General features: G+C 43.3%; 1 protein-coding gene across 1 annotated transcript; it reads right to left on the bottom strand.

Annotated features, from left to right (window-relative positions):
- Positions 1–1,441: 1,441 nt before the first annotated feature.
- On the bottom strand, positions 1,442–145,475 carry GPC1 (glypican 1). The gene is made up of 10 exons (XM_031968753.1): positions 145,405–145,475; positions 144,129–145,039; positions 57,875–58,033; positions 11,181–11,572; positions 9,924–10,089; positions 9,151–9,281; positions 8,409–8,528; positions 7,484–7,617; positions 6,203–6,378; positions 1,442–5,922 (listed from the first exon to the last, which is right to left on the bottom strand). Exons 1-10 carry the CDS (start codon positions 145,473–145,475, stop codon positions 5,705–5,707), a joined length of 2,478 nt encoding a protein of 825 aa, XP_031824613.1. The 3' UTR covers positions 1,442–5,704.
- Between the last annotated feature and the right edge of the window lie 98,318 nt (positions 145,476–243,793).

Raw genomic sequence — 243,793 nt, 5'->3', positions numbered from 1 at the left:
GAGGAGGGAGCTAGAAGAAGGATCAGAAGACTCCTATTTTCCTTAGCATTGCACTCTCAGACGTCATTGCCATTCAACCACCAGATTTGTTAATTGTATTCAGTCCCGCATCCAAAAAGGATCTCTCCATTTTCATGACAGTGAATGGGAGATATTTCTCCTCGCTGCACCACCCTCTCAACATAATTACACCGAAGCATCTGTGTTGACATAGAAACCCTACTTAGTAAGTCTTAGCGTGCTTTTCTGTGGCGTTATTCCAAGCGTAGCCTCCACAGGAATAAATGCCGGGGCTATTGCCGACTCGCTCGGGCTTTATTCTCCGAGATGAGGAGGCTGAATCCAAATAGGTTGGGGACGTGCCCAGGGGCACAGGACCTGGTGTGCGTGGGAGTGACCTGGTGCAATGGAAAGAACATCACCAACTGAGAGGGGACCCAGGTTCAAATCCTACTTGATACTTAATCCCATATAATACCCTCAGTTCCATATAATCTGGAACAGGTGTTGATTGTGTATTTTGGCTTTTTGTAAGTGGGATGGTGTATTTGAAAACTAGGATTACCTGTATAATCTTGGGCTAATCATTGGACTTCCCTTGATCTGTTTCCCTTACTGTGAAAAAGAAAGATTGAAATTAGGATTTACCTGTTTAATCTTGGGCTAATCATTGGATTTTCCTTGATCTGTTTCCCTTATTGTAAAAAAGAGAGGTTGAAACTAAGACTACCTGTATAATCTTGGGCTAATCATTGGACTTCCTTTGATCTGTTTCCTTTGTTATTAAAAAAAAAAAAAAAGGTTGAATTAACCAGCTCATAATGGTCCTTCCAGCTTTAGGTGTATGTTCCTAAGGAAGGAAGGAAGGGTTGGGTGATTTGGAAAACCAGCCTCAATGGCTGGATGGGATCTTCCGGCCTTGATGCTTGAAGTGGATGGGGCTAAAAGCTTATGAAGAGTATTTGTGATCATTTGATGACTTATTCTTTTTACAATGTGGATTCTAAATGAATAGGGATCCACTAATGAATGCTGTCTTTGAAAGCCCTCCCCTTCCTCCCCCGGACTGTCACTGCCTTTCCCCCTTTCCCAGCCTGCTTAAGAAGGGCTCCTTTGGTGACCGATCATGGATCTATCCAAAGGTTAAGGTCACGTCACCACTTTCTAAATGTCTAGGAGGACATGGTTAAGATTCTGAGATACCCAATGTGCCCCGTCCACCTCGGACCCCTTCCTCCCGTCTGCCTTGATCGCACTGTCTCCCCCAATTAAGAAATGAGCCGCTAGATAGCGGGGATTCATTCATTCAGAGCAGGGAGTGAGGACCCAGAAATCCCGAGGGATATTCCAGGTTTTAACTCGAAAGCAAGGACCAGGGGGTCACGGCCCTAGTGTCGTCACACGATTGGGCAAACACAAAAGGAGGCTTTGGACACTCTGGTAAGAGTTTGTGGCGCCGACGTCCGTTTAAGTCTCCAGCCTTTTTATTTATACAAGGATTCAAAGAACATATTCCACCTTCCAATAAACAGTGCAAGATAGTTACAGGTACCTTGGAAACAGAAAGAAATTTATAACTATCTGGCCAGCTCTGCCAGGGAGTGAAGGAAATGTTCATTTTGCACAGAGAGAGAGAGAGATGCGTTCTTTTTTTTCAAAGCAAAGGAATAATTTGAAGGCTTTTAAAACATTTTTATTGAATTGTCCTTATCCCTTCGTAAGCCCACCAGAAAACAAAAAGGTTTATGTGACTTGGAAGTGGAAAGCAACTGTGCTCTCAAAGCCTTTTCTGACCCCCTCGCCCGCTCCATCCCAAACCTGACTTGTAGAAATTGGGACGTTAAGCAGTGGGCAAAATGAACTCTCCATTTGGGGGATGGGAGGTTTAAATTAAATTTATTTTTACTTTATTTTATATTACAATGAACCACTCTCCCAAATGGTCTTTTACCACTAAGGTGGTACCGGTTAGTACTTTAACATAAGGGCAGAAGTTTAATGTTTATTGTCCAACCCCCAAAGCTCGTGGCCACCCCCAACTCAACCCACTTGGTGGAAATACATAAAGTGTCCCAAAAGTCTAAGTTCAGTTTTAAGCTTTAATAATTACTTAAGTTGGGATGATTATTAAAGCTTGAAACTGATAAGCCTCTTGGAACACAATTTTTTGAATGTTGTTTTCCAAATTAGGCTGTGAATTGTGGGAGGATGGATACTGTCTATTTACTGCTCCTGTGTCGTCCCCATACGGGGGGACTGTCCTGGGCTAGGCTGCTTGCAGGGGAAAAGGAGGAGAGGGAAGCCCATAACTACCTGTTGTTATTCCCTGGCATATAGTAAGCGCCTAATGAATGCTGCTAAGTTGAGTGATTTTAATGGCTGAGCACAAGAGCTGTAACTTTCTTGCTGACTGGAGTCAGAAGACCCGTGTTGCGATCCCCCGTTTTGATGTTTACTCTTTCTGAACCTCAGTTTCCTCATCTGTAAAAAGGGAGCGGATGAAATGGCTTCCGGACCCCTTCCTCCCTCTCTGACCTGTGCTAATGAAGGCCACAATCACAGCTTACACTTTGCTGGGGGTCTCCGTGCGGGTTCTAGCTTAACTGGGCCGGAATATGATTTCTTACTCGGGAAGGGACTGATCCAAAGGCATCAAGCCGGGCCTGGCTTTTGCATGAATGAGATTTTCTTGGGTCCATGAGCCATGGCGTCTCACGGGTTCCAAACAGAAGGAGGGTGGAGGGGGGAGTGCATGTCCCAGTCGTGATGGGAAGCCAGCATTTAAGACTGGGGGACACTGGCCTGGGAAGTTAGAAAGGTATTGGTTGGTCTGAACGGCCTCCCCAGGAGTTGGGTTGATGCTGTTTTCATTTTCTAGCCAGACTGTGACATGAAGTGGAATTATGGGAACGGCGATGAATGGCAAGCGGCAATTTTGGGATTTTAACTCGTTCCCTGCAAGATGCTCTGGAGGCCGTGGGAGCTGGCTGGCCTAAAGGTTTGGGGGCTTAAAGTGTCCTTTCAGGGCAGTCCCAGCATGGGACCCATGGGCCAGGGATGGCCAACCTGAGCCCTTTAGCAAACATTTTTTTTTAGCAAAAACTCTGGCCTCTGTCATTTGCCATCTATGTGATCTTAATCAGTTTCTCTCTCCAAGCCTCAGTTTACTCAACTGTCAAATGATAGAAAGGGTCTAGATTGAGGCTCTAAATCTGTTTTCTAACCCACTGAGTTTCTAGTGTTTTATCCAGTTAGCACGTTCAGGCCAAGGGATAATGGGCATTAAATTAAGATTGATCATGTGGCCCTCCAGGAGAATGCTTGAAGGTTCCTGTCCTCCATGTCCCTTCCAGGGACAAATTTAATCTGTTTCTAGCCCTTTCTCCTCTTATCAAGAACAGCGGGTCCTATTTAAAGACCCCTGACTAGGCCAGTCAGTTTCTTTTCCCAGAGCAGTAAGAAAAGAAATGCTATTTAAGGTAGGTGGAAGGGGCCACATCTGGACCCCAGTTCCCCCTAAGGGCTCTCCCTGCAAGATCCCCCCTTTTTTAAAATAATGAAAAGGCCAGGATAACACTGCTTAAGATGGTGGCGGGGAGTAACCTGGGGAAGAATGGCTGCCGGGGTCTGAATGGGGAGACGGAATCGCCAGAGGGCCTGGGCTTGGGGGAGGATGGCATAGCACCAATGAGAATGCAGCATCAGGGAGCCACTGGGCAGCTCTGGCCTTGTGCTTGCAGGACTCCACGAGGCAGCCCCCATCCCACCCCCCGAGGCCTCTCCTCCCCAGCAACGGATGCTCTAGCTCAGTAACACTGTGACAGCTCCTAGGCTCGAGGTCTAAAGGGGCCAGATTCTGTGAGGCTGAATTTCAGGGGAGACTGCAGAGAACACCCGCTTTTTTTGGAGGCGGTAGGGAATGAATGGCTGCTCCTGGGGTCTCATGGGAAACTGCTCTCTCTCTGCCTGGACTTCTCAGTGAGGGACCGGCCCGGGCTTGGAGGGGAGACTGCCCCAGGTCGCGGCGTCTAGAAGAACGCCATAGTTAGCACAGTGCTGGGCCCACAAGAGGCGCTTAAGAAATGCTGACTTCTCGACGACTGGCTGAGGACGCCCAGGCGGGACTCGAACCCCCCTTTCTCTCGTTCCCAGATAAGCTCTTTCTCTCTCCATTTTGCCTTCCTCAAAAGAAAGGTTTCTTGAAAAATCATTCCAAGAAAGTGTTCTTAATGGTGGAAATGGGATGTGGAGTATTGAAAAGTTTATGCAAACCTATAAAAACCCTTACATGTAAAAGCTTAGCCTTTTGGCTCAACCTTTCTGCCCCGACCTCCCCATCAAAAGAAAAAAAGAGATAAAAAAAGCTTACAATGTCAGACCAATGAGTAACAGAGCATAACATCCCATCGTGATTTTCCTGGCTAGGAACTGGGGGGGTCCGGTCACACTTTGGGGCTGGGACTTGCTGGCCCGTGGATCCCGACACCCCATGAAGGGCGAGGTTCTGCCGGGGGAAGCGGACATCTTTCTCTCTGTGGATACTTAAAAATGAAAAAAGGAAACCTCGGGATCTAAGTTCCCTCCTGACAATCAAGGCAAAGGCTACAGGGAATGGGAAGCGATGGGCCAAAGGAAAACCGAAATGCTAACGTGGAGAGGGTGCTTTGGTGTGATCTAGGGGAGCGGCTGTCTTCTCAGGGGGTCAAGCAGCCGACCCGCTGTGGGACCCGAGGAAAGGCTTCTGCCCTGCGTGAGCCTCAGCGATCCTAGCTGAGAGATGGGGCAGCTCGTGGGAAACCAGGCGCAGGAACTGCCCATTCCTGGGTCAGGCAATGAGATAACCCCCGAATCCAGCCATGGTGTCGTCCTCTAGTGCCCTTTGAACTAGCTCCCTCCAACATTGGACACTGGGGACCAGTATCTCCAAGAAGCCTGAATTGTAAACAGAGCCTTTGATGGTCAGATTCACTGAGAAAAGGGTGCTGGGGCCAGGCTAGAAAACGCAGAGTGGGGGGTTCCAATTGCTCGGCAGCAGCGCGCTGGGTTTCAACGTCCAACGCCATGGAAGCGGAGTCACGGGTTCGAGTGTCGGTGGAGATGGGGGTGAAGTTTGGAATCTCATGCAGAATAGAAACTCCCCCTCCTGGGCACCTCCCGGGCCGAGGACCGCCGGCTGCTCGGAGAACTAATTTTTAACTAAGGAGAAAGACTTATTTCCTTGAGATCTTCATTGGAGGATTTTGCATCAAGGGCAGGGCTCGGGATAAGCTCGTGAATCGGCTCCCACATGGGGAACGGCTGCTTGCAGGGATGCTGGGGGAAGGAAGGCACGGGCACTCAGCTTTCTCGAGGGGCAGGAACCATTCAGACTCGGCCCCCCGCCACCCTCTGCTGCCGGACCCTCGGGGGTCTCCCGCTGCAGATCCTTTGGGGGAGGCGCCATCAACTGGAGAGCCTCATGCAGCCCCCGGAAAAGAAGGAAATGAAAAAAACAGAAAAACCAAAACAAACAAACAGCCAGGTCTGGGCCTGGGGCCCAAGAGTCAGAGTGGATGAAGGCTTCGGGGGCCACGGTCACTCTCGGTCACCGCCCTTCCCCTTGAGCTCGCGTGCATTCTCGCCATCTGCCGAGATGAATCAAACAGCGTCCGTCCGGTTTGGCAAAGGCCGGCCTCGGCCATAGTCCCTCTGGCCGGCAGGGCGGTTATCGCCCCAGGGACCATGTTGCGGCAAGGGCTAGGGGGAGGAGGAGGAGCAGGGAGGAAGGCTGGGGGCAGCCGGGGGCACTACTCCCGTCATGCTCTGACAGGTTGGGGATGGCGTGGGTCTCGGGCTGCCGCGTGCTCTGACTTTTACTCAGTCTTTTCCCACAGACCTCGTCCAAACAGCCGTCGCCGCTCCCCGAGCCGCTGATGTCATCGCCTGTAAGGAGGAGCAGGGGGTGAGGAAGGGAACCCTGGGGGACGTCTGGACCCCATGAACCCTTGGGCTTAGATCTATGAGCTCACGCTCTGCCCCCTCCCCAAATCTGTGACTCCCCCAGAGCAGACCCCAGGCTGAGTCCCTGTCCCCGACGCTGGTCTCTGACAGTGACTGCGAGGGGGATCCCCGTGGCGGCCCCACGCTGAGGCTAGTTCGCTCTTTTGGGGTGAGGGATGAAGGAGGCTCCCGTTTGCGCCCCATTACCCCCCCCCCCACTCACTGGTGTCCTGGAAGTCGATGTCATTGCCGTTGTAAGCGTTGCGCAAGCGGTTGGTCATGATCTTGAGCTGCATGATCTGCTGGCGGATGGTCATGTCGGGCTTGGTGATGTCCACCTCCACCTCAGGGTTGTTGATCTGACTGGCCAAGCCGTCGCCCATCACCTCGGGGAGGTACCTGCGGGGGAAGGGCACACACCCAAATCTTGACGCCCGCTTTGGTTCCCTCTGTCCCGTCCCACCCTGTGATCGTCTCGTAGCTAGTGGGCACCGAGGCGAACGTCTCTCTCTGTGCCCGGGGCCCCGCTTTTTGGAATGGACACAGGGGCTGCTGCCAAAACCTGCCGCCTTCAGAGGGAACGGACTAAGGGCACATCTTTCACGTTAGTGAAACCAGAGACATCCTATGCAAGAAAAGGGGGGGCTCTCATGACTCTTAATGGCTGAGAAGGGGCTCAGAAGCCCAGAGCTTCAGTTAAGTGACTTGCCCGGGAGGTTAGGAGTAAGGGCCTCCTCTCCATCTAACCCTCAGATGCAGAACTCGAGCCCGGAGATGCAGAGGGGATGGGAGCACGGACTCCTAAATTTAGAGCCAGGAGGAGGCTTAGGGATCGCTCTGCCCAGCTGGGTCATTGTATCCGTGAGGAAAGTCCCCATTTCCATGGCAGTTCCCAGACCCCAAACTGAGCAGCTGAAGGCCGTGGGCTGGGGGTCAGACACACAGTCTGTGACCAAAGGCCTTTGGATGAAATCGTCACAGCTGCTCCCTCTGTGATGGCTGAAATTGGAAACTAAATCTGGGGGAGCAGCTGAATGTATGTATGTGATAATGTGCCCTAAGAAATGAAGTGGGAAAAACTGGGACAATGCCGTATACGGTGACATCGTAGAGAAAAACAGCGTGGAAGGACTTTAGAACCCTGATCACTGCAGCGATAAACCGGGGGCCGGAGAGCGAAGGTGTCCCTCCCTTCCTGAGGGACAGAGAAGGAAGGAAGGAACACGGGAAGAGACCAACATTTTCCGATGTGGCTAACGTGAGGGTTTGTTTTACTCTGGACTCTGTTAAGTGTTGAATGATTTGTTTTCTCTTTTTTGTCTGTTCAATGAAAGGGAGGAAAGATGAGTAGAAAACACTCACAAACTTAGGGTTTGGATGGGACACATGGGACATGGAAGGCAGAGTAGGAAGATACAAGAACGTATGGGGGGAGAAGGGCCAGGAAGGCCAGGAAAGCTGCTGTCTGTCTAGCCAAGGATTTGGGGGAAGGTCTGCCACTCACCGCCCTTTGGTCATCCCATTCCAGCAACGCTCGTCAAGGGTCGAGCTCATGGCCACCTTCTCGGTGCACAGAACTCTGGGGAGACTGACCCAGAAGTCTCGGACATCCCGGAGCTGGGCTTTGGCTTCTGAGACCTAAGGAGGGGAATGGGAGAGCCAGGATGAGGTTCAAGGGATGGTTGGAATGGGGGTGGGTGGGATCAAGTGTAGGAGAAGCCTGGGAGAAACAATAAGTTTCCCAGCCTTGGAACTGATCTTGTTTGAGATCTAGGAACATTAGCCCACAATGGGCACTTTAATAAGTGCTTAATTTCTAAGTAGAAAAGAAGCATTTATTAAGCACCTACTATGTTGCTTTAAGAATATTAATGCATTTGAACCTCGCAACTCCTCTGAGAGATAGGGACTATTATTATCACCCTTCTACAGATGAGGAAACCGAGGAAGGCAGCAGGTAAGTGACTCGGGCAGAGTAAACCAAGGGTCCCACTTAGCTATGGCAAAGAAGGCTGAGTGTTAGAGTGGATAAAGGGCTGGAATCGGGAAGTCCTGGGTTCAAATCACTTTAGACACTTACTAGCTAAGGGACTGGACAAGTCCTGAGGTATCAGTTTCCTCATCTGTAAAATAAGACTCTCAGGCTCTGTAACGCCTCAGAGTCCCCTCAGTCCCAGGATTCAGTTCTCCTTTGGAATATTTCCAAATCTATGATCGAGGATCAACCTCAGTTTTCTCATCTGTATAAGGGGGGGTGATAATGAAACCTCCTTTGTGAAGCTCAAGTAAGATAATCCGTGTAAAAGTGCCCTTTGCAAAGGCTCCCTCTGATGGCTCCTCCGTTGTTATTGTTGGAGGTGAGCTCTGAGGGACCCTGGGAGCCCGGCCCCCCACCCCATCCAAGGCCCGGTCCCCTGGGCCGCACTCACCAGCTTCTCCAGCCCGATCCCCGAGGGCCTCTCCTCTGCCACAGACTTCCCTCGCCGTCTCTTTTCCTCTCCGCCTGAGCCCTTGCCGCTCACTCGGGGGTTTCCACAGCCTTGAAAAACCTAAAGAAAGCCACCCCGAGGGTGAGCCGAGGCCCCCGCATCTTGGTTCAGAAAATCTCTCCCCGGCTCCCTCCCTGCTTCCTTTCGGGTGGAATCGCTCAGCCCTCTCCTGGGCTCTTGGGGGGGGGGGAGACTATTTTGGATCTGGCCTGGAAGCATAAGTGGGATGAGGAACTGGAGGCTGAGGTCACAGGGGTGGCCATTCTGGTATCACAGCCAACACCCGTACTGGCGTGGGCCCAGACTGGAGATTTTATGGGGTGACAGGAACTCCCAGTGTGGAAACGTTCTCTCGTAGAACTTTTTAGCAGTTCCTCTGGTATCAGCCCCCTGATAATCAGTGTTGGATGCCCGGCGAACTCCCTCTGCCATTCTGCCCTTTGAGGGGGCTAAAAGGGTTGCCTGGGGGGCTGCGGGAGTCTGAGATGTTGCAAGGTCATAGAACCCCCCCTCCCCGGCCTCTTGGAGCCCATTTTAGAGAAAAGAAATTGTGGTTTTTCTGCCCTGAGTGGAGATGTGACTGTTAGGCTCCAACCCTCATTGCCCATCCATGGGGTGTTTGCCTGGGGGCCCGAACCCTGACCCAGGGCTGTCCCCTTCCCCCCATGGGCCGTTATCCCACCTTGGCTGTGAGCGTGTCCTTGTTGTCCTGGAGGGCAGCGATGGCCTCCGAGATGCGAACGTGGATCGTCCCAATGGTGCTCTCCACGCTTGTCTGGCCATCAAACTTGTCGGCCACGAGCAGCATGGATTCTGTGGGGAACACAGCCAGGGGCGTGAGTGGGGGGCTCGCGCTCTGTGGGATACGTGCGCTTTCTCGGGGGGAGGAAACGAGGCAGGGGTCTGACCTCCGGGGATCTCAGGTGAGAAAAAAGTCTCTTGGCCAACCTTGGCAATCCCAACTATCACAAGGATTTAAAATCATCGTTCTGAGTCCCAAGATGGCTAAAGGTGGGGGGAACATCCCCGAGACGCTCGTTCTTGCAGCTCGGCTTCCAGAGGGGGCTACTGGGCTGCGGGTGTTTCCCCCAAGACATCCCCTTCCCCTGTAGTCTAGTTCAGCCCCAAAGAGCAAGCTAGAGAAGGGGAAACCAGGTCCTAGAGGAGGATGCTGGGGGATTTCAAAGGATGCCAAGACAGTAAAGGCAGCCTTGATGTCTCCTACAGTAATATTGGCCCACTAATGTGTATGCGCCCCCTATCCCCTCAATCCAGACCTAACTGGCCTTTTCCTGGGGGGCAGGAGGAGCATCTCTGAAGACTCGGGTCAGTTCTCTAAGGAACCCGAATGGACGATAGGGTTCCCAGAGTCTGTGGGAGGAGACTAGAAGGGCCCCTGGGGTGGGGGGAGATGGAGCTGGACTGGAATAGGGACAGCCCCGGAGAAGCTCTCACCCAGCAGGTTCTTCCACTCGGTGTCCAGGTCGGCCTGGTTAGCCAGGCAGCCCTTCATCACGTTTCGGCAATAGCCGGAGCACGGCTGGGGGCTCTGGACGCCCAGGCAATGGGAGCAGTAGAGCAGCTTCATGATGGCCCGGGAGCACTCCTGCCCCAGGGGTACCTGCAAGCACAAGGGCAGAGTCAGTGGTCCCCGACCCCACGATGCAGGAGAGTGATCTGTGGGACGGGGGGAAGTCTGAAGCGTCAGTGCCCCGGGATTCTAGCTTTGGGAGGGACGGCAGAAGCCACCATGTCTGGCTCATCCACAGATGGGGAAACAGGCGGAGGTGAGGAGGCTCATCTGCACAGGATGCAGGACAGGGCCTAGTCCAGCTCAGGATCCAGGCCGGGGAGAGCTGGACCTGGGAGGAGCGGCAAAGTGGGGGGATTCAGAGGAAGGCCCAGGGGCTGCTACTTAACTGGTCCAGACAAGCTCCCAGACCCGTCAGGGGTAGGCCAGGTGCCCGAGACTAGTAACGGGGCAGGTACGGAGCCTGAGAACAATGAGATCCCCTTGGGAAGGGGACGTTCAGGGGCGGTGCTCTAGCTCACAGCCTTCCCCCACCCCCCAGTCGGGAAGCAGGATTAACACAGGGGAAATCCTGCATCTTCCCATAGTTCTGGTCCCCTGGCGGCCCCCATTGGCCGGCTTTGTGGAGAAGCCCTGCAATCTGGGGCCACCCTGGGGGCTTCCACACTGGGGAAAAGGGAGGCTTTGTGAGCACCTGGGTGAGGGACAGCATGGTTAGAGAAAGTGAAACGGCCTGTGCTTGAGGAGCTTCTGCCTCCAGGGACGATGCAAAGGTAACAGTCACTGGGAGGTCGCAGAGGCTTCCAGGCTGGGAGCTATGAGTTACCCTGGGGGAGCAGCCCCCACCGCGACACCGTGATGGCTTCCCAGCCCTCCCCGCCTCCGCTGCCAGAGCGGGCAGATGTGTGTTTTATTATTCCTCTCTGGTCCCTCCCTGAAACTTTCTGGTCCTGGGGGTTGCCCGGGTCACTGCGGCCTACAAAGGTGACCCTCAAATCCAGGACTTTGCTATTTGGATTCAGTCACTTCTAAGGGCCCTATGAGCAGGCGTTTTCAGGGGGCTGCTTGGGAGGCTCAGGGTCTGGACTCTGGGCCCCCCCACAAGAGCTCCCAGGCGCCTCTGCAGAGTTAATGGCGTGTTCTGGACGTTGGGCCAGGCTGGGCGCTGCATCGGCACTCACCTGGGACACCTTCCTGACCACGTCGATAGCCACCCCCAGGCCCTGCACGAAGGACCTCACAGCCACGAAGGCCCTGGTGGCCCGGAGCTTGAGTTCCCTGGGCGCCTCGCCGAAGGGCCGATAGGCTTCCGCCTGCTTGCCCATGCAGTCCAGGTACTCGTCGGGAAGCACGTACTGGGGGTGCAGCTGCTTGAAGAGCCGCTCCAGCAGGCGGGTCCAGAACTCGGCCAGAGCCTCCTCCAGGTTGATGTTGGCCCCCCGGTAGTAGCGGCGGAGCTCGGAGTAGAGATCTCTGAAGAGCCGCGCGTTCTGGGTGTACAGGTCCCCGTGGACGCCAGGGAACGTGTCCTGGAGAGCCCGCTCCGACTTGTTCAGCAGGTCCTGGAAATGGCCTTTGGGGAGAGAGAGGGAGGAGGGTCACGGGGAGGAACCCAGCCAAATCCTGCACCCCCCCCAACCACCTCTATTTCATGGAATGCATCCAGATACCCTCCATCCCATCCCACTCGGGAACCAGGGCCAACTGACCTAATCCTTCATTTTACAGAAAAAGAAACTGAGGCTAAAGGAAGTATTACAAGCAGGATTCGGATCTGGGCCCTCACAGCCAGCCCTTGTTCCCCAAGTACTAAAGCATGGGCTGGGGGAAAGGAACAGAACAAAAGGATGACTCTTTGGGCAACTCCCCACGTTGTAGCTGAGTTATCCACCCGGCCAGGTGGCCCCCAGGTAGGGCAATGAGCCCGTCACAGAGATGCAATGCCATCCGGGAGGCAGCTCCTCCAGGCCCTGGCTCCCCACCCTGAGGAAGAGCCGGCATGGACCAAGAAGCAAAGTGCTGTCCTGCCCACTCTTCCCAGAGGGGAGAACAAGGGCCCCCCCAAGCCCCAAGAACGCCGGCCCTGCTGGGGCCCCTTGGTGGGTGGAAGCCTCCGTGTGCCCCAGCCCTGTTTGCTCTGACACTGCCTTTAAATAGCCTGAGAGAGGCGTTGATGAATCAGTGTCACCCACCGTGGCCAGGGAAAGAGTGTGACCCTCCCGGGGGCCCTCTGCCCCCTCCTCTGAGGGTCTCTGCTTTCCTTCCAGACCTTGTGCCCCTAATCATGTCACCAACGCTCCCGGTACCGACTTTGCGTATGTCCGTACGTGTATGTGTTGTGTCCCCCAGGAAGATGAGCTCCCCAAAGTCAAGTGTTTTTTATGTCTCCAGTGCCCAGCAACATGCCTGCGCACAGTAGGTGCTGCTCAGTTTGTGGGCTGACTGACAAACACCTGGACGTTGACTGTCCTCGGGCTCTCATAGACTTGCTTGTCTTCCCTGGCCTAAAGGGGAGTCCCACCACGTCACAATCTGGGGCCTAGACTCCCAACAGAACCGTGACCCCCAGAAAGGCCCTGGCTCTGAGAAGTGGGTGGGAGGGCACTGACCGCCCCCAGGGGGTTGGAAGGCAGAGGATCGAGGAGGTGCCACGTTCTATGATCAAAGGGTGCTTGTGTTGGCAGTCAATAAACATAAAGCACCTACTATGTGCCACACTGTATTAAGCTCTGGGGATATAAAGAGACACCAAAGACAGTCCTCGTCTTCGAGGACAATCAGAGTGGGGAGACAACATGCAAATAAACACAAGGCATCAGGATGGGACCTGCTGGGGGGTCACTGGGGCTATCCCAGAGCTAAAGCTGGAAAGGACGAAGCAAAGCCAATCTCTTCCATTTCTCCCTCCCTCCTTCACTCCCTCCTCCCTTCTTCTCTCCTTCCCTCCATATATAAGGCTTTTTTTTTTTTAAGTCCAGCCCTGGGGCAGGAAAGAAAGCGCGCATCCTGGCGAGGTTGAGCATGGGCTGGCTGCTGGGTCGGAGAAGTTTCCAACAACCAAAGGGGCAGATGGGTGCCCGGAGAGGAAGCTGACCAATCCCCGAGCAGCTCGAGTTTGGTCTGCTTGGCTTCCTTTCCTGCCTCAGGGCCTGTTTCCTCAGAGATGCTGACTGGGCCAAAGAAAGCAAAAACACTAATTTAGGGAAATGGAAACGGGTGAAGCGATGGCTCGTTCTTTAACAGAGCAGTCCTCCCCTCCCTGGGAGACTCCACGGGGTCTCGGAGCCTCTGGCCAAGTGCACAGAGCACTCTCGTGCAGGGGAAGACCGGGCCGTGCTTGACTCGGCCAAGTTTTGTGCAACTGCTTTTACTCCTTCCCTACCCCGCCCCATCCCATAAGGGAAACCTTACTGTTCTGGGGAGATTAAATAATTAAAAAAGATGCACAGGACATCACGATGGCCTGAAGTTCCTTCTGCCTTCTTTCCCTTCCGAAAGTTTCCTCCCTTCCTAGTAATGTGGGAAGGGGTGGAAAGATCCCTGAATCGGAGTCCCTGGAAACCCCGATCCTTTGCCATTGGGTATCAACCTCAATTCTCTGGGTTTTGGTCAAATGGGAGACCTGAGATTTCTCTGAATTCAGACACCCCATGTCAAAGGCACAGAATCTGGCACTGAGAGGCTCAGGCCAGTGATAATAACATGCCCCGTGAATGTTTGCAAAGTCCCATTAAGTGACAGGATAGGCTCCGTCACTCCTTCTACAATCCAGCAAAAAACCATGATCAAGTATGTCCCCACTCTCCCCCCCCCCCCCCCCCCCCCCCCCACCTTTGGCCATACCATTCCCTTCACCTGGACCCTTCCTCCTTCCCTTTTTGCATCCTGCTCATTCTAAGCGGCCTTCTCCATGGAGCCGGGGATGACCTTCCTCCCGTAACCTGCTCAGACCTGGATGGCGCGGCTTGGCCGGCCATCTTTCCGAAGCCTCACAGAACATTGGACCAGGAGAAGCCAGAGAGCTGGGGGTTGTCACACAGACTGTCGGAAGTCCCCGGTCTCCGTAGCCCCCTTCCCCTCATGGATGCGGGTGCATCCCCTCTTCCTTGAGAGCAGGATGAGCCTAACCCCGAGTAGCTCCTTTACCCCGGGGACGGGTCGTTCCCAAGATGGCGGGGTGGTCTCTGCCCAACAGCCCACCCCGAGATGGCCGAGTTCTTTGCTGTGTTTGCACAACCCCCAGGCTGACGGGCCTCCCTTATTTCCCGGAGGAGAAGCTGTTTGCCAGGGCAGGCTGCCCAAGAATAGGAGTTGTTATTTCTTCTGTCAGCAGGAAATTGGAAATGCTCGCCTCTGCCTGCCTGCTCCTGGACAAGGGTACCCTCTCTGCTCCTTGGGATGCTCCCCAAAGCCCTTCTCCTTGCCTGGCCATGAGCGGGCAGCATTTCCCATGTGGGAACCATCTCTGCCCCTTTGGTGGGAGGTCAGCTTGTCCCCCAGGCTCGGGGGGCACGGCTGGACTCTGTGCTCAATGCTCCAATCCGGAGGAGGAGGCACATTGGCGGGTCCTCAGCCTCACCTGGACTTGACTGAAATGAGACTCTCCTAAAAGGGGGGCAGAGGTACCCCAGCTTTCCCCATTTGTTATGTGGCTGCTTATCCCCCTCCATCCACACAGCAGAACAGTCTGGACCTCAATCGGGAAAATCAGGGGCTTCGACCTCCTTCCTGGGCGTGGACCCATTGGGCAGCCTGGGAAAACCGGGACCCAAGGGGGAAAAACACATAAGGTGACGAGGGAAACATTCACAGGGGCCTGTGTGATGCTGGATCGCTTCCTTCTTGCACTCAGAAAAGTGGGCAGAGAGACAGACAATCGAGGTATCCTTGTTTCCCGTCCGGAGCAAACCTGCAGCCGCTCTCACAGCCAGTAATGCACATGGGGAGCATCTACTTATAGATCATCCCCATGTGTGTTCAGAGAAAAGGAGGAAGAAGAGAAAGATGAAAGAGCAGGGAAGAGGGGCCAGAGAATGAGCCATTAACCGGCAGTGAGCTGCTCTCCAGCAGCGGGCGGGCGGCCTGAGTCACACCCGGCTTGGAACCAGCAGGCCCTGTGGGCGAGGGGGAGACGGGGAGAAAAGGTTCTCATGGCCCCGTCGGGAAGAAGTGCTCCGAGCACCCCCGGGGTGGGGCAGGTGGTCATGGGTCATCCACAGAGGGGGCTGGGAGGTGGCCCCGGCCAAGGGCCACATGTGACAGAGAACAGAAGGCTGTGGGCGAGGTTAGGGCTCAGTTTGTCCTTAAGTAAAGCTGGGGGTCAGTAGTGACTGGTGCCGGTGACCGCATCAGTGAGGTGAGTGAAGGGGCTTCCGCCGGGGGTCTTATTTCAGGGGCGGTCCTTGGCTGGGGGTCAGTCTATGTCCGGGGATGGCCAGCGTGGGGAGGTCAGTCCGTGGTAGGGTCACGAGGGTTCGGGCCATGGCTGGGAAAAGGTGAGTCAGTCTATGGCTGGTGCTAGGGACCAGCGGACCACGGGGCCGGCTGCCATCGCCAGTTAGGGGTCAGTTTAGGACCTTCTGGTCAGGGATCGTTCCAGGGCTCCGGAGCTGAGCAAATCCAACCGGTCTGGGGAAAACTCAGCTCCCTTATCTTGGTTTTAGCCCCCAAAGTGCCGGGGTCCAGCAAAAGCTGGAGGGGGAGAGGGACGGCTGCGCACCTGTTCCGACCTCTCAGTGAGTCCTGGCGCCGACGAAATCCCGGCTCCCCGGGCTCCCCCGACCCCGACTTGGGTTTCAGTCACACGGTTTCTCAGACATGACTCGGGGCTGGTGGGGGGGGGGGAGCAGCTGGCGAGGGCTCAGGGGACTGGGCCAAGCCTCATATTTATCACAGCACACGCCCCCTCCCTGCCAGTGGAGCCTGGGCCAAGATCAGCCTGGGTGAGGCCGGCCTTGGTCCCTCCCTTTGGGAGTGACCGGCGGTGTCCCCTCCCCTTGTCCTTGACCAGCCGGTGGAGGCCGGGACCTTCTCTCTCCAACTGATTAATCACCAAGCATTTAATGAGCTCATTGTGGGAGCATTGGGACATGAAAACCAGGAGTCAGTCCCTGCCCTCGAGGAGCTTCTGCCCTATCAGGAAACCATAGTATCCACCTATAACATGTGGAAAAATACACGGGAGATGCAAGGCAGGGTAGGGGGGAGAGCAGGGGGGGAGGGGCAGATGAGGAGGGGGAGTATCCCGGGAACGGTGGGAAAATGACCCACTTTCTGGAACATTCACAGGTCCACAAGATCCAAGTGATGGGAAGCTTGCTCTGCTCTCAGAGACGGGTTCCACCCAAACCTCTAGGATGGGACAGAGAGCCTCGAGACGCACTCAGTCCTCCCTGTCTTTAACTCTCTCGGACGGTCCTCCCAGCTGTCACCCAGCATCCTCCACACCTCTGCTGTGGGGCCTGGAGAAAGCTCCCCACCACCTCCCCTCCTCCCTCCCGAGTCCTCCTCAGTCTGGCTTCCAGCCTCATCACTCAGCTGGAGCTGCTCTCTCCAAAATGACCAATTATCTCCTAATTGCTGGAGCTAATGGCACTTTCCTCAGGCAGCCTCTTCCTTGACCTCTCTGTGGCACTACCGTCCCTCGCCATCTCCTCCTGGAAAAGCGCTCCCTTCCCTTTCCTTCCCTTTAGGGTTTCCCAGCCCTTTTCTCTCCTCATTCTCCGATCTGTCCAGGCAGGCCTTGGGCCTTCTCTGCGGGCTGTTTGTCCAGGTCATGCTCACCAACCACGGAGCCCCCAAGCTTCTGCTGTGGGCTCTCTGACAGGCCAAGTGCTTTCTCTCCCTATTCTCTTACCTGCTCAATAATCCCCTCTGCAGAGCCATTCCCAGATCTACAACCTCATTCCTGCTCTCTCTCAATCTCTAAGCATTTTTGTCCTGTCTGTCCTATCCTCCCTCCCTTCCTCCCTTGCTCCCTCTCCTTCCTTTCCTCCTTTTCCATTTCCCTCCCTTCCTCTTTCCTCTTACTCCTCCTCCTAAATTAGGACATTTGCCCTCCGACACCTTTCTCATTTTCTATGCTCTTTCCAGTATCACTGGCGGAGGCCCAGACCCCACATCTGCCAGTTCTCCCCAGACCATGGCTGTGCTTCATCCGAATCAGGCGGCTCGCCTCCGTCAAGGGCAGCAAGGTGCTCTCTTACCATCTCCCTCACTGAATCTGGGTATTTATTAGTCATTCCTGTCATCCTTTTCCAAAGTCATTCTTGGTAAGGAAAACAGAACCAACTTAAGAACTGAGGCGCACTCCCTCTCATCTGTTGTCATTGTCTCCCATCCACCACAGTGGTGATCCTTTCCTTTTGTTATCTTTCTCTTTCCCCCATACAATGACTACCCTTCCTGCCTTCAGCTTCCTCATCTCCTTCAGCTCATTCTGAGCTTTAACATTTCTTCAGCCCAATGTCACTCATTAACACTGTTACCTGTTTTGCTTCTATCTTTGCACATGACTTAATGATAAGTTGATAAGTTTCCTGAGCATTCCCACTGGTTTCTTCAGATTCACTGGAATTCTCTTTCCTTCCTTCTTTCCCTTCTTTCCCTTCTTCCCTTCTTCCCTTCTTCCCTTCCTCCCTTCCTCCCTTCCTCCCTTCCTCCCTTCCTCCCTTCCTCCCTTCCTCCCTTCCTCCCTTCCTCCCTTCCTCCCTCCCTCCCTTCCTCCCTTCCTCCCTTCCTCCCTTCCTCCCTTCCTCCCTTCCTCCCTTCCTCCCTTCCTCCCTTCCTCCCTTCCTTCCTTCCTTCCTTCCTTCCTTCCTTCCTTCCTTCCTTCCTTCCTGATTTAATTCTGCAAAATTTCCTTTCTTTCCTAGGTTAATTTCCCCTGTACATTCTAGACCTTTGGACCCTAACTTCTTTCCTCTGTACCCTTGAAATGTTTTCTCCCAATCCAGGGTGCCTTTCTGCTCAGCCTTCCTATCCTCTCCACACTCTAGGATGGATTGCCTCCCCCCTCCTTCCCACCCCTGCAACTAGGTCCTCCATGATGGTAAAAATCAGATTCAGAAAAGAATTTCCCCTCCAAGATTCCTCCCTCTTTTGAAGGATGAAATTATCATTAAGTCAAGTCACTGCTCGGAAGACGAGGAGAACCCCCAGTCTCCCCTGGTAATTAATCCTTTGGGGTCTTTCACGGGCCTATCCTAAGTACAGCCCTCAGTGGGCTTGGCCAGAATGAATTGAGGGTTTGTAGTAACAGCAGCAGCTGTTTTCCCATCCCCATTCCTGTGGTCTCTGCCATCCCAGGGAAGGCCAGGGGAGCAGCAGCTGTGTCAAGCTGCTCCTCCCAGAAGTCTCTTCTCTTTTGTGAAAATGTTTCACAGAATTACAGAATCTGGTCAGAGGTCCCAGACTCGTCAGAGGTCCCACAGTCTGAATGGACTTGACCAGACACTCTCTCAAACAACCCCGACAAGTCATCCAGGCCCTGCTTAAAGACCCTTAGTGATGGCGAGCTCACTACCTGTTCCACTTTTGGATGCTGCTAATTGTCCTTCATCTGCCTCTCTGACCCTCTCTTTGAGGTCCAAACCTTCCTTCCTCTGAGCATCAGGTGGGCCCCGTAGGTCAGAGCGGGAAACTCGAAGTCAGGAACGTTCCAGTTCAAATCTCGTCCCCAACAACAATTAGGCATGAGGTTCTCCTCGGTCACAATCTCTCCATGGAGGGTTAATCTCTCACAGGGCCTACCTCAAGGACTGTTGTGAGGACTGAACAACCAATCAATCAAGGACCATTTACTGTCCTATACTGCTGCCGATTCACTTCTGGCTTGTCAGCCTTCTCTCCCCAACCAGACTGTGAGGCCCCGAAGGTCAGAGGGTTGAAAGCTGTGTTTTCCCCCTTATCTTACACAGGGCAGAGCACAGAGTTAGGCCTCCAGTGGGGGCTCGCTTTGATGGAGAATGGGGAGCATCCTTCTTTCTCTCTTCCCCCTACGGGTCACCCTCTCTAGGGCTGGTATCCACGGGGATTCCCTCATTTCAGAGGTCAGGACTGATGGGTACAGATTGCCTACAACTATAGACATGCAATTCCCTCAGCCGGGGAAGGAGGAGGAAGGCCGAGTTCTTCCTGGGCCGGCAGAGCGGTGACTTCCTGCAGCCCTTGGCCATGTTTGCCGCCATCACAGTCCGGCAGAATCCCTTGCACACTGTGGGCCTAAAGGCGACAAGGACAATGGTAACAACCGCCAGAGCGTCTATGATGGGCAGCCTGACTCAGGCCTTCTTATCCACGCCCGAGAGGCAGTGGGACCTAGTGGGTGGGGAGCTGGTCTCAAAGACAAGGAGGGCCTCCCCCCTCCCCCCCGACACAAACTCAGCCCTGGGTGGTCACTTCACCCCTCCGGAGGCAAAGGGCCATAATGGTTAGAACACTGGACCGGGAATCAGGAAGTCGGATTCAAATCCCACCTCTGACATTTATTAGCCATCTGACCCTCAGCAAGTTACTTAGTCCCTCAGGATCTCGGTTTCCTGATCTGTTAAGTGAGGAGGAGGAGGAGGAGAAAACGGGGCAGCTTCTGAGGTCCCTCCCGGCTCTAGATTCATGAGCATCACGCCGATGCTCGGCGTCCCAGGCAGCTGAGACAATAAGCTGCAGAAGGAGCATCTCCTGCATGGGAGAAAGGGGTTTTCTCACCTGAGAATTTCGAACCCCATTGAAAAAATGGATCTGGATCAAGAGACAGCAACCCCCTCCCCTCCCTTTATGGTATAGCCATTCAACTCTCTCTTTCTATTGTGTGTGTTACACACACACACGTACACATAATACATACACACATATACATACATACATATATACATACTATATACACACATATGTATTATATATACATAATACACACACATACCTATGTCCCTTTTTATGAATGAAGGGGAAGGAATAAGCATTTATTTAGCACCTACCATGAGTCAGGCACAGTGCGAAGTGCTCGGGTACAAACAGACAGAATGAGGAGCTCCCTATTCTCAAGAAGCTCCTACTGTACTTTGGATGTAAAAGGAAGTTCAGCTACAGGAAGTTCGGAAGGGCCCGGAGGGCCCAGGGATGGATGGTCAAGCTCAGGGAGCTTCAGTTACAGGTTGAGCAATGACACCCAGGGTTCCATGGTTAGGGAGGGGCAGGATCAGGATCTGGATCCTGCTCCCCGCCCAGCCTTGAAGAGGGGGAGGCAGGATAATTGCAGACACATGGAGCGGCGAGGCTGGCATGGAAGCCATCATCCCGTGCATCGGTGTGACGCTTTAATGAAAGATCTCTGTTTTCGGGGCTGAGGATGTTGCCCCTGAAACATGCCGAGACCAAATGTTCCGGGGCGGGGGAGCTCGGGGCCGGGCGACAGCCTGGTGGGATCAGATGTCAGCTCCACTCGCCGGAGACACGTCCCGGAGCCTCCCTCGCTGGGAGCGTCCTGTGGGGACAGAGACATCGCCCCTTCCCTGCACAGGCAGCGGCTCGGGGCGGGGCCGGCAGTTGACAGCAGAGCTGGATTACAGGGTGGATTCTTGTGGCCTTCCCACCACAGCCAGATCACTGGGGAATTAGTCCCAGGTTCGAACAGTCCCGGTTTTGTTTCTCTCCTGGATGATGTATGGGCCGAAGGAAAATAACCGGGTGATATCATATAGTTTGGGCAAAACGTCTTAGCAATGACTGCAATATTTATCCAGAGAGTGCCCAGAGGATGGGGGCCTGCCCTGCCAGAACTTCTCCTGCCGCCCCGGGCCTGGCTGCAGGCTGGCTGCGGTTTTTCCCACTGCCCAAAGCCTTCCATCCTGGTTGCCAACCATCCTCCCAGCCCGACCAAGACCACTCTGGTGTCTCCAATGGGAACTTCAGCCACTGAGCCCGTCCTGGCTCTCCTGGGGCCGTGCTGGACTCCTCGTCTGTGGCTTCGCCACCAGGGCCAGCCCCGGACCTCTGGCCTCTGGCGGCCGCCGCCTAACCTTCCCTCTGGAACTGGCCTCCAACCCGGGGCTTCACTGATCGCTGAGTGACCCGTTTTCCCCACGGGCGAGGAGTTCATCCTTCTGCTCTTCTGCTACAACAAATACTGCGGATTTCTGCCGTTCAGGGGATTCTGGGAATTTTCTGAGCCTCTGTCGACATCGGCACGTCCTGACCTTGGGCACAGGGAGAATCCAATGCAGTCACCGCTGCCCAGGTGATCCTACTGTTAATAATAACATAGCTCTTGTAACTTTACAAAACACTTTCTATGGAATATCTCCCTGGATCTTGGCAAGACCCCATGACTTCTACATAACCAAGAGAGGGCTAATTAGCATCAACAGAAGGAACTGTTATCTGGGGACCCTCCCACACTGAGGGTGCACATGTACTTTTATGTCCATTCCAAGGAAGCCCTAAACACAATTTTGCTCCTGGTTCAGCTTATTCTCTAGGTTGCCCCCTCCATCTGCAGGGCACATCCTACTCTTCCTCCTCTTAACCCTCTCATCTTCCAGCTTCCCTTTCCTATTATAATGGTAGCTTCTTGAAAGTAATGACTTCCTTTCTTTCTTCCTTCCTTCCTTCTTTCCTTCCTTCCTTCCTTCCCTCCTTCCTTCCCTCTCTCCTTCCCTCCTTCCTCCCTCCTCCCTCCTTTCCTCCCCTCCTTCCTTCCTTCCTTCCTTCCTCTCTCCCTTCCTTCCTTCCTTCATTCCTTCCCTCTTTCCCTTCCCTCCTTCTCTCCCTCTCTCCCTTCCTTCCTTCCTTCCTTCCTTCCTTCCTTCCTTCCTTCCTTCCTTCCTTCCTTCCTTCCTTCCTTCCTTCCTCTCCCTTCCTTCCTTCCTTCCTTCCTTCCTTCCTCTCTCCTTCCTTCCTTCCTTCCTTCCTTCCTTCCTTCCTCTCTCCTTCCTTCCTTCCTTCCTTCCTTCCTTCCTTCCTTCCCTCTCTCCCTTCCTTCCTTCCTTCCTTCCTTACCTCTCTCCTTCCCTCCTCTCTCCTTCCTTCCTTCCTTCCTTCCTTCCTTCCTTCCTTCCTTCCTTCCTTCCTTCCTTCCTTCCCTCCCTCCCTTCCCTCTATAAGAAGGTTCATAAGAAATGTCCACAGTGTTATGAAAGCCTAACAGAGAATGAGATCATTTCTGATAATGATTAGAAAATTAGATTTATGGATGGAAGAGGTGGGGGGGGGGGTTGAAAGAAGCATTTTAAAAACACCTACTATGAGGCAAATACTTCCCCAACATACCTCCCTTGATCCTCTTAACAACTCTAGGATACTTTTATCCTTATTTATAGTTGAAAAAACTGAGGCAGATAGCACTTAAAGAATGGCTCAGGGTCCCACAGTGTCAGAGGCAGGATTTGAACCCATCTTTCCGACTCCGGATCCAATGCTTTACCCACTGCACCACCCGATCAGGCTTCACAGAGCAGGTGGAATTACAGCCTGAAAGGGCAGTTCAGGGTTTGCTGCAGAGCAGGGAAAACGCCATGCACGTTTCTGAAGAAGCCAGCAGTCAAAACTAGCCAGCAGCATGGAGCCTGGTTAGGGCAGGAGCCACAGGATGGGTCTGGGACGTGGTTTGGGGCTAGATCATGGAGTACCTTGATTCGGGTGAAAAAGTTTGGATTCCACTGGATTCTCACACGAAAACAGAGAAGGAGGGAACACCGTTTCCCCTAAGCTGTAGGGAGAGATGGATGCTGGGAATTCAGAGAAGGAGGGGGCCTGCTGTGTCCTGGGGAGTTTCTTGGTAGCTGGATTTGTGCTGAAAGCCCCATCCTGTTGGGGAACAGTTTGTACAATATCCTGCCTGGGAACAGGGCCAACCTCGCATCTTTCCAAGTCCCTCTGAGTTCCTAGTGTGTGAGTACCCGTAGGTATTGACACGTACACTTGCAGGTCTGTCCTTTGAGAAAGCCTGAGGCCCGGGGGTCAATCCCATCGGAGAAGAAGGCTTCGGACCACCCCAGACCCAGCCGCAGGCCACACAAATTCTGGGCTCGAAAACCTTCCGGAGAGAGGAAATGAAGATGGCTGGTCCTGGTTAACAAGGCAGCCCTTTTCCTAATGGGTTTCCTTTTCTAGCTCATAACTTCGCCTTGGTCAGATTCCCTTCTAAATTGGTTCTAAAATCACAATTGTCACATTGTGGTATCTTTTCAATAGGACGTAAAACTGAGCTCGGGGAGCGGATCATCGCGGCGGCTGACGCAGCTCTTTATGAGGACGGCTGACTAACTGGGTGACCCGATGGTCAAACTAATCCCGTATTAAGTCTGCCCTTGTCACGGCTGGCCTGATGGGCGACTCGCAAATGGCCAAACAGACTCATCACTTCCCATCGGGCCCGTAAAGGGCTCAGTCAAATAGGCACCTCCTGGGCCTCAGGTTTCCTGGCTGAAAGGCACCTATTATGTGCCAGCCAGGTACGGGATGGGGGTACAAGTGGATGAATGAATGAAAAAGCTTTTATGAAGCACATGCTATATGCCCGGCCCTGTGTTGAATGCTAGGCTCGCAAATAAAAAAGGCTGACAAGGCTTGCTCTCAGGCAGCTAACATCGTGACCCAAGACAAAGTCTACAGAGGGGAAGAGTGGATGGGTGGGGTATTTTCACTGAAAAACTGACAAGAAAAGAAGATGGAGCCATTGGGAATTTGTCAGCACATCCTTGCCAGCAGAAAGGGGATTCTGCAGCTGGCAGGATATTTAGTGTAAGTGGATGGAGGTGTGCCCTGAAAGGTCGGGAAGCTCTGGATTCTAACACAGGCTGGTTTGTGGTCCCGGACAAGTCACTTAAGCTCTTCCTCGTTCAGACAATTCTCTAAGGTTTCAAGGTCCACCAGCGGAGGGAGAGTATTTGTTTGAGTTTCCTAATCAAAGGATTCATAAACGGAAGGCCTAGCCCTCTCCAGGACTGAAAAGCGAGGGTGCGGATGGGCAGAAAGTGGGGATTACGGAACTACCCAAAAGGTAGCCAGGGAACAAACCAAAACATGGCCACGGCCTGTTCACATAGAGGCCGTCCCATGGAACATAATGGGGACAGTGGGGCCCCGGGGCAGGATTTAGGAGAATGACAAGGTTAAGTCCTCTATGGTCTAAAAGATACCTGGGAATGGCTGGATTACAGGACAATATGTTATATCCCACACCCGGGGAATCTCTTGGGTCAAGAAGTAGATCCTAGCTCTTTTACCTGTAGCATCCAAGTCATAGAACATATATAATGTAGTATATTATGTTATAAAATGATATATGAGTTCTAATACATTGATATCAAAAAATTCAATGGTAATAAAATACTGTATTAGGTATATTGTATAATGTATGATATTATATATGATATAATATTAAATATATATATATATTTAATATTATATATATATATATAAGATTTCATACACATTTAGTTCATTAAGGTTTGCAACTCAATGGGGGAGATTGGGAAATACAGATTACAGGCCTAGAGCTGGAAGTGACCTCAGAGATTTTTTAGTATAGCCCCCATCACTTAAGGGGCCAAGGGAGGGGATTTTTCCTAATCACACTGATAAGAACTGTTCAGGGGCGGGGGTGGGGGGGAGGGAGAGATTGGAACCTGGGTTCAGTATTCTTCCCATTGTACCTGAAGGAATAGGCCATGTTCCTGGACTTTAGGCCTTGAAGCCTAGTATTTGGAGAGGGGCCTGACTTGGCCATTGAAAAAATGTGGGGAAGGGGTGTATGTGTGTGTGTGTATGAGTGTGAGTGTGTAAGGCAGACAGAGACAAGAGACAGCTGGCTAGGTGTGGACGCTGGCCACAAACCCTTATTTAAACAAGCAAGAGAGCTCAGGGGGAAAGGGAGAAATGGAGGCTGATGTCATGCTGGAAGAAGAAAGGGTCTTGGCAGGCGGAGGTGGGAGGTGAAGCCCCCCAGCCTAGGCTGTCAGGCTGACAAGTTATCCGTTCTGACCAGACCCGTCTGGCTGTACAGGTGTAGACACACCTGTGAGGCTCCCCGGGCACGGGCGGGGAAACCACAGCTCACCTGCTGAATAGCCCTCAGTCTGGCCTGCCAAGAAAACCTAGAGTCAGATCAAAGTAAGCGAAAGGAATCGCCTCCAAACTGACTGGGATTCTCTGATCCTGTCTCCAGAGGCCTGGGGGTCGGGCAGGAGAAGTCATTCCAACTTAGTGGGGAGAAGGATCAAAGAATCACAGCTCTCCAGCTGGAGGGGGTGCTTCTTGGTCCAAGCTCCCTGGGCTTCACCAAGTGGCCAGAGGGTCCACAACGCAAACAAGTTTTAGAGTTCTGGTCCAGTGGCCCAACTAGCCCTGAAGACGTCCGCTAAGGGGAAGCTGGCCCCCTCCCAAGGTCATCCATTCACTTTTGATAACTCATTGTGGAGGGAACTTTTTCCCCTTCTTTCTGTTGGATTAAAGTCTCCCTCTTTGAACTGTTGACTCCTCCCCTCTTCATTGTACCCTCTAGGACCAGACACAAAGGCTGAGCGATGATACCCTTTTATCTCAAACAAACAAGACTGCCATGTCTTAATGCACCATTTGGAGGGAAAGAGCCGCGCTATTAAAGTGAGTTTTTGGAGAGCAGAGACACAAACCAGAGGGAAGAGGAAGGGTGACTGCCAGCGCGGGCGTGACGTTGCCCAATTCAGTCTCTTGGCGAAAGTGGCGCAAAGAACCAGCAGGTCCATAAAGCAAAGGCCTCTGGCTAGGAAAGAATGAATCATTCGGAGGAATATTTCCACAGCACCCACCCAGGTGAGGGCACCGGGGCTATGACCCACCGAGTGGAAAACAGTTCTTTAATGGCTGAAAGAACAGCCTATTTCAGGAACAAGCGGTGCTTTCAGAGGCGGCACAGAGAGGTGGCCACAAGCTGCCAGCTGGTCACTGCTCAGTAACAATCCAAACCGGCGCCGCCACACGCGCTCTGGGGCTGGGCTGGCAGGGCTGGGTGCTGCTGCCCCAGGGAACCAAGGGTCCAGCCCTGAGGGACAAGGGGCTCCGGGCACCCGGTCATCATCTGCTGATGCATTAAAGGGCTTAGGCTGTGCCCCCCCAAGATGCAGACCTTCACTATCATGGCAGAGAAGACGTCTAGGTGATAAAGTGAATTTCTGCCTTTGTCCAAAGACAGTTGTCAATCTTCTCGTTTCACAGCGGAAAGAATATTGACTTTGGTGTCAGAGATTGTTGTTCAGTCATTTTTGTCACATCTGACTCTGGATCCCACTTGGGGTTTTCTTGGCAGATCCTGGAGGAGTTGGCCATTTCCTTCTCCAGCTCTTTTTACAGATGAAGAAACTGAGGCGGACGGGGGAAGTGACTGGTCACACATCTAGGAAGTGTCTAAGGCTGGAATTGAACTCAGGAAGTTGAGAATTCCTGGCTTGGAACTCCATCCATGATGGCGCCAGGGAGGACATGAGTTTAACACAGTAGGTAAGAAGACTAGACTTGCTCCTGCCCCAGACTAGCTGAGGAACTCTGGCAATTCACAAAAACCTTGTGATGCTGGTTTTCTTTTCTGGAAAATAAGAACTGTTTTGACAGCTTTCGAGGTCTTTCTAATGTTCCATGATCCTATGAGAACATGGTACCTTCATGGGCTTGCTGCCCCTTCTGTAAAACGAGAGTGTTAGAATCAAAGACCTCTGAGGCTGCTTTCTGCCTCAAAGCCTATGGGTCTATATGTGTGACTCGGGCAAATCACCTCACCCATCTCGGACTCAGTTTCCCCAACTGTAAAATGAGGGGATTGTGCTAAAAAGAACCCTCAAGGTCTCTTCTAATTCTGGAGCTCAGATCTTATGAAATTCTTAATATTTGGAGGGCTCAAAAGGGGCCCAAGCCAACATGGGAGATGGCGAGGTTGGGGGGTTAGGAGGGTAGCAAGAATCAGGCAAAGGGAGGCAAACTGCAGATGAAGTGAATTTTTAAGGAAACGACTCTTTTTCTGGGCTGATGGTCCAAGGATCTCCAAGGGATTGGCCACTAAGGACGTGTTTATGCTAATACTTGCAAAGAGCTCTTGTGTGGGAGATTATAGATGGAACGCATCCCTGGAAATCCACTGCCATGTCCCAACACAGAAACTCAAGGAAGACTCCCCCAAAGTGGCAGCTCCTACTGCATGGCAGTCTCCACACTCCACAACCTTATCTTGGCTCAGCCCAAGCGAAGCAGAACTAAAAAAGTTTGTTGGGAAAAAGTTCTGAGTAAGAGTTACTTTCAGGTAACCCAGCAGTCTTTGTCTCAGGGACAGAAATGCAGCAAAGGAAGCCAGGGCTTCAGGAATTAATTGCCTGGTGGATGGGGGTGAAGTGATGGATTTCCTTTCGTCCTTTTCCACTCACCCTCTAAAGAACCATTTCTCAAGTCCTTATCTCACCCTGGTGAGCAGCAGCCAGATTGCTGGGGAAGGCCGTCAACTTGAGAGACAAACAAAGCTATTTTTGTAGAATTGAGAGAAAGGGCTTGGCTGCTGCTGCTCATGTGAACACTGGGGCCGCTGAGCAGACCCCATTAAGGGGGACTGAGACCTCTGAGGTCATTGTGCTTGCAGAGACAGTGGTGGAGACTTCCCAGAGCGGCTCCAATTCTTGGCTTTCCCTGAGACTTGCATCCCCTACAGACATTGCTACCTCCTTGACCTTTCCCTCCCATGGGCTGCATCTTTGTGGTGTCTCCTTGCTGTCCTCCCCCCCCCCCCCCCCCCCGCTCACACACACATGGAACATTCCTTGTTCCCTGGCTGCCACCTCCAGACCCCCTTTACCACCCTCATTCACCTACTTTACTTTTTGAAGTGCCTTTCGAAGCCCACCTCATGGCAGATGTTGTCTCTTGTCAAGGAGCTCAGCTCACCGGCTTCCTGTCCTCTGCCACTCGTGCCGTGACCCTAGTGTTCTCCACCATTCATGCTCCCTTAAAGTGGACCCTTCACTCCATGTAGCCAACCAGTTGCCAAATTTTGATGTTTCTGTCTGCAGTATTTCCTACATCCAGCCCCTCTCCTCTATCCCCACACTCACCCCTTTATTTCAGGCCCTCATTACCTCTCCACCAATAATTAGAAACAACAATAACAGCTAGCATTGACAAATGCAGCCTGCGTTATTTCACTGACAACCCCGAGCTATCATCACTTCCACTTTACAGATGAAAAATTGAAGCTGAGAAAAGTTACTTCATCACCAAGACTTGCTCAAGGTCACGTAGTTATTCAGTGCCAACAGCAGGATTTCAATCCTGACTCCGAGAACCATACGACACTCAATTGGTGCAGTGGCCCCCACTTGGTCCTCCTGCTTTAGGCCTTTCTCCATTTTTAGTCCCTCCTCCATACAATGACCAAGGTGATTTCCCTTCATCCTGTACCTAATTATCTCCCTCCTACTCAATCAATTCTAGCAACTCCAGGAAGAAATGCAAATGTTTCCATTTGGCTTTTTAAGCCCTTCCTAGCCTTGTCCTAACTGATCTTTCCAGACTTGCTGGACATCATTCCCCCTTCTGCACTATGGGATCCGGCCAAACTGGCTTCTTCCATGGTTTTCCATGACTCTCCATTCCCTTCTCCGTGCATTTGCACTGGTTGCCCTCCCTATGCCATGGGGCCTTCATTTTATAGACAAGAAAACAGGTCCAGAGAGGTGAAGGGAGAATTTGAATTTAGGACCTCTGACCTCGCCATGCTGGCAAACCACTCCTACTAAAGTTTCATAGCAATTTAATATTTGTGTCGGTTCTTCCCTCCGTGTGTTGACCATTGGGATCGCCGCCTCCTGGTGCCCCTTCTGTGGGATGTGAGAAGGAACTCTGAGAATTTGGGATTACTTTTGTGCCAAGATGATAGATACACCAGAGAAAGATGCCAGGGGAAGAGCTGCACCCAAACCCTGGAGGAAATACTCTGACTCACTTGACTGAAATAATGAAATGTAAATGAGTTGTCTTTAGGGCATGGCCACGGGGCCTCACCAAAAGTTTGGCAAAGATCTTTAAACAGAGTCAGCCCCGGGGGATTATGGGTCTGGAGTTAGAGGAAATCGGAGGGGTCACCTAGTCCAGAGCAGGGCTAACTCACCGAAGGAAATAGGGGGCACTAAATCGCACCAAAGGATGCCTGTGGCCCACAGGCGGGCTGGGAAAAGCACATAATTAACACCATCTGGTATTTTTTGTTTATTTTTAAGAATATATTTCCCAGTTACATTCTATCTGGTTTAAGAGGATCTACTGTGAGTTTGATCCCTCTGATCTAATCCAACTCTTGATTTGTCACAGATAGTAAGAGGTATTTGAACTTACATCACAGTACTCTGAAACCTCCAGGGTCACATAGTTCCCCCTCATTGTACAGAACAGGAAGCCAAGGCCCAGGAACAGAATGAACTGATTTGCTCTTCCATCTCTGGGCCACTGCTCCTTCTCTTGTAATGGAGAAAAAAATGATTCCATCTTCTGCACTGCATGGAGACCAAAAGCCCAAGAACTAGATGGCTTCCTTCTTTTCCTGAAGGATTTCCTTCATGGGGATGCTCTGGCCCCACTTTGTTCCATCAACCAATACTCTCAGTCTTTGGGAATCAGCTCAGACTCCACTCTTGAGGGGTTCTTTCCTGATTCTATTTACTGCACTCTTCCCTCTGCCTCCCAAATCCCTCCAGCACCCAAGCTCATAGTCTACATCCTGGTATTTGTACTGATTTATCTAGCTCTGTGTCTAACAATGATGAGCACGATGGCCTTGCCCGTTCTCACCCTCCACATGCAACTGGGAGATTGCCAATGGAGAATTCTTCTCGTGCACACAGAAAAAAAATTACTCCCAAGTGTCTTATTTTTATTTTTTAAAGGGGGTAGGCGAGATAGGAAGGAGAAAAAATGGAAATTTTTTTTGTTAGAAAAAATAAAATTGAAAAATTGTCTCCCAAGGGACTCCTAGATACATAGAGGGAGGTTTAAGCCTGGGACTGGCCACAAGGGAAGCAATTCAGGGAAGTTCTGTGCTCAGCCAGGCAGTGTATCACAGTGCAAAGACCACTAAGATTTGGACTCAGAGGCCGTGGATTCGAGTCCCAGATAGATCAGTAAAAGATTCAGAGCATCCACAGGTAGTGATTTGCCGGGCCGGGCAGTGGGAAGCCACAGGTACTGACCACGGCCACAGAGTGACGGCAGATGGGCCTGAAGGCTTGTCCTGGCTAGGAAGAAAGCAGACTCTTATTGGACCCTATTAATGATGTCTCCCCCTCTAAAAGCCAAGGCTTCTCTTACACAGCCGCCTCCCGGTAGGGGCCGGGGCAGCGATGCTGGTTTCCTTAAACATCTCCAAACAACTCCGACCTTATTTGAGGACAGAGCAGCTGCTGGATCGGATAGGAGGCCATCTATCCAGGGAGCACAAAGCTTCTGTACCTTCAATCCCATCCATGCTTAATGTAAAATGGATTGGATTTATTTTTGTCCATTTCCAGACGGTCTTAAGCCAGACTGTAATATGTAAGCAACCTTCAGGACCTAGAAAAGATTAAGAGATTCTTTCGGAAAAGCAGAAGGCGCAGGAGACGGTGGGACAAAGCTCGCTTCGCGGCTGCGTCTCAGAATCCTGATCCTCTCTGAATGATGCTGCGAGACGCCTGGCCCAGCAGAGGCTGGGAAACACTCCAGCAAATCTGTCTCTGGTCTGTTGGGAGACGTGCTGGCTATCGGTGTCCATAAAGCCCATTAGAGCATCGGTTCTGCTGGGCAGTTAAGCCCCCAAAACGAGAACTTGGTCAACAAGATGGGGGGGGCCTTAGGACACCAATACAGGGATTCTGGGTAAAACCAGGGTTACGTTTGGGGGAGTCCTACAGGGCTGGGGCTAAAGGCTTCTGGAGCCCGAGATCTCTCTGGCCAGCTGGGGTCAATGTCAGCAGCCACTCTGACAGCCCGCTGCCCAGGGGGCTTCTGCTGCTGTTCTACCGGCTGGCCCCTCTATAGCTGGGCTCTAACCAAGCTCCCTCACTCTTAACCACAGGCACCTTTTCCATGGCCCCCGGTGCCCTGGGAACTTGGGGTTCAGTCAGCTTGTCTCCTCATCAGGCAGCACTTTGCAAATTAGTCCTTAAAGGCTCTAGTCTTGCCAGCCTGGAACACCGACTGCAGCCTAACTTTCATTTTAGGAGCATCTCCCGGCCTTTGATTACAACCATGATTTTTCCTTCTTAGCATCATCACAGGCTAAATGGCACCTGGAAGGGATGCTTTACGAGTTTCCACTTGCCACGGGTGGCAGCTGAGTGCTCTGCTTTGGGAGGGGAGGGTTTGATGAAAACCCCCATAAAATGGTTACATCCTATGCTTTTTTTGCTCATGAATATATTTTATGTAGAAGCGAGAAGAGAGGCACTCACAATAAAAACAATCTCGCTGTTATATGGCCCCGTACATCTGAGCTGTTGGAGGCACTTTACCGAGTTAGGGGAAAGAACCACTTGCCGTCTGAGCAAATGTTTGCTGATCACACCTTGGGAACCCAGTGGGGAGACGCAAGGAGAGGGCCCATTCCCAGGTAGTGGCCCCAAAGCCCGGCTGGGTGGAGACGGAATCAGTACTCATTAATATTGCACACGGTGTGGAACCCCGGCCATAACTCTCCACTCGATGCCATAGGATTTTCCTAGGGAGGGAAGTCCCCCAGGGCCATGTTGATATTGGAGTTGGGTCAGAAGGGGTGTGGGAATGGGGGAGGGGACATCGCTGAAAGGCCTGCAAGTGTAGACGCTACTGGCTCCTGCAAACTGTCTCCATCCCAGCCTATTCAGTGGGCCCCGGCTAGCCCAGAAGGAGGTTGGGGGTGACCAGCTGCCCCGACAACACATATTAAATGTGTTTATATGAAAAATAACACACATAACATTACATACACATATATCTGCATAGAAAATACATACATACATATAAAATACATACAGATAACTGTATATAAAATACAAACATACATATAAAATACATATACATACATATATATATATAATATATATCTATATATATACACATATATCTGCATAGAAAATACATACATACATATAAAATACATACAGATAACTGTATATAAAATACAAACATACATATAAAATACATATACATACATATATATATATATATATAATATATATATATAAAACTAAGATATGTACAGAAAAATGGGGAAGCTGGAACCCAGAAAAGTTCTCTGTCCCAAACAAGGTGACAGAAGTAGTTAAATACTGACGGTGAGAGATGAACCAAGATCCTCCGAGACGAGCGCATTTTCCAGTCGCGTGTGTGTGTTCGTGCACGAGTGGTATTCACTTATTTGCTTACACATTGTGTTCTGTTTAATAAATGCTGCTGAATCATGGTAAACTGAGTGCCTTAATTTGTTAACTGTGTACACAGACTCACCAGTGACGCATTCTGGTTCATTAAACACTGCGCTCCCCCGACCAGTGGCCACATTCAGCATCCACGCGGCAATCCTGGGCGCAGGGACACACGCTCTGCTTTTCCTCACCAGAACCGATCATTTACATTTTTTCAAAGAATTATTGGAGACACGGTCAGACCACCCAAGAGGTTCAGTGGCACCCGCAGGAACAAGTCCCTTCCTCTTTTTTTTCCCCCAGAAAAGGGGAAGAAAGCTTTTGGCTAATTGGTTTTATTTAACTGCCTGAGTTTGGTGCTTTATCACACACACCTGTCACATCAAATATTTCCAAATGGTTCTGGGAACTCTGAAGGTGACCATTTGGGATTCCCAATGACCAGGGCCTTTGGTTACAAAGCTGCAGATTCGTGGTGCTTTGGACTCAGTTCTCTCTCTGTCTGTCTCTCTCTGTGTGTCTTTGTTTTTCTTTGTCTCTCCCTCCCCCCTCTCTGTGTCTGTCTGTCTGTCTGTCTGTCTCTCTCTCTGTTGTTTCCTTTTCCCCTCTCTCTCTCTTTCCTTCTTTCTCTCTCTCTTTCCTTCTCTCTCTCTTTCTTTCCCTCTCTCTCTCTCCCTCTCTCCCTCCTTCTCTCTCTCTGTCTCTGTCTCTCTCCCTCCTTCTCTCTCTCTGTCTCTTTCTCTGTCTCTCTCCCTCCTTCTCTCTCTCTCTCTCTCTCACACATACACACACACACACACACACACACACACACACAGTTTTAAAATTCAACGCAAAATTATTTTCATTTGCCATACAGAGAGAAAGGGGGGCAGGGAAGTCAGATGGGATAAAATAGCACAAAGCCTGGACAAAATCCCTGCTGAGTTTTCCCTTTTTTATCTCAGGCCACACACAACACACCTTGTGAAGTTTCACCTTTTGTCGACTGCCAAAAAAAGATGAAATGTGGGGAGGGGGGACGAGGAGGCAACAGACTCACTACCAGATTGCAAAGTAAACGTGTGCTGATGCAAACACAGATTGTTAAATTTAGCAAAATAAAATATCGCCCACAAACAAAGCAGACAGAGGGAAAACACGAACCACGACAAGATGGTAAATAAGAGCTCTCCGGCTCTCATATTCTTCTTCAGGTTTTTCAAAACCCTTTGGGGCCTGACGTTGGCCAAATTACCCAGGGGTGGGTGGGAGGCCAGGGACTGGCAGAAAGTCACAAAGCTTCATCTCACTAAAAATATGGAATCAACACTCCCACAATAGGTGCTTGGCTGGTTATAAATTCACCTAATTATATTATTGGGCATATATATATGGGCAGGTAAGGACTTTTGCATCTAACTCAAACTGCCCAGAGTTGGCTCAGGGAGAAAGAGGAAGAAAGTTAGGTGACAGGAGGACCCAAGTGTCCGGGGCACTCGCTCACTTTCTTTGGGGGGAAACTGAGTCTCAGGGGAAGCAGCCATTCCAGCCCCAGTGCTTCTTGTCCCACCAGATCATCCAAGGGCATCCCGCCGCAGGGTGCTGTACAGCAAGACACCCTGGGAGGACTTCTCAAGCATTTAAGGGCTATCCACATAGTACTAGGTGAGGATCACAAACGGCCCTTTCCCTCAAGAAGCTTACAGTTAGAGGATCCCTGATTCTGAGCTGGAAGGGACCTTAGCAAGCATCCAGACCAGGGATTCTTCACCTTTTCTTTAGCTCAGACCCCTCTGCCAGGGCCAGGAAACCCATTAACTCAGAATTATATTTTTTAAGTGCAAAAAAATTATAAGAGAAACTAATTATACCAAAAATCAGTTCTCTGATCTCTTTGTTTCTGTTACTCTATGTATATATGTATGTATATATAAAAGCTCACAGGCTCCAGGTTAAGAAGCCCTAGTCTAGTCCAACCCTCTCAATTTTCCAAGAACAGAAAACCGAGGGCAGGGGACTTGTCCAAAGTCACACAGGTACCAGGTAACAAAGGTTCAAAACCCATCTCTTGGGCTCCAAAGGCAGTGCTTTCTCCACTAGGCTGTGCTATTATTCCATTATTATTACATCTCTCTGGACAGACACGCTTCTTGACAAGTGGAAATGATCCAAGTCTGCCCGTGTCTTAGGGCAAAAAGATCAGATGGGAGAGAATGTTCTTTAGAAAGTAAAAACTATTATACAACATGAGATGATATCTTTTGAAAGTAATTTTAAAAAGCTTGTCAAATGCTTTGCAGACCTTAAAGTGCTATATAAATATCAGCTGTTATAATTATTAAAGAGATCCTACGACGAAATACTTCAGGAAAGTGGAAATAAACCTTTCCAAAGTAAATAGCTCCCCCCATCCCTATCAAATTACTTCTGGAAATTTTGAATTTTCATACATTGTGACTGCATAAAGCGGGGCGTGTTGATACCATGATAGAGCAATAGGATTTTTAAGTAGAGGAACATTTCCCAGCTTCCCACTGGTAAAATCCCTCCATGAAAGCTCACTAAATGGTCCCAAGGAATAACAAACCACCAAGAAGAGTTCAGAGAGAAAAGAGACCACGAAGAATAGGAGGAAGAATAAAAGCCAAATGAAGTTGTATCCTTCCCAAGTCCTGAAGTAATTTCCCCAAGTAAAGAATCTTTAATACGTGGCTTCCATATCCATTTTGTGCTTACTGTAGTATATGGTGTAAGATGCTGCTTTAAACCTTATTCCTTCCAGTTGGCCTGATTATTCTTTTCAAGTGAGATATGCTTTTCTGAATGACTTCTATTTTTGAGTTGATCCAAACTGGGATATTTTCTTAATTGTACAATCGAGAGAAACTGGATTTCTTGCTTGGGATCTCTGGATCCTAAAATCTTGGAGCTAGAAGGAATCTCCAATCAGTTCAGGAATCCCCTCTAGAGCAATCCTGATAGACAGTCATGTAACCTCTGCTTAAATGCTACCTGCAGATGGAGAGCTCACTACTTAACAAGATAACCTGTACTACTGGGAAGGAAGAAGGGGAAAATATTTATTAAGCACCTACTATGTTTCAGGCGGTATGATAAATGTTTTACAGATATTATTTTGATTGTTTCATAATTCTACAACAACTCACATTTTTACAGCACTGGCAGCTCACAAAATGCTTTTCTTTTTCTTTTTTTTCCTTTTTTTGCTGAGGTAATTGGGGTTAAGTGACTTGCCCAGGGTCACACAGCTAGGAGGTGTTATAAAATGCTTTTCTTACTACCATCACTCAATCAGGCACTTTGATTTACTTCATTTTCCAGATGAAGAAGGAGAAGACCAGAGAAATTAAGATGGCTCATCATTACACAGCTAGGAAATATACAATATCTGTAGTGGGATTTTAATTCAGGCTAATTGTTGGAAAGTTCATTCTTGTACTGAATAGAGTCTGACTTCCTGTAGCTTCTGCTCATTCCTTCAGATTCGATGAAGTGAACCCAATTATCATGCTCTCTTTCTTCTTCTTCGTCTTCCAAATCATCCCTTTCCTCCAATTAAACATCCTTCACTCATCAACTGAGATGGTTCTCAGACCCTCTTCCCATTCTAATCCCCGTCTTTAGATGTGCTTCATTTGATTGCTGTCCCACTTAAAAGCCGTGACTGAACATCACCCCCCAGAAGTGGTACAGTTGGCACTGAGCGGAGTGGGGCCATTATCTCCCTTGTTCTGGGCACGTTTCTCCTATTTTTTCAGCCAAAGAATCTCCGAGCTATTTTGGCCATCAATTCATTCATTATGAGAACATGGTCAGCTACAACCTTTTAAAAATGAATGGCTTTTATGAAGCTGGGGGTTTCCTTTGTCCTGCCCTTGTACCCTGGCAACTTTGTGCTGATCCCCATTATAATTCGATGTGCCATGAGATCTGGCATTGAATTCAAGACTAGGGGAATGACTCGGAATTGGATTCTATCATGAAACTATATGAGTCATTCTTAGCTCTGAGTAAGCTGTAAATTTGATACATACATCTTCTAAAAGAGACTCTCCGCACTGGAAGGGATCTCCCAAGCCACCTCACCTGACCCTCTGCTGAGCAAGAATCAGTTCTGTAGTAGCTCTCAATGATGGTCGTCCAGTGTCAATTTAATGACCTCTTCGGATGGGATGCTCCAATCACTGCATCTTCACTCAAACTCAGTCATCAGTTTACACAGAACAGGACCAAGGACAGAGCCCTGGGACACGCTGCCACTAGAGACCTCCCCACCAGGTTTACATCAACTCACTAAAAATATGGTAATCCACACTCCCACAACAGGTGCTTGGCCAGTTATAAATTCACCTGATTATATTATTTTCCTATTAGTATTTCTCTTGCTAGCCCATAATAATTTCATCCAATCACAGAGGGATGAAGCTCGACCCATTTTACAGAAATTACTCCTAGAGATTAAATGACTAAGGATTTCACAACAAATAAGTATCTGAGGCAGAATCTGAACCAGATCTTATTAACTGTTAAGTTCAATATATGCCACTTAATGGCCTCTAAGAGAGACTTTGTATGTGCCTTGCTGAAATACAGTAAGTTTTATCTTCCAGTCTCAAAATACAGAAATCTCAGGGAACAAGGTTTTTGGGGGGTGCCTGAATGATATCATTAAATTTTTCTCTTTTCTTCTTTTTCCTCCTTTTTAAAAAAGCCAATCCTAGCACAGCAGATAAACAAGGAATCAGGAAGACTGGGTTCAACTTTCCCTCTGATACCTATTGATTGTGTGATCCTGACCGAGTCACTTAATCTTTAATTGCTCCAGGAAACTAAGACTACATATTGTGGAGAAAATGCTGAGCTGCACGGGGTGGGGGAGGATATTTTTTCTTCCTCATCAAAAAATTCCCTATATTACTGAAATGACCACTCTGGTCCTGTCCCTATTATTAGCTTATAAACATCAACAAACTTGCAATTACTATATATAAATAAGAGCAAAAAATTGAACAAAATTGCAAAAATATAACATAGTTTTAAAAAATTATATTAAACTCATGGTAGAAACAAAACTGCTCTTTTCTGAACTCTTACTCTCTTCGTGTATAAAAAAGTTTCATTGTCATTTTTTTGCTTAGGGGGCTTATATACATACTTATGATTTACTGGGCTTGTTATACGACACCCTTAGGGCAAAAGTAAGGAAATTTGCCCCAAAGTAAATGGTTCTAAAAGACTTTGTTTTTTGAGTTCTTTTGTCTTTACTGTTTAAGTGTCAGGGTATTGTTGTCATTTCTAACTTCCTATCTATTCAGTGACAATCTACTGGCCTCTTATGTACTATCTCTATTCCACTGTGGTCTAAGAATTCAGAAAACCCAGCTTGTGATAACTATTTGTAAAGTAAAAGTTAAAAGGTTCCTTGTAAAGGCCTGAGGAATTTTCTTAAGAGTAAAATGCAAGAGTTTAAATGCCAATTATTTTGATCTCTGTCACTTACTACCTGGGTGACCCTGAACAATTCATACAATCCTTTTAGGGCACCATTTCTAATCTGTAAAACGAGTAGAGTTTGGACCCAATTGGATCACGCCTGAGATCCCTGCCAGCTCTAGAGTGATGTTCCTTAAGGGCATATGGGAACAGCATCTTTGAGAAGATCTTTCTCTACTGAACAGAGGCTGGAGCCCACTTACGTCCAGGAGAAAAGGCAGGTTTAGGTCAGCCCCAGGGACAGGAGGGGACAGGACACCGGGGCTTGCATGACAGCTCTCTGAGGGGAGAGACTTCTTTAATTTTTGTACTTCTATCCCTGGCCTGGGAGATATGTGCCTGGCATATAAGTGTTTTGCAAATGCTCTTTTCTCTCTTCCTCTCCTCATTCTTTTCCTTTTCCTTTCTTCCTTCCCTCTCTTTTTCTCTCTCCCTCCCTTCATTCTTCTTTCCTCCTTGCCTCCCTTCTTTCCTTCCATTCCTCCCTCCTTTCCTTCTTCTTTCCTTCCTCCCTCCCTCCTCTCTCCCTTTCTCCTTTCTCCTTTCCTCTATCTTCCCTCCTTCTCTTTGTTTTTCTTTTCTCTCTTTTTCCTTCCTTTCTCCTTCTTCCTTCCTCTCTCTCCTTCCTCCTTTCCTTTCATCTCTCCCTCCCTCTCTTCTTTCCTTTCATCCCTCCCTCCCTCTCTTCTTTCCTTTCCTCCCTTCCTCCCTCTCTTCTTTCCTTTCATCCCTCCCTCCCTCTCTCTCCTTCCTTCCTTCCTTCCTTCCTTGCGCAAAAAGCAAGCACTGAATAGATACCCAGTGACTGATTGCATTCATCCAGCACTCCGTTGGCCTTCCAAAGCCTCCTTTATCATTTCACAGGGCTCCCTGCAGTAGGTAGATGAAACTAGCCCTCGGTTATCTTTTAATCTCACCATATAATCAAACCAGCTCCTTTTTCAAACATACATCTTGGATAATATCCTTGGGATTTCAGATTTAGCTCTAGCAGGAATCTCAGAAGCCTGTATTATAACTCTTCCTTGTACGGAGAATATCACAGCTAAAATAATAACAACCAACAATTCTAGAGAGCTTTGAGGTTTACAAAAAACTTTATATTTTTGCCTCGCTTGGTCTTCATAACATCCGGGTGGGGGGGTGATAGTCTCATCTCCCTTTTAAATATAAAGAAGCTAAAGCCACGAGGGATTACTGACCCACCCAGAGATCCCCAGGGATTAAGGGTATCTCAGGGCCTCCCGACTCACACCCACCATGTCCATTGCCCCACCGGCCGCCCCAGGAACGAGCTATGGTCCCCTACAGCCCAACATTTGCTCTCAGAGTCACCCCAAACGGTGACTTTTCAGACTGTGATGGGAATGACCCCTTTGTATCTGGGGGCTCTTCCCTTGTCAAAGGCTGTCCGTGAGCTGCCTCTCAGGCCTATATAACTGTACCTTTTCAGCAATAAAGCCAAAGCTGGCCCATCCCAGGCCTTGTGATCCTGGAGTTGCCATCCCATTCTCGGCAGGGAGGAGGTAGAGCTGACAGCCACTCTGGAAAGTAGGGGAGATGTCCAGGAAAGAGCCCCTGAGGATGAGAACTGCTTGATTTCTTTCTCTGTGTCTTGTGTTCTTTCTATATGCAAGGTCTAGCACAGTCCCTGATATACAGTAGGTGTTTAATAGAAGCTATACTGGAATACAGCAGACACTTAATAGATGCTGCAGGGTCTAGCACAAGTATATGCTTAATAGATGCTTGCTGATTAAGCACACTCCCCCTTTTGTCCCCCCAGAAAAACCCCCAAACAAAACATTTTGGGAAACTGGTAAAGTCTTAGAAAACAACTCAAAAGTAGGTTTTCTCCTCCGAGCCAGGGTCCCTCTGGCTACCAGTGGTCCCGGCCCTCGTCGTCTCCGAGCCCATGTCCTTTCCCAGGTGAGCCTCTAGCTCCATGAACCTCAGTTTCCTCCTTTGTAAAAAAGAAGGCGTGACCCTTGTACGTAAGCTCCTCCACAGGACTTTAGGATCTTCTGGAAGTCTCCCATGATTAACCCAAGGCTGCTCCCTCTCAGGGGCGTAATGAACAACCGGAGCGCTCATTATTCTGAGTTACTGCTGGGAGAGCCCCCTCCATGTTGGACCCTGGGGCAAGCAGCATAAATCAGTGCCGGGATAAGCAGCGTGAAGCATGTCTCCACATTCATAATTCATGATGTGAAAATAATACAAGAAATAATTAAGACACATCCGGTTGAGTGGGAGGAGGGATTAGTAACTCTAGTGGCTTCCACACATCTAAAGGAGAGCATGTGTTAAACATTTGTGCCCTCTAAAGCTCTGTGCCCCCGCAGAAATCCCAATCACCACACCCTAGTTACAGCTTTGTCTCCATCCCCGCCAAGATGGCGAGGGCTCTTAGCGGGCACGAGTGTGTTTGTGATGTGTCGGCCCCTGGGGTCTTGGAGGGTGTGTCTACATCCCAAGTGCCTGTAAACTCTCTGACGCTGAGAGGGGATTCTGACATTGAGTGGAGACTGGAGCACTTCTCACGTGCTCTCGACCCTAAGCCTCGAGGATTCTGGGAGGGCTTTCAGCCGAGGCTGGTGTTAAGGACCGAGGATCCCTTGTTTGTCTTTGTAGTCCTGGAAGAGCCCTCGTGGTGGCCAGAGCCCGGGAGCTCCTCCACCCGGCGTCTTCCTGGGCGACCGCGCCACAAGCTCTCTCTAAAACCCGTCTCAGGAAAAGCCGCTTTGTGGAGCCTCTGCTGGGTCTGGGGTAGGCATGAAAGGCTCATTCTGACAATTGTTCACTAAGATGACAGAGAAGAGTGCTGGAGACTCTGTCAGTGACCCAGGAGCTCAGACCGTGTTCACACCCCAACACAAGGGGCCTGGAGGCCAGCAAATGGCTCGTTTATTAGCCAAGGACCAATCTGGGGCTGAAACGCTACCTGGGGCACTTCCCAGCTGGGGTACTCCGGCAGCCGTTAACTCTGGCCCATCATGCCCCGATATAGGTCAGTGCGTATGGGTCGGGCCGGAGCCGCTCGGACCCCAGTGCAGTCTTAGAATCAGTGGAGCTGAGCGTGAGCTTTACGGCAGTGGCGTCAGCTGGACGACCCCTGGGATACTCAATCAGGGCCTTCGAGCCTCCTGGCCGGGCTTTCCTTCCATGGAGAGTGACATTCGCACTAAGCCTTCGGCCTCCCACAAGTCTTTGGGCAGCTTCAGGCTATGACGGCTCAGAACCGCATTAAGACTTTGGGGACATCCTGAAGGTACCAGTCTCCTGTTCCCGGCCATCTTCCCCACCAGCTTCCTGGATCAAAGAGCAGGTCCTGGTCGCCTTCACCCTGTCAGCTCTGGAACCCCTTTATCCTGATTGATAAATGCTTCAATTGGTGTGTTATATATCTCAGTGGGTCCCAGCAGGCTCAATTTTCCTCCTCAGCCTTCTTCTTGCTGGCCACCTTGGCCTTAGATGGGTGTTCCCCTGTCCTCCCTCTCCCAGGTCCAGAACTCCTACAGTAACAACAATAGCATGTATCTAGCACAGTGACTTGTAGATGTAAAGTGTATCATCCCCATTTTACTGATGAAGAAACAGATTTTTTTGCTTACACCAGGCCTTTAGGATTCTAAAGACAATTCCTCCTTTCATCTCTGAGCTGACCATCTTCCTCTCCTTCCAATAGCTTTCCCACAAACTTCTGGCTCTCACCTGGGGGTGCTCCAGTTTGCCAAAATCTCCCTTAAAACAAGGCTTGCAGAATGGGGGATGCAATGGGGTGTGCTCAAGTCAGGGAGCAGAGGGAATCGGGGCCTCCTCTCCCTTAGACCCTATGCTTCTCTCTATTAGTCTGAGCCTCAGTATGCATTCTGGCAGCTAGAACACCACTTGCTCACACTGAATTTATGCTCCAGTTTTTACACGAAGTAATTACACGAATTAATGGCGATCCAAGTCTCCTGCACTTACATACTGATTTTCTGAATCTTTTAAATTGTTCCTAGCTACGTGCGTCTCACTAGCTCTGGTTACAAATGCCGGTGTCTTTCAATCTCTTAATGGTAGATTTAAAAAAAATCAATTCAAGCCCTTCCCTAGAATCACAGAATCAAAGCATTTCAGAGCAGGAAGGAAGCCTGGAGTTTCTCCCTGATGAGTTGTTATCCAAGCTTTGCTTAAAAGCCTTCATTAGGGAGGAGCCCACTCACCACCTCCAGAAACAGGTGATTCCACTTTGGGACAGCTCTAATTGGGGGGATTTCTTTTCCTCCTTCAATCAAGTCTAAAGTTGCCTTTTTGTAGCTTGCAACCAGCCCTGCCCTCTGGGACCAAACAGAAGGAGACTAATCCTCCTTCCCAATGACAGCCTTTTCTCTACTTCACAGGATGCTAGATTTAGCCCGGGAAGGCACCCGGAGGCCCCCCGAGTCCATCCCCCTCATTTCCCAGCCGAGGCCCGCTTTGTAAGAATCCGAAGCGGGATCTGAACTCCAGTCCTGGAGAGGTTTTTTATTTGCTATTTATTTCTGTCTGCTGCCTCTCCATGATCATCTCTCATTCTCCTTGCTCCAAGTTCCTGGGATAGAAGGCAAAAAGCACGGAATTTTGAATTCAGACACTTCCGGTTTGGGCTGATGCTTATTTCTTGTGTAATCCGAGCCTCAGTTTCCCGATTTGTGAACAAATGATCTCCAGGTTTTCTTTCCACTCTAGAGCACAAGCAGGTTGGGGGCTCCTGACCACACCCTCCCCAGATGATCACCCAGCTTGCCATTTTGCAGACGCTGGGACAATCTCAATGGGAACGCATGGCCCAGCTGAAGCCTGGGATTGGAATCCCTTGGGCCTTCTGGGAGAAAAGAATAACCAGAGACTGCCAGCAGCATCTGTGCCCCGCCTGCTTTTGTTTTATCTGGGCTGGCTCAGGGTGGGGCACACAGCCAGGAGGCCCTGGGAGCTCCACACATGGTGCCCACCTGGGCAAGTCCTCCACTCAGTTCCGTCCACAGACCTCAATCTAGCATTTAGAGCAACACACGTCCAGAACCAGATGGCACTCCCGAGAACATTGCGTCCAGACTGCTCACGTTTCAAAGGGGGAAACTGAGGCCCAGGGAGGGGATCACTGATCCCCTCCATCATAGATCTGTGACAGAAGAGACTCAAGATTTGCTCTATTCCCCTCATTTTAAGGAAAGCACAGGTAATAGACAACAGGAAGGATTTGATCGCAGGTTATCAGATTCCACAGCCAGAGCTCTTCCTCGGGTACCATACTTATGGCCCCATCTGCAATTCTAGGATTGCCTCCCACTCTTCAGCATCATTCCTCAGAACATGCCCTGAGCAAAGCCTTGCCCAAATGGTACTTCTCCAAGAGCTTTCCCTGATCTCCTTAGTTACAGCGTTTACCGTGTTTGCTCTTGGGCTGCATGTTCCTCATTTCCCTTTCCTTACAAGTTAGTAAGGTGTTTTTTAATGGTGAGGAGCATCTGTCTCTCCCTTTTGTTTCTAACATAGGGCTTTTTGTATAATAAATGCTTAAGAAATGTTTGTTGAATGAACCATGGAATGAATGAATGAATGAATTAATGAAAGGAGAAGCCATCCCCAATGGAAAAGCCAGTATTTTACAGACCCAGATCTGGAAAGACCTTCAGAGATCATTGAATCCAATTTCTCCATTACATTGATGAGGAACCCAAGTAAGTGAAACGGCTGGCCCAGTCACATGATTTGAACTTAAGTTTTTTATTTGGTGCTTCTTGGGAAGTTCATTGGGAACTTGATGAACAACTGGGTAAGGATTCAGCTCCATCAACCAGTTGATCAACAAGCATTTATTAAATATCTATTTGGATTTTGTGCTGCCCGAAGACAGTGATGGGAATTCAATCTGTGATTTTGTTGGTATAGAGACTCCAGGATGAGGACATTCCCTTTACTGATGCAGATCATCGCCTTTTTGGTAACATGTTGCCTTAGGGAGTTTCCCAGAGCACAGAAAAGATGCCTAGGGTCCCATAATCAATATGTCTCAGAGTAAGGACTTGAACCCTGGTCTTTGGCTGGTTCTACTTCACTATACCACATTGTCTCTTAGGTGCTGGATAGCAAAATAAAATGGAAACAGTCCCTGCTCTCAAGGAGTTTATACTCGATTGAGGGTGACAACATATATACATATAAATATGTAGAGGAAGCACCAGTAACTGGAGGATCAGAAGGGTTATACATATATCCACCCACCCACCCATCCATCCTTAGATTGAGAGAGGAACAGCGACTAGTAAATTAGCTGGTGTCTAAGGCCATCTTTGAATTTCCCTGTCACGATCCCAAATCCAGCACTCTATCCCTTATGTCACTTAAGTAATTCTTAATTATTTTATTTTGTATCCCTAGCATCTCAAAAATAGCCTGGTATCCAGTAGGCACTTAATAAATGTCTGTTCATTAATGGAGTAACAATATCTAAAGTGCCTTTATCTTTGACTATTTACAGTTCCATAAAAAGAAACAATAATTCTGTGCTATGAGGTCACTTATTTCTGGGTCTGAGAAGAAATTTCCCCTCCTAACTTTCTCTTCCCCAACAATAACTAATCTTTAAATCATCTAACCCTATCATAGGCAGTCACACAGCCACTACGATCACTATGTCACACAGCCAGATATCAGTTGCTAGTTTCCCATTTCTCAGATGGAAAAACCAAGGACCCTTATGATCAAATGATCTGCCCATTGACAGATTCAAAGCAGGATCTTAAATTCCTCCCTGTCGAGTGAACTTCTGCTCCCTCCGTCACCTCTATAACAACCCAAGTCTCCGAGCGGCTCTTTTTTCTTAATGAGAGTCTCCTCAAGGAGCCTGCTGGTCCTCTCCTTGCTCCCTGGCAGCAGTTGTTCCCAAAGCAGCCAGGCTCTGTTCCCCAGGCTGTTTCCAATTTGGTCTGGCCTGTTTCAGAACAGAGCTTCTGCGTGATGGGCGTTCTGCAGATGCCTGGAGCAGCTTCCCAAGTACAGGGACAGGGCTGTTTCTGGATAATATATCAGAAGGCTGCCAGGAGCAGGGGCTGCAGACAGTGTTTTAGGTGTAGAGGGCCCTGCTTTATAAGTTGGAGTTGGGGTCACAGGACACTACATTTAGAGCTGGGAGAAAGATCAGTGGCCATCTAGAATGACCTTTCCATTTTACAGATGTATAAACTGAGGACCAGAAGTGAAGCAATTTGACTAAACCCATACTCAGAACAAGTGTGAAGCTGGGACTCAAGCCTACCTTGTTCATGCTCATTCCCCATTCTGCATCTTTACTCATTATATTCTCCTCTCATATCAAATCCTATTGGGTTCTCCAAAGCCTAGTGGTTTTTCCAAGCCCAACAAAAGACTCATGTCCTTCATGAAATTTCCATCCCATGATTGTAGTTTCACATAGATTTTTCCCTTTTCTAAATTACTACAGAATAATATCAGGGAAGAAACCTTTAAGGTCAGGATCCAAGGGTCAGTCCTAAGATCAATCCCTTCTCCATAACTCTTGCCAAATGGTCTTGCGGACTCTGCTTGAAAACCTCCAGGGATGGAACTGAACCCTTCCTGAAGCTGTCTATTCTAATCCCTGGATAGTCCTTCTTGGGAAGTGTTACCTTACATGGAATTGAAATCTACCTCTCTGCATTTATACCCATTTCTCTTGGTTCTGTCCTCTGGAGCCAACTAGAAAACGTCAATGGTGGTGGAGAAAAGTGGGCCTGATTTTTCTTTTTCTTGCCATGAGTAATTCTACTTTAGGATAAACTTTTATTTTGGTATAAATGGGCACTCACATCCAATCCTTACATTTTGCTGAATTTTACCCTAGATTTTGGACAAGGCTAACCAACCACACATGACTGTTTTCTAAATAGAAATACCTGTTGGGAATGGCTTGGAGGAAGACTCTATGCTCTATGAGCATGGAAGAAGGAGAGAATTCACTGAAGGAGAAATTATTTACCCTATAGAGCATCAGCTCTGCTCTGGGGAGCAGAGTTTTATTTTATTTATTTATTTATCTGGGGAGTTTTATTTTATGGGATAAGTGAAAAAAGACTTTCTTTTCATTTTTTCATTTCTTTGTCATTTTGTATTGGACTGGCTTTGGCTCCTCTGCTTGCGACCCCAAGCGAGGACTGACTTTGGAATCATGGGACTTCTGTTTTAAATCCTGCTTCTGAGGTTTCCTGTCTGTGTGACACTGGGCAAATTATTGAACCTCCTTTGGCTATCGATTTTCTTTCATTCAAAATGAAGGCGTTAGATTAGAGGACTCGAGAACCCTTTAAGCTTAAGATTTATGACTCTAACTATTGATGGGCTGTATGATAGAGTGGATAATATGCCGGACTTAAAAAAAAATAGGTTCAAATCTCTCCTCAGATATTTATAAGTTGTGTGACTTTGAAAAAAAACATTTAACTTCTCTATGCCTTTGTTTCTTTGTCTGCAAAATGATGGTGGTGGTCTCTACTGTTCCCTCCGGTTCTAAATCTACTCAAAGATCTATTGGACAGATCAGCCCTTCCCCCTCTTTATATCCTCCCAGATACCTCCCTACCAGTGCCCCCTTCCAGAAGGAGGGGGAGATGAAGGGAAGTGGGCAGTCCCTTAGTATGCTCCTTTCCTTTCCCTCCAGAGATACCAGCCTATCTCTGACAGACACCGAGCTGATTTTCCATCCTAGAGGTTTTGAGTGTGTTTGCAGACTTGGGAGAATTACATTTAATTCCCTCCGCTGCAGAAAATCTGTATCCATTTTGTCAGATGATGGTATTTCACCCCCAAACTTGAAAGATGTGTTTTTAAATGGTTGTTAGAGCCATCTACAGCATAACAAGCTCTCGAGATTGAAAACGACATTAACGCAGCGGCCAATGTTAGAATGAATTAAAAAGGCTCCCTGTTATTTAGGAAACGGTGGCTGGCTTCCATTATGGCTAAGCCGGGATTCTGTCGGGATGTTCTTTTGTTCAAAAACACACCAGTTTCCAAGCGAGAGCACTCCGGCCAGATTAAACTTTCCCGATGACTTTTTTTTTTTTTTTGGGTCTTCTGGTTTTGTTTTTTAGGAAGAGGAGGGGGAAAAATAAACATCATTCAGATTTAGCTGGCCTTGTTCATAACCAGAGCTGCCCCACATAATTAAAGATAATTGTCAGGTTCCTAATACCTTTATAATTACCCCTGCAACTCCTCAGCTTCTAATGTAAATGACTTAAATAATTCAGGATGAAAGGCAGAATATACACTTAGCAATGGGAATGGCCCCTCCCTCCCATCCCCAGTAGAGAAGCCAAAGTCCTCGGCAGGATTGGCAGAAAAATAGGATTGGGCTGTGCATTTACCAAGGGCTAATGGTTGGAAGGTCAACACCTATTTCCCAAGTCATTCTAAGGCTCCCCCCTCCCTGAGGCATTTAATTCCATTTCCTGGTATTCTGACCCACTGTCAGGCCATAAAACATATTTATGGCCTATTGAAATACTTGCAATGAAACAGGCATTTGATGGGGATCTCTGGCTTCCTACTTGAGCCTTCCCATGGACCAGCCTTGTTTAGACCAGAAGAGAATTAATTGTCTGTCTGCTTCAAACAAAATCAGGGTCCGTGATGAATCGGGGCAAATCCTGACCTTGACCTTTTTTAATGGCAGGCCTGGCTTCCTGCCTCCCCAGTCCTCCAATTTGGCAGCACTTGGACCTACGGCTCCAGAGCAGGAGCTCTTAACTTTTTGTGTGTCTAGGATTGCTTTGGCAGAGTCGTTCCCTTGGATTATGGACTCGGAGACTAGGCTGAAAGGAAGGTCATCCATCTGGTAGAGGGAAGGGTGCTGCTACTCCTAGGGCCCTTGGGCCAACCTGCCCATAGTTGGCAGTTGGTGGTGCAAACTTTAAGCACTGCTAAATGCTCCACATTATGGCAGTTGTTATTATCAGCTGTTTGGCAAGTCACTGCCCTCTCGGATCTCCAGTTTCCTCTTTGCTTTATGAAAGGATTGTTTTTGAACCCCCTAGTCCTTGAGAGGGGCTGCCTGCTGCCAGAAAACCCTGATGGTCATTATTTTTTTGCTTTAATTTTTGCCAATTGCCCATGGGTAGAATCAACCAAGCATGCGATCAACAAGCGTACATTAAGTTCTTACTATGTGCCAGATGCTGCGCTAGGTTGTCACATAAAAAGGCAAAGTGGAATAGTCTTTACCCATAAGGGGACTTATGTTCCATAAGGTGCCACAACACACACACACACACACACACACACACACACACACACACACATCCCCTTAGATACAGGGCCTCCCCAAAGTCTTAGTGCCCTTGTATTAATGATTAAAGTTCACAACCTCCTTGGGTTTTTGAGGGACACAGCAAAAGTACCTCCTGTGCCTGACTGCTGAGCCCCTCCCTCCCCCACTCCCCAGATGGATTCCTCTTGACAATAAATACTTGCCTGTCTTGTCACCTGTAGCCAAAATTCCTTAATGCTCTAACCACCTGCCCAGACTTCCTCCTCTTACCCACAGCTGGGACCCTCCCGGATTGTCTGCCCCTCCCAAGTCAAGCCTCTCTGTCTAGTCCCAAGTCTCGGCCATTTTCTGGCCCCATCTATCTTGCTACCTCCCCGGAAACAGGACAGACCACTATAAATTCATGCAACTCCCGGGTCAAAAGGACAGAGCTTCCTTTCCTTTTCTCCAAGAAGTCTCCCAGTTGGTGGGGCTAGGAGAGGCCCCTCTTCTAGGATAACCCTGGGAAGGGCAGCCTTTTGATCCACCATCAACAACCAAAAATAGGGATTAGTTGTCAGCCAGCCCAGAGGCCTGGGGGAATGAGTCTAAGTAAGAAATATGTGGCTGGGAGTAGGGAGGAGGAAAAGCTGGTAAAGAGAAAGGATGTAATTTCTCCTCTTTCTCCTCCTCTTCTTCCTCCTCTAATACCCCTGGGTATTAAGAGATGAGTCAAGTTCTGGGTTAAATGATTGAAGAGAAATGAGACTCTAATTGAGGCAGGGTTTCCAAGGCCTTCAAAGTCCTCCTTAGCTCCATGGGCCTGCCGATTGAGTCTCCCCCCCCATCCCCCATGGGATCCCAGATGAAGGTCTAGAAGGAGAGGGTTTCTAGTTCATTATCTCTCTCTTTTTACAGAGGACTAAAGTGAAGCCAAAAGGAAAACAGAGTCAGGTAAAATTTGAACCCACCTCTGACTCCAGAGCCAAGGCTTTCCCTTCTGTACCATATGGGGCCTTATTTCCACCAAACTCTACCAAGATTTCTCTGTAAGCTCCCTGCAGGCAGGGTTTGACTTTGTATCTCCAGTGTCTAGCACAGCACCTGGTACACAGTAGGAGCTTAATTTATGCTTGCTGGCTGATGGATTACTTATCTGTGGGTATGCAGAGTCACCCATTAGAATGTAAGCTTCTTAAGGGAAGGAACTTGTTCATTTTTGTATGTGTATCTCCAGCCTCTAAAACAGTGGCTGGATATAAGTAAACGCTGGGTAGATTATATGAGGGAAACGACAAGGTGTAGCTACTGTGGGTCTCCGTAGATATCCCTATTGTGTGCCTCCATGGATATCCCTACTGTGTGCCTCCATGGATATCCCTACTGTGTGCCTCCGTGGATATCCCTACTGTGGGACTCTGTGGATAGTCCTACTGTGTCCATATATAACTTATTCTCTATAACCACCTTGTGAGATAAGTACTTTAAGGATCAGAAAATCAAAGATCTAGAACTGGGAGGAACCTCAGAGACCATCTAGGCCAAGGCTCTTATTTTCAGGTGATGAAGCTGGGTCCCAGAGAGCTTAAACAACCTGATGAAAGTCACACAGGCACCAATGGCAAAGCCAAGATTTGAACTCTAGATTCTTTGGATTCCACATTCAGGGCTTTTCCACCAAGGATGAGGCTCCATCAAATGTTGAAGATTTGTTCGTCTTTCTCGGACTTTTCCCCTACACAATGTCACAGGCTTTGTGGATGACAAAGGACAGGATGACTTGCTGTGAACTATGGCAGCTGTGGCTTAGCAGCATAAAGCCTTGAAGACCTCAAGGACTCAAGACAGGGAGAAGAGAATAGGAGGGCTGACATGTGAATTCTACTGAGACGATACCTTTAAAGGGGCTCTGCCACTCCCATCATCCTTCACTCTCTCAGCCTAAAGTCTAAAGCCAATGGCTTCTGCAAAGACACTGGGGACCTTCCGTTCTCTCCTAGACCCAGCCATTGTCACATGATCCCACTCACAATCCGGCCTCATCACTGCCAGATGCTTTTAGCAAGGACAAGAGGCAGAATAAACACTGGCCCAGAGCCATCAAACGGCCAAGAGAGGACTTGTTTAAAGTGGATTTTGCCAGACAGTTTATCCAAGGAGAAAGAGGAGAAGCATGCAATGCAGTCGGGGAGGGGAGAAGCAGTGAGGGGGAAGAAGAGGGAGAGGGGGAGAGAGGGTAAAGGAAAGGGAAATGGAGAGAAAGAGAGGGAGAAGGGGAAAAAGAGAGAGGGAGGAAGAAAAAGAGAGGGGAGGGAGAGACGGAGAGAGATACAGGTAGTGGTTTTTTTGTGGTATCAAAGCAAAGGTTTACTCGAAATTGGCATGTTTGGCAAAAACTAGGATCTAAGTCTCTAAGATGGAAAGGGGAGAGAACCTGATCATTGATATTAGGAATAGCAATCACTAACATTTAGATAATTCTTTCAGGTTTGCTGAGCACTTTACATGGTTATCTCAATTAATCCTTACAAGGACCCTGGGTAAAGTGGATGTTATTATTATCCTCATTTTACAGAGGGGGAAACTAAAGTTGGGAGGCTAAGTGATTTAACTAGGGTCATACAGCCAGTAAACATGGAGGCAAGATATGAATGCAGGTCTTCCTGACTGCAAGTCCAACACTCTCACAATATCTGAGCAGGGCTTAACTCAATTCAAAAGAAACGCATTGAAGGAAGTCTGGGAAACTGAGGAAATGGAGAATGTATGGGAGGTGGGCCTAAGAGCATCTCTTCTAATCTCTCTCTGACCACCTTCATCGTCCAGGGTTCAAGCCTCCCTAGCTTCAGATCATCCTTCTGTCACAGAGGAGAGAACACTTGCACTCAAGTTTCATCATCAAAGAAAAAGAGATAGTAATGCTGACCTCCTACCCAGGGACCAACACAGACCGGCTAATTAGCTAGCCACAAGCTGAAAAGGGCCTGACCAATTAGCACCACAGGGGCCCTAATGATGAGAGGGTCCCAAGTGGATAAACAACTTTCTATTCTGACTACGGGGAGCATTGTCAATCAGGTCTCCACACTTGTGTTAGGTGTTATGAAAGAGACAGGGATGACAAGGTCCCTGTGGAGTTTACAGTGTAGTTAAGTGAGAACTTAGACATATATACAAGAAATGTTACTAAAGACAAAAGATGTCACAACCCCAGTTATGACTGAGTAACAGATTTCTGTGTTCTAGCATATGGTCTATTCTTGTTAAGGTACCATGTAGTATTTAAAAATATGTATACTCTCTAATATTCCCATTTAGAAGGTGCTATAATTTTTTTTTATAAATAAAAGGCTAAAGGAGATTACAAGAAGGCAAAATCATCATACGTGTAGTCAGGAAGACTACATGAAACAGGAAGACTTTGAACAGGGTCAAATAGAATTAAACAAAGAAAGGACACTCTAGGTGATAGAACGTTCAAAAAGGACAAGAAATATTCAAAGATAGCATGGGGAAGTGTAGTGGGAAATAAGGCTGGAAAGAAAAAGTTGGGGCTCAATTGTGGAAGGTTTTGAAATACTAGGATATAGTGTTTGACTTTTTCTTTGAGGTTAGAAGTTCTTTTTTAATGTATCATATTTGTATTTATTTTGCTAAACATTTTCCAATTACATTTTTTTCTTTGAATCTCTAGAGTTTGATTAGCATAGTAGCAAGAGAGCCTCAGTGTGAGAAATTTTGTCTTAAAAATCTTATTTAATATTTTATTTTTTCCCAATTACATGTAAAAACAATTTTGACTTTTGTTTTCCAAAATTTTGAGTTCCAAATTCTCTCATTTCCTCCTATTTCCTTCTGTTTATTTTATTTTCTCTCTCCTTTTACCCTGTCCATTCTCAAAAGTATTTTGCTTCTGACTTTTCCTCCCTGAAACTGTTTTCCTTTCTATTAGTCCCCTATCTTCTCTTATCCCTTTCCCTTCCTACTTTTCTGTATGGTAATATAGATTTCTACACCCAATTGAATGTATATATTACTTCCTATAAGAGCCAATTCTGATGAGAGTTCATGAGCTTCATGTACTCCTTTTTCTGCTTCCCCCAGTTTTCACTCCATAGTAAAATCTCTTTCAGGTCTTTTATGTAGGTCATAAGCCTTTCTATCCCTTTCTAGTTCTCTCTCTTCTTCCAGTGCATTCTTCTTTTGAATCATATTCCAACTTTCTATGTATATTCCTTCTAACTGTCCTAAAAATGAGAACATTTTTAGGAGTTACAAGCATCATTTTCCCCATGTAGGAATATAAACAGAATAACTCATTGAATCTCTTATGATTTCTATTTCCTTTTTGACTTTTAAAATTTCTTTTGCAGCTCATATTTGAAAGTCAAATTTTCTATTCAGCTCTGGTATTTTCAGCAAGAACACTTTGAAGTTCTCTATTTCATTGGCTATCCATTTTCCTCTTGAAGAGAATTATACTTAGTTATACTGGACAGGTATTTCTGATTTGTAATCTTAGGTCTTTTTCCCTCCAAAATATCATATTCCAAGCCTGCAATTCTTTAATTTAGAAGCTGCTAAATCCTGTGTTATCCTGATTGTGACTTTTTTAATATTTGAATTTTTTTTTATTGCCTCCAGTATGTTCTCCTTGAACTGGGAAATCTGGAATTTGGTTATAATAATTCCTGGGAGTTTTCATTGGGGATCTCTTTAAAAAGATGATCAATGGGTTCTTTAAATTTTTATTTTGCTCTCTGGTTCTAGAATATCAGGGCAGTTTTCCTTAATAATTTATTAAAAGCTAATACTTAGGTTCTTTTTTTTGATCATGACTTTCAGGTAGTTCAATAATTCTTAAATTATCTCTCCTGGATCTATTTTCCAGGTCAGTTTTTTCCAGTGAAATATTTCATATTTTCTTTTATCTTTTCATTCTCTTGATTTTGTTTTATTGCTTCTTGATTTTGCACAAAGTCATTAGCTTCTACTTGCCCAATTCTAACTTTAAAGGGATTATTTCTGCCAATGATCTTTTGTACCTCCTTTTCCATTTGTCCAATTCTACTTTTTAAGGAGTTATTCAGTAAATTTTTGTATATCTTTTTCCATTTGGCCAATTCTGCTTTTTAAAGCATTCTTTTCTTAAAACTGGATTTTTTGTGCCTCTTTTACTATTTGACCTATTCTGTTTTTATGGCGATTAGTTTCTTCAGTATTTTTTGTCTCCTTTACCAAGCTGTTAACTCTTTTTTTCCCCTGACTTTCTTGTATCACTTTCATTTCTCTTCTGAATTTTTCCTCTATTTCTCTTATTTGATTTTAAAAATCCTTTTAAGTTCTTCCATAGCTTGAGACCAATTCATATTTTTCTTTAAGTCTTTGGACACAAAATTTTGACTTTGTTTTCTTCTTCTGAGTGTGTGTTTTGATCTTCCTTGTCACCATAGTAAATTTCTATGGTCAGAATTTTTTTCTGTTGTTTGCTCATATCCAGCTAATTTTTTTGACTTTTAACTTTATGCTTAAGTGTGTCTCTACTAACCAAGTGAGGGGGGCATTGTCTCAAGCTTCAAGTTTTTTGTGTGCCTGTTTTCAAAGGCAATTCTTGGAAGTGGTAGGTTTTTGGTTCTTACAAAGTGATATGACCTAGACAGAGGTGTATTTACTATACTGTAAAAGGGTTTATGAGTGACCATAAACACTCTTTTCAATCCTGGTCCCTGCTCCCCTGTGGCCACAAACTCTACTGTGCAGCTGGTATTCCTCCTCTTACTGGAACTAAGACTTAGGACTGTGAACCTGGGTATCAGGATCCAAGTAAAGACAATAAAGTAGAGTTCCATCTCTCGTATTAACAAAGGGTCTTCTACAAATCTCCTTCAGACCCATTTTCTGATCCTTTCACTCTCTGTGGGCTGAGAAGTCTAGAAACTGCTAAGTGATTCAGTCACCTGGAAGCTTGCTCCTAGTTTACTGGGGTCTGGTCTATTCTGGACTGAGCTCCTCTCTCACCCTAGTGCAACAGACCATTCCTGCCAATCTTCTTAATTGCCTTGGGCTAGAAAATTGTTTCACTCCATCTTTTTGTGAGTTCTTCTGCTCTAGATTTGTTAGTCATTATTTAGTTATTTGGAGATATTTGTGGAAGACCTCAGGTAGGTCCCTGCCTTTATTCTACATCTTGGCTCTGCCTTGGTTAGAGTTCTTAAAATAAGGACCATAAATTTTTTCTTTTTAAATTTTGACATCTGTATTTCAACATCATAAGACTCTTTGGAAGCCTTTGTATTTTATGTATTTAAAAACACTGAGAATAGATCTGTAGACTTCACCAGATTGCCAAAGAGATTGTGACAAAAACAAAAACTTAAGAAGCCCAGAGCTAAGCAATGAGAAGCACTTGAGGGATGGCAGAGTGGTGACCCAATAGTACTGTTTGGGGAAAATGAATAATTAACCCAGAGTTGGAATCCATGCTTCTAGTGTTACTGCTGCTTCTAAAATCATCAGAGCATATTATCAGAAAGCACTCTGATGGTCACCTAGCCATGAGATCATGGATTGCAGATTCACAGGTGGAAGGGCCTGTGAGGTCTCCTAGTTCAACCCTCTCATTTTGTCAGTGAGGAAACTGAGGCTCAGAAATTTTAAATGACTTTCCTTAGATCACTGGAAGATTCTTGTGTTCAAAACCAGTCTCAGACACTTACAAGCTGTGAGCACTTGGGTAAGTAACATAACTATCTGTCTCAGTTTTCTCAGCTCTAAAATGGGGATACTGATAGTACTTATTTCCCACAGTTGTCATGAGGATTAAGTGAGATAATATTTTGCAAAGCACTTTGCAAATCTTAAAGCAATATGGATATGTTGCAGTTAGTATAATTATTGTATTATATACAGAGCTTCCCAAAACAGAGGACAAAAAGATGGCAAAATAGTGAAATACTAAATAACTAAATAAGGTTATATGAAAGAACAGAAAAGATCTATAGAGATTTAGAAAAGGTAGAGATCAATATGGATTTAGGTAGTGGGCATCCTGGGAGAGATGGGACTGAATGGCTATATGAAAGGTTCAAGATGGTTAGAAGGACATTGTAAAAGATTTGGAACTGGACAGCTCTTACAGCTCACTTATTACAGCTCCCATCCTTTATAGAGAAGAAAGCTGAAGCCCACAGAGCTTAAATCCAAATTATAAACTCATAAATCTAGAGCTGGGAGAGACCTTAGAAACCCCCCCCCCCCTCATTTTTACAGATTAGGAAACTGAGGTCCAGAGCAACAGATAGGCTTTCTCTGACACTAAATCCTGAGCCTTTTCCTGCCATTTCCACTATCACCAGACTGCCTCCACCATTGAGTTTTCATAGAAATGAAGATCCACTACTCAAATATTCCAAGGAGAAAGTGCTCTCATTTATATTATTATTATTATTAATATGTAAATATTATATAATATTTGTATATTATCATATCCTGACAGGATAATTCTAGCCAAAGCAGGCAAGTAGAGCTGCTGGAAAGAGAACTTGCTTGGAGAACAGAAGTCCTGTCTTATCTCCACTGCTCATTGTGGGACTCCCTCCCTCCCCCCCCCCAAGGTAAGTCTACGAGTCCCTCTGTGGTTTCTCCATTTGTGAGATGGAAGGAAAACCTTATTTTCTCAATTCTGGTCTTCTTGAACCGAGGCTGCTTATTGGAGCATCATTATTGGAAAGTTGGACATCTAGTCCAAGTGACCGCTAAGATGGTCTCTTTTGTTGCTTTACCATGGGCGCGCCCTCCAGCCACTCCTAGCTCCCACCTCCAGGAGGAGAGAGGTGGCCTTGAGTTGAAAAATGTATTAAGCACAGGAGCAGTTCCAGATGAGCACCAGCTCCACACCAGCCCCGAACGCCCCAAGGCCCCCACCTGTCGCCGTTTGTTCCCACCCAGAGACCAACATTGCCTCTGACAGCTCCCTGGCCTGTTTCTCCAGGCCTCAAGCTCTGGGAACAGATCAAAGGCTGGATTCTGTCTTCAGCTCCATCCCTGTGGGCAGCTGGGCTGGGCTGCCTGCTTTGTGCAAAGGGCTCCACCCAGGTGTGTCTGCAGAAAGGCAATTCATCTCTCAGAGAGAGAGCACATGAAATGAGGCCGTGGAGAAGGAACCGGCCCAGGGCTCAGCCCAAGATCGGATGGTTTGCTTCTGGCTTTGAATAGTTCTATCCTGGCCCCACATAGTCATCTTCCACATGACCCAAGAGAGTAGATTACTCTGTTTCTTTGCCTTTACACAAGACCGATCAAATTTGGAACCCCACTGTGGCAGGCACACAGTAAGCACCTAATTAATGCTTATTGACTGAAGACACTGTGCTGTCAAGCTGATGACAACAGACCCCAGAACACTGCAGAACCTCTTGGCCTAGAGATCCATTCCTATTCACAGATTATAGGACTGCGAATTTCCAGCTGGAAGGAACCTCAAAGGCCATCTAATCCAGTTTTACAGCAGAGGAAACTGAGGTCCAGACAGCTTTGGTTCATAGGCTCAGAGATCTAAAGCTTTAAAGGACTCAGAAACCATCATGTCCGATCTCTATTATATAGAGGCTAAGGACCCACGTTAGGGTCCATCTAGTCCAATCTAATCCAACACAAGCACCCAAACTGACCTGGGATTTGAATTTGGGACCTGCAGCTCTGAGACCTGTGACCTTTCCATTGAAGTGTGCAGTCAAACCCCACATGGAAAGCTCCTCAGAAAAGTCCCAACATGGTGGCCCTCAACCTGTGAGATGCAGATCCCGGGGGGAGGGTCTGAATGGGGGCAGAAGAAGGGACGAGCCATTTGCAGGGGGCCCCGAAGCTCCAGACATCCAATTTCTGAAAGCTGCCAAACAGCCCCAGCTATCTCATTATGTGACTCAGTATAATAAATAAGTAAATGTCCAAGGATGAATAAAGAATGCCTCACGCACACATGGATTCCTCTTTATCAAACATATGTAGATGCTGCTCCCATTAATAAAACATAAATTCAGTTAAAAGCCTTGATGAATTTATAGTAGTTCTGGATCACCCTCTGCTTTTTTGATCAACGCATCCTAATAGAACAACTATCGCCACGCTGAGATCTGTGAAATGTTTTGACATTAAAATGGGCCCACATTATCATCTCCATGCGATCGCTATTGGGGGGGATGGCCCAGATGGGGGTGGGGTGCAATTCTAGGATCTTGCGTTGGAAGGGACTCTGCCCATCTGGTCTAATCCCCCCATTGTACAGATGAGGAAACAGATTCAGATTTGTCAGGGAAATGGCAGAGAGGGCTTTGCATCCGGGCCTAATTCTCTTTCCCCAGAATCACACTCTAATTCTTTACAACAGTCAGGGACACGGCCCTTGCCATGATCTGTCACTAAGCAAAGAGGACAATGCCCCCTTGTCATTCCCTGTTCTAGAGCTCCCCCATTAGATCTTCCATCACTGGGTGGAAGATTCCATTAGATTACTTTCTATTATTAGATATTTATTTTTTGAGTGACTCATTTCACAATGGGAAACCATCCAGACATTCTTATCCCAACCAATCATTTAGTCAATGTCTTAAGTATGCCCTCCTCGGGAGGGTCCTGGACACTAAGGGCTCCGTGGGGACCACAGACGTAGCCCGAGCCTGGAGAAGAGTGGAGCGAGCTCCCCAAAGGGGAGAAGGTCACTTACTGTCAAAGTTCCGGAGCTGAGTGCTGAGCATCACCTGCACGGAGCGGCTGGTCTCCCGGAGGGCACCCTCCAACTCGCTGCGGCTCCTGTTGGCAAAGTTCTCCTCCATCTCACTGGTGCAGCACGTGTAGCCCTGTGGGCAGATCCTCAGGTGCTCGCCTGGAAGAAGGGAAAACGGAGGTGAGCACGGTGGCCGAGCGGCTGGACGACCTGGAAGGGAGCGGCCAGACGACCCGGAGGGGCAACGGCTGAAGCAGTCTGTGGACAATGCTCCAACTGCTCAAGGATTAGCACAGGGGCAACTGGGAATGGGGTGATCACACCCCAAAGGGGAGATGGAGTGGGAGAGGACTGCGGGGAGGGGCATAGAACCAGACAGGGACACCCCGGAAGGGAGGAGCCGAGGAGCACTGACTTTGACGCCCTTGAAGACCCTCAGAGGAGAGTCAAGGGCAGTATGCTTGAACCATTCAGTGAATTGAGATTGGTTAAAGAGACCTTGAACTGCCAAACAGAGAAGAAAGTAGGGGGCATGTCTTTAATTTGGCCTAAAATAATAATAACCTTTGAGACCCCATCCTAAATTTCCTCCTATGTCCATTCCTATTGAGAGAATTGAGAATCATGTGTGATGGTATTAGGAGATACGGTTAAAGACCTTGAACTGCCAAATAGAGGGGAAAGAAGGGGGCATGTCTTTAATTTGGTCTAAAACACTAACAAGCTTTGAGACTCCATCCTAAATTTCCTCCTATGTTCATTCGTGTTGAGTGAATCCCTCGCCCACTCTGAGTCTTGTGATTGTCTCATGTTGGGAGGAAGGAGAGAGATCACAAGAGCAAACAGAAAAGGGAGACATTGGAGTACACAGAATTCAAAACACAGAGAAGTGGCAAGTGAGACTGGCGTTTTGTGTTCCAAACTTTTCCAGAGAATAAAGGCCTCCTATCCTATATGTTGGGTCCTGTTTCTCTGATCTGGAATATCCAAACCTGTAACCAATGTGGAGGGGAAGGGCCATTTGACAGGTTACTATGACTTGACAGAAATAGAATAAAATTCTGGATGTTGGGATCTTTGAGATCCTCTGGCCTAAGATTTTTATTCTGTATATGGGGAAACTGAGGCCAGGGGATGTTAAACCCAGTGAAGAAGTAAGTTTGGAAACACAGACTTAGATTTGCATACAAGCACCGATGCTAGCTACGTGACCTTTGGCAAATCAGCACTTCAGTGGGACTCAGTTTCCACAAATATAAAATTTGGGGGTTGGATTAGCTGAACTTCAAGCTTCCTATCAGCTCTAAACTCCATGATCCTTAGATCTCAAAGCATTAGCATCAGGAGGAAGAGCTACTTCATACCAATCTTTCCACCAGTTTACATTGTTAGACTTAGAGGTGACATTTCTCAGACTTTTCCTTGAAAATTATATTTTCTGGGCTTGTGGTACTTTATGGCACTTAGGTGGAAATTAGGGTTCCTATATGTGGGCACCTTGGACCAGGACAGGGTGCTCTTGTTGAGGAGGAATTGAAGCCTTTGGTTCTGGTTCTTCAACGTGAACCTCACCTGACTGGGCCAGGCAGACCATGGCCGTACTGGAAGGCCTGGGATGCTCCAGGGGAAAAGGCAACAGAAACTCCCAAGCACCTGTCAAAGTGACGGCTGCCATGGGCCTTTCCCAGGAGTGGGGAATGTGAGCTCCAGAGAGCTCCTGAGCCCCTGGGGGACTGACCAGCCTATTCAGCGATGAGCCCACCGTACTCCTTGATGCCTCCTCTCAGGGTGACATGAACCCTGGGTCTAAAACTCGCCAGCCCTGGTGGGCCCAGAATCAATGACATCACCAGGGAAGGTTGGAGCCATTGAGCTTCCTCTAGGGACTGGGCCTTGTGGAGAGAAAAGGCTCTGTCCGGGCCCTCTCCTTTCACGTTTGCTCTCCCAGTGATTTCATTGTCTCCCTTGGGTTCAATTATCACCTCTCTGCAGATGATTCTCACATCCGAGCAACTGGAGCTGGAAAGGATCTTAGAGGCCATTGATTCCAAGCCTCATCTTACAGATTTTCCAGTTCCAATCTCTCCCCAGGATGTGAGAATGGCATCTCCAATGAACTGCTGGTCATTGATTTTCATCCACAAGTCTGACTGAAGACATCGCCAATGGAACGCGCTGTCTTTCCTGTCAAAGTCACTTGCCTCTTCTCCAAAATTGTCTATTTTGTTTATGGTGTCATCGTTCTCCTAGTCACCCGAGTTCAAAACCCCAGAATCACTTTCTCTTTTTTGCCTGTTTTCCCTCTGATTGTCCCGTCCTGTTGACGTTACCCTTCCTGGCCCCTCTACTACCACCACTCGTCAGGTTCTCCTTGTCCCTCCCTTAACCGTGGCATTTGTCTTCCCAACTGGTCTCCTTGCCTCCAGTCTCTCTCAGCAAACTTGCTCCCCCTCTGCCCCTGATTTCTTGTGTTCTTCCGCTAAGGCAAAGGGGATTACCTGGGAGTCTGGGAACTTGTTCTGAAGAATATTTTGGAAAAGTAGTTCATTTTCCTTTCTAATCTTACAGTTTTAATTTTATGCATTTAAAGGCATTTTTCTGAGATGGGAGCCTAGATTTCACCAAAGAGCCAAAGAAGTGCACGACATGAAGAGAGTGATTGGACACGGTCATCTATGTGCCGTCTCCCCCATTTGAACATAAGCTCTGTGAAGGCAGAGACTCGTCTTCACTTTAGTGTCCTGGCTGTTAATGCACTGTGGGCATTAGTGACTGCTCGTGGATTGTCTCACAAGCTACTTTGGCTGCTGAGAGATGGATAGATTGGAGATTAGAGACAGTGGGGACAAGGGGACTCTGTGATATGATATTATTTCTCTGCTCAAAACCCATTCACATTGCCTACAACCTCCACCTTGACACAATCTCCACCTTGTCTACAACCTCCATCTTGACTGTAACTTCTATCTTGTAACCTCCACCTTGACCGTAACCTCCACCTTGACCATAACCTCCATATCTACTACAATCTCTACACTGACTACGATCTCCATGTTGATTATAACTGTCATAATTCCATAGCAAAGAATACGAAATCAGCCTGGTATTCAGAGCCAGAAGAGCCTTCACAGATCAGCTGGTCTAACTCTTTCATTTGACAGTTGAGGAAACTGAGGCCCATGGAAGTAAAGCGACTTGCCCAGTCACACAGGTAGTAGTAAGTGGCAGAGTCGGGATTTGAACCCCTAGCCTCTGACTTGCCAGCTCTCACAGAGGGCAACAGAAAGGACCTGGCTGCTTCTAAATCTAGTTCTTGCTATACTTTAGCATGCAGTCTCTTTAGATGTCTTCCTTGTACACTTAATAGTGCCGATGTGAAATATTAACATGATTTCATCATTTAATGCAAAAAAAGATTTTAGAGGGAAAAAAAGACCAGGCATTATTCCTTCTCCACGAAAACTGAGGGGTGCCTAAGCTCAGGCCCAAGAGGCTTCGAAACCCCTTACCAAAGCCAGAATTGGGGACCCCTGTCCCTGTCCCTAGTCCTCCGCGCCCACCCATGCTGCTGGGCAACAGCTGCTCAGGTGCTGCTGGACCTGCCATTGCATCCTATTTATACCCTGGCAAAGGCGCTACCTAACTGGGTGACGGGCCAATTCCAGGGGGCTGCTTCTTGTTTCCAATTCATCGTCCCATGGGTCCCAACTGTGTGAGAGTCACTGCCCTGTCCCCAGCAGCCCCCAGTTGTCGTGCAGGATCAAGAGCAAGGTAATGGTCAACCAGGAGCCAAGCTCCGAGTGGGCTCAGCACTGAGACTTAGCCACTGTCTCCACCATTAACTCTCATCCCAGGAAACAGCAGAGGAGGGAAGGCCCTTCCAATGGTGCCCTAAAGGGCATTTCAGGTCCGAGTCTGGCAGGAGCAGCTCTCAGTGGAGGAGTGGCAGGTATTTTCATGGTGAAAACATGATAAAAATGAAAGAGAAGCCAGTTGGCAGCTGGGGAGTCTCTTCTGGTCCTATTAATTCCACTTGCCTCCACTGAGCTGCCTTAATGGAGGGGAACCCCCAAAGACACATTCATCCTGAAAGATGCTTCACAGGGACAACTTGGAGACCACAGTAATGGACGAGGTTAGGGAGGAGAGAGGAAGAAGGGAGGTAATGAAGGAGGGGAGAGGGAGGGAAAAGGGCAAAGGGCCCTGTGCTCATGCACTTGGTCATCTCCCTGGACTCCCAAATCCCTTCATCTGGGAAATGGGGACAATAATATATGCACCGGATTTATCGTGAAAACCAGATGGGATCTCATCCAACTCAGATTCATTCATTCATTGAAACAATCACTGGGCACTGGGACATCCAAAGTTGGCAGGGGAGGGGACATACAGAGATGAATAAGTGGGACCCATCCCACTTATTGGTGAACGCTCGCATGGGTATCAGTTTTAGGCAAGATTTTCCTTCACAATAACATAAGCATTAAGGACCCCCCACTTTACAGGTGAGGAAAGTGAAGATCCCCTTCTCTTCCCGACTTCCCCCACTCTCTGTGTCCCATCCCATAGACATCAGGGACTGCAGGGTCAGAACCAGGGAGGTGGGAGAGTGAAAGATGGAGCTAGAGATTAAAAAGGAACCACCATAAACACAAAGGAGAGGTCTGAGGGAGTACAGGGAAACCCGCTATTTGCACAAACAGAAGACAATAGAAATGAATCAATATTCATTTAAGCAAATAACAGAGCTGGAGGACCTGGGGAAAAGGGAAGGCTATTTGCCCAACTAGACAAAAAACCAAAAAAAGAAAAGAACTAAGGTATGAAAGTCTTCCCAAGTACAAAACTGGGGATAAATGCTCTACTTAGATTAAGAAAATCATTCCCATAAGCACAGGATGGAAGGAGCAGGACACATAAAGACTAGCTCAACAGCAGTCTTTGAGGAAAAACAAAACATAACGAAAAATCCTAGTGGACCACAAGAAGATGGTGTTGACAGTGAGATTTGGTGGTTTCCAAATCCAAGAGTCCACAGCACAGAAAGGGGTCATCCCATGGTACCTTGCACTGGCCACACCATGTCTGGAATGTTTTATGCAGTTCTACATGACATATTTTGAGAGCAGCATTTCCAAACCAGAATAAAACTTCCCATGGAACTCTGGGTAAAACATTTACCCTGTCTGACCCCCAATTTCATCAGTTCAGTGACAGTTTGTAAGATTACTGGATTCATTTAGTGTCAGCTTAGAGATAGGAAGATACTTCCCTAAGGTCTTATAGGCAGTAAGGATGACAGGCTTCACTCTAGAGTCATGTCTGTGCCTCAGTTTCCCCACCTGCCAAATGAGAGGCTGAGTTAGCTGGCCCCTGAAGCCCCTTCCATCTCTACATCTGTGATTCTATGATCAAAAATGCACCAAGGCAAGAAGATTAGGAGAACCCTGGCTTGTGTGGTCAATCTCCCAACAAGCTTGGCAAGTTCAGACCCTTAATTCCTCACCCTGGGGCCACAGAGCTCCAGTGGGCTACTCATTAGCTCCGGAGGGAGACTGAATTCAGTCTTTACAGCTCACTGGGATTCCAACCCTAAAGCAGGAAAATATCTTCCCAAACAGATGGTCTGTAAAAGCAAAGCAAACATCCCTGTGGGCTAATGAGTGAAAAATACCCTGTTGGAAGCTGCACCATTTTAATCCTTCCTTTCTTTCTTCCTCCCTCCTTTCCTTTCTTTCCTTCCTTCCTTCCTTTCTTCCTCCCTCCTTTCCTTTCCTTCCTTCCTTCTTCCCTCCTTTTCTTCCTTCCTTCCTTCCTTCCTTCCTTCCTTCCTTCCTTCCTTCCTTCCTTCCTCCTTTCCTTTTCCTTCCTTCCTCCCTCTCTCCCTCCCTCCCTTCTTCCCTTCCTGTGTCTGTCTCTTTCATTCACTCTCCCTTTTCCTTTCCCTCTCCCTCTCTCTCTCCCTTCTGTCTTCCTCCCTCCCTTCTTTTTCTCTTCTCTCTCTTTAGAACTGGACTTTTGATTTAATTAATACAGGAAACTCTCACTGAAGAAATGCCCTCTATAATGCAGATGGGCACTTGGTATAGCTTTGAATGGGCTCACTCTGGGGACATATTGGTCCCTTCTAGTCTCAAAGAGTTGCCCTAGAAGTTAGCTGGTTACATGATAGATAAAATACTGAGTCCAGAGTCAGGACAACCTGAATTCAAATCTTACCCCAGATACTTCCTAGCTATGTGACCCTGGCTAGGTCACTTAATTTGTTTGCTTTAGTTTTCTCCTCCATAAAATGGGCATAATAATAGCATTACCTCCTGGGATTGTGAGGATCTAATGAGATAAAAGTTATAAAAAGCTTAGCAGAGTGCCTGGCTCATGGAAAGCACATATAAATGCGTGTTGAATGCAGGCATTTCCTGCAGGCAGAACAGGCAGCTGCCTACAATATGACAAGATTTCAGGGGCCTTGGGATGGCTCTACTGATATTGGAGAAACTAAAGTTTAAAATTTTAAGCTTAACCTTTCATACCAATTCCCTAAGAGGCAGGTTGTCTGACCTTGGGTTCTTTTAGATGAAGAGGAAATTAGATGATAAAGTAGATAGTCAGGAGGGCCTGAGTTCAAATCCAGCCTCAGATATTTACTAGCATTGTGGACCCCTCCCCTCCTAAGCCACTTAAAATCTGTCTTCCTTAGTTTCCTCATCTGTAAAATGGAGATAATAACAATAGCAGTTCCCAGGGTTGTCATGAAGATCCAATGAGCTAATATTTGTAAAGTCTTATACAAACCTTAAAGCTCTAGCCACATGCTAACAATTGTTATTATTGTGGATACTGTTATTGTTGACCTAGAGCCAGGAACAGCCAAGATGGCTGAGAACACTGAGGAACAAGGGCTCAGTTCCAACCCAAGTGGCCATCCTGATTTGGCTCACTCCTGACTGGTGTATTCCTGGGTTCTCTAAGAGCAGGAGTGGGAGAGGTGTCCCCACTCCTGCCCAAGGCTGGACAGCTCTAAATGGCTTTTAGGTTTACTCAGGCCTATAAAAGGAGCCTAAAGCACAGCCCCACAGTTCAAGTTAGCCTGAGTAGCAGAGCTGTCCAGGTCCTGACTGGCTCTCACATGCACTGTCATCCCTCAAAGCAGGACAAAAGGAAAAGGGGAATCTTCTCCTCACTGGAGCCTTTCTTTTTTCTAATCAATAAATTAGAACTGGGCACATTTCCCATGAGAGCGAGCCCCGTTCTCTCTTCCTTAAATCCCCAATGGACCGATACACCCCCAGAATGAGCCCAGATAAAGTTCTGCCAGCCACTGCCATCGGCCATCTGGATTGATGAAGGATCCGAGGCAAATTTTTATAGAAAGGAGTGGGAGGGAGTCCAAAAGTGCTGAGAAAAGGAAGAGGGGCAGGAAAGTTAATCAATCAACAAGCATTTATTAGGTGCTTGATAATTTGCTGGGCGGCCTCTCTCTTAGCCTTAGCTCCTTCTTTCCTCAAAACCTTTTATTGAGAGGTGGGAGGTCATGGGTACAGAACGCTCCACACACTGCCAGACCTGGACAGATCTGATGGTTTACTTGGCTGTTTTTCTCTATTAAACAAAAGGGTCTCCAAGTAGGCAGCCTGAGGAGGAGGATATTCCAAAAGGACTGCAATGCAAAAAATAAAAAATAAGTAAAATAGACAAATACAGGAATTAAACTAGCTAACCTCAAAGGCTCCTTGCGGTCCTGATGTTCTAGGACTACTTCCTGGATTCACTCAATTTGACCAAGTAATATTACTGTGAGTTAGAGATTCTTAGGATTCTGGAATAGTAGATTTAAAGATGAAAAAGACTTTGGAGATCAGTTAGTCAACCCCCTTATTTTACAGAAGAAGAAACTGAGGCTCAGTGAAGTAAACTGACTTGTCCAGGGTCATACAGTAGAGACATGGACATAGGTCCTCCTGATTCTGAGCCCCTTGCTGTGATTTGGGGCCATTCATGTCCACAGTGTGACTCTACATCCCCCAAACCAGAAAGAAACAAAGTCCCTGCCCCCACCGCTATGATCAGCCTAGGTACAAACCCGTCCGATTCCCAGATGTGCATCTGACTCCAGGACTAATGAGAGTTGTTCCGGATTTCGGAGCGGAGCCGGGATGTGTGGGTGTGTTCTACAGAACAACAATACTATTTTGGTCCCTAATAACAGGCTAATTCTGCTCCCGAGTGGTGGGGCTTCTGAACATTAAAGAATAGACCAGTAATTATTTTCCATATGGATTCTGCCTCTCTTTGCATGACACAAGCTACCCACAACATCCATTTCTGACCCCAACAAGAAGGGTCCTGAATAAATTAGCCATTCTTTACTCAGGCACCTCCTGGGCCTTCTAAGTGAATGGTCTTGAGTTTGGGTTCCCTCTCTCTTTAGCTTTCTGTCCCTGAACTGAGTGGGTACATAGTAGGGGCTTAATAAATGCTTATTGATCAATTGGAAGCTTTCCCTTTTCCAATACCCTCAAGGTATTTAATTCAATACGCATTCATTAAGTACCCACTATGTATGAAAAACACGAGGGATAGTACTCCAAAGTACACATTTTTTGGTTTAAAGCTGTAATTTCATCAATATATGGGACTTTCAATATGGAAAATACCTCCACGGATACAGACAGGTAACAGACCTGCGATTTAGTTTTAAAGACTAATTGATTATTGGTTCTTATTCACACAGCTCGTACATATCAAAGAGAAATGGGCAGGCTGAGCCAATATAATAAAAAATGGCGTTACCTAAACTAATTTACTTATTTAGCACCATTCCACTCAAATGACTAATAGATTACTTCATGAAGCTAGAAGAAGTTTGCTTCACTGAGCCTCAGTTTCCTCATCTGTAAAATAAGGGGGTGGACTAACTGACCTCCAAGGTCCCTTTCATCTTTAAATCTACTATTCCAGAATCCTAAGAATCTCTAACTCACAGTAATAACAAAATTTCCGTGGAAGAACAAAAAGTCAAAAATCTGTAGGGAACCGTGTCAGAGAGGACTCCCCCCGTGGGGCCAGGTGGTTTTCTCTTCCGTGTGTGTGGGCACAGCTAGGTGGCACCCTAAGGCATAGAGTGCCAGGTGTGGAGAGCCTCGTCTTCCTGAATTCAGATCCGGCACTTATAAATGCACTGAGTGACTGAACAGGTCACTTATTCCCGTCTGCCTCAGTTTCCTCACGTGTAAAATGAGCTAGAGGAGGAAATGGCCGGCCACTCCAGGATCTGCCAGGAAAGCCCCAAATGGGGTCACGAGAAGTTGGACGTGGCTGGAAAACGAGTGAGCCCACATACAATAGACAGAACGCATCTAATCTTGTCCCAACCTGTGATTTCATTGATGTGGTTCGCTTCCTTATGGGAAAATTTCCCAGCGAAAGCTCTACAAGTGATGGGCATTTTTTTTTGTCTCCTAGCATCTCACACAATGCTTTACACATAGTAGTCACTCAATAAATGTTTGCTGAACGGTTCGAAGGAAATGTTTGTTGACAGGGATTAAGCCGCCATCAAGCTAACATCCACTGGGGTCTCTCTGCTCTCCCTGCCCAAATAAATCTCCTTGCCCGACTCCCTACATCACTCTGAAGAGGCTTGTTGTCCAGCTGCTTCCATTAGTACTCCAAGGAGCCTTTGAATGACCTTTGAGTGCCTAAGGACACAGTGATCCTTTGGGTGGGGAAAACACGAGGCAGCAGAAGGAGCCCTGCGCGTTCGGGGGTCCTGCAGCTTAGCGGCTGACCCTCCGTGTGACCTACAGGAAGTAATCTCACTTTTCGGACCTCAGTTTCCTTGACTCTGACAGAAGGGACATGGCCTCTCAGGTCCCTTCCAACTCTAGAAGCTCGATGACCTATGGCCTCTCTATGGCCATAAAAAAGGGGACTGGGCCATAAGATGTGTGAGGTGCCTAGATGGATGAATCTCTGTATGTAATTACCCATAACTACAATTGTGATGTTCTCAGGTTCTGGGAGACTCTCAGCTATTTGTGTTTTCCTGGTACTGGGATTCTGGAGATATCACGTCCCCAACTGGATCATGTGGAGAAATGTCTTTGAGGAAGAAAGGAGTGATGATAGGGGCCATAATTATTTCCAACGGATCTTTTTTTCCCAGGGAGAGAAATCCTATCTTTTTTTTTTTTCCTGGGGCAATTGGGATTAAGTGACTTGCCCAGGGTCATACAGCTAGGAAGTATTAAGTGTCTGAGATCAAATTTGAACTTAGGTCCTCCTGACTTCAGGGCTGGTGGATAAATTCTATCTTTAAAGGGAGGTGTTTGTGTTAAAAGACATGCAACAAAAAAAAGTGTGTGAGTGTGTGTGTGTGTGTGTAGACAGGGGTAGCTAGGTGGTAGTCTGACATCTACCAGCTGTGTGACCCTGAACATGTCACTTCCCCCTGTTGCCTCAATTTCCCCATCTGTCAAATGAGCTGGAGAAGTAAATGGCCAAGCGCTTCAGTATCTTGCTCAAGAAAATTACAAATGGATCACGAAGAGTGAGACACAACTCAGCACAACAACACATTAAGAAACAGGGGGATGGTGGATCAGGACAGGCTTGGTTTCCCAAAGGAAGCAGCATTTGAACTGAGCCCCGATGAGAAGTAGGGGTTCCTTTATCACAGTAAAAAGCTTGGTCCCATTCCAGAGGTTCTTATCGGGAAACACAGTTTGTGTAGCAAAGATGAGCCGTGAGCCCAGGGTGATCATAACGCGTCTGCCTGACTCAAGAGCCCGGGAGTGCGGAGAACCTTTTTAGCAACCGGAATAAAAATAACGCCTCCCCAAGGAGGGCCTGCATTAATTATAAACCTAAGCAGGTTTTTTTTTTCCACACCTGCCATGCTGCATTTCATCATGAGGGTGACTCATGGGCACCTTTCCTTGAAAGTGTCACCCACTCAAGGGCCTTGTGCGCTGCCGGCCCCCTCCCCCCCACCTCTGGGACCACCTTTGGTAGCTGTCCAAGCCCACAGGACGACAGACCTGGCATTGGAAAGGAGCCCTCTAGTCCAGCTCTGCCATTTTACTGATGAGGAAACTGAGGCACACAGAATGTTGTGGTTGCCTAAGGTTATACAAGTATATGTATATAGGATGTCACAGTTATAGCTGAACGTGATCTAAAAAGTCACTGAATCCATCTCCCTTATTTTATGAGGGAAGTTAGAGAAAGGCTACAAGACCATAGGATACATGTGAGGTAGGATCTGAACTGAGATCCCGTAACTCCTAAGTCCGTGTTATTTCTACTGTACCCTGCTGCTTCTTTTGAGGGCCACTGAATCATTGGGTGACCTTGGAAAAGGACCCACCACTTACCAAAAAATCCTCTCTATTTCTCCTTTATAAAATGAAGTATCAGGGGATCTGAATTTGGACTCAGAGTAGGAAGGAACCAGGCAGACCATCTGACCCCAAATCTACTCTCAAACATCCCTGACCAGTGATCATCTTGTGTCCTAGTGAAGACCTCACAGAGGGGAAACCTGCTCCCTCTGAGGTAGCCCATTCCACTGTTCTAGATGGTGGTACATTAGAAAAATTATTCCTTCTAGGGCCACAGGACATGGGTTCAAATCCTTCCCCTGGCCCTTTACTACCTATATGACCTTCACTAATAACTTTACCTCTTTGGGCCACAGTTTGCTCATTGGTAAAATGAGGGGATTGGACTAGATGGAGTCCCAGGTCCTTTTTACTTCTACTCTATGACTCTATAAAGACTTCCAAGAGGAAGGGGCACTCAAGATGACCCCCTCCTGACTTAATTACTTTGGCACTGGGAATTAAAAAGATTTCAAAGCACAGAGAAGGTAAGGGTCTGAATGAAGTGAGAATATCATGAGCAAAGGGAAGCAATCATAGCATAGCGAGGGGCAGTAAGGAGGCTGATCTAAGGAGGGCGTGATCCATGAAGTGAGGCTCTACAGGCGGCTTGGGACCAGACTGTAGAAGGCCTTGATCCATGGGCTGGGAAATCTGGACTTTATCAATTGATACTGAGGAGCGGCTGGAAAGGCTAGAAGAGGCCATGTGATGAAAGGGGATTATGGGAAGCTTAAATACTTAAATCTCTATCACCTTTGACCATGTGGATGCTTCAAGTAGGTGTAGACACTTTTTTAATATAAATCCAATATAGGCATATGTATTTATGTAATTATCTCACTGCATAAGAAGAATCAGATCAAAAAGGAAAAAAAATGAGAAAGAAAATAAAATTCAAGCAAACAACAACAAAAGTATGTTGTGATCCACCCTTAGTTCCCACAGTCCTCTCTCTCTGGGTGTAGATGGTTCTTATCATCACAAGATTATTGGAACTGGCCTAGATTGTCTCTCTGATGAGAAGAGCCATTGACCAACATATAATTTTGCCACTGCCGTATACAATGAAATTCTAGTCCTGCTTATTTCCCTCAGCATTCAGTTCGTGTCAGTCTTTCCAGGCCTCTCTGAAATCATCCTATCGATCGTTTCTTACAGAACAATAATATCCCATAACATTCATATGCCATAATTTACTCAGCCATTCCCCAACTGATGGGCAAACACTTCGTTTCCTGTTTCTTACCACTACAAAAAGGGCATTTCTGTGCTTCATTCAAGCACCTCCCATGGCAAACTCCCAGGGAGCCATCATTGTAAAAGCCCTGGATGCAGAGTCAAGAGAAGTAGGGTTAAATCCCTCTTCTGACACCCGCTGGCTACATGACTTTGGACAAAACATTCAAACCCTCTGAGTCTTGATTTATTTTTTAGCTGTAAAATACATCCAGGATGTGTGACCGACTTCATGGGAGGATTTCCAAGCACTGTCACCATAGACTATTGCTGGAGGTGCAGGGATATTAAATGATTTATTCCCAGTCACACAGCTGGTAAATGTCAGAGGTCAAATCTGAAGTAAGGTTTTCCTGATTCCAAGCCCAGCACTCTCAACGACTACTCCACACGTTCTCCCATCTGAAAAATAGGGGGAACAATAACGTATTCCCTAGCTCACAGGCTGCTATGATATGTCAACCACAAAATAAATAGTGAGTGGTTGTATTTTTAATACTTAAAATATTGCATCAATGTTTAAATCATTGTCATCAGCATCATTCCCATCATCATCACCGTCACCCTCATTCTCACTGTCATCATCACGGCCATGACCATCATTACCGTCGTCATCATGTCCCCGGCCCCCTTTAGAATGGAAGAGTAGTTTGGTGAACTCTTACCCCAAGCTCTGAGGGGCAGACTGGATGAACTGAGCTTCCTAGAAGGTGAGCTCCACAAGTACAGGAAATGTTTTGTTTTTACATTTCCAGAACCTAGCACAGTGCTCAGCAGTGCTTAGTGAATGCTGGCTAAAGGCCGTATTTGTTAAGAGGCTCATGGGCATCCTGAAATCAAAGTTCAATAAGAGAACACAAAAGTAATATATAAAAAATATAAAGCCAACATAATGCGAGTCTCAATAGTAAGTTTTTCAAAATATAAAATGAGCCACAACAGATTTAGAAAGTACCTGTACATTATTAATTGAATACAAAACCTAAGTGATCTATAGAAAGACGAATGTTTTTTCATGAAAAAGAATAATGATGGTCTCGGAGGATAGGGTATGAACAGGTCAAAATTTTGCAGGAAAATGCTTTTAGAACAAGAAAAGATCATTTCATGGAGTAATAATAAAGACAGTTAATTGCATTTGTTAACTAGTTTATACCCAGATGAAGCCCATGGGATAACGGAGATCTAAAAGTAGAATAGGGAAGTTAGGTACTCCCTAGTCAGGAATATCCAAGTTCAAATTTGGCTCAGACACTTATTAGATAGATGACCCTGGGCATGTCACTTCACCCTGTCTGCCTCAGTTTCCTCATCTGTCAATGAGCTAGAGAAGGAAATAGCAAACCACTCTAGTATCTTTGCCAAGAAAACCCCAAATGGGGTCACAAAGAGAGGGAAATGACTGAAAAAGCACAAAAGTAGAATCAAAAGGCCCTCGATGGGTGACATCCCTATAAATTTAGGTCCATGTATGTGAATAAAGAAGCACATTCTGACATCTGTTATGCACATTTGTCTACATAAATATGGGGTTTATGGCAATTCAGGATCAGGTGAGCCCAGACTTACTGATTATGCAGGAAAATGGTAGACATTTTACTACACTATGCTACAAATTGCATCAACTGAACACTTAGAAAATTCTAACCTTCAGGTTGTATTTGGCTATCAGAGCCTTGTTACTTTTAAACAGATGACAATCTATGTACTGCAAATACAAACATTAAACTATCCTTAAGAATTCAACCAATAACACGTATACATATATTGTTTTTAACTTATATTTTAACATATTTAACATGTATTGGTCAACCTGCCATCTGGAGGAGGGGGTGGGGGGAAGGAGGGGAAAAGTTGGAACAAAAGGTTTCACAATTGTCAATGCTGAAAAATCACCCATGCATATAACTTGTAAATAAAAAGCTATAATAAAGAAAAAGTAAAAAAAAAAAGAATTCAACCAATAAATTATACTGGCCCCAGACCAGATCAGAACTTGAACTGTAGCCCCCAATCATCTGGCTACTACATTAAGTGCTAAAATTTAAAAACAAATCTTTTTTTTTCCCTGAAGCAATTGGGGTTAAGTGACTTGCCCACAGTCACATAGCTAGGGCGTGTTAAGTAACTGAGTCCATTTGAACTCAGGTCCTCCTGGCTGGTACTCTATCCACTGCACCAACTTGCTGCCCCAGAACAATCTTTTTAATAGATCTTGCCATCCAAATTACTCATAATTTCCAAGGCACATCAAACACAAAGCTTGTAAAAAAAAATTACAAACAGCTGGGTGAGATCATACTAAGGATGCTTTCAGTGAGTCTAGAGGCCCTGGGAGTCAAGATCGTCTGAGTCTTTGTGCTTGTATCCTAAGGATCCGGTATAGTGCCTGCTACATAACAGGAGTTCAGTATACACTTGCTGACTGATTGATTCAACTATAAAAGCTTCTTATCTTCTTATCTTATCCAACTCTTCTGCAGTTCACAGAATATTGAAAGTAAAAAACAATAGCATTATAGACACTTATTACAGAACTATTATCTGAATTGTATCAAACAAGATGATCAGATAATAATAATGATGATAACAGTAGCGAAAAGTTATATATTATTATGTTATGAGCTATTATAGCTTCAATTCAATGTCCATTTACCTACTAGGTGCCAGGCACTGGGAATCCAAACCAAAGATGAATCAGCCAGTGAGTTCCTATTCTATATTAGCTTGCAAAATATTTTGTATACATCGTGTCTATTGATATGTACTTAATTTGGCAAGAAATCATATCTAGAGATGTTATATAGAATTTCCATAGCTAACATTTCTCCATGGCATCCAGATATGAGAGAGAGAGAGAGAGAGAGAGAGAGAGAGAGAGAGAGAGAGAGAAAGAGAGGAAGGAAAGAGACACAAAGAGGAAAGAGAGACAGAGAAAGGAAATATATATATATATATATATATATATATATATATAGAGAGAGAGAGAGAGAGAGAGAGAGAGAGAGAGAGAGAGAGAGGAAAGAGACACAGAGAGAAAGAGAGACAGAGAAAGGAAAGATATATAGATATATATATATATATATATATATATATATATATATATAGAGAGAGAGAGAGAGAGAGAGAGAGAGAGAGAGAAAGAGAGAGAGAGAGAGGAGAGAGATCAAATAAACAATTTAGCTTCTGCACATACTTATGGAAAGTTAGAAGGGCAATGGAAACCAGGAAAATAGGGGTGGGGAGGTGGAGAGAAGGTGTTGGAGGGGGAGGAACGGCTTCTATTTTAGGGGAAGGCCACCTGTTCACTCTGAGACATGACCTTCATAGAATAGCCAACTTGAAATTGAGGGAGAGGGGACAGAGGGTGGATAAAGGAAAAGGGGGAGAAGGGAAGGAGAAAGATGGGGGAGGAGAAAGCCCCTATTTTCCAGGGAGTGGGCAAATTATAGGGCCACTAGTGAGATCTGTCACCCACACTAGCTGACTCACTGTCAGGGGAGGGAACAGCCCCCAATCTCATAACAATCTAGCAAGAGAGCCAAAAGCTGGCAGTGGAAATTTTAAAGATAACAGGATGTAACATAAAGGGAAAAAATAAACAAAGATATTGGCCATTCTTTGGCTCCCAGTCAAGTCTCCAAAGATAAGAAGCAAAGAGGAGACGTGTAGCAAGTCCAGCAAAGGTTACATACACAAACTCAAGAGGACCCAAACAGACCAGGAGTATTGAGACCTTAGCACCCCTAAAGTAAACCAAAATGGCAACAATCCTCAATGAACTGAACCCCATTAATTTTTTCTTTTTTTAAAATTTATTTTATTAAAGTTTTTTATTTACAAAACATATGCATGGGTAATTTTTCAACATTGACCTTTGCAAAATCTTCTGTTCCAAAATTTCCCCTCCTTGCCCCACTCCCTCCCCTAGATGGCAGGTAGTCTAATACATGCTAATCATGTTAAATTATATGTTAAATCCAATATATGTATACATATTTATACCATTATCTTGATACACAAGAAAAATGGGATCAAGAAGGAAAAAAAACCTGAGAAAGAAAACAAAAATGCGAGCCAACAGCAAGAGAAAGCGTGAAAATGCCATGTTGGGGTCCACCCTCGGTTCCCACAGTCCTCTTTGGGTGTGGATGGCTCTCTTCATCACTGAACATTTAGAACTAGAACATCTTGTTGTTGAAGAGCCACGTCCATCAGAATTGATCATCATATAGTTTTGTTTGAACCCCAACACTTTTAACACAGCCATGGATCTGGTCTCATCTCCAAGACCAAAGAATCTCTTAATATCTGCTCCCCATCCAAAGGTTTTCTTGTACACAAGTGAAACCAGAGTTTCACTCTCACAGAGAAGCTCAAGTCTCAGCAGTGGGGAGTCATTTATGTTCAGAGCTGGGGTACCGTGCTGTATCCCCCAGGTGTGAGCCTATTTCTTCATCTGTAAAATGGGGAGTTTGACTAGACCTCCTTTCCACTTCAAGATGGAAGCCCAGTAGTTTGCCTAAGATGATAGAGGCAGGAAGTCATCAGAGGGGGTTTGACCTCTAACTTCAAAGTCACTGCCCTTTCCCCCATACTAAGCTTTGCACCTTAAAGGTGACTAGAGAAATAAGATGTTTAGAAGACTTCTTTGAGTCTTTTTGCTTAAATCCAACACTCTTCCACTCTTTCCCCTCCCCCTGTCACCAATCTCTGTTCTCTGGATATACCCCCAAGAACATGAGGATGTAATTGTCAGATTAAACTTCCAATAATAACCCTTTCATCAATTATGTCTCTCCTATTATAGAACTTCCAGTGATTCTTGATTACTAACAGAATGAAGTCCATTTTACAGATGAGAAAACTAAGGATTGATAGCATGAAATGACCTGCCCCAAGAGCTGAACTCGGGTCCTCTGACTCCAAAGCCAAAACACGTTCCAACATCCCATGAAAAGAAAGAAAATGGATTGATTGTGACTGTACTCCACATTAGAGCTGGAGTTTCAGAAGACAATTCAGAAGTGTGGAGATGTTTTTGCTGTCTTGCTGTTGAAAGAACCCACAGACACATCTGTGTTCAGAGTTCTCTCCCTTGGGAGTCCAGTTTTATAATGTTTCCCCACTCTCTACTCCATGGCTGGGAAGAGACTCGTAAGGCTGACCCACTAAGTCAGCTCCTGCTCTAAGCTCTCTCTCGGATCCATGGGCAGTGCCCCTGCTGGGCGGCTGGCCATGGAATGGACCAGAACCAGAACCAGAGACAAGCCGTGAGGTGGTTCTGTGAAGATCTGCCTTAGAAAGCAGCCACGGCCTTCCAAAGCACGGCACCACTTCCTTAAGCCTTACGACATGCTCCCAGGAGAAGAGATAAAAAAAAGTCAAAGTGGGGGACAGATGGATGTCCAAGAAGACTCCAGATCGTTAGCCCGGGGAGGAAGGGACAGGAAGGTGCTGGAGGAGGCCCGCCTTGGAAACGGGGTCCTCGGTGAGATTTCTCCAGCAGCTCTCACAGTATAGGACGGAAGCTGGTTGGCTTTAATGTAGACAGGTGGGCCTGAGGCAAACACTGTCCTACTTTTACACAGACAGCAAATCCCAAGGCCATTTGTCAAAGTCACTCTGGTCTTGGGCAGGCAGGGGTGGGGGGGAAGAGGGGAGCAGGGAGGGGTCTCCCTCCCAGGAGCTCAACCAAAACAGGTTGGACCACCAGCTCCCCACCCCTGGCCCTGTTATTGGCCGGAGTTACACAAGTGCTAGCTGTTATTATAAACTCCCACACAGACCGGCCTCCCGTGGCCTGACGGCCTCATGGTGCCATTCAAAGTGATGGAGAGGAATGCAAAGCACTCAGGCTGGGGCCCTGTGGGGGTTGCCAGGTCTCTTTTCTCCTCCCTCCTCCCCAGGGCACAGCAGGAGCTATGCCCAACGGTAACAGGGGGAAGCAGGACTTTCCTGAACTTGGAAGCAAAGGGCAGCCGGCTCACTGGGGAGAGAGGGAACGGGCCAGATAAAGCTCAAGAGTTCTTTCTGATTTACACGAACTGATGCCGAGCAAAGCAAGCAGAACCAGGAATACACTGTATGCAATAACAGCAAGGATGTGCCATGAACTATCAAAGACCTGGTTCTTCTCTGTGATCCAAAGCAATCCCAATAGACTTTGGACAGAAAATGCATCTGCATCCAGAAAAAACTCTGGAGATTAAGTGCAAATCAGCACACGCTATGTTCATATGTTTACTTTTCTGTTTTTTTCTTCTCTCCTGTGGCTTTTCCCTTTTGCTCTGATTTTTCCCTCCCAACATGATTCATAAAATGATGTGTATTAAAAACGAATAGATTGTTTAAAAATGAAAGCGTCCTCTCTGACCACCAGAAGGAGTCTACTAAGGAAAACACGCCTTATTGCCTCTGTTCTTTAAGTAGCATCAATGGTTTCCAAAACCCTTTTCACACACATTGGCCGTAAGAGCCGTCCCCTCCTCTCGTCCCACCTTCACACGGCTGCCAAAATGATTCTCCCAAAGTACTCTCTGATCAGGACTCTCCCCGACTCAACAAATCCAGAGGCTCCCTCTCACGGCCAGGGTCAAAGCCACATTCCCCGCTTTGGCAATGAATGGAGGATGCTTCCGAGCCCTTTCAGCCTCATTGCTCACAACCACCCTCTGTCTATCCCAAAGTCCAGCTTAACTGAGCCTTCTCTGTTCTTCACAGGGTGGAACTAATCTCCCGTCCCTGGGCCTCCTCACTGTCTCTTTCTTATGTCTGGAAAGCACTTCTTCCCCCCTTCACCTCTGGGGATGCATTCAGAACTTGGCTCAGCGAGCAACGTCTACAGGAAACCTCTGATTCCTTCAGGAACTGTCTTTCCCTCTTCCTAGCTAACGGCTTTGTGTGTGTGTACAGATATGCACATGTATATATAATATATTCACATAAATGCATGTTCCCATAAGGATTGTGTGTGTATACACACACACACATATATATATCACATAAGTGTACATATAGATATTTTAAAATGCAACCAAGACATGTGGAAGTACAGGTATAGTTCACACATAGGTATATTTAGACATACACACCTATGTTTTGTACATGCGTTGGTTTATGTGCATGTTTATATACAGAATGCATAAATGTGCCTGGAGATATACTTCACTCACATGTAGATTGCACACACTGGTATAGTTCACATACGTCTGTACACACATGTGTTTATTTAGGTGCCAGTGTGCACCCATATGTTTGCACGCACATGCACACACATGTTCATACAACACAATACATATAGGCATGTTTCACATACACGTGTATTGCACACATGGTTATATTCCACAATGCACATTTATTTGTACACACAGGCATATTTATTTAGGTATATATGGACATGCATGTATGTATACACATGTATATTTGCATGTACACATCCACACAACACATAGATGTACATGGGCATGTTTCACATGTATATTATATACATTGTTATATTTACACACACACATCTACTTGTACAGACAGGCATAGTTATTAAGGTACCTGTGGACCTACATGTATGTTTGTATACACATATATATTTGCACACGCACATTCACACAACATAAATGGATATAGGGATGTTTCACACACATGTATATTGCACACATCAGTATATTTCACATATGTACATGTCTATTTGTACAGACAGGCATAGATATTTAGGTGCCTGTAGATATACATGGCTGTTTGCATGTACATAGCTACACAACATAAATGTATGTAGGGATGTTTCACACTCATGTATATTGCACACATCAGTATATTTCACATGTACACGCCTATTTGTACACACAGACTTCTCCATACATGTCTTCATATGGGTGTGTTCACACTAAACATGCTCACACATGCCCGCAGTGTGTTCACACACATGGACACCCCCCCAATGTACACATCCCCTCTCCGAAGGGAGCGCTCAAGGCTGAGAATTTCCTACTTTTGTCTCTTGTCTCCTGGTCCCCAGCCCAGCAGCAGGTGCCGTATCTGTGCTGGTTGATAGGCTGGGGCGTCCCAGCTGCTCAGGGCAGGCAACATTATTCTCTGGGAGCAGAACGAAGGGGAGGCAGCTCAGAGAGGCTGGTAAGTCACAGCCGGAGTCAGGTCCAGCTCAAACCCGCTCTTCCTTGAACCCGAGGCCCTCGCTCTTCCTATTAAACCATCCCCTCTCCTGAGACGTCTGAAGCTGATGTGAAGCCGTAGGCTGGCCTGTATTTAACACTGGAGTTCCTGGCCCACGGGGCCAGAATCTAGAAGGGGTCCCTTGCCACAGGGAGGCTCAGTCCTGGACCCTGGGCACAGGAGGCTGCAAAACCAGTCCCCCCTTTCCTGTCACTTCTTCCCATGACTCCTGGGAGTCTTGGATTTGTTTTGTTTGTATTCTGCAAACAGCACAGAAAGTAGACCCCCCCCCCCAAATCCTCCTCAGACCCATCCTGGCTTTCAAGCACCTGACACATAGTAGGTGCTTTATAGAAATATGCTGATTGCTTGGGAGGTATACAAGCTTTTTGAGGATGGGATAGTTTCACTTTTTAGCTTTGTATCCCCAGTGCCCTGTACAGCATCTGACAGATAGTAGGTGCCTTAGAAATGCTTTTGATTGATTGATTACTTTGTACATGTTGTCTACCCCCACTAGAACATAAGCTCCTTGAGGGCAGGGGCTATCTCACTTTCTTGTATCCCTAATACCTAGCCCGGTGCCTGATACATAGTAGGTGCTTCACAGATGCACCTTGATTGAATGGGAGATATGCTGTATCTCCTCCATTAGAATATAAGTTTCTTGAGGACAGGACAGTTTCACTTTTGTCTGTCTCTCTAGCTTCTCTCCCCTCTGTCTCACTGTCTGTCTCTGTCTCTGTCTCTGTCCCTCTCTCTATCTCTGCTTCTGTCTTTTCTCTATCTCTTTTTTTGTCTCTGCCCCTTCTGTCTCCATCTCTTTTTGTCTCTGCCTCTCTCTATCTCTCTGTCTCTGCTTCCATCTATTTGTCTCTGTCTCTCCTCTCTCTACCTCCGTCTGTCTGTCTCTCTTTCTCTGTCTCTCTCTCTGTCTCTACTTCTTTGCTCCCTGCCTCTCTCTCTGTCTCTCTCTTTTTCTCTGTCTCTCTGTGTCAATGTCTTTGTCTCTGTTTCTTTGCTCCCTGTCTCTCTGTCTCTGTCTCCTCCCAGGGCTACATCTCCAGTGCACAAAAGCCAACCCAGGTGTCGCTGCTCAGCCTCCGAGGTAAAGCTCCTCACTGTCTCAGGTTTCAAAGGTTCCAGGGAAAGCTGGGAAGGAGGAAGGCGCCCTCAGGGTTTCAAGTTCAATATTCGTTTACCTTTTATCCGCACTTCAAATAACCCTGGGAAGTTCCCGGAGCTAGTCTACGGTGACTAACTCCGGACTCTCCCCACCCCCAGCACAGCCCAGCTCAGACCCCCTCCCTGCAGCCCCCCAGGGACTGCCCCTCCCATGTCCAGGATCCGGACTCCCTACACCTCCTGCCTCCTTCTGCCTTTACTGAGCCAGAGAAAGACCAGCAAAATTGTGGCCCCTCTGAGCTGTTCCAGAGCCAGCATCTTGGAGCCCTTTCTGAGTGACCCCTGACCCAAGCCTGCCTCTCTGATCGTTTTGTGTTTACCTGCCTCTTATTTAAGTCTCTAAAATTTTCTCATTTGTAAAATGTTAAAAAAAAAAAAAAAAAAAAAAAAAAAGAGGCTTCTCCCTCTCTCAAAGCCAGGATCCTTCCATCTATATTTATCTCGAAATGCTTAAATCTGTACAGTCCATGCTGTCTCTGCCATAAGCTGCTTGAGGACAGGGACGTCTGGTTCTGGGACATCCATCCGGCAAAGGGCCCGGCACACAGTAGGTGTTTATGAAATGATTACCGAGGGATGGACTGACATCAGACTGAAGTCTTACATGTCCCAACACTTCTCTAGCCTTGTGTTCTCTGAGGGAAATGAGGCTCCTGAAGCCAAGAACCAATGTCTGGTCCTCTGGAGCATTTCCACTGGGGAGGCCGGGGGTAAAAATTACACGGCCCTCAAGCTGACCCTTGGAGCAGGTGCTCTGGACCTGAGACTTCCACCCATCCAAGGGGAAAAGCAGAAATCCTGCTTCTTTTTCACCTGGAAAGCCAACGACAAGCCCTGACCCATCGAGTCAGCCTCTAAGGCAAGGTCTGAGTGGTTGGTTCAGACAACTATTGACCAGCTACCTGATGAGGCTGAGAAAAGTCACCAAAGGGAAGTATTTCATACAGATCTACAACTTGAAATCATCAAACCCAAAAAGAAACAAGTCCAGCCCCCACATAATGACTTAGAAAACCACAAACTCACATTATCTATGCTGTATTGCATTTTTATTTCTTTTGTCAAACATCTCCCAAATACACTTTAATCCAGTTCCTTCATACTTGGGAGTCCTGCCTGACACTTGAGGGGGTGCAGCTGACGCTTCTGCTGTAGCAGAACCCCCTCATTTTATGATGAGAAAAGTGGAGTCTTGACAGTTGAAATAACTTGCTTAGAGTCACACGGGTAGCGTGTCTGACTCCCAAACCAGCCTCTTTCTGTTGGGCTATCTGATCAAATCACGCTCAGTTTCTTCATTTTTAATTCAACTGAGTTCAATAAGCATTTATCTATAAAACCGGAGATTAACTTAGATCTCTAAGGTTTCTTTATTATTCCGTCATGTGTCAGAGAGGTTTTGCTGAACGATGGGGAACTTTGGTTTCTGTTTCTTTTTTTTTCCCCTTCTTTTACTTTTTGACTCTGAAGTCAAATATTAACAATATGAAGGCTCTTCCCTATCCCAAAAGAAAGAGAGGAAATCATGAACCTTAGCTCTGCACAGTTTATTTTTAAGTATATATTAAATTAGAGAAAATAAAATATATTAAATTAAATAATAAATTAAATTAAAAATAAATTAAAATAGAAAAATGACTGGAAAGTTATAGGTGGAGAGGTTTTAAGAGGCCAGGTGGTACATGACTAGGCCCTGGCTTAAAGTATATAAGTCGGAGGAGGCAGGAGCTAAAAATCTTCTTCCTTTCAAGGTCAGTTCTATTAACTATACTACCTGACCTCAAAATTTGGGGCAGTTAAGGGGCATAGGATGGTGGCCCTGGAGTGTGGAAAAGTCATATTCTTGAGTTTAAAGCCAGCCTCAGACACTCACTAACTATGGGAACCCGGGCAAATTCATTTAACCCTGTTTGTCTCAGTTTCCTTAATTGTAAAAGGAGATGGAGAATGAAATAGTAAATCACTCCCATATCTTTGCCAAGAGAACCCCAAATAGGGTCAAGAAGAGTCAGATGCTATTGGACTCTAAATTTATTATATACTTTAAAAATACTCTACATTTAATATATACTTAATATTTAATATAATAAGCTATGCAGAGGTGAGGGTCATGATTTTCTCTTTCTTTTTGGATAGGGAAGAGCATTCATATTTGTCGATGTTTGACTTCAAAGTCAAAAAGTAAGCTTGAAGAAAAAAAAATAAAAACTAAACCTTCCTTTCATTCAGTCTGAAAAATGGCTGAAGGCCACAAGTCTACTCAATTTAGGAGTTTTCTAAATTCCCTTCATTCTTATCCAGTGCAGCTTGGCTCACCCCTTTGCCCCTGGGGCCCGGGGAAGCATTAGCTGGGGTTTGGGAGAGCAGTCTGAAGTGGGATTATTATTATTAAATAGGATGCCCTGAAGAAATGGGCACTAATCTCTGTTTATCCCAGGGCCTTGCAGTACCCACAGAGCTCAGAATAATCCCTGAACAGCATGCATGGATATTGGCTCATGAAATGGGAAATTCTCTCTCTCTCTCAGGTTCCTAAATCCAATAAATAGTAGGCATGGGAGAATCAAAGCCACATGGGTCACAATTCACTGGGCCTTTGATTCTCTCTCGGCAAGGGGCTTTTGGTTGATGGGGTGAGAGCTTGCTGCACTTGGAACACCAAGGGCTCTAGTCATTCCCAATGACAAGATAAATGGGCAGGCACGGACCTCAGGGATGAGTTTAAACCAACTAATGATTAGAGCATAGTGACAGAGGTAGAAGGGACCAGAAAAAGCTTCCCCATGTTTCAGATGAACAAATTGAGGCCCAGGAAGGCTCGTGAATTTAGAGCTGGAATGAACATCAGAGCTTTCTTGTCCATTCTTGTTTTATAACCAAGAAAACCAAGGCTCAGGTAAATAAAGTCCCACGAATCAGAGCTAGGATTTGAACCCAGGACCTTTGTATTCATAGTTCTTTTTTTTTTTTTTTTTTTTTTACTCTATCCTATAATAGGATGTAATAAAGCTGCCTTTCTTTAAAATAGTCTCCAATTTGAAGTTTTCACTTATTCTTATGGTGAATTATGACCTTAATTATCACCTATCATCTTCATAACTTAACCATAGTTTGAATTTGGATCTGTCTGCTATTCTAGGGCTCCACCATACCAAAAAAAGGGGCAACTTGTAGAGAAAATCCAAATTCGAAAATTTTTAAAAATCCTAAAAATTATTTTTACATGTAATGAGAGGAAAATGAAAAAACTCTCCATTTTGTGGAGATGAATATCATCATTCACATAGATGTAAAGTTATGATCTGAAACCTACAATTCTCCTCCAAGTTAACATTTTTTCATTTATTTAGTATTTTATGTTTTCCAGTTACAATTTAAAACATTTGTTTTTAAAACTTTGAGTTCCAGATTCTCCCTCATGCCCCTTCCCCTCCCTCACTAAGAAGGGCTAGTATAATATAGACTATACTAGGTGTTTTTGCAATTCAATGAATAGGCAACAGGACTTAGAATCAGGACGACCTGAATTCTGATTCTGGTTTTCCTACTTAACTATCTGCTCTTTCTGGACCTGGATTACCTTATTTGAAAATGGAGGCGACTAGACTAAGGTGGCCTCTGAGGCACCTTCTGGCTGGAAAGTCTACAGGGTCATGTCTGGACCACAGTAGGCCTCAGTTTCCCAAATCTGTAAATGGGGAATTTTCTACATTTCCTTCATTCTTATCCAGTGCAGCTTTTTGCTCCCCTTTGCCCCTGGGGCAAAGTCAGCTTCTGAGGTCCCTTCTAGCTTTAGATCTATGACTTTTTGCTCCATTTCGCAAATGAGGGAACTTGACAGTCAGAGACCTGGTAATTATCAGAGGTCCTCTGATTTAAGAACCCCCGAGGTTCTCTCCCCTGCAGACTCACACAGGAAATTCAGATTAAACAGCTGTGGACTGCTTATGGCACCACAAACATCAGGTGGGGATCCCCCCCCACAGGTCCCCAGTTAGCTAATGCTGGGAGAACAGCATTAAGCCTCTAGGAAGACAAGACCAGCCTCCCCCATCCTCGGAAAGCCCGAGGCTGTGGTTCTGGGAAATGAATTGTGAAATGGACTCAGTTAACAAGCTCCATCTCGAAAAAGAGGAGGTTTGCATCCCACAGAGTTGGTTAATCCGTCTTTTTGGCCTGGCCAGCCCATCCAGAGGTAACCCTTTCTCCCTGGGGCCTCCTCTGCCCCCAGCCCTGGGGAGGGAGGCAGAGCATCATGAGGCAGCTTCCCAAGCTGCACTCCCAGATTGGCTACGAAACCTCGCCAACAGCGACCCCTGACCAGATTAGGAAGGGGCGCCCCTCTGAGGGCTGGTCTCCAGAGCCCCAAAAGCCATGGGAATCATGGGAATGACAAGAAAGCCAGGAGATCAATGGCTTAACCCTTCCCATCAATTATCCAAGACCCAAGGATGGCAAATCCTCCAGAGCTGGATTAAGTCTGTCTTGTGAGTGCTCCAAGGAGGCTCATGCTTACCATTTTACTGCCTTCTCAATATATCATTTCAGAAGCGAGACTGGGATTAGAATAAAGAGGCCATCAGAGATCCTTACCAGCAAAAGCTGATCATCCTCCATTGTTTCCTCCCCTGACGCCCCAGAGACGTGGACATCTGGTCCCCTAGAACACTGTCCCACCTTTCTCCCCATGTTCCCTTGCACACAACCTTTGACCCAGGAAGACTGTCCTTCACTGTTATGGAACCACAGAATTAGAGCTGGAAAGGACCTTTAGGTTGAAGAAACTGAGACAGAGATAGGAAGTGATTTCTCCAGGATCACACAGTTCCTATGGGGTCTGAGGAAGGATTTAAGTTCCATATGCTCCACCCCCACTCCTGTTAGAACTGCATCTGCTCCTTACCTACCCAAATGCCCCTCAGCTACAGACTCAGGATCCCCTATCTCACCTTCTTCTGCAATGTAGCCTCTCTCTGGTGGGCTGGTCACACCTCCCGCTGGCCCACACCATGCTGGGGGTCCTCAGAGAAGCCGACACACACCTCTGCTGCTAATAGTTTTCTGGCCCACTCCCAACGGCCCTTTCTGGATGGGTTGGCCCCAAATAACTCCAATACTAAACTTCCCAGGAGGCTGCCCTGTCTCCTCAGTTCTTCCAGACTAACCCTAATGTCCCCAAACTCCATTCTGTTTGCCTGCTTAGACTTTAATCCAATACACTTTCTCCCCCCACCCACCCCTTTACCCTGGTTCCAGGCTCCTGATCTAATCCTGGAATCTGTGGCTGGTCTGTTTCTTACATGGTTCTCTCCCTTCTGCCTGCCTTCCCCTAGGTGAGCAGAGTGCCTTCCCAGACAAGTAGCACAGGACCTCAGGCCCAGAAGGAATGGCAGAGACCAGCCAGTCCCGCTCTTCTATTTTACATTCAGTGGCTTGGACAAAGCCACGTAAGTATTAAGAAAAACTCATAGATTGGAAATTATAAAGATCCCATAAGTCCAATGCTCTCTCTGAACCAATGAAGAAATTAGGTTCAGAGAGAGTGAATAACTCAATCATAGGCTCATAGATCTAGAATGGGCCTCAGAGTCAATCTGCTCCCTCATTTTACCCATGAGAGCACAAGATTACACAGGTAGCCAGCGTCAAAAACGAGACTCGAATTCAAGCCCTTTGACTCCAGATAGCTCTTCCCACTCTAGTGTGATTTGTAACAGGTTCTGCTGGGGACAAATAATGGAAAGTAATTCCCACAAAGAAGACGGATAAATATTTCTCAGGATGCTGAGCATAGAGGGAAAGGGGAGGAGACATCACGGGTCCAGCATCAATAGCGTCTTCACCCTGAGGCTTCCCCCTAATATATAGGGGAAGAGGAATTTCCCCTCCCTCAGTGTAAACTTGACATGAAAGAAGGAGCCTTCCTCCCTTTGTGTCCTGCCTCAGGCCAACCCGGTGAAACCTGAGCCCAAGACCTTCTTTTATAGGCCTGTTTGATCCAAAGTTCAGCCCAGAGTTTCCACACAAACTTTTTTTTTTTCCTTTTCCCAGAGTTCACAATGAAGCTCAAAGCCCCCGCCTCAGGTCCTGCATGGTTTTATTGTCTGAATAAAACCTGAAGGTTCACATGAAAAGCTAAACAGTAAAATGCAAATCAGAGGTTGGAGATCAAAAGGAAAGGTAATCCTGTTTACTTCTGGATCCTTTCCTTGTATTCCAGGGCCTCCTGTACCTAGGACAGGGGTTGTTATCTGGGGGACTGTGAACTTTTTTTTTTAAATCTCTTTTTGGATAACAGCATTTCAAAAAAAAAGTCAGTTTCCTTTGTAATCCTATATATTTTATTGTGTGCATTAAACAACTTGATCCTCAGAAGGAGTCCATACTAGACACTTCCAAAGGAGACCAGAGTACCAAAAAAAGGTGAGAATGGCTGCTTTGGTCACTTCTGTAACTGGCCGAGGCACATGTAAGAACCAGAGGAGGCTTTTTGCTATTTAAAACTTAATTGTAAAAGATCCAATTTCTTAGCAATCAAAAGGTCAACCATTCAATCCATCGGTAAGAAGCATTTATCTGTAGTTTTCAAAGGGACGAATGGGGGGGGGGGGGCACAGTGGCTAAAGAGTAAGACCTGAGGTGAATTCAAATCCAGCTTCAAGAACTTACTGTGTGATCCTGGACAAGTCACTTAATTCTGTTTGCCTCAGTTTCCTCATCTGTAAAGAACTGGAGAAGGAAATGGCAAACGATTCCAGTTTCTTTGCCAAGAAAACCCCAAATGGGGTCACAGAGAGTTGGATATGACTGAAAACAGTTGAACTAATGAGCCAGAATCTGTGCTAAAAGGTAAGAGACTAGCTCTTGGCTTTCGGGAGAAAATGGGGTTGGGGGACCAGCGTACCTCCCTTACTTACCCACCACAATGCAATCCCACAAATAGCTGTTGTGGACCTACCATGTCAAAATGCACTCCAAATTTACTAGGAGAGAATAATGTCCAATGTTTGCATGGTGCTTCATGCTTTTAAAAGCTTTTTTCACAGCCATTATCTCATTTGATCCTCATAAAAACTCTACAAGGTAGCTCCCTACCAGGCAGGCTTTGCTCTTTGGTCCAATGGCTCCAAAAAACTGGTCCTGAATACTGGCCACACCCTAAGTTGAGAAGTCTTTGAAAGGAAAAAAGGAAATCAATCTCTCCATCCATCCCTGAAAAAAACCTATCCATTGAAAATTAATTATACATAATTATTACCTTAAAAATAGTGACCTATTCGGAAGAAAGCCAAAGATTTTGTTCTTTTTTGGCTCAAAAGTAAATAGAGACGCTTTTGCTATGTGGGAAGGTAAGGAATCATGAAGAGAAGAACTGGACCTGTGATTTTATGGAACCAGAAACTCTCTCTCCTCCCCACCAAGCAACCAAAGGAGATCAACGCTTTCTCTTGAAATTTAGTCCTGGAACATTGCCTAAAGCAGAGGTGATCACACTCATGGCCCTCCCATGCAGCCCCAAACACACGGAAATATAATTGGGAAATGTTGAACAAAATCACTAACAATATCCTACAACAGAGATAACGCTCATTTCCTCTCAGCCCAAATCTCACGCCATCCCTAGAAAATCTCCTGGTGAATTCAGAAAGCTCAGGAGTCCTTATCACATGTGGGATGGGACATTTCTGTCACCCTCCTTCCCTGTAATGCCTTTGTGTTTGACCAACTGGCAGCCCCACTATCATCTGTCTATTACTGGGCCTCATGACCTGACTTACTATATAATTTTAAAATATAATTTGTTTCTTTCTATAATCTTATGTGTTATATTTTGTGCTTTTACAGACACGATTCTGAGAGTTTCCAAAGGCTTCACCCTAAAGGCTAACAAATTCTTCCCTGAAAGTAGGAAATAATTTTTTTCCATTTTGATCTGATTTTTTCTTGTGCAGCACGATGAATGTGGAAATGTGTACAGAAGAATTGCACATGTTTAATCTAGATTGCAATACCTGCTGTCTGGGAAAGGGGGGAGGGAGGTAGTGAGGGAGAAAAATTTGGAACACAAAGTCCTGCAAGGGTAAATGTTGAAAACTATCTTTGAATATATTTTGAAAATAAAAAGCTATTCAAAATAACTGTTTGGACATATATATTTATTTTGTATTTAATTTATACTTAAACATATTTAACATGTATTGGTCAACCTGCCATCTGGGGGAGGGGATGGGGGGAAGGAGGGAAAAATTGGAACAAAAGGTTTGGCAATTGTCAATGCTGTAAAATCACCCATGCATATAACTTGTAAATAAAAAGTTATAATAAAAACAATTAATAAAAAATAAAAAGCTATTATTAAAAAAGTAAAAGTAGGAAATGAGCTTGAGTTATAAGTTGGGATCTCAAGGGTTCTCTTCTACTGCCCACCCCTTGTGATCCTCTCCAGGGTCTGGAGAAGGAGCAGAGCTGGGAACAATCTAAAGCGGGGTTCTTTGTCTCCTTTCCCTGTACCATCTCTGCCTGGAAGAAACCTGCTTCTTCTCCCCACCAAGTTTTATAGTCTATATTCTGATCTTGGCGCCATAGATTACGAGAGAGATTGACAAACCACCCAGTTGGAGCGGAGCTGGATCTGGGCATGGATATGGCAGTTAGATGCTCAAAGGGTGCTGGGGGGATGGGGGGGACTCTGCTGCCTCCTTTCCCCTGCTTCATAAGCTCCTTCAGCAGCATGTGTGGGCTTGTGGGAAAACACGTTATCCCTCCTCTTCCTTTCATTGCTGGGGAGACCAGTGGGACGTAGTCTGTGCCTGTGGCCCTAAAATTATAGACTCAAGTCAAGTTTTAGACAAGTCATATCTGGGGGTTGGGGGGGTGGGAGGGGAGCAGCCCGTGCTGGGCCCAACAGGGCGACACCCCCCATTACTGAGGAGGAAATTGGGACGGTGAGAGATGTGCCTCTGGTGAGAGCTGGGAAATACGCCGACTGAGCAGAGCTGGGATGGATCCCCAGACATGTCTGAGCAGCGGAGGACAGATGTACTGTTTGTTCAAGAACTGCTGGAAGCCAGCTGTTTTTTCAGGTTTGTCCAGCCCACGCAGGGATGATTTGCTGATAAGTATCCGTGAATGTTGACAAAGCAACTAGAACACAGGTCTCCCAAATGTTTAGCCTCGGGGTCCTTCCCCTGAACTTCTTTGGAAGGGGCTGTACGGGGGAGAGGTAACTAGCTGATGGGGAAATGGGGCATAGGGAAACGAATCCCAGGAAAGGTGTCTGTCCATCTCCCGTTGTCTGGATTTATATCTGGCCACTGGGTTCTGGAGGAGAAACTGAGGCTGGTGACTTTGCACAGCCCTCCCTTACTTTATTCCAGTTCCCTTACATGTTATGGCACTACCTCCCTATGTCATGGGCCTGGGCTCAACAACAACATTCACAATACCATGAATAAAGCAATCTCTGCTTGGACAGAACTTGCATTCTAATGGAAGGATGGATACATACAAACATACATGTGCTATATGACAATATCTGTGTGAGTGTTTGTATGTAAAAGAAGCTTTGTAATGTATGACCTTATCTGATTCTTACAATAAACCAGTGAGTTAAGATTATCATTATTATTATATATTATTAATCTCCATTTTATGGATGGCTAAATTATTCGCCCAGATCAGTAAGTCACAGAAGTCAATGACAGGGGAAAGGGGCAGACACAATATTCAAAGGTCTCCTTCCGTGGTGTGAATGGGCAGGGGGTACTTTGCCATCCAAGGCACAAACAGAGTTATGCTGGGAGGGGAGTGGTCTTTCCCTCAGTTCCCAAGAGGAATTAGGAAGAAAGGCAGTCTGAGAGGATCTCCCTCCCTTAGCATATAGTAGGTACTTGATAAAAGTTGACTTGTTGACCTTGTCAAAGGCAGGGAACTATATACCATGAGGCATAAATCAAGGAACAACTGTAAAGCTATGGGGGAGGACGCAAGACCTCCGGGAGTGGAAGTGAGCTCCCTGTTTTGGGTCCTGCAACAAAGATCTGTTTACCCCCATGGTTTCTGGGCAGGTTCAAATGGCCTCTGCCCAGGTGCTCAATTCCTGTCCAACGTCTCACCTTCAGTGTGGCCCTGGACCACTCCCCTCCCCTTCCACATTTGGTGCTGTCACAAAGTCTGGCAAGGTGAAGTTGCCCTGGGGCCCATGTAGACTTGTGTGGGCATGTGTGAGGAAGTAGCTTTCCCCTTGCTCACCAGAGGTCACCAACGGCCGGGTAGGAGGAAAGGTCTTTGAATGATCTTTACATGGCTTACCCAAGGTGTACCAAAAGTCTTGGTGCAGCTGTAAGTTTTACTAAAGCAAAAACTTTGGGGACACTCTACAGAGTCTCAGGTCTTTGGAAGTCCTAATTTAAGTTTTAATTACTGGCTTTTGGCTGCTTTAGCATCAAGGCTGATGTGTGGCGGAAGGAACCTTGGTTCTGGAGTAGAACGATCTGGACTAAAATTCTACCTTCAGATGATCACTCTCTGGGAGACCTTAATAAGCATGTAGTCCAGGTCAGGCCAGATGCTTTTTGACATCCCATTCAGGCCTTTATCTATGATCTCGTCTACCCTGGGACTCAGTTTCCTCATTTATGAAATAAAGTTAGACTAGATGACCTCGGAGATTTAAGTGGATGGTCTCAGGAGCCTAGGATCCATTCAGAAATGGAGGGGAAAAGCAATACCTACAATGCCCTTTTTAATGCATTGTGGAAATTATTATTCCAAAACAGAGCAATCCTGATCTCCCCCTCCTCCGGTGAGAGATAAGCAAAGCAGGTCTAATCCCTCTACCCCATAATAGTGAAAATAAGTATCCCACAGACCAACCCTAAGTCTTCTCTCTTCCGAGCTAAATATCTCTAATTGCTCCAGGTCATCTTTACAAGTCACTTTCCAAACTGTTCATTAATCTCATCAGGGAATTGCAGAGTTGGAAGGGACCTAAATGATCATCTAAATTCAATTCAATTCTATTCAAATGGTTCAGTCCCTCTACACAATCTCTAGCAGAGGTACAATCCCCCTTTGAAGCCCTGCAATGGGTAAAGGGGAGTGTGGAGGGAGAGTGGTGGATTTGTTCGGGAGCTACTAGGGCAGCTCATTCATTGCCCTTTTAGACAGCTCCGATTGTAAGGAAACTTTTCTAAGGGCATATTAAGTTGAAATCTGTCTCCCTGCAGCTCTACTTATTGCTCTCAATTCTGCCCCGCAAGCCCATGACCCAAATGTACCCTCCCAAAACCTAATGTCTGTTCTGCAGGCTTAGGGTTCTTTTGTTCCTTTCCAGGTCTTCTTTTCTACTTTTGTCATGACTTGGTTTGATGCGCCTTTCTCATTATGAATGACGACTTTCTTCCTCTTGGTGGTTAGTCTTGCCCCTCTGCATCAGTTCAGCATTTATTAAGCACCTATCATATGTGAGGCATGGGGGTTCATTTTGTCTATAGTCTGTATTTACTATAAATATGCCCTCAAACAGAACCTAAGTTCCTTGAGGGTATACACTGTCTCACGTTTGTTTTTGTGCTGCCCGCATCTAGTACAGTACACAATAGGAGCTTAATAAATGCCTTTTAATTACTTAATCCTGGACATTACCTTCATGTGCTTTACCCCTGAAAACAGCTGGTCCATAATACCAATTTGTCAATGTCCTTTCCAAAGCACAGAATCTCAAACAGGGTTCAATATGGCAGATGGGCCCCAATTAGGACAAACTTATTGGAAAACTCTTGCCTTTTCTCCATCATTACCACACTTGTTTTGGATACTATGTCTCTTAATATAATCCAAGTTGGCAGGAGCTATTTTGATTGGCTCTTAGCAAAAAGTATCCAGTCATTACTTGATAAATTATCGTTTGTTGAGTGACTGCCTCATCACATTATTGACTCTTGTTATGCCCCAAGTACATTAAAATATTTACACTATTTTTCCTCAAACTATGTTCAAGTCATTTCTTACTAATGTGACTTCTACATCTTACTTTTTGATCCCAAAGATGAGATTTTACATTAGCTCCTTTGAACTTTTCTCCTGTTAGCTTTAGTTAAATTACCTCAGCTATTTGGGCTCCAAATTTTGCCATCTATAACTCTAATAAACAGGTCATTACTTTATCTAAAATTAATAAAAGTAGAACAGAGCCAAAGACCTAGAGAAAACAATCTATATGTTAGAGATATCCCCCCAAGTTGACATTAATCTATTAATCACTATGCTGTGGGTCAGTTCACATCTCTCCATCTTGCTCACAAGGACACTGAGTTCTGCCTCTCCATCAGAATTATTTGCAATCTGCTCCCTGAAAATCTAGGGTAGAGGTCAGATTCCCTTTCTCATTTACCATCTAACTCCAATACTGATCATTTCTCAAGATTCTCATCATTTCTACTTTAATACCTAGTTTCTTCCCATTGGTAAAAATCAGGTTCCAAATAATAAGTTTCTCTCTGCACCTTTCCCTATGAGTTACTGTACCTTTTGAAAAATGAAGTTATTAGCAATATAAGTCAATCATTCATCAGCTCTGTTTTTGTCAATGAAAACCTTCCAGTAAAGGCTTGGATAGTTTAATCCGACCCCCACTAGTTCCATTTACCTTCCAACTGGTTTTTCCTTTTTTTTAAATTTGGGAAGCAATTGGGATTAATTGGGACTTGCCCAGCTAGTGTCTGAACTTAGTTACTCATAAATCTGGAGCCACTGTTCTATGTACTGAGCCACCTAGCTGTCCCTCCATCTGGTTTTTCACGCTGCATTAGGAACTCATTGCCCATTGTCTCCTTCTCACCAGTTGGCCTCTAATATACAACCTCTCTCTTTTTAACCTTACTTGGATGTTTCTGTGATACTTCTTCCCCTCCCAAGTTAATGTGCTTCCATAGAGGCAAACAACTTGATAGAAAATGATACCCTGCCTCCCTACCTAATTTGTTCCCCTGTCAAATTCCAGTCTTGAATTCCATCCCACTAGATTTCAGTGACGTTTATGAGGTCATATTTGTCTCTGGTTGGGATGCCTAGTTCACTTTATTCCATTGGAATAGAATAAAGCCACACATTGAGCCCTGGCATATAGACTTTTGCTCTAAAGTTAAACGAGTAGGCTCATGAATAATACTGTGCCTAATCTTTCCCCCATATTGGCTCCTATCAATTACCAAGCGTCTTTACTGCTATTCTTTCTCCTAGAAATATTCTTCTTCTCCACAGTACCTAGTTTAAATGGCTATACCAGAACACTTTTATCCTTCCAATCACATTTTATTTTAAAGTCTTTTAAATCAAGTTTTCCCCTCTTTTCATATTGCCTTACTTTACTCTAACCTTCTTCCCTTTGCTGTGATAGAAATACAGACTCTACCAGGATGTCCAGGTAGAGACTGTGATGAAGGTACCATGGTAGACCATGCAAAGGGCTGGATTGTAACATCAAAACAAATATCTGTAAACTCAAAAATAAAATAAAATAAAAAAGAAATATTCTTAAACTTTTTAAAAACGGAAGACATGTTATAATAGTAGAGATATTGCATAAGGCAAGATAGATTCAATTTCTCACAGTTCCTTCATTCCATCTTCCTTTGTGCCCCATTCTTCCCTTATAGTTTCTTGACTCATGTGATTGCCTCCTTAGAGGTTTTTCTTCCTTCCTCTCCAGGGTTTTGCTTCCTTGCTCTCCAGCTCATCAGGGGAGACAGAATGCTTTCAGCGGAAAAGAAGAGAAGACCCAAGGAAAAAAAACCAGAAAGGCATTTCTCCATACCGTTAACCTCCCATCTCTAAAAGACTGATCAACTTGCTGAAATGAATTGAAGTAATCAACAGGTCTATGTGAGCCATTCTGGAAAGCCGTTTGGAATTATGCTACTAAAGTGACTAAAATGTCTATACCATCTAACCTGCTATTAGACACGTATCTTAAAAAGGACAAAGACAGAAAGAAATGTCCCATATACACCAGAGGAGAATACTCTTTTTTATAGTAATAAGGATAAAGAAATGAAGCAGATATTCATTTAGGGAATGGCAAAAGAAGCTATATATTATTATAGTGTGAGAAATGACACAGAAAAGCACAGAGAGATTTAGAAGAACTGATGCAGAGTGAAGTCAGCAGAACTAAGAAAATGTCACATACAATGACCACAACAATGCCAATGGAAAGAACAACAATTTAATCAGAATCTAAACCTATAAAATGATAATGACGGAGAAGAAATTCCTCCTCTTACCTTTCCCCAGTGTTCTCCTAGAAAGCCAATCACATAACAAAGATTTTTTGTTTAAAAGAAAGAGGGGAAAAAACCCCAATAAGAATAAAACCTATAGGTTCCTATAGTCAAGAAAGAAGGAAAGAAGGAAGAGAAGGAAAAATGGAGAGAGGGAGGCAGGGAGAGAAGGAGGGGGGGAAAGGGGGAGAGAGAGAGAAAAAGGAAAAAGAGGGAGGGAGGGAGGGAGGGAAAAAGGGAGGGACGAAAGAAGGAAGGAAGGAAGGAAGGAAGGAAAGAAGGAAAGAAGGAAAGAAGGAAGGAAGGAAAGAAGGAAAAAAAGAAGGGTCTATTATAGAGGGAATAAATGGAAATATTTCCTTTTGGAGGGCCAAACTTGATCTTTATAATTTTTCATTGCTGATTCTTTTATAAGGCGGTCAAGGGGACAGATAACTGTCTATATACTAATATCTGCATGTCTATATAGATATCTCCATCTCAATCAATCTAGCAATCACCACAAACAATGCAATAGTGGGCTGCATGCAGCTGCTGAGTGACAATGAATAGAGGGTAATACCAGTTTTCTTTCTTTCATCTGTACTTTACAAAGCAGCATATATAATGCATTTCTTCACACGACTGCAATTTAGTCTGATTCTCTGTTCTAAGCAATACTTTTAGGTTGGGGCTAGGGAGAAGGAACAGGGCAGGAATCATCATTTTTATTTTACAGAGAAAGAAACAGGCTTAGAAATGACTTGTCCAAGCTCACAAAATAACTCGACAGATAGAGGGAACCTCAGTGACCATCTAGTCATCTAGATACCTGAAAAGAATTCCTACTACAACACATGACAAATGACCATCTAGCCTTTGATTGATGACTTCTGGAAATGGGGAACTCATTACCTGACAAGATGGTTTGTTTCATTTTGGGAAAGCTCTAATGATTAGGAAGTTTGTTAAATCAATCTTTCCATATCTTCTGCCAGGATCAGAATCCAGGCTCATTCACTCTCAATATAGGATTCTTTCCACCATAACTGATCAAGAAAGCAAATAAATATCCATTAAACACTTTTTATGTGACAGAAATTGTTGTAGGTACTGGGAGATACAAAATGGAAATGATGCAGTACCTACCCTCAAGAAGCTTACATTTTAATGGAGAGATATAACATATATATAATGAAGAAATACAAAATGAATATGGCTGGGTGGCACAATGGAGTACTGGCCTGGAGTCAAGAATACTCATCTTCCTGAATTCAAATCCAGCCTCAGACACTTACTAGCTGGATGACTCTGGGTTAGTCGCTTAATCCTGTCTGCCTTAGTTTCCTCATCTGTCAAAGGACCTGGAAAAGGAAATGGCTAACCCCTCCACTATCTTTGTCAAGAAAACCCCAAGTGGGGTTAGGAAGAGTTGGATATGACTGGAATGACTGAAAACACCCCAAAAAAGTTTCCAAGGGAGGTATTCTAGTAGGGAGGAGATTTTAAAGGCGGTGATGTGAAGGGAATGCATTCCAGATTGAGTTACTACCAGCCACAAAGGGAAGTTGATGAGAAATGGAAGCTCATGTATGTGGAATAGTAAGTAAGCAAGGATGGCTGGATAGTTGAGTGACGGGAGAAGAGGAGAATGCAGCAAAAAGAAGGCAGGAGGCAGGTGGGGAAGAGCTTTAAATATCAGAGAACTTTATCCAGGCTGGGCCTCTGACTCCACATCCAGAATTCTTTCCATTGCCCTGCCTCTCAGCTAATAAGTATTAAAGGTGGGACTGGAACCAGGGTTTCTTTTAGCTTCCAGAACAGTGTCCTTTCCCAGTTGAAAGATAATTTTTATTTTCAAAATCCCCAATTTGAAAGATCTTTACCATCACCCAAATTATTTTTAATTTTTTTTATCTTTTCTGTTTACCATTTAAATTTATTTCCCCCAATGTCTCCCAGAGAGCCATGTCATAAACGAGCAATCAATGAAAGAAGAGAAAAAAAAATCAGCAAAATTAACCAATAGATCACACATCTCCTACTCCTACAGATTGTCAGGCTCCTACCAATTACAAGGCATGGGGTGACACAGAAAAAGTAGCATCTCCTCAAATAAAAACGGGTGTTTTTTGCTGGGGGGACTGAGCAAAGAGGCCTGAGGGATCCAGGTTTGTTCTACTGAGTTAGGGGAGAATAGATCATAATCTTGCAGAGCTTTCAGATGGACTTGCATTTAGGCCCCAATCCTGTTACAGATTTCAAATGACATTTAAAACCTTTTGGCCCAATTCTAGTATGAACCTTTTGTAACAAGCCAGGGCATGAGTATGGGCAATACTATTAGCGCTAGAATAGAAAGAACCAGGCTGTGTGTCTAAGGATCATGGATGTAGAGCTGGAAGGGCCTCAGAGGCCAACCCCTATTTTCCAGAGGAGGAAGAGAAATGCCCAGTCAGAGGCAGAATTTGAACTGTAGTCTGTGGAAATGTGTGGGCAGGTGGTGCCATGGTGCACACAGCACAGGGCTTTCCTGACCCCAGACACTTACTAGCTCTTGCTTTCTCAATCTCTAGTTTATGAATGAATATATTACAAGACATTTACTTAGCACCTGATGTGCCACACATTGTGCTAAGTTCTGGGAACACGAATAGAAGAAACAAGACAGATCCAGCTCTCAAGGAGGTTACAATTTAATAGGAGAAGAAAATACACAAAAAGGGAAGAAAAAGGCATACAGAGTACTCGGGGCAATGCTACTGAGAACTCCAAAGCAGCTCCAAAGTTGTATAACTGGCAGAATATGGGGAGAAAAATTACACTGAGTCATCTCCTTAAATAGAGGGGTTTTGGCTTTGCCTTCCAGTCAGTGGGTCTAGTCAGAGGGGCCTGAGGGAATGTGAGGACCAGGCAGATGAAGTCTTGAAGGATAATAAGATTTCTCAATGATGAGAACACCAAGTTTGAGAAAGAATGGCGATTTGTCCAAGGTCACACAGACAAGATCACAGATCCAGAGGGGAAGGAAGCATAAAGATCACGTAGCATAAAATTATCTTAAAACCATAATTATTGGTCTGAGTTTTCTTGCACAACACGAAAAATATGGAAATATGTTTAAAAGGAATGTATAAATTTAACTTATGTCAGATTGCCTTGGGGAAGGGGAAAGTAAAAGGAGAGAGGGAGAAAATTTTAGAATGCAAAGTTTTACAAAAATAAATGTTGATATAGTTTTATCATGTTTCACATAAAGTGGATTACTTGTCATTTAAGAGATGAGGTGGGGGAAAGGGGGGAAAATTGGAAAACAAGGTTTTGTAAGGGTCAGTGGTGAAAAATTAGCCTTGCATTATGTTTTGAAAATAAAAAGCTTCAATAAAAAAGTTGAAAGCTACCTGTATATTTGGAAAATAAAATACGACCTAAAATAAAAATATAACTGAATTTTAAAAATCAATAAAACAATTATAATGACAACAATAGCTCACATTTCTATAGTGCTTGCTATGTGCCAGGCACTGTGCTAAGAGCTTTATGAAGATCAGATGAGGTCCATGATGAGTGACACAGGCGGGATTTCCATTCAGTCCTTCCCAAGTGACTTCACCTGCTTCCATGGGCTCAATGGTCATCTATGCATATGACTCCCAAGTTGAGTTCTCTGGGCCCTTTTTTCTCTTAGCTTCAAGACCGCCATTTTAACTTCTAGTCTCAGAGAAGTTCCCTAAAGTATTGAGAGTTTTTGTGAGCTTCTCAGTCCTATGTTGGTCTTTTTCATCCCTTCTAAAGTTTGGAATGATGCAAGTCTTACATCGTTTGCATGTTACCTCCTTCCCCTTCTCCCCTCCATTAGACTTTTGAGTTCTATGAAAGGCTTTTGACTTTATTTGTATCATTCCCCTCCACCCAACTAAGTACAGTGCCTGGCACATAGTAGGTGCTTCATGATTGACCTCTCCCTTCCTCTTCCCCCTTCCCATCATCGGGCATCTCTTCTGTTTGTACCTAAAAACACATGTGGCTACTTTCATTAGATTGCAAACTCCATGAAAGCCAGGATGGCTTTGTTTTGTCTCCCTAGCCCCTGAATCTAGCAAACAGCAGGTGCTTAACAAATGCTGAATCCTCAGAGGTTGACCGATGTCGGGGTCTGCTATTACTGGGCATAAGCCCATGGGAACGCAGAAGCCTAGTGAAACAGCACAGCAGTAATTCACTCATTGGTGATAAGGGGATGAAAGGCCATCCCATTATGGGTCTAAATGCAAAAGAAATCAGTGTAAAGATCCCCGAAGCAGCTAAGCCTTCTATCTCCTTTCCACATTTGGAGCTCTCTGTCAGCTTTCAAATACTCAGCTGATTTCCCCTTTCATGGTCAATGGCTTGTGGCCACGAGCTTTTAAGAGCACAAATGCTGCTGTCCCCAGCAGGAGATGGGAGATGTTAATCCACCTGGTTTGAATGATTCCAGTGTTCAGACAATCAGGAAAGCCTCCACACGTGCAGTCAGCCTGCACTCTCCACGACTCTGAGGTCAGAGAAGTAGAGCCAGGAGGGACTTTAGGGATATTTGAATCCCAAACTTCTCATTTTATGGAGAAGGAAACTGAGGCACAGAAGCCAAGAGAGTCGTAGGAAATCCAGAAAGAAAAGATCTTAAAACACACTTAATCTTACCTTCTTACAGATAAGGAAACTGAGGCACAGAGAAACTAAATGATTTAAGATCCTAGAGATCTAGATTTAGAAGGTCACTGAGGGCAGCTAGTCCCACTCTACCATTTCATAGAGAGGAAACTGAGGGTCAAAGAAGTGACACCTTTTCATTTTCCAAATGAGGAAACTGAGGCAGAAAGTGACACCCCCAAGATCACACTGCAAGTTAGTGGCAGAGCCTGGATTCATGCACCATATTTTTCTACTGTATTTCTGCAAGTTATATCACTCAGAGTAGAAATGAAGGTGAGTACTGAGCTACACAAATCACACTTTCCAAAAAGCTGATTACTGACCCTGAAGAGGAAGAGGAATTTGATGTTCTTAGTTCATTATTTCATTTATTATCAATCCAACATTTGCACGGCTTTTGCCTGGAAAATAAAACACACCTGTCTTTCTAGAGTATCAGTTCAGCTGCCTTGGCTGGTAAGAGAAAATCCAGGCTGATCAACAATTCTCCCAGCAATCACTTGGTACATTAATAAGTAATTTCTCATTTATGGACTTATCCATCTAATTGATCTAAAATCTAATTAATTAATAATCAGATCGAAGAGGTTCAAACCCCTAAAACAGAGAATCAAAGAATTACAGAAGATGAGAATGACAAGGATCTCCTAGTCCAGATTACACGATGCAGAATGACTCCATTTATTTGCTTGGTCAGACTCCTGTTATCTTCCTGACTGAGAACTCCCTGAGGATGGGAACTAAGACTTTCCCGGGTCCCATTTCCCTCTCGGTGAAACCCATTATGGGCCAGACCCACTGAAAATCCACCACAGACTCATCGACATGAATTGATGTTGTTTTAAGAGCTAAAATCCAATTTTGTGATTAAATATTAGTAGCATTTACAGTGAAAGCCAGTATAGTATATTGTACAGGAAGCTGGTTTTGGAATCGGGAAGACTTAGATTCATGCTTTTGACAAATAATGACTGTGTGACTCTAGGCAAGTAACTTAACCTCCAAGTGTCCGAGCAAAGATGGAAGACCATAATTTGCAGAACCGGTGCCCATCAATATCAGTAGAGAGACTTTACTAATCAGAAGTTCCTTTTATCAAAGAGACCAAATTGGACATCCCACTTTTACCACCAATACCCCTCACCCAACAAGAACAACCACCCATTCGTTAACAGAAAATACAGATCCATTCATAAAACCATGTTCATAATGCTTTTCTTTAAGCACAAATGTGAACATGTCACCCCCTTACTCAAACAACTCCAGGCTTTCCTAGTGCCTCTAAGACATTCTTTTTCTTTTCTTTTCTCTCTTTTTTTCTCTCCTTCCTTCCTTCCTCCTCCTCCTCTTCCTTCTTCTTCTTCTTCTTTTTTTTGCTGAAGCAATTGGGGTTAAGTGACTTGCCCAGAGTCACACAGATAGGAAGTATTAAGTGTCTGAGGCCAGCTCAGACATTCTTTTGACATTTAAAGCCCTTCACCACCTGATCCCAATTGACCTTTGCAGATTCCTAACACAATGCTCTCCTCCCCGTACTCTATAGTTCAGCTGACCTGGTCTTCTCACTGTTCTTCACACAGCACATTTCCCACCTCCAAGCATTTGTCTTAGCTGCTCCCTATGCCTGATATGCACTCTTTCTTTACTTCTGCCACGGAAAATCCCTTGCTTCTTGTAAAACTCAATTCAAACTCTACCTTCTATAGGAGGCTGATCCTGCCCTCCTTCACCTGCTTGTAGCATTTATTCAATTTATTCTTATATATGTACACATTATCTTCTCTATTAAAAGGTAAAATCGAGGACAGAGACTTGTGTTTTTTTTTAAATCATTATATTCCTAGAACCCAGCAAAGAGCCTGGCACATCAAGGATTGCTTCATTATACTCTATTTGTATTCAGCATTCTCTCCTTTCAATGGGCTGATCCCCGTGGGGGAAGGCGACCACAAACACACATGTCCCTTAGGAGCCGCTACCAGGCAGTGCCTGAGAGCAGAGGAGGACCAGTGAGCAGCTGCCATGATAATGGGTAAGGAGAGCTGCCTGCTCTTCTCTTTAAGGGTTTTCCTACGGGAATCCAGAGGCTCCTGATTCACCCACCTGGGACCTAAATTTCCTTTGCTCTCCTCTCACCATTGGCTCCAGTTGGATTCAAGCTGGAAAGGGTAGCTGTGTAGACCAAAAGTCGGGTGGCCCATCCCAAGCTTTCCTGAGCTTTGCTGTAAAGGACAAGCTCCGTGTCAGTCCTCCCTAGTTATCCTCAATAAGGACATGGAGAAGCTGCAAACAAATCTGAGACCTGTTGGATATTCAACAGGGAAACAATTTTGCCCAACAGACAAATGAGGAATTGTCTGCTGCCCACCTGCCAAGGGTCCAGCCCATGTCACAAGCAGTGTGGACACTGCTTTTAAGTGTTCATTGGCATAGTGATCATAAGTTTAGAGCAAAATCTTGTTGTTGAACTATATGATGCAGATTTTGTAAGAGAAGTAAAAGAGTTCAGCTTTCATCATGTTTCTCTCCTGCTCAAAAATTATCAATGGCTCCCAACCGCCCACGAAACAAAGTCCAACATCCTACTACGGCATTTGAGGTCCACTGCGCTTTGGTCCCAACCTATCTTTCCAGTTTTATTTATTATTACTCCTGTACATATAACCTCATAATTAAAAATAATTAGTATTTATACAGTACATGGCAAAGTGCTTTACAAATATTATCTCATTTAATTCTCACCGGAATCATGAGAAATAGATTTGAACTCAGGTCTTTCTGATTCCAGACTTTATATATTATAGCACCCAGCTGTCTAAGCTTTTACTAGATGTGATCTTTAATTTTTCCACCTCCACAGTTTGTCTTTCTGCTCTTCAAGCTCCCCAAACTCCTTGCCACACAAATCTCTACCTGTCCAAATTATATCCATTCTTCAAAATGCAACTCAAAGGCCTCCTTTTCTATCCCAACCTCCTTTTCCTCCTCTAAAAGGAAAACCCCAAAGCCCTCTCTTAGCACTTTCCACATTCTACTCTATAATATAATTAGCTGAGGTCATGTATGTACTGTCTTCCCTAATAGACTATTTCTTTAATCAAAACGTATTTTATTAAGGGCTTACTACGTCCCAGGCATCGTACCATTGGCCGGAAATACAAAACCCAAAGTGAACCAATCATTTCCCTCAAGGAGCTTACCACCTTCCTGGGGTCACAAGCAAAACATACAGGTTGTACCAAAAGTCTTAGTGCAGGTTTAAACTTTAATAGCCGTATACCAAGCAAAAAAGATCCGATAATAAGAACAAATTTGGAGAGTACCTACTATGTGTAAGGCACATAGTCAGACAGGTGCTAAGCCATGGACACATAATGAAAAGCAAAAACGTCTGTACTTCTGCCCTGTAGGGCAAAATAGAATATTTCTCCTCCAGTTCCTGTTTTTCTTGCCCCAAGACTTATCTTCTATGGGCCAAATAACTCCACCTCTTCCAAACGAATTCTCCTATTCTTCAAATTTGCAAATTCTTGACCATTCGCCATCCTGCTCTGTTTGCTGCTGACCCTTTAAAAGCTATGATTCAAGAATCAAATTCCCCCAAGCCTTCCCATGAAACGGATTAATTCTGGGTGATCAAAGCAAGTGGTCAAAGATAGTTCCTTTCCTACTGACATCGGAGGGTGAGGTGGCTATGTGGTTAAGGCAATGAACTGCTAATCTGTTGCACTGGGCACCCAGAGAGGTGAATAGATAGCTGGCCCTGAGTCAGAATCCTGCCTCAGACACTTACATGCCTGTGTGGTCCTGGACAAAACACCTTTACTTTTTATGTCTCATTCACTTTGATTCTATGTCTGCAGAATCGTGTCTTGGAAGGTGGGAGCATAGTATTAGTAGTAAAAGGATTTTAGGCAACACCTCATCCAATGTCCTCACCTGAGGTGAAGGTGACATGGGTAATAATTAAATGGCGAAGGTGGGATTTGAACTCGGACCATCTAGTTCCAAAGCCCACGCTTGTTTCCCCATGGCACCAAGCTGTCTTATCCTGATGAGCACCCCTTCCCCACCCTCATTCCAGAGCCATAAAGAAGAGGATGGCCCCAAAGAAAGATGACAGCCTATCATTTCTCTGCACTAAGCACCACCTTGGAAAACATAAAAGCTTGGGTTTCAAACTCAGGGGTAAATGAATACCGCCCAAGATCCTTAGGACTTAACAAAGTAATGAAAAGAAGAAGCTCTTCTTGGGGGGTTCAGACAAAGCTCCCAAATGGGGTAACTTCTGGCTTTAAGGTCAGAGGCCCTGGATTCAGATTTCACTTCTCACTCACTCTTACTAGTTTTGTGATTCTGGGCAAGAGTTTGCCTCCTTGGGCCTCAGTTTCCTTATTTGTAAGATAAAGGGATTGAATCAGGTAGTCTCTGAGGTTCCAAATAAAAATGTCCACAACTATGTCCAATATTCTGAATAAAAGCAGTTAGTTTTACCATCCACATGGGAGAAATCAAAATGTAGGGGAAATGGCGATGGCCTGGATTAGGACACATAATGTGAAGAGTCATGGTGGGGCAGCTCTATTAGTGGGAAGCCCATACAGTGGGATGGCACAAGGTTCTGATGTCAATGGACTTGGATTCAAATCTTACTTCCAATATTTAATACCTGTGTGATCTTGCCTTACTCACTTAACTTTTTTGGGACTCAGTTTCCCTTTCTGTAATATGAAGGGATTGGAATGGATAGCCTTCAGTTTTTAATTTTTTATTAGAGCTTTTTATTTTCAAAACATAGGCACAGATAATTTTCACCATTCACTATTGTAAAACCTTGTGTTCCAAATTTTTTCCTCCCACCCTTCCTTCCACCCTCTCCCCTAGATGGCAGTAATCCAATATATGTTAAATGTGTGCAATTCTTCTATCCTTATTTCTACAATTATCACGTTCAGCCTTTAATCTATTTGGGAATCAGATTGTTGGTTCCAAATCCAAGCTGTGCCAGAGTGGGCAAATCATTAAGTCTCCTAGTCCCAGCTTTCCAATCTGAGTGAAGATAAGGGAAATGTATACCTGACATGGTCATTGTGACCACATTTATAATTTTATAATGGGGATTTATAATATTTATAATGGGGATTCATAAATCCCCATTTATGAAATCACAAATCTAGAGATGGAAGAAACACCAGAGGCTAGATGATCCAACTCTCATTTAACAGAGGGGGAAACTGAGGCCCAAAGTAGAGAGACATAGGATCTCCTAAAAGCGGAGCTCTAGAGTTCAAAGGGATCTGGGAGTCTAGTCTTCTCATTATATAAAATACAAAAATGAACTTTAGTGAGTCACATGAAGAGTGGGCTGCAAATACTACAAAACCATTGTACCCCACCGTAGACCTTGGCGTGACATGTAAATGTAAACTGTTGTTATCATATTATCATATATTTAAGCAGCGTGGGATGTTGAACAGTCATTTGTGGCACAAGAAACTTGGCCACAAGTTCTGACTCTGACTTTCCTGGCCGTGTGATTTAGCCCATCTAGGCAATGCTCTACAAAGAAGGTGCTGAGCCATATTGGCGGAGGGATCATTCTCACTGGGAGCGCCCAGTGTCAATAACATCACAGGGTCAGAGCAAAATTTTCAAATGTTCAGAATTCCTATTATACAACATAGGAGCAATTCAAATGATTTAGCACAAGTAAAGCTTGGGATTATAGCGTCTCTCTATTTAAAGCATTCTCAGGCGCTCCTAACAAGCCAAGTGCGCTCACCACAAAGCTGCCTTGTCAACTCCAGACAGGCAGAAACACCGACAATACCCTCGCAGCATATGCTGATGACACCCCTGCATTACAGGGCTGTCAATCAGGGACGGGTTAAAACAAGAGAGATGTTGTTTTTAATAACACCATACAAGGGGATTCACTCCCCCTCGAGAGCATGGCTGCCGATGAACCAAGCTCAAGAATCGGAGTCTGGAGTTTCGGTGTCTCCATAATCTGGCCCCAACCTTCCCTCCACGCAGCACAAATGCCAAGCCTCGGCCCCAGGAGACAACCTGCCACCCGTCTGCTCTCCTTTCCCACCTCCCAGCCTTTGAGTCACTCTGTTCCTCCACCCACAATGCCCTTCGTTCAACGCAATGCTGTCCATCCTTCTTGGCTCACTGGAAACATTGCCACTTCCATGGCTTCCTCAATGATTCTCCAATCGAAAGAGTCTGTCCTTCTGTGCTCCCAGAATGTCTGAGCTATGACAGCAGCAGAGCAATTTCTAGACTGCCTTCCTTCTATTCTGTTTATTCATAGAATCGTTCAATGTTACTGCGAGAAGCTCGAAATGTTACTTTCACAAGAATATAAGATCCTAGAGGGCAGGGGAATTTAATTGTTCTTTGGCTCTCTAGCACTTAGCTCAGAGTACACAGTCAGCACTTAATAAATGTTTTTGTGTTTTTATATTTATTTACCAGTATATCCTATCCACCCACCTTCCCAGGAGAGAGAGCAGGAGGGAGTGGCCTTGAGGGCAGAGATTATTTCCTTTTAGCTTTTGTTGGCAAGAATCTAGCACTGTAATGGGAACACAGTAAACACATAATAAATGCTTCTGAAGGAATGGATAAATCTTCTCTACTAGACTGTAACATGGGTGAGGACAGAAACCACAAATTCCTTATGGTGTCTTAATAGTATCTTGTGCATAGAACACCGGCCCTGGAGTCAGGAGAACCTAAATTCAAATTTGAATTTAGACATGTGCTAGCTGTGAGACTTTGCATAAGTTACTTAACCCTGATTGCCTTTAAACAATTAGTGCTTTACACATATATTGAATCTAGGATATACTGTGACCTATTTAACATGTATAGGACTGCTTGCCATCTGGGGGAGTGGGGGGAGGGAGAGAGGGGAAAAATCGGAACAGAAGTGAGTGCAAGGGATAATGTAAAAAATTACCCAGGCATGGGTTCTGTCAATAAAAAGTTATAATTATTAAAAAAAAATTAGTGCTTTATATCCACTCTCCCACCTTCCTTCCTTCCTTCTTCTCTCCCTCCCTTCCTTTCTTCCCTCCCTCCTTCCTTTCTTCCCTCCCTCCATCCTTTCTTCCCTCTCTCCCCCTTCCCTCCTTCCTTCCTTCCTTCCTTCCTTCCTTCCATCCTTCCTCTTTTTTTTTTCTTTCTTTTTTACATATGGATCCAGAGAAATTAAGGTCACAAAACTGGTAAATGACAGAGCCAGAATTTAACGCCAGGCCCTGTGCCTGCAAATATGCATGACAACATCCTGCATGTCCCATCCAGCTCTAAATCTATCAGCCTCTGAGTCACTTGAGCGAGTCCTGTCTATGCTGACCAGTTGTTTACTTTTCCTAACTGTGCTCAGTCACAGAATCCAAATTAGAATCCTGAGTCTGCTCTTTATGGCTCATGTGACTGGGGCGAGACACATCTTAGTGTTGCCTCAGTTTCCTCATCAATAAAGGGATGAATAGATGGCCTCTGACATTGGCTCAAAATGAGGACTCCAATGATCCTGAGACTCTGGAGTAGGGGTCTTTGACCTTCTCTACGGACCCCTCAGGCAGCCAGCTGAAACTAATGGGTTTCTTCTCAGGATCATGGTCGACAATGCTTATGTGATCATATTACTGCATAAATTAAAAAAAGAAAATGCATAGAATAAAATACACAGAATTATAATGAAATGAATTATGTTGAAGTAGTTTTAAAATTTTAAAAACAAAAAGACAAGTTCATGGACCCTGTTCCAGGACACTGGTTATGTAAGGCACCTCAAGGGCCAAAAGGTTCAACCCCCTTTTACCAAATTTTACCCCTTAGTCTTAGAGATAAAACCCATGCCGTATCATGAACTGTGACTCCCTAATATCAGGTTGGAAATTATACCGGGCTGCCGAGAGTCAGGTAAGGACTGCAAAAAATCCTCTGGGATGTTCCCCTCGTCCCCAGCTTCCCTCCTGGCCAGATGGACGAGCAGAACATGACCAAACAGAAAACAAACCCAGTGATGGACAGACGTTCTTTCAAACAAATCCACCGGGCGATGGGCTGGACAACCTGCCACTTCCACCTCCCTTCTGCCAGCGCTTTCCAAAGTCAAGGGTAATTATGAATTCACCCCTCGGTGTGGGGAAGGGAGAGAAAGCGGAAGAGAAGGGCAAGAGCAAACATTGACACTAGAAACTGAGTCAACACTGGGAGCCCACTGCACCGACAGCAGCAACTAAGGATAAAATGCCAGAGAAAGGCTCAGGGCGGGGTGGGGGGACATGCAGGGGGCTCAGGCCACAGACTTGTTCCAGGCTTTGGCACCCAAGATAGCTGCACCCCACTCTTCTAAAACCCTGTCTGTAGGGATCCTCCCAATGAAGCACCTAGCCAGCCTCTGCCCTTCTGCTTGTCCTGAAATCACCTTCTTCATATGATTTTGGCCAAGCGGTGTCATTTTCTGGGGCCTCAGTTTCCCCATATATAAAATGAGATGCTTGATCAAGATGATTTTCAGTTTTAAGTGTATCAGTCTATAGATAATTCAATCTTCTTAGAATAGAACAAAGAAAAGGTGGGTGAGAAAAAACAGAACTTTAGAGGACTCTTGGATTTGGGGAGAGTAGAGAAGATGAGGATAAACCAGGGAAAGAAGAAAATGAAAAGGGGACAGGAAGAGGATTGGACTTGGTCTTGAGACCTGGGCAAACCCTCACGTGCCATGAATTTCCTATAACAGCATCTGCCAGAGAGAGAGAGAGAGAGAGAGAGAACGAGAACACGAGAACATCTCTTTTCTTCTAGAAATCAAACCAAGCTACTCATTAAGCTCCTGTTCTGGGTGAGCTGAGGCCATAATCTTGATGCTTGGAGTGGAGAATCCAGACAGAGAGACAGACCAAAAGCTTCGGCAACAACGACTTAAAACAGAGACAACGGAATCCGCTCACGTCTGGGCTGGAGGACGTCTCACGAGACCCCGCCTGCTGAGGGCTAAATGAATGGTTTGAGGATAAGTCTGAGGGAGGGCGGAGGATGGAAAGTTGACTTTCAGCCACAATGGAGAGGGAAGATGAGAAGAAATCACTTTGCTGATACATAGTTGGAGAAGCAGCAAAATCCACCTTTGTAGCTTTAGAAAATGCTGATAGTGGTAAAGTGCCCACGGGAGAGGGAGCTCATGATAACCTCTCAGCCAATTAGAAAAGCAGTGGCAGGGAATGGGTGCCATGGAGGCGTGTGAAGCAGCTTGGATTGAGTGCTGGAACACCTGGCTTCAAGCCTGCCTCAGACACATCCTTCTAACATAAGGCAGGTCACTTAATCACTGTGAACCTCGGTTTCCTCATCTGTAAAATGACCATGTTTTTAATTTCTCTTTGCTCCACATGGGCCGAGGCATGGAAACAGAAAATGAGTACAATTTGAGGTGGGACCAGGGAGACCTCCTGCTTGACTATGACAGAGGGAGAGCCAATGGGATCCATGGGAGATAAGGTTGTTGATCTTGGAAGGCCTTAAATGACAGGCTTAAGAATGGGGACTACTACTGAACCAGCAGCTAAAAATGAGCATCTGAGTTCAAGGGAGAGATCAGGGCTGAATGTAGGTTTCCCAGACGTGTAATGTTTCCCCCTCTCACCTCTACTTCATTTTCTCTTTTAAGTTGCAGCCCCAATCCCACTAGCTGAAGGAGACCCTTCCCAGGCCCTCTAGCTGCTAATGCCTTTCCCTTCCAGGTTACCCCCATCTACTTTGTATATATGTATTAAGTATCTTAGTAGCATAAGGGAAAAGTGCTGGACATTGGGAAAACCCCAATTCAAGTCTTGCCACAGATACTTATTAGCTCCAGACATTTATAAGCCATGTGATCCTGGAAAATTCATTCAACCTCTGCCCGCCTCAGTTTCTTCACCAGTAAAACAGGGATAACAATGCCTACCTCACAGGGTTGTTTTGAGAATTAACTGAAAGAATAAAAAAACTCAGGTACTCTGCAAATCTCCAAGTGTTATATAAATGCCAGCTGCTCCTTTATACCTAGCTGTTGACATGTTGCCTTCCCCGTTTGAACGTGCATTCCTTGAAGGACTGTGTTTCTTGGCATTCTCCATTCCTAATAAATAGTAAGCATTTAATAAATGTTGATTATTTCCAGTTTACTCTATCTATATGTTATTTGTTCACAGTCTTTGTCCGTTAGAATAGGAGCATCTAGAGAGCCAGGACATCTTTTGCTTTCCCATTGTTCAACCCAGTGCTTTGCATACAGTAGGTGTCTAATGAATACTCATTGACCAACTTTTAATCAACAGATTGATCACATGGAACACAATAACATTCATCTTCAGGTTTCCACCCCAATCTTTCCCTCCTTCTCAGTCTACTAGTTCTGTCCCCATGTACAAACATGCTTTGGTCTCTCTCCTTAAAAACAAACCAAAAAAACCTATATTTTTTTCATCCTCTACCTTACTCCTGATCATCAGCACCGGGCCCACTGTCCAGGGGACTTTTCACTGTCTCTTCATTATAGCACAGCGTGGCTTGTCCCAGTATAGAGTGGGCCCCTCATTTTGATTTATGACAGGCATAATGACTCCAATTAGTCCCCATTAAGGATCAGGAACTACATATGGGCCGTGCCCAGAATCAGGGACCCCTCTTTGCGAATTGAGATATATTGTTTGCCATCTGGATGGGCAAATTAAGGAAGGAGACGTGGACCCTTTGCGGCTACTCGGGCATGGACTGCTTCTCTCCACAGTAATTAATACCAATTTATAAACATCCAGGATTAGGGAACAAGCGTTGATTTCTTCCCTAATCCATTAGGCAGCACAGCTCTGCACTCAACAGAGAAATGGAGATGAGCCAGCCTGAAGCTAATAACACACAAAGACAGGGTTGACTACCCATGCAGAACACGATGGCAGACATCCCCACCTAACTTTGCCGGGACCAGCAAGATTCAAGGCCATCTTCTTAGCAGGTTAACGTCCTATATAACTGCCTTCCTCCATAAAACCCAGAAACACTCAAGGAATGGAGAATGGAAGGGGCCATCAATCCCTCACAAGGGAGCTCACAGGAGACAGTAGGAGAGATGGGAAGAGGCAATGGGCATGAGTGTAGAAACCTGGCTCCAACACTACTTAAAAAAAGAAAACTTTCTACTTAGAACTCTGATCGATGCAATGATAAACCCTAAGTCCAGAGTCTTGAAGATGGAACATGTCATTCATCTGCCAGAGATGTGATGGATTCAAGATGTAGAATCATATGTATATTTTTAGACATAGCCAACAAGGGAGTTTGATTTGCTGGACCAAGCAGATTTGTGATTATTTTGCCTTTTTTTTCTTTTTTGTTCAATTAAAGTAGGGGAGCAGTGGAAAGAGAGATAAACTGTACATGCAATTAAAAAATTAGAAAAAGAACAAATTAAAAATTCCCAATTGAGCACTAAAGTAGGAATCGTGAAAAATCAAAGATGAGATTAATATAATCAAAAGTAAAAAAAGAACCTCATAACAATTATTGGTCTAATAAATAAAACTAGGAGCTGGTTTTATGAAAAAAAAAACAATAAGATAAATAAACTATTGGGTAATTTGATTAAAAAAAGAAGAAAACCAAATATCTAATATCAAAAATGAAAACACCACCAATGAAGAAGAAATTAAAGCAATCATTAGAAAATATTTTGTCCAGTTATATGCTAATAAATCTGACAATCTGAGCAAAATCAATGAATATTTATAAAAATATAAATGACCTAGATGAAGAAATTAGGGAAAAAAATGCCTAAATAACCCCAGCTTGGAAAAAGAAACTGAACAAGTCATTAAACAATTCCCTAAGATAAAATCCTAAGGGCCAGATTGATTCACAGGTGAATTCTACCTGAAACACTGAAAGAATAGCGAATTCCAATACTATATAAACTATATGGAAAAATAGATGAAAAAAGAGTCCTACACCAAACTCCTTTTATGACATAAATATGGTGCTGACACCCAAAGCAGGAAAAGGTAAGTCACAGAAAGAAAATTATAGACCAATTTCCCTAATGAATATCAATGCAAAAATTTTGAACAAAATAGTAGTTAGGTTGTTATAGCAATATATCACAAAGTGGGATTTATACTAGGAATGCAGGATGGGTTCAATATTAGGAAAACTATCAACATAATTGACCATACCAATAATAAAATCAAGAGAAATCATATGATTATTTCAATAGATGTTGAAAAAATATTTTGACAAAATATAGCATGCATTTCTATTAAAAACAGGAGAGAACACAGGAATAAAGTGAGTGTTCCCTAAAATGATAACTAGTGTCTATCTAAAACCATCAGCAAGCTTTATCTATAGTGGGCATAAATTAGAAGCCTTTCCAATAAGGTCAGGGGTGAAGCAAGGATGCTCACATCATCACTATTATTCAGAAATTTTAGCTGTAGCAATAAGAGAAGAAAAAGAAATTAAATAAATTAGAACAGGCAATGAGAAAATAAAAATACTACTTGGCAGATGTTATGATAGTATACTTAGAAAATTCCAATTAAAAAGTGACATAAAATAATTAACAACTTTAGGAAATTTGCAGGATATAAGATAAACTCACATAAATCACCAGCATTTCTTTATATGACCAACAAAGCCCAGGAACGAGAGATAAAAAGAGAAATTCCATTTAAAATAACTGTAAGCAGTATAAGATACTTGGGAGTCTACCTGCCAAGACAAACCCAAGAACTATAGGAAAACAATTATAAAACACTTTTCACACAGCTAAAGTTAGATCTAAACATGTGGAAAAATATCATTCATAGGTAGGTTGAGCCGATAAAAGAAAAAAAAAGGCAATTCTACCTGTTAATTTACTTATTTGCCATACCAAGAATCGCAGGGCCATCTCCAGTCATTCTCATCTATATCTTGCAACTGGACACGAAATGGCTTTGGAGGAGAAAATGAGGCAGGTGACCTTGCAGTCCTACTTCACTTAAAACCAATTCACTTGCATGCCATGGTACTCTTTAAGACCAAACAACAAACAGTAACTGCCATATCAAGCAAACTACCAGAAAATTATTTTATAAAGCTAGAAAAAAAAGCAAAAATTCATCTGGAAGAACAAAAGTCAAGATTGTCAAGGGAATTAATGGGAAAAAGTACAAAGTAAGGTAGCTTAGCAATATCAGGTCTCAAATTACATTATAAAGCAGCAATTATCAAAAATATCTGATACTGGTCAAGAAAGAGAGTGGTGGTATTATGTATACAAGAAATGTATACATATATATATATATATATATATATATATATATATATATATATACACAAGTAATGTAAAGTAGTAAATGATAACCCCAAATTGATAAATCCAAAGACTGTAGACTTTGGGATAAGAACTCATTATTTGACAAAAACTGCTGGAAAAACTGGAAAACAATTGGCACAAACTAGTTATAGGCTAATACTGCACATTATATACCCAGAAAAGGTCAAAAGGGGTACATGATTTAGACATAAAGGATGACACAATAATCAAATTAGGAGAACAAGGAATAGTCCACCTGTCAGATCTATACAAAAGGGAAAAATTTAATGACCAAATAAGAGATAGGGAACATTACAAAATATCAAATAGATCACTTTGCTTATATTAAATTAAAAAGCTTTTGCCCAAACAAATCCAGTATAACCAAGATTAGAAGGAAAGGAGAAAGTTAGAGAACAATTTTTACAGCCAGTTTTTCTAATAAAGGTCTCAAATACATAGAAAATTGAGCCATTCCCCAAATGACAAATAGTCAAAGGATATGAACAGGCAATTTTTGGATGAAGAAATCAAAACTATCTATAGGCACACAAAAATGTTCTAATTCACTTTTGATTAGAGAAGTGCAAATTAAAATAACTCTCAAATTTACTAATATGACAAAAACAGAAAATGATAAATGTTGGGGGAGATGTGGGAAAATTCGGACACTAATGCACTGTTGGTGGAGTTGTGAACTCATTCAGCCATTCTGAAGAACAATTTGAAACTATGACCAGAAGGCTATAAAACTATGCATACCCTTTGATTCAGTAATACTACTATGAGGTCTTTGTCCCAGAGATCATAAAAAAGAGAAAAGAACCTAAATGTGCAAAAATATTTATAGAAGCCCTTTTTGTGGTAGCAAAATATTGGGAATTGAGGGGATGCTCATCAATTGGCTGATTGGCTGAACAAGTTGTGGCATATGAATATAATGTAATACTATTGTTCTATAAGAAATGATGAACATATTTCAGGAAAAACCTGTAAAGACTTACAATGATAGAAAGTTAAATGAGCAGAATCAGAAAACGCTGTATACAGTATCAGCAACACTGTGTGAAGAAAAACCGTGAACGACTCAAGCTCTTTTCAGCAACACAATTATGCAAGATAAGTACAAAGGAGTCTTGAAGAAAAATGCTATCCACAACCAGATAAAGAACTGACGAACTTTGAATGCATATCAAAACATACTTTTTTCACTTTTTTATTCTTTTTTTTTTAAGTGTGATCTGTTTCTTCTTTCACTACTGTGACTAATTTGGAAATACATTTTACATGTGAGCACATGTATAATTTATATCAAATTGTCTACCATTTAGGAAGAGGGGAGGGGAGGAAGGGAGGAAAGAAGAAAAATTTGGAATGCAAAATCTTGTAAAAATGAATGCTAAAAATTGTCTTGACATGCAATTAGGAAAAATAAAATACTATTAAAGAAGTTAAATGCTTGTAAAAATGTTTTTAAACCCTTTAAAAAATCTGACATTGAGCAACACATAATGGATAGAGGGCTTGTCATGTAAACAGGAAGACTCAAGTTCACGTCCTATCTTTGGTTTTGTGACTCTGGGCAAGTCACTTAAACTTCTAAGTCTGGTATACAAATCTCCAAAGATCCTTAACCATTTTGTGTGTGTATGTGATGGATCCTTTTGGCAGTCATGTGAAAGCTATGGATTTTTTCTCAGAATCATGTTTTTAAAGGTATGCAATAAAATACTTAATATTATACAGGAAACCAATTAAATTGAAATATATCTATCAATATACATACACATACACACATGAAATTATAACAGACCTTTTAGAATCTTTGCTGGAAGGTCATTGTATCCTAGTGATAGCACTGGAAGGGAGTTCAGAGCTCATATGGTTTAACTCTCATCTTACAGATGAAGACACTGAGTTTTAAAAAGGTTCTAAACAAATTCAGGGTAAGAACCCCTGCTTTGAGATCATGAGTTGCAAAGATTGTGGTAATATAGTGTTAAAGGTTTTTTCCTCATCTAGGAGTTCCTTAAATCATTGACCTTATAGGTCAAGTTCCAATCCTTTTCCATTTTTGAAAATGAAAATAACAACCTAAGTTGGACACTTCCTTTTCTGAGCCTGTTTCCTCATCTGTTAAATAATGTGGGTTGGTCCCTTCCCAGCTCTAAGCTGTAACCTTATAATGTGTAGGAAACCCAAGGATCAGAAAAGAGACCAGTGTACAAAGTGATCTCCAACACCCATTGATTCTGTGACTTTGGGTAACTCTTCCCTGAAGGTCATTTTCTTTATGCATGAAATGGGAATATTACTACTTATTCCACTTGCTTCATGGTTGTAAGAAAAGCTCTCCATGAACCTGAACCCACTGGAGAAACATGAATTAAAGTTGACATTAGTGAAAATAAATGCTCAATAAGTCTGAGCATGTGTATGATACGGTTAATATTCCTGCTCATGTCGCTTCTGGAGATGGGATGACAAAAATGAATTATGAAATTATGCAAAGCTGGCTTATGGATGGGGGGATGGGAGCTGTAGAAGAGTAAACTCTATATTGTGTCTGGAAAGAAAGCTACACAAATTCTCGCAGGCCTTCCAGGCTTCACGGTGAATGCTTTGTTTATTTCTGTCTTCCCATTAGTTGCCAAGCTAAAAACAAAGTGAAGGACCCCTCCACCCCTGCCTTAAATTTAAGTCTGCACCAACGTCTCTGTTGGCTCCTGCAAAATTTATGACCGAAAATGGATTCTAATCTTCGGCTGTTCCTTTGTAGAATAATGCTTGCCATAAACTGACTTTAAATCACATTAGGAATGTGTATCAACCGTCACGAATGCTCCTTTCTGTTTGCTACTCTACCTTTGAATCATTTGCACCCCCAAAAACAGTGTGATTCAGGGCCTGGTTCCCTTGGGGATAAATAACATTATCAGGCGCAGCAGGAAGGCCTGTGCTCTCCACAGATACTCAACAGTCATGTATCTGTATAAGCAGGCAACAAATGGTTATTAAGGACCTACTATGTAACAGATCCTGTACCCTCAGGGAACTTGATTTCTGTTAGGCAAGACATGCAAAGAAATAAGGATCTACAAAAATAGAATTAAGGTAAATACAGGGTAAACTTTTGGTGGGCAGCTCCTGAGCAGCTGGGGGAAATCGGAAATCATGTAGAATGTAGTTCTTGAGCAGTTTTGAGGGTCCTAAGGCCATTTAGTTCTTCCTACAGATAAGGAAACTTGAGTTTTGGTGATATTAATAGAATAAATAAAAATAAAATAAAAAATAATTAATAAAAAAGACCATAGAATCACAGATTTTTAGAATTAGAAAAACCATCAGTGGCCAACTCTTTCTTTTTACAGATGAGGAAATTAAGGCTCTCTATATGTTTATGCCTAAGTGACTTGTCTAAGGTCACACAGGTAATAAGCACCATTTAGGAGAGCCCTAAATTAGAAGAAATTCTATAAATCTCCTATTTGCGAGTTGTGTGACCACAGAGAAGTCATTTCATTGGAGCTCAATTTTCTCATCAGTAAAGTGATGATAATAACCTCGTCCTGCCCATCTTACAGGGTTGTCCAGAGGATAAAGAGATTGCTAGACATAAAAGTCCTTTGAAGCCTCCGCCCAAGAGATCATTAGCATCATTTTATTGTCCTCCCCTGGTGGCTTCCTTTGCCTACCCCACTGCTGCTGGGAATTGTGTCTCAGGAAGAGAGACTTTTAGGTAGAATGAACTCAGACGTTCCCTAGCACGTACAAGTTGGGGTGCACGGCAATTTTATTCTAAGAGGGGAGGGGAAATCACCTAACCAAAGGTGAGCATCAAGATTCATTTTCCTTGACTGACATAGGTCAGTGCCTTCTCTGAAATTTGTACCCTTGAGAATGTTGCTTGCATGACTAATGTGAAAATGTTTAAAATGATTGTACGTGGATAACCTATACCAGATTGTTTGCCATCTTGGGGAGAAAGGAGAGGGGAGGGAGAAAAAAATTGGCACTCAAACTCATATAAAATAAATACTGAAAACTCTCTTTGGATGTAATTGAGAAAAATTAAATGGGCGTGGGAGAAAAGTACTGCTTGGGGCCCCAGGAGCCGAGATGACATGCCCAGGGTCATTTGGTCAGTATATGTCAGAGTGAGACCTGATCCCGGATCCTCTACGAGATAGCTTTCTATCTCCTATATTACATTAACCTTAAGGAAGAAGACATAATACAAGGCAATTGGAGGAGGGATTGAAGGAAGCTTCTGGGAGATGGTGACACCTGAGCAGAGCTCTGATAGTAAAAGGATTTTGAGAAGTAGAATTGACTAGGGTGTGCACTCTGTGTTCCAGAGAGTGACCTGTGGGAATGAGTGGAGACAGAAAAGAGATGAAATGCTGGCTCTGGAAAGTGGCCAGGAATGAAGTGGAGAGGAGAGAGAAGGGAGAAAATCGGGTAGTGGGAGTGGGTAGGAATCGGGGGCTGAGGGTGAGGGAAGAGTCAAGGATGATTGAGCTTGGGAATCTGCAATGGGGAAGATGCCAAGGTAAATAGAGATAGGGAAGTTTGGGGAGGTGGAGGAAAGACAGGAACTCTCCCAGTCTCTCCCTCAAACTGCTCCAAATTCCTTTAAATAATGACTCTAAACATATTTTAGAGCATCCAAACACTCCAAAAGATGGAAGAGAACTTTTTCTAGCCAAAAACAACTTAGAAGTTCATCAGAAGAGAGAAGTTCATCTATAATCCCACAGTGGGAATCCAACATGCAGTCCCAATGCAGATTGCTAATGCAGCCTGGACCCCAGTCCCAGCCCTACCCCCACCGCTACTGGAACCGAAACAGGTTAGAGACCTCTGATTCAGCAGCAGTACTAACCATTTCTGGACCTCTCAGCCCAGAGAACAAGGGAGGACTTGGGAGTCAATAGAGAAGATTTATAGCAAGGGTCCTCAAACTATAGCCCGAGGACCAGATGCAGCAGCTGAGGATGTTTATTCCCCTCACCCAGGGCTATGAAGTTTCTTTATTTAAAGGCCCACAAAACAAACTTTTTGTTTTTACTATAGTCCGGCCTTCCAACAATCTGAGGGACAGTGAACTGGCCTCCTATTTAAAAAGTTTGAGGACCCCTGATCTATAGCAACAGGATGGGAGCCCAGCACACAATCCCAGTGCAATTCATGCCCCAGCTCTGGCCCCAATGCCAGACAGTGGGATGGGGACACTCCTAAGAGGTCCAAGGCAGAAAAGAGAGCTTGTGGTCAGGCCCCTAAAAGGCTCTCTGAGGATAGCTGCACAAACTTCCTGAAGCTTGGGACAGCACACCCTCCAGCTTGGAAACAGAACTCTACTTTAACAGAGTTAAAAGCCAAGTAATAGGCTAGGAAAATGAGTTGACAACAAAAAAAGTTTCTGGCTGTAGAATGTTACTGTGGTGATAAGGAAGATCAAAACATACAACCAGAAGAAGATTAAGTCAAAGCTCCTACATCCAAAGCCTCCAAGAAAAATAAAAATTGGGCTCAGACTGTGGAAGAACTCAAAAAGGATTTTGAAAATCAAATAAGAGAAATAGAGGGAAAATTAGGAAAAGAATTGAGAGTGGTGCAAAAGGATATGCAAAAAAGCTAATGGAAAAGTTTGATCAAGGGGTGGGATTAGGATGTGGGTTGAAGGGTAAGGGGGAAATGAGAAGGAGATGGAGATAATTAAATCTATTTTGGATACATTGGCAGAGTGGAGGCAACAGGGAATAGTGGACAGAGCTTTGGACTGAGATTTAGAAAGATCCAAGTTCAAATTATTGCTATGCAATGACAGGCAAGACCCTTCAATTCCCTAGGGCTTCAATTTCCTCCTCTGGAAAATGAAAAGGTTGGATGCAATAATCTTTAAGATTCCTTCTAGCTCTAGATTTATACAGATAAGTTAATTCAAAATAGATACAGATTTTGAGAATGGAGTGAATCAAATTACTGAAGCAGGTAACTAACAAGGCTGTCAGAATTTGAATCCAGATCTTTTGATTACTGCATCCAATGCTCTTTCCATTTCCCCCAGATTTTTACCCATTCTTTGAAGCCTTCAAATTTTGCCTCCTTGACCACCATGATCAATGGCCACTGAGGGCAGGGAAGACAGGGGAGGGCCAGGGCAAGTATTATTCTTCCCATATTACAGAAAGTCAGGGCTGGAAAGGAGAAATTTGCCAGGGTCACCAGACCTGGTTTCTTGCTAGTGGTGCTGGGAACTGACACTCTAAACCACTAGTGATTCAGTTTCTGCCTTAGAGTTAAAATTCAAATCAGAAAAATTACACTCTCTCATCAACCACCCCAAGACTATATTTATCAGAGCACCTTTATTCTTATATCGTTTGCAGCTGATTTGCTGCAAACTTGAACATGAGTTTGCTAAGTATATAAACACTCTTTCCCCCAGACAACAGACATGTCTTTGTCTGGCTGTGAAATGCATATGATTTACAGAGGCCTCCCTAGACTGAGGCTGCTAAACCCAAAAAAACTGTTTCTCTAGGAAGTTACCCAAGCTCAGGAAACGACTGATTTTGAGACAGGTCTCAACAGGTGTGGAAACTATTCCCCCAGGGAAGTTACAGGCTGGGAAGAGCACTGCAACCTTCCCCATTCTCAGGGAACACTGGTTTCTTTTTGCAAGGCTCAGATGTTCTGGCTGAGTTAATCCAGTCACCAGAAGTGTGTGATTGGCTCCCCGGGAGCAGCTCATTCTCTGGCAGAGGGGGTTGGGAGAGAAGAGATCTGCACACACACACTGGTGCTGACCAAGTAAAGGTTGAGGAAACCAGGCTTTTATCCCTCCAACACACAGAGAGCTGTATGTTTCAGTTCTTTTAAAAACTCACCATTTTCTAGATATAATGGCAAAAATGGAAAGCAGGAGCTGCATGACCTTGGACAAGTCATCCAGCCTCTCTGAGGGTCACTCTTCTCATCTGCAAAATGACAGGATTGGCCTACAAAGCCCTATCTATCTATCTATCTATCTATCTATCTACCTACCTACCTACCTACCTACCTACTACCTAATCTGTCTATGTAGCTACACATCTATCCATTTACCTATCTACCCATCTATCCATTCATCCATTTAGCTATTTAATCATCTATCCATGCAACCATCAATCCATCCATCTATCCCCATCTATATGTCTATCTACCTATTTATTCATCTACTCTTCCATTAATCTATCTACCCATCTATCCATTCATCTATTTAGTTATCTATTTATCTGCCTATCTATCCATCCATCTGCCTAATCATTTATCTATCCATCTATCCATTAATTTAACTATCATTTATCTACCTATCCATCTACCCATTTACCTATCCATCATTTCATCCATTTATCTACTTATCCATCCATATAGCTATCTATTTAGCTACCTATTCATCCATCCATCTCCTTCCATTTATCTAATAACCAAGAGTTTTCCCAAGGGCTTTGGAAGGAGGGAAGGTACCAGTGGCCATGAGGATACCAACCCTTGGATCTCAGATCTAGAACTGGTAGGATTCTCTGAGACTGAATAGTCTGTTTGATTCTTTATAGCTAAAGAAAATGAAACCCAGCAAGATGAACTAACTTTAGCCTCCTAGATACAGAGCTAGAAGAGACAAAAGACATCTTGTCTAATTCCTTCATTTTACACATTAGGAAACAGAGACCCAAGGGAGTGAATGGCTTAGCCAACATCACAGAGGCAGGAAACATCAGAAGTTCAGGCCCCCTGACTCCTAAGTCAAGGTTCTAATTAATATTTAGGGTTATCCAGAAAAGTGAATGATTTTAAGACATCTAGAAATTGCTTGATCCAGTGTGGTTCTCATTACAAGCTCTGGTCCCTAGAAACACTTGGCCAGTCTTGGTTGCTGGCAGCTGCAGCTGTGTTCTGGGAGCACAGGGATCAGGCCACAGGAGTCCCCCTTGACACTGAAGGCTCACTTGGCTTATACCCCTCCTTAAAGCTATGAGCCTGTAACCTGGGATAAAATTTCTAATCAGCTCTATGACTTTGGAGAAGTCACTTAAGAACCCAGCCTAAGTTTCTTCATGTGTATAAGAAAGATTGAGCAGGTGGCCCCTCCATCCCCTCCAGGTCAGAATCTATGATCGTCACAGAGCGTTCCAATCTGAACTAACTGGAAGTCAGTGTACTATCTGTGCCTCAGGCCCAGGTGCAGAGGGACAGCGAGGTCAGACCACAGGGGTCAGCACAGGCACGGGGCCTTCAGGACAAACAGGATGACAAAGTTCAGAATTTCATATTCAACTAAAAGTCAGACCACGTCATGTTAATAATATTCTCTCTGACTCTCTCTGCATGTTTCTCTCTCAATCCCTCTCTCCATGTCTCTTTATCTCCCTCTGTCTCTATGAGTCTCTTTCGCCCTTCCTCTTTCCTTCCCTTTCTTCTTCCTTCTCTTTCTTCCCTTCCTCCCTCCTTTCCCATTCCTCTCTCTGTTTGTCTCTGTGTCTGTCTTTGTCTCTCTCCCCTTTCCTACCTTCCATAAGCTCTTTGCCCTTGATTTAACTCCTTCCTTATTCTTTTTCCAATGCTTCCAATTCCAAGTGTAGTTTCTAAAGCTCTGAGTGTAAAGGGGAACTAGGTCCTACCCAGGAGAATCTCTAGGTAAGCCGAATGTTTGGACGTTCTGGGGCCCCACGTGATCATCTCCCCTCACATTGGGCCTCTGGGGGTGAAAGGCAGATCAGAGATGACCAGAGGGGGACCACCCAGGCCCCCTAATCAGAGAGCTCAGAAGGCAGAGAGACCAGAACTTGACTCCCTGCTCTCCTGTAGAAACCTACAGAGATCATGTTCTCACTCTGTGCCAGAGTTTCCTCATCTGTAAAATGCTAAACCACAATGAGGAGGTTAGACTAGATGGCCTTGAATGGAGGTTCCTTCCAATGCCAGACTTTGAATCTTAGATCCTAGAACTTTTTGAAGATCCTTCCAGTTCAAATATTCTGAGACTTTCCAGACAAGGCACAGTCAGGATTCTCTCTCACAGGTCTGGAAAATGAGTGTCCCTCTATAAATGAGTCTATACACAGACTGAAGGGCAGCTAATGGTCCCGGCTGGATTCCTGGGGCGAAGGCCTTGTTTGGTGTGGGCCAGCTCTGCCTAGGCCTGTCAATCGATGATCATTTATGAAAAGCACCTACTATGTGCCAGGTCTGTGCCTCAGCTCATGTTATCCTTGCCTGCCTGTGAGGGATATGGGAAGGGGAAGGAGCAGCTACCTTCCATTTCCACCATCTGAAATCCTATCCTTCCAAAGAACAGCTCATATACTCTCACACAATCTCCCTCTTGCTCCCAAGCCAGATGTTATCTTTTTATAATCTTATCTGAGCTGCACAGCCACCTTTTGAGGAGGGTATGATGGTACAATTATTTCCCTCTTAGAGCTGATTTGCCCCAAGTCACAAACTATTAAGTGTCAGAAGCAGAATCTGAACCCAGTTTTCCAATGGTTCTAGCTGGAACGAACAGGTCTGTGGGTCCCATCTCCTGAATAAGACTCGGCTCCTCCAAGACAAGGACTGGGGATTTCTGTTCTCTCTCCCTCTGAGCACAGCTAAGCACGGGACTGGGCCCAGGGAGTAATTTTGGTCTGAAACAAGAGCGCCCAGCAGATCTTGGACATCCTCTTTCTTCAAGGCACTGGGAGGTGGTGATACGTCCCCACTCAGTGGCCATCCTGTCACTCCCCTGCCATCTAGCTGCCATCATCACCGGCTGCACCATTGAAAGAGGCCATCACCAGCCCATTGAAGAGCACAGCGAAAGGAGCCAAGGAGCCAAGGCTGGTCTAGTGGAAAGAATTCTGGCTCTGGGAACCCCGGGTTCATATTCTGTCTCTGACCCTTTCCATCTGTGAGGTCTTGGAGAAGTCCCTTAATACCTCAGTTTTTTCCTTTGTAAAGTAAGGGAGCTGGCCGAGCTGGCCTCTGAGGTCCCGTTCACCTGGGATCCTGTAATCTCTCATAAATAACATTTCCATGTTTCAGACAACAGTGGTTGTCATCATAGAGCCCCTATCCCACCCATCCCCATCATTCCCCCCCAAACTAAGGACCACGGACAGTTCCTAAAATGCTTCCTGGTGGTACACTTCCCTGACCAGTCACTGTTCTGGGGCTTGAGCCTTGCACTCTGTCTGGCTGCAGTGCTCAGCACATAGTAAGGGATTAATGGGTACTGATCAATTGGTTGCTTCATATGCTATGATCAGAACCCGAGGTAGAAGAGAGAGCAGAACTTGATTGGATCAAAAAATGACAGAAATAATCAGGATGAGGGTGAGAAGCCATTCCACAGAGTAGAAAAATCATTGAACTGAGAGTCAGAGGATCTGGATTCAAATACTACCTTAGACACTAACTAGTTGTAACTCTGGGCAAATCACTTAACCTATCTGTCTCAGCTTTCCCATCTGTAAAATTGGGATACTAGTAACATCTGCCTGCAAAGTTGGTTGTGAGGATCAATTGAGATAACTGGCACATAGTAGGTGCTTAATAAATGTTTATCGATTAACTGAATGAGCAGGGTCGCACAGGCTTTACTAGACATTGTGAAAAGGCTCTATGGCAAAAGAAAAAATTACAAGAGGCAGATATAGGAGCAAACATTCTTTTAGAGACCACATACATGAGGGAGTTACAAGGAGGTGGGAATTGACTGACACACTCTTTCTCGTAGCCATGGTGGTACTGGCTCGTTTCGGAAGTCCAGCTCTGTCTTAGGACTTTCTAGTAGCCACGGTGCTTCTGGCCAGTTTCGGTAGTCCAGTTCTGTCTCAAAACTTTCTAGTAGCCATGGTGGTACTGGCTCGTTTCTGAAGTCTAGTTCTGTCTCAGGACTTTCTAGTAGCCACGGTGCTTCTGGCTGGTTTAGGAAGCCCAGTTCTGCCTCAGGATGTTCAAGTAGCCACTGTGCTACTGAATGGCTTCTGAAGTCCAGCTCTGACTCAGTACTTTCTAGTAGCCACGGTGCTAATGGCTCATTTTGGAAGTTCAGTTCTGTCTCAGGACTTTCTAGTAGCCATGGTGCTGACTGGTTTATGAAGTCCAGTTCTGACTCAGGACTCTGTAGTAGCCATGGTGCTTCTGGCTGGTTTCTGAAATCCAGTTCTATCTCAGGACTTTCTAGTAGCCACGGTGCTTCTGGCTGGTTTATGAAGTCCAGCTCTGACTCAGGACTTCCTAGTAGCCATGGTGCTTCTGGCTGGTTTCTGAAGTCCAGTTCTATCTCAGGATTTTCTAGTAGCCATGGTGCTACTGGCTGGTTTCTGAAATCCAGTTCTATGTCAGGACTTTCTAATAACCACGGTGCTACTGGCTGGTTTCTGAAGTCCAGTTCTGACTCGGGATTTTCTAGTAGCCACGGTGCTACTGGCTGGTTTGTGAAACCCAGATCTATCTCAGGACTTTCTAGTAGCCACGGTGCTACTGGCTCGTTTCTGAAGTCCAGTTCTGTCTCAGGATTTTCTAGTAGCCATGGTGCTGACTGGTTTATGAAGTCCAGTTCTGTTTCAGGACTTTCTAGTAGCCATGGTGCTACTGGCTGGTTTCTTAAATCCAGTTCTGTCTCAGGACATTCTAGTAGCCATGGTGCTACTGGCTCGTTTCTGAAGTCCAGTTCTGTCTCGGGACTTTCTAGTAGCCACGGTGCTACTGGCTGGTTTCTGAAGTCCAGTTCTGTCCCAGGACTTTTGTAGCCACGGTGCTTCTGGCTGGTTTCAGAAGTCCAGCTCTGTCCCAGGACTTTCTAGTAGCCACAGTGCTACTGACCAGTTTCTGAAGTCCAGCTCTATCCCAGGACTTTCGTAGCCACGATGCTACTGGCCAGTTTCTGAAATCTAGCTCTGTTTTAGGACTTTCTAGTAGTCACTGTGCTACTGACCGGTTTCAGAAATCCAGCTTATCTCAGGACTTTCTAGTAGCCACGGTGCTACTGGCTGGTTTCTGAAGTTCAGCTGTCTCAGGACTTTCTAGTAGCCATGGTGTTACTGACCGGTTTCTGAAGTCCAGGTGTCTCGGGACTTTCGAGTAGCCACGGTGCTACTGACCGGTTTCACAAGTCCAGCTCTCTCTCAGTACTTTCTAGTAGCCATGGTGCTACTGACTGGTTTCTGAAGTCCAGCTCTATCTCAGGACTTTCTAGTAGCCACGGTGCTATTGGCCAGTTTCTGAAGTCCAGTTCTGTCTCAGAATTTTCTAGTAGTCATGCTGCTATTGGCCAGTTTCTGAAGTCCAGCTCTGTCTCAGGACTTTCTAGTAGTCATGGTGCTATTGGCCAGTTTCTGAAGTCCAGCTCTGTCTCAGGACTTTCTAGTAGTCACGGTGCTATTGGCCAGTTTCTGAAGTCCAGCTCTGTCTCAGGACTTTCTAATAGCCATGATGCTACTGGCTGGTTTCTGAGGTCCAGCTCTGTCTCAGGACCTCTCAAGGATCTAGACAGACCCTCCTTCATCCCTTGTCTCTCTTGCTATGACTCCACTCAGTAGGAAGTCTCTCCCAGCTCCTTCTCAGCTGAATTCATTTCTTGTTTGTCTGTATTCCCAGTGCCTAGCACAGTGTTTGGGACAGGTTGATTAACGGGGTTGCTGTCTCCCGGGAGGCCCAACCCCAGTAGCTAGCAGTAAAAGTCCCATTTAGCACTGCCCCTTGACAGCAATTCAGATGAATTCATCCAGCAGTTTGAGGCTTGGTTACATGTAGCTTTGATGAGCTCCCCTCTACTGCCAGGTTTAAAATAGATGAGCACGGAGCCACCTGAGGCTTCAGATTGCTAAATGTGGCGCCCCACGCAACAGGCTCCAGGCACGGGTCCAACTCAAACAACATCCCTCCAAACTCGGGGCCTGTAAAGGCGATACCTGAAGGAGTGGAAAACTTCAGCTCATCACATCTCACCCACAACCAGGAATTCAGGGGCTTAAAGAATCATTTGGCTTCTGGCTCTGACCATGGTCTTAAAGAAATTCTGAAATCTAATTGGATTTCATGTGGAGAGCTAATTTTTGACTTGGAGCCATAATGGAGCTAAACTGTAGCTGCTGGGCTAAAACGTCCAATTTCCTCTAGCACATTCCCACACCGTAGTGGGTAATATGCTGCCCTTGCCCATCGCCTTCACCTTTGATGAGATCATCTCAAGTTTGATGCTAAAGGACTTTGGGAATCCACTGTTCGGGAGTAAATTGTGTCATTCACACGCCAGCTACTAAAAACCGGTGCAAAAGTAAGCAAAACAGTCTCTGGCTAGGAAATCCTGAGTTTTGAGAAATCGACCTCCCCCCAAAGAAACCAAAAACAACAAAAAAAACCCATCCTAAAACATATCTAAACAAAACAAAAAATTCAATTGCTTAGTAATTCTGAGAACAGCATTTTAGATAACTGAATATTCTGCTTGAACTGAAAAACCCGACTGGTTTCAGCCCTCGTTGCTGACAAAGATAAGGACTAGACTTTTGAGTTTGTTGGGAAATGAAGATGGTGGCTAAATAAAAGGGAGCGATAGAAATCTATTTTTAGGAAGGATGTTCCGATTCTTTGTTAAAAGAGAAGGCTCTTTGGAACAGGAAGAGGAGACATACAGGAGAAAATGTAGGTGATGTAAAAACAAAATATATCAATAATATCTATTTTTAAAAGAATACAACTTTTTAAGAAGAATATTCCAGCTGTGGTTTTTCCAATTCAAAGTTGTGGTTGTCCAGTTGTTTCGGATTCTTTGTGATTTCATTTGCAGTATTCTTGGTAAAGATAATGGAGTGGTTTATCATTTCCTTCTCTAGCTCATTCTGCAGATAAAGAAACTGAGGAAAATGGAGTAAAGTGACTTGTTCAGACTCACACAGTTAATAAGTGTTGGAGACTGCCTTTGAAGTCAAAAAGGTGAATCTTCCTGACTCCAAGCTCCTAGGCACACACTGCAGCATTTTAGCTCCCATCTTAAAGAATTAACTAATACTCAGTACACAATTTAATAAAACCCCAACATGTCCTATAGTGACATATATCTCTCTCTCTCTCTCTCTCTCTCTCTCTCTCTCTCTCTCTCTCTCTCTCTCTCTCTCTCTCTCTCTCTCTCTCCCTGTCTACTGTTTGTAAATCCAAGTGTAAGACTTCTTATTTCATCTGATTACATTCAGTCTCATTTTTGAGCCTCCTGGAATCCGGAGTCAGGGGAACTTGTTCAAATCCCATCTGCCTCTGATGTTGCTGGACCTCATTTATTGAATTACAAGAAAAAGGGGGTAGTACTACATGGCTTCTCGGGTTCTTTGTTGTAATCCAATGTTTTAGGTACACAGCTTTAGCTCTGGAGGACTGAGACACTTGGTTTTCCTTTGCACGTTGCACTGTGTTGGTTGCATTTAAAAAAAAACTAATTTTTAAAAAGAAAAGGAAGTGAATTTTAGGACCAGAAATTTAGAGCTAGAAGGAATGGCAGGGATCATCTAGTCCAATGTTGTGTTTTACAGATGAGGCTCAGAAATACAAAGGGATGTAGCCAAGATCACACCGGGTCTGGATGCTTGGCCTCTGATCCAGATCTCTTTCCATGAGATGTTACAGAGGAACCTGGGTATTCATTTTGTTACAGAAAAAACATCTGCGACAGGAATGATGAAACACAGATGTGGGGGGACCATGGCTCACCTTGTCTGTAAAATTCTGGAAGCCTACAACCTCCTAGCCCGGGCTATTGCTTCCTCCCTTTCCCCTCCGAGGTAGCGCTGCTCCTTGGCTTCCTAGAACAACTCATCACCGTAAGCCCATGACTAAACAAATTAATTTTGTTAACGGCACCGACCATGGAATCTTTGTGTCCTTAATTAATGCCAGCATGAAGCAGGAGCTTTATAAACAGATCAATCTGTCTTCTCGCTATCACTCTGCCAGAGACAATGGTTACAGAACTCGTTCGTTCAGGGCTTAGACTCACTTGATTGCTACGTTGCAGTCGAGCCCGGGGTGGGAGTGGCGGTGGGGGTGGGGAGAAGGGAGCACTCTGGGGACCCAGGACTCCGGCAGTCTCGGTGGGGGCTGGGGATGGCAGAGCAGAGATGTTTCCCTTCCAGAACGCTCACTGAGATGTGAACGCAGGGGCTTCTGGAGAAGAGCCAAGCAGCTATTTTTCACAGAACCGAGTAATCCATCCTTTCACAGCTCACGAAGTAAAAGGAAGATGAGAACTGCTGGTAATAATATCAATACTCCACATTCACTAACTAAAGTTAATTCATGCATATCCTCCTTCTCTAATGCCTCCTCCTGGTGTCAAAACTATCCCCAACCTATGCCAGGTAAACGGAAGCTAGAGTAGGTCCGACAACACAGAATCACTCCAACGTGGACCTGTCTGTTAACAGAAAGTCAACCCAACTGAGTCCAGAGAGACTGTATCATCGGGCTGCAGGACACTGACTTTTTCAACCAGAGCAGATTTTGAAAACCATCACCTAAGACAGACAAGTGAAATCTGAGCGGCAATCTGGTACCCTGGCTAGAACATTAGACTCGTAGTTTGAAGGATGTGGCTGGAATCTGACCTGTGTGATGCTGGGCAAATTACTTAACCCCGAGGGCCCTCAGTTTCCTCATCTGTAAAAGGAGAGGGGATAACTGATAGCCTCTCAGGTCCCTGCCAGCTTTAAATTTACAATCTGAGAGGCCCAAGAGGAAACACCTTTTAGTTTAAAAGGAAAAGAAAGATTCCTTTTTTTTTTTTTTTTTTTTCTGGAACTTGCCAGACTTGGAGCTGGGAATCCTTTTCTAAAAAAAAAACAAGCAGGTTGAACCGAGTGGCTTCCAAAGGCCATTTCACCCTCACTCTATGGTCCAATGACCAGGAAAATCACAAATCAATGTCTGCTAGAAGGTCAGAGTGAAGCTAGCATGTGATTCTTGCAAAGTGATGACCTCCTGAGCCTCATCTATAAAATGGGGATAATTACAGTACCCCTCCCTCCCTGAATTATTTTGAGGATTAAATGAGATTATAGGGGTAAAGGGAAAATGCAAGCCTTAACATGGTATATAAATTCTAGCTATTGTTAGAAAATATTCTGGCGGTGCTTTGGGCGCATTTTAATATCCATTTTCTAACTTAATCCTTACACCATCCCTGTGAGGTAATGAGAGCAGGTGCTATTGTCATTTGCTGAAGGTAACAGGCCCAGAGAGGTCTGCCAAGCCAGCTATCTACCAAGAAACCAGGGCCTACTCAGGCATGTTGCCACCTGCCCTACCCCTCCTTCCGCCTCTTGCTGAGGGAGCACGAATCAGGCCCATACGTCCACTGTTGCTGGAAACACCATGACAACCAATGCTCTAGGCTGTCCCCGACCACTCCAGACCAAAACGCCCCATGCATGGCCACCCCTGCTTTATATGTATAGTCTTTTCTTGCTAGAGTGTAAGCAACTTGAGGACAGGAGCTGGATCACTTTTGCATTTGTATCCAAGCACCTCAAACAGAGCTTGCAAAAAATAAATGCTTAGTATTTTCTCGTTTATTTATTCACATAAAAAAACACTCAATAGCAGAATCAGTACAAGAACCTGGGGCTACCAGCTCCCCTTAGGTGATCTTTCCATCACATCATGTTCTCTGTGGTTCACAGGAATAAGAAGGCTTACCACCAGAAGGATTTATCAAGTGGTCCTCAATCTTTTAAATTAACATGCGTATGTTCATCCTCCAGGGAGGAAGCCGGTGTGACCATGAACTCCATAACATTCATCTTAATTGCCATCTCCTACCCTCCCCCAAAATATGAGTCAAAAATGCTCTCAGGGCTCATCCCCATCAAGAAAGGAGCCTATATACTCTGGGGAGGGGATGAATATTAGAAGTTAGCCAATGGGTGGGGGCAAGTCTAAAGCAGGATACAAGATGGTTCGGAAGCTAATCCTGGTAAGTGGCAGCTGGAACATGATCTATACACCTGGATCCCTTACTGAGTCCTAATTTCTACTCCCCTTTCTGTACAATGATGGGCCAACATTTATTGGATTTTTCCAAGTCAGGATTTAACCAAAGTATTCAGAGCAGAGAAAGATGGAGTGACTCAGTGGATAGCAAACTGGCTTCAGAACCAGGAAGGTCTGGGTTTAAGCCCTGCCTCTGATACTACTCATTGGATGACTCTAGGCAAGTTACTTCACTTTGGGATGTTCTAGATGGTTGAGATGTTGCCGACTTAGCCTGGATAAAGGAAGTATCCTCATGTCCTACATTAATGCCCTCCCAGGCTCAGTCTCTCTCCCCTTTTCAAAGTTCAGGTATCTATTGTATCTATTGAATACTATGGAGGAGAAGAAAATTGATTGCCCATTGATTCTGACAATGGGTGGGACCACAGGGTGGGTGTTTCCCCAACATTCTTTCCAACCCTAAATTGGGAATTAGGTTTCCAAACCCCAATGAGTGTCTTGTTCTCAGCATTTCCTTGGAAGCTCTCCCTGGCCTGGTCCCCCAGCTAGATCAAATCATCAGGAATGAATACAAACAAGTGTCTCCTCCTTTTTCATGAAGCTGCCTAAAGTGATCTCCTGGACTATCATTTGGCCCTTCAGAAACCAACAAATATCTAAATAATGGGTGAAGGCAGCCAATATAACAACTCTCCTTTCTTACCAAGTTGAGACCTTTCCAGAATCAAGAATGGCCTTTTGACTTATGGGAGCTCTGTTCCTTTTAGGGCAACTTAGGGTCACATTAGGCTTTGAGACTTCACAATCATTTTGATGATTCGTCTTGAGCATGTGGTTCACTAAAACCTTCATATATATATATATATATATATATATTTTTTTTTTTTACAAACTATGTTGCAGCCATGTCTCCCCTACATCACTTAACAGCTTTCAGCTTCAGTTTCCTCACCTGTAAAATGAAGGGGTTAGATGGCCTCTAAGGTCCCTTTTAACTCTATAATCTTTTAACTAATGATCTATGATCATGAGTCACTTAAACTCTCTAAGCCTCAGTTTCCCTATTTGTAAAATGAGAGGGAAGTAAACTAGATGGCCTCTCAGGTTCCTTCCAGCCCTGGATCTGTCATTTGATGAGCTATGACCTGGCTCAGTTTTCCCAAGTCCTAAAGTCAGGGTGGATAGTGTGGATTCTAATTCCTGTAGGAGAGAGGATTTTGCCTTTTCTTAATTCTTTAGCTCCAGATGAGTAAGTTAATTTTTTGGAAAGTTAAATCATCCAGGAGAGTCGATAAAAGATGGCCCTCCCCTTGGTTCACTGGCTAATGGGTACCCAGGATCCACCAGGGACCTTCCTCATTGAACAACCCATGGTCCACTGACAGCCCAGGCAATGATGCAACCTCTTCCTTCCCCGGATGGTGTTTCTCCACTCCCCAAAGCAGCCCTGGAAACAAGAGACCATCTGGCTTTGAGGACATTGGATCCTCTAGGGAACCTGGGACAAACTTCCAAATGTGGTTTTGCTTTTCTTTGTTTCCCCCTTCCCTTTTTTCTTTTAAACAAACAAAAACATTTCACATTACTGGACAAGCGAAAAAAAAACTCACTTAATACTACCCACACTTTGGATTTCTTCTCATCAAATGTGGAAGATAATTGTAATTGTTTGAATGGGGGAGGTCTTAAATGAACAGAACTTCCTGCTCTAAGTAACTGATTTCAGAAACCAGGGATAAAGGTGCTGGACAAGGATAATCATGTGATCCTAGATCTTGAGTTGGAAGGTTCTTAGAGGCTACCTAGTCCTATCGCATCATTTTACAGATGTCTAAACTGAGATCCAGAGAGACAAATGATTTACCAAGGTTTCCTACATAGTTAGTAGAGGGGCAATGATTTGCACCCCGATTCTCTGACACCAAATCAAGTTCTCTTATCACTATACCACACAAATCCCAAGTTTACTTGTATTCTCTCACTGGCTTGTGCTCTCTCTCTGTCTCTGTCTTCTGCCTCCCTCTCCTTCATCAAAATTTAAGTTTGGGGTGAGAGAATTCTCACTCTCAGAGATTATTAATATCACCAAGAAAATGATTTCCCCAGAAAAGAGGACATATATTCCAGTTTCCCTCACCAAGTGTGTGATCCAGGCTTCATGGAAAACCTACTGTATGATTCACTGTTCTGAGGTTCTGTATCTGAAGTTAATTCACAGAACATTTCAGATATAGTGAGCCCCACCCCCTGCCTCTTCCAAGACATGTAAGGCTCCTGGGAAAGCTCTCAAAAAGGCAAAGATCTATAGGATAAAGACAGAACAGCAGGATAATTAGTATCAAACTTCAAACATTTACTGAATGTTCCTGCGTCTCCAGGTGAGTGGGAATATAGGAAAAAATGGCAAGGTCCAATTTTTGGATAGTTTATAATCAAGTTCAGGAGATAAGACTAATATAAAAGTCTAAAGACTTAGGTTCAAATCCTGTTGATGACTGCTCGTGTGTCTCTTGACAAATCACAACATTTAGAACACAGGGAATATTCCAAAACGGGGCACCTTAGAACTGAATGCAGTGTTCCAAATATGTTTTAACAAGGGCAGAAGATCACTGCTTCCTTATTCCTGGAAGACACACTTCTTTTTATACACATTTTCTTGCAGTTATATTACCCCTACTACTTTATTCAACTTGCAAGCTGCTCAAAATCACAGATTATTTTTACCCAAATTGCAATCTGTTTATATAGTCTCCTCCATCTTGTAGTCATGACATTTATTTTTTGAACCTTGGTGTAAAATTTTACATTTACTCCTAATAGATTTCATAAGATCTGTTTCAGTCGTCTATTAGGACATTTTTAAATTAAATCTTTATAATTCATCGTTAGCCATCTTTGTGCCTAATTTTATGCCATCCATGCCATTATCCAAGTTTCTGGTCAATATGTTGACTAGCACATGTTTCATACTTAAGACCTTCTTCCAATCTAATGCATCATTCATGATAACTTTTTGGGACTGATCATCATTCTCTTTTCTCTTAATCCCCCCGAGAGTACTATCATACAATCTACTTCTCTCCATCTTTCCAAGAAGAACAGCATGAGAGTTTTTATCAGATGATCTAGGTAAATTATACCTTCTTCCCTCCCTTGATCTATCAATTTAGTATGAAAAGCCTGGGAATGAGACCTGTGATTTTATTGGAAGGGAAACTCCTCCTGTCAATGCAGGTTATCACCTTTCTGTATAATTTAAGGTGTTAAGAGAGGTATCTGGGGGCAATTAAGGAGATGAATACTAAAGTTACAGAATCAGCATACATCCAGATAAGGCTTGAATCCAAGTCTCCCTGACTTTTAAACTACTTCTCTATTCATTATACCACACTGCCTCTCAGTTTACCCCTTTCCCCCAAAAGATGATAAGTCTGCTATGACTTACTGTGTCCTTACTGAAGTTATGTTGGTTCTTTGCCATCACTGTTTCCCTTTCTCTATGTTCACTAGCCATCCCTTTAATAATATGGACTAGAATTTTTACCAGAAATCAAAGTCAAACTCATTTTCCTATAGTGTGAAGATTTCTCTTCTCTTCTCTCCCTTCTCCTTCTCTTTTCCTGCCTTCTCCTCCCTTCCCCTTCACTTTTCTTCTCTCCTCCTTCTCCTTCCCCTCTCTCTCCTTAAATGAAAGATCAGTTGTCCCTCTCCTCAGTCCTACAGTACAACTCTCTCTACACTATTTTTCAGAAATTACAGACAACAGTACACGTAGCCTAGAATGCTATTCATTTCAACCAATAAACATGTATTTATTAAACATTATGCACCAAGCACTGGGGCAAAAGAGAAAGTGCCTCTCCTCAAAGATTGCATGCAAATAAGGAAATAGATCACATTTATAGACAAATAAATACATTATAATCAAAATAGCTTATGATAGGGAAAAAGAAGAGAGAATGAAGATTAACAATTGAGGGAAATGGGAAAGAGCCTCTTAAAAGAGACAGAATCTGAGCTAGCCTTAGAGAGAACCCGGGCCAAGTCACCTGAATTCATCCAAGGCAGCTAGGAGACTTCCTCCTTACTGATCTTGAGCATCAACTCTATATGAGTCACATCTGTTCTTGCCTTTCCAGATGAAAATTCATTTTTCTTGGCAGAGAAAGGAAAATAAAAATTGAGCATTTCTGTCCTCATTGTTACCATCATTCCATATCACTTCATTCAATATTTCATCCATGTGAGCTTGTATGTGTGTGTGTGTGGGGGGGGTGAGGATGGTTATGCCTTTATCTTGGTACCTCCAATGCTTAGCAATAGTATCTTGTGCATAGCATGTGGAACCACATCAGGTATACACTGACAGCGAGGGGAGACAAAGGCTATGAAAAGTGGTTTGGGGGTTCACTATTATTGTTGCATTTGGTGTAAGTTCTCCTTCCTGGCATCCCTCACTGATTCATAAAATTAAGCATTCTTATTATGGTCTGCCACAATATATTTTCTATTAAGTGAAATTTTGATTTGTGCCCCTCCTCTCCCCCCACATTTCAAAATGCTCCAGCTCCCACTAGTCATTTTTCCTAGAAGCCAATGCTTGCATCTCTGGGTTAGGTACCAGTTTTAGAAGGTTTCTAGCTCCTCCCTATTTCTCCTCTGTGCTTGTTATTCCTGGATTTTAACACTTGCAGAACAAAACTAGACACTCAGTGAAACAGCTCTGGCTCTGAAGGCCGTGTTTGAGGCCTGGCAGCATCACCTGAGGAGTGGGGGGTAGTGGAGATTTGACACCTGGTCATCATCCAAACCAACCACGAGGATCTGGGATGGCTCCAGACAGCCCACAAAATGAACCACAGTGGCTAGATCACCTGGGGGATTTTTTTTCCCTAAAGCTGCCTTGGCATTGAGGTCACTGGGCAAGAAGAGCAGACTAATAATACCCTCCCCGGAAGCCCAATTACAGGCAACTAGCTAGTCTGAATTCAGTTCCTACAGGTTCCCCCAGGCTCACACTTTCATTCTAATTCAAGATCATCTAATGGATGAACCTTGTTCAGTCTATCAGTTCTCAAGTACATCTAGGTGTCCTTAATGAAGGCGCTGTCTCGAGCAGCTGAGGGCAATCAGGGAGGACTTCATGTAGTAAACGGCCCTTGAGCTTAGTCTTGAAGGAAACCAGGGAATCCAAGACACAAAAGTGAGAATTCTAGTGCAAAGGTATAGAGTTAGGAAACAGAAACCATTAGGACTAGTACTCTTACCCCTGTATCCTAGCCCAAGATGGCTGAGGAAATGAACCTCCAGGGAGGTATAGCCAGTTGCCAAGGAGATGATCTTAGCTGGAGTAGATGAAGCATCAGACCCTGGCCACTGAGAAAAGATACACTCTAATAGGGCAACTGGCCCAAAGTGAAGTCTGGCAGTGCCAACTCACCCTCAGCTGCTGCTCAGCCACTGGATGGAGAGGTTTCCTTCATGCAATAGAGGCTATGGTTTGAAAGTCAAGTTGAGAAATGGCAGGAAGGATTGACCCAGGCCACAATCCTCTAGGGAAGGACTTGAAGAAGGAAATTAACTGACGACTAGTTACCCACCTGACACCCCGCACTGAAAAACCAAAACCAAAAGCACAACAAACCAGATAATCAAAGAAAAATCCCAGCAAAGGCCTTCCACAAAGCTACTTTTAATTAGACATTTTTTCCAGAGTCTGTGTGGGGGCTTGGAAAAGCCAGCCAGTCTGAGAAAGAGGTAGGTGTGTGTGTGAGTGTGTGTGTGTGTGTGTGTGTGTGTGTGTGTGTGTGTGTGTGTGTGTGTTAAACCTCACTCCCCAGAAGCTGAATGGGATATGGAGTGAGAGATCAGACTGATCCCTGTCAACTCCAACACTGTAAAAATCCATATTTAAGATCAGATTTGAACAGAACAGTGAGCCTGAAGCAGAAGCAGAGAAGAATCCCTCCTGGACACTTCCTAGATGGGGAGATCAGCACAAGTCACTAAACTCTCAGGTTCCTTATTTGAAAAATGGGAATAATAATAGCCCCTACAACTCTGGGTATTGTGAGGATCAAATAAAATAACTTATATAATGTAAAGCTTTAAAGTGCTAAGTAAATGTTAGGTATAAGATGATGATGATGCTTATGAGGGTACGGTGTGTGTGTGCACTCGTTAAATAAAAGTTTAGTTGAGTTCCATGACCAAGAATAATAGAAGCCGCTAGAGGGAGCCACCACAATTCAGGAATTCATGACAAAGGAGACATGCATTAGAAAGGCGATTTTATTGTAGACACCACAGACCCAACTTGCACACCATCTCTCCCTCCCAAGCAGATCTTGTTTCTAAATCTCTAACACATGTGAACATGAGAAATGGGATTAATGTTGATTAGACATTAAAATCCCACTTTGAAACAGAACCAGGAAAAGAACCAATAGAAATAGGACAGAAATAGAAAGAACAAAAGAAAAACATTTTAAATGGACTGCTATGTTATTCCAAGGACCACGCTTGGTCCTGAAGAAGAGTTCAGAGGATTGTAAAACTGGAAGGTCTCTTACTGTTGGTCTATTGTTTCAGTCATGGTCCACTCTACCGGGTCCCATTTGGGGTTTTCTTGGTCATCAAATCTAACCCATTACTTTTACAGAAGGGAAACCAATAGACTTGCCCAAGATCACATGGGGTGAAAGCACAACAGGCAGGATATGAATCCCAAGGGCATTGACTCCAAAGCCATTTCTCTTTCTGCTGTTCTCTGTGATCAGGGCACATCCACGTCTTCTAAGAGCTGAGATTCAGCCCCCTTCCAAAAATAAGAGAATGTACCTCTTTCCCTCCTTTGCACCCACGATAAACGATAGGTCTGGAATGCTGTAGTCGATAGCATTTGGTTGATGACTCGATTGGTTTTGTTGAATTGGTTTCTTTCTCTCCCTCCTCAAAACCAAACAAAACCTTTTTGATAATGGGAAGGAGGAGAGAGGGGAGGGATATATTGAGAGATGGAGATGATGTAAAAACAAGTGAGAACAAAAGGAGTATAAGAATAACCACAAAAAAAACTCCCAAGTCCACTTCTTTTGACTGTTTTTAATATCCCTGGGACGGGAGAGGGATTTCTCTTGCTCTCTCATTCACCCTACACAGCCCAGCTGACTGAACCACTAAAGCTAGATGATCTTCTTGCACCCCAGCCAGTCAGAAAATGCTAGGTCAGTGTCTGCTTTATAGGGGTAACATCCAGGAATCCCAGTCAAGTTCAGTCTTGCACCCTGGGCAAGATTATGGTGATGAGTCTGCTTTCCCCTCCTACTCAGCCAGGGTGATTAACACAGGTACCACAGCAAGGAGTTGGGGAAGGTAGGGAGGAAGACACATAGTAGTAGAGGGATCTCAGGAGGTGAAATCTAATAATCCTTTCCCCCCAGGCTGGAATACTTTAAGTACCATCACCGTGGAAAGAGGTGATGACAATAAAAATGACATTAATAAGGGCTGAATCCAGGACCACCACAATCTGAGAGCTGGATTTTAATGCCAGTCATGCTACTAACCAATTATATGGTCTTGGGCCATTCCATTCCTGTTTCAGGTCTTTTAATCTCTTCACCAGTAATATGAAAGGATTAGATCATATGATCTCTAAAGTGCCTTTCTGCTCTAAAAATCAGATGATCTATTTCATAATAAATGGAATAAAATGGGAAAGGGATGAGGGAAAAATCGTTCTTTTCTTGTTACCAGGTAACAATAATAATATTGGTAGGTAATAATAAGCTTGTAATTAAAATGGAGAAAATGATCATATAGAAAATCTGGGGTTGGATAAGACCTCATAGGTTATCTAGTATAATTCTTGGCCAACAGTTTGATTGGGAGGGAATCTGAGGTCCAGGAAAATTAAATCATCAGCCAGAGATCACTAAAGTAATAATAAATCTCCAAAGAATTTCTACCCAGTCCCATGACTGCAAGGCCATTGCTTTTAACCAGATTTTCTGCCTCTCTTCCAGGTAATTCAGTAGGAGGATTCTCAGAACAGTATCCCTAGAGAAGATGGAGATTTGCAGGCCAAATCTAGGGATGACATTGTGAAAAAAAAATGCTCATTGTTCTACTTCATTTACTCTGTGGAGGCTTTCAGTGATTGGCTGCTCTAAGGATGCTGGGATCACTTTAAAAGATGCCTAATGACTTATGCAAACTGATGCATGGTGAAGCTGGGAAAGCCAGAGAAAGTGTAAGGACAATGGGAATGAATGGTGTGAACAATAACATAACCCATAAGACTATTATTAGAGGAATCAAACTTGCCTCCTTCCCCCACTTCACCCTCCCCAAAGAGAAGAAAACGCACCCCTTTCCTTTCTTTGCAGAAACGGGATATATTCTGAATGTGAGACATGACATCTACTGTTAGAGTCGGTTGAAATGATAGCTTGTTTTATTGAACTGTTTTCCTTCTTTCTTTTTTACTCTTTGTTATAAGGGAGGGCTCTAGAGAGAACAGAATGGGGAATATATTTGGAAATGAAAGTGATGTAAAAACAAGAATTTTAAAACAGAGGGAAAAATCTCCTTTGGTCTTAGTTTCTATTTATGTAAAATGAAGGGGTTGGTCTCCCCCTCCCCCTGAGAGAAACTGTCATATTGGGGAATGTAGGTGACATAAATACAAAAGTAATAATTCGTTTTTTTAATTAGGAGATTGGATTAGATAGCCTCTGAGGTCTGCTCTAGCCATATGATCCCATGAAAAAGAAATAAAATAAACTTAATCAGAACCAAAAGATAAAGTGAGGTATTGTGGGTAATAATGTTTCAGAAAAAAAGATACTAGAATGGGATAAGATTCTAAAACCTAGATCTAACAAGAGCTAACTCTATCATTATTGTTGAATAGTGTTAAGTGGGTTCTGCTTGGACAGAGGCTGCCCCACACAACTGAAAAAAGTCCTCATGGGATAATTAAGGAGGGACAACTTTACTGACTTCTTCTGCAATGCCTTGTCTTTTTGTGGAGAGCGATACTTTGCACTCTGGGAAGAAAATTCCCTTGAAAGATTCCCAGATAAGCATCTCTCCATGAAAAATGCACCTTTGTCCCGTGCCCATAAAATGCCTTCATCTTTCAGGCTCTGATCATCAGTAAAGCCTCTGGTATGGCTTTAATGACACAGTGTCCCTAATCCCTACACAGATTCCGAGGCTCAGCTGTCCCGTTAGACAAATGGACATTATGGCCCTCAAGAATCCAGCAGAGATTTTTGTAGAGATTTTGATTGATCTAAATCTGTTCTAGAAGGACCTATTTCCTGATGATCCCCGACTCTGCCCAGGCTCTTTGGGAGACCAGGATAAGTTCTACTCCTAAATCCCCTATGACCTTAAAACCTTTTCCTACCCCAGAGACACCGACTCATCTAGAAATGAATCCACTGGCCAAGTATTTAATAAGCAAAGCAGAATTCACAGCAACACCCCACAATTCTAAACTGCCTTAAGGATTCAGACAACAGTACCATGAGACAGTCAGCCCAAACATTATTTATAGGTAGATCAAGAGGGGGTTGACTTGTCCAGGGTCACCCAGCTAGTACCATAGCTACGGGTTCAACTGAAGTCTTATGACTGAAAGCAGTCCTGCTTTCCTTCCGCGTGCCACATGAGAGTCAAGAATACATCTGGGGGGGAGGGGAATAGGTAGGTGGAACTGAATCATTTTTTTTTACCCCCAGCACATTGATAATAAATTTAAACGAATGACTGAATTATCCCCTCCCACCCTTGTAGGTTCAAAAGATTGCTGTCCTTCAACGAAGTCCTCCCGAGGCTGATGACACATTGATTCCAATGATCAATGATGCTGTCGTTGCTCAAATCATAGTGAGGGCTCCTCTTTGGGAGTTGCCATAAGAACACCATTTCTCAAGGGCACTGCTCTGAGAGGGAAAACCCTCACACAGATTCATTCCTTCAATCACTCTTGACTTAAAAAGTCATACTCTTTTGGGATTGCCCAGAGATTTCTCCTACCAAAGCGAGTCTTCACTCTGAAAGTATTCAAAAGTAATATTTTTATGGTACTTTAACGCCTACAAATTGAATTAGTCATAATCAGATTGGAATATCACAATGACCCTGTGAAATAAATATGACAGAGTATTTCTTAGAGATGAGGAAACTGAAGCCGAATCAAGTCAAGTGATCTGCCCACAGCAGATGTGCTAGAGAGGGATTTCAACCTAGCTCCTTTCTCTACACATCAAAAATTAATTCATATTTATATATGTGTAAGAAGCATTTGGTAAGCACCTACTATGTGCCAGGTGCTGTGCTAAGTGGACATTGGATCCTCATGAGAATCTCTGGAGGTTAATGCTTTTATTGTTCCCATTTTACAGATGAGGAAGTTGAGGCAGAGAGAGGTCAAAGGACTTATTCAGGATCACAGAGCCAATAAGTGTCTGCCATCCAGATTTGAATTCAGACCTTCCTGATTCCAAAGCCAGGAATCTATCTTGTATTATATGTACACAAATCAATAGAACATAAGCTTTCTGAGGGCAAGGTCTCTTTCATTTTTTGCCTTCATACTTCTGCCACCTAAAACGGTACCTGGGACACAGCACGGATTTAATAAATGCTTCATGAATGATTGGTTTCTGACTTCACGTCCAGCCCTCTAGCTACTACTCAGTGACGATTTTCAAGATCCTGCCTCGAATTATTTGTCTAAAAAAGGAGTGAAGAATTCACAGCTAGGAGAATCCTTCTTCCAAACAGGCATAATTAGAGATAAGAAAGCTGATTTTGAAACAGCTCCCACAACTCCCAGCCCACCAGAAGTTTTACTCAGCTGGCTCACTCATGTCACAAGATTCTCTCCTCGTGTCTTACCTCTGACTCTCAATATAGACTTTCCCTACCAACGACCCAGAATGCTTTCTTTTTCTCTACTCTGTTTTTAAGGAAGATGTCCTCCCTTCTTCCCACTTTCCACCTGCCCCCTCTCTGGTTTACAAGGAAAGGCTGTGTTAGATTTTGTCCCAGATTGCATCTAGGCTTTTGACTGAAGTCCTAGATCATGGATCTAGGAAAGGATCTCAGAAGTAATCTGGTCAACACCCCTCATTATATCATGGAATATACCAAAGCTGAGACAAGTGAAGTCATCTGTCCAACATCACAAAGATAGTAATCATCAGAGAGGATTTGAATTCAAGACCTCCAACTCCAGGACCAGAGCTCTTTCCATCAGTGTCAACTTTCTGTAAGAAACTCAAATCTAAGAAGAAAATAGGGAGAGACTAGTCTTGAAATTAGGAGGATCTCTGTTGAAATCGCATTCATACTAGCTGTATGAGCTTAGGCAAGGGTCCATTTGTTTAAAATCTCAAACAAGAGGGGGAAGGGGAGTTGATTGCATCTAAGCTCCTTTCAACTTTAAATCTTTGGTTTTATGGACTTCCTCGGAGATGGAAAGGCATTTGATCCAGGTGGGGAAACAAGAAATGTGTGGAGAAAAAAAATGTGTATACATGTATATATGCATATAAATAGCAGTCCATAAAAAGTACAGTAAAGTAACAATATAAAAATGTCACAACATAGTTCATGCTTAGGTGCCATGGGACAGATAAACATTTGGCGTTATGAGTTTCATAAAGGGTAAGTGGGAGTGGTCTCGGCCGCCTCGTTCCGCAGGCAGGTCTCCGAGTCTGCCACTTGACATTACCTCCACCCGGTTTACTCAGGCTTTTAAATAGACCCAGGCTGAAATTCCCCCTCCAGATTCCGAAGCCAAGTAGAGGACAGACAGCTCATCCCTGAGCTATTCCAATCAGCTTTCCTTATTAAGCAGAAATGCCTGATGGGCAGATATTGGCCACAAAGACAGAGCCTGTCCATGCTCAAAACCGGATGGAGATGGAGTCCTATTCTAGGGCTTACTGGGTTTAGAATGTGAAATCACACACACATGTCTCTGCTGAGATCTCCGTTAAGTGAGTCCCCACCCCTTGGTGTCTGAAGCAGAAAAGGAGCTAAAGAAAAGCCCAGATAGTCCAGCTTGGAACTTATCATTAAAAGGTTCGAGATTGTAAAGTCTCACAGTGAAACGGAGGCTTCCAGGGTCAGAAGCTTCCCTTTAGTTTTAAGCTTCTGTCCTGTAATCTCCCTGCTCTCAGCAGAAGGGGCTATCTGGCAAGGGTTCTCCAGGTTCAAGGAGTAAGAGTTCAAAGGCCAATCACCCACTTACAAACAGACTTTCTCTACAAAAATCTTCAGTCATAAAAGGGGTAAAAAGCTCCACAAATAAAGCAGCAGTATCTCTAAAAGCACAAACCCCCTGTGACTGCCTCTCCATCTCCTTTTTGTTCTTATATGCTTTGGTACATAGTAGGTACTCATAAAAAGACTAAAAAGTACAAATAAACCAGCAGTAGCTCTAAAAGCACAACCTCCGACTGCATCTCCTTACGGGTAGAGAGGATTTCCTTTTTGTTTTTATAAGCTTTTGGTGCATAGTAGGTACTCATAAAAAGTGGAAAAAAGCACAAATAAACCAGCAATATCTCTTAAAAGCGCAAACCTAGTGACTGCATCTCCTTAAGGGCAGAGAGGGCTTCTTTTTTTGTTCTTATATGCTTTGGTACATACTAGATACTCATAAAAAGCACAAAAAACCCAGCAATATCTCTTAAAAGTACACCCCAGTGACTGCATCTCCTTAAGGGCAGAGAGGGTTTCCTTTTAGTTTTACAAGCCTTTGGCACATAGTAGGGACTCACAAACACTTGGTGATGGCTTTATCCGTCACCATTGCTTTAGGAAGGATTTTCAGGGCTCGCAGGACAGCGCCAGAGCTGGGATAGGAATCCAGTTACCCCCTGGTCTTTACAGGCTCCTATACCTGAGGGTGCAAGTCGGGCCAATAGGAGGGCACCACTCCGGCCTCCTGTGAGTATCCCAGGGATGGGGGGGCCTCTGGGGGACACTTACAGCCACTGCCCCCCCAAGATCCTAGCCCAGAGCTGGAGGGGGCCTCGTTCTCTCATTCCCAGAGGAGGAAGAGGAGGCTTGAGACGGGTTTGGACTAACGGGCTCACTTCTCACTGCGAATGCCTGATTCCTTGTCACTCTCGTGTCATTTTCACAGACTGCAAAGACGTCGGAGCTGGGACTCCAAAGTCCCCTAGCTGGTTTCACCGAGCAGGAAGCGCGTTGCGGGGAAGCCGGGTCTCGCTGTCGGTCCCCACCTCACAGGTGGCCATCCTGGAATAGCCCCCTCCCCCGCCCACCCAAGAAAGACACCTGCCCAACACCCTTGGAGAGAGCCCGGATTCACGTCCGCGGCCAGCAACGGGAGCCCAGAGGTCTTGCCTTCAACAGGTCTCGTTCCCCCCTCGGGCCCTGGGAGCCCGGCCCCTCCCTCCCTTGCCCCCGGTTCCGGATTCACCGCCTGCGGGAGCAGCAGAGGGCAGGGGCGCGCTGCCAGAGGCCCGGGGATGACGGAGGGAGGGACGGCCGCTCTCTGGGGTGGCTCCGCTGGTCAGTGGCCCGAGCCGCGTCTCTCCCGGCGCAGGAAGCGGGCAGGCGGCTCTCGGCCGGCAGCAGGAGGTGGGAGTCAGGCTGCCCGGGACCCCTCCCCCCCCCGGCTGCGCACGGCGTAGGAAGGGCCCTTATTTCTGCTATTTGAACCCCGGGAAAACTAATCTGCAAACACGGACCAGGATGTCACCAAGTCCCTTCTTGCTTCTCCCAATCTCCGGTTCTATCAAAAAAACAAAAAACGAAATCCGAAACGACGCGAAAACAAAGATCTAAACCCTTTCCCTCCCTCCCCCTCACGAGCCAGCCCCCGCCCCCAACAGGGCCGCTTCCCCGCTCGGTCTCCGTCCCTGAACGCGCCGCTTCCAGCCGCAGCCCGGGGCAGGGGAAAGTCCTTACAGCGGTAACCTGCCCCGGGATGCTCTCTCCACGCTGTTGCTGCCGCCTTCCGGAGCCCCGGGGGCCCGAGGACCGGCCCCGTCTCGGGCGGCGGGGATGCGGCCCCGTCCGCCACCGGGAGAAGCCGAGGGAGGCCGGTCCCAGGGGGGAGGGAGGCCCGCTGACCGCGCTCCCTGACCCACCGCTCCCTGGCCCGGCCTCCCGGCCGCTCCCCGACACTTTTCTCCAGCCCTTTCCCCCCGAGACTGTGCGGGCGGCAGCGAAGGAGCCGGCAGAACTTTGCGAAGCGGCCTCAGGGAAGGAGGATGGGGGGGAGGCTGGGGATGGGGGGAGGCCGGGGATGGAGGGAGGCCGGGGATGGAGGGAGGCCGGGGATGGAGGGAGGCTGGGGATGGGGGGGAGGCTGGGTTTGGGGGGAGGCTGGGGATGGGGGGAGGCCGGGGATGGAGGGAGGCCGGGGATGGGGGAGGCTGGGGATGGAGGGGGAGGCCGGGGATGGGGGAAGGCCGGGGATGGGGAGGCCGGGGATGGGGGAGGCCGGGGATGGGGGGGAGGCTGGGGATGGAGGGAGGCCGGGGATGGGGGAGGCTGGGGATGGAGGGGAGGCCGGGAATGGGGGGAGGCCGGGGAGGGGGGAGGCTGGGGATGGAGGGAGGACGGGGATGGGGGGGAGGCCGGGGATGGGGGGAGGCCGGGGATGGAGGGGGGAGGCCGGGGATGGGGGGAGGCCGGGGATGGGGGGAGGGCGGGGGCGCAGGAGAAGCCAGCCGGCCCCCTGCCCACCTGCCCCGAGACTCGGGCATCAGACGCGCCCCCGGCTTCTCCCCTCTGCCCCGGGCTGCAGCGGGCGGCCGGGCGGGGGCGGCGCCCGGACCGGACCCCATTCCTTGCCCCTCTGTGCCCCCCAGTGCCCCCGGCCCGGCGGCTGCCGCCGCGCGCCCTCCCAGCGCCGGGCTGCCCACAATGAATGCCCCACTCACCGGAGATCTCCGCCTGAGGCACGCCGCTCAGGCTGAAGCCCTTGGCCCCGTAGACCTGGCGGACCTCGGCGCAGCTCCTGCTCTTGCTGCCCCCCGGCTCCCCGCGGGCCGAGGCGGCGGCGGCCAGCCAGAGGAGCCAGCAGCCCCGCACGGGAATCCGGCGGCCGGCGGCCCCGCCCCCGTCCTCCCCTGTGCCCGCGCCCGCGCGCCTCCGGCGGCGAAGGGCGAAACCAATCCCCGGGGGGCTCGCTGCCTGGGGGCGGCGGCGGGCAGGAGGACGAGGAGGATGAACAAAGCCCGCGCGGGTTCGCCGGCAGCTCCAGCCAGCACAGTCCGCGGCGGCGGCGCGGCGGCGCGGAGCAACCTTCAGCGGCAGCCGCAAGCGCTCGCGCCGGTCCCTTCCGCCCCACCCCGGCCCGGCCCCTCGGCGGAGGGAGGGGAGGGAGGGAGGAGGGGGGGCGGCGGGGGCAGGCGGGGGCGGGGCGGGGCGGGCGGGGCCTGGGGCGGGCCGGGCCGGGGCGCCCGCGCCCTCTCCCCGGCGGCTTGGGTCCGCCTCCGTCCGGCGCTCCTCCCCCCCAGAGGGCGACTCCGGGCTGGCGGGAAGCGGCCCAAAGGGGTGGGGGAGGGCGGGGTCTCGGGGGGCGCACACGCGCGCGGCGCGCAGAGAACCGGAGAAGGAGACGGAGTCGCCGCCGCGGCGCGGGGCCACCCGGCTCCGGGGCAGACACACGCTCCCAGGGGAGGGGGCAGCGGCCGGAGCCCGGGACCGCACGTCGGTGGGGGTGGGGCACACGGGGCCGCGTGGGCCCGGCCGGAGGAGGGGGCGGAGCGCAGACCCCGGGGGGAGAAGTGCCCGCTCCCTCCGCCCCGAGCCCGGCGCGCTGCTTCTGGGCTCGGGGCGGCGGCGCCACCTGCAGAAAGGGAGCCGGAGTGGGGGAGGCGTCGGGGGCCGAGGGGGGAGACTTTTTTTTCTTCAGAAACCGAGGCAGGGCTTCCCCCGCCGGACGTGGCGTCATGCCACCCGGGCACCAATCAGAGGCTGCCCCGCCCCCGGCCCAAGTCACAGCCACACCTCCCGGCGCCCCCACATCCCCGTCCCTCCCAGGTCGGCCCTCCGGCTGGGAGCTGACATTGGGCTCCTCCGGTCGCCCGCCCTCAGTCCTCTGTCCGCCGCTCTGGCTACGCACCCACACTCAGGCCCGTTCCTCTCTCCTCGCTGCTGCTGCCCTGCCTCGGTTCACGCCCCGCGCCCAGGTCCGAGCGCCTCCCAACCCACCCCGCTGTCCCGGGCGGAGCGAAGCGCTCCTGCTGAGCACCCCGCCCGCTGTCCTCCACGTGCCTCTGCATCCCCCACGATTTCTCCGGGCGCGTAGCCTCCTCCCGTCCCCGCTCACACCCTTTCTCCTCCCCCTCGGTCCTCACACCCTTCTTTGGGCGCCTTATTCCTCGCCCCATCTTCATCCCCGCTTCGTTCCTCTCCCTTCAGCAGCCTCTGGTTCCCTGCTCCAACGCCCCTGCCCCCCTTCAGCCAGAGGCCGCCCCCCTTCCGGCCTCCCCGCCCCCCCGGAGTCCGAGCGGCCCCCCCCCCCACCGTCCCGCTCCGGGGCTTGCGGCCTCCCGCGCCCCGACTCCCGAGTGTAAGCGTGGAACTGATCTCATTAGCTGGGGGACCTCCGGGGCGAGGATTCCCGCTCTCAGATCCGAAAATGTCCCGCAGCTTACTCTGTGCGGACATTGCTCCCCTTTCCCTAATCAGGGCGCACTTGTGCCCCTTCCCGACACGGGAGAATCCGACCTCTCACCCGGACGGCCTTCCTTTATCTGACAAATCCCCCCAGGCAGGCGTCCGTCTGCGGGACGTTTTGGGGCTCCTTGCTCCCTGATGTAGGACGCAGGGGGTGTCCTAGGAAGGTGGGCAATTTGGGGCTGCGTGACCTTGGACACGTTCCTTAACTACCCTGGGCCTCGATTTCCTCCTCTGCAAAAGGAGTTTGGCTAGATGTGGCTGAGGTCCTGTCCAGCTTTCCACCTGAGATCTTCCGAGCCCCTCTTCCTTCTGCGGGGTTCAGTGATTCTGCTCATTGTTTCTAGAGCCCATCCTAGAACCACCGTGTCCCTATTTACTTGTCTTCAGGGGAAATGGAATGGAGTCACTATCTGCTCCTCAACCAAGTCAGATTTGAGACCTCCTCCTATCTCCTCTCCTACTTTCTCCCTCTTTCTTTTTCCTCTCCTTCTGTTTCTTCCCCCTCCTCCTCTTATCTCTTCTACTTTCTCCCTCTTTCTTTTTCCTCTCCTTCTTTTCCTTCCCCCTCCTCCTCCTATCTCCTCTCCTACTTTCTCCCTCTTTCTTTTTCCTCTCCTTCTGTTTCTTCCCCCCTTCTCTCCCTATCCTTCTCTTCTCCTTTCTCCCTCTTTCTTTTCCTCTCCTTTTTCTTCCCCTCCTCCCTATCTCCTCTCTTTTTCCCTCTTCTTTTTCTCCTTCTGTTTCTTCCCCTCCTTCTCTCCCTATCCTTCTCTTCTCCTTTCTCCCTCTTTCTTTTTCCTCTCCTTCTTTTCCTTCCCCTCCTCCTCTTATCTCTTCTCCTACTTTCTCCCTCTTTCTTTTTCCTCTCCTTCTGTTTCTTCCCCCCTCCTTCTCTCCTATCCTTCTCTTCTCCTTTCCTCCCTCTTTCTTTTCTTCCTTCTGTTCCTTCCCCTCCTCCCTCTCCTTGTCATCTCTTCTCTACTTTCTCCCTTTTCTTTTTCCTCTCCTTTCTTCCCCCTCCTTCTCTCCCTATCCTTCTCTTCTCCTTTCTCCCTCTTTCTTTTTCCTCTCCTTCTGTTCCTTCCCTCCTCCTCCTCCTCTCTCCTCTCCTACTTTCTCCCTCTTTCTTTTTCCTCTCCTTCTTTTCCTTCCCCCTCCTCCTCCTATCTCTTCTCCTACTTTCTCCCTCTTTCTTTTTCCTCTCCTTCTGTTTCTTCCCCCTCCTTCTCTCCCTATCCTTCTCTTCTACTTTCTCCCTCTTTCTTTTTCCTCTCCTTCTTTTCCTTCCCCCTCCTCCTCCTATCTCCTCTCCTACTTTCTCCCTCTTTCTTTTTCCTCTCCTTCTGTTTCTTCCCCCTCCTTCTCTCCCTATCCTTCTCTTCTCCTTTCTCCCTCTTTCTTTTTCCTCTCCTTCTGTTCCTTCCCTCCTCCTCCTCCTCTCCTTGTCCATCTCTTCTCCTACTTTCTCCCTTTTTCTTTTTCCTCTCCTGTTTCTTCCCCCTCCTTCTCTCCCTATCCTTCTCTTCTCCTTTCTCCCTCTTTCTTTTTCCTCTCCTTCTGTTCCTTCCCTCCTCCTCCTCCTCTCCTTGTCCATCTCTTCTCCTACTTTCTCCCTTTTTCTTTTTCCTCTCCTGTTTCTTCCCCCTCCTTCTCTCCCTATCCTTCTCTTCTCCTTTCTCCCTCTTTCTTTTTCCTCTCCTTCTGTTCCTTCCCTCCTCCTCCTCCTATCTCTTCTCCTACTTCCTCCCTCTTTCTTTTTCCTCTCCTTCTGTTCCTTCCCTCCCCCCCCCACCTCTCCTTTCCCCTTTCTTCTCTTCTTCTTCCTCTTCCCTATCTTGCCAGGCTGGAAATGAAGAAATGGGTGTGGTATCGGGTACATAACCTCCAACCTGGGCAGCTGCCTTGTGTCCCTCTGGAGACGTCTCAGAAACTGACATTCAACATAAAGATGATTATAGGTGATGTGGCACTTAATCTGAAGTTAGGAAGACGAGTTCAAATTGCAGCCTCTTTTTTCTTATTAAAACTTTTTATTTTCAAGACCCATCCATAGGTCATTTTCAACATTCGCCCTTGCAAAAACCTTATGTTCCAAATTTTTTCCCTCCCTTCCTCCCACCCCTCCTCTAGATGGCAAATAATCCAATATACATTAAACACGTGCAATTCTTCCATACATATTTCCACAATTACCATGAAATAACATTTTCTGAAATAACATTCCACAGATAAGAGGGATAGGCAATAGACAACTAGTATCCTGCAGTGATTCTTATTTTAAACACACAGAGAAAGGCTAACAGTCAGGTAGACCTTAGTGTAAGGTTTCGTGGAGGGTAAGAACCAGTGACACAGAATTAAATGGCACGATTTAGTTGTGAACGCCCCATTAGGGGGAAGTAGGTGGGAAGGTACACTCCCACCGACCGCTTGAGAGAATTCACTACTTATTCCCCTTACGCCGGCCATTCCTTGTCCTTATGGAACCAGAGGTGAATCACAGTGACCGGCACTAAGGACTGTTACAGTCATCCTTGTTCGATGTAGTCTGGAGTTTCTCAAAGTCAACTTGATCAGTGTTTAGTTTGAAGAATCTACCATTTTTCCCTTTCTTAGGGGTAACATTTGCTTGTCCACATTCAAAATAACAAGTCTTGCATGGCTATTTGACCAAGCACCATACATGAAAAGAGAATGTCCAACCTTCTAAAGAGGGGAAACTCTCTACCTCTGGAGGCAGATAATTCTCCTTTTGGATATTCCTATAAGAAATTTTTTTTGGACAATAACTAAACGTATCTCTGCAGCAGTAAACTCTGAGTTCTTCCTTCTGGGAACTACATGTGGAATGGATGAAAGAATCGTCCAAGATACCTGAGTTTCTGAGCCTGTAGAATTGAGAAGATTAATAGGAACAAAGCCTAGGCTGGTAAATTGATACTTAACCTCTCCATGCCCCGATTTCCTTGGCAGTGGAGTGAGTGGGTTAGACTCGATGGCCTCTGGCATCCCTACCTGTTCTAGATCTATGACCCTATTATGCTTCCCCATTTTATTTTCAGTCAAAGACGATGATCTTCAGTCTAGGATATTTAGAATTTAATTCAATTCAACAAATAGCAGTCTTAAACCTCTTTTAGGTGACAGCCTTTCACATATTGGAAGACAGATATTACTCTATATCTCTAACATCACTTGACTGAATCTTCATTTCTTCCGGCTAAACATCCACTGTTCTTTCATCCATTCCACATAGGGCATGATCTCTGGGTCTTTTGTCATCCTGGATGCCCTGCTCTTGATGTTCTTAATTTTTCAATCATCTTCCTAAATTGCGGTGCCTAGAATAATATCACATTTGTTGTCTGATCAGGGCAGAGTAACAAAGGAAAGAGAAAGAGACACGTTTATTAAGTACCTCCTATGTGCTGAGCACTTAATTTTTAAAAATTTAATGTTTTATTTTTCATTAATTATATTTATATTTAAATTATAATATATATATATATATATATAATATTTATATTATATTTAAAACAGGTTTTTTTGTTTGTTTTTGTTTTTTTGCTGAGGCAATTGGGGTTAAATGATTTGCCTACGGTCACATAGGCAGAAAGTATCTGAGGCCAGACTTGAATTCAGGTCCTCCTGACTTCAGGGCTAGTGCTCTATCCACTGTGCTGCCCCTAACATTTGTTTTTAAAACGTTGAATTCCAAATCGTTTCCTTTCTTCCCTCTCCATACCCTCCCCACTCCTTGAGAAGGCACATGTGAAGTTATGCAAAACATTTCTATAAAAGTCATGTTGTGAAGGAAAACATATTTCCCCTCCCCCTAAAAATAAACTCCAGAAAAACAAAGTAAAAAAAGTATGTTTCAATCTGCATTGAGTACAATCAGTTCTTTCTCTGGCTATTGATAACATTTTTCATCCTAAATCCTTTAGAGTTGTCTTGGATCATTGTATTGCCAAGCACTTTGCACATATTATCTTGTTCAATCATGACAACAGCCTTGAGATGGAGGTGCTATTATTATCCCCGTTTTGTTGTTGTTACTGCTGCTTTTATTACTTATCCTTCATTTTTGAAAAAATGAAATGCTATCATGAGGGAGATGAGGAAACTAAGGGAGATGGGGATTTCCTGAATTATCCAGGGTTGCACATCTAAGTAACTATGAGATCAGATTTGAACTCGGGTGTTCTTGGCTCCAGCACCAAATCTCTATGCATTGTGCCATCCATCATATCCTTATTTTTGGAAGTAGTGCCTTTTCAGTGTAGACCAGGACTGTGTCAGCTGCCATATCAAATTGATGGCTTAGATTGAGCACATAGCCCATGAAAACCCCCAGATCTTTTTCAGACGTGCTTTGGTCTAACCATTTCTCTTCATCTTGTAATAAATATTGTTCATTTTTTTTTACCTCAATGTAAGATTTTATGTTTTTCAAAATTACAAAAATGTAAGACTTGACATTTCGCACAGATATTTGTCCAGTGGCACTTCTCCCATTTCTAATTTTTTTTTCAAGAATCTTGACGTAGGTACCTTTACAAGCTCTTTCATTACCTTGGAATTCAATTTAGTAACTCGATTCTTTCCAAATTCCCAGTGCTTAGCACAGTGCCCAAGCCATATAGGTGCTTAGCAGATGTTTGTCGATTGACTCATTCAAAGGAACTTGGTGCTTTCTCACCCTAGATTTATTTATCTTGGATCTCAATGAACTTATATTGTATTACTTGCAGTCTAGAGGAGGGGGCAGATGGGGAGGGAGGAAGAAAAATGTGGAACACAAGGTTTTGCAAGACTGGATGTTGAAAACTATCTTTGCATGTATTTTGAAAAATAATAAGCTATTGTTATTTTTTAAATAGAAAGGAGGTAAACTCATTTAGGATTTGTGTCTTCATGTCCCCAGAACCTACCCCAGCATAGTGCCTAACATATGTTGGATGCTAATATTGGTCAAATCGAACTCTTAGCACCATTCCTCTTGGTGGAAAATATAATGGAAGCATGATGGGGTCGAGATCTAGAAGGGGCAGGAACGTCAGAGGCTACCTCATCTAACCTACTCATTTTATTTCTGAGAAAAGAAGGGTGTGGAGAACAGGGCTGGATGTCTTGCTGAAGGCAAATCATTGGAGTTGGAGCTGTGAGGGAGAAGGAGAGGCTACTGGGGTCAAAGAAAGGAATTTCAATCTTGGAAGTGGAACAATTAATGAACGACCATGGTCAGATCACGGCTCTGCTCCTCTCCAGGTGTAGCAGAGATAAAAAGAAATTAGAAGGTCATGAGAAATTGGGAGACAGACAGAAATCTGGGGTGTTTGAGAGAGCATCAATACATATATGGAAGTCACAAAGTATAAAGGCTGTGCTGAGCTTGGACTGGGCTGGCGCTATCCGTGGTTCAAAGTAGGGGCCAGATATGGGAGACATTGCAAGTTAGAATTGACAACAAGATTTGGAAAATTGATCAAATGCAGGGAGTGAGGGAATCGAAGAAAACGCCGGGGATGATTATATAATTGGGACAATTGACAGTAACAAAACCTGGACTTGGGGGAATTGATGCTTACCCTCTCTGGGCTAATTTCCTCAGCAGTAAAATTTTCTGTAATTTATCTGTTTTTTTTCTTTTGCATTAGATTTCCACCCCCCTCTTATTCTGTAAGCAGTACTTTTACGTGATTTTAATCTATTTTTAAAACAAGAGGGACAGGAAAGATTTCATAAGAAGATGTCATTTGATTAAGTCTGGAGGGAAATTATGAAGTCCAACTGTCAGAAATAAGAAGGGAAAGCCTATACAGAGGCACAGAGATTCAAGATGGGGCCCCTGTGTGTGAGACAGAAATGTCAAATAAAGGAGTTTATGTTTGATCTTTGAGGCAACAAGGAGCCACTGGGGTTTGTTGAGCATGAGAGTAACACGATTAAATTTGCATTTTAGGAAAATAAACCATTTTGGGCACTGTTTGGAGGATGATTTTTGAAAGGCAGGACTTGAGGCAGGAAGCTGTTACAATTGTCCAGGCAAGAGGTGACAAGTTGCTATATGAGTGAATGGGAGGAAACACATGGTCTTGTGGAATTAGAAATGTCAAAATCTGACAACTAATTGGATATGAGGAGGGAGGGAGTGCAAGTGAGAAGCTGAGGATGACACTGAGACTACAAACCAGAGTGACTGGGGATGATTCTCCTCTGGAGTAACTGGGAAATTTAGAAAGGAAGAAGACTTTCAGAGGGGGGTAGAAGACTATCTTTTGGACAAATTTCTTTGCCCTTTGACAGTGTTCTTCTTGGTATTCCACAAACGGATTTCCAAATAGATTCAACAATTAAAAGTTCCCACCATCCATTATAAACCTGTTCATTAATGTCTCTGCAAGTGAACATCAGGTATTGACGAGTAATCTGGGCCACATTGATTGTAGTGATATGAGCATGTGAGACGAGTGCTTTGTGGGACACAGATAAAAGTCTTTGGGGGATGTCGAGGAGGTCCATTGCATCTTCAAAATACTTGGCGATGTTGCTTGAAATTCACTCTAAGAACATCGTTATTTCCTCTTAGGCCTTTGATCCCTCTTAAAATGCAAACAAAGGCAGCAGTCTTATCTCTGTCAAGGATAGGAACACTGTCTTCTCCTGTCTCCTAGACCAAGTCGAAGGAATACATAAGTGGAATACATGGCCGCACCCAACAAAAGACAAACAGACATTGACTTTTCATCTGTCTCTCTCTAAGTATGTGCGTGTATCTATCTCTACATCAGATTATTTGGCCTCCATTTAGCTGTTAGCATTATTTATATGACGATAACTGTGTACATGAACATTTTGGATGGATGACAAGATGAGTTACAACACAGAGATGACATATCGGAGTGCAGTTTGTTTAGGCAGACATAACCCAAGATATCTTCTAATGAGTGAAAAATGAAGTCCTCCAGATGTTTCTAGACATCCAGATGTCATACATACAAAATGCTTGAATGGTTGGCTGAATCGATCACTTCTCCTATAAAAGGCAGGGCAGGATAATGATATAGTAAGATGAACTTTCCCACCATCCTACTTCACCCCAATACTTGGCCACAAGTACCTCCTATTAACGGTTTTCTGAAACCTTTCCATAAAAAAAACTCTCCTACTTTCCTGGGAAGATCAAGACCATCTGACACAAATTGCCTCATTTCTCCCCTCCTTCTCATCCATATTTTCCTATAGCCTTAGAGGAGGAGGTGGCCCTCATATTTACTAAGGATAAAACTCTTTCTTCATTCCCAGTACTAATGCCTGCTAACTAAACCCTTGTTCCATCAGGCATTCTCTCTGACAATCTCTCCTTCTTAACCTACAAAGAGTCCTTTAATCAAACAAAAAACCTTCCTTTCACACTGATGTCCTCTCAAGCTATAATTTCCTCTTTCTCTTACAGTTGTGTGACTCTTGATAAGTCACCTAATCTCCCTGGGCCTCAGTCTACCCATATATAAAGGGAAGAGCTTACACTACCTGGCCTCTGAACCCCCTTTCAGCTCTGTTGCTTGTAATGCTCTTGGCTTCCACAACGGGTCCTTAGAATAAAAGGGTGGAGTTCTAGGACTAGCAGTACCAGAAATGCATGCAAAGAAGCCTCTGAAAAGCCTTCTCATCATGAACTCAGTCTTTATGGGAATAATTACTCTTCTTCCCATGGGACTGGTACCAAATACTTCTGCCAAATATTAGGTACCCAGGGAATGGAAAAACACATATTGCCCCTGCTCTGATCCCACTCCATCCCTATGGCTAATGCTCCGGAAAAGAGATGGAAAGACATTTCTATATAAGGAAAGTTCTTTTTTTCAGAACATCAGACAATATCTTGACACTTTTCTCATACCCCAGAAGGTCACTTGCTCTCACTCTGGCGGCAATCCAAAAATTTAAAAGACAGAATGGGCAACCACTTTAATTAAATCCATAAGACTTAGTATCATCCATTCTTCCTGAAAATTCCCCAGTAACGTTTTCTACTTCTCTAGGCAATGTCAAGATTGTTCCTACCTTGAAGGAAGGAACTGTGCCATATCTTTTTTGTTCTTGAAGATCTCTATGTTCTTATGTTTTTTAGTCTACCGATATATATATATATATATATATATTTTTTTTTTTCTCTCTTTCCAACCACTGGAAAAAAGAAAGACAAAACTTTTGTAGCAAATAGGCATTGGCAAATAATACTAATTGAATGGCCATGTCTCGAGTCTAGCACTTCCCTGTCAGAGGCATCATAATAAGTCCTCTGGAATTATGTTGGTCAATAGATCAGAGTTCTTATAACTTTTGAAGTTGTTTGTCTTCCCTATTACTGTTTCTGCATAGATCATCCTCCTGGTTCTGCTCACCTCATATTGTATACAAGCATTCCCAGGATTCTCTAAAATGGTTTATCATTCCTCATAGCACAATATTATTCTGTTAAATTAATATACCATAATTTGGTCAGCCATTTCCTGATTGATGAATACCTTTTTGTTTTAAACACCTTATCATCACAAAAAGACCTGCTACTAACATTGTTCTTTTTAATTTTTTTGGATATGAAGTTATTAGTGGTATTGCTGGATCAAAGGACATATACATTTTCATAATTTTGGGAACAAAGTTTCAAGTTGTTTTTCAAAATGGAGAAACCGATTCATAGCTTCATCAATAGGCATTACTGTGCTTATTTTCTCATAGTCACTCCATCATTTGTAATTTTCCTTTTTTGTTCACTTTGCTGAGGTAGGACCACAGAATTGCTCTAATTTGTGATTAGGCATGTGGAGCATTTTATAAACATTGTTATTGATAGTTTGGATTTCTTCCTCTGAAAATTTCCCGTTCATATCCTTTGATTATTTACAAGTTGGGGAATGGCTCTTATTCTTACAAATTTGACTCTGTTCCCTACATATCTTAGAAATAAAAAGTTTTCTCAGAGAAATATACTGCTAATATTTGTCCCACCTTTTCTGCTTCTGTTCTAATTTTAGCTACCTTGATTTTGTTTGTCTAAAGATTTTAAAATTTTAGATAGTTAAAACTATCCTCTTTATCTTCTATGATACTATTTAATCTTTATTTGGTCATGACTTCTTCCCTTATCCGTAGAACAGAAAGGTATTTTCTTTCTTTCTCTTCCAATTTGTCCATGGTATCACCCCTTATGTCTAAGTCATATATCCATTTGAAGCTTCTCTTAGTATGTTGTGTGAGAAATTGGTCTATCCCTAGTTTTTGCCAGTCTGCTTTCTAGTTTTCCCAGCAGTTTTTCTTGAATAGTAAATTCCTACTTTTGGGTCCATCTTTGGGATTTTGGGGTCTATCCTTACTATGTTCTTGTACATCAACAGAATGCAAGCTCTTTGAGGGCAAGGGCTGTTTCATTTTTGTCTTTTTAGCCCCAATGCCTCGCTCCTGGTACACTGTTCCTGCTTAATAAATCCTTGTGGATTGCTCAATTAATATTTGCTGAATTGAAACACTTTGAACTGGAAGGTAAGAGAGCTAGATACTGATTCTATTTTTGCTAATGACCTCAGGAGTGCTAGGTGGGCAAATTAATCAATGAACAAACATCTATTAAGGATGAACCATGTGCCAGACACTGTGCTAAGTATGAAGCTGATAAAATCATTACATTTTTTGGGCCTCTATTTCTTGATATAAAATGAGTGTCTGGGACTATCTGATCTCTTATGATCCCTTCTAAATATGTTATTTCACATTTCATACTGATACCAAGATAACGCTTTTAAGTACGAGTCAATTCAACACACATTAATGTACTCTTATCTATTAGTAAGGAACCATGATAGACCCTGGGAATATAAGAGCTTATGAGCTCCTGGAGTGGGAAGATAACTGGGTGGGTGGAAAAAGAGGATGTCCTGGAGCTAAAATCAACAAAACTGGCAACTGATTGACCAGGATGGGTGAGGTTGCTGTGAAATGTATGTAGAAAGTTCTGTTCAATTAGGGTACCCTAAGAAGGAGAATCAGCTCAGTACCACCTTCCACAGTGAAACCAACAGCATGATAAACACAATGCTATTCCAAACGTCTGATCAAAGGCATCGTTAGGCTAAGATAGTGTTGGCCAAGACAATGGAGTCACCACAAAATGCTTCAGAACTTTGCGTATTTTAATTCCACTTAAATCAAGGGAAACATGATTTTTTGCCAAATGGGAAATTTACAAACTGAGTAGGGGTTGGTATAGGTGAAGGGGTAAGGAATTTATCTTCCAACTGCCACTCCCCGGGAATAAAAAATTAAAATCTAAAGTCTTCCAACACCTTTGTCCCTTGGAAGTTCGACAAACTAATTAATTCCAGCCAAACATCTGCCAAGCTGTTCTGTTCTTCCAATATTCTTTTGACCTCTGTGTATTTTTTCTAAACTTTTACATTCTCCCCCCCCAAATTCAGGGTGGTTCTTCCATTCCCAGGGGCTCCAGCTGGCTTAGGGTAAACAATCTTAGATTTTTTTAAATCAAAGGTGGGAAGGTCATACACAACATCCACATCCTGGGATCTCCTTCTGTGGGTGTCACACATAGAACTTTTCAAGGTGCCTTTACAGAAATACTGTTATTTTCAATTATTATTCAGCAATTAGTTTTTAAGTACCTATTATGTACCTACATTATGGGAAATACAAAAATGTAGAAGAATTTATAGGAGTTTATATTCAGAGGGAAGAGATATGGCATGTATGCAAGTGATTGTAATAATAATAATAATGATGACAATAGCTAACATTGATTATATTTGCTTTAAAGTTATGATACTAATTATTACTAACTTAAGGTAAATAATGTTAATTACTACTAACATTAAGGTTTGTAATATGCTTTACATATATCATCTGATTTGATCTTTATAACAAACCTGTGAAGTTCCTATTATTATTCCCATTTTATAACAAACCTGTGAAGTTCCTATTATTATTCCTATTTTATAGGTGATTCTCAGAGAAATGAAACAACTTTGCTCTGGTTCACATAATAAATGTCTGAAGCAGTATTTGATCTTGGGATTTCTTGATTTTAAGCCAGGATTCGATCCATTATTGCCATCTAAATGCCTCTTAATACAAGACAGAATGTGAAAAACAAGACAGAAAGAGCCAACAGAATGTTTTGGGGGTTCACTTTTGGCAGTGAGTGGGTAGAGTTATTAAGAAGGAAGATTGGTGATGAAAAATTGTTAGAATTTTGAGAAGAAAACTTTTTTTGGGGAAAAACATTCAGCTACCTAGAGATTTGGGCAGGGCATCAGAATCCTTCTTTGACATAGAATAATCCTCCAATTTCCCTTTCTTCTCTCTGATCCCAAAACCCAGGAGATGACAAGTAGGGTAACAATTGCTAACATTTACATGTTGCTTTGAGGTTTGCAGAGTATATCACAACAACCCTTTGAGGTGGATGAGATTATTATCTCTGTTTTTCAGAAGAGGAAATTGAGGCTCAAGGAAGTGAAGCAATTTACTCAGTCATAAAGTTAGGAAGTGTGTTCAGTGGGTTATGAACGGAGATCTTCCTGACTCTAAATCTATTTGCTCTCTCTACCGTGTTAAACTGCCCCTCAAACTGTCTCTATGTGTGCAGAATAGATGACCTGCTTTGTGAGATGATTGCACTGTTGCTGTACATTTGAGAAAAATGTGTAGAATGGAAGAGATGCTATCAGGCTGGACTTGGAAAATGACGTGTTCAATTTCCAAAAGAGGAAGAACTTATTGGTTCATGAGTTTGACTCATCATCATCATCAGTTTGACTTGAAAATTTTAGAAGGCATCATTAAAATCATATATAAGAGAGAAGAAGTAATCCTTATTAGCAGGGGTATTCTGGAGCCAGTCCCAGTTGGCTCTTGATCTGATTGTTCAATATGAGTATTTTTATCCCAGAAATCAGAAAACACCACAAACCAGTAGTTCGATTTATTGTTTGTTGACAGTCTAGACTTAAAACAATGATGGAATAAATGTTAATCATACAGATTAAAATGAAAAGGGTGTTCTTTTTCAGGGAGCTGGTTGTTAATCATTTATTAGCATACCCCTGCCTATAAATAAGTATGGATTCATCAAGAACCACTTTCCTCATATGTAAAAAAGAGATGATCTCTAAGGTCGGGGACCCCCCAGATTCTTAGAGAATCATGGGATCACAGTTGTAGAGGGAGAAGGTATCTTGGAGGTCATTTTGTTTGGTCAGGTTCTCCTGGAATTTTCCAGTTCCAAGTCCAACGTTCTTTCTCCTATACCTCCTCCTTTCCTTTCTGGTATCCCCCTTTTATAGTATTTACCATCCTCAGTTGGATAGTAACTAGTGAACTAATTCACACTAATAATGAGTAACCGGGAAACAGGCTCCATGAGTATGTTAAAGAATGTTATACCTGACAGGAAGGCACCAGGTCAAATCTCACCCATGATCATTATATAGCTGAATGTTCATGAGCAAGTTATTTAATATCTCTGTGTCCCAGCTTTCTCATCTGTAAAATGGGGTTCAATAATGCCAGTGATCAAACATAGCAGCTGCCTCAAAGAGTTAGTGTGAAGGTCAAGTGAGAGGATGCATTTGAATTCCTTTACCCATATTCAAGTACGAGATAAGTGCTCATTTAGTTTTTAGCCTCCCAATTGACCTTCTTCCCCAAGAGGAACAGAAATCAGGATCACCCATAATAGGAGGGAAAGACAGGAGCTGTTTCAGCAGCTGAGCACATAATTTAAGGAGCTGCGAGCTTTCCTTGCTATTCATTTTCCCATTTCCTCACACGGGGCTTTTGATTCACCCAGTGATTAGGATGATCTGACCCAAGCACAGCATCCCTTAGGGCAAAGCTCACCTGGCATCAAACACCTCCTCCTGCTCTACTGGGCAGAGTTGGGGCACTTGACAGCTGAGTTTGCCCATCCCCATTCTCATTGGCAGTGAGAAAGTCTCCATGGTGGAATTTCCGGCGTCATGGCAGGCTGGTGAGGGCCGTACTTTGGGGAATTGTTTCTCTGACAGTGAGACTTGAGATTCAGGTCCTAGGTCAGGAATCTGTGAATCTTAGATGGGAACATCATGCTAAAAGTAACCTTAAAGGTCATCTCACCCAACGCCTGTGAATCTAATTGGGGCTGGAGTTAGGGACTGGCAATCAGCCACTAACCCACAAAGGGCCTCCTTGGTTCCCAAACCACAAACAGTGGGGTCTTCTCGTTCTGCTTAACGCCCAGGCTCCCTGACTGAGAATTAATCCTGCTCGTCTCTCAGTTTCATATCAAAGAGATTAATTTGGCTTATCATGAGGCACTGTACTTACTCAGCAGGGACTCAACAAATATTCATTAAAAAATCAAATGAGGAGAGTGCCTGGAGGGCTGTTGTCACATCAGTGGAAGAAATCAGTCCATGTGCTGGGATGCTGGCTGGTCAGACAGGAGAGGAAAAGTCCTAAAAGAGCCCCAAAATGAAGGTCTATGCCCAATGTAAATTAAACCCAAACTCTTATACTCCCTCGTCCTAGCTTTGACTGAGTTCAAATCTGAGGCCAGATGCCTAGTTGTGTGAGCCTGGGCAAATCACTTAAACTTGTTTGCCTCAGTTTCCTCACCTGTAAAATATATTTGAAAAGGAAATGACCAACTACTCTAGTATCTTTGCCAAGAAAATCCTAAATGGGGTCAAGAAGAATCAGATAGGACTGAAAAACAACTGAACAACAAATCTTTACTTCTTGTAAATCCTATCTTGACTTCTAAAAAATCCCCAGTCTAACCTTAATTTTAATATGAAACCTAATTTTCAACCCCAAATCTTAAATCTAACTTGAATTTGAGTTTTCAACATTTATTCTCTCTTTGTCTCTATCTCTCTACCTCTTTCTCTCTCTCTGTCTCTATCTCTATCTCTCTTTGTCTGTAAGAATTTATTACATTTTTTGAACCAGGGAACCAGACTAAAAGGATACATATTTAAACAAATACATGACTAGCCTTTAGGTAATAAGTGTAATCATAAATTCACTTAAACCCTATCTTGACTTCTTAAAAAATCCAAGACTTAACCACGACCCCACTCTAACCTTAATTTTAACATGAAACCTAACTCTCGACCCTAAATCTTTTTTTTTATTGTTTTTTGCAGATTTCATTTTTTAAAATTATTATAGCTTTTTATTTACAAGAGATAAGCATTGTAATTTTTCAGCATTGACAATTGCAAAACCTTTTGTTCCAATTTTTCCCCTCCTTCCCCCTCCCCGAGATGGCAGGTTGACCAATACATTCAAACCGAAATCTTAAATCTAACCCAAATTCTAACTTGAACTTGAGTTCTCAACATTTATTCTCTCTGTCTCTGTCTTTCTCTGTCTCTTTCTGTCTTGTTCTCTGTCTCTGTGTCTTTCTCACTTTCTGTCTCTCTCTCTCTGTCTGTGTCCCTGTCTCTCTCTGACTGTTTCTCTATCTCTGTCTCTGTCTCTGCCTCTTTCTCTCTAATAAATAAAACCAGAGAACCAGGCTAAAAAAATACGTTATTTAAACAGATACATGACTGGTCTTTAGGAATAAATGTAATCATAATGATGCATAAGTCTTACAATCATTCTCTTCTTTGAATATTATCTAGAGCTTTAAAAATTATCCATAGCTTTGTTTTTTTTAATATCATATCCACTTACATATATATTCTTTCCTTGTCTTCTTCTTGTTTCCAGAGCTATCCTTATAAACAAAGTGTAAAAAAGGGGGGAGGGGGAAAGCAGTTCAATAAAAGTCACCAAAACACCTACTGAATCTGACAGTATATATAATGTTCCACATTCAGCATTCCCCCATCTTTGAACAGAAGCAAAAGAACTATATATTATTATCGGATTTGGTCTTTATTATTACACAGAATTCAGAGTGTTCTTGCTGTTATTCTTTTTTAATCTTTTCATAGTCATGACACATTATTTTCTGGTTCTTACTGAGCTCTGTAATGGTCCCTCCAATTCTTCCTACATTTCTCTGAATTTTTCATATGCATCATTTAATTCTCAAGGCACAATCATATTCCATTGCATTCATGTACCCTAATTCCTGTTTGATCATTCTTTAACCTACTTTGCTTTACCCTAACAGAGCAAAGTTTTCCATTTCCTATTCCAGCTCGTTTTACAGATGAGGAAGCCTCAAATGGGGTCACGAAGAGTCAGACATGACTGAACAATAGCAACAGCAAAACACCATAAACAAAAACTAAAATGAGCCCAAAAAAGCAAATTCAAACAACAAAGCAGAATAAATTAATCATTAATAGAGCTTCTAATCTTAATCCAACCGTAACTCTAATGACAAAACAACTAACAATATAAAATTTCACCTTTCCTTCAAATCTTAGGTCTTGACTCTAATCTGAGGTTATAAATTTTATGTGAAAGATTATTTAACTTTCCTCAAAATGGACTGAAAGATTTGCGAAGTCAGATGAACTCACTAATGGAGTTACTGGAGGAACATATTGCTTTTTTACTCCCTTTGGGGTCCTCAAAGCTCTACTGCTAGACATAAAGTATCAGTAGATTGAACATAGAAGAGAAACTGCTGAGTCCCTTCTTTGTTTCTTTTTTTTCTTTCTTTTGCTCACAGCCACTTAAGAAAGTGTTATGATATATTTTTAACATATTTAACATGTATGGGAATACCTGCCATCTGGGGGAGGGGGTGGAGGAAAGGAAGGAAAAGTTGGAACAGAAGTTTTTGCAAGGGTCAGTGTTGAAAAATTACCCATGCATATGTTTTGTCTATAAAAAGCTATAATAAAAAACAAAAAACAAGTCATATTCTAATTGAGAAATAAAATAAAGTAACTATAATGTATGATCATTAAAAAGGAAATGTTATGCCCTGTCAGTGACATATAATTCCCCTCAGCCACTGGATAGAAGGTGGACTTAGAATGCAAATCCTCCTTCAGATACATACTGATTCTGTGACTCTGGTCAAGTCATTTAACTTGTCTTAGTTTCCTCATCTATAAGGTGGGTATAATAATAGCACTTATTATTTTACAGGATTGTAGGAAGGATAAATTGAGATAATATTTGCAGTGTTTTGCAAACCTTAAAGTACAGTATAAATGCTATCCATCCTTGTCATCCCTGTTGTTGTCAATGTCAGATTAACTACCAAGCTCCTCAGATATTCCCTGGGTTGATAGGAGATTCTCTTTCATCAGAGAGAGCAATAAAGGAGGACCACAGGCAGACCTTGACAGATTTTCCCTCTTTCAAGCTGTAGCTAGTAGAGAATAATTTTGTCTCCTCTTCCAATCTTTTGTCAAAAATAAACAAAACTTTTATTCATTGAGCATGGCCTCCAGCAACATAGATACAGACCCTGCCACCAATTTTTGATCAGCTTCTTTATTGTTTTATGTAAACAATTTATTCCTATCCTTAACTTCTCATTCACTTAAATGCTTCTAGTGCTTTTATCTTCATCAGAACATATTTTTCCCTCCCTCCCTCTCTCCCTTCCTCCCTTTCTCCTTCCCTCCCTCTCTTCCTTCCTTCCTTCCTTCCTTCCTTCCTTCCTTCCTTCCTTCCTTCCTTTTCTCATTCTTCTCCTTCTCTCTCTTCCTTCACCTCTTTTAGCAACAGAAATGTCCACATATGAAAGGAGGTTAGTAACTAATAGAAGTGTTTGGATAGTTCAACTAAAATAATGACCTTTTCCTTAATTATGTGGGTAACCATAAGATCAGAATAGATTATTTTTATTTACTTTTTTGGATACCTTTTATATATTATCTTTATTAATATCATTATTTTGTACACCTTTATTTCCCAATTTATCTCACTCCAGCTCCAACAATCATCAGGACAAAGCATATAAAAGGAAGGGGAAAAACAAGTAGGCAAAACTAGCCAATATGTCAATCAAGTCCAATATCTTATAGTTCTCCACCTCTGCAAAGAAAAAAAGAGGGAGGAGTCTTCTCATAAAGACAATTATATGGTATGGAATACAGAGCACTGGGCCTGGAATCAGGGGATCCTGGGTTCAAATCTCACCTCAGACACTTATTAGTTGTGTGACCTTGGGGTACGTCACAACATATTTGCTTTAGTTTCCTCAGGTGCAAAATGGGGATAATAATAATTATATCCACCTCCTAGAGTTGTGAAGATCCAATGAGATAATATCTGTAGAGCACTTAGGACAGTACCTGCCATAGAGTAGGTGCTATATAAAAATGCTAGATATTATTATCACGTACTTTTTTGGTTGGGGGGGGGGGAGACAAATTTTTGACCAAAAGAAATCTATCCTCCTTGAGACACACTTTCTCACATATTCACATATCTAAGTCTTGTATCATTATTTGCGTGTTGTCTCCTACAATAGATTAAAAGCTTCTTGAGAGACGGGACTGTCTTTCTTCTTTTATCCTCAGTGCTTAATTCAGTACCTAGAACATAGTAGGAGCTTAATAAATGCTCGCTGACTTGGCTTGGTTGGATGATCTCCACAAGATCACAAAATTCTCACTGAAAGATGAGCAGACAAAGGATATTCTTCCCTCCTTGGTAATTAGTCGGACTCTCTAAGAGCCACAAAGAGAAGTGACTTCCAGCCTTGTAAGGGAGTGACAACATCGCCGTAAATAGTTCCTTTAAGATGCCAGCAGAAGAGGCTTCAATCGATCGGCTCTGACCGCCTCTTTGGCCAGCCTCTCTCCTCTGGCTAGTAATTGGGTACCTGGAAGAGAAGCAGGTTCTGAAAGTGACAGCAGCTGGACCATTAAGGAGAACCCCCGTGCCTTCTGTGCCCCAGTTCTGCCCAGGCTCTGTGGTCACATAATGAGCACGGCTCCATCCGTATCTGTGCTTTCTCTCCAGCCTCCAGTTCTTCTAAGTGCTCCCCATGACATTGTAATCAATTCCTGGAAGTCTCGCTCTCCTCGGCTGGACCACTTAGAGAGTCCGGCTTCCTTCAAGGTTCAGCCCGAGAGATGCCGCTTCTTGCCCAGGAGCTGTTAATTATTTTCCCTACCTCAGATGATCTTCTCTGTACTTCTTTGTTTACCTACTGTCATGACATCAGAAGGCAGAACTGGCCTATGGGAGACATGTGGAACCTGCTCAGGTTTGTGGGGATTTCGGGGTCCTCCTTCTAGCCAAGGGTAAGGCAGAGATGGAAGGCTTGCACCTTGGATGGGTCCTCTGTGAGCTGTAGATCTGGAAGAGCTCAATGGAGAAACAAAAAGGGTTGTTGGTCTATCTCTTCCTTTCTGGCAGCAAATCACGTTTTGAGCTGCTTGAGGAGGGAAGACGCCCCTATTTTACCCTACTCCATCTTCCTTATGGCCACATCTACATAGCAGCTAAAACCCACGTCCTGTCAATGTGAGAGATCTGTGTCTGTCCCTTTCTGGTAAACAAGCACTATCCTAAATTGGTTTAGAAGTCCCTGAATTCAAAGGGTCTTGGGGCCTTATGGGATTGGGGCTGAGCAAGGAAGAGTTCTCAGAATTCATAAGGAGCACAGCCACCAAAAAGGAAGTCTGACCGGTCAACCAGCCGTCGTGTGCCAGAATTTAACTGAGATAAAATAGAAAATGCCTTATTTGCAGCTTTGTATACTGCTCTGTATTTTGGAGAAGTTTAAGTATCGGCCTCCCTGCTGATTTTGAGAGTTGTTACTGAATTCTGTTTTAAGTTTGTTTTTCATTAAATTGGTGCAGAATTAGCATTCTTTTTGTGCATTACTGAAATAAATGATCTCATTTATATCATTGATTGTCTTTTCTATTTCCTGCTTTTTGGGGAGGAAGGGGATGGTGAGAAAATGTAGATGTGAACTAAAACCTGCTGAGCTATAAGTAAAATTATCTTTGGGGCACCAGCATTGGTTTTTAATGAACTAAAGGGTGTGAGGGAAGGGAACCTAGCTCCTCTTCTCATTTAAAAGCCAGGACTAACTCAGGCCAAATCACATCCAGATACAGAATTGCAAGTTGCCATCCATGCCATCCGTGCTTCCTCCATGTTGTGATTGGAGTACATATTTAATGTTAGATCTTAGAATTCAGTCAGTTCATTTTATACAGGAAGAAGCTGAGGTAGGAGGTGAAGGGACTTGCCCAATGTCATACAGAAATCAGAGAACTGTGATTTGAACTTTTCTGGCTACAGATTTAGTACTCATAGGATTATGGGATTATAGATTTAGAGCTGGAAGAGATTGTTGAGTCATTCCACCGTGAAGAGTTTAAATGACATGCCCAGGGTCCATAGTTAAATATCTGAAGCTGAATTTGAAACCAGGTCTTTTTAATTCCTTGTCCAGGAAGTCTGAGGTTGCTAAATTGATTAGCAGGAGAATGTCATAAGCTTTGGTTTACTCACTTCATTAATTTGTTAGATATTATATTATATATAATATTATGTATTAATATATTATTATCAATTATTATTAAATTTTTATTTATTATTATAAAATCATTAAATTTATTGTCTAATTTAATTTATTATTAATTATTAAATTAAATTATTAAATAATTAATTATTAATATATTAATATGTTGGATGCCAAAAAAACAGCAGAAAAAAGACCAAGGCAAAAGAAACCCTTAAGAAGTTTTACATTCTACAGGGGGATACAACAGGTTTCACAGATAAGTAAACCCAGGATATGAACAGGCTAAATGCAGAGTGTTTGTGTGTGTGTGAGAACGTAGACAATGGGAGCACCTAGTAGACAAGATAGAGAAAGAAAGACTTTAGAATCACTTAAAGAACTGGACACAAAGAATGAGCATGAATGCAATACCCACTGAAGCATTCAGCACTTAATGAGTTCCTCTGAGGAGAAGCAGAATGATATAGAGGAAGGCACCTACTTTGTGAGCCAGAGGACCATGGGTCCTGTCTCAAAAGAACATTTCTAACAATTGGTAGCTATGGAGAGAAGGTTAGTCACTTCAACTCAGTCTTCATCTGTAGCATGATTGGGATCGCAAGAGTTGATTGATGATCTCTGAGGTCCTTTATAAATCCAGTTATAATCTCTCTGATGGATTTAGAATCAGGAAGGCTTGAAATCAAATCCTCAAATGCTTATTAGCTGTTTGATTGAGGAAGTCACTTAACCTCTGGAAAATCCTATCAAATAAGGGGACTGGGTTTGATGGCTTCCAAGGCATCTTGTATTTATAAATTTATGATTTCATGATTCCAGTACAAATGGCCTCTAAAATCCCACTTGGAGCTCAAGAACCTGATCCTCTGTGTCTGACATTGGGATAATTATATCAGTCTTAAATCCCAACTTTTAGGTAATGAAGATCAAATTCAAATCCAGTTCTTCTCACTCCAAATCTTTTCTTCATTTCTGTACCCCACACTGTTTTTCTTATTTTACTTAGCTCCAAAAGACAGAATTATGACCAATTCATAGAAATTATAAGGAAGTTAAATTCAATCCAATACGGGAAAATAATTCCTCATAGTTAGAGCTTCTCAAAACCAGTCAGTTCACAGCTAGTGAGTTCCCTGTCAGGAGTGTTGTATAAGGAATTCATGATTTGGGCAAGAGTTGAACAACTTGGATTTTTAATGTCCTTTTGGTTGTTTTCTTGTTGTGTCTAATTTTGATGATCCCATTTGGGGATTTTCTTAGCAGACATACTACAGTATCCTTCTCCAGCTCATTTTATAGATGAGAAAACTGAGGCAGAGTTAAATGACTTGCCTAGGATCACCCAGCTAGTAAGTGTCAGACTTGATTTGAACTCAGAAGGATGTCTTCCTGATTCTGAGCCCAGTGCTCCATCCATTGCACCACCTAGTTGCCCCACAATGTCCTTTTAAACTCTTTAGTTATAATTATTAATAGAATTCTTTCTTCATATGAATTTTTAAAAATTACTCTCTGATTAACCTGATAACATAAATTGCTTGGGGAAGAACTCCATATTTGATTAGAACTGGAAAAAATGGAAAAAGTAGAACTGCACAGGCATTTTATGTCTGCAATAATGGATAGATATGTGTATATATGTATATATATATCCATATGTGTACGTTCACAGATATACATTCATGTATTTGCATGTGTATTATACATACATATATCTGTGTATATATACACATATACACACATATATGTAATCTGAATATTAAAATATTATAATCTGAATATTAAAAGGTCATACTATTAAAAAAAATTAGGAGAAAGCCAAATCAGATACTTTTCAAGCTATGGCAAGGGGAGAATTATTTGCCAAATAATGGCTAGAGGTGATCACGGAAGATAAACAATTTCAATGACATGAAATTGAAATGCTTTTATACAAACAAAATCAATAGTAATAGATCATTTCAGAGAAAAAGCTATAAAATGAGAAAAAAAAACCCTTTGCATCAAATATCTCTGATCAGGATTTGATATTCAAGAGATAAATGGGAAAAGTTATTTCTTATGCAGACCTAAACTAACTCCCTGATACTTTATTTCATCGGTCTTGCTCGTGCTCTCTGGAGCCACACAAAAATAATTTGAATTCCTCTTCTATATGAAGAGAGCTTCCATATGACAACCCTTCAAATATATGAAGCTATCATGGCTAATATAAGACTTCAATTCTCCAGGATAAACATACCAATTTTCTGCTAACATTTCCCCCAAATCCTTGTATGCCAAAGCTTGAGCAATGACGTGGAGGGACTATATTTTCCAGATCCTTCATCTTGGATGTCCTCTAGTAAATGGGCTCCAGTTTGTTAATGTCCCTCCTAAAATGAAATCCCTAGAAAAGACCTTCTTTAGGTACGGCTGATGACTCCAACACATTCATTTTACAGATGGGGAAACTGAGACCTGGACACGTTAAAGGATTTGCCCAGGTTCGTATAGGGAATAAGTATCTGAGGCAAAAATTGATCCGAGGTGTTCCTGATACTAAATGCTATGCTGTATCTGCAATATGGCACCTCACAATTTACTCAGCAAGAATATGACAAAGCCATTGCCATCATTATTACCATTGGAGCCCAATGTTATGCAAGTGTTTCTGACAACCAGGTAACCTGTTTAGCAGTCAGGTCACTGCAGTGAAGAGAAGTCCAATTCACTTTTTCATGCGTATGTTTTTATAATGATAGACCATCATGATGGCTGAACAGCTGCCGTGTTCTCTTCTCACTCAGAGCTGCTCTCAAACAAAGGACTCGGTCTGACGCCTCTTCCTTATTGTTATGGTTACTTAGAAATTTCTGGACTATTACAAATGGACTCTCTAGCCAGATTTTCCATCATTTCACTAAGGACTGATGTTTGTTCCATTGGACGGGCTTCTGAGAATCACTTGTTCTATGTTTTTCCTCCCAACTCCTTAGGAAGCAATTGGGGAAAGCCCCTCGAATGTGGAATCAATGGTTCTGAGTTCAAATTTGAAGTGTGATCTTGAGGAGTCTATTTTCTCATTTCTACACATGTTAACTAAGGGATATGATTTAGATCAAGGGTTATTAATCTGGGACCCATGGAATCCCATAGCATTCATTGGGGTATGTTTCAAGGGGTCCATGAAATTGCATGAGAAAATATATATTTTAATTTTCACCCATCTCTAGGCGAAATATTTTTTTTTCAATTATGATATTCTAAAACTCCTTTTTTCTGAGAAGGGCCATAGTCTTCACCAAATGGATCTAAAGGGTTAAAACCCCTTGAATGATGTTTAAGATCAGCCTGATACAGGCTGCATTTTTTTTTTTTCTGAAAAAGATCAGGAAATGCATGCTTTAGGCAGACTACTCATTCATTAGCTTTCAAGGAGAGGGTGAGCCATCAGACAGACTGATTTGCAATGGTGTAAACAATCTGCTCAAAATGTTTATTTCTTCCCAAATATTCAAGTTTTCTCCATCTTTCTTAAGTGCATCTTTCAAACAAATTCAGGCTTTTATTGATTCTGGAGTTAGGCCAATCAATTACCTGCCCCTCCCAGGGCAACAGGAGCTGCTTTCCTTTGGGGATTTTTTCTTTCTTCCCACAGTGTATTTTCAGAAGGTTGTCATTTAGCAGATTGTGCCTGACTCTGCCAGAAAAGAAGGAACCACAGGCCAGACTGCTCCGAGAATGCTGAAAATGCATCAATATGCGAGAATTGTGAGCATGGTCCCCACAGCTGTCTGTGAGTATTGAATTGGATGTTGCTGTGCTTTCTGCCCAGCTCCTCAGAGGCCATTTCTCCCTATTGTGGTCCCAGCTCTTTATGCTTAGTCTATGCTCTCTGCCGGGGCAAATCAAGCAAGGAGGGCAGGAATCGACGGGTTCCTCTTGCTTGATGTGAACAGAATTGGATCCACCATTGGCACTCCTGTGTCAGTGAGCCGCTGGGATGTGGGGAGTATTGGGAAAGGACCCTCTCTAGTTAAAGCATCCCTAAAAAAAGTGAAAATCAGTGGCCAAAGATGTCAGTGTTTGGCAGGTTTAATGACTGATATTATATGTGTGTATGTGAAAATGAATGTGTAATGGATTCTGTCAGAGGATCTGGGTTCAAATATCACCTTCTAGACTTAATAGCTGTCTACCTCTGGGCAAGTCACTCAAATTGCCCTGAGTCTTATTTTCCTCACTTATATAATGAGGCTGTTGTATTAGATCAGAGATTATTAACCCAACATTCAAAAATATATTTTAAAAAAATCTTATAATTACTGAACTGATGCTGAGTGAAGTGAATTGAACCAAGAGAACATTGTACACAGTAATAAGAAGATTATAATGGACTTGGTTCTTCTCAACAATGAGACAATTCAAAGCAGTTCCAAAAGATGGAGAAAGTACCTACATCCAGGAATTATGGAGACTGTGGATCAAAACACAGTATTGTCACCTTTTTTGTTGTTTTTTGTTTGATTTTTTTCTTGTGTTTTTTTCCCCCTTTGATGTGATTTTTCTTGCACAGAATTACAAATTGCACATGTTTAACCTATGTTATATTGATGGCTGTTTTGGGGAGGGAAGAGAGGGAAAGATAAGGAGAACATTTTTCTATTTAATGTTAAATAAAAATATTTCTATTTAATGTTAGTTACAACTAACTTTCAAGAGCCAGATTAATCCTTTCATTTAGGGATATTAAAAAACAAACAAGAGATGCATCAATGGGCTGTTAGTAATGTAGATATCAAATTATTCCTGACTTCTGATAGGAGAAAAAATACAACAATGAGCCCATTAGGTGATATTTGTTAGCATAGCAGCCCCCAACTTGGCTATCCCACTGGCCTTCAGGTTAGGCTGGAAGAAGGCAGATGCTCTTCCCTGCTTCTAAAACCTGCTCTTCCACTACTATACATCAGGAGTCCCCATAGGTGTGTTGTCCAGTGTTAATCATGCCAGTGGACACAATTAATTCAATGAAAAAGCATAGTAAGAAGTCATAGCTTTCCATTTACTCTATAGGATCATAGTTAGAGAATTGAAGGCTTTTGGTCAAACACTCTTATTTAATAGAGGAGGAAATAGAGGCCCATAGAAGGAAGCGATTTGTCCAGAGTTGTACAAGTAGTAGGTGGGATTAGAAACAGGATCCTCTGACGCCATTTTAATTTCCCTTGCCCTGCCTCTCTTTAGCTTCCCCAACCCTTTAAAAATGCAACATTTATTTTATTTGACTTTTCCCATTGCATTGATTCCATGCATTGATTTTTCCCCCTTTTCCATCTTTCTCTTCAACCATTATTGACTGTCATATGGTAAGGATTTAATAACTGGCTCCATCTTGGTTTCCTACTCTTTCTATTGTGAAAAAACTATAGTCTTTCCTTATACCCAATAGTTACAGGCAAGATGAATAAATTGGTCCATCTCAAAATGTGTGTCTTATTCTGTGCCTCTAGTTCTCCACCATCACTGCCTCTCATGTGTGGGAGACACACTTTACCATCAACCTTCTAAAACTGTGATTGAACATTACAATTATTAGAGGTCTGATATCTTTTAATGTTGCAACTTTTGCATTTTTGTAGCTATTATGGAAATTGTTTTCCTGATTCTACTGTCAGTTCTTAAAAGTCTTTCCAATTTTAAAAAATTTAAAATATTTATATTTTTATATGATTTATTTCTTATGCATAAACAATATTCTATTATATTCAAATATAGTAATTTGTTTTGCTGTTTACAATTTGTGCCCATAAATTACAATTTATTGGCATGCATCTACAAAAATATGGCTTCCTTCCTCGCTCCCTCACTTCCTTCCTTTCTTTTTTCCTTCTATCCCTCCTTCCCTTCTTCTTTTTTCTTTTTTTAATGTGTAAACACACTTAAACAATTCTCTTGCTGCACAAGAAAAATCAGATCAAAAAGGAAAGAAAATGAGTAAGAAAACAAAATGCAAGCGAACAACAACAAAAAGAGTGAGAATGTTATGCTGTGATCCACATTCAGTTCCCACAGTTCTCTCTCTGGATGTAGATGGCTCTCTTCATCACAAGATTATTAGAACTGGCCTGAATCATCTCATTGTTGGAAAGAGTCACATTCATCAGAATTGATCATTGCACAATATTGATATTGCTGTATACAACACTCTCCTGGTTCTACTCATTTTACTTAGCATCAGTTCCTGTCAGTTCTCCAGGCCTCTCTAATCCTTCTGATCGTTTCTTACAGAACAATAATATTCCATTACATTTATATATCATAATTTATTCAGCCATTCTCCAACTGATGGGCATCCACTCAGTTTCCAGTTTCTGGCCACTACAAAGAGGGCTGCCACAAACATTTTTGCACATGTGGGTCCTTTTCCTTCTTTTAAGATCTCTTTGGGATACAGGCCCAGTAGAAACACTGCTGGCTCAAAGGGTATGCGCACTTCCTTCCTTCCTTTCTCCCTTCCTTCTTTCCCCCCCTTCTTCCCTCCCTCCCTCCCTTCCTTCCTTCCTTCCTTCCTTCCTTCCTTCCTTCCTTCCTTCCTTCCTTCCTTCCTTCCTTCCTTCCTTCCTTCCTTCCTTCCTTCCTTCCTTCTCCCTCTCTACCTCCATCTTAATTTTTAAAAGTCTTTCTTTATTTTTTTCTAAAGAATTTTTTTTTAGGAATAAAGCAAAAAGAACAAACATTTATTAAGTGACTACTATATGCCAGGCATTGTGTTAACATTTTATAAATATCTCATTTGATCCTCACAATAATCCTATGAGATAGGTGCTCTTATCACCCCCTTTTTATGTTTGAGAAACCTGAGGCAGGCAGAAGTTAAATGAATTTTCCATGACTCCAGAGCTAATTAGTGTCTGAGGATAGATTTAAACTCTGATTTTTTCCTGACTCCAGACTTAGCACTCTGCTACTGGAAACTTGGATATGTTTTGAGAGATTGTCTTCCAGATATTTGATATATTTTGTAGTCATCTTCAATGGCACTTCTTTCCTGCTTTTTTTTTTCATTAATAAGGACAAGAAAGACTGTTGATTTATTGTGGGTTTATTTTATATCCTGCCATTTTATTAATGTTACTAACTTTTTCACTTTTTGTGGATTTCTAAGATTCACTAAGTAAATCATATTATTTTCAAGTAAAGACAATTGTGCCTTCTCTTTGTCTTTGCTTATTTTCTCAGTTTATTTTCCTCCTTTCATTGATCTACCTAGCATTTATAGAATAATAAATCAATATCAGCAGTGGTAATTAGAATTCCTGTTTTGTCCCTGATTTTCTTGGAAAGGTATCTACCTCTTTTTCAAATAATACTAATTTTAAATAAAAAAATTTAAATTTGTAAACACTATTAAGAAAAGTTTATTAATGAATGCTCTATAGTGTCAGTCTTTTCTGTATACTACTGATATAATCACATGCTTTCTATTTTGTTATTTATATGATCTAATATGTTTGTTTTTTTTGGTGTTGAAACATACATGAAAATTCATCAATTCAGTCCAGTTATAGTGAATGATTTTGAAAATATTACTTTAGCCTCTTTACTATTACTTAAAATTTTTTTTTGCATCAACATCATTAAGAAATATTAGCCACTTTTTTTCTGTGCTTTATCACTCCCTGGTTTGGATATCAGAACCATATTTGTCTTAAAGAAGGAGCTTGGTAAGATGCCTTTTATTTCCATTTCTGGAATATGAAATATAGGAATATATTATGTGATACTGTTATGTAATAATAACTATTATGTAATAATAGTTCTTTGCATGTTCAATAGAATTTGAATATTGCTCTGGCCCTGAGGATTTTTCCTCAGAATTAATTTATGACTTATGTTTTCTGTTTCTGAAACTGGGATATTTAAATTATCAATTACTATTCCATGTAATATCTATTTTACAAATAGATATAGTAAATCTCAGAGTGGTTAAGTGACTTGCCTATAGTTGTAGAGTCAGAAGAAGGATTTGAATCCAGGTTTTCTTGACCTTTAATTTAGCTCTTACTATGTCAGAGTAACGAATTGTCTCTTTACTGAATAATGTTTGTCTCCTTTATAATTATTTTGTTTTGACATTCTATGAAATACGTGCCAGATGTCCAGCTTTGGAATGGTCTCTATGATTCTATTTTGGCATTATAGAAAAAAAACAAGATGCCTCATATTATACTTACTTCGTTTTGGTCCAGAAAATGTAAGCTCTGATGTTTATTCAGATTGACTCTAAGACTGAATATCTCCCAAATAGTCAGATACTCTAATGAAAACTATTAAGGCTTGAAGTCTAAATAGGATTTTTCTGGGGAATGGGAGAGATGATATTCTAAATGAAAGTTTCATATCAATGGTAGGTTGGACCGGGAACAACTCACTTGAAATGTGGCTTTGGGAAAAGGAGCATATGGGCAAGAAAGATTGCTCTAGAATGATTTTATTGATATTCTCTAAATTTTGATATCCTAGATAAAATCCTGGTTCTTCTACCCTAGTTTTAGAGGCAAAGGGCCTAATAAGAGAATAAGTCCAAATCCCTCTTCCATACAGAGAATTTTGTGACTACTCAGTCTTGACAAGATCTTGTGGATGTTATCAGGTCAGACCACCTCATAGTCCACCTAGGCAACTGTAATCGATATCTGCCTCTAGCTCCAGTGTTCATCTTGAAAGGACTTTTACACGTGCAAGGCCCCTTGTATATATTCTAGGAAATAGATGAATAACTGTTTCCCAAATGTAATGAGGGAGTGAATGAATGAAAAAGAATTAAGAATCATCTATTTGCCAGATAGTCTGGCAAATATAAAAGCGAAGTGGTCTCTGTACTTGTGGAACCTATTTGAGGGTAAAACATGCATATAGGGGAGTGGTAGATAGGGGGTTTTGTCTGGGAAGTCACAGAAGTAGAAAGATGGGCCATCATTCAGTCAATAGTCATACCCTTTTAGGAAAGCAATTGCTGCCTTGATTTGATTATTACTCATAGAACAACCAGTAGAAAGGTGTACATGTGTGTGTGTGTGTGTGTGTTTTGTAGGGTGGGTAGGAATAGAAGCGTAAGGTGATCCAAGATGTCCAGGGTGAATGGATGTAACTAGATAAAGCTGTGGACTTTCACATGAATACATCAGGAGCATTTAAGATCTTCAAATTAATTAGCCAGGAGTTTTTGAGGTTGCCATGATATCATTTCTGTGTCAGTGAAATGTATACTTGGGCCAAGGAGTCAGTAGGGAGGGAAACTGGCACTCATAATCCAGTTCCTTTCTACTCCATAGCAAATGTCATCTTTTATATCTTTGGACTTAGTGTTAATCTTTCTCACTCACCAGGTCAGCTTCTCCTTTTTGTTGGCAGTGGAGTCAAGGATGGTTGAGATGTCTTACATTAGTATTCCTGACATGTATGGAGGTATGTGGTTGGGAGATGTAGGAAGGAGAAAAAGTAGTGGTTTCTGTTAGTAGATAATTAGGCTGGCTACAACTGTGACACTTTTAAAAAACTAATTAACTTATTTATTTAATTTTAAAAATTAATTAACAAGCATTTATTTTAATCCCTCTCCCCCATTGCAAACAAAACAAAATGAAACACCAAAACTCTTTGAGCATAATGTAGAGTCAAGCAAAGTGATTTCCTACATTGGCTATGTCTAAAAATATGCCTCATTTTGCATCCTAAGTCCATCCCTGCTCTATGTACATTATCACTGGTTCTCTGAAAGTAGTCCTTGCATTGATCAGCGTTCTCAAAGTTGCTTATCTTTACAATGTTGTTTTTGTACAAGATGTGCTGGGGCTATACTTAGGATCCCTGGATCATGGCTCAGAGTTAGAAGGCATCTCTGAGACTTTTTATTTCAACTTGCTCATTTTACACATGGGGAAACTGAGGCTCATAGACAAACCATTAATGGCTCAAACTCATACAGGTGATAGTCGTGAATTATGATTAGAATCCAGGTCCTGAGCTGCCAGAAACTTGCCTATCTCCTGTTTTGTGGATGATGTGGGATTAGATTTTTGAGCTCATGATCAGGTCATTTTGAAATAGTCTAGATTGCACCTCGGAAAAGTTCTGCTACTCCTTCAAGAATCCCTGGGCTGCCCCTCCATTCTTCTGTTTTACTTTTTAAAAAAAATTTTAATAGCCTTTTATTTGCTATATGCATGGGCAATTTTACAGCACTGACAATTGCCAAACCCTTTGTTCCAACCTTTCCCCTCCTTCCCCCCACCCCTTCCCCTAGATGGAAGGATGAGCAATACATGTCCTGTTTTACTTTTAAGACTTTTGGGTCCTTCCATCTGCATTGAGTAGAGATAATCTTAAAGAAGATACATCATCTGAGGCAAGTAGATAGCCGAGTGGATAGTGTACTGGACCTGATGTCACACAGATATGAATTCAAATCCAATCCAATCACTAACACTTACTAGCTGTGTGATTCTGGGCATGTCATTTAACCCCAATTGCTTCACTAAATAATAAGAGAAAAGAAAAAAAATTGTTAAAAAAAAAAGAATGTGATTACTGTAAGAAAAAAGGAAGAAACCTCATCTTTTTTGCTGCCATTCTCTAAGGATCATGGGACTTTTCCTTCTGACCTGCATCTAAAATCTACTTTGTATTAGAATATGGAGTACAGTCAGATGACTCTATAGTACACAGAGGGCCAGGAGTCCAATATGGCCTCAGATACTAGCTGGGTGACTCTGGGCAAATCATATAACTCTATTTGCCTCAGTTTTCTCATCTAAAACTGGAGGAACTGGAGGAAAAAAATTGGCAAACTACTATCATTGCTGAGAAAACCCTAAAAGGGGGTCACCATCAGACATGATTAAAATCATCGAATAACATAAAATGCAAGTTCTTTGGTCTCTATTTTTCTTTTTTCACCAAACAGTTCTTGACATGGTGCTTCACAGATAATAAACACTAATCAAGTGCTTTTTCATTTATTTTCCAAAAATTCTCATACCTAGATATCGCTCCTCTGTTTGCATTATTGCCTCCTATTAGAATATACGCTCCTTGAGGACAGGGGTTATCTCCTTTCTGCACTATTTTCAACACTTAAAAGAGCATCTGGTTTATTATTTGTTGTTATTGTTGTTAAGTCGTTCAGTTGTGTCCAAGTCTTTGTGATCCCATGGACCATAGCACACCAATGATGTCCATGAGGTTTTTGATACTGTACTTGTTTATCATTTCTTTTTCTGATGGATTAAAGCAAATAGGGTTAAGTAACTTGCCCAGGATCACTTGCCCGGTAAAGTATCTGAGATCAGATGCGAACTCAGGACTTCCTAATTTCAGGTGCATCATCCTGTCCACTATACCTTATGGCTAGCTGCCTCTGGCATACAGAAGGCACTTAATAAATACTTTTTAAAAGCTATTTCATTTAATTAATTCACTTATGCTTTGTTCAGAGAATAATTATCTGGAGGAGAGTACCTCTGAGCAAATTTCAGGGTCTCAGATGTTTTGGAGCCCATCTAAGGAGGAGGTTCCATGTGGAAGAGGCAGATGTGGATAGTATTCTGACTGGCTGCTGCTGGTGGGGTCACTTTTCTAGTTTCTAATGATAAGGTCAGCCTGAATCAGTCTAGACTGAATCTCTGCAAAGATGTTTGTCTTAGTCTCTGCCCTATCACCCTTAAGTGATGCTCGAGAACCCCGGACATAATAGTCAAGACTCCAGGCTCTGCTTATTAGTCCTTGAAGGCAGACAGGGGATGTGTCATAGGAAGAAAATGAAAGGCTTTTCTGAGTTTAGTCAAGCATCTTCAGATATTTTTCAAATAGTTTGGGTTTGGCAGGTCCCAAAAACTACTCTGCCAAGACCTCTTTCCTATAATTTTTTTAAAAAGTGCATTTCAAGGGAAACTTAATCTGTATATTTCTGATTCTGCTACGGTCATCAAAAATCTCGATTGAAAAAGAGCTGCTCAATATCCAAGGCGCTTTATGAAACCTCTTCCAAGTTTTATTTTGCTCTATTTAAGGTTGAAGCAGTCAATTAAACATTGTCTGTAATGGGAAATAAATGAAAAAAAAACACAGACACAAGTATTTGTCCATATATCCTATGCTCAAATGGTCAAATGGAACCTGTCCAAAAGGATATGGTGATGATGATGATAATTGACATTCATAAAGTACTTGCAAAATTTATAGGAAACCAAAATTTGTAGCTGAAAGGGTTCTTAAAAGTTTTCTAGTTCAACTCCCTTGCTGTTGAGGAACTAAGGGTGAAAAAGGTTAAGAAAATTGCCTTGGATCACATATAAAATAGGTACGTGGCAGAGCTGAGAGCTGAACCAAACCTAGCACTTTTCCCATTGTAGCATGTTGCATCTATTATCTCATCTGATCCCCACCACAACCTTCTGAGGTAGGTATTGCAGGAAGTATCAGCTTCATTTTACATGTGATCACAAGGGAGGACTGAGGGTCAACTACTTGATCTTATTTAGTGATAAAGATGGATTTCTGGTAGTCACATGCATATCCCAGAGATCAAGCTTTCTCTCAAGGAGAGGACATTCTGGACCTACTCTCTGCTTAGTGTTCTAAGCTCTCTATGACTCTCAGAGAACTGGCTACCTCTTTTTCCTTGCTCTGTCTCCTTTGTGGGTTCCAAAACTTATGCCATTAGTCCAGTGGTTTAGTGTATGTGCATTGATCCAATCAGATTGTCTTTTGGTACCCCCCTATTGGGGAAATACCTTGAGTCTTTCTCCCTATTTCTAGTGAATTTCCATGAAGTTCAATCACACCAGCATGCTATAATACAGAAGTCTTTAATTCTGACAATGAGAAAAGGAATAAAATCAACTATACAAAGCATTGTAGAACCCGGACTTCTCTAACTCTTTGACTAAGAGCAAGACAAACATATTATTCAAAGGACACACAGTTAAAGTATTTGGACTAAAAGTTCCTTAAAGGTACCTAGAGTTCTCCAGCTTTATTGGTAATTGGATTGGATGCTGATTCTTCTCTTGGGTGAGTTTGTCTTTGCCCAATATGAGATGCCCTGCTTCTGGTTATCTCTTCATTAACTCATGCCATATAGGTTTACCACTTGCCCCTAGGCCTGTTTCTTTTTGGGTGATGTAGCCTCAGTGCTGAAGTCTATTTTTAAATAATAGTTTTTTATTTTCAAAATACATGCAAAGATAGTTTTCAACATTCTACCCTTGTAAAACCTTGTGTTTCAAGTTTTTCTCCCTCCTTTCTCCCTATCTCCCTCCCCTAGACAGCAATTAATCCAATATTCTAAACACGATGATAAAGTCTTTTTTTTTCTCTGAGGAAATATTATTATTCTCCGAGAAATGATGAGCAGGATGCTCTCAGAAAAAAAAACCCTGGGAAGTCCTTCATGAACAAAGTGAAATATACTGTATACAAAGAAATAGCAATGTTTTGGGATGAGCAGCGGTAGATGATTTTTTTGTTCAATGATAAAGTCTTAATGTAGGAAGCTTTTATGGGGCCAGGAGGTCAGCAGTTGATGGACATCGATGGACTTTTTGGTCTTTCTCCTTCTTCTCCTCCAAAAAAAGTTCACAGTAGCTAATTCTTTAGCATAACTTCCCTTAAGCTAATGCCAAAATATCTGCTTTAAAGCTTGGTGGGAAAGCTTGGATTTGAGAATGATTTGCTTAAGTGGGCATTCTCTCTCTCCCTTGACATCCAGATTCCTCCTCTTGGAATTATAATGATCAAGATTGGACACAGAGAGGAAGAGACACAAGAATGGAATTAATTCAGACTGAAAAATTGAGGAACTTATTCATGGTCACTCAGATAGAATGTACTAGAGATAAAATTCAAACATAAAAGTCCTCATTTCAGGTATAGCACTTTTCATTTTTAAAAGTTAATTAAAATTTTCTAATTAACAAAAATCTGTTTTCTCTCTTTCCTACTCTTCGCAGAAGAGAAAAAAAAACTGTGACAAATCAGTCAAGCAAAACCAATTCCCGTATTATATAAATAAGTATATAAAAATATGTGTCCTAATTTGCACTGACTCCATCAAATCTCTCTCAAGTGATAGATAACATGGCTCAGGATGAGTCGTAGGAGGGATCGAGTATTGCAGGAACCAAAATTTATAAGTATTTCAAAGTGTTTGCATTTACAATGTAGCCATTTTGTATAAATTGTTCCACTTCTGTTCACTTTACTCTGAAACAGTTCATACAAGTCTTCCAAGGATGCTTTACAATGCCTCTTTCCTTATTAGGAGTTTCATAGCCATGAAATCACAGTTTCTGTCCCCCCAAAAAACCGTGTCAGTAAATACGGTAAGGTTATTCTAGATTAAGGGTTTTCAACCTAGGATCCATTCAAGATTTCCATGGGTAGATTTCAGGATGATTAGACGTTGGAAGGGAAAGAATAGCATATTTTTATTTTTACTAAGCTCTAACTACAATTTGTTGGTTATTGTTCTTTGTTCTCAAAAAAGATCAAAATGACATCACCGTGTTAGAGTTGAGTTCCCACTGTGTCAGACTGTGGCTGATCAAATTAATATGAGCTTGGAATATTCTGCCACAGGTTGGATACAAATAGTCCCTGTGAACATTTGGGGTGGCTTCTTTAACTGCACATCTCACATTTCTAAGCTAAAATTTAGCACTTTCTTTGATTATGGATGCAGGCAATGAAGCATGATATTCAGCACCTGTGACTTTTCACTAATAGAAATCACAGATATTTTCATATTACCTTACAGCTGTTGTCGATGTTTTGAAGTATAATTTACACTCATTATTACTTTAAAATTACTGTAGTTACCACATATGTTGTTGGATCATATGAGATCACATTCTTCTCTCTACAGACGGTATTTCAATAAAGCTGATTTCTGTTATAAGCCAGAGTATTTATTTCATGCAATTTTAAGATCTTATTTGGAGAAGGGCTTACCAGACTGCCAGAGGGGTATGGGATTCAAAATGTTTAAGAACTCCTGCTCTGGATTGGGACTTCTTAAAATTTTCCACTTGTGAGCCTTTTTCATCGGAGAAATTTTTACATGACCCCAGCTATATAAAATGAGCACACAAATCAACCATTTACTGATAAGAAACTATAATTTGGTGACTCCCATATTCAGTTACAAGACCCCATATGGGGTTGAGACCCTTTGTTTAAGAAGTTGGGTTTTAGATTATGTTCAAGGTCCCTTTTAAATACGATCTATGATATCTCCACAAAAGAGGAGTAGAGACATGGGACGGTCCTGCTACTACTCAGATCTCTACTTCTTTACAAAAAATCCTTTTTCTTCCCTGGATCAGGCCAAAATTCAAGGAAGAAGTATAGGAAAATCTCACTTTTCTGGATCCAAAGACTCCAAATGGAAATGAACTGTGATTGAACTTTGTTCTATCTGTGAATAAGATGTTTTGTTCCTTCTTCCTTTTATTATTATTTGTGAATCTCCTGCCACATGAACAGAAGTGTGTTAGTTGAACAAAGTAAATGAGAAGGTGTGGTCAGTGTCTCTTAAGAAAATGAATAGGACAAAAAAACATTTGCTCGTGGCATCTGGCTCTAGAGGGCACTCACTAAATAAATTACAATAGAAATAAATATCTAAGCTCATCAATTGGGAAGAGGCCAGAGTATGCTGGTAAATGTTTAACAACTAGTCTTCCAGAAAAAAAAAAGCACAATACACTTTTAACTTTAATCAATTAGTCACAGTTTCCCATTATTTTCTTCAGTCTAGAAAATGAACAAAACAACAAATCAAGGCCTGATTTGTAGAGTTTGCCAGTTTCTAAGGTGTAAATGCTCACACACAAAAATAACAATTGGCTCTTGGGATCAGGTTAGAGCTAGCTCCAGCATACCTCTGAGAATGAGTAAACAAATGATAGTATATGACTATAATGAAACATTATCATATCATCAGAAAAAACTGAAATTCTTCCCAGTTTAGTGGAGACTGAGTAGACTCTAAACTGATAGAGAATGAAGAGAACTAGGAGAATAATTTGTAGAATGATGACATTATAAAGGCAGACAATTTTTTTCTCTTTTAATTTTGAGTTTATATATTTCTGTGATGTCATAGGAAGCTATCTGTTCATGTAAGGGAGATATTTTAATATTCTCAAAACCCAATGGTTATGCATATTTTAATCATATTTATATTTTTACATATGTGTATATTTATACACATTCATATATATGCATGTACATATATATCTATGTATATATCTCTATATACATATTTATACATACATATATACATATATAGGCATAGTATTCCAAGAATATCCATATATTCTATCAATGGTAAGTAATGAGCCTAGCCTAGAAGAGGGTTTCTCAAACTTTTTCCACTCATGACCTTTTTTCACTGGAGAAGTATTTATGTGACCACAGGTATATGGGTAATGCAAATTAAACATTTACTCATAATAAATCATAATTTTGAGAAATCCACGTTCAGTTACAAGACCCCATTTGGGATTATGAACTACAGTTTAAGAAGTTGGGGCTTAGAGAAGACAGCTTTTTTCTTATATTCCCAATAGCTTGTCTCTGTTTTTCCTTTTCAAGCTTGGTTCCTTCTCTTACATTCTTTTTAAATAATAGCTTTTTATTAGCAAAATATATGCAAAGATAGTTTTCAATGCTCATTATTGAAAACCTTGGATTCCAAATTTTTCTAGTTCCCCCCATTTCTCTCCCCTAGATAGCAAGTAATCTGAGGTGGTTAAACATGTGCAATTCTTCCATACATATTTCCATATTTATCATGCTTTATAAGAAAAATCAAATCAAAAAGGAAAAGAAATGAGAAAAAAGCAATCAAACGACAACAAAAAAGTGAAAATCCTATTCACATTTAGTCCCCATAGTCTTCTCTCTGGATGCAGATGGCTCTCTCCGTCACAAGTCTATTGAAATTGACCTGAATCATCTCACTGCTGAAAAGAGCCACATCCACTAGAATTGATCATCACATAATCTTGTTGCTGTGTACAATGTTCTCTTGGTTCTACTCTCTTCATTTAGCATCAGTACATGTAAGTCTCCCCAGGCTTTTCTGAGATCATTTCTTATAGAACAATAATATCTTATAACATTCGCATACCGTAACTCATTCAGTCATCCCCCACCTGACCAGCTGCTCAGTTTCCAGTTTCTTGCCACTACAAAGAGACTGCCACAAACATTTTTGCACATATGGGTCCCTTTCCCTCCTTTAAAATCTCTTTGGGATATAAGCCCAGTAGAAACACCGCTGGATCAAAGTTTAATATGCACAATTTGATAGCCCTTTGGGCATAGTTCCAAATGTGTGTTACCATCCATGGATTAGTGTCCCAGTTTTTCCACATCCCCTCCAACATTTATCATTATTTTTTCTTATCATCTTCTCCAAACTGAGAGGTGTGAACTGGAACCTCAGAGAGGTCTTAATTTGTATTTGTCTGATCAATAGTGATTTAGAGAATTTTTTCATGTGACTAGAAATGGTTTTAATTTCTCCATCTGAAAATTATCTGTTCATATTCTTTGACTATTTATCAATTGGAAAATAATTTGTATTCTTAGCATTTTAGTTTATTCTCTCTATATATTAGAAATGAGGCCTTTGACTGTAAATTTTTTCCCCAATTTTCTGCTTCTCTTCTAATCTTGACTGTATTGGTTTTGTTAGTACAAACTTTTTTTAAATTTAATGTAATCAAAATTATGCATTTTGCATTTCATAATGTTCTCTAGTTCTTCTTTGGCCATAAACTCCTTCTTTCTCCATAGATCTGAGAGATTCTTGTAATCTGCTTATAGTATCACTCTTGATGTCTAAATCATGAATCCATTTCAACTTTATGTTGGTATAGGGTATTAGGTGTTGGTCAATACCTTTGACCATTTGAAAGGCTTTAGAACTTAAATCAAAATGGCTCTCTATTTCATCTGATAAAATATGAGCTCCCTTGTTGATATTGTTGATAAGTCCTTCAGAACTTGACTCAGATTTATTTTCCAACCTCATATGATTCACTCTCTCCAGTGGTGAGATCCAGTCAGACTGGTCTTTCTGTGCCTCATACATGTCATGCCATCTCCCACCAGTGTATCCTTCGCTGGATGTCCCTCATGTCTAGAAGGCACTTTCTCTTTACCTCGGACTCATAATAACATTTTCTTTCTTCAAGGTGCACTCAAGCCCTAATTTCTACAAGAACTCATTCTTGATCCCACTTCTCCTACCTAGGGTTCTTTTCTCTAAATACTTTCCACTTAACTACCTGGTATTCATTTGTCTATAAGTATATAAAGACTTTCTCTCTCCCCCTATTTCTCTCTTTCTCCCCTCACATCCACACACTTTCTTGTGTTTCCCATTATAATGATGTGAGCTCTTTAAGAATAGGGATTGCTGTCTTCTCTGTGCTTGTATCTCCAGTGCCTGGCACTTTGCCTTGGCATATAATGCTTAATAAATACATTCTGATTGATCAGTTGATTGATCATAGTCCAACGGCCTCATTTTAAAGATGAGGAAACCGAGGTCAAATAGGGTTAAGTCACTTTCCCAAGGGTAGTAAGTCTCAGAGCTGGGATCCAAAGGCAAGTTCAAGATTCCAAGTTCAACCAGCCTTCTTTCTAAACTTTTCATCTTACAAATGAGGAAATTGAGGCTCATCTAGGGGAAAGAGCTTGAACAAGGTCAACAGATGAGTCATTGAACAAAGTCGAGCTGCCTTGGTCCAGTGGGCTTCCTCCTTGTGCATGTGGAAACCATGTCAGTGAATTGTTGAGGAAAACGGTTTTAATTCTTCATATCCCTCTTTTCATCACATTGTGTGGTTAATAATAATAATAATAATAATAATAATAATAATAATCAGGGAGGTGGTAGAGTGTATAGAGCACTGGGCTTGGAGGTAGGAAGACTCATCTTCCTGAGTTCAGATTTAATGTGTGATCATGGACAAGTCAATTTACCCTCAGTTTCCTCACCTGTAAAAATGAGCTGGAGAAGGAAAGGGCAAATCACTCCAGGATCATTGCCAAGAAATGGGGTCCTGGAGAGTCGGCCATGACGGAAAGGACTGAACAAACACCCCATCCCCACCATCACAACAACAATAACAGCATTTAGGTAACACTTAAGGACTGCAAAGCACTTTACATATGTTATCTCCTTGGATTCACACAATAGCTGTGAGTTAGACATATTGATCTTGTTTTACAGATGAGGTAATTGAGACTGAACAAAGTTGAATAACTGGCCCATGGATACAAAACTAATAAATATCTGGTACCACATTCAAACTGTTCTTCTTGGCTCAGAGTTCCCCCCACTGTGCTACCTGGAGGGTTACAGGAACTGGTTTAGCGGTTTTCTCTTCGATGGTCTGGAACACTGAAGAAACAGCTTGAGGGAGGCAGGAGGGGGACCCTGCAGGTCAGGAGGGTAGCAGAGCAAGGAGATGGTCTTCTTGATCTCTGCTCCTGGGGCCAACTAGGAGCCCAATCAGCCCCACGATAACTAATAATTAGGGGAGGGAAAAGATCACAAGGACTCCTCAGGCTGGTCGCTAGTGCTTGTCTTGATGACAAATGGTCTTGGAGTTCAGCAAAATCAGTCTCTTGAAAAGATCTATGCACCATTAATAAACATGACAGGGCATGTGTATACAAAGGAATCATTTAGAGGGTATTTCTAGGAAATTCAATCATTTTAAAAGCCTATGCAATTAAAGCAGACAGACAACACAAGGTAGGAGAGAGAGCACTGGACTTTGGGATCAAGAAACTTGGATTCAAATTCCCACCTCTAGCTGGAGATGTTGTACAAAGGCAGGTGACTGACTTCCCGTGAACCTCAGGTTCTCATTTGTAAAAGGAGACAGAAGGAAGGAAGGAAATAAACAACTGTAATGAGAAGGGAATGAGGGCAGACGTGTCTGGAATCTACCACAGAGGGAGACTCCAGGAGATGCTGAGCAGGGGAAGAAGGTGTCAAGTCTCATGGAGGGATATGAGCTGGGGGTAGGGCTGCTGGACACTATTTCAGGGTGCAGAGGTCCCAGGCACTGAGGGAGGAGGGTCCAAGAGGCGTGGTTTTAGTGCCCAGAAATTCAGTAACAGGGTGGAAGAAAATATACATTTCTGTCCCAGAGGGCTGCTGTGGGAATGGCTCTTTGTAAACCTTTTTATTGTTCAGTCGTAACTCTCCATGCTTATGCTTGACTCTTTGCGATTCTATCTGAGGTTTTCTTGTTTTGTCATTTCCTTCTTCATCTCATTTTACAGATGAGGAAACTGAGGCAAACAGGATTAAGCGACTTTGCCCAAGGTCACACAGCCAAGTAAGTGTCTAGGTGGATTTGAACTCACAGAGATAAGTCTTTGTGACTCCAGGTCTATTTCTCTCTCCATTGTACAACTCAGCTGCCCTTCTCTCTATATGATGTATATCTTATAATTTATTTCTATAATATCTATATTATTGATCTCTGATCTATATCCATATCTACATGTCTCTCTATATTTTATAGCCAAGTTTCCCCTCTGGAATTATTAACGGGTCTGAATTGCCCTCACAATCCAATCAAACCGAGCACAAATGACTAGTGTCTCTTCTCCAAACAATACATCTTTATTGGGCGTCTGTTAGGTGCCCGGGCCCGGGCTTGGTTCCACTGGGAGAGAGATAAGAGAAGACAGGTCTTGACCTCAGAGAGCTCTGGGTGTATCGAGGAAGCTGAGTCACCTGAAGGAAACGCTAACTGAGAATGCCCTTTTGGCATTTATAATAATGAAGGAATGAAGTACTGGGCAAGGTTAGGCACAAAAACTAGGTTAGCCCAGTGGTTATCAAATTCAGATGGAAACAGATCCCTGAGCACTGACTCCAGGAAACCACAAATTAATGTTTTCTATGTTCAGATTGTGTGATGATCAACTCTGATAGACTTGGTTCTGCTCAGAAATTCAGTGACCCAAGACAATTCCAATAAACTTTGGATGGAAAATGCCATCCCCATCCAGAGAGAGATCTGTGGAGAATGAATATGGATCAAAGCATACTATCTTCACCTTTTTTTTTTTCTGTTTTTTTCCCCTTGTTTTTCCCTTTTTTTCCGATTTTTCTTTCCCAACATGACTTATTTGAAATTATGTAAAAATAAATGTATATGTATAATATAAAATAGTAAATAAACATACAAAATTTAAAAATATCATCTGTTATATTGTATTTTCATTTATTTTACTTAACATTTTCCCAAATAAATTTTCATTTGATTCCTTCTTCACTAGGGAGCTTTGATTGCTACTGGGGGCCACAAGTTTGGTACCTTTGCTGTATCTATCTGTGGTTTTCAAACGTGTTGAGCATGAGGATTCATTTTTAAAAATTTTTTATTTATTTTTTATTAAAGCTTTTCATTTTTAAAACATATGTATGGATAATTTTCAACATTCACTCTTGTAAAACCTTGTGTTCCAAATTTTTTTCCTCTCTCCCTTATGAGGATTCATTTTTAATTTAAAAAAATCTTGGATCTTCACATGAGACAAATTTTAATGCTAGTGACTCTTGAGTGAAAAAAGCACACTGACAGAAAGGTGCTCTAAATTCAGCTGTGCTTTTAAATGTGCTTTTTTTTTTTTTAAATCCAAATGTTAAGTACACACATTTGAAAAAGACCAATGCACAGACATGTAAGCCCTCTTATTTATTCAGTCCACAAAAGCTATGTTTACTCATTTTTTTTTACACTGGATCATTTAGGATTTTAATGAGAGGGACCCCTCGCAATAACTCTGTAGCCACACCTGGCTGGAAATTATTGCTCTATATCCAGGCTCTTAACCTTTTTTGTATCCTGGACGCCATTGGTGGCTTGGGAACATCCATGGATTCCTTGCCAGAATATCGTTTTTAGATACATAAAACAAAATACATAGGATTATAAAAGAAAATAAAGGTTAGTGAAAATCAAGACGTATATATATCTAAGCCACGTTCATGTTCCCATAAGATCTATTGACAAATCCCTTCAGAATCTGTGGACTCTAGGTTAAGAACACCTGAAAGTGTCAAGTTTAGGGAAGCAGATTTTAGAGAATTCTGAGATGAATGGCATTGAGGGATTCGTGACTGGGGCCTCTAGGGAGGTCCTAGAGATGGGAGAGAGGACAGTTGCAAAACAACTCAAGGAAGAGGGACAACAAGGCTCATTGAATGGAGGATTGGATCAGAGCTGGGAAGGCCTGAGTTCAAATCCTATTTCTGATATTTACTGGCTGTGTGACCCTCTAATCCCTTAACCTCAGTCAGCCTCAGCTTCCTTCGGAAAGTGAATGGGTCAGGCTCATCGGCCTCTCAGATCCCTGGTGACTCTACATCTAAAATCCTATGATCTTGCAAGAAGAAAAGAGAGAGGCCGGAATCAATATGTATGCACTAGGGGACCTTTGAGGAGCTCATGTGTAAAACATGAACAAAGAGACAGGCCCGAAACGTGAAAAGAGGACGGATCTATACTGGCTGGCAAAGTCAAAGGGATGATATAAACCTATAGGAATAGGGTGTAGAAGGTTAAATCCTAGAATGAATGGAGGCCCACCAACAATTATAGGGCAAGAAAAGGGGCTTTTAAGATATGGTTGAAAAAAAAAAAAGAAGGGACAGAGAGGCTCTTAGCTGGAGGCAGATGATGGAATGGATGACCCCAACTCCCTTTACAGCAAAGAAAACTGAGGTTCATAAAAAAGAAAGGTCTTGTTCAAGGTCATGTAGCAAATTAATGGCAGGTCTAGAGGAGCCAAGCCCTTGAAATTTCCAGTCTTTGAACAATCCCAAGGTTCTGAAAATTAAATAATACAGTTTCAAAACCAAAGGAATGTAATTGCCCATCAGTATTTGAAAAATGACAGGTTGGGCCTCCAGACTCTGCAGTGGATGGATCTCGGCTCCTACGTGTGGCCAAATATCTTCGGTGACTTCAGTCAACAAACAAAACATTCATTGTAAAAATAGAACCATACAATGGCAGGGCTGGAAGAGGCCTTGGAGATCACGCTGCTCATTTTGAGCAAGAAGAAAACTGAAGCTCAGAGAAACGAGCTTGTGAGAAGTGATACTGTAGCAAGTCACAATAGTGGAGCACGAAAGTGAGTAAATTGTGGGTTGTTTCAGGAAGCCCTGCTAAATGTCCATTTTATATTAGCAAATTGCCAAACTTGCCCATTAAAAGAAGGAGAAATGGAAATTATGCAATAAGCGGTTCTAGTGTAAAGCAAGTGAATAATGAACTAAAGTAATTATGTAGCCCTTGGAAACATAAATTGCCATGGACATTTTAAATATGATCAGAGACAATCGCTGTTGAAAAATGTAGAGAGTGTCAGAACATGTTTTCAGGTTAAGAGGATAGGAATCTTACAATGTGGTGGAGAGAGTTCTGGTCTAGAGGGAACCAGGGAACTAGGGATATGTTCTGGCTCAACTATTAATTAATCAAGGCAAGTTCTGTCTTGTTTCTAACCTTTTTTTTTTTTTTTTCAGAAACAAGGTGTTTGGAGAAGGTGATTTATAAGGTTCCATTCTATTCATTTTTTATTTTTTTATTTTTATTTTATTTATTATTATTATTTTTTCATCCCATTCATTTTTTATTTTTTATTTTTTATTTTTATTTTATTTTTTATTATTTCTATTTTTTCATCCCATTCATTTTTACAAATGGTTATGTACTTTGCTCAGGTTACACAGCTGGAAAGTGTCTAAAGGAAGATTGGAAACTTGCTCTTTCTGATTCTAAGGCTGGATTTCTTTCTCTTTTTGGTGGTGAGACACCACATCATGCTGCCTCTGATAGGTATGTGTAAATCATGCTTTTGAAAGCTTGGAAAGTTTCTTTTCATCTTTCCGACTTGGAAACCCTTGGCTTGCTAGCGGGAACTACTTGGTAAATGAGCATGTTGATGGATGATAACTAGTTCAGTTGATTTGAATGTGTGTAGATACTTAATTTAGAGGGCAGAGAAAAATGATCAAGCTTATGGTTGATGTTAATTAAATAAATGGTATGTCACAAAAACTGTCCTGTGGAGCTTTCCTCCTCAAGTGTGGGTGAGAGCAGATTTCAAACACTTCAGAGAATAAAGAGATAAATAGGACATCGTGGATTAAAATTCTAGAGGGAAAATCAAACCAGGAGTTTTCAGGAATGAAATTTTGAAGATACAAAATAAAAGGGAAAAAAGGGGGGAAATTTTCTGAAGAGATCAATGAGGATGCAGAAGGAACTCACCACTCACCAGCCAAGTTAGACTGTGAAAAAGATGTACAGAAAATAGAAATGGGATCGATATGGGGCATGGTGTGCTACTATAAAAGTGTCATTAAAAAACTCAGTGAGTTTGGGAGAGCAGAGAAAGCAAAAGAACAAAAAGTGGGGATTTTCCTTATTAGAGAAAAGAGGAGGAAAGAAGAGACAGAGCGGTTGCTTAGATTGCATGGGATGCTGATATCCGGCAACCGAGGGAAGCAGGACTGCTCAACAGTTGCTGGTTCTACTTTCTCTGCAAAGGAGAAGAACCTTTGCAGTGGGAATACAGAACAAAAATGGTGGCAGGGACCTGATGCTATAGTATGATCTCTTGAGTGATTCAAGTCCCTAATCCAGAGGACATTAAATACATAAGAACAATAGTTAGCAACTTATCATGAGGACATTTCTAGCTGAACTCCATAGAACAAGATCACAATCACAAAAGGATGAGAACCTGGATCTGTGAGTATCTGATGTGAAGAAATTCCCTTTACCAAGGCAGCTTAAGCACCTTCTGTACAATTTATAACCTTGAGAATTGCCTGTGATAGTACAGTAGAAAGAAGATTTGAGATCAGAAGACCTGCATAGAAGATATATCTCTGTCATTTAGATTTAGAATTAAAATCACATTTAATTTCCTCACTTTTTTTTCTTGTTTCAGTCATATCAGTAATATTCAGTACTAAAGTGATTTACCATTTCTTTCTCTAGCTCATTTTACATATGGAGACACTGAGGCAAATGGGGTTAAGTGACTTGCCCAGGGTCACATACCTATTAAGTGTCTGAAACTGGATTTGAACTCAGGGCTTCCTGAAAGAATTATTCATTGTGTCACCTACAGGTCTGGGGGTGTGACTTGCCCAGAGCCATATAGTAAGTGTGTCTTTCTGGCTTTAAGACCAACTATCCAATCACTACACCAATGTTAGCAACAATAAACATTAATATCATTCTACAGAGGGTGATTGTAGCTACAATGTAGTTGTGGATACGTTGTCTATTTGGGCTTCCTGAAGGGAAGCTTCCATAAGCAGGAAGCCCATCGCAGTCTTTCCATTCACTCAAGGAGAGCTCAGATCCATCAAATGCTCAAGCTGAGGGGCTTGTGCTCCTGTTTCCATTTCCGTTCCAACAAGTGGACCATTGACTTGTCCCTCCGAGTTTCCTTCAGCTCAGCTGTTTATCTTCCCGTGGGATCAGACTGTGAGCTGGGCAGACCATCTGTTGTCCGGTATCCTTGTTATGTGACCCACCCAGTGTTTTCCTGTGGTAACCTGCCTCTGGTACATCAGCCCCCACCTGCTCCTAATCCTTTGGAGGATTCTTCATTTGTCACGGGATGTAGAGGAGAATCCTCTCTATTATTCTCCTCCTCATTGCTGGGCGTCCATCTTTTGGCTCTTCCTTGGGAGCCAATATTTTCATTTAAGTTCACTGGAGGCAGGGCAGAAGGTCTGCATAACATGAGGTGCTATTATCCCCACTTGGAGAAACTGATGCCTGAGAGAGGCAAAGGGACATAGATCTGTAGAATCATTGATTTTAGTTGGAAGGGACCTCAGGGTCACCCAGTTCTCTCCTTTTACAAATGAAGAAGCCCAGGAGAGAGCCCAAGGTCACTCAGGCAGGGTCAGAGGTGAGTTTGAATTCAGGTCACTCCTGAGTCCGGAGTCAGTTCCATGTCGTCAGCCCTGGCTCCTCCTGGCCCACGGAGAGTGAAGTTGAGCTTGTGACAGAGACTTCCATGGTTCTGAGGAGCGACACTGGCCCCTCAGGAAGATCTCACGGGGGCCACATCACCAGGAGGTCTCTCTGCTGTATGGTTTATAGAATCAGAACTGGAGGGGACCCGGGACGTCATCTGGTCTGATCCCCTTCATTTTACAAATGAGGAAACTAAAGGCCAGGACAGACACCATGGGGAACGACATGAGTGGTGGGCTTGGAAGCGAAGAGACCGCCACTCAAATCCCACTTCTACTTAACCAGCTGCATGATGCTGGGAAAGTCACTTTCAATCAGCCAATACATTTATTAAGTACCTACTGAATGTCAGGCACTGTATTAAGCCTTGGGATACAAAAAGGGGCAAAAGACAGTGCTTATCCTCAGGGGCAGAGACAATATGGAAACAAACATGCAAAAAGAGGAAATAAAAGAAGAAAGACACTAGCATTAGGAGAGTTTGGGAAAGGTTTCCTATGGAAGGGGGGGTTTAGGTGGATCTGTAAGGAAGCCAGAGAAGTCAGTAATCAGAGTGAATGAGAGAGAGGGAGAGAGAGAAACAGAGAGAGAGAGAGAGAAAGAGAGAGAGAGAGAGAGATATGAAGGGCACCCCAGTACAGTCTCTCTCCATTCTACAATTGTCTTCTAGCCAGAGGTGACCTGAAAGGTAACCTGGAAAGACAGACTGAGTTTCCTACTTTTTAATTAGGTCCTTTTATAGATTTTCCTCAAAGTTTTGGTTGGGTATAATCCAACTATAGCCTAAAAATGCAAACAAAACGAACCCGGGTCTCCAGGAGTATTGCGGCCTCTCTCAAGAGGTATGGATTGATTCCTGTTGATCCTATCAGGTGATGTGTGATTGTGATCATATCAAGTAGTGACTCTGAGATCTGCTGGTGGAAATTATCATGATGAATTAAATAAAGAGGGAGCCCTCCCTCCCACAATTATGCACATTTATTCTGGTCCATAAATAGAGATTGGGGGAGGAAATTCACAGGGAACATGACAAGATAAACTTGAATCGTCAGATGCATCCAAGCATTTTGCTTTTTCTAAATGGGAGAGGAAGGCTTTAAGAAAGCTCTGAAGCCTCCGCCCTTGGCAGTCTTTTAATAGCCGGGCATCTTTGGGCAATCACCTAACTCCAGGTCTTAGTCTTCTTTTTTGTAAAGTGGAAACACTGGACAAAATCAGTGATTTCCAAATTTTTCACCCTGGCAAAATGTTCCATTAAAAAAAATTCTGGCAGAACATTTTGCAGGAAAAAAAAACCCAACAAACATTTTATGATGATCTTTAAAAATGTCCATGCTAATTTCTTTCTTTGATCCGGATCTGTGATTTTACCAGTTCAGGCAGCAGTTTCCAAAATGGGGCCTGGGTTTCCCTTATAAGGGACTTTGGTGTGACCTCAAGAGGGATGTGATTAATGAGGCAGGAGAAGTCGAGAGATAGGCTACTCTCCCAGCAATACCTGATAGTGGGACATAATCTCACCAATCCTTCATCCATTATCTCACAAAACTCCCTCATTCCTCCTTCTCCTAATGATCTGCTAGCTCCTGACCCCTTCCTTCTTAGCCTGGTCATCGGCTCCTCAAGGCAATTATAACCTACTATTCCCCAGGAAGTCCCAGGGAAAATTCCCTCTATCACAATGGTCAGCTTACCCACCCCCTTGTACTCTAGACTAGATGACCTTGTATTTGCTACCGTCATCCCTCAATGAGTCAAACTTTCCATTCTGAGTCAATGACGCTAAGCCCACGACCCTACTCCTTCTTTTGGTTCTGGGTTAGACAGAGTGCACAGATGTCTCATTTATATACATGCAAACCTACAGATATTGAGGATTTATCCTCAATTGTTTTTAATGAAGGAATATATGATCAAAGAGTTCAGAAACAGCAGATCTAGGGTATTCCCTCATGAGAAAACTCACTCCACTAAAGCAGGTGACCCTGTAATTTATATCTTAGGGAACTCTCTGGGGGATGGGGGCTGAGCTCTGAGAGCTTCAGAAGTTTACCCTGGATCACACAGTCAGTATTGTCAGAGGCTAGACTTGAACTGAGCTTTTCTTAATGATCAGATTTGGTCTCAATCTATGGCTGACTTTATAGAGGCTTTCCTGACTATCTGAGTTCTGTTGACTTTGTATAAGAAGGAGTGAAAATGAAAAGTGACATTGATTGAGCTAAAAGCAAGGATAATTGAGAGGCATTTTAGAAAGGAGAGCTTTATAGACCTTTAGGGCTCCAAGGGGCCTTCCTTGAGAAACACTGAATTGGACAAATTCTAAGCTCCTTTTCTTGCTTCTATATTAGATATCGGAAGATCTAATAGGTTTTAAAAGTAGTTTTTTGAAGGAAATGGTTTTCAAAAGCAAAAAAACATCATCTTCCCCCTAAGCTCTTCTCCTCCTCCAAACTTCTCTATTTCTAATCAGGGAACTATCATCCTTCCAATTACCTAGTTTTTCATCTCAGACTTTTCTTAGACCTTCCCATTACTGTCTGTGGATGTCCAATCGTTTGACAAGTCTTGCTCATCTACTTCCAAAATTTCTGGTGAATCAGTCTTCTTTTCTGTCCTCATGTAGTCACTACTGTAGGTCAGGGCCCACACTACACCCTCTTGGTTCATGGGAATAGTTCCTCCACAACTGACTTCACTGCCGCCATTTTCTTCTGGCTGGTTTTCCTCCTATACAATTGCCAAAATTCTCCCGATGCAGATCTGTATCCCTTTCTTTACATCTCAAATATCATGGACTTAGAGATGGAAGGGACTTTAGGGATCACCTAGACTAGTTCCCTCATTTTAAGAAGGATGATACCAAGAAGTGACATGATTTTGGATTACAGAGGCAGCAATCTACAGTTAAAAGGAGACTCTTAGGACCCCTTTACTCCACCTCTCTCAAACTATAGCAATAATTTGAACCTACACCCCTTAACCCCAAATCTTCAGTGGCTTCTGAATACCTCTATGACAAATAACCAACTCCTCAATCCTACCCGATTAGCTGGCCAGCCACTTTTCCTGTCTTATAAATCAGTACTCCCCTTTAGCATGCTCTGCATTCCAGTTCAACTGATCAGCCATTCTCTGTCTCCTTTCCTTGTCTCTCCCATCATGCCTGGACTATTCTTTTCATCTCAGAATTTCCTTCCAGGTTTAACTGAGGTGTTTCTTTATAAGAAAAGCCTTTTATTGGATTGAAGAAACATAGCTCTAAAGCTGGAAGGTACCCTCAAAACCCATCTAGTCCAACCCCCTCATTTTACAGATGGGGAAACTAAGGCCATACAGACAGTAAAGGTCAGAGTGAGCATTTGAACTTGGATTCTCTGATACTAGAGCCAGAAGTCTTTCTATTGGTATCTTGAAGGTGGAGATTATGGCCATCTTTGTTTATGTATCTCCAGGTCTTAGCACTTATTCCTAATAGATATCTGTCAAATTGAAATCAAGTGTCAGAGGCAGTGGACAGAATATTCATTGAATAAATGAAAAAAAAATAGCTAAAAATGCCCTTTTAGGGGCTGCAGCATGGAAGGAAGATTTAGGATCCAGACCTGGAATTCCTCCATAACTTTTACTTGGATGTTACTAATGTTTTTTTTCTCCAAAAAACATGTTTTCTTTAGAATTCTCCTTAAAGAACATTTCTCAGGCTAATGTTCTTTTCCCCTTTCTTTTCTCAAGCCAGTTTGGAAATCTCAGTGGCCAAGTCATTATGATTTAAGCCTGGAAATAGTTTTCTTTTTCTGAACGGGGATCCTGACTTATCTGTCCTGATATGGTTGGACCTGAGCCAGGCGTAAGATTTGCATGGACTCTTGTGTGGTTAGGACTAGAGCTGCTACTACTGCAGAGATGTTGGGATTATATTTACCTGCTGCCGAGCAATCGATTGAAACTCCAACTGCTCACTAGCTCCTTCTCCCCCTTTCAAAGAAAAAAGCCACAGTTGTTGCTGCTTGTCTGAACCCCAGGCTTTGAGGACCATCTTTTGAAGTAAATTATTCTAGGTAAATTACTTAGGTCTTTTCTTGTGAGGAAATGGTGTTTTTGACAATCCAGGTTTGCCATGCTGGATTAATTACCAAACTCAATGGAATGACAGGATTGAACAGGAAAAAGGACAAAAATCTGTATTAGGAGAATCTACTGATAGTCAAGATCACTGGAGACTCCGGGATGCACAAAATTGAACAATTTTTCAATACTGAAAACAAATGGAGAATACCCATAAAGACGAAAACAGCAGCAGCTGGTGTTTATAGACTCTGCCCATCCCTATGGAGACTGAAAAGGATTTATGATGTTGTATGTGACTTTTCCAAACACTGGGGCGATCCCTAACAGTCCAAAAGGCATTTGGGAGGGGGCAAGAAATAATGGCTAAAATTAGTTTTGAATATAATTGCTATAGAAACATAGCCACTCTTGTCAATGAAAGTAAAATTTAAACGAGTTAAGAAACATTTATTAAGCGCCTACTATATTCCAGGTTCTGTGCTAAATCCTGGAAATGAATATTAATAAAAGCCAAACGAATATAGTGAATTCATTCAAACTCATAGTAAATGCAGTACAATGATTACTTAGTATAGAATTCACAAAGTAGGTCAAATTTGGGTTGGTGAATATAAAATCTGAGGGCATTTAAAGGGAACAAAAAGTAAAAGTGACTTGAATCCAAGTGACTTTTCAAAGAGGAATGGATAGGACCTCATGATTACTTAGGTATATGGGAAGAAGGATTTTCCAGGCAGGGACAAAATAATGATTTTATTGACAGAAATGGGGAAGTTCAGAAAAGAGACTAATTCAGATTTGAATTCAAAAAGTTTGCTAACTACCTACTATGTGTAGATTAGAATCACAGGATCTGTGCTTGACCCTGTGGTTTTTTAACATATCTTATCTATGACTTGGGAAAGAGCATAAATGAAGTACCTTCCAAAATTGCTCATGGTTCAAAGCTGAAAGGAACCAGGGAGCCTCGGAGGCACGCTTTGAGAACTGCTGCCATAGATGGTAATGTTTATCTCTCTCAATAGAATGCAACCCCTTGATGGTAGGAATTGATCAATTTTTGTCATTCTCTCTTTAATACCTAAGTCAGTGACTGGCACATAGTAGGTATGTAATACTGTTGGTTGATTAATATAGTAACTTATTGACATGACCCAAAATGTTATTCTCAGCCTATTTTCTCAAAGTGCTTCCCCCTTTTTCTTAATGATTCTAGTCAGATAGGAAACTCTCACCTTGGTAATTGATGTTCTTGGTTTATTGGATACTGGATCATTGAATTCAATTATTTCTGATTTTTCCTTATCTGGTCTGCTCCACTAATCTACTTTTCCATTTTTATAAGGCAATAGTGAATAATTTCAAAGAAAATTGTTTTATGGGATAGTTTGAGACCTGGAAGTTCAATTGCTTCTTCATTCTGATACCTAGCACATAGTAGTTACTTAATAAATGTTTAAAAAATGGATGAGGGAATTTCCCTAAACATTTTGGATCTTGTAATTTTTCCTCCAAATGAAATTTGTCATTAGTTATCTAGTTTTATCAAGTCAAGGTTTTCATTAAGAAGAGGAAATAAGAAAATACAGAATTAGAAAGGATCATAAAAGGACCTCTCCATTTTACAGAACACTGAGAAACAGGAATATTAAGTCAATTTTAGCCCAGTGCCTGGCACACAGTAAGCACTTAATAGATGCTTGTTGAGCTGACTTGCTGATTTATCCAAAGTTACACAGGAATTTTTACTTTACCCCACTACCTCACAAGGAAACAAAATTAATTTAGTCCACATTTAAGAAAACTGAAAAGGAGCTAAATAATAAATCAAAGGAAAGAAGACAAGAGGAAATAAAATCAGTGCAAAATGAACAAAATTAAAAGAATGGAATAATTGCTATGGGAGAACCACTTTTTTTAGGATCGATAAAATGGATAAACCATTAATACCCAGTCAAAAAAGAAGAGAAAGAAGGGAAATGAACAAAATTACAAATGAGAAAAGCAACGCCATAATAAACTCAAACAAATTAAGAAAATCATAGAAATGATGAATTACAGTCGGCTTCAGGCTAATCAATGTGAGAAGTGGAAAGAAATGGCTAATTATCTTTGTGAGTGAACAATATTCACATTGACACTATAGGAAATAAATAACTTAAATAGACCAACTTCAGAAGGAGAAATCACGCAGACCATTAAAGAATTAAAAAAAAAATCTGGATCAAATGAATGAGTGTTTTTTAACCTTTTAAAGGACAAATCAACTCAAGGATTCATAGGCTATTTCGATAAACAGAGAAAGATGATATTCTAGCCAATTTTTTGTAATCAGGTAAATGTGGTTTAGGTGATGCTTAGTAGATAGAGTGCCTGGAATCAGGAAGAGTCATCTTTCTGAATTCAAATGGGGTCTCAGACACTTATTAACTCTGTGTGAATTTGACCAAGCCACTTAACTCTGTTTGCCTCAGTTTCCTCATCTGTAAAGGGAGCTGGAGAAAGCAATGACCAATCACTCTAGTATCTTTGCCAAGAAAATCCCAAATCGGGTCACAAGATTTGGACACAACTGAAATGACTGAAACAACAACAAATGCCCTTTAAATACTCACATCTAGGATCACAAGGCTAAAAAATAACATAGTAATTACACTAATGAATATAGTTACAAAATTGTTACACAAAATGCATGTAATTAGAACACAACAAGAAATACAAACAGAAGCAATGTACTGTGGTGGATAGGGAATCCATCTCTGAGTTCTGGTGCTTTTATAGACACTTACAGGCCTTGTGACTGGACAAGTCAATTAGCTTCTTGGTGCCTTCAATTAGATTGAAAAGTTGCAGACCAGGTGCTGTTCTGAATTGATGGAGAAAATTCCTATCCGTGGGCTCTTAATATTGATGAAATTATAGGTCTGGTAAAAAAAAATTAAAAATATTCAAAGCATCTACCAAAACATAAGAGTCTGTGACCTTAGGGGCAGCTAGGTAATGAAATGGATAGAGCACCAGCCTGAAATCAAGAGGACCTAAGTTCAAATTTGACCTCAGACACTTACCACTTCCTAACTGTGACCCTGGGCAAGTCACTTAACTTCAATTGCCTCAGGAAAAAAAAGGATTTTGGGGGGAAAAAAGTCTGTGACCTTATGTGCATTTCAAAGTGACTTCAAGAACTGGAAGAATATTCTTTGTACATGGATGGGATGATCCAATATGACCATATCATTGTATACATGTATACATTTAGTACACTGTCTTTGTTGAAGTTAACAAATAATGAAATTCAGTTGGAAAAATGAACAAGAATTTTGACAGAACAGTGATGATTTAGTTCATCAGAATTCAACACAGACACAAAATAGAAGGTGACATCGATGAATGAGAAGAAAAACACCCAAAACAGAACAAAATGTGCACAAAGGATAATCGTTTGATGTGCTATAGGATGCCACTAAATATTATGAAAACAATTGTTTTATATTTAAGATTTGTATGAGTATGTATTTTGTTTTTTATCACCTATATTTCCATATCGATTTTTTTCCCTTCTAGAAGATCATCCCTTAAAGAATAAATCTTAAGGAAAACACTAGCTCAGCAAAACTAACCAATGTATCAAAAAAGTCCAATATCATCGTTCTATGCCCTAGATAATCCTTTATTAAAAACAAAATTGTTTGGTTACTGGGTAGCAGCATTTTGTTTTAAGTGCATCTAGAGCTATACCACACTTTTGCGACGATAAATCTTATTGGATCAATGATCAATGAATTTAATATAAAAACCCATAAAAAGTTAGAAGAAAAAGAAATAATATATTCACCTCAACTTTCATGGAGTGATAACAGTTGTATCTATTGAACTTTTGGGAAAAAAATTGGAGGCAAAATAGATGGATCTGATTATGTGAAAATCCAAATAAAAACCTCTAAAAATCAACCTAACAAAATAAGAAGCAGCAGAGAAGGGGAAATTATTCATTCAATAATTTGATGTGATTAAAATCTGAATCTCGGGATACAGAAGGAACTAATATAAATTTATAAGGTCAAGAGCCAATCCCTAAAGGAAAAAAAATCTCACAAGACCAATGCTTTCTTATGACAAAAATCTGCCATTTTATACACAGATAACAACCTCTCGGTGTCCTACTAAGCATTCTTCTGAATTTGTTTTTGTGAATTAATTATATGGTATCCAGTTTCCTGAGAGGACAGCAAGTGGTGCAGTGAATAGAGCACCAGCTGTGGAGTCAGGAAGACCTGAATTCAAATGCTGTCTCAGACATTTTTCGTCTGTGTGGCCCTATTTTACTCAGTTTTCTCTACAAAATGAGCTGGAGAAGGAAATGGCAAACCACTCTGGGATCCTCGAGGAGAAAACCGTTATAAAGAGTTGGAGATGACTGAAATCACCGAATAACAACTGAATGTTCTGATAATGAGCTTCTCTGGCTTGAGCGAGGCTGTTTCTCAGACATGTGTTCCATCAGGCTGATTCTCAGAACCCTGTGATTTCCCAAATCTCTGCTGGCCTTGTCTCAGCAAATTAGACCTTCATACCTGAATAAAGCCTCAGAGCTGGGCCTTAGTGGGGGCAGAGGAAGTCCTTGGAACCATAATAATCCCTAACATGTGTATAGTAGCGGTTATATGCTGGGTAGCGTGGTAAGCGCTCTACAATTATTTCATTTGATCCCTACAACAATCCTAGGATGTAGATGTTATTATCCCCATTTGATAGATGAGGAAATTAAGGCAAAGAGGGCTTATGTTCTTTGCCCAGGGTAACAGAGCTATTAAGTGCCTGAGGCTGGATTTAAACTCAGGTTTTGAGCGTTCTATCCACTGAGTTTCTTAGCATAAAGTTGTAAGTAATCACCTGGAAAACTGTTCAAGTCATGATCAAAACACAATTTAAAACTTCTTCAGGGAACTGCCATCTATCCATCAAATTGGCAAAATCATCAAAAGTGACAAAATGCAGCTGGTGGGGACAAAGGGAAACGGGCTCTCTATAACATTGTTGGTAGAATTGTCAATTGGCGTAGACTTTTGGGAAAGCGTTCTGGCAATAAGCATTTGATGATTATGTCAGTTGACCTATTTCTACCATAAGGATTATGTCTTGAGTGTTAAAAAAAAAAACAACAAAACAACTAGCTGAATAAAAGTACTTATAGTTTTATTTTCTGCAATAGCCCAAACTTGTAGCGTTCTAGGCCTTCCACCAACAGTTTGTGGAATTGTACTACCTGTGGTACACCGATATAATGGAATACTCTTGCATTTAAAATAACAAACACAAGGAATATAAGGAAATCTAGAATGATTTTCAAAATAAAGGAAAAAGAAGAGATAGATAGATTAAGAGTTTACACATTGTTGGGTGAAGTAGAAAGCATACCACATTTGAAATCATAGAATTTATGCATGAATCCTTGGTTTGTTGGTCAATGCTTTGGTGATTTTGGGAAAATCACTTCATGTCACTAGCCTCAGTTTCTCTATCTGTAAAAAGAGAGGATTGTGCCTCCGAGGACCCTTCCAGCTCTAATTCCGTGATCCTACAGTTTTAGACGGAACACAATTATACCACCTCCTTCACAAAGTTGTTTGGGGAAACTGTAAAATTCTCCATAAATATGAATTATTGTTATTATTATTATTTTTGACCATAAGCAGTGAAAGCAAACTGTTCTGGCAGCATGGGCATATTGCTTTTTTTTTTTTTCTGGAATTCTTTTCTCACCCTTTTCTGTTTTTGTTAAGGTCTTTGTTATGTTTATGATAGAAAAATATTTTTTGAATGAAAAAAAATAACAGGTCTGTTTTGTGTGGTAGCCTCCAGGGATATCCCCAGGCAACTAATTCCCTCAAGGGTTTCTTCTCTAGCCCTTAGTTTCTTTCCTCTCAATGGCTCATTTGTGTCCCTAAGGTCTCCTTAAAGGTCCTTCTTTTGTGGATACAGCCAAGAGCAAAAGTCTGGAGAGCGTTCAGAATGAAGCACCCCCAGTCCATGGATGGATTCATTCCATCAGCATTTATTAAGCGCCTACCCTGTGCCAAGTGCCCAAGATGCAAAAGGCAATAAAGTCTTTAGAGACTGCTTTTGTAGCAGTCTTAGTCTCCTTGGGAGCCAAAGAATTCTCCTGAAGTGGACAACCTATACCTACAGGCAATTGCCAAAAGGAGATGGCAGATGGGAAGAGATGGAACGTGACCGGACACAAGATAGAAATGGAATTTTGGGAGACTCATGGTGTGGGTGAAAAGAGTAGTGGACTTGAAAAGAATGGTCCTGGGTTCAAATCCCAGCTCTGCTGATTAATTAGGGATGTGGCCGAAGGCTTGTTTGTTCATCTATAAAATGGATGGGAGGGATGGAGCTGAATTTCCTTCCAGTCCCAAGTCTTTGATCCTATATCCATTTACAAATGTGGGTAGGTGGGTAAGTGAGAACATGTTAGTGTCTAGGGCAGGGGTCCTCAAACTCTGGCCTGCGGGCCAGTTGCAGCAGCTGAGGACGTTTATCCCCCTCCCCCAGGGCTATGAAGTTTTTTTATTTAGAGGCCCACAAAACAAAGTTTTTGTTTTTACTATAGTCCGGCCCTCCAACAATCTTAGGGACAGTGAACTGGCCCCCTATTTAAAAAGTTTGAGGACCACTGATCCAGGGGGACAAAGCCCCGGTTGCACCTTCCTAGGTACAGGTTTTTGGTTCAAGCCTCTGAAGAAATGCTTTCAGTGACAGGAAGGAAGGGTTCTCTTTGGGAAGGCAGCCCTTACTTTTGAGGGACAGTTTGAATACTCTGGCTCTTTTTTAACACCGTGTCTAAATATGCCAAAATGTGTATAGGATGGTGTAAATTTATCAAAGTGATTTCATTATTTCCCTTTAAATTCTAGACCTTTTATTCTCAAAATGATTCTTCCTATTATTTTGTCTAGTGCTATAAAAGGGATATTTATAGTAATAAGAGGAAATAGAGGATAATAGATTGGGAGCTGAATGGGACTTTAGAAGCTTCCTGGTTAGTACATACAGTCATCTTCATTTTGTTCAGGAGGAACAAGAGGCAATGGGGAATAGGGAAAAGGGCCCTGGAAGTTAAAGGGCTTCTGTTCAAATCCTACCTCAGATACTTACGAGCTAGGAGACTCTGGACAAATTCTTAATGACTTAGTTTCCCCCTGTGTCAAATGAGGGAGTTAAACTGAAGTCTCTTTCGGTCCCTTCTAGCTCCAGAGCTATGAAATTATCAATGAAGGTATAAATCAGCCGGTTGGAAGGGTATGAGTTGGCCTGGATGGCTTCTGAGGTCCCCTGGGACTACAAATTACTTTTATCTCCCTTGACTTCTTTATTTTTTGATCTTTCCAAATTCAAGAGATCGGGAAGGAAGAGCAGCCATTTTCACTCACTCCTTTGTTCATGCATCACCATCCCATGGGACAGATCAGAGTGCTAAGGCCCGGAGAGACCCAGGAGTTTGATGGGGGTCCCGCCCTGTGACCCCCCCACCCCTGCGGGGGAAGGGTCTGGAATCCCCGGGGCACTGGGGCCAGGGATCCTGACCCCAGATGCTTCCTCAGACCAGGCCTTTCTCACATCCCAGGCTGCCTCCATCAGGGAACGCTTCCGGAGAGTGGCTTTCCTCTGAGGGAGAGAAATGAGCCGGGCTGATAAAGTGCCTTCCTGAGCTTGAGCCCCTGAGAAATCCCTAGAAACCAATATTGCTTGTAACCCAGCAGAGGGATGAGCAAATACGAGTCACTGGAAAATTCCAGCAGCTTTCCTTCTGTGTGAGAAAGGCTGTCGAAACCCAACCCTCGCATGATTTCCCCCCTTCAACAACAAAGACCGATGGGGAGGTTTCAAAAGCCCCAGTGCTCGAGCCCTCACAATGCCCATCAGGAAAAAGGCATTTCTGAATTGGGAAGGAACATTAGCATGTTCCCAGGCCTCTGGGCTTTCCTGGAATGAAGGAAAAATTTCTTCAGAAGTTGCTTTGTAAAGAGAAGGGGGGGGGGCGGAGAAAGCAAAGCAATGTCCCTCCACCCCCTCCTCCTGCCTCCCTGTTGGGGAAGGGTGGGGTGGGGCCCAGGACAATCTGTGTGGCTGATTGAAGGTTCCCCAAATGTGTTAAATTGCTTTCTGAACATTTGGGCTCATTCTACACCCTGCCCTCCCACTGATGCTTCCTTTAAGTGGTCTACCACTCAAGATTTCAGGGGAAATTTAACCCATGTGTTTCTTTCCTAGTTGCTGAACTTTACCAAGAACTCATTAGGCAGAATTGAAGGGAGGGAAACGCGTCCTCTCAAGGCAGAGCGGGCTGAAGCTTCGTGGAGGTCCATTGGCTGGTTATGGTGGAGAGGGGATTCCTGGCCAAGTAGGCCTTGGAGTGCAGGAACTCCAAGGTTCCAAACGGCTCTGGGGGGCTGGGGTTATGGCTGGGGTCCTCACGTGGAGAGAATAGAGAAGGAAGGGGAAGCGATTGATAAAGCCGGTTCGGAGGTTGTGAACCCCATCGGTTCAGTGGAAAAGTTTCTGGAGATTAGACACGGTCCATAAAAGTATGGTGAGCCCATCTGGACCAGTAAGGGGTGTGTGTGTGTGCGTGTGTGTGTGTCCGTGAATGGCTGACTTGGTTCACTAATTAAGTTTTTCAAGTCAAAATAGTTGTAGAAAAGAGCTATTAATCCATGTAGACCATAAACACAAAGAATAAAATAGGAAAAAACCAGAAGATAAACCAGATGTGGATATTCATGGCATCAATGTAATGGAAGGTACTTGTAATTAAGAATACTTTGTGAAGAATGGGAAGGAATAAGAAAAGACCTATGGAATAGAGTAGAATGGAAGTCCCTTGGAGGCAGTAGTTTTTCAGCTTCTGTCTTTGTATCCCAGCACTTATTCCAGTGCCTGGCATTTAGTAGACATTGAATAAATAATTCTTGATTGATCGGACAAAAATTGAACAAATTGCACAGGTACGGTGACTGAGTACCCTTATACAAGAAGACAATATACAAGGATATTCTTGTATATTAGACAGATGCAAACAAGAACAGAAACTCTTTGAGAAGGAGCAACTGGCAGGTTTTTAAAGCTACTTGGCTGTGTGACCCTGGACAAGTACTTTGATACTCTGTGCATTAGTTTCCTCATCTGTAAAATGAACCAGAGAAGGAGATGGGATAGCTTTGCCAAGAAAATTCCAAATGGGATCAAGAAGAGTTGGACACAACTGAAATGACTGAATGACAATAATCTTTTGGGGCTAATGAAATCTTGAAGTTACAGTTCAGGACAGTAATGTGGCACAGTAGATTGAGTGCTGGGTCTAAAGTCAAGAGTTCAAATCTATCCTCGGGCACTTTACTGCATGAGTCATTTTACCCTGTCTGCCTTAGTTTCCTCATCTGCCAAATGAGCTGGAGAAGAAGGAAATGGTAAATGGCTCCAGTATCTCCATCAAGAAAACCCCAAATGGGGCCACAAAGAGTCAGAGAAGTAAGCTGACTTGTGATGGCACTGGCACAGGAAACTTCCCAGGAAAGGAGATTCCCTCTTCCCTTATTTTTCACAAGAGAAGAAAAGATCCTACTCAGGGTCACACAGGTATCTTTTACTGCCTCCTCAAATTCTTGGTCTTATTATGGCCATTTCTGGCTTGGCTCCAGATGCTCCTGCCCCCCATCATGCTAGTGTCAGTTCTGGGGTAGGATGGGCTATGGCCATAATGGTCATAAGAAGACCAAGGAGACCCAGTGAAGGACATGGCTGGCTTCCTGGCATTCCTTGCAGCTGAAGTCCTCTCCTCAACTTTTCAGGCTGAAGTTCTGACTCATCCCTGAGTTGCTTGCCTCAGTTTCCTCACTTGTAAAATGAGGGACCCTAGCTTAGATGGCTCTAAATCTCTTGTGCCCAGCACAGACACAGTCCCCCTTCCTTCACAGGGGTCTCAGCTTTTTACCTCTATCCTGGGTAGAAATGGGGCTCAATGACTCCAACTGTAAAGGCAGAAAAGCTCCCAGTCAGCTAATAAAGTAACCATCATGGCTGACCCAAAATGCGGCTAAGAGACGGGGCCATAGGCCACAGGGCAGATGGCTGGCTGGGTGAATCCTTTGGTCCTAGAGGGACTCACTACTACATTCAGAGGGCGTTTAAGCCCTTTGTCCAATCCTACTCCCTGATTTTCAGTGGGAGGATCTGGTTTGTCCGGCCTCATGTGCCACTAGCAAGTGCCATGAGCCCTTATGAGGGGAGAAACGATGGCTTTCACCCAATCCCACTCACAGCCAGATTTGGATCCCTTTCAACTGTTGTGGGGAGGATTTGGGGCTGACCTACAAAGCCCCAGTTCACCCATGATCCAAGTTTGCATTCAATGCAATCAGGCCTGTGTTTCATGAGAATAACTTGGGTCTTGGGCCAGCAGATGGGCAAATTACTATTTTGCTTGATAAGAACAGCAGCTTGAGATTATATTCCTGGAAAGGAGTTCTCCACATTTAAAATGCCGCCATAGCACTACTTCACAAAGAAGGAGGAAACCTTGTAATTAATTTTTAACCTTTAAAGACATTAAGGATTCATATGGATCTCTGACTGAGGGGATGTAGGAATAAGAAACTGTCTCTAGAACTTTACTTTGAGTTTTTCTTAAATCAACTGAGCCGGGAAATGTAGAGCGCTTAATTGGCCACAATGAACTCATTGGGATGTCTGGGTGCCGGAGGGGGCAAAAGGAAGCTGGGAGCATACAGAAGCCATCTTGTGATTGGGGTTCTACCCGGAATCAGGGCCTCCCATCCATGCCCCAATGATGGCCAAGTGAGCTTGTTGGTGACTTCTGGGAGCAGAGCTCTTGGAAGAGGCAAAGGACCCAGTGAAATGAGTGAGAATAGTTGGGCCCTCTGGGGACCTGATGACCAGGCCTTTTCTTCTGTTGAATCCTCTGGAAACTTTTAGTTATCCCTAAAACTTAACTTCTTTAACATATCCTTTATGGCTTGTTGCAAAGTGGATAGAGAACTGGACATTGAGTTTGAATTCTGCCTCAGAGCCTTACTAGCTTGTGAAAAGCAAGACCCTTCCTCTGTGTTCTTTAGTTTTCTCATTTCTCAAAATGAGGCAGTTAAACTGGATGTTTTGTGATTTCCTTTCCAGCTCAAAATCTGAGCTGTGCCTCAGTTTTTGCATCTGTAAAATGGAGCCTCTCTAAGGTTCCTTTTATGTACAGATCTGTGATCCCTTCATCTTAATCCCTCTGTGCCTCCTTTTCCCCATCTGTAAAATGAGAGTAGTGGACTCAAAAGGTTTTCCAGCTCTACAGTTATGCATCTCTCACCACTTGCTACCACAGAAGTCTGGTTCCCGTGGAAGAATCTCCAGTGTAGATTACTGGTTCCCTGAGGGCTGGGAGGAGGAAAAGGCATATATCTTGTTTCACACAACCACCTATAGATCTCTTCTTTTCCATTAGCTTTCAGATTTTTCTTCTTTCAGTTGACTCGATCCATCTATAGCATTCTTTATGTTTAATTTTTACTTGTATTTAAATATATATACATATATGTAATAATTATAATATATAATAAATACACATATAAATAGGTGTATTTAAATATATATCTACATATATAATAATGTGTATATAGATGTATATATATATATTTAAATATATATCTACATATCTATACTAATGTGTACATATATATGTATGTATATAGGTGTATGTATATATATATATATATATATATATATGTATATTCTTACATCCATAAATTCATTCTATGCTTCTGACCTTCAGGCCACTTTGCCTCCTTCCTCAGGTACCTAACTTGCAGTATTTCTCCCATTTCAACACTGACCAGCATATTTTGAGACTTCAGGTTGTGCAGGTGCAATGCATTATTCTCTCCATTGATCAACTTTTCTCAGTTCCCATGACCTAAATTCACTTTCCCACAGTCACACACAGGGGGACTCCTCTAATATCTCACCATTACCTTTAACTGTGAAGCTTCCAGGCTCCTAAACCTTGAAATGTCTCCCTGTCCTTTTGTCCTTCCCTCTTCCTAAAACTACTTTTCATCCTCACAGCGACCTCTAGTCTTGGTTCTCTCCATTTTCTCCAGACCATCATCCATGCTCTAAGTTGATTTTCTTCTCTCACTGTCTCCACATTATCACTGATCAAATCAAATCCTTTTCAAATAATATACAATAAAATGTATACTGTTCCATTTCTACTCAGCCCTTGCCAAACCTCAAACCTAAGTTGACCCCATAATTGGCTTTTTCCACTTCTTTTCCCATGATTCTGGCTACTCCTGGAAAAAGTCACTCAATTGAGCTGATATGATCCACTATAATTCATGTTCTCTCATTTTACCTGAGCCACAACATCGCAATTCTTTTATTCTTCCTTAATTGACTCTATCATACTCCCCAAGGAGGTGTTCCAGGCTTCTCTCCCTCTTCTTATGAAAGCTCTTATTCACGTCTCTGAAAAGGACCTTGCCTACAACTTTCCTATTCTCCCATAAAATATACCTCTTAAGAGAACAGAACACATTTTGGGGAAGGAAAGAATGTTGACCTGGAGAATCACAGAGATGGAAAATGGAACCTGATGGCAATTAACTGACGCACTCTTTCCAGAAGCGATGGTGGTTGTTTGGTCATTTTTTTCAGTCACATTAGATTCTTCATGATTCCATTTGGGGTTATCTTGGCTGAGATATTTGAATGGTTTTCCATTTCCTCCTTCAGCTCATTTTACAGTTGAAGAAACTGAGGCAAACACGAGCAAGGGACTTGCCCAGGATCACACGGCTAATAAATATATACATTTAATATATAATAAATATATTATATTATTATTAATTTTATATTAACATATAATTAATAATAATATTATATAACATAATAAATATTTAAGAATGGATTTAAACTCTGAAAGATGAGTCTTCTTGACTCCAGGTCCAGTACTTCATCTACCTTACTACCTGGCTGCCAGAAGCAATGGTAAATTAATTAATGTTTCCATAGTACGTTATTAGAAAAAGGGAACAGAACATGGTACAGAGGAAAAGATCGCTGCCATAGAGTTAGAGAATCTGGGCTCAGATTTCACTACCTGTGACTCTGAATAAGTCATTTGACTTCCTTGTACCTCAGTTTCCTCATTTGTAAAGTGAGAACTACTGACCTAGATGAACTTTGAGTTCCTTTCAGCTCTAGATCTATGGTCCCTCCCTTTTCGGATGATCTTCCACCTACTATCTATTCTTTTGTTTCTAGTTCTCTACCTATAGTCTCCTACATTACATTCTATGTTCCTCCAGGGCAGGAACTTTGTTTTGTCTTTCTTTGCAACCCCAGTACTTAGCACAGTACCTAGCATATAGCCAGCCATTGGTAAGTGCTTACTGATGACTGATAACTTGTTTCATCCTATGAAGAGTTGTCTGCGGGGATGGATGGGAATGGGATGCATGGTCTAGAACCAGGAAGATGCATTGGGTTAGGTGAGTTTGCACTCAGTCCCCAGCCAAGACAGTTCCAAAGCAGAGGTTCAAATCTGCGCAAAGAGTAATTCTCGTTGGGGAGAGAACTTGGAGAACCTGAGCTTGAGAGATGAAGAACTTTGCTCACAGCAAGTTAGTAGCAAGGGCTGTCCTAGAACCTAGAACCATGAATAGTGTATTCATGCCCATTTACTAGAATTTACTAAAGTATCACTATACTATTTTCAACAGTGATAAAAATTGTTTCTTTGCTTTTATTACCTTCCTTGGTTCAAAGATATGGTTCCAGCTCTAAAAGCCAAGTACCATCAGTGGTTAGCCCATTTCTCTCACGCTACTATTTCTATTCCTGTACAGAAATGATTAATTTTCCCAGTCATCAGTGTCATTGGGGGAAAAAATCCTCTATTAGTTCATTTTTTGAAACTCCAAATTTCCTTTTTTTTCCTTTACTAGCCTTAGTTCTCTAGTGAGACAATAAAAAAGAAAGTGATACAATCCTCAAATGAAAATAAAATTTGCCTCCCCAACTCACCCAAGAAACTGCAGAGCCGCCTATGATGGTGGGCTTCCCTTTCCATGTATTTTCAAACGCTCAGACAACAAACCTCAACTCTGCTTGGAGTAGACCATGAGGATCAAGCTTTAGTCCCGGTTAGCTGGGAATAATTTAATTTCCATTTTGAGAAATTAAACCTTCATGGTGATGGGACTGGAAACAGTCCTTTTCTGGAAGCCAACATCCAGATGTATTTGATCAAAGCTTTGTTTTTCTTTTTCCCCAAGCAATATCTAGGAAAAAATATCATTGAAGAATGCAGTGGCTGAAGCCAAAGTAGACACAGCAACTGTGTGTTTTTTTAAATAACTTTTAGTAAGTATTCCTAAGAGATATTCTGCTGTTTGATGTAATTGGACTTTTCTCCTTGAAGCTGTTAAAGAGAAAATTCTGCTTCCTATCTTGGAAGTGGTCCTGAATATGCTGAAGAAGGTTAGTCTGGGGCTATGTTTGGGGCTGGTGCTCAATGGTGAGAAAAAAAAGAGAAAGAGAGAGAAGGGGGAAGAAAGAGAGAAGAAAGAAATGAGAGAGGAAAGAGGGAGGGAGAGAGATAGGGAGAAAGAGGGAGGGAGAGGAGAGAGGTAGGGAAGGAAGAATGAGGAGAGAGAGAGGGAGAGAGAGAGAAAGAGAGAGAAAGAGAGAGAAAGAGAGAGAGAAAAAGAGAGAGAAAAAGAGAGAGAGAAAGAGAGAGAGAAAGAGAGAGAGAAAGAGAGAGAGAAAGAGAGAGAGAAAGAGAGAGAGAAAGAGAGAGAGAAAGAGAGAGAGAAAGAGAGAGGGAAAGAGAGAGGGAAGGAAGAAAGGGAAAGAGGGAAGGAAGAAAGGACAGAGAAAGAGGGGGGGGGGAGAGAGAGGGAGGGAGGAAAGGAAGGAGAGAAAGGGAGGCTTATTTATTTACAAGGGAGGTATAGTAGATGTATGTTATGGGTTTTGACCTTCTTCACACTGATAATTAGTAATTGATTTCAAATTTTCAGGGCAGCTAGGTTGTAAAGTATATAGACTGCCAGGTTTAAAGTCAGGAAGACTTTTCTTTCTGAATTCAAGTCCAGCCTTGGACACTTACTAGCTGTGTGACTCTGGGAAAATCATTTCACCCTGTTTGACTTGGTTTCCTCATCTGTAAAATGATCAGGAGAAGGAAATGGCAAATTGATCTAATATCTTCACCAAAAAAACTAAATGGAGTCATGTAGAGTTAGATACAACTGAAAAATGACTGGACAACAATTATAATTTTTATCAACCATATGAAAAGTTCACAGTTTCCCCTCCTAACATTTTCTCTTTAGCTCCTCCTTCCTTTAGACATTCACTGGGAAGAAATTCTGAGTACCATGTGTCAGTTCCTGGGCTAAGTGCTTGGGATACAGAAACAAAAGTGAATAGGAGTCTGTGGGAGTTTACATTTTATTGATATGGGATGCATACCATTATACTTGGAGGGAACTGTCCTATGGTACCATATATTTTGATCTGGAAGGAATCTTAGAGGCCATCACTTTTCATCATCTTATTTCTAGATGAGAAAACAGATCGAAAAGTGAAATTACATTTCTCAGGGTCCTATAGATAACAAATCTATAGTTTGTTGTAGAAATCCAGGGTTACTTTATCCCAAATATAATAAACTTTATTTTTCCTTTTTTGGGGGGAGCAAGGCAATTGGGGTTAAGTAATTGTCCCGGGTCACATAGCTAGTAAGTGTTAAATTGTCTGAAGTTGAATTAAAACTCAGGTCTTCTTGGTTTCAGGGCTGGTGCTCTACCCACTGCACCCTCTAGCTGTCCCAATAAAATGAACTTTCCATGATAACATACTAACTCTATTCTCATTCTAGAATTCTGTTAAAAAGTACAATTTCTTCAGGATGTTATACTCTTTTGTGATTTCTAAGTGTCATATTTTTGCTCTAATCATTCCTGGATTTCTCTCTTCTCTTTTTCTTATGAACTCAGCAATACCAACTAATCAATTAGCAAGTGTTAAGTGCCTACTATGTATCAGACACTGTATTAGATTTTTAAAAAAAGAGACAAGAATGAAACTATCTTTGCCTTTTTGGAATTTATATCTCACCTTAATATTTTTTTTTTTCAAATTACAGGTAAAGAGAGTTTTATAAGAATTTGACGGAACTATATTCTAACAAATTTTGCTGTTCTCTCTTGAGAAACCCCATTCCCGATTTCAATCCTTTCAAATGGCACCAGGAAGGAAAATGTCTGTATTCTATAAATCCATACAGTTTAGAGACAGCCAAGACCTGGTTCAGCCAAATGGAAGCTCATTCTCTTGCTGGTTTTTTTTTTTTTTTTTTTTTTTGCTTTTGTATTTTCATGAGCCAAGAACTCCTGATCCATTTCTTGCGATTTCCGGCCGTTTACAATATCAACTCATAGAATTATCGATGTAGAGATGAAATGAAGTTAAGGGCACAGCATCATTGTACAGAGAAGGAAACTAAATCCAAGAGAGAAGGAAGGAATAGGCACAGAAGGTGGGATTTGAACCCATGTTCAATTGGTTCTCTTCAAAGTCCTTTCCATCATATTACCCAGTCTCACTAGATTTACTTATTTTATACCTGGAAATTGGGTACAGTCCAAAGGAAGGATGAGCCATCTATTTTAAATATGTCTTCTTGGATTTTTCATCTAGGATGAAATTTTTGGAAACAAGGAAAATCTGCTAGTCTTTAGTCTAGAAATTCAGTAACTTAAAATTGATTTTTGATCTTTGCAATGCTCACTTCCCCCTAGGAACCCAGTCAGGATGTTAGCAGGATGTATTTTGAGATATACCTGGGATGAAGGCAAATGGTAGATTTTGGTGAAAGACATAGTTTCTTTTTAAAAATGAATTCACTCAAAGGAAATGTTGGCTTTTGCCATTGTAGAAGCTTAAATTAAGGAAGTAGGAATGGAGCGAGTCTGACATTAACTCTGAGCACTCTCAGGCAACCCAACATAATTTCTCTGGTAAGACATGCTTACACAGAATTAGAATAGCAATTGCTGCCATGGATATAGCACCTTGCCAGGAACCAAGTTTTCTACATCACCTCATCTGAGTTCAATGACACTTCTAGGAAGCAGGTCCGATAGGTTTTATTATCACTATTTTGGATATGAGGAAATGAGGCACAGAGAAGTTTACGTGCCCATAATCCTTTGAGACTTAGTCTTTGTAAAATGTTTTAAGGTTTGCAAAACACTTTATATATATTATATAATTTTTCTTACCACAATTCTAGGAGATAGGTGATTTTATTATATCCATTTTACAGGAGAAGAAACTGGGGAGACAAGTTAAATGATATGTGAAGGGTCACAGAACCAGTAATTTTCTAAAGTTGGATTTCATCCAGAGCTCTATTCTTTGTACCACCTGGCTACTTGTAGCTAGTAAGTGTCAGAGGCATAATATGATACCTGCCATGTTAAACTTTATAGTCTTGTTCCCTCCTCTGGAAAAAATGGTTAAGGTCTTTTCTAGCTCTCAAGTCTTTTGCTTGGGGGAGGGAAATATATTGAGGGAACAAAAAGATAACTGTTTAAACTATTGTGCTCCATTAAAAAAAAATCTGGGTCATCTATACCATCCTGAAACTGGTCCTTCCTTTTTTCTCAGACATTGAATGAGCATCTATTATTTTCTCCGGAGCTGAAATTTGAAAGCAAAAAAAGCTCATGTTAGCTAAACATTTAATTTGTGTTTATTGTAGCAGCAGCTTAGCTTAATGTCAAAAGCATCATCCAGCCAGGTTGTTTTACTCAACACCGTAACGCACACATCTTAGAACAATGGGACCCCTTGTCTGCTCCACGCACAAAGTGCATTCATGCCCATTTCATGGGGCTTGCTCAATGGAGCATCGAATGACTATTTTAAATGATTATAGAAGTTTGTAATTGTTGTTTTTTCCCCTTTATTGCATTCTTTGTTTGGGAATACAATTCTTGATTAGAGCATCATTCCTATGGAAAAATATGATCTACTTTATGATAACCTAGCATGTGGCTCGTTTCCTTGTGATCTGTTCAATGTGGTGAGAGGCTGTGATCCTAGAGTTCTCCTGCTGAGTCTCAAGAACCTTTCCATGAACGCAACCTGGCTTTCCACTCTAGAGAAATCAACGGCATGATGAAATAAAAAATGGGCTGACTTGGAATTAACAGCATTTCAGTTCAAATCCTGGATGTCCACTGATTAGCGGTATGGCTTTGAACAAGATGTTTTGATTTTTCTGGAACTCATTTTCCTCATCTTCAATGACATCACCCATGCTCAGAGTACATAAAGATCCAACTATCTTTGGATATTTGGATATAGGCCAAATGCTTTATAAGTCTATATGGACTATAGAAATATCCTCTTTTATTAGAATTATTTTTTAGGCACTCATCAGGTATCTCTCCAAAAGTTCACCACAGAAGAGATTTGGCAATGAATCCATTGATGCATCTGCAATGGAGACAGATATATCCTGAGAGCATTGAGTCTAGTGAAAAAGATAGCCCATAGTTGGCTTAAGTTGGAAAGAACTGGGGAAGAAGCTCGAAGAGACACTCAGATTTTAAATCATCTTTTGAAAAGTCATTTGAGTATAGGATCACAGATCTAGATCCAGAAAAATCTAGATCCTCTCAGAGGCTGCCTAGTGTAAGGCTCTCAATTTACAGATGGGGAAAAGAAAGCCAGGAAGAGTATTTTGGCTTAGGGTTCTAGAATTTTCAGGGACTTCTGGGGTCATTTAGTGCAATTTATTCTTTATTATTATTCAGTAGGTTTTTTAAAGTTGTGTCTGACTCTTCCTGACCTTATTTGGGGTTTTCTTGATAGAGATACTGGCAAGGTTTGCCATTTCCTTCTCCTGCTCATTTTACAGATGAGGAAACTGAGGCAAACAGGGTTAAGTATTTCATCCAGAGTCACACAACTAGTATCTGAGGCTATATTGGAACTCAGGCAGATGAGTCCTCCTGACTCCAGGGCTAGCACTCTATCCAATGCACCATCAGTAATGAGGCCCAGAAAAGTCCCTTAGCTCTAGAGTCTGGAGGTACCTCTGAGGTCATCTAGAATGTCACTTTTTTAATAGATGAGAATGTGGAGTTTTAGAGAAGTTGGGTGGCTTGCCTGAGGTGTTGGAAGTAGAACTTGGAAAACAGTCTTCCTGGCTGGACTTAGAACCCTTGTCGTGACACCGATTCCATTTGAAGAAGAGATAGATATAATCTGTCTGCTCTACTGCCTCTTAAAGGATGTGTTGACACTCTCTTGGCTGACCCTCTCCTTTTATTTTTTATTTTTTACATTTATTTTCTTTTTTTTTATTATAGCTTTTTATTTATAAGTTCTATGCATGGGTAATTTTTCAGCATTGACAATTGCCAAACCTTCTGTTCCAATTTTTCCCCTCCTTAGCCCCACCCCTTCCCCCAGATGGCAGGTTAACCAATACATGTTATATATGTTAAAGTATATGTTAAATCCATAAATATGTAATATATGCATACATGTCCATACAGTTATTTGGCTGCACAAGAAGAATCAGACTCTGAAATATTGTACAATTAGCCTGTGAAGGAAATCCAAAATGCAGGGGACAAAAATAGAGGGATTGGGAATTCTATGTAGTGGTTCACACTCATCTCCCAGAGTTCTTTCGCCGGGTGTTACTGGTTCAATTCATTACTGCTCTATTGGAACTGATTTGATTCATCTCATTGCTGAAGAGAGCTACGTCCATCAGAATTGATCATCATATAGTATTGTTGTTGAAGTATATAATGATCTCCTTGACCCTCTCATTTTAAACTCAAGGAATCTGAAGCCGTGGAAGTGGAGAGCTTTGCTTCTCTTCTCATTCAGGTCATGGATGCATTCTGAATTCATTATTGAGTAAGAGTTTATCCTAAATCTGATTTCTACCAGACTCATTTCCAACCTTCCTAGTAGTCCTTATAATATAGGGTATATAATATATATATAAGATAGCTAATGTAGTTTTTTTTTGGGGGGGGAGTTATTGAACATTGGATTATTGAATTCATTGCTTACTGATTCATCCCATTCTACTATGTTCCATTGACTTTCTGCTCCATTTTTAAAAAGCAGCACCAAATGGTGACTATTACTTTATAATATAGTTTGAGTCTGAAAGTATGATTTTCCCTTTATCCTTGCCTTTTTTTTTTATTTTCCCTGTTCTAGATTGAGCTCTTAATTGTTTTTTCTTTTGGTCATGGAGTCCTTTGGCAATCATCTGCTGATATCTCTATGGAACCTCTCTCAGAATCATGGTTTTTAATGCATGAAACAAAATATATAGGATTGCAAAGGAAATCAATTAAGTTGAAAACCAGCTAGCAAAATATATATATTTAAAATTTTTATAAACCTCAGGTTAAGAACTCTTTTGTATTATTTGTTTCTCCAAATGAACTTTGCCTTTCTCTATAAAATATCCCTTTGGTAGTTTTATTGGGGCAGCACTAGACCTATAAATTAACTTCAGGAGAATTGCCATTTTTATTACATTGCCATGGCCTGGTCACAAATACTCAATAATCCCCCAGTTATTTAAATTCATTTTTTGTTTCATTAAATTTGGTAATTTGTATCTCTATATGTTTGGTAATTGTATCTATATAGCTTTGGAGTATACTTTGGCTCATTGACTCCCAGATGTTTCATGCATTTTGTAATTATTTTGAAAAATAGCTGTGATAATAAAAGCATTTATATGATACTTTAAGGTTTGCATAATGCTTTACAAATATTATCTCGTTTAATTCTCACAACTATCCCTGGAAAGCAAATGCTATTATTATTATTATTCTCATTTTACAGATAAGGAAGATGGGGTGAACAGAATAGAATTGACTTGTCCCAGGTGCAGACAGCTAGTCACTGACTAGATTTGAACTCAGACCTTACACCAGACTCAGCACTTATCCATGGTCCTACTTAGGTTATTCTTTCCTGGATTTTGTGGTTGTTATTATATAGGAATGATGTGGATTTTTTTTTCTTTTGTGGGGTAAAAAATTAGTAGCCTGGAACTTTGCTAAAGCTAGGGACTTCATTGCTAATTCCTTAGGATTTTTTGAAATATATGAACAGATGAGTAAAAATAATTAAGTATTTAGTCTGTACAGAGGTGAAAAAGTGGCCCTGTGGATGGAATGCTGGGTTTGGAATCAGGAAGACTCATCTTCATGAATTCAAATCTAACCTTGAACACTCACTAGCTGTGAAACTCTTTTTGCCTCAGTTTCCTCATCTGTAAAACGAGCTGAAGAAGGAAATGGCAAACCACACTATTATCTCTGCCAAAAAAATCCCAAGTAGTCACAAAAAGTCATACACAAGTAAAAAAGATTGACAACAACCTAACAAGTATTGGAGATACAGAGACAATCCCTGCTCTGGAGGGGCTCACGTTCTAATAGAAGAGACAAATAAACATAGGAAATTTCATCTATAAGTCGGATGGAACAACCATGATCCTTAGGAGGCAGAGGTAAAAGGGGATAATACTGCTTCCTCTTTGGGGTCATATTCACTGACAAAAATCACACGATTTCTGATGCTGCACCACTTGATAGTGTCAAGGATATCCTGTCATCAGCAAATAGGAAATTTGTGGTTTTTTGGGTCTTTTCTTTACCTATCTTTAATTAATCCATATATATATATTTTTCCCTCATAGATTATTGATATTCCTAGCATTTCTAGAGCTATGTCAAATAGTAGTGAGAGACAAATGAACGTTTCTTTTTTATATTTTTCATTTGAAACTTTTTTCTTTTTATTTTATGGACTAAAACAAGTTTTTTAATAACTGAACAAATGAACATTTCTAAAGCTTGTGCTATGTCGCTGGACCTAGGTGGGAGGTGGAATAAAGACAAAAGTGAGCCAGGGATTTATAAAATAAATGTTTATTAACTATCTACTATGTGCCAGCCTTGTGCAGACCAAAGGCAAAAATAAAACTGCTCACAGCTTGATCTCTTGCAGAGATTTCAATTTCCTACTCAGAAATCATTGAGATCTGGATTCCAACCCCACTCATCTTCCTGAGTCCTCCAATGGGGCCATTACAGATTGGAGAAACTGAGGCTCAATATTTGCTTGATAGGATGATTTTAGAAAGGCCTGGAGAGTTTTACATGAACTGATACTAAGTGAAGTGAGTAGAACCAGGAGATCATTGAACACAGCAACAACAAAATTAAGCAACAATCAATTCTGATGGACACGGCTCTTTTCAACAATGAGGTGATTCAGGCCAGTTCCAACAGACTTGCAATGGACAGAGCCATCTACATCCAGAGAGAGGATTATGGGGATTGAATGTAGATCACAAGACAGTATTTTTACTTCTTTTTGTTGTTGTTGTTTGTTTGTTTGCTTTATGTTTTCTTTCTCTTTTTTCATTTTTTGATTTGATTTTTCTTGTGCAGCATAATAATTGTGGAAATATGTATACAAGAATTGTACATGTTTAACATTGATTACTTGCCATCTCGGGGAGGGAGCAGAAGAAAAAAATTGGATTTATCTTGGCGAGATTTTGCAAGGATGAATGTTGAAATCTAGCTTTGTATATATTTTGAAAATAAAAAGTTATTATTTTAAAAAGAAAGAAAAAGACTTGCTTGAGATTACACAGGTGGTAAGCATTGGAACCCAAGCCCTGTAGTTCCACAGAATATTCTTCCCACTGGGCTAAGTCAGTGAAGTCTAAGATTCTGGTTCTCATCCAGTTTCTCCCTGGGAGACACGTCTCATCCAGTGATTACCAAAAAACCTGCTGAGGAAATGGATGCTTTGCTTTACTTTTCTTGTCTTGACTCACTAATAACAGGAAACCCTCAAGATGGGGAGGAGCGTTGAATTAATCTAGTAACCCCAATAAACCTTTTCCAACTATTTTATTATTCATGGGATCCTGGAATTGTGGCCCTCTAGCTAGACAAGATCACAGAGACCATCTGATAAAATATATAAAAAAGCAATATAATAGAAAATGTCAACAGAGTCCCCTGTAAATGCCCTCCCCTACATCAACAGTCTCCCACAGCTGCAGAGAGAGAAGTAAGGGCCCTTGTAGCATGTCTCCTTGGGGACGAGGTTGCCCAAGAGCCAGTTTTACAAAGCAAGGACACAGGGGTTTAAATAGATTCCTTATTGATTTCTTTTCATGAAGTCAGTTTGAAAGGAACCTTCAAGCTTGTGTCTGAATACGGGAATTTCTGGGCTATCAAACTTGAGAAGCTGGGTGGGAAAAAATGTTCTTGTTAATTTTAATATCCCTGTCAGAGAGGCTTCCGCACATTTCTTAAGAGCGACTCTCATCTTGTTCCCCTTTGCTTCCAACAACTGTCTTCTCTCCTCACAAGCCACTTCAGCGACATGAAAGGAGCTGTCTGGGTCAAAAATCCCCCAGGGGTGCGGAGAGGATGTGTAATAAATGCCAAGCTGTTGTGGGCCCCCGTTCTCCATCCCACTCCCAAGATGGTTTGGAGAAGCTGGGCTGCCAGTTGGTGTGGACATTCCCGGGGGGTGGGGGCTTTGCCAGGGAGGGGCTGTGCCCTCCAAGCCTGGCTCTGGGATCCGGTGGCAGGGCGGCCAAGCTGGTCTGCAGCTTCCTTCCCTCCTCCCAGCCTTTCTCCATTCTGAACAGCCTTTCCCCATCTGTTCCAGCACAGGTTGGAGCCAAGCCTGGGCATGGAGGATGAGGGGAAGGGACAGACCAGCTCCTTTGGAGCTCAGGAGGGTTTTTCCCTTTTCTGAACCTTTAGCATTTCCCTCTCTACCCTTCCTACACTTCCCACAGAAACCCCAAACTAGTGTTCTCTGTTATAGGGAAAATCCAGGGGCCAAATATACCTCAACAGATACCCCTCCTGTGGGAAAAACACACAAAACGATATCAGGATCTAGACCATGATGTAGCCGAAGTATGTGATACAATGACTGGAGCACTAGTGTTTGAGGCGGAGGAACTGGGTTCAAACCCTGCTATCACCTTAAGCAGTTGACTTCATCTGCCTCAATTTCCCCATCTGTAAAATGAACGGGGTGGACTAAATAGACCTAAAGGTTCATCTTCATTCTAGAGTTTTGTTAGAGAGAGCTAAATATGGCACAGATCCAACTCACAGGAAACTTTCGATTGAATAACTGAAAAGACTGAACAAGGCAGGGTGGCTACAAAGTCAGAGGACTTGGATTCAGATCCTGCCTCTGACGTGTATTGACAAATCATTGAGCTTCTGAACGCCCCAGCTTATCTGCAGAATAGCTAGACGCAATGGCCTCTGAGGTCGCTCCTATTTCACCTCTCAGTGGGTTGATGTTTGCTCATGTGAAAGGAGAGGATTTGATTAATCCCCCCCAAAAAGGTCTCTCCTAGCCATAGAACCATGTAGGACCTCTCAAGCCCATACGGAAGGCTACACAAGCCCAGGGAACTCTGGGATCAGCCTAGAATTTAATGAGATGTGGAGGATGCATGATGGAGAATGAATACAAAAGACTGGCCTGGTCCTGTGGGGATTGTGTCTGGAACACTAGGAAGGAGATGAGGTTGGCAATGAGCGATGAGAACAGTGAGAAGGGCCTTCATCTCTGTTGGGGACACAAGGTTGATCAGTGATTTGTCTCCAGTATTTGTCTTTTTCCTTTCTGTCATCTTACAGATGTGAGGTGGTATCTCAGAGTTGTTATAATTTGCATTTCTTTAATCAGTGATGACTTAGAACAATTTTTCATGTGACTATTGGTCACTTTAATTTCTTCTGAAAACTGTCTATTCATATCTTTTGTCCATTTATCAACTGGAAACAAATGTTTGAATTAAAAAAAAAAGATTTGTGAACATTTGGGGTAGATAGGACAGTGATAACTCACTTTGGGTAGAAGGATAAAGTATTCAGCTCTTTGCTTCTTTTTTTCTGCCAAGGAGAATGAGTTTTGGATTTAAAAGATCAAAACAACAAATCAGTAATGAGAAACTTAAAACCAAGGTCCATGAGAAGTTAGTAAAGGAATACCTCAGTGTCCCAGGTAAGATCACAGAGACATGGAATCTGAGAACGGAATCTGGTGCAATCCATTCATGGAATGAATCCCCATGAACTTGACAAATAGCTCTCTAGCCTTTGCTTGAAGATGTCCATGTGTATGAGTGTGTCTGTGTGTGAACGAGAGAGAGACAGAGACAAAGCGAGAGACAGAGAAAATAGAAGAGAGAGAGATGGGAGAGAGAGAAAATAGAAGAGAAAGAAAGAGAAAAAATAAAGGAGAGAGAAAATAGAGGGGAGAGAGAGCGAGAGAAACAAAGAGAGAGAGAGAGACAGACAGACAGACAGACACATCTCACCACCTCTCTAGGTACTGAGCTCACATTTGGTCAGCTTACATCATGAGGAAGTTTGGAGAACAGTGGCAAATCCTCTTGCCCAGTTTGACTGGACTATAAGTTCTGTGAAGGGAACAATGTAGAAAAATCACAGATCCTGATCACAGAAGGCCTTGAATGCTTGTATCTTTCCAGGAATGGTTTTACCTGGCAGTATGAGCAACATATCTGTGTGTCTGAGGACTGAATCTGATTCAAGTCCGTAGGACGGATTGGAATGGAGATCAGAGGTCAAAGGTGTGGTTAAAGGCTGTTGCAAACCTCCGATGTTGTGGTTTTGAGAAGGTCGCCCAGAGGAGCTGATTGAACATCTTTTACTATAAGAGGAGTCTGAAAGAAAGGTACATCGTCAGTGAAGGCCTCTGAGCTCCAGGCCTGGTGCCTCTGCTTCTGGTTTCTGCCCAGTGAGCGGTCAAGCCTGGGAAGGGCTCGTGGGATCACAGACAGTGAACATGTGCCAATCCCCTTCCACTTGAAAAACAACAACAAACAAATAAACAAAAAAAAAATCAATCATCATCTAGCCTCAGACAAAGATGCCCATCAATGCCGGGTGTCTTAACATCCTATGTTAAGTTATTAATGGACAGAGGCCTCTTTGAACTTTGGTGCTATTGTAATCGTCAGTGATTCTGGGAAAACACGGTCAATCTGCTCTCCAGCAGCGATGGGTGGAACCTCTGCCTTTTTTCTATAAAAAAGACAAACACTTTTTAAGGGGCTCTCACAACAACTTGGAGCTGCTACGTATATTGTGTTCTCTGGGTCTGTCAGGACAGGGGACCGTGGAGGCTGAAGCGACAGTGATGTAGGATCCTTCTGCCTCCTCCTTTGCTCTGGGTTTGGCTGGGGCCGAGTTAGCTTAATGATTTAGGAAATCATCCTGACTCTCAAGAGAACATGGCTTCCATGCAGTAGTGTTGAGCAATTCAGGGGAGAAAGTCGGGCAGAAGAACTTGGAAGGAAGAAAGGCCAAGGGATTAAGAGGAATAATTTAAGAGAGCTACCAGAGGGGAAGTGGTTGATTTACTGAGTTCAAGAGGGAGCTGCAGGATCAACAGAATCTGAGAATGAGTCATGTCCTCCATGGAGCAACCATAAGGCACAGACAGGAAGAAGTTTCTTAAGAGGTTATCTATGTCCTCTCCTTGGGAAATTGTACCTTAGTCTGTGACTCAAGTGACATAGGCATCCCAGAATGGCAAAAAGGCACAGATTTGAAGATGAAGGGACCTGAGAGACCACCTAGTTCACACTATAATTTACAGATTCCCATTTTACAGATGGAAAAACTGAGATCCAGAGAGGAAAAGATCATAGCTTCAGTGTTGGAAGAGAACTTGTCCAAATGCCTTATTTTATTTTTTATTTTATTTTTTCTCAGTAGCATTTTATTCTTCCAAATACATGTAAAAATAGTTTAACGTTCATTTTTGTAAGATTTTGTGTTCCAATTTTTATCTCCTTCCCTCACATTTTTCTCTTCCCTCCCAAGAGAGCAAGCAATCTGATATAGGTTATATGTGTACAATATTTTAAAATATATTTCCATATTTGTCATATTATGCAAGGAAAATCAGAACAAAAGGGGGAAATGCATGAGAAAAAAATAAACAAACAAAAATAAATAAACAAACAAATAAACAAAAAATAAACAAACAAGATACAATGCTTCAATTCACATTCAGTCTTCATAGTTCTCTCTCTAGACATGGATAACATTTTCCATCCCAAGTCTACTGGAATTTCTTGGATCACTGTATTGCTGACAAGAGCAAAGTCTACCATACTTGATCATGACATAATCTTTTTGTTTCTAGGTACAAAGTCCTTTCTGCTCTTTTCTACTTTGCATCAGTTCATATAAGTCTTTTTAGGCTTTTCTGAAATCAACCTGCTTATTATTAACAATAATATTCCATTACATTCACATATGATAGCTTATTGAGCCATTCCCCGGGGGCATCCACTCCATTTCTAGTTCCTTGCACTATTTTAAAAAGCTGCTACAAACATTTTTGCACATGTGGGTCCTTTTCCCTTTTTTATGATGTCTTTGGGAAACAGACCCAGTAGAGACACGAATGGTTCAATGGCTATTCACAGTTTCATAGCTCTTTGGTCATAGTTCCAAATCGCTCTCCAGAATGGTGGGATTCACAACTCTTCCAATAATGCACCAAGCGCCTAATTTTGCACATGGACAATTGAGATCCAAGATGGAGCGAGGGACTGGCTCAAGGTCATTGCTTTCCAGGTTGCTTTTTGGACTTTCTAGATTATGCCATAGAAATCTCTTCCTCTTGGAAGTTCCTAAAACTGCCTTTCCTTCCTCGTATTTTTACACCATGTCTCTCTTTTCCTTCGCCACATTCTATTTTGTAGCATGTTGATTTGTGTACAGGTCAATTCCTCCATGGAGCTGTGCAGATGGCAGATTAAAAAGAAGGCTGTTAAACTGAATCACCTAAGGCTGTAGTAAATTAGTGGCCATTTGATGATCTTCAGCATCGTCATCTTTGGGTTTAGGGGATTAAAAGATAGATCCTGAACTTCAGTTCCTCCCTTTTTCCCCCTTAGCTTCCCAGCCTCAATGATAGCTACCACAGCCCATCAAAGCTAAGCAGCAGGTCATAAGATGAAGAGTTTTGAAGTGGAAGGGATCCTATGGTAACAACCCCATTTTGCAGATGAGGAAATCGAGGTATTAAGGTCCTGTAAGAAATTACGAGCAGGCTAACTTCAGAAAAGCCCACTCAGAAAAGAAACCAGACCTTCTCCTTCCAAAGCCAGCATCAGGAGGTCCTACAATATGGATTTCTACTCACAGCACAGTGAGTCAAAACTGAACCTTTAACCATCATCCCCTCCTCACTTAGCTCCTACCTTAGCAAAATCTCCTAATTCTCCAACTTTTCAACCTTCTTCCGATTCAGCTTTAGTAGCTAGACCAGAGATGCCAAATCAGATGATTTAATATTTTCCAAGCCCTTTAGCAACAGTTCCTGCCTCACAGTGGGTGCTTAATAATATAAGACTAGGTTCAAATTAGTGTAATTCATAGTAGCTTATTATTTTTTTAAAAAGCACAAACTGCTTTATTATTATGGACTTGACAGACATCAAAAACACGAACATTTCCTTGTACAAAGAACATAAAAGATTTATGTGGCACTGGAATGTTATGCAAAACTTTTAAGAGCATACGTTAAAATTTAAGAGTATATATAAATATATATATAATTTTGTAGAAATTCAGCCTGGTACAGTAAGTACAGAATTGATCTCAAAGCCAGGGGAACCTGGGCCAAATCCCATCCCGGATACACATGGACTGTGTCAGTGCCTATGATTAAAAGCTGTGGAGAAGACAATGGGAGAGGGACTTTCCTCACCTGACAATTCCCTACGCCGACAAAACCACAGACTTAGTTCCTTTCCTATCTTGATGCTAAATGTTAACGCCACAGAAGGCATCCTGAGCTTCTGCTCTGTGTCTTCCTCTGAACCTCCACAAGCTCACTTTTAAAAACAAGAACATCCATAAGTTTATAGATTGAAGACCAGAAGGGACCTGTGGGATGATCAAATGCAGCTTCTGAGCTGCCGGGGGCACAGTGGATAAAGCACCAGACCCAAGTTCAATTCTAGCCTTAGACACTGATAAGCTGTGTGATCCTGGGCAAGTCATTAAACCTTACTTGCCTCAGTTTCCATATCTGTCAAATGAGCTGGATAAGAAAATGCAACCTTCCAGTATCTCTGATAAGAAAACTCCAAAAGGAGAGGAAAGGGATCATAGAGAGTTAGACAATTGAATAATAATCAACATATGAGGATATTAATAATAATAAGTATTGTTATTATGATAACAATAATCTCCCTCCCATTTTACAGATGGGAGAAGTTATGACACAGTTCACCAAGATCACACACAGCTTGGTATCCTCCCCCCCCAACCCCAAGTCCGGTCCAGATTCAGGCCGCTGGGATTTTTCTCAGCGTCCTTGCCCAAGAGGGTCACAGTGATCTAGAAAGCTCATTGCTAGAACAAATGCCTGCTTATTAATACTATCAAGCCTCATTAATTAGCCTTCTGATTGAAGAATCAATAGCAATCAAAGCAACAGGTTTGTTCGGAGGAACAAACAAACAAAAAAGGAAATTCTTCCCAGGAAAGAGATTTTACTTTTATGGCGCTTGTTGTGTGCTCCAACCTCTCCCCCAAACAGCCTCAAGGCCCCCCAGGATGATGGCCCGATATGCAAGTGATCGTGTGTGATTTGGGGAGTCGGTGGGTGGCGAGGCCGCCGGAGCCCCCACAGCAGGCTGCAGGGACCGCCTGGTTATCTTAAGTCTGAGCCCAAGTTAGATAAGGAAAAGCATTAGGGGAAGGGTCTCCCATTTCTGAAGACCACTCCCCCCCACCCTAAGGACCATGGGACTTTTCCATCTGACTGACAGCTAAAACTTTCCGTCTGTGTTCTCTCCCAGCCTAGGATGAACACTCACCCAGACAAGAGAACCCAGGGAAAGAGCAGGAGCCCATGTGGCAAATACAGACACAGATAACTCACCTTTTCCGGCTCCTTGGGGCTCTTTAACTTCCCTTGGGTGCAGGTCTCTGCCGGGGGCCGTTCGGCTGGCTTCCTGTGCCCCCTGAGGCCGTAGTCAGACTTGCCCTTGGGGTGAGGTCTCTCTCCCATATCCAGCTTTGCCTTCAGGTGTGTGAGCCTCCCTCCCTACTGTGCCCCTTGCCTCCTCTGGGATCCACAGGCCTGCTGAGGCCTGCTGACAGGGTCGGTGGGGAGGGGGAGACACGGAGGAGAGAAAGGCCGCCCCTTACCCCTTTTTCTGCCCTCTGCTCAGGTACCAGAGGCTGCCAGCACAGCTTCCCCCACATCCAAACTGGGCCCACTCAGGGCTGCTGATTTTCCTTCAGCTGTTTAAGCTTATCTGCTCCCTCCACGTCTGACTCAGAGAAGACTCCACACTTGATAAAGCGATCCTAACAAGCCTGCTAAATGCATTAAAATATCATCACCTGGGGCAGCCGGTGTTGCAGTGGGCAGAGCAGCAGCCCTGAAGAAGGAATACTTCCTGGCTTAGCCCCAATTGCCTCAGGGAAAAAAAAATCATCACTTGAGATTTACCTTCCATCTGCTTCTCACCAGCAAGACAATCTAATCTCTGACTCAGTTTCCTCACCTGTAAAATGGGACTGGTAATACTGGTACTATTTATCTGGCAAGGTTATTGTGTTTGTGTGTGTATGTAACACATATAATGTTATATTATTATTATATATATTATATATATAATGTATATATATACATAGCTATGCATATGTGTACACATAATTATATTATGCAATTATATATAATAGCACAATTATAATTATATTATGTACATGCACTAAAGCTCTACAGCTCCAGTTCTCTCAGAAACCGAGCCTTGTTCTGTTGCCGTCGGTTCCCATCCATCCCGAGGTGATGAGTGATGACTTGGCTTGAGTGTCAGCCTTCAGAGGCGAGAACAGGCCGGTTGATGGAAACGAGGCAGAGCAAGGCCGGAAGCCTGAAACGTGCCTCAGAGGCCTGCACTGACCGAAAGAGCTGGAGCATCCTTTAGCGGATGGATCACTGTGGCCTTCCTTTGTGTGGGATGCTAGACCGTTCCAGTGGAACGAGCCCCGTATTTGGGATCACGGGGTCAGAGTTGAAATCCAAGCTCAGCTCTTATCTGTGTGACCTTAACGATGGCCACTGACCCTCCTGGAGCCTCGGTTTCCTTGTCTGTAAAGAAGGAGGTTGAGCAAGATGACCTCTGAGATTTCTTTTGCCTCTAAATCTATGATGTAGACATTGTGTTTTCCTGCACTACTTGGTAGCAAACCTCTTCCAAAAGAATAATCACCTGCTGTTTCCCGGGAACAGGGCAAGGGAGAAAGGGCAGATTTACGTTTATGTTCTCCCAGCCTGACAGGCCCATTTCTGAGGGGACCTGGTTTGGGGAAACTGAAGTGGCGGCAGCTGAAAACCAGTGGGGTCCCAGCAGCCACATCCTCGTGCTTGTGGGGAGAAGGAAAGAAGATTTCACGGGGGTGGGGGAGCAGTGAGGGCCCCCTACCCCTGGCCTGGGTCACGCTGGGACAGATGGGCCTCATCTGTGCTTTGGGGGGCTCTGGCTTGGACCACCCCTAAGTTTCCTCCCCGCCCCAGTCCTCAGATTCCACGATTTTATGATGCTGTGAAATTGGGAAATAAATAAATGACGGTCAGCACACTCCAGAGACTCTTTTCTGTAATATCTGATCATTTCAGGGAGCTCTCGACAGGTGCCGGATTGTAGTCGATTCATGATTGATTCCCTCGACAAGTCCCTAAGTGGAAGGATTTCTATGGTTTAAGTGGGATCTGCTGGACATGGGGTGGGGGAGAAGGGAGGGGATTCTCCTTGTAGAGCGTGGGAACCTTGGTTTCCAGGCCAGCCTGAAAGCCGAGAGGGCACGGCCAGAAAGGCGCCCAATGGCATCTCATCTTTTTCTTAAAGATGAATTTTGGGTCTTTGAAATCTTACCTCAAGACATCACAGGGGCTGGGACTGCTTTAAACCCTTGGAGAATTAAGGCCGGACAAGAAACAAAGAAATTGGGGCGGGGGTGCTGTGCCCCCCATTCTTTTCACAAAGGGGACCCAGGCTGCCAGTTGGAACTGGTTCCATCCCCTAGTGAGCTCTCTCTGATCGCACTGGCTCATCGGGCTCCATATCCCAGCTGCCCTTGGGATGCCAGACCTTCCCTCCACCTCCAAAGGGGAGGCTGTAAAGGTGCCCATTGTACAACATGAATCAGGTGCAGGGGGAATAATTCACCCCCAGAATGCCAAACATAAAACACTGCGTGTGAGCCCATTGGAAAGCCATGACGAGAACCGAAGGTTTCTAGGCCAGGGGCTGAAATAAACTCTCCGGGTCACTCCTTTCCAGCTATTTACACCCCAACTGCCTTGTAAAGGACCTTGGTGGGAAGCTAGGCCCTGGGCAGAACTTGATGGGCCTGGAGGGTCCCAGGGGTGCAGTGAACTCGCCTATCAAACTGAAGACTCTCCACTCGACTAGAACCTCCTCAGCACAAAACTCTCAGTGTGGATGCAATTAGCGTGAGCTGTTCCTTCCAGCATCTGGAGCTGGGGATCCAACTACCTCTTTCTTAAGACAGATCCTGGCGAAAGACAATTTCTATGGTCATTTATCGTCAGTGGAGAATTCGCTGAAGGACGGGACCACCCTGTGGGAACGGGGGCTAGATCCACCTTCCCATGGTCCCCTTCTCCAAGCCCCCACCCTCAGCTGGACTGGAGATCTGCTTCTTGGGGGGGCCCTGAGATGTGGGGAACATGCCAGGGATAGAAAATACCATAAAGCCAGGCCCAACACTGAATCAAACTTTGTTTCCATCCCCATAAAACACCTCGAATGTTTTCCTTTATTTTTTATTTTTTTTCCATTCATTCTCCCTCTGGTTTTCAACTAGTTTCAATTAGCTAAGAAAATAACTGATGGTGTGTGTTGGTGAAAGCCAGCTTGTTTTCCCGCTGTGAGTCGAAGCTGGGTCAGATTCAGGGCACTTATGGCTTGGGGCACCACTCCATGAAGTCACACTCAGCCACGAAGTGATGGAACCAGGGCTACTGGCCCCCCTTGGGTTCTTGCTACAGCAAAGTCCCTCTGACTCCCTCTGGCTCTAGTCTTAGCCCTGCTCGACTCCAGCCTTTGTGGAGGGACCAGAGAATCAGCTGGATCTGGGATTTAGGAACTGGGGCTCATGCTGGTTGGTACTGTCCTGGGATAGTGTTCTATGCCAGGGGAAGAGAAAGTGCCAGCCTGGTTGGTAGAGGAGCTTCTGGGAATTCCCAGGTCTCCCTAACCACTCTCCCTAGTCCCAGGTTCCATTTGGCTCCTCAGACACCAATAACAAGCCAATTCCACCCAGGAAATGGCTGAGGATCTAGGATGGGTCTCTAGGTTCTGTTTAAAGTGGATGGTGACATTTTCAACACTCAATCATCCAGGCTTGGAAATGAAACAACATGCTGGAAAACCTGAAAACACAGTGCAGATGCCCCCAGGGCTTAACCTTTCCCCCACCTCCTCAGGTAAACTTTTCTTAATCTCCTGAATGTGTGAGAAAGTAAACTCCTTGAGAATGGGGATTAGGGTCCACTCCCCCCCCCCACCCAGGGCCTACAAGTTTAGCTTTCACTTTATTTACTTAGGCAGTAAAAGGAAGGTGAGAAATGGGAAAATTGAGGCAAGAGCAAAGAGAATCGAAAAGATTGAGAGTTTGGAGGGTTTATATATATATTTAAAAAACACTTTGTTTTTCTTTTTTAGGAGAGGGGATACTTGAGTAGCCTGTGCCGGGGAGAAGGTAAATTAAAAATGGCAGAATAAAAGATGATTGACAGAAGAAGGTTTTGGAGGGGATGGGGCACAAATAAATAGGCAACTTTGGCCCTGAAGGGCAGACACTTTGGGAAAGAGGAGGAGACAAGGGTGAATGACACCAGAGGTATTCCAGGCTTGAGTTCTCTCCACAACATCCCAGCTATTGCTTCCAGTGGCATTTCCATGGAGCATGGAATCCAGTTTGGCCAGAAAGTAGGGTCCGGGTAAAGGTACAATGAATGAATGAAATCCTATTGATTGAATTGAGCCCAGTGTAGGTGTTCTCACCTGCACAAACACTCACTCCAGGAGGCATTGAAGTGAGTCCTGAATGGGCTTTGGCAAAATCCACAAGCTCCCGTACCTGGGATAGACATGGATCTGTCCAAGGGAAATCAAGGGATCATAGGATCATGATGTCACAGCATTGATTCTAGAAAGGATCTCAGTTTTCTAGTCCAATGCCTTTTTTTACATAGATGAAGAGCTTGAGAAAGTACATTTTTTCCCCTCTGCCTCAATTTCCTCCTTGGCAAAATGAGGGGATTGAACTTGATGGTCTCTGATCTCTATTCCAGTCCTAAATCCAAGGTCCTCTGAGTCTTCTAGAGGCTTTAAAAATAGCAAATAACTCAAATGAATCATAGAAGACTTGAGCAATTAAATTATTTTACCTCTCCAGAAGTCAGCTTTCTCATGTGGGAAAAAAAAAGTGAATGGAACTTTATGCTGGTTCCCTTCCAGCCATTATTATGCTGGTAAATGTTTAAAAAATAGCTCTCTGGAGAAAAAAAGATGTAAGCAGAATACACTTCTGAGTTTAATTTGTATTATTAACATTTTTCCCACAATTTTACAAAGAGAAGATCTAACTCAGTTTCAATTGATCAATGATGGACAGAAGCAGCTACACCCAAAGAAAGAACACTGGGAAATGAATGTAAACTGTTTGCATTTTGGTTTTTCCTTCTTGGGTTATTTCTACCTTCTGAATCCAATTCTCCCTGTGCAACAAGAGAACTGTTAGGTTCTGCACACATATATTGTATCTAGGATATACTGTAACATATTTAACATGTATAGAACTGCTTGTCATCTAGGGGAGGGCAGGAGGGGAAGGAAAAAGTCAGAACAGAAGTGAGTTCAAAGGATAATGTTGTAAAAAATTACCCTGGTATGGGCTCTGTCAATAAAAAGTTACAATTAAAAAAAATAAGCCTAGTCTAGCAAGAAAAATAATAATAATAAAGTCCCATACAATTTAAAAAAAGAAAAAAAAAGAAAATTTCCCCCAGGAAGAGAGACTGAGAACCAGCATTTGGTAACTGTCAATGATTCCTTCCTTCTTCTCACCAGCAGCTTCATGCCTTGATTCTGCTTTCCATGCTCTTTGTTCTGTTCCTGTCCATTAGATTAATCTTCCTATAACCTCACTCTGTACGATTCCAGGAGCTGGAAGGGATTCTGAGGTCATTTAATCCTAATTCCTTTTGATAGATGAGGAAACTGAGTTCTAGAGAGATTAAATGAATGGCCCCAAGTCATGCTATTAATTTTAAATCTCAGAGGTAGAATTTGAATCCAGACTCTCAGGATCTTATTCCACCTCTCCTGTCACTGTACCCATTCCTTAGAAGGCAAGAGTGTATGACATTGGGTCCCACAGGCTGATTCTCAGTTAACATGGTTGTTTGGGGCTTCCAGCAGTTCATGTTATGAAGAAAATGAGTCATCCTCTGGATTCCCCCAGGAGATGACAGTCTATATTTTTAAGAAAGGAGGTTTCGGTGAAGAAATGAAGGAGATGATTGCTTTTGAGGCTGACGGGAAACCATGGTCCTGAATTATTTGTTGAGCATTTCAGTAACATCTCTCACAGGTCATAGGGACAGGCGGCTTGCTCAACCTCTTGCTGTAGGCCATCTATTTTGTCAAGCACGTATCAATGGCTTTGGGGTCATGATCTCTACTGAGCCCCAGAACCCCGGTTGGCTCAGTGATCCCCAAACAAGACTGACTCATGGATCAATGTCAGCCTGGGAAGAGAATTCTACTGGGAAGTCATAGGGTCCTAGCCATTGCGTGATCTCATTCAACATTTTTATTGCTGATTTGGCCATGAAGGAAGAGATGTTTTATACATCTGGGCATGAAAAGAAGATTCAGGGAGTAACTAGTGGGTACATGGTAGAGTCCCAATGTTGTTAATAAAATTATGGGGATAGAAGCATTGGGCTAGGACTGTGCACTGTCTTCAAAGGCTGGGGAGTCCAACCCCCCCATTCTACAGAGAAGGAAATGGAGGGCCAGAAACACCTCAGGATTCTAACAGACCTCATCCCCCAATTCTAAATTCAGTATGTCTGTCGAGGAACTATGAATATTTAGTAGTGAAATTTGGTGGGATTCTTGTGATTGATGGAGTGTTGGACCCCACTTCTGAGAAAAGGGGTTAGATTCCATGGGAGAGAGGTGCAAAAAAGGAGGGATTGGGGCTTTAAAAAGAGGCATTTATAGTTCTGGTGTTTATGGCTTCCTCACCACAACAAATATTTATTAAGCAGCCATTATGTGCCAGACACTGTATTAAGTGTTGGGGATACAAATATCAACAAAAAGGGTCAGTTTCTGCCCTTGAGGAATTTATATTCTGGTAGGGGAGAATTACCCATAAAAGGGAGCTGATGTGAGGGGGGAAGGGAGGAGGAGGAGGTTGGGGGAGAGGTCACCTCAGCCTAGGGAAGTCCTGACTCAGAAGTAGGGCTGAGAGAAGGATGAAGGCTGGCTGGCCCAGGATCTTCCCAGATGGAGTTTCTCGCCAATGGGAGAAGAGGGACACAGAAGCAAAGAGAGTTTCATTATGGTTTCCATAGATACAGAGGGTTTAGGGGGGTTCTAGGAGTATCTTTATACCTAGACCATGTGACTGTCCATCTCATGCGCTAGTTAACCCTGACAGAAAGAAATTAATGAAGATGGAGATTTGAGCAATTGAACCTCATTGAGTAAATGAACATGGAGATAGTGTTCTTCTTGTTCAGTCGTTTCAATGATGGCCAACTCTTCATGATCCCATTTGGGGTTTCCTTGGCTAAGTTACTGGAAGGTTGGCCATTTCCTCCTCCAGTTCATTTGACAGTTGAGGAAACATGAGGGTTAAATGACTTGCCCAGGATCACACAGCTAGCAAGTGTCTGAGGTTGGATTTGAACTCATGAAGATGAGTCTTCCTGGTTCCTGGCTCTGTGAACCATGGCCTTCCTTCACTGCCTCTGTCTGGAAAGATGGCCTCTTTCAACTGGAAAGGGTCCTTGGGTACCATAATAACTGCAGATATTTTGAGAAAGGAAGAATTGCTTCTAGGCACTACAGCCAGTCAACTAGCATTTATTAAGCACCTACTAAGTGTCAGGAACAAGACTCCTATTCTCCTGAATTTTTTGTACAGAACTAAGAGCAGTGACTCTGGAGGAGACTGGGTTAAAATTCTGTCCCAGATACTGCTTGTATGACTTATTGGGTCAGTTTTCTTCATCCATAAAATAAGAACATTGGATTAAATGGTTTCATAATATTAAAATATTCTTAAAAATAGAAAAAAATTAAAATAGTTAGAAGTACCCCAACCTCTCTGTGCCTCAGCTTCCTCGTCTGTAAAACAAGAAGGTTGGACGTCAAGGTCTCTATGGTCCCTTTAGATCCCCTTTAGATCTGAGTCTCGTGGGAATCTAAGATCAGTGGGGAGTCTGGGACGGGGATGGCTTCTGGGAAAGGTAGAGCTAGTTGAAACCCTATGGGAGTTCTGGGGTGAACCTAGAGACATGGGGTGAGGAAGTTTCCATGCAGAGGGCCTGAGGGGGCTCCCAGAGCAGGATTTCCCCTGGTTTCCCCACTTCTCTCAGGGCTGCCTCCCGTTGTGGGCACCACAGAGCCCGGCTCCAGTTTCTTTGCTTATTTCTGCTCACACCCTCCAGTGCATACTTGGGTGTCGGGTCACATGTTTGGCCACAGTTTTCTGAAACGAGCCACGGGCACCTGTTGCCTCCCGCATCCAGTTACCGGGGAACAATGGGGCGGTTGTTCCCAGGCGCTGCTGCCTTGCCTCCTTGACATCCTGGACACACGTGTGTCTGTCCGTCTCTCCCCGGGTGGGTCCCCGGCCTCCTGCAGGCCCCACAGCTGGCCCAGGACTGAGAGGAAGGGTCCTGGGGCCAGGGCCCAGGTGTGCCTCCCAGAGCCAGGGATCTGAGAAGGCCCAAGGATGGCACAGTGCAGGGCCTGGCGCATCCCAAGGGCCTGAGCATCTTTTCATGCATTCAGTCACTTTGTGGCCCATCAACATCACCAGGGACCGGCGCTTCTCTGATTGGCCAGAGCTCGCTCCTTTATGGCTAAAACCCAGAAAGGGGAAGGAAAAAGTACCTCCAGCAGCCAAAGCACTTGAGAAAAACTCATCGGCTACACTCCCTGAGAGCTCGCTCTGTTCCTCCCTTAGACAGTATTGACTCTTACTTTATACAATATGTCAATGTGTTCATGGTCTGGTTTTTGAGCACAGGGTCTGTTTTGGGCCAGATCTGATTTCGCCAACATAGGGGATTCTCTGTTAGCTCCTATTCTCTCTCTCCTCTCTATTAGGATCCAATTCTACTCCAATCTGTCTTTTTCCAGGGTCACAAGACCAATATGGCAGAGGTGGGATGCTCTCTGTCCATTAGGACCCACACCCAGCTTCTTTTCTTCCTTCACTTTTGGGGAGTCACTTGTTGATTCTCTCTCTTTTTCTTAAAATATAAAATATTTCTTAAAAAATTAATACTAAAATATTCTTTAAAAAATAAAAAAATTAACATAAAGAGTTAGAAGCAGAAAATGGGGAGAGTGCAGAGGCATCTGGGTGGCAGGGACCCTGCCCACAATGGCCCCTGACAACTTTGAAGGAGAAAACGGAAGAAAATGGGACAATTCAGCACAAGGATTTCAAAGCACTTTCCACCTCCCCCTCGGTGGGAGAAAGTAACTGCAGTGGCAGAGAAGGGGATGATGGGGCCAATTATGTGAGGGCTGCAGAGAGGGTGCCCCAAACCCCAAGCGGGGAAGTTGAAACTCAGAGGGAGGCTTTCCTGGGGTCACACAAGGAGTGCTCAGGGTTATGGAGTCTTGCTTCATCCTGGATTCTGCCCCTGCACAAGCTCTGTCTGGGCCTTCTCGCAAAGCCGTCACTTCGATGTCCTGCACTGACCTTGCATGTTCATCTTTGTCCTGGTTCCTCCTTAGTCACTGACTCCCGGGAAATATTTATGGCCTTCTGATGGGTACCGAGGGCTGGGCGGTGGGGATGGGGAGGGAAGCTTCCTGCTGCGCTTGGGTGGGAGAGGGGGGAAGCTGGGCCCGGCAGGCTGGGGAAGTGGGAGAGGGAGGGGGCTGTTGGAATCAGAAATAAGGGAAGTGGGAGAGCTCATCAAAGCCCCGGAGGGGCTTGCATTCGGTGTTTCGGCCCTAGAGTCAATGTTCTTTCCGTCACCAGGCTGGGGGTGGGTGAGGAAACTGATGGGAACCTCAGGGGTGAATAAACTCTTGAAGAAAAAGCTTCTTGTCAGTGAATCACATTTAAGTGCCTACTGTGTGCCAGGCGCTGTGTGGCTGGGTGGTCTAGTGTCCTGACTGCTAGGCTTGGAGTCTGGTGGGCTCAAAGTTCAGTCCTTTCTGAGACCCTTACTATGCTATGTAACTGTGGACAAATCCCTTCCCAATTTCTGCCTCAGTTTCTTCAGTCTGTAAAATGGAGGTAATTATAGCACCTGCCTCACCAGGTGGTTCTGAGTGGATTATTAAGAAATAATATTGGTAAAGTGCTTTGCAAACCTTAAAGGTCTGCTATAGAAACACTCCCGGTTATTATAATGATTATTCCAGGCCCCAGAATCCTCCTCTGCATTGCTTAGAGCTGCCCAGTTCTTTGTGTGTTGGGCATCCCAGGTGCCTCCTTGTTTCCTTTCTGCCAGGAATCCTAACGTCTGGCTTCCGGCCCAGTTCCCTGGCACCCCACAAATCCCACCCCTACCCGGATGTCTCGTCAGAGCTGGGATGGCCTTCACCGAGGGCTCCCCTTCCCCTAGTAAAGCTTTCCCCACCACGCTGGGCTCCATGAGGGCATCGAGTGATAATTCACAGACACGTGGGAGCTCTGAGCCAGCAGGGCCCTCAGAAGCCCCCCAGAATGAGTCAGAGCGGAACTAGGAGCCTCTCCTCCACCCGGCTCAAGATGGAGACATGTGGTCATTCAACCCCCAACATATTCACCTCCATTTGTCAACTGGACGCCAGTTCATCGAAGCTTTGTGAGTCTAAGACCTAAAAGGAAATGAAAATTATTAGACTTTTAAAGAAATCCATGAAATTTATGTCTAATAACGGCCATTACAATTATTTTTAAATGTCTCAATAAATTTCAAGCTATGTCTCGTCCCCGGCTAGTGTAACCCCAAGGCAGGAAGCCAAGTCTTTGGAAAGCTAATGACCCGGCTCAGTGACCAGTGATGACGGAACCAAGGGAAGGGATGACCTGGAACTACCTCCTCTTCCCAACCAGCCAGATTCTCTCTGTGAAAAATATACACGTTAACGCCAGTGCTTTTCTGGGGTCTTTCCACAACCGTCCTAGATACAGAGGGAGTCAGGGGGGGGGCAGGCAGTGTGGTGAGCAGAGCCAGCTTCAAAGTCCCTGGGTCTGGGTTTGAGTCTCTACACTAACACAGACTGGCTGTCACTGAACCTCCCCAGACAAATCTCTAAGTTACAAAGGAGATGCTGACCTGCCTTAGTGGAGGGACTTTCTGTAAAGGGCTGAAACTGGGGTCAAACAACTGAGCACTCGAGGCTAATTACCCGTTGGACAATATTCTATTAGCTTATGCTTGGAAATGGCCCTTCGCACTATCCTGTGCTGGCTTGATAATTGGTGTATACAGAGAATTGTGGGAAGGATTGGGGGGGAGTAACACAAGCTAGAGCCACTTTGGTGGGAAAGGAGGAGAAGAGAGGTCATGGAGATCCTGTGTCCATCCCCTTCACTTCTCCCCCTAAAGACCAAAAATAAAGAGCCAGGACTTTTGCTTACCCTGACTCCGGCTGATTCTAAGGCTTCCAGGTGTTAACTGGGTCCTCACAACTTTCCTCAGCTGGGAATTCCCAATACTAGTAAAATCACAGATTCAAGCCCCACAATGACCAATTTTGTTTGTAAACCAAGGCTGGAGGTGGACAAAGGGAAGGCAGTGCTCTAGCTTATAGAGCTTCGGATAAAGAAAGTTAAAATAAATGCAGAGAAAGGGCCAGCAGAAAGAGGGGAGGAATCATGGGAAGCTGGATTCCAACTGCCGTTGGAGATGTTGGCTTAGCGCTTCCTACTGTGCAAAGTTGGGGAGGTGGGAGATTCTTTTTCAGTTTGTTCCATGTGGGATTGAGGATCTAAGGACTGAAGGGTCATGAGGGACCATCCAACGTCCAGCCTCCTCCTCTTAGAAAGGAACAAAGGAAGGAAAGAGGCATTGGGGGCACCATAGTGCTTAGAGTGCCAGGTCTGAAGTCAGCAATACCCAAGTTCAACTCCAGGCTCAGACACATACCGCTTGGGGGGGGGGGCTTCTATTTGCCTCAGTTTCCTCATCTGTAAAATAAGCTGGAGAAGGAAATGGCCAACCACATTGGTATCTTTGTAGCTAGGTGACATGATAGATGGACCATTGCTTACAGTGTGTCTGACTGTGGCTGATCAGACCGATAGGAGCTTGGAAGGCTCTATCACAGGTTAGGCACAAAGAGTGAACATTTGGGGTGGACTCTTTAAATGTGCACATTTCAAAGCACAGATTTGGAATCAGAAAGACTCATCTTCCTAAGTTCAAATCTCATCCCAGACAGTCATTAGCTAGGTGATCCTGGGCAAGTCACTTCCTTCCATTTGCCTCAGTTTCCTCATCTGTAAAATGAGCTGGAGAAGGAAACAGCAAACCACTCCAGTATCTCTGCCAAGAAAATTCCCCAAATGGGGTCATGAAAAGTAGGACTCAAAACTCAAAAAAGAAGTGGCTTGTTCCAGGTCACACGGTAACGATGGAGGTAGGATTTGAATCAAAGTCCTTTGATGCTTTGCACTGCTTCACATGTCTTTTAGATTCTGCTCTTCTGCTTCAAGACCCTAATTTTTCTTTGCAGAACTAAATCTGGAATTAGAAATTTGGATCTTAACTCTACTACTTATTCCCTGTTTGATCTTGATCAGATCATTACCTTTTCTTTGGGGGCTCCATTTTCTCATTTGTAAAAACAAAGGGATGGAATCAGATTTGAAAGTTGGCCCCTAGCTCAGGAGGCCGTTTGTCCAGTCTTGACCCCATACTAGACAAGTGGTCACTCGGCCTCTGTCTGAGAGTTTCCGACAAGGAAGATCTTCCCCCCTCACTCGTTAGTCCAGTTCCCTTTCAGAGACCTCTCATTGTTCCAGATTTCCCATGCATCGACCCTAAATATGTCCAAGTGCATCATCTACCCACTGTTCCTAGTTTCATCTGCTGGGCCCAAATAGAACAAGCCTAATTAATTCTCCTAAGTGAAAACCCTTCAGTTGCTTGAAGCTGGACATGTCGCCCCATGTGGTTGATAGTTACTGATTTTGTGTTACATCTTCCCCGGATGATTCAAAACCTCTGAGGGCCAGGAGCCCGCCCACCCCTCTGGGCACACACTAGTGAAAGAAAGTGGGTTTTATTGACGATTCTTCAGTACAAATTAGGTACCACACATTTGTAATTGGTGTTTTGTGGGCAAAACAGAAAGCTGAGTTTGTTGGATTAAGCAGACGGAGTCCAGATCATGGAGCCGCGGTTGCCTTTATTAAAGAGATTTATAATTTTTACCTACCCAAGGGTGGCCAGCATTTCTCCCCCTTTATTTTCCATCCCTGACTCTCAAGGGATGTCAGATGATTAGGAAGATAATCACCATTAATCATTCAACGGTCAATGATCATCCACCACCCTTCCTGCCAATAACAGAGTTGGGATGGACTCTGTTTTGGGCCATCGAGTGATGAATAGCATTTCTGTCTTTACACATCTATGGAAATGAAGAGGGGAGGTGCTTAATCCAGGTGAGATTTCCCGTAAAGTTGTCATCCTCTGAAGTATTTCTAAGTAGGGGGGATACAGAATTGATTCTGACTTTCCTCTTTCCTCCAGCTCCTAAAACTGGAGCTCAGCTTTGTTGGATTTAAAATGGCATCTGAGTGGTCCTCTCGTACTGGGTTTGGAGGGTGGGAGGAATGGGCAGATGGGGAATCGTACAGATGTTACTTACTATAGCACAGGTGGTTAATTATATATGGGAGAATCATCACCTAACAATTGACTTCAATGACTTACATAACGAGCACCTTGAAAGCACAACTAACACACGCAGCTCTTCAAGGTTCAAGGGACTTCTAGGAATTTACAAAAAGGCTATGTCAACCAATATCAGCTGCTTTAAAAAGATAAAAAGAGGAAATGAGGTATTTGTAAAATACTTAATGCATTGCCTAAAACATATTAGATACTATTTCCTTCCTAAATAAACAGAGCGTTCAGTAAGTGCTTACTATGTGCTAGGTATCTGTTCTAAGCCTCAGAGATACAAATTCAAACAAGACAATTCCTGCTTTCAAGGAACTTACATTCTAATAGGGAAGACAAAGGATAAAAGGAAGCTGGAAAATGAAGGGAACCAAGATAAAGGTACTGGACACAGGGCATTGTGGGGAAAATCCGGGAGAATCAGGAGTGGAGAGGGACATGGAGAGAAATGAGGACAGGACAGGGCATTCTCCTTAAATTCAGATTCTCAGAGATAGGATATCTTTATTTTATTGATATCTTTGGTTTTTAGTCATCTTGACTCTACAAAGGAGGGAGGGAGAGTACCATGTAGTCTTACTCCAGGAGGTGTAAATGTCACTTCTTTGAATGATGGGGCTCTTGTATTTTTTTGGGGAAATAACACAAAGGCTTTTCACATTTCCCCCTGAGTCCCACCAACAGCTGGGAAATGTTAATGAACACATTTGTGACATCTCTCAAAGGTCACACAGAAACGTGCTGGACTTCTCAAACCAGAGCTATTAAAGCACCACTTTCAAAAACAACAGAAATACTCAAGGAGGTGAATGTCATAAATATGTTGACAAATCCAGGAATGATTTTTTATGACCCGAAGTTGTTTTTCCCCCCCAGCAGACAGATTTTTAATTTTTGTGTGCACTAGTAAGCCAGAATTGAGTTTTGAACTGTACTGATTAAGCCTGCGGTATATAGCAATCCAACATGTGGCAGCCTTGTCAGATTCAAAGAAAGGCAAGTAAGAGAGTGGCCATGATGGAGCTGTCTGAGGATTTGGGTTCAAGTGCTGTCCCTCAAACCTACAGACTGTGTTGTGCCCCAGGCTCTTTAGTGCCCCAGGCAACTAGCAGGTACTTATGGAAATTTCCTGTACTAATAAGGATGCAGGAGTTACCATTGGGTCGAGTAGTTCTTGGCAGGAGAGGATGGAGCTGTCCATTTTCCAATAGTAACAATATCCAATACACTTATAAATGTATTTTTTATACTACACTATAGTGTTTGGGTTTTATTGTCAGCATTATACAAAGTGCCCAAAACTTTAATAAATTTGTGCCCAAAAGTTTAACAAATTTAAATTGAACAGAACTTTTGGGAAACGATGTGTATATGTAGATATTATATATGTGTGCTGATTATTATACATGTATATAATATGTAATATTACAATATCAACTAAGAACCTCTGCTGTGCATTCCGGATTTTTCCTTTGAAGTCCAGTTATGGAACCCAGGGGAATGGGCCAGGGTGAAGGCTCATGGTCATGAGATACACATGGTCTCTCTCCACGAGTTGCATTGATTGTCCCCATTCTGCTTCCTTTCTGCTTCTACGGACCCTTCCTTTTCCCCCTCTGTATAGAATTTATATTTACTCAGTAATTTAGACATTGGCTTTCCCATTTGCATGGAAGTTCTTGGAAGGTAGGAATGGTTTCCTTTGTAGGTCCAGCACTTAGCACAGTGTCCGTCGAATACTAAGTACCTAGAATCCTCCTGACCCACCTCAGGTCCTAGCTCATTTCCAAGCCAATCTGGTTCTCTCCCCTTCATTCCCTCTCCTTGGACATCCTCTTAGACTGGGAACCAGACAGTTTAGTCCTTGGTCTTGTTCTTTCAGCATCATTCTGGGATTCTTCCTTGTGTCTTGCCCTCCCTTTGAGACTAGGAGCTCTCCCAGGTCAGGGACCTGATTTTTATCTTCTATTTTCCCCTCCTCTTCCTCCACAGTCTTGCTTGCCTCCCTAGTGTGTAACCTATTACAGTGAATGTTCCCAACTTCTTACTTAGCTCAGCTGCCTTGAAGTTCAGAGGTGAAGCCAGTCCTGCCCTAGGGCTCTCTGGGGAGGAGTCCAGGGGACTGACCTCAGGAAGAGTGTGCACATCAGAGGCTTGCTCTGATGACCACTCTCCCCCTCTCTCAGATAAAGGAGTCTTTCATCAATCTATCCTATTAATTTAGCGGAAAAACAATGGCGATGCACTGGAAAGGAACAGCCTTTATTTTCAACAAAGGTCTTAATTAGCCATTTCCATGAGAAGTAGCAAAGGAACCGACTCTGGAAAAAAACAGTTTTCTGAAGATCTCAGATTCTCATAATCACAATGCTCGGCTTAGAGCTTATATTGGTAGGTTTTTTGGTCTCTTGGTTTTCCCTCTCTCCTTCCATCTCCCTCCCTTCTTTCTTTTTCTCCTTCTCTGTCACTTTTTCTCTCCTCTCTTTTTCCCCTCTCCCTCTCTCCTTTTCCCTTCCCCTCCTCCTTTATTCTCTCTTTAAGATTAAGCTCAAGCAATTTCTTCTTTATGGACTCTTTCTTGTTCTTTCCAGATACTGGTACCACTTTTCCCTACAATTATCTTATATTCATTTTGTATATTTTCTGTATTTATATGTATACATGTTATCCAGCTTCTCTGTTAAAATGTAAACCTCCTCCTTGAAAGTAAGGAGTGTTTTGCATTCTCAGTACTTAGCATAGTATCTGTCATATAGAAAGCGTTTAATAAATACTTTTGATTAATTATAAAAACTAAAAGTTATTATTAATAATAAAAAGCAATAAAAGAAGATACTTGACAAAAAAGACAGAAGATGGGGGAAAAACACTGTTGGAAGAACTGCAAAAAAGAAAGGCATATATACATTGTTGATAGGATTGTGAAAAAGTCCATAAGAAAAAAAGTCCCCAGGACCAGATGGATTCATAAGCAAATTTTACCAAACATTTAAAGAACAATTAATCCCCAAATTGCATAAACTATTTGGGAAAACAGGTGAAGAAGTCCTGTGACATTTCTTTTAGGGCAAAAATAAGGTGTTGATAACTAAATCAGAAAGGCTAAAATAGAAAAAGAAAATTATAGAACAATTTCTCTAATAAATACTGATACAAAAATTTTAAATAAAATCCTAGCAAAGAGATTACAGCAATATATCACAAGGATCATACTCTATGACTAGGTGGGATTTATACAAAGAAGGTTCAATATTTAAAAATTATCAGCATAATTGACCATATCAATAATAAAACCAACAGAAATCCTATGATTATTGCAATAGATGCCAAAAAAGCCTTTGACAAAATACTGCACCCATTTCTATTAAAAGCATTAGAGAGCATAGGAAGAAATGAGTTTACCTTTAAATGATAAGTAATATTTATATAAATATAAATATTTATATTTTATTATATATATATATAAACCATTAGCAAGCATAATCTCTAAAACCTATAAGCTAGAAGGCTTTCCAATAAGATGATAATTGAAGCAAAGATGCCCATTGTCAACTCTCTTATTTAATATGGTATTAGAAATGTTAGCTATACATAGTGTTTCCACCTTTTTTTTTTGATTATGTTTGTTTGCTTGTTTTTTCTTTCTCATAGGTTTTCTCTTTTGATTTGATTTTTTCTTACACAACATGAAATATGGAAGCTTGTATCAGATTGCCTGCTGTCTTAGGGAGGGAATAGGTGGAGGAGGAAAGGAGAAAAATTTGGAACAAAGTTTTGCAAAAATGGATGTTGAAAACTGTCTTTACATGTGTTTGAAGAAATAAAATATTATTAAAAAAGAGAAATGTTAGCTATAGCAAAAGAAAAAAAAGGAAAAAGAATTAGAATAGATAACAAGGAAACAAAACTCTTTGCAGATACGATGTTATACTTAGGAAATTCCAGAAAATCAACTTAAAACTTAAAAACTACTTCAATTTGTTAGCAATGTTAGCAAAGTTGCAGGATACAAAATAAACACATATTAAACATCAGCATTTCTATATATTACCAACAAAGTCCAGCAAAAAGATACAGAAAGAGAAATTCCACTTAAAATAATTGTAGACAAAATAAAATACTTGGGAATCTATCTGCCAAAATGAACCTTCTATGGACATAATTACAAAACATTTTTTCACACGAATAAAGTCAGATCTAAACAAAGGAAAAAATACTAATTGCTCATGGGTAGAGCAAGCCAATATAATAAAAATTAATTTCACTAAATTAATCTATTCAGTGCCATAGAAAACTATCAAAATTATTTTATAGAGCTACAAAAAGTAATAATAATATTCATGTGAAGAACAAAAGTTCAAGGATATCAAGGGATCAATGAAAAATGCAGAAGAAGGTGATCTAACCATACTGGATCTCAAATTGTATTATAAAATAATAATTTTCAAAACAGTCTGGTACTGGCTAAGAAATAGAGAAGTGGATCTGTGGAATAGAGTAGGTGTAAATCACATTATCGTAAATAATCATAATAACCAAGTATATCATAAAGCTACAGATCCAAGATTTTGGAGCAAAAACTCATTATTTGACCCCAAAATACTGGGAAACTAGAAAACAGGGTGGCAGAAAATATGTATAGACTATTGTATATCACAGTAAGGTCAAAATGGATACATGATTTATATATAGAAAGTGATATCATGAACAAATTAAGAGCACATATAATAATTTGACAGATTTGTAGATGAGAAAGAATTTAGGATCAAAGACATTATAGAGAGTATTACAAAGTGCAAAATAGATAATTTTGATTACACACAATTTTAAAGTTTTTGCACAATCAAAACTGATGCAAACAAAATTATAAGGA

This window comes from Sarcophilus harrisii, chromosome 4 (assembly GCF_902635505.1).
Source record: "Sarcophilus harrisii chromosome 4, mSarHar1.11, whole genome shotgun sequence".
Classification (NCBI taxonomy): domain Eukaryota; kingdom Metazoa; phylum Chordata; class Mammalia; order Dasyuromorphia; family Dasyuridae; genus Sarcophilus; species Sarcophilus harrisii.
This window is presented reverse-complemented; position numbering and strand designations above follow the sequence as displayed.

Bases quoted from the DNA above. Each gene is read 5' to 3' on its own strand.
- GPC1 (XM_031968753.1), bottom strand. From the start codon at position 145,475: ATGCAGAGGCACGTGGAGGACAGCGGGCGGGGTGCTCAGCAGGAGCGC. The intron at 145,040-145,404 runs GTGGGTTGGGAG...CCCTTTCTGCAG, and splicing joins GCTCCGCCCGGGACAGCGGG to GTGGCGCCGCCGCCCCGAGC. The intron at 7,618-8,408 runs GTGAGTGCGGCC...TCCCCTCCTTAG, and splicing joins GGATCGGGCTGGAGAAGCTG to GTCTCAGAAGCCAAAGCCCA.